Raw genomic sequence first — 288,358 nt, forward strand, 5'->3', positions numbered from 1 at the left:
TCTTGCCCTTCGAGATGAAGGGCTCAGCCTGTCAGCAGGAGATGCCACAGCTCATGGACCAGCAAAGTTAGCTTCTGTGTTTGATGAGATGATTCATTTGCTGGGATGGCTGTCTCTGGAGTGCTGACAAATGAGCTTGACCAAATGTAGTCGCTTTATGAAGAAACATAAACTAATCCAATTTTAAAATAGAACAGAACAATTTGAAACCATGCTCATTTACTGTGTAAACACTGACCACAATTAACTAGGCATTCTTCACTTTGGGGAAATACAAAATTATGGATAGATGGGGAGATATTCTGCTCGGTTCGACAGTTCCAGGCAAGCGTCGTGGTTGTGTAAGTAACTTTCATTTTTACAGTGATACTGAATTAGTGCCCTTTAGAGAACTGCTGGAGAAATTCAAATTAGAAAATAATCAAGAGCCTTGGTAATGTGTACATATGGTAATATATAATGTGTTACACAGTTAAGTCAATGTTAGTTCAAGGAAAATCTTTGAAAATCATTCACTGCTAATGCAGCGTCAGAATGTGGCACCATATATCCCCCAATTCAGCCTCGGAACTTCATGGCACAGTATTAGTTTGAACTCACTCAACTTCATGCTAGATACGAAGGCAGAAAACTTAATTTTTCTTCACCCAGAAAAATGCTCAAATTTTGTGTGCATTTTCTTAACCCAAAGCCGTTATAAATCCCCCAGCTCTCAGGTGAATTTCTAAATAAAAGCTGGGTACAACCCTGGTAGCACACAGAGGGGAACCCACACTGGCCAGGAGCAGCCACCATGGGTTCAGGTCCTCGATGTCACCTCAGCAGGGAAGAGGTGGCAGAGGGACACCAGGCGTGGAGTGCGTAGCATCTCAGGTTTGCATCTCCCTTCCTGACTGCCCACTGCACACAGGCAGTTTGAGAATAGAAAACACATGTTTTGGGGCAGAAAGACCAGTTTTCAGGCAAGGATGAGAACAGACTCTCTGAGCAGGGTGGTGCAATACAGCAGACATCTTCCCCTGGGCCCAAGGCAAACATTCAATCATATCTTAAAACTTGTCCAGACTGATTTGAAAAATAAGTTTAATTCCAGAACTGTGCTCTTTTTCCCTCTTTTCCGCTGCAGAGGTTTTGTGATTTGTACTAACCTTGAAGATACAAAACAAAATATGTGCTAATGATATTCCTATCTCCCAGCTGGTGTTGGCAACTCTTTTACTGCTCTGCAGGACAAGTGCAAGTACAAATGCAAATACCAGAACCTTGTTGAGAGCAGAGTGTCCCACATTTCAGTCTAACCATTCGAACTACAAGACATGTAATAAAACAGTTTCTGCTCTGAATGAATAATTGAGCTGCTTCTGTGGGGAGGCCTCCAAAGAGCCATGTGGCAGAATGTTTTTTAAGGCACTTATGAAAGCTATCCCACCTGGAAACCATCCCACACACAGAGCCCACGTTGCTCTTCCTCTCAGCTTGGTTTAATTGCTCGTTCTATGTCTGTACCTAAGCTGAATGGTGAAGAAATACAGCAGGCTACATGAAATGCTGTAATTATTTTTAAGGTAGAGCAAGACTTCCAAAATCATAAAACTCCATGAATGTCGTTGGGCAATTTTTTTCATTTGAGAATTCCTTCCATGTACCGAAATTCCTTCCAAGGATACCAGAAAGAATTTAAGAACAATTTAAGGCTAGATTCTTGAAGCAATTATGTAGTACCCAAAAACTTCATTGCTACATCCCCCCACAATGCAGCAGATGCTTGTAGACAGGCCAACACTGCTGGACCACCCACCCCAGAAACTTCATCCTTAGGCAGGCAACTCTCCACTAGCAATCTACTCCAAGCCATAGAGACAGAGCACCACAGAGAATACTTTTTACGTTCTGAAAAATATTTTTAGATGAAAAAAAATCCTTCTTTCTCCTTGGGATGCAATAGAGAACACTAAAAACAACAATAAAACCAACCAATAATAATACCAATAATACTAACAATACTAATACTACTAACAACAACAACAATAATAATAATAACGTTGACAGTATTTGTGACATATCAACATTTCCCGGTATAAGATGTTTTGTCAAAACTATTCAATCAACTGGATGCTTACCACCAATATCATGATAGTGGTTGAATGTCTCTTAGTGGTGCGTTAGGCAGCTTGAATAACATACAGACTCCTATTCCTGTTTCAGCAAGTAAGCTGGAAGTAAGATACAGTCTACCTAACTCTGAACATTATTTATGCCAAAAGAGTCAGAGGAGAGAGGTAAGTCCCTTTGAAAGCCTTCAAAGATTTTCTTTCCTACAACACGGGCACTTAGGTAGGCAGGGATATTTCACTGCATCCTTGGAGGACATCTGTTTGCTTCCAAGAACACCTTACCCACTGAGTAGTCCATCCGTCACAGCCACGTCTCTCCAATTTAGAGACACAATTTGCACAAGTCCAGGTAGATGATGTCACTTGCTCTTCCCTTATCCACCAGTGCTGTAACCCAGTCGTGGAAGGCCACCAGATTTGTCAGGCATGATTTGCTGTTGTTGACCATCAGTCCATTCTTGTGAAGAAGTGGACACAGCTAGAGTACTAGTTAACATTTTTTTTTTTTCTTGAAGTTTTTGCATGTTTCTACTCCTTATGCAATTTTCATACCTGAGCTGTCCAACCTATTTAGTTTGCAAGTTTCTCATCTGTGGTGCACCATGCATTCCTCTGTTTTATAAATTAATAATTATAATACTTAAGTAATGCGAAAAGGGAGATGAAGTCAAAATACACTTTTATTATTCATGCTACATGCTGTTACTTTGTATTACTTCATCTTTGAAGCTTTAAAAAATGATTTTCTATGGTTGTTTAGGGAGGAAAAAAACACGAACACGATAAAGCTGAACTAAACAACAAATGCTGGAGATGGAACAAATACCCCCTACTAAGATTCATCTGTTTTGTGCTTTGGGAAGATACTGTCTTATCCTCATCCCTACCTTTCCAACGGGCATACTGACGTGTTTTTGACATAATTTGTGCAGAGGCCACCTCCAGAGGAGAGTGCTTTGAAAGGAACGTTACTCTCTTGTAGAGGAAATGCTGATTTGTTGGAACTGTGCACTGTACATCAGGACCGTACCTTCTGGGAGTGATGTTAACTCACAGCAGCATGGAGGGATGCCTGAGTTACTGCCATGCCTGTGGTTATTTGAGAATACAGTAACTATCCATCATGGAAATATGAACCACTTTTGAACTAAAAGGGAAACCAAACAGTCCTAGGAACAACACATGAATCGAATATGCTCTTCCTCATTCTCAGTGGTGTCATTTGATTTAGATGAGGCAGTTCCTTCCTTTGTTTATGGCTCACTGGATATTATATAATTTCCCCCCAGAAAAAATCCTATTGAGCTTTTTCTTATTTCAGTTTGAATCAAAGTTCATAGGATTCAGTAGAGAATCCCTCCATTAGCTTAAATAGCCTTGTATTAAGCTCTTTGGTCTTTATTTAGTCTAAGAATCTTCTGTTTTGAAGTACTAGGCAAGCTTCCTGCTAATTATTTAATTCTAACTCACCAGCAGACCGTGGTATTACATGCTAGCCTTTTTCCATTTCCATAATTGAAGTTACTAAGTCAGAGACTGTAGAATTTGGGGGTGATCCATTAATGTGTACAAACTGTCAAAGTTACTTTCCTGATGGTAAACCACTATTTAATGGTCTTAGACATGATGTAGCTGGCACTTCCTTCTATCCACTCTGTTATTGCTCTACTTGCAGTGCAAGATGGAGGGTTTCATTACATCATATTACACAGAGAAATATTGGGGGTGTTTATATATCTACCACAGCTTCTAAATGGCTCAGGATTAGAGAACAGATCAGGTTCACTCCAGTGACCTTACGAAAGATCTCTGTGGTGCTACGTTTAAGGTTTGAGTTCAGTGACAACTACAGGCAAGGAAGGGGTGAGGGGAAGGTAGCATATTAAGAGAGGGGAGAAGATTGGAAAGTTGTTACTCTATTTATTGTAAAAATGTTGTCCCTTTTTCAGGTAGGAGATTGCCCATAAACACATCTTGATCAATGTATTAATCTCAGTGAGTAATTTATCATCTGCAGCTTATTCATAGAGTTTATTTTAATAGAAATTTAGACAAGCTTGACCACATTGCCAGCAGGTCCTGTACCAGGTAAGGATGTCAAAGACTGGAAAAAAGGAATAGTCCATACCATATGACACCGTGCTTAGCAATAAAACTAAGAGAAAGGAGGAGGAGAGGGCATTCATTATTAAGGCATTTGTCTTCTGAAGCAACCACTACACATACTGAGGCCCTGCTTCCCAGGACATGGCTGGACATCACCTGCTGATTGGAAGTAGAGAATAAATCTTTTTGTTTTCCGTTGCTTCCACACATTGCCCTTCTTTTTTCTTTATCTCAACACATGATTTTTTCATCTTATTTTCTCCCCTTGTCCGGCTGAGGAGGGGGGAGTGAGAGAGCAGTTCGGTGGGTACTTTAGGGTCTGCCAAGGTCAACTCAGCACATAAGCATAAAAAATATTTTACACGGGAAAAATTATGTCAATGACAGATGTCTGTTCTTAGGGATCATCAGGTAAACATACAAAATGCGCTTTTGATTTTCATATTTTCTTTAGTTCATTCATTGCTTTGTTACTAAATATGCCTGATTAACGATACTCATGCTGAATTACCCTCTAGCTTGTATGACTTGTAAACTCTCTGGTTAACACTACATTTCTCATCTCAAAGTAACACTGTGACATGATCTGACATCTGTTATTTACTTCAGCATTATTTCTTTTTTATTTGTGGAGAAAAGGCTGCAGACACTAGACCATAAATTTTCTTTCTGTGCTGAGGCGTATAGTGGAGAACAGAGCATAAAGAAGACCCAGAATATATAAAGAATCAGGATATAACATTGTGCCCAATGAAAAATAGTGCAGAGGAAGATACGTTACAGAGAATCTTCCTCTATTAAAGCAGACAGAAAGTTTCAACAGATTTCAGTGTTGGGAAGTGAAATACTCAGTTTTAGGAACTGGACAATGTAATTCTGGGTTGCAAAAGATTTGTGGCAGGTATTTGAAACCAATAAGGGATTCTATTAAGTGCACAAGAATGCAGTCCATGTAAGGATGACTTGAGGTTTTCCAAAAATTCACTAGTGATTTTTTTGTTTCCTTGTTTTACTCTTTTTGAATAAGCAAAGCTTGAGGTCATTTGCATTCCACTGCACCTGGATTTTTTACATCCATTCAGATTTGCATAACTACGCCTGGTTTTCTGCAGCCTGTACTGTTGTTCCATTTATAAGGGGCTACCAATTTAACTTCCAGCAGCAGCACACTTTGCAGGTAGATCCTTCAGTGAGGCCTCATGCTGAGTGTGGTGCTTCTCACTGTGAATAACGATACCAGGATTTGGCCTGTACTGTTATAGAAATAAGCCATTCTGCTGACACTGTAATGGGTTAATAATTCAATTACACAAGAAAAAAGTAGACCTGTAACTGCAGAAACATGCTCCACAAAGTCCACATTAAGAAAAAAACAAAAACAAAAAACACACAACAAACAAAAACAATAAAGCCCCACATAGCAGCATGAGAAAAGCCTACCTCTTAATAAGCATATTGTGTAGGATCCTTTCCTCCAGCACTGACATAAAAACAATAGAGATCTCATGTCTTGTTAATAGTTCTGCCTTTAGGGGAGTGAAAAGAAAATTACCTAGAGAAGCATAAGCCTTATGGCAAGTTTCTTTCAGGCTTATGGACTCCAGAGATTGAAGTGGTTTTTGGCCTCACATATTTTCTTAGGTATTTACATAAAGGGTTGTCAGATCAGCATTGTATGCCATCTTTTACAGGTAAATAGAGTCTATCAAGATTGCCACCAGCAATAAAGCCGCCTGCTGCCTGAGCACGGATGCTCAGAGCCCCTTAGCTTTTGCTACTACATCCATCTCCTGTATCTTTCTTTTTATTTACCCATCTCCTCAGCACTTTTAGTTGGACCAATATAACACATCTGTTTATTACCACCCCTACTCTGTATGTCTGAAACTATATACAAGGATATGCGTTCTCATAAGAGAAGAATAAATGTATTAGACCAACATGATTCAGGAGTCACAAGCCTTATCTCCCAAGTTGTCTGGAGAAAACACAAACAGCTTTTACTAAGCTCACACACGATGATACTCACAGTTTATTCTGCAAGCGACTGACAAAGTGCCGTGTTATGAAGGCTGGAATACAGGCAGGGCTTTGTGTAATGCTGGATATTTATAACACCTTTGGAAATTATTCCTTTGTTTTACTAATGAACGCAGGGGTATTGCCAAGGCTGGCTGGAGATGTATTTCAAAAACCTTGTGCTTACACTTCCGAGGATGACAGTCCTCCTCGGGGCATCGCAGAAAAGCTGCCTTCACTAACCAGTGCCTCCACTATTTCCTTATGCAAAGAGCATCAGAAAGATGCCCTCTTCTGAGGAAAAGTTCTGTTCCACACTATGTCCCGTCAAGTACCACACTGTGGACACTTATGTGTAGTGTAAAGGCATTGTCTTTTTATTCCAAGAGGTATATTGTCACTCTGGGGGCTAAGAATGCATTTATGAATTTACATTCTCCCAGGTTTCAATTTTAATGACATATTTCAGGGTAACAATGTGACAAATTAATGGCAAAGTAATTTGTTTTCATATCACGAGGTATATAATCTTGCCCCTCTAGAGCAAATAAACTTCAAAAGTGTAAAACTAATGGATAAAACGTGAACTTTTCAGAGAAAAAAGCAGGAAGAAATTGAAGCATTTGTTCGTTTCCAGAGGCCGATCTGATCATGGGAGAAGGATGAAAGCATGGAGGAAAGTATTTTTGGATAATCAAGAAATAAAGAAAATGAGGAACCAATTCCCCACTCTGTGGAGTCCAGACCCCCTGTGCAGACTTCTTTGTGTTATTCAGCCTCTTGGTACATCCATACCCTGTAATATCAATTTAATATGGTACTGTGAAATAAATGACAGATTTAGGAGGTGCTGAGACGCTTAGGTAACAGGGACCACAGTAGCATCTATCTTACATAAAAGAGAAATACAACTTGTCCCTGCTGGCATTTTGCTTCTGTGTGGGTGTGTATGAAGAGCAAAGATATATCTTTTAAAAAAACATATCTCTGTGCTCACTCCTTTGAGCTGTTTGCTAGTTGTGCATAGCTTGCCACCCTACCTAAAGGCGGGGTGTATCCATCACCAGTGCTAAAAGCTGATGCCCCAAATCCTACAGCTTATGGGTCCTACAGCTTACAGCCCTCCTCGCTCCAACCCTAGATATCGGTTTGGAAAGTGCCCAGATTTTTTCCACCCTGGAGCCTGATTTCAGCAAAGAAATGTTCCCCCAGCCAGTTGACCGTGAACATTTAGAACGAGTGGGGACAGCTTCAGGTCTGAGTTAGATTCTTCTCAAACACACCTCAGCTCCAGGGGTTGCAGGACAGACCTAGGGGCCCTGGGCATGGCTCTGTACATGGCAGCAAGAAAAAAAAAAAAAAAAAAAAAAGACATTACAGATAGACTTTTTTTTTTTAATTCACTTATTTCCAGTGACAGGATGATGACCACAAAGGTCTATCAAAGACAGCTCCAGTGCATGTTCACACCCAGCAGCAGGAGCCTGAGATGAAGGTCCTACCACCCACTGGTGCTTAAAGAAAGGCCCTGTTTCAAAAGAGGGACTTTGCTGCAGCCCTGATTTCTCTACGGACCTGCTGAGTCTGTTTTAGGGATTTTCCTGCTCAGCAGTCAAATGCAAGATCCTCTACGCTGCAAGCAGATACACATACATTATTTCTACCTAAAAGATGTAGGGTGTACTTTCAGGTGTGTAATTTTGTTTTTGTATAGTAGGAAGAGCCTCCACAGTGACTTCTGCAGTCTTCTCCAAGGCAGAGAAGGTAGGAGTAGTAAGATCTGCCATTTAGCTGCCTACATCTTGTACCTGATCTAGTCCAATTTACAATATAGTCCTTTACATGTCCATTAGTCAACGGCCTCCCACCAAGTGTAACACTTTCCTTTCCCCCATTTGATTTCCTTGGTAAAAATGCACATACTTCTGCCTGTCAAACGCTAAAAAGGGCTTATTAGGATCAGTCATAAAAAATCTATATACTACCTACAAATAATTGAAATCCTATTTTCAGCTTTCTACATGCATAAATCACTGTTCTGCTCAGCAATCCAAATCGCAGCCATTAAAGCCTTTGATCCTGAAGGACAACAAAGGAGAAAGCACACTTTCTTATCTCATGCCTTGGTCCAGTGGGAAATATGAGGAGATGACACCAGAGGTCATTAGTCTCAAATAGGTAGGCATAAAGCACTCTGACCCACATAAAGGGTGGGAATTAAACTGAAATTGTTGGAGAAGAGCCATTCTCCCATGTCAAATGCTTTCTCAGCACTTAACAATTATGCAGCCACAACCTGAGGAGTGTCTGCAAGAAAACATGTACAGATGCTATCTCATGAGAAGTTTTCCTTAAGAATCCTACCTAGCATGGAAGTATTAGCAAATTTTTAAAATATAAATGTAGCTGAAGGTAAGGAATTAGCAATCTGAACTCTAGCTGCATCATAGTTCTTGCAATGTAATGGAACTTGCATCTTATTACACTGGAAAATTACAGTTTAATTCATTTTTTCCAGGCACTGAAGAGAGAATGAGTTACAAATCTGGATTTAAATTTTGACCGAGCAATTTTGACAGAGTGCAATGTCTGTTTACAAAGCCAGTGTGTCTCTGCTGAAAATCAGGCTTCCCAATTAATATACATTTATTCATTCACTTATTTATTTAATTATTTATAGCAAAGTAACTTTCTAGAAGCTCTAGTAAGATGTTGCAGCAAATATTGTTTTACTCCCTACATGGGCTAATACAAAAAGAAGTACTTGAAAGTAAATGCTATACATTATTTATTGTAGAAAGGATAGTCTAACCCAATTTAACAAAGAAAGAGAAGAAATATTTACTTTTACTAATTTGATATCTGAAGTCGAGCTTAAGATCACTGAGGTTCTACAATACCCAGGCACTTATTTTCGTATTTCTATAAATTTGTCAGAGACAGTCCTCGATTCCTCTACCTTCCATAGCGATTTCTCCAAAAGATTTGCCAGACCTGGATTAGACCCCAAGAGCAGGGAGGTAGTTCCAGTAATGCCTGAAGAACAATTAGTGACTGTAGACACAAATCATCAGTGCAGTTTGGGCTGAAGATCTTCGTTATCCAGAATAGAGTTTAGGGGTCTCTATATGGACTACCGGGATTCTCTTTGTGGACTGTGAAAAGATCTGAAACCACTGGACAGCCTGTTATTCAAGAGTTTGTAATATTGTATAATAAAGCTTTTTCAAGACATTTTTCTAGATAGAGAAAATACTACGTCTTTGGTCCTGCCTAAACTATTTGGTATGAATAAATTATCTGAAATATTAAGACTATGCTTTCCTTTTCAGCAATCATTTATACACATATTGCAATCTCTGTGCATGGATTTCTCTTGCCTAGGCTCAACATATTTCCACCTACAAGTTTTTCTCAAATTATTTATCTGAAAACCTCGTATTTTTTACCTGGCTGTAGCTCAGTTGAGTTATGATGATTTGGTTTCTTAACCGACATTTTTGCATCCAACTCTCTTTAGAGAACTTCTGCATATTTTTCCTGAAAAGTTTAAATATTTCTATGCATGCCAGAGCCTTGAGTCAGCCTGACTTTGGATGTGGATTTGTCTAAACCATCTCTGACAGCGACCTTGGGAAAGAGATGCTCAGGATATCTGGTTCTACCCACCAGTGTGACACAGCCCCAACCCAATCCGCACCCAGAGCATGGGATGATCTGCACTGGGAGGGGAGGAGAGGACCGTGAGGAGGGGTCAATGCCCTGCCACAGCAATCCCTCTGCTTTTACCTGAAAAGCCTGGAAAAGAGTTTTTGCCTGTCTTCTACCAGACTGGAGGAATTCCCTGTGGCCTGCATAATCTCTGATGACTATTCTAGCTTTTGGGCATTTGTTTAAATTACAGCAGGAACTTTCATCCTTTCTTGCTTGTCATAGTAAATCAAAGTTGAAAGAGATAGATATAGCTATAAAGAAAATTGTAATCTTAAAAAAATATAAATAATACTTAATAATGTGCCCTAAATACTCTTGAGGAACCCTCAGGCTTTGGAGAGAACTGGATTAGTGAATGGTGAGCTGTTGGTCTGCACCACGGGTCTGGTTGAAACCTCCCTTCCTCAGGGGATGCCTCTGGGCTCATCTTTAAAAAATTAAATTCAAATCAGATCAATTTTGCAAACCATCTGAGAACTCTATCAGACACCCTGGCTACATAAAAGGAAAAGCAAACCTTTATCTTTGGCGCTGTTGAACATCATCCGAAAAAACTTCAATGGGGAAATGTGCAAAAACATAGCTTTACGCTCTCAGATTGTTTCAAACAAGTTTAAAGAGGATGCCGATGCAGTGTAATGGTAACGAAATTTCTCCTTGCTACTGTAAGTGCATTTGCTTTCAATTCTGGGTTAACTTTTTCACCAGGTAATTCCAGATGAGGAGCTCTTGAATGTCGACTTCTCCCAGCGCACGAGCAGAGCAGTCAGAGGCACTTTCCCTCTGCATGGGCCCCTTTCCTCTGCGAGCAACAGCAAAAGCTGCCTATGACTTCATTTTGGAAGGTTTACTTATTTAGGAACAAATGCTGAGCATATGTTCACAGCGAGTGACACTTTATCTTGCGAACAGGTTCTGCTCAGACCGGTGGGTCTGTTCTCAATCTGTGATACCATACGATGATGGAAAAGGGATGAGAATTAACCTCCCTGTGCCGCAGCCATTCACCTATGCACATTTACACTGCATCTTATTTCTAACGGAAAATAATTGTAGGCACAGCTTTGGAAAAAATTTTGTAGTTCATTTTAAATTTTTTTTAAAAATTTCAGTCAACATGACAAGAAAATTTGTCTATGCTTTTGGCAGACTTAAAAATAATAATTAAGCTTTCTTTCTGGGTTGAACAAAATGTTCCATTCGAATCCAAAATTAAATGCCCTTTTGTACTTGAAAGCTTGCTTAAATATCTACAAACAAGATGAAAATACATTCACAGGAAGTAAACATTGAAGCTGACAATTAAAAAATCATGTTGAATTTATTGCAAAAGGTATGGACATACCTGGTGCTTCACTGGGCTTTGGTTTTTTTTCAGTTTCTTTTCACTGAATGAAACTGGCAAAAATTAATAGTTTAATAAAAGCTTCCGATATTGAAATAGCCTCGGAGATTTTTCAAATGGTCCATAAGAAAGGTTATACTGCTCTTTGATGCTCAGGGTAGGGAAGCTATCATGAAGGACTGGTTTCTGAGAATGCTCTTAAAAGTATAAAATGGTAGACAAAGACTTGCAATCGTGAAAGATCCGTGCTGGGTTCTTCATCAGTGGTATCCAAAGTTTCCAGCAGAAAAGGGTGTCCATTTTCTTGTTCTACTCCTTGCCAGGCCCTTGGAGCCAGAAAGCATAAACCCACCCCCTGGTCTCAATACACCTGCGAGCCACCGGGTCGTTACAGGGTGTCAGGAGCGAGTAAACCTCTGGCAGAAAATGAAGCCACCTGAATCCCTCATCCAGGAGCTGAACGTGGCCCAGGACTGGAAGGGAAGATTATAGCACTTGTGTTTTTCATTGGAAGCAAGTAGTTTTGAAGAGATATTGAAGACAGAGAAATCCTCTGTTCATTCCAGGTGGCAGGTTTAGAGGCGTTCGAAATAGGCAGTACATTACAGTGGGATTACGAAGAAAAGTGCAAACTGCAAGACAAAATCGTTCTGAAATTTAAAGGAAAAAACCCAAACCTATACCTCTTCTAGGAGGTTGGAAAAGCTGCCTTTCTCTGCAAGAAAGTATCTGCCAAGTGAGAGCATTGATCATGTTGATGTGGAGCTACATAATACAGCTAAATCATGTGAATTTGAACAGTTAACAGCTGGACTAATTAGAGAGCACGGTATTATTGGTATAACTGATAACCAGGACTAAGCAAGGTTATTTTGCAAGTAATAGATTTGACTTTGCAAAGAACAGTGGATATTTGCAGAGCTAATGAAAACTGTGCTTCCCAAATTAAAGTGCGAGCAAGCAGGGAAAGAACTGGAGTGCACCTAATTAAAAATGCATAGCAAGGCAGGAAGACAGAATACAAGGGTAAACAAATGGCAGGGACCAGATTTGTTTGCGATAAATTCGGAAAGAGGCACAAGGCGACTTGGAGGTGCTCAGCCCAAGGGGTCCCGCGGCGCCTGCGCAGCCCGAGGAAGCGTTTTGCACCGCTGCCGCGTCTCCTCGCTGAGCAAACAGCCCTTCAGGCTTCGGGGCTGGCAGCCCGGCATCTCTTACTGAAACCAAACACATTACTAGTGTCTCCAAGAGGTTATTGTACAGCTTACAAAGCTAATACTTAAAGAGTGCATTTCTGCATGCAAATAAGCTTTGATTTAAACTCATTAGCATTTCACTTTCTAAGCTCTAGGTTGAGTTATTCTTAGACTCCTTTCTCTTGGAGGAATTATGACTTATTTATCTGACAGAGTGACTACTATCTCCCATCTCATTTTCGTAATCTAACATAACCTTCACAATTCTCAGCAGCTTTGTTTGACAGATACCTACAAAAAGAATTATGTCACAGGCACAGCTGTGTGGCATCTGCCTTTCCCAGCCGGCAGTTTGTATAAACCTTCCCCTTTGCTTTGGTCTTCCAGGTTTGTACAGTGAGAGCCTGGCTCCGGCACCAGTTCTGGCAGAAATGCCAAAGGTTGGCCCCTTTCTAGTCCTCCATGTCGGGGTTCAAAGTAAAGCTCTTTAGCCTGCCTGAGTTTTTTATTTTTACGATTTCCCTAGTTGCATATCCCTCCTTATCTTTCCAACAAGATATTTGCTGGCACCACCAATGGGAATCATATTTGAGAAGGATATATAGGATGAGGCATAACACGATTTTCATTATGACATGAATTTCTGGAAAAAAGTGCTAACTAGTCTAGCAGGTACATGGAATAAAGGTTTGCTGACCACTTGCAGATATTTCCCCTTTAGTTACGGAAACAACTTCCACATGGTGATAGGAATTAGCAAAGCATCTGAAAAACCAAGGCTGTTCACTTTGGACACAGAAAAAGTGGGGGCATTATATCAAATAATGAACGGCAGAGAAATGTTGTCACCATCTCAGATTGTACAAATGAGGGATCACTGACATAACCTAAGTGGATAAAAGGGAATTGTTTTCACAGGGTGCGTGATTAGTTAGTGAAACTGTCATGAGTGTTATCGATGCAAAAAAATATAGCTGGATTCTAAAAGCTGGTCATCTATAGGGTTAACAAAAGCATTCAGCATATAATGATACCATTTTATCTTTGTATACTTTAATAAAAAGACATGCATATATTTAAAACATATTTAGCTAGAAAATTTTACAAGACTCATGAAGGCTCAAGCATCTGGGTTTAGAGCCACCTATTTAACGATTATGAATGAAGATGAAGTGGCTAGCATCCCCAGTTGGCATGCTGCAGACATCTACTCCTTTCCAAAGCATACAGCGCCAGTGCTTTGTCAAAGAGCAAATGTGGAAATAAAAGACTATGGATCTGAAGCAAATTAATTCCTATATCTAAAACAAGAAAAAGGTTGGCAATATGCCCATGGCAAACTTGTGCCCTGTAATATATCCCATTTGTCAGGTGTGGAAAATACTAGCACAAACTGCCTGTTAATAACTTGACATTATTGCACTGGTTTCTGGTTATAAAAAGTTTCCACATTTCAAGAAAAAACTCAAATCCATTATGTTTTGCCTGTCTTTATATAAAAACCATAGGGGACAATTTCTCTTTTTAAGGGACTTCATCCAAGCTCGCTGGAGAGGTTGAGCTGAAGGTCAAGGGCTGTGGCAGAGAGGTGGCCTCCAAGTCCCGAGAGCCACCTTCTCATCCTCATCATCTGAGAATTGGCGTAACTCATGCCTTGCTAATTAGCTGAGCACATTACCTGTTTGCTGGGATATTGACTGATAATGCTAATGTTCCACTACTGAAATGGCTGTAAAATCATTAAGCATATCTTGTTTTACTTAACCTAAAGTCATTTAAATCATAAGGCTTCTGGAGAGTGTTAGTGAGACTAGAATTCCCTGATGTGATAGGGGAGACTTTAATGCAAAATGAAGTCTTATCATATTAAGCATAATTTTTATCATATCAGTGATTTAACAGATTAGTAAATGTTGTTTTTCTAAAATTATAAGGCAGCTCCTGATACGAAATTGGATTATGTCAGTTCTTTTTCTCCATCAGCTTTGCAATACTGCAAAAAGCAAGGATTTGTCAGTAACATATGGAACTCACTCAAATTTCTCTTGTAATTATACTTAGCCTGACTTTGTTATTGACACGTAAATATTGGCTAGTGCCTTCTTACAGAAACCCCTGTTTCCTTTTAGATATAGACAGAATAAAACTTCCATAAACTAAGGAAAGCTAAAAAGTGAAGAATTTTTAAACTCTAACTGAAGAATTCATGGTTTCTTAAATATCTGTCAGGGGCATTTCAAAATGATATCAAGGATTGCATTTTCACTTGGTGGAATCAGAAATTTAAGGAGTCTGGAAATGCTTTCTTTTTTTTTTTTTTTGACTAGACTCGGTTAAATCTAACCAGGCTTTGACGTTTGGTAACTTCAGCCCAATTTCTGCTGCATTCCCTTAGCCATTTTAAGCCACCGGGCCATGAGTTTGTGGGCCACTGGAAAGGTGACTGTGGTTCACAGAGTGAAAACAAGTGCTGAAGATTATGTACACACTCAAGGTCAAGTTCAAAATAATATAAAATCCATCTCTATATAGCTGTCTTAAAGTTACATTAAAGTCACAGCTGGTCCTCATAGTAAGAATGCTTTTTCCATAGCTTGAAGTTTTCAGGGTCACCCTTGCAAGAAGCTTTGACAGTACTTAGGGACTGATCCAATCCCATAAAATCAGGATAAAGACTGTTTCCCTCTCTCTCCACTGCAGCACAGCTCATAAAATTCACCCTTTATTTACCAGGTAGATGTTATGGTTCAAATCTGACCACCTGAAATACATGGGTTTTTATTGCTCCCCTGCTATTAGCAATGGGTACGTTATTATTGAAAAATCTTCAGAATGCAATTACAGTATATCTAGAAATATTGAGTGCTATAAATATACGTTCATGGAAATCTCTGAAAACTATACTCATACAGAATAAAATTTAGACATCTGATCGAAATTTTAGTTTTCATATAATTTACTCTCACCTACTAATAGTAGTATTTTGAATAATTAGTTACCATTCAGCCTGAAGGTCTCAATTTGCATTTAACTAGCAAATTTTTACAAGCAGCACACATTAACAGTTTTAAATGTCACAGAAATGTTTAATCATGAAGACAATGCATAAAAATACTTAAAAATATTTCTAATTTGCAATGTAATTATTTCACTTTTTGTCTCAACTTTGTTGCCACATACTTTGTCCAAGACTTTAAATTCAGCCTTTCCAAAATGAAAACAGTAAATCAGGAAGGCAATATCCTAAAAGCAACTCCTTCTGCTACTGAGCAATGACTTAGACCAGAACTAGACCCAATAATACAGTGCAGATGGTGAGGCACGAAGGGCTAAAAATGCTTTATCAAGGGTGTTGCATATTTTGGGACAGAGTTTAAATGCACACATCTTGCTTTGGTTAAGTAGCTACATTTTGGAGCAGCGCAGAATGCTCCACAAAACACATGCCAGCTTTTTTGTGGAGTGCCAGCACCTGATAATTCCTACATCAGCCTTTCCCAAAAGGCAACAGTCTGGGCATAATGACTTCTAAAACATGTTTTATCAAAATATGTTCCTCATTCTGCGGTAAATACCAGGCAGCGCCTGCTCACACCATTAGGGCTATTTGCTTCATTTCAGACCCAGCTGCACCCAGCCTCAGCTTGCAGATACTAAATCTTGCTACAGCTTTGTCTGCTGAACCAAAGAACTTTCCACTGCCAGGAATTTTCTGTGCATTTAGGTAGTCATATGCCATCTGGATAAAGAGATAAATTAGGAAGGCAGGAAGTCTCACAGGTACTCTGATGAACCGTATCTGTATATTTTTTTAAAGACACATCCGCAGGAAACAGCAAATGCCATATGTGTCCCTCTCCCTGCACTACAATGTAGGTGTCTTGCCATCAGTGGAGGGAACCAGTCCTTGAACTGAGAAGCATAATTAAGTGAAATAATCTTTCTTTACTGCATCTTTCAATTCTCCACTCTCCGCTCTGGCTTTACTCTTCCCCAGAGAGCTTCTTTTTACTGCTAACACTACTTTGTCCAGAAGGCTTCATAAATCACCTTCTGAAGAACTGAGGTATCACCTGTAGCTGTTCCCACCCGTACCCAGTGCAGCAGTTCCTCTTTAGCAGTAACACAGTACTCCACACTTCTATCCCAGATACAAATTAGAAAGCAGAATTCAAATAATTAAAACAGTTTATAATCTCATCATGTGGTCTGTTTCAAAGCCAGGGTTAAGAATTAATAACAGTTCAAATAGAAGAGAAATCTCTTGTTTCTTGTGTCAGTCTTAAGCAATATTAAGAACATAGGAACTGCTACAGCTGGTCAGGCTAAGAATATATTTAGCAAGCTTCTGCTCTGTGGCAGTGATGATTACGGAAGAATTTAATAACATGGCAGGTAAAGAATAATCCTTCCTCCTCTTGGAAATCATCACTAGCAAATTTTGTACATTTTGAACTGTCATAGGGAAAGCATCAAGACCCAGGAGACTTGAAGTTGATCCGTGCTGCTACCACTCTTTCCTCTATTCTCTCTGCACTCATTTCTGTGTCTCTGCCTGTAGAAAGGTGATAACAACACTTCCTATATTCCACGTGTTTTTTTTCTATTTCCAAACCCTATTTTGCAGGCTACAGAAGGTGCATGTGAATGGAGGGCACCTTACTCGGTTGCTCAAGGGTCATAGCAGGATATTGGTCTTATTTACAATAGAGTATAACAACAACAACAATAATACCTCTTTAAAAAGAGAAAATAATCAGTATTTAGAGAAACTGGTTTTCTTCCCTTTTCATCACTGCTTGGTTTCCTTTTTCTTGCTCCCGCTCACTCCTTTCCTCCCTGCCAGCCCCAGAGAACATGAAATGGATTTTCCCACCAGAGAGGTGAGCCTTCGCCAGTGGATAGAGTCACTGTGTAATGCTCTTATTTCAAGGTGTTGGCAGGTATTGTAAAACAGCTGAGAAAGTGAGTGAATTCCAGACTTCAGAAATTACATGCCTACAGCACATCATATGGTTAATAAAAGGGAAAAATTGAAGCGCGGGTCCCATAAGTTTTCTCTTTTAAAGCACAGACACCTTTAGTTTATGAATTAGTAAGCCTCTTTCATTTCAGAGTCCATAGGGAATTGCTGTTTCCTGCCCTCTTCCTCACAGTCCTGCTCTGCTTTCTTGTAACTTTTATTTTAGCCTTCTATTTCTTTTCATTGCATTTGAAGAACAATTCTGCCCAGGAAAATGCCGTCTTCCTCCTTCCCTGACAGCAATTATCTTTAGAAGAGACAGAAACATCATTAAAAAATTAGATTTATTTTTAGTTCACGCATTGCTCACTTAGAATATTTATACCTTACTGTAAAGCCCCTGAGATGTGTAAACAGGTTATAGGCAAACGCAGCACTTCTCCTGAATGTCCTAAACTGAATATCTAAGCCACAGTTATACCTGGGGTTAGTCTGCATGCATTAAACATACTGAGAAGATGATCATGACTCAAACCCTGCTATCCAGCCTGTAGACAAATTTTGTGTAATGGTAGAGGTTTTACTGAGCATAGCAGCACTAATTCTGTTCCTTCACGCACTTTCATCCTGAATAAGTGGCTGGATAAGCAATATCTCTAATCGTTCTAATAAGAGGCTCTATCAATACTTTCAAAATGTCTAATAGCATTTAACTCTCGGATTATATTTATAAATGGTTTCCACTTAACGCATTGTGTAGTTGACTTTAATAAGTACTTATTGAAGACTTGTGTAGTACAAATATGTTGCTTAGGCTGTGATAAAATGGTACTCCTAGGAATACTCTCAACAATGAGTGGGTTTGGCTAATGATAGAAAACATACATTTGTGAATGCTTTATTTACAGAGCTCTCTGATTTATGTTTCTCTTTGTTTCTGGAGTTGGGCAAAAGACTTCTTCCAAAACAGGCAAATCCTGTGGGGAAAGGGTATTGAACCTTTCTTTTTTGGTCCATTATTGAAGTGCATTTTTGACTGAGTGTTTTAGATACAAACCACATCCACAGGTCTTTGCTAAGCAAATGAAGCTTAATCTCCCTCTTCTGATCTCATTTGTGCTAAGGAGCATCTCAGCTGCTAAGGCAGGTAAAGCCTTTAACATGTTCTGCATGTCAGAGCTCCAGATTCACCTCCCTTCTTGACATTTGTTTCTTATCTCTGACAATTAGTTGTGCTGAAATCACCTTGTTTGCTTTATTATCATGGAGGAAAGACAGCTTTGCTCTCAGAGCACTGCCTGCAATCTTGCTTTCTGCCTCTATGGTGCAACAGATTTTATTAACCCTTTAGTCATGCAGATCTGGTAGGTTCAGAAAGTTCTGCTTGAAGATTTTTTGATGTAAAGGCACAGATTATTTTTTTTTTTCCCCCTGGGATGTGATCAGGGACAGCAGCGATAGCCCAGGCAAACATAATTTGTACATGTTTCATTTATATATGGTTTGTAAAGTTGATGAATCTCTTGAGAATCCCTACAGAGACTACATAGTAGACATATCGTGTCTGTAATGGCTAAGGGCTAGGTTATTCAGTATTTCTTCAGAAAACTGAGATTACTAAAGGGGCACATAAGAAGAAACTTACCTAAAAATGTGAATAAAAATATAATCTTTTGATTAAGTTAGCAATAACAGTTTTGCTAACAAATACTGGTCATTTTTCATGTGATTATATTTTTTTTCTCTGCCTTTCACACCTGCTTTTCATGATGAATTGTGGCTGTTGCCCTACCGTAGTGGCATGCGTTTGGGACTTGCAGTGGTTAATTTTTAAAGGAGTTATGTGAAAACAATCTTTACATGTTTGGATTCAAAAATACCCTTGAAAGGAAAAGCAAAACAGAGTCTACATATGTTCAATCAGTTATAATTGATCTGATTGTTCGAGTTTGCCTGGTATAAAGCGAGTAACTTGAGTCATTAATAACTTCAACAGAATTGTGATGTTCAGCAGCCCGGATACCTCCTGGTTTCTGCATTATATAAATCTGTTAAACTTTCAGTAGTGGGCTACTATCTGGGTTTATTCTTCCCCAGGCAGGCTGCAGTTCCACATACAGTCAAGGTTTAAGATTTTTCACTCTGTTTAGGTTAGAAGGTTTTATTTCTGAAGCAGCTATTATCTTGAGAGAATAGAACACTCTTTAGATCTTGCTCATTAACACCTGGCTATTAAAGTGTACATTATACAGCAGACATTAATGTAGAGGCACCACAGAGCTCACTGAATATTTGCTCTTTCTTTAAGAAGTCTTTTCTTGTGAATTGTAAGTGTTGCTTACAGTTTTATGCTTTGAACTCCATACTGCTGGTCCCTGTAATAAATGCAGCCCTGAAGGACTCCTCTGAATAACAACTTCATTCCTTAACACTTGAAAAGAATATGATGACCCCGGCATTGAGCCATGGTGCTGTTACATGACTTTTTAGACATAATATTTTTTAAAACTATATATTAAACTACATTATTCAGAGCTGCTAAACTTTATGGTCCTGATCCTGGCTACCTCTACTTACCATTATCTTTCTTTTCTGCTCTTATGTAAGAATTACTTTACAATGAGTGGATAGGGTTTTTTTTTACCTGGTGCAATTTGAGACAGATGAAATATCACGAGGCTGAAAGACAAAAGGCATTGTTTTGGGGAAAGAAACTGCAAAACCAAGACCTCTTCTGAAGAAGAGGAAAGCTCAGAGAAGATGGGGGGAGCATAGTGCAGCATGTGTCAACCTGGCAGGCTGGTGGGCAGGACAGAGTCCCAGCAGCCTGGTGGCCACCAGCACTGACAGGAGGGATCTTTGATGCTTTTTCCTTCATAGGGAGACAAGCTCCCCTGAAATCAGTAGAAATCTTTCTATTGACTGAATTAAGCTTTGGATCAGGCCTGGAGTACAAAGGAGAAATCCAAAGGAAAATAATGTGTGAAAACAAATTCATTGTGAAGTGACGTTAGATGACAAGTGTACCAAGACAACACCTCTGATCTTCCCTTTTACAGAGCTCTTCAAAAACTACGTTCCTTCATTTGCACAAAAGTTTCATCTTAGGGAAGTTTTTAAGACAACCACCACACAGCAACAAAGTGCTTGCCACAGCTGAGATGTTCCCCTCTGACATCGCTTTGAAAACGCTTAGCCCAATTCTCTCAAAACTTGACAATTAATTGAAATTTGGTTACTTTCAATCACTGGAATGAAAGCAAAGATGGGAAAAATATAACAAGGTGAAGCTGGTAATAAGTTACAAAACCTCTGTTCATATTGCTTTAGAGTTGGTAAACCTTTCTATAGTACCTGTTTGTCAAATGTGCCTAGATGAGTACAAATACCAAAACTGAGTAAAATCCCAGAAATGGAGATTCCAACTAGCTTAGATCATAAGGGACCATCCACACCAGCTGGATAAAGCTGCACATCACTCCCAACGCCACATACTGAATTGCCATAAGCTGGCTGATCTCTGTTCAGTGACTGTAAAGGTAAAAAAAAATGTGATTTCCATAAGGGAGAAATATGGTGGTAATTGCTGGATGTATTTTGTCATCCGAGGTTTCAATCCCAGGAGCAGGGAGAGGGATGAGGTATTGCTGAGCACTGGCTATGCCTTGCGAATCACTGACTTCACACCTGGGAGGGTACAGAAGACAGTTGAAGTTTTTAAAATGTGTAGAAGAAAAAAAGAGCAGCCAAATATCTAGGAAGTTAAGGATTTTTAAATGATTTCCAAGGCTGAGGTTTTTCTGTCCCTCTACTCGCCTTGCAGAAGGATGGGAGAAATTTTAATTGCTTGGTAGGAAAAAGAGATTGTGAGAAAATAATTTCTGTATACCTTTAGATAAATTGGGGCAAATTATGGAGTTTTGTCTGAATGCAGACAGGGACTTTTCAAATTAGAAAACAAAGAAAGACTAAAACTCTAAAACAAATCTCAACATGGGAGGAAATTGTGTTGTCTTTCACTCCTGAGTCATGCTGCACCGTACGGGAATAGGACAGCAAGCAGTTTTTGGGTTTACCCCTATAGTCTCAGCTCAATCTCAATTTAAGAATGGCCTACAGACAGACCTGATTTGAAATCCTTAGGGACCATCTAACAATGGAATATCAGGTTTAAAACAATCCTGCACTCAACTCTGTGCCTCTGTGACAGGAGAGCTGGAAGACCCCAGTTCAGTTTACTCATCAGGCATTAATGAGAGAACTGGAATTTGTGAAATTCTTATTTTCTCTTCATATTTTGGACAATTATCTGTTGAAATTAAACATAGTATGCCAGAGGAAGACATTACACACCCTGATTAGCTTTCTTTCTAAGTGGACAGCAGAGGTCAGTGAGGAAGACTACAGGAAATCACTTTTTCTCAGCTTGGTTTCAGATTGCTTAGGGAGGTGACTGAGCAAGACAAAGGTAATCACCCATCTGGGCAATGAAACGTTACCTCAGATTATTTTAAAGTTCTGGTCACTTTTTATGCAGGTTGTTCATTGTCACGTCACAGAAACCACCTGCACATTTTCACCTTTGCAAATATTTCTCCTGAGACGCTGGATTTTATACATTTCTTTTTCCTCCGTGGCTTTTCATTTCACCATAATTGTATTCTCTCTGGTAGAAATTGTCGTCTTTTAAATGTTCTGCCTTCTTTCTCCCCTTTTTTGCAGTTATTGGATAGTGAAAAAAAAAAAAAAATAAAAACAGAAGTGGGAAAAATGCCAGAGCTGCCATTTATTTTACACAGCTTCTCTAATCCATGTTTTTTTTTCTTTGCCTTTACATTCAGTATAACCTTGTTGTTTAAATATTGTATCCTTTGAAGAGCTCATCCCTACAACACTCTTACAATAACAATTAATGTGAAGTACTAGCTGTCTCAGCATTCTTAAGTTTGCTCTTCAACCTTAATCTTCTATTCCTTTCTTCAAATCTACCTGTTCTCCACACTCCATAAAACCTAAAGACTAGAAATAACATTAAAACCACACATATTTTTTTCCATAAAAAATAAACATAAATGTATTATAGGTATGGGATGATATCATCATGGTTTTAATAGAGGGAATTAAATCAACAAAAAGTTGACAAAACAGAAGAAAAATAAATGTCACCATTAATTTTATAATATCATCTATCTATGCATAAGAAGACTTACAAAGAATATAGAAGCTACTGGTTAGATTTTCATTGTCTAACTAGGATTTATTTAGTGAAGATTTTTTTTATTTAGACACATTTAGAAATATCCCTTTTTATGATTTAGTTTTGTAACAGTCAATAAAAAATAGCAGGGAAAAATATTTATTTCATCATTTTAAGCTATGGAACTGGGTAGATTATTTTTGTCACTTCTGCAGTGCAGTAGTGAAGTCTATTTGTAGAGAACCAGAACATTTCTTTGATGTGGGTGCTTTTAAATAACTTAATTGCAAGGCAGATGGTAAGAAACAAAAAAAACCCTGATGAAACAAAACAAAAAATGCTGCATGAAGGTAGAAAATTGCTTGAGGAATGCTGTGGTCTCACAGGGAGAAATTTTTCTATTTGTAGCTGGTAACTACAGACTCCAAGTCTGTGATTAGCCTTTAATGCAGAAGAGGTAACACGATGTAGCTGATGAAAACATGTCAACACAGCATGAGGAAAAGAACAAGAAGGTAACTTTTCCCTCAAATGGAAAGTTTCAGATCTTCAAACACACTCTATCTTCAGTAGCAACAATTGGGGAAAAAAAAAAAAAAAAACAAAAAACCAACAAAAAAACCAAAACACACAAACAACAAACCATCCTTAGCATTCATACAAAGCATCCAAAATTTTTTATCAAATTTCTTCAGGCTTGTTAACATTATGGGCTGCATGAAATCTAGGGGTTTTTTTCATTAGGTTCCCAATTTTATATGCAATATGATAACATGGGAGAATTTCATCGCAGGACCAAACACAACTAAAAGGTTTGCTCATCCTGAAGACACTGGTGATGCTGTTGGTGCATCCTTCCAGATGGAGCACAGCCAGAGAGGTGGAATATTTGGTAGTCATATGGGGGACCCTGAAATATGTGAAAGCTGGCAGAAAAGGCTTCAGCTCTAGCTGTGCTATCTGCTTTAACCATGTTAGTGATAATTATATATATACACAGAGAGATGCTTCAAGCCAAATAATGCCATACAGAAGAAACCAAAACATGACAGGAAAGCAATGTCATCCATTGTCTATCCAACACCTATCTCTCTTTAACATGCCAAAGCTAGAACTGAAATGCTAGATGAAATTACACCTACCTACAGACAATATAAATGTTTTCAGGGGAAAAAATTTAAATTGTGCTACACTGCAGTAAAGAACCATGACCCTGATAGTCCCTGAGGGATTTCACATCAGCACAGGCAGGTCATTAGGAGCATATTACCCAGAACACATAGAATGGATTGAATCAGTAATCAATAGAAAAGACTAGGTAGTGTATTTAGTTGACAGATCATGGTAATAAACTCTCCAAGAAAAGTAGGTTTTTGTGTAATGACTGTAAGAGTGAAAAAAAATCTGACCCGAAACTGTGAATACAAACGTAGGCTCAGAAGTCTTTCTGGTGACTTAAAAGTTATTGTAATATCTAAAATGCTCATGGGGGGTGGGAAGCCAGACACCCTGTTGCTGAGGAGTCACAACCGTCATTTTAAGGATTTTTTCCCTACTGGTGCTATTTCCCCTCAGACTCCCCAAGCACATCTTCACACATAATCTCCGTGCCTCAGTTCTCCCACGACGCGGGATATTGCTACCACCCCCCACCTCCCACATTTCTCATCCCCTGGGTGTTTGAGCTCATGAAGGCAAGAGCTGCCCTTTGCTGTGTATGTTTATGTCATATCACGCCTCGCTCAATGCAGCTTTGCTTTCATTTACTGCCTTCGGGCACTGCTACAATACAAATAGTAAAAAAAAAAAAAAAGAAAAAACCTCCCTCTGAGTGAAGCTATATGTAAGGACTGTACCTACATCCCCCGTAAACACAGAGCAGGACACGTTCTCACTGATGCGCTCAGGGCCAAGCAATGTTGATTTCTGATCATAGCTAAATCTAAGTACATGGCAAAAAAAAACAAAACAAAAAAAAAAACAACCTGGTTTAAAACTTCAGATATGGGTCTGTGGTTAGCATGTTCCTCTTTAAGGAAAGGATAATAATTTTGCAGGTTTTTTGGGAAGGAAGAAAGGTGTGTGTACTTTCAAGTGTAAAACCCAGACTTAGATGTGGAAGGGTTTATAGATCCCCAAGTAGATCTATTTAAAGAACTGTTGAAATTATTATATGGCAGATCACGACCAATGAGAGTGCAATTAGTAAAAGCTTCCTGTGTGGTTTTCCCTCTAAATTTCATGACCACCAGATCCTAATCTCAGGTATGTGTTGGTGCGCTATTTCTTACATGGAAAGTGCTGCTTCAGTGCTGCCCGCATACCCATTAGCAGCACTTTTTTCTTCTTCTTCTGAGATTCTCTGAGATATATTGCCCTTCCGAGATTAAAATCTAGAGCTAAATCTTCAAAGCAATTACATAGACAAAAAGCAGCAATCTCCTCCTGCCGTGCAACGTTCAGGGAGTAGAAATCGCCAGATCAGAAAGTGATGGTAGATTATCAACCCCGAGAAAAGGCATGATATCCTGCCAGAGTGATCAATACATGAACAAATATTCCTACCTTGATCTTGCTGCTCTATAAAGCTGTAAGAGTTTGTTGCGGATTTTAATGGAAAGACAACTGGACAATATGGATTACCCCCCACCCCCTCCAGGAAAGGGTACGTTTAAAGAGCGAAAGCAAAAAAAAGGAAAAACAGAAAGGAAGGAAATCCATGCTTTTGGCCTGGTTTTGTTTTCTCCCTTTGTTTGAAATAAAATGCTACTGATTTTTTGATCTCTTTGAATACCTTTTTTTTGGAAGGTTTATTGAAAAGAAATGAATAAGCAGGGAGAAAGAATCTGGTTTTGAGGTTCTCAAGAATTGTATTTTTGGAATGTATTGTGCATGTTTATATTCTAATGACTAAGAAGAATATAAAAATGTATCAAACATTTTACAAAGAAAATATTATAATGAATCAACCCCAAGTCACATTATTCTAGCTTTGTTCCCACATGCACTTAAACTAGTAATGGCATCTGTGATCACTATATAGGTATTCATTACTTATTTTAAAAGGCAGGAGTCAAGATTTTTAAGTTGATCAGTGTCATTGTGATTCCACAACTATCAGTAAGTGATGAGGGTTTTTTGCCACCACGAAGAGAAAATCTCAACCTAAATGTACAGAGAGAAACTTTGCCTACGGTGTCAACGGAACTGGGATTTCACTGAAAGGAATCAATGAACTCCACATTTTCCAAGGTGGGCATTCAGTTATGACAGCAGAAATCAGCATATTCCAATGCCTAATTCATGCATAAATTGCTTGACAAATTCAGATATTTAAAAATTATAATTGCACGTAGCAACTGATGGATAAACTGTGGTCTGCATAATATATTGCCTGTAATCTAACACAAAACAGGGTGGCTCTTCAAACATGTAAATTTTTCTTGTTACTGCTGACATGAATGGCAATCTGAAACATAGATACCTGTGAGTATATGGATCAAAATCTCTGTAATCTGGGTAGAAAGTATTTTTTACTATATTACAGAAGAAGAAACTGAGGGAACAGTTTTTGTACAGTTTACAAAGATTACAGAAGACGAGCAGGTCAGAAAAGAATTAAAATAGAAGAACTTTAGAGTCTTACTATGAGCCACACTTCTTTTATGCTATTAAAAGCAAATCCACTGAGGTTAACTAAAACTGTTGTCTATGAAGTTTGTTTGATTTTAAACAGAAATAATTAAATACTGTTGTCTCAAGAAGTGAAAGATCAAACATCTCCTTTAAGATATAGAGAGGATTAAATACTATTGTAAAAATTTTCAGTAACTGTATTTGAAACCATGAATTATGTATGTAGAAAAAGACCTGTAGCAGAAAAAAAATTAAGAAAACCACCCAACTATAGTCTGCATTTATAATTTCAGGTACAGAAGAATTCATCTCCTATTGTGTACCGTAGCACTTAGTTGTAAGCGACAAAGTCATATGATACAGCAATAATAAAAAGGGAAATTTAGATCCGCAGTAAAAGAATTGAAATGGATTTTCACCTACCAGGGTCCTCAAAAATCAGCACTGTGCACCATTTACACTAACAAGATGGTTATTCCACATTGCAATAGACATTTTGATGTGCATATACATTATTTAACATTATTGAAAGGGAAATGATGCTTAGCTAGAGTAAAAACAAGATTGTACCTAAATCAACTCTTGAACGTCTATAGGAATTTGTTTACTGGTAACCTCTTATAACTTTCACTTTGTAGTTTGTTCAGTATTCATCAAGTACTTTAAGCAGCTCCTAGTTTTTATGTAGGAGGAAATAATCACCGGGCTCACAGCAGATATACGAATTACATATAGTGACTGTAGCTCTCCCAAATCACTATGGGAAAACATTCAACAGGTGGTTGAAATGTTGGTGGTTCATTGCCTGGCTACACTTTGCTCTTGTCACTTTGACAAAAAAAATCCTCCTAAAGACCTGGACCCAAGGTACTTCCCCACACATTATGGCCCCTGACTCTGCAAGTGGTCTTCTCCAGGGCAGTGGTTCTGGTTAGGGATGCTTGAGTTTAAAGCACGCTTCGGGTTTGATTGGAAAGGAAGGACAGCTCAGAGGTTATGGAACAAGCCATTTTGCAAAAGATTCGCATTTATGTTTTCCTTCTCCCACAGATCTCTCTTACAAGCTTGGCTGATGTTATGGGACAGCTATTGGGTGTCCAGCAATCAGGAAACAACCTGCTTTTCTGGGCAGAACTTGTGTTATTCTACTTTTGCCCAGGATTTCCAGACACCCACCTAGCGCTAGGGTGCACTAGTTTCAATAGCTGTCATAAGATTTGTATGGGAAGAAACATGGCTTAATTTCTCCGAATATTATTAAAGAGCCGCTTTAATTGCTCCAAATTGTTTCCTCTCATTTTGTGAAGTTTATTTTACCTCACAGGCAGAAGAACGCCTATAACCTGCACCCTGATTAAGTCTTAATTTTGGAGAGGTATAAGCAGGCCTGTAGGCATAGGAAAATTTTAACATTAACCTCTGAGCTACCCATGGACTTTGGGTGATTTTGATTTCAGGAACTGGTGGTGGTGGGAAGTGTAACAGTGATGGACAGAAGAGAAGAGGCATATCAGAGCCTTTCTGGGAAACTAGCCCCTAGCTACTCTGTGGGCCAGGTTTCTGCTGTAAAACTGAGACTGCAGCAGATCCCTATGTCACAGGGATGTTATGAAGACAAATACAGTTACAAGGTGTTTTGATAAAGTCTGTGGAATGCTTTCAGTAATTTTATTGGAATTAAACCTGGAGCTTAATTTCCTTTCCTAAGATTTATATTTCTTGCCATTCTTTTTAAGGTTTCCAGAGGGAAAAAGTATTGAAGATTGTAAACCAAAAAGAAAGAGTCTTTAATCCTTTGATTAAACTTTTGTTATAATGGTGAGGACTATCACCTGAAAGGAAGGTTTTATTACTGAAATATCTTTAGCTACTATGACTGAGATATTTAGTATGTGCAGTAAATTTTTCTTAACTACTGCTGATACTTAAATATAATCCACATCTAAACCTCACATCTAATCAGGCAACTAATCAACTTATTAATCAACATTTCGCAAGTAGTCTTGACCTCTCTAAGACCACAGCATTATCAATGATCCCGAAAGGCACTGATCTGAGATTTGAAAAACGTAGGCAGTATACGAGAGTCATATAGTTAGGATTTTTATTCAGTATTTTGACCTTGAAACCTCTTGCTTCATCAGACTTGTCTGTGACATAAGTAAGATCAAGTCCTGAGCATCTGGGGATGCTCTAGCAGTCTTGTTTCATTTTCACAAGGAGTCACCGGCGTGCAAATGGCACAGCTGGCAGCCTCCCATCAGCAGGACGGTCCCCAAGGCCAGCAGACCTGGTCACTGAGGGGATTTCCCTTGCGACTGACAACCTGCACCACTCACTCAGCATCACTCTGCTGCTCATGGCAGAGGAGACCAAGCACTGCTAGGTCTCCAAAGCATTTGTTGTCCTACAGCTGGATTATTCCACAAGGCCCACAGACGGCTGGACCTAAAGCAAACTACCTCAGGAGTTATCGATTTTCTTCTGGGGACTAAACCAGCTCCTGACAACCTGAGATCTGGAGCTCACGAAAAGGGGAAAGACATCCTTGCCAAGTCCCAGGGCAGACATAGCTCAGCTGGTTGGAAATCAAGCCAGATGAATTTGATTTCAAACAACACACTTCACACCAGCATCAATAGACACATTTGGTGGCTTTTTTTTTTTTTTTTGCTTTTTTTTTTTTTTTTTTTTTTTCCTGTGGGATTGAGAATGATAAAACCTATTCATGACAAGCACTTAGTGAACAATGTGACTCCATATGTAAACGTCCTCTTTGTTTAGCTGCAGCTGCAGATCTGTCCCACCCTGTACTCACAAAAGACTCCAAACGTCCTTAATGGGATGCTTTACAGTCTTTAGTCCTGCCTGGTACTAATCGCTGACCTGGACACAGGTTTGATCTTTAAACAGACTGGTTCCTCAAACCGGTGGGGGGTAATGAGTTTAATTCCACGAACGCAGGAATAATACAGCCACACATTTCTTCCCTCCTCCTGCCAATTCACATTCCAGGTTGTAGTGAATAGCCTGACATCTTCCACACCAGTATTACCAGTTCTCGAAAACAGCTAATAGTTCTGTAGCTCATCATTACTGTCAGTCAAACTGGATTTTTAACTTTGTCTTTTTTCTCCCCAATGCTAAACAGCAGCAATGCCATTTCTGTCCTCAGCAATGTTGAGAATAATAGATTTAATTCCATTTTCAGCTATTTGGTTCTAATTTTCTGCTAATGGCAGTGGAAGTTTGAGTAGCCAAGAGACATACCACTTCCAGCGAACAAAAGGGCAGGCTGCTTTGGTGCAAATCTGTGGCAATTCCCTTGTATTCATCAAGGCAATAAAGGACATACTCGTCAATATTAGCTAAAGAGTCCCCACTAGAAGTCTCTTTGTTGTGGCAGTAATGACCTCAATAATACCGACCTTTTCCAGAACAAGGTTGCAACCACGAAACCAAATTACAGACGTTTATTACTAGAGATAAAGGAGTAAATCCATTACTGGTGGGAATAATAGATGGTTTATCTTTTATGCACACAAGTCTCTGTAAGGGGATCTGGTGTCTCCTTTGCCAGCGACTTACAGAATTATTGCTGGAGCAAAACAGAACAGGAGAAGCTGGGTGAGGGATTGCTCGAGTTCACTATTGCACCCAGGGCAGCATTAGAGAGTTGGGACCTCCAAGGGCTTCTCTTATCTGCATCTTTGGAAAACTTTGTTTCCCCTTCTGTATGTGCAACTACTGCTACTACTACTAACATTTCTTTGCCCTTCCCATACTGTGCCTGAAACCATGCTACTAGTCTCCTTGCTTAAACACCGATTTGCTAGTAAAAGATCACAATAACCACACACTCTTTCCTGAGATAATTTTATTCTTACACTTCTTAATTTCATTCTTCACAAGACATCAGAAAGTGCAAATAAAGATCAAGAGTTTAAGTAAGACTTTTTACCCAATGATAGCCTGAGTGATCATTTTCCCCCAAGTTCAATTACAGGAGCTTGATGTGCTCTTAATGAGGGATTTTGGTACATGGGCTGTACAGTGTCCAATCTTGTTCTACCTCTTCCTGGTAACTTTAGACATTTCCTCTTGTATCAACAAGGGTAGCATTAATAAATTAATTATTAGAAGAATATGCATAGCCTCAAGGATTATGTACGAGCTATTAACAGCAATGTGTAGAGGATAATATATACTGTTTACTAGCTGAAATAGTAATCGGGCTGATTTAGGTTATCAGCCCTCTCACAGCACAAAGAAAAATTAAAATGAGTTACTAGGAAGTTAATTTGAGATGTTTGCTTTTTCAATACAGTTTATACACCAAGATGAGAAAAAATGGTGCAACAATTGCCATAAGCAAGTTGAAATAAATGGCATTAAGGGGATGGGTACAACTAAACATAATACATATATATCTTTATGTGGAAAGGGATCTTGGTAAATCATTCCTGTCTTTTCTTGTAGGAGTAGACTGAGGAGCCAGCAGATTAGTAGGCAAGGATTAGTTGCATTTGTGTAAATTAAATCAACATTGTTGGATTTAAGAGTGGGTGATACTGCTTCAGGTCATTTCATGTTGGCATTGCAACATATTTTTTAGTAGACCAGGTGCGGGGTGGTGTCACTTGAAATGTAAAATTTCATGAAATCATGTAGAAATCGGGGGAGCAACTTTTTAGAATAGCAGTGACATAGGCTGAAGGCAAACCGTTCAAGGATGAGAATCTCTTTGGATTTCAGTGCTGAATGTTGAAACTGGGAAGAAGGGTCTAGAATCAATCCCAGGAATAGAAAATATCCTATAAGAAAGACCAAATGCCCCTCATGTCCTCACATGTTTTGCCTAATAGTTGCACTGCTGTTTAATGGCAGAAGCACCACAATTTCTGAGTGAATGTTTTACCTAATTGTTCTATTCAGAACAGTTCTGTACATGAAAATGTACAGCTGCCCGCAAGACAAGCTTTTATTTCATGCAGGTAACACAGCTAGGCTATAACCTTTCTGACATTTAGGGGGTTTGATCACTGGTGCTAAATGCTTAACAAGCAGAGATTTGATTGTGTGGCATGAAGCCTGCATAATTTATTTTTAATAGTCTGATAAAATCCATTGCAGAGTTAAAAGATGCATAAAGATTTGGATAGTGGAAAGGACTATCCATACAAAGATTTACACAAATGACTGTGTTATGGGAAGAGTGATGGGGTGTTAAACTGCTGGGAACCATTTGAATAAGAGCATATTTTGAGAATGGGCTAAATACTGTCATTTTAAGGAGTCCATGAAAATCAGATAGTTCAATATCTTTCTAAAAATGCAATAGTATCTGATCCCAGCAAAGCAAAAACTGTGTCACTGCGTACTGCTCTTTGCAACGTTTGTTATCTATCTATATCAGACCTGCTGACTCTGTAGACATCTCCAAAGAGGAGAACAAACACGGTGCTGGTCGACATCCATAGCAAACTTCCTATAGGTTTCCCCTACCATTTGGGGAAGACTCTGAGTGAATAAAACCCTTCCTGAGCTGAGATTTGCTTTTCACTAAGCTGTCACCTTTGCAAGATTTATCCTTGTAGGCTTATATGCACCCCTGAAATATATTAGGGGTTTAAAATGGAAAGCCAGACTGATCCTTGATTACAGTACCTCTTATTACAGTTCTGCAAAGCAACAGCAATAAGAAATTATCATATGCGATACAAAAACTAACCTGCACAACTTCATTATAATCATAAGCGATGGTCTGTTTTAAGAGAGTGTAGTTTTAATTAAACTGATCTTTGAGGGGGAAGTTGATGGGATTACATAAAGAGATCTCCTCTTCTTCATAATGAAGGTTGGTATAACTGTACAAAATTCAATTATTTCTTTCCAACGCTGCATAAGAAATATTTGGGAAATGACTGAAACAATTCTTAAAGCAAATTATACCACTGTCAGAAAACAAGAAATCAGTGTGTCAAAACATGAGGATATTTCTATACAAAGCATCTAGCAAGTGACTTTATACAGACGATCCCTGTCTGAATATTATATTTCTCTCATTAATTTTATCTACAACTAGAAAGAGGAATATTTTCTGTTTGCCATTTGAAATTAAAAAAGTAATAATCCAAATGAAAAATGTCTTCAAACATAATCCAAGGAAGGATGCAGAAAAATGTGATGCTTTAATTCATCCAAGCTTACTCAGTACTGTAAAAACCTAGGTACAGGTTTACAGCTTTTGAGATCCCCAAATAACTACATTTTCTGCAGTAAAACCAGATCTATAAAATTCCATCCACTATTCTGTGTATACATTTTTAATAAGTGGATTTTATATACTAGTTACCTAAAGGAAGACCTAATATAACAGCAAGTGTTATACCATACACTCTACTGTTTATATTTCCAATTAGATCAAATGGTGTAAAAACTGGAGATGCTCAAACACTGGCCTGGTGAGCCCTGGGGAAACTGCCTGGCTGGGTAAACATATAGAGCTGCTTAAATTGTTCCTTTACACTGATCTAATACCACTGACATCAATGCCAAAGTTAAAATGAAGGAACCAGAGTAATAAGGAGGTAGCACAAGGAGCAATAACACTTGAAGGCTTTTTGGTATATTTTTTTTAACAGTACACACAGTGCAGTCTAATCTGGCTGTAGTTTTTATGAACTGCCACAATATACATCTTTTTAAAAAGAAGTTTCTTCTTTTAGATGAAGACGGATACATTTTTAAGCTTACTCCCAGTGTTGTCTTCCAGTGCTGAAGTGTGCTGAGAAGGGAGACTAACCTCTTTAAAAGTTCCAAAAAATGATGTAGAAAAGGTGAATAAATTTCCTGGTTTTAATCCACTTTTTATCTACCTCTGTCTCTGTGGGAAATATGATTATGACTCAGCATATATACATTTTAATTCCTAATACCTTAGCATTAACTGTAATACTAAATCATTCACCTGGTCAAGTGAATCTGCATTATCGTCCCTGTTTGTTTCATTTTTAACATTCTGCAACCTGTGTCACCATAATAAACAATTATCTGCTTCCTTGCACTTGTGCTCCAGATGGAGAGCAGGTAAGCAGATGCTTGGATGAATATCTTATTGGTGATGTATCCTTCCTTGCTGCAATTCATGCATCTTGTTACAGGTCATTTTCACTTCTTCAGCAAACTTTAGCCTGCAAATCCTGGAAATCAAAGCATCTTTACCTTCCTTCAGATTCATAATGCAAATTAATGATATTATCATTGATGAGGTTTTTTTTGTTTGGTTTGTTTCGGGGTCTTTTTTGGAGAGATGGGTTGGTTTTTAACCTATAGCTAAGCAAATATAGAAACACAGGAGAAGCCACATGCTGGATGCGTCTAGCCAACTGAACTGGGTTCATCAACAGGTAGGACACGCTAGCATTAAAAGTAACAGAAGACTCCTTTGCAATTTCGTTTTCCATGTCTAGGTTAAGGGCTTAACTGCCAGAACTCGAGAGGGACAGCCGAAGTGTGGGTTGCATTCGTCAAGTCACAGAAAGACAGATCCACTCAGGTTTCAAGACTGGCAGCAGTTGAATGCTTTGTCTGAAAAACGAGCTCTAGGCAGGGCTGCTACAGACACCCGCACTTGCATCCAAGCCAACATGCTGTCGTTTCATCCACTGCCCACCTTGTTATGCTCAAAATATTTGACCAAGTTAAAGAATTACAGAAGTAATAACTCCATGATACTACTGACTATAAAAATAAGAGGAGATGCAAAGACACCTATAAATGGATATTATAGGTATAAAGCTTTACTGCAGAGCTTGAGTAAAAACCCACTCAAGTTACCAACAATATCTCCTTTTAATTTTGTGCTTGCCTGTGCATGCCCAGGCTTCCCCATTTCCCCAGCATCATCCTCTGTTTAAAGCCTCTGAAGCCCATCAGTGCCCCTGGCACAGGAGAGGATTCAGGGAGTACCACCCCACTGCAGCTGATTTCTGAGGACTTTTCTCTCTTTTTCATGCTTATTTGCACTAAGTGAGCTGGTCAGACCCCTATGATTTGAGAGAAGCAGATTGACAGGGCCTTAGAGAAGAGCTGAGATTGTCACTCAGAGTCTTCTCCAGCACAGCTGTGGGTTGTTCTGTATAGATGTTAAGCCTTTATTATTTAGATATTCAAATATAGAGGTGCCAAGGCTTAAAATAATTTCCTATTTTCACTAGCTTTAATCTTTGCACTCTTGACTTTAATTTTCTTTCTCTCTAAACATTAGTCACCCCCCAACACATTAAAAACCAAGATAAAATAATGGATTTTCAAGGTATTCAAAGGTAATTCTCATCTTATACACTAACATTTTTGCCAGGGAATGTGGAAAATATAAGAATTATAGACTTGATCTGAGTCCATATGAAGTCAGCAGAAAACCTCCCCAGCCAAGACTTCTCAGCTTTTGCAGACATTTTTTTTTTCACACTTTTTTGCATTTGTTAATTTTGATGTAGAGGGAGGGCCATTAGTGTTTTGACACTGAATGCACAGCTAGGTGTCTCAGGTTAGGAAGACAGGGCTGACAGCATTGCACATGAACTAAATTATAGTAGTACTGTGCACTAGAATGACAATGTTACCAAAAAGCAGAAAAACTGAAGTCTGAACGGTGTCAGAAACAGCTTCCTTCTCCCTGCTGCCCTCAGCCCCCCAGAAAGGGGTGTTTGTTTTCAAATGTAAAATTGGTACAAAACAGAAGATGGGGGAAGAGTATCTGGCAAAAGTGCATAATAGATGTTGTAGACTGATGTAAGAAACGCCCATGCAATCTGAAGCAGAAGTGGAGTAGGATTGCAGAACAACTGCTGAGGAGGAAATTGAGCAGGGTGTCCTAATGCAGGCTGGCAGGAATTGTACATCCTTCCACTTTGTTAATTCATGGAGTAGTGCTCAACATTAGAACAGAAATTTCTTGCAAGGATTGCGATAACGACACGTAATACAAAAAAATGCAAAATGCATGATGAAGAAAAGTTAAGAATGTCTACTAGAAGTACCAGAAGTGATTTTTAAAATAATCTGTTGAATAGCATGAAGTGTTACCTACTGACATTTTGTTTTCCCAGAGATCTGGGAAAAACTACACATTTACTACAAAAATAAAGTAATGACAGAGTCACGGGGGACTTGTAGAAGCATGAAAACACAAGGGAAAATGAATGCATTAAAACCAAATGCTGTTAGCTGGTGCTATAGAAGCTGCAGCAAGTTCATGAAAATGAAGGGAAACATGGGTCACAAAGAGTGGCAGTGCCTCCAGGAGATGGCCTTCTGCTTGCACCAGAATGTCAGTCCAAAGAGATGTGTCTGCAGAGGGAATAGGTAACATCTGCAAGCAGTTTTGCAAAGCATGACCTCTGAACAGCATGCCAAGTATTAGATAAAAGAAAGCCATGCTTGAAAGGAGCAACTTAGCGTGCAGCCACACTAAGTTCTGTAAATTGAGAGGTTTTGTGAATTATTCTATTTTAGTCTAGTTTTCTGAGCTCTCTCTCTTACAGCTGAATGACTACTTCCAGCTGATACCCATTATGCGACATCTAGTACCCTATACTTATAGCCAGTGATGTCTTTGTAGTCTTCTCCTCCACATAGCACAGAAGGTGGACATTGATCCACTGACCGTTCAGCAGAATTGTGAGGTGCAGTAATGAAAGTCCATTGTAATTCCCAGGCTCTATTCTTCTAGTGTGCTCTCCCTTAAGGAAAATCAATGTGACAAGTGACCCACTTATCTAATACTTCACATCCAGGAAGGTACAACCACAAATACAACCCTAAAAATCTAGAAACACACAACTGGTGTTTTCTCAGATGGCTGTTTTTTTGTTTTGTTTTGGTTTTTTGTTTGTTTGTTTGTTTTTGTTTTTTTTTTTTTTTTTTAAAAAAAAAAACCACACACCCACAAACCCCACAAAACCCTGAAGAAAACAAAAATATAAACAAGGCCCATAAATTGCTATGAATAGAAAAATCATGCTAAATTTAGCCACAAATCCCGCTTGAGGGCATTAAAAAGTATCACTAAGAATACTGTAATAGTCTTGATAGCGAAGGCTGTTCAACAGTGGTTGCACTAGGCTATGCTTTCAAAACAGAAACCACATTCAATAACACCACCAGCCGTATCAAAAATAACTTTAATAAAAGCCTTTGTACTTATTTTTGCTTATACTTTCAAAATTTCCTTGTCTATTTATCTCCAATCTGGCCTGACATTTCAGTCCTGGGGTTAAAGAGCTTCCAGTTCCATTATAGATAAGCTTACAGCTATTGATTTGAGCATTTCCCACCCCCAGTCAGAATCAGGTGTCTGTAGAGGACAAAAAGTTTTAAAATCCATTGCCATGTGGCAACCATGAAATGGCGCCAGAGAATAACACAGATCAGCAAAGCACAGGAATCATTTAGGCTCTACTCAGAGCATTAATCATGGCTCCAGAGGTCACCTCTGCTGGAGCGATCATTAATAAGCAGTGCATTTTGCAAGGATTAACACCCACTAAACCTCTGCATTTATTCTAGAGACGGAGATCAATGTGGTACTTCAACACGAGGACTAATGGTATCGCTGAATGGTTTCTTTCCCCCTCTTAACCCTGGTGAGGGGTAGAGTCTCAAGAGTTGAGAGGGCTTGTTTTCTAGTTTATTTGTGTTCGTGTGCATGCGTGAGTGCTTGGGTGTATGTGTAGCTGGAAACTAGCTACTCCCCATGTTATCAAAACATGACCAAGTGCAGAGTCTATGATTGAGGCTGTCCATAACTCTGTTCAGTCACTAGAAAATGGAAACCTAAACAAACCAGGTGGAGACAAAAGACTGAAGTTCAGACAGAGGAGAGTTTTGTAGAATACAAACAAGGGCTGAAGTAGTCTAATTCTGATTCTTCAATGGATCCAGTGTGAAAAAGACCAATAAGCTCAATACTTTTCATTGTGTCTTTTTACACTCAGCAGAAAGACAGCTAAATGAACACCCTGTTCAAACAGATTTTGTTAAACCTGTAAATCCCTTCTCTTTTAGTTTCTCCCCCACCCTCCCAAGTAAAACAAAATCTACAAAGACTACAAAAGAAATAGCTATTCTACATTAAAGTGTATTTCCTATAGATTACATTAGTTTTCTGCATTAAGTCTTCCACATGGCTCAGTGCTAAAACATACAAAGACATGATATTGAGACATTGTGCTTTCCCCAGTTGCATAAGAGCGCAATAAAGATTTTTAAATAATTAAAAAAACCTTTTAAGCAAAAAAGAAAAAAAAAAAAAGTGAACTTCCAGAGCAAACCTGGAACATTTGCTTCCAGAGCAAATTCCTTTCCTCTTTCCAGAAGACTGCAGAAATATCTCCATAAGGCCACATGTATATTGGTATTTGTTTGACATGTGGGTCTTCTCTTCAGTCCAGGTCTATGAGCTCATCAGCCATCTAAAGTTATTCTCCAGAGAATAAATATCAACACACTGTAAAAATTATTAGTCTCACTGAGTGGCTAAATCAAGCCATGATGGTAACTAACTTACACACTTTGTGTTCGAGTGATTGTATCACCTCCCTTCCTACTGGTAGTATCTTGCTCATGAATCATCAAAAATTTGGGTTGTTTTATTTTATTTGGGCTTTCTTAGCTGTTACTCTGCTGAAGAAAAACAGCACAGCTCAATCTGCAGACATTTGGGGGAATTCAGGGTACAATAATCCGTTTTTCTGTGTGATTTCAAGGCCTCTTATGCAAGAGCAGATCACTCAGTGCCTTCACTGTGTACTGTTCAACTATCCAGCTTGTCCAATAGATCAATTAACTTTATAGTACATTTTAATTTTTACTATAAAGCAAGTGAATTATTATGAATTTTTGCTCTCAGTTTTCCAATGTCTGTCTCTGACTAGATTTTCAGGAATATTACAAGACAAAGGTGGTATAACTTCATGAGTTTTAAATTACATAGCTTATTTCTGTATTAAAAAAATTACAAAGGGGCCTTCACCTAGCATTTAGTTTGCAATTACTGTGTGTTGCAATTTATTTTACAATATGCCTAACAGGATTGAGGGGAACTGTGCCAACAATTTGAAACGTAATTCGTTGCTGGCAGAACACACAAATGCTGTGAAGTGTCACAAAGGCAGTGAGAGGTAGCTTTAGGTAGAAACTTTCTCCAAGATCTCACAGGATGCCTGTAGTAGAGCCACTTCTTGTATCGTAATCTATTTAGTCAGTAACTCAGGCCTAGGAGTTTTGCCTCTGGAATTATTGCTGGTTAAGCCCTGCAAAATTCTCCTTCAATCTTACTTGAGCAGTGCCTATGGATTCATAAAGATGATCAAAGATTTTAGAGTAACCAAAATCCTATGCACAGCATAAATTCCAAATAGCAATTTAAGTTGCTTAATAGATGAGTTTTGAAGCAGTAGGTGGCACTGCCTGAATAAAGCACTTTGAGGGATGCAATCACATTCCTTTGTTCAAAAGAGTTTCATCTTAGTCCTTAAATTTTGCCTTTGTGATCGTAGGGACTAGCTCAAGGACAAGTTGCCGTTTGAGCACAGCAGAAAGAGACTAGATCATATCAGTCCTTGATCTAATTCACTTTAAGATGTTGCTAAAGACATCCTGGATTTATCTACTCTGTCTAAAGGAGAGATAGAAAAACTGACACAGCCCCAGGAAGTCAGCAGTAAGCTGGAGAGCTCCATCTCCTTTTGAAGGCATAGTGACAGCTTTTAGAAAAAAACACATGTATCATTTGAAGGCATCTCCAATTTTTACAGAGGAAACAGAGGAGAAAACGTCTTCCAGACCTTTCCTTAGCAGAGATTTTACAAAAAACACCTTGGCCCAACTCCTACTAATTCACTTCTGTCTTCCAGTTTATGCTCCAGACTCTATCTGCTGTCTAGTTTATAGACCAGATCCTATCTCCGAGTTATTTTTAGCCTACAACAGTGTCCTGAAAGGTATGCAAGGACTTTGTGCAGTTCATTCTGAACTAGGGAAACTTTTGCCACTGTATAATCCAGGGCCAACTTTTGGGGTGACCAGACCCCTACCCCAGATTGCTGAGGTTGCTCAAGCCTCACCCCAGATTGCTTTACAGCACAGGAGCAATTGCCCATGCTCTGACTGTCAAAACACAGACAGTAGTAGCAAGAAGGCTCAATGGTTGAAAAGGTTTGATTAATGGGCTTCTGACTGCTGGAAACTCAATAAGGTTACATATTTTAAATACGTTTTTTTGATCAGAGTTTTGTTGCCTTTTTTGTTTTGTTTTGTTTTTTTGTTTTGGGTGGGGTTTGTTTTGTTTGTTTTTTAATACAAAACAACAAACAACAGTTAGACAGCTTTTTCTGCCAGAATATGGCAATTCTTTAAAAGCAAAACATTTGACAAAGAAACATCAATGTCAATGAAATTTTGTTTTGAAAGAAAATTGGGCAAAACCACAACATTTTGTTAACATTTAAATGTTTTATCTTGACCTTTAGGAACAGACTGTTTTGATATTCAATTTTTTCATGATTTTCTGTGTCATTTCTAAAAGACACGGTCATAATCTTTAATATGGTATAATATAGTTCAGAAAATCTAAATCAGAACTTCACGAGTTTTTATTAAAAGACAATTCAGAGGTTGAGATGTTCAAAATTAATACATTTAAGTGTTACAGTCTTTCCTGAATGAAAACATGAGATCTTGAATTGAATAATCTATCTTTAGAAGGTACATTTCTAAAATGTTTGTTTCCATTCCCAGTTGGATATGGGAAAGTTTTAACAGCATTAATTTCCTCAGGAAATGAGAAGCTCTGTTCCCAGACAGTCTTGTTAGACAACCAGTGCATAAGCATAATCATTTGTTTTGACATAGAAAATATTAGATTTTTAATAAACTTTTTAAATTGGCAATGAGAAGCTTGGGTTAATCTGTTGTAAGTGACTCTTTGTCTATTTACTCTTGATACAACTTAGAAAAAGCACTGACATTATTTAAAAGAAAATTTTAATGAGGAAATACCTAAAATTCCATTTCAAATTTTATTCCTAATTAAAAATAGAACTGCTAATTATAATGCCTGTCTACTTTAGATGGTGCTGCAAGGCTTAATTAATTGTCGGTAAAGCTCATTTGAGAAGCTCACACGGTGGAAGGGTAAAATTGTTTGTTAATCAGGAGGACAGCTATGAGAGCTCTGAAACGGGAGGGGAGCGCTCACCACGCTGGCCCCATGGGGCTGGCATAGGATGCTTGGCACCTTTATGCACTTCCCATGAGTTCCCAATAGCCCTGTTGTCCCCATTTTGCAAAGAAAGAGCAGACCAGGACAGCTGAGGTGCTTCCAAGGTCGTAAGAGAAGTCCTCCAAGGAGGTTGGGTTGAACCCAGATTACTTAAATTGGGTCCAACGAACCATCCTCCTCTGCAGACAAACGACAGAAACATCCTCTTCGGAAGGACACCGCCTTCACCTTCTCTCCTGATACTCTTACTTCATCTTTCTTCAAGGGTGTCTAAACCCGAGAGCCACCTCAAGTAAGAGCAATCTCATCGTTGCCTCTGCGTGGGCTGACAGCGAGAACCGAGGCTCAGTCACAGGGCAGTGAGCCCCTGCACCTCCACACACCGGGGAGGGAGGATGGAGCCCAAAACGATCGGTACCGTGGTAAAACCACCGGGGAGCTGCCACCGAACCGGTGCAAGTTCTCTGCAGTCAGTGGTTGTGCTGGAAACTAAAGGGATGCACGAGTGCGCTCCCAGTTTATAGGTGGGGAAAAAGTCAAACTCAAGAAGATGCGCGCTCCTCTTCTTTTGTTGAATGAATTATTGTTTCTGTCTACTCAAGGCATCCGTGTGCCGCCGTGGGTTTTTGCCACCTGACTTCCACGTCCTCGCCACTTGCCATGCTCAGACAGGCAGGCAATTAATCCCATTACAAACTAATGGATTTACACCAAGATTACATTAAAATGTTGTGAAGCAATGCCTGTGACACAACTGCACTTTTCTTGTCAGAAACATTCTGAAAAGTGCGGTTTCCACTTCTATCCGGTGTGAATACAAATAACTTTTGCTCACTAATGAAAAGGCATTCCCCTGCCTGAGATTTGCATTTGATCTCTGCTGAAGCAGTCCCAAGAGGAAAAATGGAAATTTAAGAAGGTTTGAAGTTTATACGTAATCAGGATTTATGTCTGTGCTACCTTAGACAAGCAAGTCTCCCCCTTTATTTTTAGTATTTTTTTTAATATGTAAAATATGGAGGGGTAGTTAAATGTTTCAAGAGGACAGTCATTGCTGGAATGTAATCTGAGTGTCTACCCGCATCCTATGAGCTTAATTTTAGGGACCTTAGGAAGCAACTGTGGGACTCGGGACTAAACAATATTATTTCCATTCCTGTTCTAAACCTAATACTGAGTACTGACCCAGTTTTCAAGAAGAGAGGTTTCTGATTACCTGACAGGAGCTCATATTTATACAAAAAGAATAGCGAGAGCACATTTAATCTTTTATGCTACTAGTACGACAGCTGCGCTTTCGCTCTCTCAGCTTTCTTGAAGGATGATCAACGCAGAGCTAATTTTTATACGTTCAAGATTTCCAGATAGGAATATGCATAAACTGTAGTAGCTGTTTATCTGATTCAAACAGTAATTGTGTGGGTCCTAGCACGAGTACTACGGGAAAGCAGTGTATTTCATGGTTAATACCAGTGAAGAGACACGCAATGCTCAGTGGATAAAAGGCTTGTAGTCCCAGCTGGGAAAATAGTTCCATTATCTCCCAGCTGCATAGACCTTCCATACGGCTCCGTTCTGCCTCGATGAACACTGTGGCTTGCTGAGAGCTTGAAACAGTTCTGCAGAAAATTGTAAAGATCCTGAGACATTTCACTGTTAAGATCTGTAAGTACAGAATTGTGCTGTCTACTGCAATGTGAATAATGCTGGGGGAAGCTGCATTTTCTGTGGGTTTTTTTCCTTCCTCAGTAATTTTCATTAGCATAAGGGGTAGAGAATGAAGAAAATTCACTGCTTTATTTATGATCTGTATCTGTAAATGGCTGATGCTCCAAACGTATACATTCTTGGAAGAGAAAAATGTATATAATGAATTTGTATGCATGTGAGGTCTGAGTCAAACAGAACAGGAGACTGTGCTGGTAACAGACACCACAGGTATATTATCCGAGTATATCACAGCTCTGTGCTGCAGTAAAACAGACAACAGAGAGGATGACAGTGCTAATTTTGGCACTTTCATATGACTTTCTACAGCATATTAAAAGATGAAGTGGGTAATGAGAGCCTAATCTAATTTCTAGCAGTTGAAGGTATAAAAAGCAATAAACATAAATCTTCAGGAAAATGTAAGTCAGTCCTAAAAAAAAAAAAAAAGTTTTCCCTGTTGCTCATTTTAATGATTAAAAAAAAAAAAAAATAAAAAAAAGATCAAGATCACAACATATATTGAACTTTGGGTTTTGCATCCAAAGATCTACAAGAGTTTTAGTTTTGATGTTGTCATTTATTTACACTGTATGACACAGCTTTAAAGAAAACATAATCTTTAAAAAAAGTTTTGGAAGTCTGTGTTTCCAGAAGCAAGCAACTGCTTGACTAGTGCTTTATGTTAAATCGTATATTCCCATAGTGCTTTTAGGGTGAATACTTTGATTCAGACAGTTGTTGCATGTGTAAAGGGTCTCCCCCAACAGCTTTTGCACAATCAGGCTCAATGTTAACAGTTTCCTGCAACAATTATGTATCTGAATTCTTAAACAAGATGCAAACTTTCCGCAGCCTATTTAAATAACAGTTAGCTGTCATTTTGTCAACACTGCAACCATTTTCATATAAATATTACAAGTTAAAAATCAGACCATTTAATTCTCTGAAGTAGCATTTCCTCCTCCCCTCCTTTTTATTTTCTGCCTCCAGAGAGAGGGAATTGTCAGACTGCTCCTTCTGCATCCAGCATTTGGAAAGTTCTGCAAGTTCAGGGAGTTTTTATGTGTGTGGAAGTAAACCCTGCAGTGTTTGTAATTCCAGGCACCACATCACCACAAATAACCCATCCTCATCAGCCAGCTTTTGCTTTGGTGCTCCAGAGGCACTATGTCAGTGTTTCACATTCCATGAGTCTCTGCTTCAGAGGTTTTATGGCACTAAAAAGTCCCAAATCAGTACCTATATGAAGTTAGTAACTACCATATATCACATTTTATTGTGTAAAAAAGAAAAATAAAACACACCAATATATGCAGCTATAGTTTTCAAATGCTGGTGAGGTACTGATCTCCATGTATTAGAAGTGTTACCTTCCATGCTGAGGATAAAATTGTAAATAATATATAACAACTTAAGTGCTTTAAATCAAATAAGAGACATGTGTCTCTTCCTTTTCTTCCAGCTTTATGATCAGTGTTAAAAAGGTTTGTGGTGCATAAGCTACCCTAAAATTAATTTCTTGCAGTTGAAGCAAATATTTCCATCACAGAACAAGGTGCCAGCATCCCCAAGGGAACTTGAAACACAAAGTTGTGTGTTTGCATTATGTGGGCATGAAGCACTATTTGTATTTGAACAGAAAATATTCATTAAAAGGATGTTTGTCTCTGTCTTGCGAGCATACGAAAATATATCAGCTCTTCAAAATGGCACTCAAATTTTAATTTTCCCTCAGAAACTGTATTAGCTCTATGTAACTACAAGACAATATTCCTTTTGTTCAAAATCATGACTGAGTTTATTCCAGAAGACTGCCACAGATTGCCTTCTACTAACCCCTGCCCAGAGGCCAGCTAGATGCCACTCGCTTTCCTGGCGTGGGGACACCAGGACACAAAAGCCATCTCAATCCCACCCTGCTGGCCTTCAGCCTGCCACCCTGCCCCTGGGGGCAGCCCAGCCCCTCTGACCTCTGCGGAGGGGCAGACTTGCAGGGAATGCTCTTACAGAGGACCAACATCAGGAAGTTTCACCCCAAAAGTCCTTCACGCCAAAGGCTGCACTCAGAGTTGGTTAGAACTAGATACATGGGCAAATTTATAGCCTAGTCTCCTAGGTAAAAGCAATCTCTCTTTGAGAAATAAAGACACAAAAAAAACTTCAGGCACAGTTTTACAACTACCTGTTCTGGTAATTATCATCTCCGGGACACTAAAATCCTACTTTGTAGGAACATGCTAGTATTTAAGACAATTAGGTGACCCTGTTTCCATTCATGAACTAACAGACTGCTTCAAATCCTATTTACACAAAGTCTTTCTACAAGCGCAGAATATGCAAGCAAAAACACCACACCATTGAAAAGAGAACCAAGTATCTTTGAGTAGCTCAATCGTGGAAAATAAAAATAACCCTTAGCAAAACAGATCAGGATATTGTACTTATAGCTCTCTATCTTCCTGAGAAAACAACCACGTGCAACTAATGTGAGACAAAGCACCAGAGATATGAAAGACCCTACCTTGATGCTAGGAGACCAAACCAAGTCAACATAAAGCACAAACAAGATGTTTTGGAAAAAAAAAAAAAAAAAAAAAAAAAAAACAAACAAACGTGGAGACTTGCACACATCATTTTCAAAGGTTTTAGGATCTCCAGACAGAGACAGAGAGGAGAAGCCTGACTTTTTCCATACCTTTCTGCTCTCAGCTCCATCTCCTCTCCACCAAGCAGCTCCCGGTGAGCTCCCAGCCCAGCTGCAGCAACTCCAGCCATGGATCTACTGGTGGGTCAGGTGCAACCCATCAGCTCTTGCTTCTGCTTTTCCTTTTAAGGACAAAAGATGTTTCCACCCATTTGTTCAGGGATTGTAAAGTTAATTGCCCCACCTTAGGCAAAGAGATAATTAAAGACTCTAAGCAGCTCACTCCATTTTTAGTAATTTGCCTTACAAAATGGCTTTTTTGATGTTTTTTTCAGTAGGAAATGCTTTATTCAGGTCTCACCAGCTCTGTGACTTCACTGCTGAGTTAACTCAGGTAACTTGCATTTGCCCAAGACTAAAGTGAGGGTGTCCCAGTACCAGACTCTTGCTTGTAGTTACAGTTATCTCTGACAACTGACACTTGCCCACATGAGTGTTTTGGCATAGCTGGATACTGAAATCTTCTAAGATTTGTTCCCAGGCAATTTGATCAGCTTTAGAAATTGTGGAAATGGCACAGTGGGAGGAAACACCCGTCTTAAAATGATCTCATCTGAGCTTTCCCCATGGAGTGGGCAGCTTCCAGCCTGGCTTGTTCCACAATTCCCTCTTTCCTCATCAAGATGTGGAGGCCTTTGCTTGCAACACCTCTAAAGCCAGACAGAGGTTTGCCCGTGTGCAGGATCCAAAAGGTGATGGGATAGGACCTGCCTTGGTTCACTTGAAGAGGGAACTGGACAAAACAGTGAATCACTGGCACACGCAGAAAGAAATAACTGTCCTACTTGTACACGATTGGATTTTCATGAGTACAGCAGTCTCCGTGCTCTGTTTGAGGACAGGAGACAGATGACGTCTCTTCTGTATTGCTAGCAGCAGCTGTGCAACATTTAATCAGGTTACATGTTATTGGCATATTTCCTGGATTGCCTTTTTTCTCCCTTTCTTTTTTTTTTTTTTTTTTTTTGGTCCTCAATAACTGAGTATTACAAACCTCCTACGTTCTTATCCCCTGGGCTGCTGCTGTGATTTGGTCAGCCTGTTTTCAGGACAGCGGTGGGGCATGGCTCTGAGGATGTTCTAGGGATGTTCTCTAGCCGTACCACCTCGCCTGCTGCCACCACTCATCTTCACCCTCTCCCCAGCATCCAGACGGGTCTGGGGATGGGCTCTGCCATGATCTCAGGCCGTTTTGGAGCCCAGGGCAGGAGGGAGCGATGGGGATTGACTGGCAGTCAGTGTGACTAAATATCCAAGTAGCCACACATATTCTGTGGGGCTTTATTGGGTGTGTGGGGTCACTGTGTTTTGAGTTTCCTGCAGGAGGAAAAACTCCACAGAATTCAGTGCTTAGGAGAATGACTGAGAGAGAGGGATGGGGAGGACTACGTGGGAGAGAAGAGTTATTTCCGTCACTTAGACCCTCTGATAAGTTTCTAGCCTATAAAGACAAGAAGAAATGGATACAGACGGTCAGAAAGGCAGTTTGTTTTATTAAAATTCTTGACAGCATCTCCTGTAATGCTCTTGTTAAAAGAGATGGAAAACAGAAAAAAGATGAGAGAAAACAGGTTATGTCCTTGCTCTTTACACAACATAATAATACAGGAACTAATATAATTGGCTTCCAGATAACTGTTTTTATTAGCCGTATACAAACACAAGTGACCCAGCTGCCCAGGTATGCAATAACCCTCCCTGGGATCTGATCACAGCTCCTACCAGAGGCATCTCAAACAAATAAAAAAGATGCTACCTAATTTTTCTAAACTCACTTTTCTTCAGGACAGCCTGATCTGATTACCAATAGGATCCATTTTATATATAAGCTTCCTCAGAAAAAAATGGGACAACTGTTTTGTATCTGGTAATGAATTAAGCTCTCCCATGGCCATAAACAAATCATGAGGATCTCAAGTCTCTATCTATGGCAATGTCTTATTAAACTTGTGCAACAGGAGAAGGCTGGCTGGAAAACAAAGATCCTCTGCCATCAAAAGTGATGTAATAATATTTATTTCCATTCTGGTGCAGAAGGGGTTGAAATAGCCTGTCTCAGAGGAGCTGGCAGCCTGGGAGTCAGGCCTATCATCTCATGTCTGCACTCTTTTGAGGTGCAAAAAAAAAAAAATATTAAAAAATCAGTGGTTAATTTGTTACTCTGGATTGGGTAGATTACCCACTGTTGTTCTTGCTGAACTTTTCTCGTGAAGGTTTTTACCAGGGTCAAAATGATCAAAACCTAGGGTAGGTCTGCCCACACCAGCCAGCAGCCTGGGATTAGGACACTCTCACGGGGGTGCAGGTGATGACTATTTAGGTAGAGCAGAAATTTCGTCGCTACTTATAACCTTGTGCCTAAACCCTGGCTATTCTGGAACGTCGCTCCGTCAGTTTTCCCATATATTTGAGAAATCTTCCTGCAGAAAACTTAGTCAGAGCTGGTGTACTTCTGAAGAGGTTGGGCTTTGATGAAGCGGCGTCTTGCTGAGCACTGAGCGTGAGAGCGGTTGCTCTCACATGGCACTATGGACCGCAAGCGTTCACCTCTTCCCAGTGTTCAAACTCCACTGCTAATAGACTTAGGGAGAGGAAGATTTTAGAGGATTTTAGAAGATTAATGAGAAAAATGCTCACTATTCTGGGCAAAGGGCGTGCTAGGCTGGATTGTCAGCAAGTGTGAGAAGACAACTACCTTTCACCGGCACTTTTTTTTTATATTCACATCCCTGTGATTAACACTGGGAATAATTACAGAAGGTGTTTGAGCTGAAGCTCTGCACCAAGTTTCCTGGAGTCGAATGAATTACTTTTCAGATAATTAGTGCTTATTTCCCCTTCAAACACATCTTTTGCTTTTGCGCATTTTAGGCTTCATCTTGTCTCACTGCCTTGTCCACTGGAAGATCACTCCACCAAAAATAGGTCTGGCTGGACCACAAAATGTTTGCTACTCTTTCTGAAACCCTGGTGCACCGTATATTTTACTAATTCAAATCCATTTCTCTCAGACATTCCCTGTCAAGTAGCACATACTATGAGTTTGGTGTATACTGCATACATGTGGTACCTTTGGTGAGAGAAATGGGGATTAAAAGCACTGAAGTTTCTGCAACTTCATCTCTTCAAGCAGTTTCTGATAATCCTACCATGAAATTACAAAAACAGCGGGACCAGAGCAAACCTCACTATAAATTGTGCTTCCTCCGTTTGTAAAGGAATCCAGATAAAATGTAGATTTTTATCACCTAAATTAGACAGCTGTGCCACATGGGCTATCCAGCATCCTGCATGGACTCAGTTTCCCATCTCTCCGCTGAACACTCTGTCGTCTTTGTAAACAGAATTTGAGTTTGTCTGCAGTGACCTATGCTCTGACCCTGCCTTTCCCAGTGTCTTGCAGCTGCCAAGGAGTCTGTCCTTGAGCCAAGTAAAGAAAACCAAGCATCTTATTTGCACTGTGGGACCGTTCTCTGCAGAGAAAGCACATGCAGACTTTTGAGAGCCGTGCTGTGCATCCGGGCTGATCTCCAGTGCAGTTGCTGATCATCCTTCGTGCTTTGGTTGCACTTCTCTGGCATGTCTGGTAGCAGCCACTATTACAACAACTATTTCTGATGCGTGCTTTAGAGTCAGAAAAGCCCTGGATGGTGACTGCCGTGTACTGTGTTGTTTTGCATATCATATTGTAGCTGGTCCCTGGTACTGCAGCATTTAAGCTCTCCTCAAACTGATGATGTTCTGCTAATTTCCTTTATTCAAGCACTTAGCCCAAAATGGTTTAGTTTTTCTTAGGTTGGTAATAGCAGGGAAGCTCTGCAATTGCTGGCAGATCTGGTCGCCGAGGAAATTTCTCTCCCAGAAATTGTTCTGTCTGCTGGTTTAGCAGGAGCACTTAGGCTGCACAGCAGGTTAGAGGTTTTACCCCTATTATATTCACTTAAACTGCCACCTTTTTCTCAGTGCTGACATCATTAGCTATGACATATTGCTGAAGCCTCTCCACAGAGGTGACCCAGCCCTTTCTGGAGCTATCATACAAAGCTAAAAGCCATATATATTTTTAACCCTCTCCTTTCCACTATGACTCAGTCTGAAGCCACTAGAAGTGCAGGTCTAATTTCACTGCCCTTAACCCACTCTGGTCCCTCTGTTCCACCGTACCCATGAGTTAGATCTGTATTTTCAGTCCTGGCTCACTTTTCCCACCCAAAGACCCACACTAAATAACAATATTTACTAACTATATAACCGTGTAATGCCTGGCCAGCTGCATTGCCATCTGTTTAGTGAGGTTACAGCCACAGAGGAAAGACTTGTCAGAGGGATCCTCCTCTACTTACAAGGAAAATCTTAATTTTATACGCAACTGAAATAGGAAGAGTTATTCATGCGTTTCTGTTCAAAAAGCTTACATAAAAATTAAGCAAAAAGAAAAGACTCATTCTTCAGGAAGAGAATTCTTGTAGGACTAAATGTACTATAAATGCTTGTTGTTATTGCTGTTTAAGTACCAAGCAACTCTGACCAGGATAAAGTCAGGCTGGTACCTGTGCAAACATTCCCCGCAAAACACCTCTGTCCCAGGCAGGAGGTATGGTATGGTGAAGAAACAGAGGTATGGTGAAAAATGCACCTTGCTGAGGTGTGCCTGGCTGAGGAGCAGGTAACAGAGCTCTGACTGGGTTCACAGCATATCCTCCACATGCTCTTGCTTTCCACCGCTCACTGAAGGCTCCTGGCTCCAGCAGCATCAGTTGCCACATCAGCTTTTCTTTTTCACGTTTGCTGAGGGGCAGCTGAGCAGAGGGCTCTAAGTTTATTGCACCGTTTGGCCACTTTTCTATATGTTTCTCTCTGTTAATCGGATTGTTCACCTCTGTGCTGCTGCCATGCCCCAAACACCCGTCTGTGCTGCAGGGATCGTCCTTGCCGCAGCGGCAGGGATGCTTCATGCCCCACTGCTGCACTTCTCCGGTTTTGCCTCCATCAGAGACATCACCTTGGCTTTCAGTAGCCGCCTGAAGCAAAGGAGAATCCTGGCTTATGAACCCGTGCACAATTGCTGCAGTTCCAGCCAGGAATAAACTGCTCTTAACCTAAATACTCCTTTGAGGACACTGAGCTTGGGGGAAGAAACATGCTGTATCTAGTGTGAGCAGGAAAAACTGAGCCTAGTATATACTGGATAACTCTAGGAAGACATTGAGAAAGCAGCTGGAAAGAGAGGAGAGGGAAAGAACAGTGGTGAACACAGCTAAACAGTAACGGCCTCTTTATACTGTAGAAAATGCAGTGTTTTCAAATAAAACATAAACTACCGCAGCTATGAAGACTGGAAAGACATCTACAGCAAAAGCTTTGCCCAAAGGCAGGCCATAGCCTAATGCCTCAAGGAAAAGGAAAACTCCAGCATGTTAAAGCCCCCTTCCATAGCGGGGGGGGGAGTGGGGCAGGGGTGGGGGCTGTGGTCGGTGCTGGGTCACCTCCGTGGGTGCTCCCCATCACCCCTCCTTCCAGGCCAGGCTGGATGTTACGGGGCAGCAGCGCCTACAGAAAACACTGAATAATTTATATGACAAATTAAAGAGCGATAAAAACGATAAAATAAAGTGGGCAAAGCTCATTAGTGCAATAAGCAGCATGAAGGGTACGTTTTGAGCATTCAAATCAACACTACGAGCTGATGTAGAGTCCACTGTTAAATTTGCAAGAAAAATATTTTGCATTTTAATGCAAAATGCTCACTTAGGTGAGCCAGGATCTACCACTAAATCTTAAAGAATATTTGATAACCAGAGACTTTAGGGAAGGCTAACGGTATTTTGGGATGCTCCGAGGAAGGCTATGGGGAGTGCTATTTGGTATTATTCTGTACTTGAAGTATTTCAGCATTAATTGCACAGCTTTACTGAGAGATTACTAGTTTTAAAGTTAGTCTTATGGAAGGTGTTGAATAATGGATGATATTAAACTTTGGGTTAGGGATTCAGAGGATTGATTCAGAAGACATAGGCAAGAAATACCCAAAATCAAACTTCTGCCAAAAAATGATAGAATAAAAGTTATTTATGAAGTGTAAGAACTGACAAAAAGTGCCTTACTAACTGATACAGGTAAAATATAAATGACTAACCATGTCACGATTTTACCTCTTTGTCTGGCTGACTTTCTCAGCAAGATTGATTCAAAATCCATCTAAGCCCTGAAAGGAATTAGCAGGAAACCACTTTGTTTGACAATGCTGAGGGGGTCGTTTGAGCAGCCAGAGCAACCAGCAGCAATACCCAAAAAATAAACCCAAGCCCCGACTAACCAGGGGGCCCTGTTAAGTGCAGTGAAGTGTAAGTCATACAAACCTCTCACTCATGCCCACAGATGCAAAAAAAAATGTATTTTGAGAGGGAAAAAAAAAAAAAAAAACAAAAACACAAAGCAGGTTAGAAATTGATCGTGAGATACTCTAAAGCTGAATCACAAAGGCACCAGTCACTGGTGATTTTCTAGACTATCCTGCAGAAGGTTATGTCATAAAATTGCAAACACTTTTGTTTGTAAACAGAGCAAAATCAAATGTGAAAGAGTGTTATATACCATGAATGCCTGCGTGATGTCTGTGACCTCTGAACGAGTTAAAAGTAGGAAGGAAATATAAGCACAAGTGCCACTGAAATAAAACCAGGTGAGATCCTTATTATTGACTTTCCTTATGAGAGCTCACATTTCATAAACATATTGGCCAAATCAGGAGGTTGAAAATAGAAAATTTATTAAGAAAATAGATCAGAAAAAGCACAATTTTAATAAAACCCTGTGAATAATCTCAGTTCCAGATTTTTGTCCTGTGTGTGAGGATGCCCTAGAAAATGACCCACATCCAGGGCTGTGAGGGAGGAAGGGGCACCTCGAGGCTGTGCCCTTTCCACACACCTCTCCTCTCCCTGGAGGATCAAAGCTCCTCTGCATGGGCTGTGAATACACAGCTTGATTTTACTGTAAGAACTGGCCAATTTCCTTCCTAGAACCGACCCTCTCACCAGCAGTGTATGAGATTTCATTCTTAACTGAGTGGTTAAAGCTGATATTTCAACTGAAAGTGGGTTGGGGTCTTCAGGACAGAGTTAAAAAAGGCACTCAGAGGACAGCAAAAGTTTGACCCAAATCCCTGCGGGCTGATTTGGGCATATTGATAGAATCATATCATAGAATCCTAGAACGGTTTGGGTTGGAAGGGACCTCAAAGCCCCCCCAGTGCCCCCCCCTGCCCCGGGCAGGGCCCCCTTCCCCCAGCCCAGGGGGCTCCCAGCCCCGTCCAACCTGGCCTTGAACCCTTCCAGGGAGGGGGCACCCACAGCTGCTCTGGGCACCCTGGGCCAGCGCCTCACCCCCCAAACAGGGAACAATTTCTGCCTTAGATCTCACCTAAATCTCCCCTTTTTCAGTTTAAACCTCTTACCCCTCGTCCTACCCCCACCCCCTGACCCACAGTCCCCCCCCACCTCTCCTGCCCCCCCTTTAAGCCCTGGGAGGCCGCTCGAAGGTCCCCCCGGACCCTTCTCTTCTCCAGGCTGAACCCCCCCAACTCTCTCAGCCCGGCCCCCCAGGGGAGCTGCTCCAGCCCCCCCAGCATCTCCGTGTCCTCCTCTGGCCCCGCTCGAGCAGCTCCATGTCCTTCTGCTGTTGGGGGCCCCCGAGCTGGCCCCAGCACTGCAGGGGGGTCTCCCCAGAGCGGAGCAGAGGGGGAGAATCCCCTCCCTGGCCCTGCTGCCCCCCCTGCTCTGGCTGCAGCCCAGGGCACGGGTGGGTTCTGGGCTGCGAGCGCACGGGGCTGGCTCATGGGCAGTTTTCCCCCCACCAACCCCCCCAGTCCCTCTCCTTGGGGCTGCTCTCCAGCTGCCCCTCGCCCAGCCTGGGTTTGTGCTGGGGATTGCCCCGACCCATGTGCAGGACCTTGCCCTTGGCCTTGTTGAACTTTATGATGTTTTCCTAGGCCCCCCTCTCCAGCCTGTCCAGGTCCCTCAGGATGCCACCCCTGCCCTCCAGCGTGTCACTACACCGCACAGTTCAGTGTTGTCGGTGAACTTGCTGAGGGTGCACTCCATCCCACTGTCCCTGTCACCAATAAAGATGTTAAACAGTGCCAGTCCCAACACTGACCCCTGAGGAACACCACTCTTCACTGCTCTCCACTTGGACATCGAGCCATTGACAACAACATTTTGAGTGTGACCATCCAGCCAATTCCTTATCCATTGAGTGCTCCATCTGTCAAATCCATGTCTCTTGAATTTAGAGACAAGGATGTTGTGCAGGACAGTGTTGCAGAAACTCCAAAAAAATGTAATAAAAATAAGCAAAATTTATTTTTATACACAATTAATCAACATTCCGCAAACATGCGAACAACAGGTCCAAGTGTCCGTGAGAGGAGAACAAACTATCACCACACAATCTTCCGGGGTTTTACAACAACCCAAAACACCAACCAAGTGTTTAACGACAACCCAAAACGCTCAATCCCTCACCTAATAAAAGGTGAGGACTCTCAACCTCGAGGAACATCTCAGGGCATCGTCCCAACCCGTAGGAAACCCGAGGAATCTCCTTGGGCGATGTCCCAACCCAAGGGGAGAGCCCTTACGCACAGCACACTGCTCTGGGCGGGCGGGAGGAGCTCCAATGGCTCCCCCAGGGCCCCCATTGATACCCGAGCCAAATCTGACCTGGGGTCAATACCAGCCCCCTTTGGCCAAAGACCCCAACTGCCGTAAAGCCCTGAGAGCAAGGGCACAAGCAAAGGTTCAACAGCCAGGGAGCCACAATTTCATCAGGAGGGTGCACCTGCCACAGTATCACCGTGTAAGTCCATCCTGGGGCCATCACTTGCAACTTTTTGTCGACTGTCCATTGTCAACATAGGCAGAGTTACATATAGCAGTTGAGGGAGTAGGCAGAATTTACACCATCGTGGGAAAACCAGCCATGTCACTTCATATGGCCCAGAAACTTGGATGTGGTGGACTACAAGCGATCTGAGAGCTGACTTGAGCAAGGCTGCATAGTGTGTCCTTCCTAAAATCCTCACAGATTTATGCAGAATGAGGGTATTTTTCAGTCCCTCATACCTGGTCAACAACCATGACCTTAACTATATTTTAAACTTTTTTTTTTTCTGGTTATTTTTATACATAATGTCACGTCCCTTTTTTTTTTTTTTTTTTTTTTTTTTTTTTTTGCATAAGTTTAATGGCTGTATACACTATTACAAGTGCATTGTTACCTGTCATACCATTTATGCCATCTCATTTGTTCTGAACAATACAGCAGCCCATGCTATAATTCATTGGAATCAGACACTGATTATTGAAGTGGGTAATTACACAGGCTGTGGCCTGGTGATCAACTCTGGGCAAGGCATAGTCCAACAGACAGCATCAAATACAATGAATGTGATTGCAGCGAAGGTGTTTGCTGTTGATAGGTTGCATTCTGCCATGCAACATAAATCACCGGAACACAGCTTGTAAAATATTGGTGCCTTAGTCTCATCTGCCAACAGGTGTGTAAAATAATACTGGTACTGATCCAAATGTGCAACTACTATTGCCCTCTTCTGGATAGAATAATACTAATTAATATCAGTAAAAACAGACTTGTTTGTGCCTCACCTCCCTGCTTTAAAGATCACTGTTTTGTATTGCATCTCTCTGTAAAGAATATGTACATCTGAAGTCCTTCTACTTTATGTATATAAAGCCCTTCTACTTTCAACATATATATATATATATATAAAAAAAAATTCAGTCAAATACAAAACATTGCTATGAATCAAATCAATGGCCTTTTTCTGGACGAAGCCTTCCTGCCATGCAGTCTTTCACTCATATTCTCCTGATTAAAACAAACAAACCAACCAGCCCCCCCCCCCCCCCCCCCCCGCCCCATGTTACCACTACCTACGCTTGTAAATATCTCTATAGATCAGGGAGAAGCACAGAAAAAGGCCTGACTTGAATAGGGAATTTTAGGATATATGTCATGAAACCATTATAACTCTTGAAAGATTGATATAATTCCTGTAACATGAGGTTTTATACAGGGGCAAGGGAAGTCTCCAGGTAACACCTCAGCATCCCTGCCAGTTTTGTTCCTGATGTTGCAGTGATGTACCTTGCATTTTTTTTCTGTAGCTTTTACTTTCTAATTGTGGGTGTATGGCTAATTGCTGTCCAAGTCTAGACTATCAGTTGTTGGCCACATTGAAAATGGTGAAAAACTGGATGCACCCATAAGAAAAATGTCTATGTTCTCACAAGCCCATGAGACAACAATCCTAGCCTCCTTGTTCCTTCCTGGTTCTCATCAAGCACTGAAGGTTTTTTGGTTTAAAGTGTTATCTCATTGTTGTCTCCCTGTGGATTCTGAAGCACAAAAGGTCAAGTGAAGATGGTCTTGCAGCCTCACCATGATTTGCATTGACTTTCTCTTCCACAAACTCTGCAAACTCGTCATTTTAGAAAGCAGAGGATTTGTGCAAAATGAACAGCCAAACTCGGTTTTTCACCCACAGTTCTAGGCAGCACTATCACTCACACAAACCGGTAAATCATTAACATCTCACAGTGGAAATGTGGCAACAGGATTTACAGGATCATCTTGCAATTCCAGCCCAGTGTCAGAAGCTGTTTCTTGGCTTTGTGGTGCACCTCAGTGCTAAGGTCCTTGCTGGAGCTGATTTTCAAGGTTTTCTCAATCATGCACAGGGAAGAGACAAGGTGAACTTCAGGCTATTTCCAGGAATTTGATTGCATTGTTCAGAAACATTTCTGGTGGCTGCACTTTTCAAAAAACTGTAATGGAGATTTCTGTTCTCCTTTTATTTCAGTATTTTGGAGAAACAGTAATGCTTTGCTTTTGGGTAAAATTCAAATCAATGCAAACCTCATAAGCCAATAAAATTTTATAGATTGTTATCCAATATGTAATTTGTTCCACAATATCTATGTGGCTTCTGTTTATTGAGACATAAAGACTCTACTTTCTTTAAGGTAGATTTTATGTGAGAAGGGCATAAGAAGGAATAACCTTTCATACCTATTGTACCATAAACTAAATTACCCTTAACCTAAATCATTTATCATGTAGTGGCAGCCTAATGAGACCAAAATAAACAGAAATAAACTGCCTGAAATTCTCATGAAGGGACAACTTTTATTTATATCAGCACAGCCTTTTGCTTGTAGCTTCACAGGTTGGCCGCATGGATTTTACAGTGGGTAACATCAGATGCTCTGAGCAATAACTGAAGAAAACTTATGAGGCTATAAAGCTCGTGAAAGGGACTTTTTCACCCTTGAACCACATATCACAGGATGTGAGTGTAGAAGAGATGTTATAGGATAGTTGCATACTTTATGTTTATTTTCTAGTAGTAACTTTCTGCTGGATGTGACTAATACAAGGAAGGGAAGGAAGACTTCATTTCTCCAGCGCACTTCTGAACAGCAGCCTGAGGGGTACTCAAATACAGATCATCAGGGCTTTTGTGATTTGGATCAAGAGGGTCAGAAGAGCTTTCAGAAAGAATGATACCTACCATACTTGTGAAATACACTGTAATGTACAACTTACTACAAAGATGTTCTTTTTCTAATATATCATTTCTCTTTGCAATATACATTGGCCTGTACACAACATTATTTTTGCCAGTGTAGTTTCAAAGAAAGGGAGCAATACTTTGGAGTAAATGCAACTTTTTTTTTTTTTTTTTTTTTTTTTTGAGCCAGACACACAAGCATAAAACGAGCTTTTACTCAGTAGGTCCTGCATGAAGTATGACTGCACTGACCTACAGATACACAGACAGAGTATAAGCCTATTTACTGCAACATGTGATTGTATCATAAGCTAAGTGAAGATCCAAATCTTTAGAAAGCTGATCCAAATCTTACTGAAGTCAGTGGGATATGCTCCTCTGATTTTCGTAAGACTGAATCAGACTTTGTATGCTGCTTATTAGCTACATTAATTACTGTGTGATTTACCCTCTGCATAATATAATTGTGGTTGATGTATTCTGATGTGTACAGAAATTGAAATACGTGTTGATGATCTGGCACACTGATGAGAACAGATTTGCTTATTAAGGAAATAAAAGCTAAAGATAGTGGATCCCTTCAGACCTAGTACTTGCTACTTCCCTAAGAGATGATAGATTTTTCTGAAAAGAGCAGACCAAGAGAGGATATAATCAATCTATTTCTTGCTTTTAGCCTAGAGCTGGTAAAAAATTTGATTTGTGTGACTATGTAGTAACAACATTGTTTTATATGTCAAGAAAAAAAAAATCCATTATTTAGATCATCGCCAGTAAATGGATGTTTTCAAGAGTGAAATGCAGGTCCATCATCTTCTTCCTATCATCTCTATTCAATCTCCTAAACTCCTGCTGAACCTAAAACATACACTGCTAGAGAAAATCCTGTACTGTGAGAGAGACCGAGTCAAAGATCAGCGACATGCAGTGTAACATCAGCAGAAGTTATTAGTGCCCACATGCAATTTATGAGTGCAATCAAGCATGTGGATGACAAGAAGTTGGGGAAGAGCTGCAGTATCCCAGGAAACAATCTGCATTATTAAGAACATAACTCCGGTGAAAGTATGATTAGCATACAAAACTGCAGACACTTCACTTCAAGATCCTCCTCAATGTCTCTTCTTCAAAACAGGAAGCACATTTAAGCCCATTAGAGACTGAACTCTACTTTGAGGTTTTACAAATGTAGTTCCAAGGAAATGTGTAGAAACTTATTGATAGAGAAGCTTTGCAGGTATGTGAAACCAGAAATGATACTCGTACAATAATTTTTCTGCAGTCATTGGGATGGGTTTGATGGTCCTGGAAAAGCACCAGATTGGTGTTCTTCTGGCTCGTTTATAGTATACAGTTCTATACATTCATTCATAGTTTCAAATGGATAAGACACAACCAGCTCCAAAGTTGGATGTTACTGGTATCAATGTTGGCATGCAAGCTGAACTGGTGAGAGCCTTTCTTAAATGTGGTGTAATCCATACAGTCTCCTGTGCCTTAGGAAAAGGATACAGAAAGACTTCAAATGGAAACTTCATTATTTGTAAGTTCTGGATCCCTGTTCCATGGGAACACTCACCAAAGGAGAAGGAGGGGATATAAACATGGGCTTCTGGCTGTCCAGGTTTACCAATCAAACTACTATTTCAAAGGAAAGAACCTCCCGATATGTAGTCCCAATTCAGCAGAACATCTAAGTAGATATTTTGCATTTAATGTCAGAGTGATCCTACAACTACAGCAACAAATGCACAGGAAAATATGCTAATTAGTATCTTCTACTGCTAAGGACCAACCATTCCATAAACTTAACATTAGACAGAAACTGAAGCAGAGAGCTTACAGTCTAAAGACCTTTTGAATTCAAAACAAGTCCTTATGTTCCTCCTGATGTCCTCTGGCTAGAAATATTAGCAGCGTTAAATAGCCAGCATCCACTCTTGAAGATAACTTGCCTTAGGCACCTTTATGAAATGCAGGGAAAATTTTGGTTGTTTACTTGTATTATTTTTATTGATGTGGAAAATGTAAATGTGATTCCTCATTAGGAAATGCACTCAAGGATTTATTGTGACAGTACATTTTTTCATGTTCTAAATGCATTTGCAGTTGTTTTGGCTTAAAACAAAGGACAACCTTTCTAAGAGACCTGGGGAAATAACATAATTTAATAGTAACTCCAAAAAGCACAACTTGCTTTTGATAAGAAATAAGGAAATGATAAGGGGATAAGGAAATATCTCCTTTATTATTGAAAGACTGATTCTGATATTCTTAAAGTCTGCTAAAACAACAATTCTAGCAGTTTACAGCAAACATTTTGATGCAGGTATGAAACCAAAGAAAGTAGGCCTCATATAATTTTCAGAAGGCAAAGATTGCTTCTTGATTTAAGATCCTAAAGAACTATATATGGTTGTGAGGGCTTGAAGAACCACGTGAGGATTATTTATGCAGGCTGGATCATTCAGACATTCAGGAGAGAGTTTTGAAGCATTTTCAGAGAATCCTAGAATCATAGAAACCCATGGTTTGGGTTGGAAAAGACCTTAAAGATCATTCAGTCCCAATCCCCCCACCATGGGCAGGGACACCTTCCATTAGACCAGGTTGCTCAAAGCCCTGTCCAACCTGGCCTTGAACTGTTCCAGGGAGTCACCTAAAAGCAGTACAGCATACAAGATAAGCATGAGAAACTGTTTCCTTAGATCCTTATGAATTATTTCATAGTAGAGTTAATTTTTATTCTCTTCCTTAGTAATTAGAAAAATAAGTCTGGTCTTAGATCCACATGGAGGATTTTGACTGCAGTACTCCATTCTCCTTGCATGACTATAATCCTTCTGAGAAACAAACACTCACAATCCCAGTACTATTAACTGAATTTCATGAGTCACATCAGCACCAATACTTATTCTTCACTGAAAACAAAGCTGTGAACCTGAGATCAGCCATGTAAATCTTGGAAGAAAATTTAGCCTTGAACATTTCACTTCTCCTACCACTACAAAAATACAGCCATGTATGTATTAAGAATGCAGCAGCTGTTTAAGAAATACACAGAAATGCTTAGAATAGAAAATACAGAACAGGAGAATGAAAAAGGAATGAATAACAGCTAGTGATGCAGGTGAATTTTCACCATCTTCCTTTAACCGACACAACAGTAATATTCAAAACTTCAGGATTTTTCATTATGGTAATTTCTCTTGTTAATTTGTGAGTGCTGTGCGGTATACCTTGATGCTCAGAAGTATGTTATGTGCATAGCTCCCCTCCACCTAGTTATATTTTGGGGTACTTAATCAGCAGAATCATTTACATAAGTGCTTTGTAAAATAAGTGCTCCTCAAAATGGCCTTGAGTAAGATAGCAGTGTGTTTAATTCACTACTATTTCTTTTTTGTATTATAACAGATCATTTGGCATTGTGCAATTTCCTCTCGATTATTCTCTGTGATTCCAACAACATATTTTGGTGCATAAAGAGAGTCTAAATGAAAGTGCTGAATAGAAAGGTATAAAAGAAGCTTCTTAGAGCATTGATGGTACAAGAAAACAGGTTAAAGTCCTATTAGCTTTCAATGTACAGTCTAATAGATGAGAAAACAAAGCAGAAATGAAAAAGAAGTTCTGACTCTGGAAAAAAACAAATGTAATGCTAGTAAAAATCTCTTGCTGAATATTTACATCCAGTCATGGCCAGGTTTGATGCAAATAGTTTTATGATCCTTCACATTTTAGAATTTTAGTGTTGATATATTTTAAATAAGTACATACATAAATAAGTACATCCTAAATATTATCTGTGTCTGTATTTGGAAACCCAAGGTAAAATCATTATTCTTATCTTACAACAGATAAATTTAAATGTTTTTTTTCTTCCAAATATCTTTGATCCTGAATCCTATCTGGTGTAAATAAGCATTGCCTGATAAAGCTCAATGCTATTCCTACTTACACCACTGGAGTATCCAACCCTGTTTACCTGTCAAAACCCAAGAACACCTCCAGAATAGTAAGTACAAGTTCAAATCTCCTTAGTATATCCAGGAAGAGAAAACATTCATAAATACTGATTACTATTCAAGCTAACATTTTGCTTTTCTAACATATTCTGAATCTATATAAATTGTCTGCTGCATATCCAGCAGATGCAAATGTATTGATACATGCATGCATGACTCGTTTGGAGTGCAGTATAATTATCAAGAAATAGAATCAATTTCTAACAAATCATCTGCCATGTGCAAAGCAGGAGTCCAGTAGTAATTAATATAAGAAAATGTATTAATGTTTCTCTCTATCCCTTTATTTAACTCGCATGTTGACACTTGATAAGGTCTGCCTTCTGAATGAGCAAACAGCTCATACATGAGTCCCAGGAAACAGCATGAATTGCGGAAGAAATTCATTAATAAACAAACAAATCAATTAATCTTAGGCCTAGAGTTACATCATCATTTTCAAGCAACTTGATACAATTGGTCTCTGTTATGTGAATTAACTTTGAAATGAGTTTGAAGGAACGTAGATGTGTCTATGGAATTCTTAGCAAAAACAAAGACACATTTAACTGTAGGAAAAAGGAAAATAGATTAGTTTTGTTTTAAATGTGCCAAATTGTTCTCTGTAATAAAAGGAATCTCTAAACTTATGCTTATATTTAGATCATGTTAACATGCACTTCTCTGTATATATTCAAATACACAGCTCATAATCAAGTTTTCTTTTCAAATTATCAATTTAAATAGAAAAAAAAAAAAGAAGTCTATAAGTTATACTATGATTTGAAACGTGATCATCTTCTAAAAATCAGAACAGTGCTTAATGTCTGATGTGCGGCAAGTTGTTAAAGAAAGACGTGGATGTTTATATTTATTAAACACTAGTAAATCAATTATCCTCAGAGTCTTGATTGAAAATTGTGGACCTTCTGTTCACCCAGTTCAGATTCTCTTGGTCAAGGAAGCATCACCCAGTTTCCTGCCCCTTGCCTTTCCTCCTCTCTGGCTTAGCTGGTGCACAGACTACAGCCCTTGGGCAGGCATCACCCTTTACGTGCTCATCTTTATCTCCCAGATGTGAAGACAAAGTCGTTTCAAGCAGCTCTCTCGGGCACTGCTGCTTGGGCCAGGGCACGTGCGGGTGCTGCAGGCGAGGACAGAGCTGCAGGCTCCTTTTTTGTAAAGAGAGACCAAAATATTAGCAATGTATAAATACAAGGGAATAGCACAGGGAGATGGCCAATGTCAGTGGAGTGATAGGGGACAAAATGGTATTTTAATGACAGATCTTCATATGAGCTGGCTTTGACTTGATTATTAATTTAATTATTGTTGAGTCAGCCCAAGAGCCCTCAGCTCCCCTTTCTTCTTGCAGCACCCAAAAACCTTCTGTAGAGCAGGTACTTGATATGGTAAAACTAGTAGAAATTCCAGCACTTTTCTCCTTGGCTTTTGTTTAAAGAACTTATTTCTTCTGAATTCCACCAGCAACCAAATACATTATTCAAATAGAAGAGGTAAATAATTTGTATGCTTCTTCCCATATCCAGATCATCTTGAAACCTGTCTAGACATTAAACCAATCTGTCTGCTGCACTGATTATTCTACTTGGATATATCTCCTATCATAAAATACATAGATTATGCTGAATTAAGTCCAATTCCATCTAGAAAGCAACTGAATATTTTCTTCTTTTCCTCATTATCAAAGAGGTTCTAAATGATAGTAATAAACAGAAATAGCATCACCAAGTAGAAAGGGAATGGTAAGGATCATCATTTCACACTGAATCATTTACTTGTTAAACAATAAACCCTGAAATTAACTTTCCCTCCTGACACACATGCATGCACATATGCATGCAAATAAAATGATTAGAGACTTCATCTTAGGCAAAAATAATGGCCATGTATGGTTCAGCTAATCTTAAAGTCACCCTGGCATTACAGTCCTTCCTTGTTCCTATTTATATTATTTAGTATTCAATTTAGTCTCATTGCCAGCTGGTTTAAATTCATCTAACCTATAAGTATTTGTGTCCGCCTAGGTCAGCACAGAACTAGCCCTGGCCTCCATATTTATTGCTGCACAACAATGTATGGCTATTACAAAATCTAAATATCTCCTGACAGCTCTCTGGGGAAATCTAAATTTAATAATTTACATTCATGGTACTGTTAATACTTTCTGCCAGGCTGAAGACCAGTTGTTAATAACTTGGTGGATTTCCAGGTGCTTGTCTAAAATTAGCTTTAGTTTCACTTTTTGTTTTGTTTCCAAATATTAACCCTGACCCATGAATTTCTGAGGCAGGAGTGGCAGGCGGACCCCCCACTCCCCTTCTGAAGGTGTTTCTCCAAGCCCCTGATTCAAAAGAGCATTTCTCCAACTTTTCGAAACTGAACGCCACTGACGTTTTTCTCAGCTGCACATTCGCTTTGGGAAGAAAGTTTGGTGGATAGGTGGGTGTCTCTGCAGGCAGTGTGCATCCATATTGCACTGGCCACTGGGCACCCCCATGGGTGCTCACCCCAGGACTGGTAGCCACAAAACCCAGTCTGTATTATGTCTTTGGTTCATACCTGCTTTTCTCATGCCACAGTGTGATGGGAGGAGGGAGTTCTTTGGTTTGGGGTTTGATTTTTACAGAACAGCCACTGTGATATATCCTGCTGTAAGATTCTAGTGGACACAAGATGCCCATCATTCTTAACAGCAACTAGGAAATGCAATGTCAGTAAATCAAACATTTCTTTTTCCAAGCTAGTTTTTTTCAGGTACATGGGAAGGAAAAAAAAAAAAAAAAAAAAAAAAAAAAAAAAAAAAAAAGAGGTAGTTTGCAAGACCAAAACTGATGCTAGAGAATGTCTTGCTGCCTCTGCTACTGGCTGAAACTTTCAGGTGAGTACAGATGTCATTTGCAACCCAAAAGGAGTCAGTGTGGACATAATGTCCCACTGCAGTTCTTCAGGAAAGCCTGTTGAAAGCTCTTGAACTCCCTGTTCTCATAATGCTGGAGTATCTTTAAGCTTGCTCTTCCTGGGAGAAGCAGAGTGTATCACTTGCCCAAGTCAAGAGAAGATTAGAAGGAATTCATTAGCACATTTTCAGCAAAAGAGAAAAAAAGGACTTGAACACCTTTCCCCAAAGTCTAGAAAGTCTTTCCTTTCCTTACAGCTTCACTGCGGTACCTTGTTGTTCAGCTAAGAAAACCTCCTGTTTTTTTTTTTTTTTCCTGAAAGTGAGTCCCAAGATGACTTGTTGCCTTGTACTGGAGTCCAAGAAGCAGACAGGGGACTTCTGATGCACTACATAATTCAAGTCTCATGTTTAATACCCACTCCACAGCCCTCACAGCACATGTTGTGTCCTGCTTTCTTTTATACCTCATGCTTAACATTTTTTGCATGCAAAGCACCTCATTCCTCTCCTTTCTCCTCCAGAAGAGAGGATATGAAAATGAATAGTTTCCTAATAAACTGGTCACAAGAGTTTGTTTTTTGTTTCTTTGGTTTTTTTTGTTTTTAAGTAGGAGAAGCTGCTAGCCAGGTGTTGTTGTGACAAGTAACTGGCTCCCGTGCTGGGTTTGGGAGCCCAGCATTTGACGCTGTCTGGCTGTAATTGGGAAGCATAACAAACGATGAGCAACAGTGAAATGAGAAAGAGAGAGATCATTTCAGATGTTAGAGCAATAAACCACAAATAAGATTCTATGCTGGTAAATATATAATACATCAACAAGCCAAGAACAGTAAAAAGAGGGCGTCTTTCAGTAAATGGTAAATTCCTGCTGGATACTGATCCAATGAGAGTTGTGAGGCATCGCAGGGAAATCCCCTTGGCCCTTAGCTCGATGAATGGGTGCCAGGTAAAAAACATTGATTGGGTGTCTCTTGCTGAGAAGGACAGAGACTTCTTATTAGGCTTCGGAGAAACACAGCGGTTTGACACTGGGTGGAGTGGAAGGTCACCTGAGGCCACACCAGTCCCTCCGTGCACAGTGATTCCCTCCATGGCCACCAGCTGGAGGCATAGATGCATAAAATGCAGGAGCAAGAGCCTTGTTACTAAGGATATTATTTTGTTTGAAAGGAGAGCACCATGAAGATATCACAATACCTTCAATATGGATTTTAATAAAAAGATCTGGGATATTAAATATGAAGCAAGCAAAAGATTGAAATGAAAACACTGAATGGTAGACTGTACAGTGGCACAGATTAAAGTGTTCCTGTGATATAAGGCTCATATTGAAACAAGTGCTGCATAAGATCTTGAAAGAGGCGAAGTCTTCAACATATGTAATAAATTTTGCCTTTTCTGTCTTCATGCATACCGCATATTATACAATGGAAGACTTACACTGCAAACAAAAAGGGTAGTGAGTTGGAAAATTGTATAAAAGGTTAATTCTTCCAACATGTCTCCGGGATCTGTATATCTGCAAATGCAAAGAGATGGCAAGTCAATAGCACAGCATCCTTTGGCGAACCACTGTACATATTGCCTACAGAAACTCCTAAGCTTGAATGAGTTTTGCTTTCCCTCAGTTGCTGGAAACATGGCAGTCATTGCTAAATGCTACTATCACTGCTGCAAATCTTTCTTTAAGGTTATCCATTTTGCCCCAGGAAGCTTTTGTGGCTGACATTTTTCTTTCTATCAAACAACATAAGATAAATTATTACTCTACTTTGCCTCACTCTACTTCTGCCTCAGTTCTGTTTAGTTTATGAAAAGAGTTGCAGGCTAGAAATCCACTGTCAAAAGCACCTATGCTTATCCCAGCTACAAATTTAATGTATAAAAAAACATTTTCCTGAAATCAGAAGCGATAATTTCTGCTAGGAACAGAGAACACAGCACTGAGACTCATAGAGCTGAAACTGAAGCACAATTGTATGAGCACAAGGGTATGAGACCCTGTGTTTGTTGAAATCACATTTCAGGATCTTAAAGATGAGGAGCTTACTCACTGTAAATGGATGCTGATTCTTGATTCTGCCTCCAGGAATATCGTTAATGAATACTAATGTTCATGCCATATTTCTAAACTACTTAAACTGACACAACTGCTTTTTACATTACATAGGGTAAAATGGGGTGACTAAGAAAAAAAAATAATTCACTGAATATTGTCACTTAAGTGACAAATATTTTATACCAGCCTGAATTTGAACAGTCTTACATATAAATAATGTTCCAAAAGATAATTCTACATGCTACTGAATAGAAATCATTACAATATAATATATTGACTTTTTACCTGTATGTTGTCTTCAGTTGTCTTGAGTCACAAATATGCAAAGTCAGGTATGATAAGTGGACACAGAAACCATGGAAAAGGTGTTATAAAGAGGAATGCAACTATCAGGATATTATTTATAATGAATTCAGGGCCTGTGGTTCTGGTAATGAGGTAAGCAGTTTACTTGAATGCCATTTACCATTCTGGGCAGTGTCAGCCCGAATTGGTAGCATATTTTAGTTTTATAATTTCCCTGAAAGGGATTTGTCGATGAGTCTGGACTGAAGCCAATCCTTGGCACAGGCCAGCGCTCTTCTTGAAAAGCTGCAGGTGTGAAGACATGCCCTGAAGCGCAGCATATCAGCTGTGCAAGGGCACCCTCACATTTCCCACACAGACTTGCTCCACGTGTCCCAGAGGAAAAGACCAATAGACCAGCCAGGGTTTAGAATGAATGGAAAAGACTTCATCACTCTTCAAACTAAACCAGCTTCTGTGTCAGTTTTATCCCACAACATCATAAGATATTTCTGTCTTTATTTATCATACATATCACTGCAAAGAGCAGAAATAACACCATAACATTATATGCCAAAAAAAAAAAAAAAAAACAAAACAAACTCACAGCTGAGATGATTGAATCAAATGATACTTTTGTTTGCACTATGTATATATACACACTCACATACATATATACATATAGACACATGCATATATAGAAAGCTAAAATGTCTGCATCTCCTAAGTTAAAAGGGAACACCACCAGCAATGTTGGTATGTGAGCAATGTGAGTACGTGAAGCAAAATTTTATATTGCCCATGAGACAGCCCTTTCAGAATGATTATTGGCATTGCATGTTGTGTATAAACTGAAAAAAAAGAATATCAAAGTACTAATAAATAAGCTCCAAACAACATGGTTCACATGGCATAACTGCACCTTTACTGTGATTTCCTAAGGCTTGGTTAAGCACAAGGGCTGTGATTGTATTACAACAGTTATATTCATTATGACTTAAGCAGTTTACTGTTGAAAGACATTTTTATGCTGATTTGTCAACAATGCAACACACTGGGATTTATATCTTTCACTCTTTATGTTTGGGTTAAACACAGCGAATTCTCTCATTGCCTCTTTCCCATTGAGACATGGTTACTTACAGTTGTGAATGCCCACACAAATGTTTGTGCTATTGCATTAAACCAGTGCATATATCCACAATGTTCTAGTGAAAGTGTATCACTCACTAATACCTTCCCCTGGTGTTGCAGCAGCAATGCTAGCGGGATGCTAATTGCACACAATGCACACGGGCACATTCTACAGTGCACTGATGGAAGAGGAGTGTTTCTGTTTTAGCTTTCAAGTTTAAGCTCTCTAATTTTGCTGTCTATGAAAATAAAACCATGTGAAAAATCAACACTATTTTTAAGATAGGGAAATCCTGTTGTGTCTTGTACTTGACTGTTAGAAGAAGGTGTGAATCCTCAGATGGATCCTTCATCATGGGAAGATGAGTGAGTTCATCTGACGCAGGGATGGTGGATGTCCTTTGTTTGGTGGCTTGCTCAACCCAAGCCTTTTGCCTTGTCCCTAGATGTCACAGGACCACACGAGTGCCATTATTATTTAGTAAGCCAGCTATGGTTTTCATATCTGCTTATTTCAATACTGGTGAATCTATCTGGGGAGCTGCGTGAGGCCTCATCATAGACACCAGAGTAGAGTCCAGCCCATTACTCCTCGTATGCCAGTAAGGTGCTTTAAGGTGGGGAGTTTAAGAAGCAAAAGCATCTGTAGTGTCACACCATATATGAGTCCTAATGCCACCTAAAGCACAATGAGCTGTTACGATTTAGGAAAATACTTTGTAAACACAAGATTTAAACCCTCCCTGAAGGCTTTATGTAGTGATTTTGAATTGCAAATAAGTTACATTATTTTCTGTTTCCCTAGAAAAAGTAAACAATAGCAGTCAGGAGTGAAAAACAGATGAAAATCCAAGTCCTTTTGTGAAAAAGGAAAGATAGAAGTGATCAGTATTGAAAATCTTGGTTAAATAACATGGGGAACTTTCCTCCTTTGAAATATGGCTCAATAATTTTAAATAAGCAGGAAGTACTACAACAGCACAGGTAAATCTTGCTGGAGACTGTAAAACTGGTTGCTTCTTCTTCTGCTCTGGTAGTTACAAGTATTTGCTATTCAGTCTGTTATGGATATCTGGAAAATAGTTTGAGTGCAGAAAGCGCCTCAGGGATAAAAAGTTTGAAAAGAAAAATGTAGCTGTATATCATTGGCATTCATGAGAAAATTCACATTAGATGCCTTCAAATCAGGTGCTCAGGAGACAATATAGAGATCAGGAGCAATGGTGTGCCAAGAATGCAAGCCTAGCTGGGACAGACTCAGCTTATTTCCTGGCAGATGAAGAATACAAAAGTATGTAAGGCCAAAATCAAAAGATAATATAGATGTGTGGAAGCTGGTGGGAGGGAAAGCTGAGGCTGCAGAATAAAAAGTCTATGCATGCACTCTCTGGATTGTAGACTCTTATATTCACATTTTTATTCCCTTCCTCCCATATGCATTCAACAGATCTCTTTCTATAGGTAGTTACACCAATATACCAGCCCTGGAGTGAAGCTCCTCTGCCAGCACCACTGTGGAATTTAACCCCAAATCCCTGTTGTTAAACACTGTTTCTTTCACCGGGTCAGAAAGTTGCTATTTCTGCAAACACAGCTACATTTTGCCATGGGTAAAAATGTCAATTTGCTTGAATTTAGCTAAGAGCAAAATCTCATCATTTCCACTGCCTGACAACTTTTACCTCAGAAAGATGTCAGTTCACCACCTGAACTAACTCCTTCTTGCTTTTACAAAACTAACAGACAACTGTGGCAGAAATTTGAAATGTTGCATATTTTCTTGAAAAGTCAGATGACACCAGAAGTGCATTCTCTCCTTTGTCACAGACTTGATCTTGTAAGTGGTTTGTAACTCAAAAAATAAGCAGTTAAAGAAAGTATAGGTCTTGAAACCTAAAGCCTAACACCAGGTTTAGCCTCAGCTCAATAAAAAGCAAAATGTTTTTGCTTCTTAATGTACTAAATATATGTCAGACCATTTTAATTAACAAATGAATTCTAACGTATCTCCTTCTAAATTCCATTTGCAATGCATAGTCAATGCGTCTACTCATATCCCATGTTCAGATGGAAATTTTCAATATTCCTGATATCCAGAAATAAATGTTTGATGAAAGCAATACTTTTGAGCACTTTCTTTCCAATAATATTACCCAGAGTATTTGCAATGAGTGGTGGACGCTGCCCAACCCACCTGGGCAGCAGCTTGGCGCTGTGTCTCATGTAGAGCCAAAGCTGACCAGTGTTGTTTCCCCCAGACTCATTTCAGTCACCTTTTTTCCACCACAGTATTTTTATTTATTCATCTCATATATACCCTTTTATGTCCCACACATCACTTTTGGATGTCTCAGGAATAGATATCTTTCCATCTCCCACAGATAAGACAAAAAAGTGACAGCTCAGAAATATCTGAGGATTGAGTCCTTTCCTACGGACTTGTTTTCTCTAATGGGAAAACAACAAAAAATGATGATGACTACTTCTGTAACAAAAATATTTGTATAAATTACATACTGTTGACAAATGGACATGCAATCAATATTTTTAGAGGAATATGTGATGTTTCCCCTATGATCATATTTAGCATACTTTATTTTCCATCTATCTATCTAGACCGACTGTTCAAACTGTGGCATAACAATTAGAATAAGTGATAGCATTACATTCAGAAAACAAAGAGTATGATGGCACAATTTATCTTGTTACATTTCTTGATTTAATGCCAGTCTGGGATTTCTAGTCTGAACCAGATTTTTCTTATGCTATAAATATTTCAGTTTTTTCATTTATTCTTGATTTAGTTTGACAGTAAATAATCCCATGGAAGCTGCTGTTGGAAAGACATTGTAAAAATTATTAAGTGTCTGCTTGCCAGTTAGGTCCTTGTGTTTGTCAGAATGAAATAAGTAAAACAGTTGGGTTACTTAAAGGAAATGTGTGTGCATGTGTAAATATATATATATATATATATATATATATATATTTACAATAATGCCCCATAATTTGCAATCTTAGAAGCAGGAGAATTATAGTTCTGAGGATTGATCAAAACCTTATGTGAACACAAAGATCCCTGGGTATATACTCTGGATATTGGCAGCAGCAGGTACATCTTGGTTTCAAAAGACTCATGTATAACCCAACAAGATGAGAATAGAAAGCAGGGAGTTTTTCAGAAGGATCTGTCCTTGTAAGAAAGGACAAGTATCTTGGAAAAGGATGGATCTGGTCAGTTAATTGGCTTTTATTGGTGATTTTTTGTTGTTCAGAATATTCCCCCTGAGAAGCACCTGAGTAACATTGGAGGGTTTAAGTCATTTTCTTTTGAGCCATAATTGCCTTTGGCAACTCTTGCAGCTTCAAAAGGGATTTCAGGTGATCTGCACAGAAGAACTCACACACTGAATGTGTAATGACCAGAAGCAGGACATATTTGAGAGATCTTGAGGAAAGGGAGTTGGATGGAACCAGAGTAGTCAGCAATGGGAAATGGTCTCTGTCTACATCAAGAATAACAACCACAGAAAAATGCCCAGCACCGGGGGTGAATGCAAATAAAAATGCTAAGGAAACACATGGGAATGTGCAAAATTCATTGCAATAACTTCAACAAAAGAGGATAAACCAAAGACAAATACTGTTTTTTGTCTACTGATACTGAGAGAACACTGGCATCCAGCAAGCTGCCCCATTAGTAAATGGGCAATTTGAGCTTCCTTGCCCAGTGATGTTGCTGGATGCACAGGCTGTGGTTATTTGGGGATTTCTCCTGCAGGCAACAGATCCCTCCTGCTGACTTGAAGTTAGAAAAAAAGGTATAACTAGGACACAGGGAAAGGCAGGGAGTCAGAGTCACAAAATTAATATAGGAGGAATTAACACGAAATCTTAGTAAATAATTAAAATTCTAACTTTTTGATCTGAAATGATACATTCTGTTTAGGAAGAACAAGGGAAAGTTGGGGTTTTTTTGTGTCTTAAGTATCAGAGATGTGAACACCAGCTTCAAGACAAATATTGACAAACAAGAGAAAGGGTGTGACATAAATATGATGTAATTCGATAAGGAAAAGTACAAGGTTTTGCATTTATGTAAAAGCAATCCGTGCATACCTTCAATATAAGCAGGTGGTTAGAGCAGAACTTGAACTGAATGGAACTTAAAAAAAAAAAAAAAAAAAAAAAAGCAAAAAAAGCCATCCTCATTTGGGAATGTGTAAATAGCAAATAGCTGTTCGTCAGCACTTTGCCTCAGCTGGAGGAATGTGCCCAGCTCTGGGTAGTGTGTTTGTAGACAAATGCCAGCTATGCTGAAATAATCCAGAAGGGACTAAAATGAGAAGAGATGATAGAACAATGACTTAAGAAAAACAAAATAGGAATCCTCTAATATAAAACATAATAACATTCTTGAAACACACAAAAGGTATAGAGAGAAATGTCCATGTTCATCGATAGTAGATAAATAAAGGCCTTTTGTAGACAGTGTTAGGAATAACTTTTAAATCAATGATGTTGTCAAGGTTTCCTGAGGAATTTATGGAAACACTTATATTACCCTAGGTCTTTGAAGCATGATAGGAAAATATTTATTGAGGATATTTTAGGTGCAGTTACTGTTGCTTGGGGCAGGATTGATGAATAAAGGTACCATCCAGATTCTTTTTCTCTGTTTCTACTTTAACAGAATTATCCAAACTTCAATTTCCTTTTTTTTGAAACAGCTCAAGCCATTTATACTTTTAAATGATGCAGAAGTGCTTCAGTAGATCCCAGATGTCTGTGAAGTAGGACCTTACAAAAGGTTAAAAGAAACTCTGCTTTTGCCCTCCTTTTCTTCAAAAACTTAGAAGCTTGACAATGTTTGATCCTTCCCTGCCTGAAATGGCAACTAGCAATGGTGCACCAGGTTTATACGTGTCTCCCCTGAGACCACCCACAATTTTTAGGTGACATTTACAAAAACCTGTGAATAGAATTGGCTCCCTTAAAGAAGTAGGATGACTTCCAAAAGAGTTGAATTTCTTAATTTTCTAAAAAACATGTCTCTCACTCTTATCAGCAATAAGTTTCAAGCAACCCTATATGATATGTTTTCACACTGGTATGAAAAATGAGACAAGTGAGAAGATACTATGGATCTGTAAATGTGGACCATAAATGTAAATTTGCAGTGGAAAATTTTCAGTGCTTAAAAAGTTTAGAGTGATTTTATGATTTTGTAAACACATTTTATTGAGTGATTTCTGGTTTTGGCTGTTTTATGAACTGATTCCCAACAGTAAATTACTAGTTTGTCCTTTGGGAGTATAGGCCAAACAGATACTTTTTTCCTGGTTTAATTAATCATATTTTGACTGAAATATCAAAGGAAATGAAAGCAAGTTGTTATGTAAATCATTACAGGTGACTGCTTCATTTCTGAAGAATAAAACTTAACTCCAAAAAGTTCGTGGCTTTTTTTTTTTTTTTAAGTGTATATATGACATTGTGCTGCCCTCTTCTCCCATATGAGATCTACCATTTTGCCTCAGTACCTGTTTGTGTTAAATGCATTCACCAAAGGATCCTTTTTGGGATCAGAAGCCAGACCACTATAGGACAACATCATAAAGTTGTGATGACAATCAGGAGTCAAGAAGAGTACATTTTTGCAAACACCCTTTCTTCTAACTCAGGATTGTTTGGTGAATGGACTGCAGGCAGATTTTGCTTTCGTACATGGAGAAACTCACTTCCATGCAAGTGATCTGTGTGTGACATGGAGTGGATGGATGGGTCTCAAACATTATATATGCTTTTCATTGATCTCGTTTCCAGCTTGGTGTCATTTGGGCATTATTTTTGTGATGGGATGATCCTATACAGACTATTTATTGCATTTTGGTTGTCTGAGTCTTCAAATGATACAGCAGAACATGATTGTACATAGGGAAAATTGGGGTACTTAATTTGAATCTGTACTTTAATTACCCAATATCTCTTCCTGTTTTTACAGAATATCAAGGTAGTCACAGGAAGACACACTTTCCTTTCCACTGATTGGATGGGAAGAATTTTTGACCTTGGAAAGTGGAGATGGTGTTGCTATGGAAACTAATAAGTCTGCTGCCATTCATGAGCTGCAGCACAGGTAAAATGTTCCGCTGTTAGTGTTTGTGATGATTGATAAATCTATATCAGTATCGTAATTCTTCTAGAAAGAAGAAGCAATTACCAAAACTAACAGTACTTATTCGCATGAACAAGTGACTAAGGAGCTTTTCATTAGGACATGCTTTAATTTTAAGCAACACAAGGTGCTGTCTTTGAACCAGGAAAACATGTTTCAAGATCATAAGAAAACTGTACTCCAAGTAATAGATTTTAAAAATATTCTAAACAGTAATATTGAGAAAAAATTACAATTGTTACTTGGCTAACAATGTGCACATGAAAGGCACTTCTTAGCCACAGTATAACTAACTCCCAAGCCAGTAAATGGACCTGGATTGAAAACCAGAACAGTTTCGTGAGGTGTATAGGAGTGTTGCGCATGAATGGTTTAAATCACACACTTAATATCATACCCTTCAAATGCCTCCATACTAGTAAAATCTCTTTAAATCACATCTAACTTAAAGACAAATAAAAGCAGTCATTTATGAAGGCAAAAATAGTTAAGAAATATAAGGACTTTCAAAATATAAATACAAAAAATGAAAGAAAATCTTGCTTATTGCCCAAAGGAAATTAAAATGTTCCTTCTTTGCCTCCAGTTGGCACAGTGATAGACCCTCATGCAACATACCCTGCTGCTGAACCAGGTGCTGGGCATCCTGTCAGTCCTCAGACTGTATTCAGAGGACAAAGTGCGGTTGGAGAAAGCAGGATTGCTTTCCCACATTCTCCTTCTCAAATATTCCTTGCGCTTAATTAAAATATCAACAGGGTGCTAACATGTTTTAAGGTAAAATAATCATTTCTGCCTGGCTGGGCATTGTTCACAATGAGGGTTTGGTATTCTGAGTTCATCCTTTTTTTGAATCTTTCTTCTAATTCAAAGCACATAACTTGACAATCCTGTTTCATAAACCCATATAAATGGAATTAACTCATGTGACTCATTACAGACTCATCTAAAACAGACACAAAATGGTAACTGAACTCTTTGAGGTTATAATGAATTTGGGGATGAACTGACCCTTCACACTTCTCTGTGATAGAAACCATGACAACTGACTTTTGTCTACAATTAATGTATTGAACTCTAAATAGCTGGGATGTTACTCATGTACTTACAAGGAAATTGTACTAAAGTAACCTCAAATGATACTTAAATTAATTATGTAGTTCATGAGTCAGCGGCTGTTTGAAATGAAGAAACAGAAGCAGAGTGCAGACTTCAGTAGTACTTTAAAATATTATTAAAATTAAACTAGATAATATTTTATCTAATAGATTCCAGGTAAAAATGTAAATCTCAGGATCAGACTTTCTGTTAAATCAGTACTAAGTGCCTATTTCAGTGACAATCAACCAACATGTTAAGGACTTCATATTAAAATATCCGTAGAGTTTTCAAGCAAGCAGTCACTCACGTAGGCCCAGATAGGCTGAACTGAACAACAAACTGTTTTGGACCCCAATCTTCCCTTTAAATTGCCCACTGCACTGCTGCAGCATCTATCAGCCCTTTTGGGCACTTCTCACAGATCATTTCCTTTTTTTCTAGTCTAAATAAAGGACTTGTACCAATCACTTAGAGTACAAGATTCCCCTATAATTTTGTGAGTGCTTTTAGGAGTTGTGAAATACGCGGTGGTCCTGGAATGTGACTCACTGGAGGGGCAGTACAGCTTGGTGATGGACAAGATATTTTTACACCCATGTTTTGTATTTCCAAATATAACCTTTTCTGTCACATCTTTCCACAAAGCTTTCATTTTTCAAACTTCTTATCATCTTCATCTTTCCTGCTAGAGGATCATCTTTTAATGAGACCACTAGGCTGGGCCAACTGAATTAAAAGATACTAGGAGCTCACTTTTACATTAACATGTTCAGTTTTTTGAAGACTTAACAGTAGAGAAAAATGTAAATGTTTCATATTCCCAGTCACCAAGAGTAGATCACAACAGCACCTTTGTCCTGATCCTGCCATCAGTTAAAGGAATACCAAAACCTCTCACTGACTTCACTGAGATAAGTTAATTTATACCTTGCTATAAATTAAATCCATTGAGTTCAGTGGAGATATGCTGATTTTCTGTACATGGCATCCTGAAATATGCTTGAAGGTAATAGTCAAACCTGCAGTTATGGACAAAACTTCTTTGATTTATTATATGGATGGTTTGCATCAATTTAGGAGTAGTAGAACTGAGTGGGAAAATTAGGAACTAGTCACAAAGCTGAGCAGAACAGTTTTGTGGGCTGGGGCCTGAAAGGTAATTCAGGTTGTTAGATTACATTGGTCAGCCATTTCTTCCTTGTTTCTTCCTCAGTTCTACCAAACATGTAGAATGAAAATGATATTGACCTATAAATCAGTTTAAAATCTAAGGATTAAATGTGCTGTACAGCAGAGCTAGATATTATAACACCACACCGCCCACACACACCCCTCCCCCAAATGGTAGTTCACTTACTCTAAAAACAAACTACTCTCTATATTCCTTCTATATGGAAAGATCGTGGAAAGAGTAGTAATCCCTCCAACTCTTATTTTTCAGCAGAGCTTTTTTATGTGACTCAACAAGGGTCTTTGGTGTTTTCTTGCAAGTGCCTTAGGGGATAAAATAAAATAAAGTAATGTATGCATGCTCAGTGACACAGTGAGGGAACAGATTAGACTTTTTTGTCATAACCCACTGCTATTTAAATGAGATAATCTGATCTAAGCAGAGCACCAGAGGCAAGAAGGGTGATAAACTCAGAGATCATTACTTTAACTTCTCTGTACTTGTTATAAGGATGCGTGACAACCATCTCCTTACACTATTGTTGAAATTTAAACATTGCTTGATATTAATATGCTAAGAAAGAGCACTCACTTTCTGGATTAAAGACCAAGACAGAATTTTGAGAAGCTGATATGAAGAGTAAGATGTCCAAAGTGCTCAAGAAATAAAATGCTTATTTCTTCACACCAAAACTGTCTCAAGTTTTCCTCCTGTGGCTGCTCCTAGCTCATGCTCCTTCCCCTGGAGCTCTTGTGCAAGGATGGTTGCCAGCAATATCACACTGGGAGAGGAAGCTGTCTTCAGCATCCATCAGATGCACCTCGGACCGCTGTTTGGAAATGGGTGCCGGGCCTGTGCCTGCAACAGGCACCTTTGTCTATCTGTCTCTCTGGTCGCTCCATTCTCTTCTCTGTCAATAAGGATTTATGGATCCTGACCAATGCTGTAATGCAAAGAATAATTTGATCATAAATGCGTTGCAAAAGCCATTCTCCCACCCTTTTCTATCACCCAGTTTAGGAATACAGGGTACATACAGGTTGCAGATCTTCGATGAGAAGAGAAACAGGAGTAGCTTGATTTTTCCAATGGCTGACCTCAGTATATGATAGTGGGGGAACGAACAAGTCTGTTGGTAGCTCCCTACACAGCAGGCTATGTACAGTCCCACTTTGGCACCACTTTCATTGCAAATATCGGAGCTTCCCTGCTTCCTTCTTTCCATTCTCTGAGGCTCTTTACAGCTCAGGAAGAGGAGGAGAGTTATCTTCTCATTATTTCTTCAGTTCCTGTCTTTCCCCTGGATAGCTTATCCAAGTTTTCTGTATCCCTCCCATTTCTAATGGCTTCCATGACCCCTCTTTTGTCAGATTCCTGCTGGCTTCTGCCCTTCAAATAAATACATGCAATATTCCATATAGAGATGGCCTTTCAACTGTCCTTTGCTCTGCTGATGATCTTGACCCCATCATGGAAGCAAGTGGGTTTTCTAGGGTTAAAGATTATCAAAAAGGAAAATGTCAGTTAATGCTATCAGTCTCTTACAATTAGCTATAAACAATATAAATATTAAAAGCCGTACCAGACACTCTGAACCTTCATTTTGGAAATGAGGCAGTAACTGTATTTTTACACTTTGGCTTATTGGCTTAAATTAAATTGAAGATGCAACTGCAACCTCCCAGGCTGTGTTTTGGCCCGTCATTTTGAAACTGCTAAATTAGAGAGAGAAATTTCATGATGTAAAGTGTCCTGATACTCCTTTGGGTCACAGCATGATGAATATTGAATACATCACATCCCGCACTCTGCCTGCAGTCTCTTGCAGATTTATTGTTAGCATAACAGCACCTTTAGGAATGGAAAAGCAGACCATATATTTTAAGACAAGTGACATCTTTGCTATTTCTAACAGCGAACTGTGAAGATGAACTAGTCCAGCCTGGAAATGTTAAGGTTTCTCTGAACAACCAGAGGCATTTGGAGACCCACTGATGAGTCAGAGAATGATAATAATTAGGTCTCCCTTGGACAACATGGAAGTTTTCATGACTTTGGGAAACAGTGACCCTGAAAGCAGTATTTCTGTAAATGACTTCCAAGCATCTGGCAGGAGAGGATGACTGGTAACGCAATGACTTTCTCAGGAGACTGAAGAGTGACATTTAAAGGAAAACCTTGGTTTCCAGTTTATGGGGTGCCGTGTGGTTCAGCTCATTTCCCCAAATCAGTGAACAACAAACATACTCTGGTACAAAGCCAGCAAAAGAGAGTGCCTAATGCCCCAGAGATGCAGTGCTGGGATGGGCGAAAGAGAGATGATGAGCCACAGAGAGGCAGACAGTCTTTCCCCTGCCACTTCAAGACAACAATCTTTTTGACTAATGGCAAGATGTATTTAGAGAGGGTGGGCTATGAAATTATTTAGTTACTCCGATTTGATGTTAACAGACTTAACCTGACTTCTGTTCTTAGAAAGATTTCAAAAAGAGTTTGCTAATTGCACCACAGCATCGCGCTCCTTCATACCCATCCAGGATGCTCTTGGGGACACTGCTTGGACTGCCTCCCATGCTGAAGGAAGACCCAACCTCAGGGAGGTGCTTTTCTAATGGAACAAGCTGTTTCTCCAGCACCTGGAGGCCCTGGCACAGGCTAATGTGGACAGTGAGAGATGGGAGAGAAGATCTCTGAGGTGTGACTTTCACTCTCATCTTCCTCTGGTACTACATTTGCTTTCCCTTTACAGACAACAGGTCAATTGCCTGGGTCTGACATGGGCCAGCGACATCCCAGCTAGAAGCTAGTACTCTGGGAACTGCCACACATGCACTCAGGTACAAAACCAGGACCTAATGCTTTTTGTATTAGCAGGAAAAATCCTATTATCAAAAAAGACATGAGAACATGTGCAAGATGGAGGAAAAATACAACATAGATAGGAAAGAAAAATAAGATATTTATCTAATCCATCACCCAGTTTTGCGGACATCGCGTTTGGAAAATAATATCCCAAATATTGCCTTAAACTGGAGAGCGTGTGAGTCGCAGAGTGAGCTGCTTGCCCCTGTTCATTTCTGGAAGGGCTTACACAGAACTGGTCCCTCCATATTTAATGTTAAGAATGAGAATGAGCAATTTCACTACCATTTCCTGTCTCTTATCAGAACCACAAACTGTTTCTAACTCAAGGGCAAAAACCAGACAAAATAAGCCAGTATGTGAGAAATGTGAATCTCTGTCCTCAGTGCAAGGCAACATAAAGGACAAATCCTCTCGTGACAAAGAAGACTGGTGCTTGGGAAGCCTGTGAGCAATTTCTGGCTCTACCACTTGCTGGTCGCTTGAACAGAAGCATGTTACAAAGCACCACGGAGTTTAAGATAACTATTTCCTTCACTGCTCAATTCAGAGAGTGATATATTCACACCAGTTTGTGGTTTCAGCTGCTACGATAATGAAGCGCGTGAAGAAAGAAATGACAATGCAGCACTGATAATAACTTCAATAAAGAAGTGACAACCTACATTAGTAACAATTAGCTGGTGTGACGGTGAGAAGGACTCAGCACTGGTATTTTTATGCCTCCACAGATTGCAATGGCAGTCTTATGACTTGCTTTGAAAATGGAAGAATTAGGGTGAAGCTCAGCATTTCTGAAAGCCTCACCTATTATATTTAGTGAATGTAAGGGGGTTTGCAGCTCTTCACTAAACAGACACAAACCCTCCTCGAAGCTGTTGTTATTCTGAATGGGCAACAGAGTGCAATACTGCCATATTTTCCAGATATATACCATACCACATCAAACTGACTTGCTGGATACAGGGAATGATAATAATTTAATATTATATATCATGGGATAGAATCACATTATGGAAGAGTCTTCCTTATTATAGTTAATTTCCAAGAAAAATGTTGTTTTTTTTTTTTTTTTTAATTCCCTTGAGTAAAGAGGACCATTGTGTAAAAGAACTTAGGGCTCAGATGCTTCTTTGAGGGTGCACTTTCAAATTTTAGGTTGCATTGATTTAGCTGTCAGAAAGATATTATTTACAGTTCCTGAAGTTAAGTGGAGCATGCTAGAATTCATGGAAGTCATTACTAGAGTTTTATGTTTTCTATATGACTCTAGTGTATAAGTCCTATAGTCTGAAAGGCCTAACCCATTTTTTTACTGGTTTAAATAATTACTACTTTCTAATCTCTTCAGTTAGTTACTTTACATTAAAAAAAAAAAAAAAAAAAAAAAGGTTTTTTTCCTATACTTTGAATTTTACATAGTTTCTTTCTGTTTCATATCGATTAATTTAATCTCTCTGTATGAAAGGCTTACTAACTTTGTAAAATAACATCCCTGTACTTTCGAAGTCATTCAGATTTTTTTCATGTTTTGTTTGCAACAGCTTCAAAGATAATTCAATTTTACTTTATTATCACTGCCAAGGAGTAGAAATTAACAGGTGATTAAGCACATAAAATATTTTGAGCATTTTCTATTGCCAGCAATAGAAAATTTAAGTATAAAAAATTAAACTTAAGATGGCACAATAATGTCTCACTGAAATAATTCACTGAAGCACACTGTTTTTAACTAAAATATAATAGAATATAATTCTTCCATCTAATATAAATATTTGCTGGGCAGCCTGCTTCCAAAACTCCAGATCAGTTACATATGAGCACAAAACAAGCTGAAACTGTACATCTGCTGTAGCCTCCCACATTATACAGGACTTTTCCCTGACCCGAGTGTCATTCACTGGTTTTGTTCACATATAGAGACCTTCAGAAAGAAGCCCACAGCCCTTGTCTGGTCTCTCATTTCCATAACAAGCTACCCTTTAAGTTGACTTTTAAGACATTGTTTTGAAGAGGTCACTATTAGAGCTGGGTGTTTTGCTTATGAATGTTAAACTAAAACCACATGGCTGGATTTTGAGATCCACCATTTAAGAGTTGAGGCTGCTGCATCTTGATCCAACATACTCTTACAGTAATCAAACAGTCACCAACATGGATTTCCTTGGGGTTTAACAGTCAAATTCCTTCTTTTTTTATCTTCACAACCAATACCTCAATTAAAGCACTGCATGTGAAACCCGAGATTTTATTATGGTGAGAATGATAAACATGTCGTACATGAAATGGGGAGAAAACCAGCTGTAGTCTGTAACTTTTCACTAGCAAAAAAATGGGGTAAATTGATAGTAAGAATGAGAAGGATTTAATTTGTTTTCAGAAAACAGACTTTGGAAGTGTAAACAAAATACTATTAAATCTGCCTTACTTAGAAATGGAAAGCCAAATTTCCATGTGGTTTAATATTCCCATCCAGCAGATCTGCACACACAGACACGATCAAAGACCTTGCCCACTAACTTTTAAGAGCTGAAACAATATCTGCTACTTCCACGTAATCACAGACTGATCATCCCTTCCATTGTTTGCAGAAGCTTGAAAATAAAATGTCTCTAGTTATCGATTTGCTACTTCTTTTTCATTTAGCAACTATTGATCGCTGTTTATGTGTGTGTGTTTCTTGTTGAGCAGAAATTAACATTGAAAACTTCTTGGAATTCACTGCATTCATACCTACTTGACATTCCTGGGGAAATCTTGCTACCACAATCACTCTAACTGGGGTTTTTAAAAACCTGTTTCGTTTTCTCCTCCAAACTCTTGGCAGCAAAAAAAGATTTATATACAAAATGTTTTTTTTATTATTATTATCGTTGGCACTTGCCTGGGACAGAAAATGTGGTTGTCACAGAGTTTGAGCTCACAGACTAATTTCAAACCGCACAGTATTATTTAGGCTGTGGTTATCATGCCTACATTACAAAAATAAACCTCTTAGGGATGTGACACTTTTTTTCATGACTATCTGGAAGAGAAACTCTTGTGATTACCACTAAAATTGCTTGGTGGTGTGTGTATGGGAAGCCAGCTCTGAGGCACATGCTGATCTGTAATTTGAGAAAAATATGGATGAATTAGTCTACTGGGGCCATGTGTAGGGGCTGGATGAATGAAAATATCTGAGATAGCGATGAACCATTCTTTGACTGAAGCTATTACATCTGTACCATCTATAAAGCAGTCCTCTCATTGGTCTTGTTATGTTCAGATCCTATAGTTTTCCTAGTTTTGGTTCTATCAGCTCCGAACAGAAGCAAAATCACAGGACAAGTACAAATTTTCCATGAGACTAGATTATAGTCCTGAACCATTAAATAATAATGCAAATAAATTTATTTTTATTTTTATTTTTTTTTACCTTACATTGTTTTTCATCCTCCAGAAATCTCTCATGGTATTACACAGTTTCAGTAACTGAAGAAAAACCCCACATCTACCATTTCATGGATTTCTGTTAGTAATTGCTCTAGTTGATGGCACAGTTATCATAATTAGCATCAAACCAGAAATAAGGCTCTCTACAGCTTCTTCTGCAGGAGTTAAGAGGAGAGCAAGTAAGAGGGCAACTTTTGAATATGGAGGTAGCCTTCAGACACACCGGGGCCCTGCAGCCCCCACTCCTCCGGGTCTCTCCACCCGTGTGAGGAGCTCCTGGAGGTGACAGCCCTGGTCCTAGTAGGGCAGCCTAAGGAGGAAGCTGTCTAAAGTCCTTCCACCTTTATAGAAAGAGGTAAATTTGTAGACTTTAATCCTAATCTCTGTGCTTTTACTTTTATATATTTGATTTTTAGACCCTTTTAGAATTTTGGCAATGGGATTTTTTTTTTCCTCATGTATAGCATAATACCATGGTATTTTGTCCTTTGTTCAACATTTATATATGCTTTATTGTTCTATTCTAATTACAATCTCATTATTAAAGGGGCACTATGTTTTCCTCTGACAGATATTGCATCTCATTGTTAGCGGATCTGGGTTATTCTGTGCTTATTGTTATTAATAATTTGTAGCAATTGAATTGGTATTAGAATATTACTCTGCTAAATCACTTTTGCTGCTAATTAAGGCACTATCTGTGACACTGTTTAGCTCCAAACATCTTGCTCCTGCTTTTCAGCCTTCTATAATTACCTGTAAGTCATTCATTTCTACTTATGTAAGTCAGGTCTTTTAATCAAGACTCTGGTGAGCTTTACCGTGATGTGAGCTGCCGTTGGTAGGAATGACAAGTTCTCATGGACAAAGATATTTTTGTAATGACAAATGCACCTTTCACTGAAGCCCTGGAAATCCTTAGAAGTAGAATAATTGTACTTGATGGTTCCAAAGTGGGCACAAAAGAAGAAGGAGGGTTTTGAGCGAAAAGTGAAAGATTACTGAAGTAATCCAACTATTCAAGATACCAGCAAGGAAAGTTACCATAGCCTCAAAATGTCTTCTCCTCACAGAATGGTTGTCTATAAGATCAGATCTATCATACTGTTTCTTGGGATAATATTTTCTCTGAATACACAACATCATTATTTGTGTGGGAACATTATTCACATTTGCTCTCAAACAAACAGAAGATGCAAAAAGGTCATTTTTGAGTCATTAGTGAAAACTCATGTTAATGGTTAGGGGGCTTACTGATGTGTGTCTGGAGTAAGGATGATTCTCTTTTAGCAATAGGACATCTGACATATTCTGTATATTGCAAACATTTTACAGATCCAGGAAAATCAAACACAGTTTATTTCTGTGCAATTAATTCTGTAGTCATTTTGCTAGAGTGTAAAAAGGTAGCAGTTACTTGTACTGAAATCGTTATGTTGGAGCTGTGCTGCACACACATGTGCACACATATATACTTTATGTGTGCACACCAGCCGTGTAAAATCTGATTTCTGTACCTTCACTCGTTCATTTGCATTTCTGATTTAAGCAGACAATACTAAGAAAGCTGCAGGCATCCAGCGGTGGTGTTCCCAGCACACGCAGAGCGCACCTCACCTGCTGGGAAGGTCCCCCTGAGCCCCTCCTTTTGCTTCCCCTGCCTGCCCCCCCACGGGGGCTGCTCAGGGGCTGCTGGAGAGGGAAAGGAGGTCCCCAAAAGCAAAGCGGGGGTCACTCTGGTAGCAGCTTCACCTTTCTTTTACCCAACCCCTGAGGGAGATGTTCTCTCGCCCATCCCCTCCCAGCCCTGCCAGCAGCCGTGTATCTTACAGAGGAAGGATCTCCGAGGCAGGCAGGGGCTCAGCCACTTCAACATCACTACGAAGTTGCACGGTAGGTTATTTGTATGCCTTGATCTCGTGTACAGGTATATTGTTTGCCACTGGATTTCCTTAAGAGGCGATGTAAAGCTTGTTATCATTTGGGAGAACTGTCCCAGAAAATAGAAGCATGCTATAAAACCAGAGAACGCTGTCCTTCGGAATCTGCATCCCCTTTGCTGAATTGCTGCCTGCTCTTGGGCAGGTTTTTGTTTATATTGTTTCATCGCCCCAGCAGATAGCCAGGCTGTCACTCCTCCCAAACTGCAGTACAATCTCCATCTCATAGACTGTCCCCTGAATTCACCCTGGAAAATGACTTTGTAGTTTAGAGTAAAATCTGTCCAAACTTTGCCTAACATGCTTAGGTCGCCTTCCCACCAACACAAAAGTGATTTATAGAATGCAATTTCTTCATCCTCTAATATTGTCTTACTTCATATATTTATGCCAAATAGTTTTCAATGATTGATTACTTTCCATACAGCTTATAAAAAAATTTAAACCAGTATAGGCAATGAAAAAAAAAAAAAAAGCAGGGGTTAATCTCTAGTAACGTCTTGTCAAGCATTAATCAGATTCCTATTCAGTCATATTAGTCTAAAGCTACTGAAATCACTGATGATAGAACTCAACTTAAATCAGAATATAACATTACACCTCCAACTACTGTTTCTAATTAGATTTATTCTGCTTTACACTGAATGTAGTAGAAAAAAAAAGAGTTTTCTCTGCGACTTTCTTGTAAACATTCATGGTTTTGCAAAACACAAATAGTTTGCTCTAGGCCAGAGAAAATATAGTCATTTTTGCAATAGATATTGAATTCATATTTGCCTGACCTTCTCAGCTGTAACTTGTCATCTTCTAATTAGTCTACATTATTTTTTTTCACTGAATTATCCCCCAGCCTCTACTGAAGATAAGCGATGGTATATCAAATTGTGTGTGGTGATGCAATTAAAATGGTGGTACATACGTACTCCACAAATTTGACTCAAAAAAAGGTACATCTCCTTAATATCATATCAATCTGATCACAGATTGAAATAGCTTTTATTCCCAGTGATGTCACTGGCTTGCAAGGTTTACTGACCAGTAACAACAACATCTTCTCTTTAGAGAGTCTGAGAATAATCACAGAACACTGACAGTGCACAGCAAGATCTAGGGACCAGGAATACCTCCATATTATTAGAACATGTTACAAGTACAGAAAGCAAAGAACAAACCCGGGTTTATCATTGCTCTTGGAAGTTTCCTTTTATAACAAATCATAAATAAGCACCCCTTATAAAATCTGAAGCCACATGAAGTTTATCTGGTTTCCAGGTTAAATTTGGTTTCCATATTTGTCTTCAGGACTTTCTGTGACATAATGTTTAAATTGATAATTTCTGGAGATGTACAGAAGTACAACTTTAGGAGCTAGGTAAGCTTTCATATAAAGAACCTTCATGTCTACAATTTTTTAACACCTCCAGGAACAGATAGCTGCAGATCAAAAGTTCTGAAGATTTTAATTTAATTATTTCACAAGTTAAATGCCCAGGACCTTATTTTTTTTTAAAATGTTACTGTGTTTTACAGATCAAGACTGACCTGAAAGATAACCTAATATTTGTATGGAAAAGAATGAAATCCCTCAAATTTAATCCAGCCTGATTCGTGTTTTATGCCTTAAAATAACCTGGTTTTACAGTTTTGGCTAAAAATCTAAACCACATGATTCGAAAAATCAACTGAAAATTATACATATTTTAAAGAAACCTAACGTTATTCAAGATTTTATGTCACACTCTGATACGTGTAAAATATGCACTATGTATATACATAACTAATTTATAGGGAGAAGTTAAGAGCACTTTTTTCAGCCTAAAGCTGGACGTTCACTGTAAGTCAAAATAATAAAACAACAATATGTCATATTGCACTGACATTTTACTAAAATGCCCATACAGTTTTCAAGATAATAGAGACGTGAAAATACTAGCATACAGAAAATAAATGCGTTAAACAAGACGTGTGGTAAATTCAGTTGGATACAATTATTGAGGAGAGGAAACATGTAATATCCTACTTTCTTTCCTTTAAAACTGCACTCTAAACCTACCTAAATTAGAGCAGTATCTATCATTGATTATGTCATTCCCCAGAAATACGGCCTTCAGACGGTTTGTCATAACTCTGCTGGTGATACTACACAGCAGACACATTAAGTATCAGTCAAGATGATACAATTTTCCAACTACTACAAGTCAAGCAAATATGTTCTCAGCCTTCTGGGACAACCTTTCCTGTAGATGGATGACACCAGACTGTGATGTATGGACTGAAACAAAGCAGTCCCTCACAGGCCTTTATGGTGCCTTTCCACTGGTTTTGATCAGGGCCCTAACTCTTATGGGAAGGACTGGTACTTAAATACCTAAACCCCACTGAAATCAGGGGATCAAGAGCCTGAATTCAAGTAACACCTGGCCTTTTGTCTTTGCAACCTGAAATTCTCCACAGACTCTATCTCTTTTGATTTATTTTTATTTATAATACCATCTTTATGTTATTTAGTGCTTTTTGGATTTTGCTTTTGCATTTTATTTTATATTTTCTTCATATTTATTACATTTTATTATCCCCATAATTGAAATACTCTCTGCTGAAGCTCAAGTTTGCTGTGATGAGAAGTAGTTTCCACAAGAGTATACTTCTTCCTTTTGGATTACAGCATCAAACCACTTTCCTTTTTTCAAAATCTGCTTCAGTTTGAATTTCACCACTGGCATAGATGAGATGACTAATCCAATTTTCCTCTATGCAAAGAGTCCTCTTGCAGTTCTTTCTGCACTTCTACTTTTTCCCTGAGTAGTCGTCATTTAATGCACTGTTATCTTAGATGGCACTCATTTAGTGGTTTATTAAGCAGTAATTTAGCAGCCTGTTATCAGTTCTTAGCTAGAAAAAAATTGCAATCCAAGTATGCAAGATTTCTGCAAAATTACAGCATTTCTGTGATTTTTGGATTAGAGAAAAATTACCGAAAAGTAATACGTATGAAATGTTTTCCCTGCATTTCATTATTGTCCGTACACTAAAGCTCCCATCAGGCTATTCAGAATGTAGAGTGGCTGATCTCTATTTCTGCTTCCAGCCCAAGCAGTGAAATTGTACAAAATTGCTGAGAACTCAATGGACTGAGATAAGTGTAAGGAGGTCCTAAGCCTGGACTCAGTTCTTCTGCCTGCACCCAGACCATCCTTTCTGTAAGGTTTCCAGGTGGGGAGAAGGCACAAGGCTTAGATTAGGTTTTGTCAGCTTCTTAAAATACAGGGAGGTTAAATGAAATAACCAAAGCATGGCCTAAGCATTAAATACAGAAACATAGTGGGATCTGTGTAAATCCAGATGAAAAAAATGGGTTTGCAAAACAATTTTGATGATAACATAGGCAAAGACTTTTAAGATCTGGATGAAATTAGAAATATTTTTTTATTAATAAATCATTCCTTTTTCTTAAAATTGCCAGCAACGTTTCCACTTCACGCACACCTGGCTCCAAGCACTGCCACAGTCAGGTTAGATGCCTGCTGAAGCCTTCCCTTTGCATCTCTCTCCAAAGCAGAATTTCAGTGCAGCCCTATCAGCCTGCATTTTTTTCCCCCTCCTTTCAGTTGGGTTTTGTTTTGCTATTTATGCTGTCATTTTTTTGAGACTAGATTGGATAAAGGTCATTTTTTATTTGAATGGAAAAGAACAGTAATTTGACAGAGAGACATTCCCAGCTTGCCGTACATCAGAAATGTTGATATTAGATCCTTTAAAACAGAGACTAGAGACAAAAATTGCCTGAGCAACTCAATTACTAGCAGTTGTTTTCGAAAAAATGAGCATTTACAAAGTTATGTTTGTGGCTTCTGCTAAATTTTAGGATGCCATTACTGAAAAGACTTTAACTTCATTTGTGTTTGCTCAGAAAAAGATCATCATGGAGATATTAAATAGTCACAAAAGATGATGGCTTCAAATAGTGTCTTTTGGCTGATCTATAATCATTTGCTTTGGCAATTTTATTCAAGAACATTAGCACTGATCGCTTGTGCTGTGTTCCTAATTATTTCTGAAATATTGTGCTGTTGCTCATGCTGAAATACATAATGAGCAAAGCGGTAGGTTAGTTCGAAATGCAATGTTCTAACTGGTTTTTAATCAATGAGTGATAATGATAGCTTGTGTTTTGACTTTCACTGTTTAATTGCCAGTAATAAAGCAGATCTTAGCTGATGATATTTAACAGGGTTCAGTTTCATTTATCTCCGTTTATTCTATTTATTTTAAAAGTGCCTGGGAGCTTTCAGTGCTTGACACAATAACAAAATATACAATGCTAATTATATTTTGGTTGCCTAATATTTTCCACAATAGAGGATTATGATGCCCTTTCATGGGGAGCTATTGCACCTCACTGTTTTCAGCAGGTTTCTGAAAGGCAGTAGGTTTCTAATGGTAAAGCTATGTTCCATGAAATCCCAACCAGATTTTTCTCAGATACGGACTGCTTAAATTGCTATTTCCCTTCTGCTGCTTATGACAGTTGCGAGTTTTTTTGCCAGGATGCCAAAATAATAATCAAGCATAAATATTCTAAGGGTGAGGCAAATCTGCAGGTGATGCTGCACAAGCAAGGACATCTCTTCAAAACAGCCATACTGGCTCAGACTGAAGGTGCATCCAACTGATGACATGACAGTCAGCCAAAAGTAGACACCTAAAGAAGGCTGTAAGAACAGAGATGACACAGATCTCGAATACTATATTGCATATTCCTCTACTTTTACACAACATGCAGTGTCCGAAGCAGATCTGAACTGGGCTGATTTTTGTGGCCAGTGGACACAACCAAGCACAATCCCTAGAGCAGACAAGTGTGCTCTACACCGCACACTGTGGAGCAGTTCTCTATTTGTATGGCAACACAAAGGGTTAAGAGGGAAAGTGAAGAGACATTTCTGCTTGACCCTTGAGTTTCTTCACTGGCCGATACTCCATTTTGCAATAGGCTGTACCTGATTGTTGGTCAAGAAAGACCATTTGACGTTTTAGTTTAAGTTCCAAATTTAGTTTCAATCTACTAAGTGGATGTCAATACTGTGATGACAAGTATATGTAAATCAGTCAGTCAATACAATAAATATTTCAATAATATCCTGCCTGATTAATCTAATTTAAACCAGGATCTGTCTTAAGTTTTAAATGTTATATCTCTTGCATTCTTCTTCAATTATATGTAAGAAAATAAAGACCTTTTAATCTTGCCTGGTTTGACATTACCTTAATTGGTTAAAATGATTTATTTTCCAAGATTTTATTCCCAAATTATCAACCACCTGAAAGCAAGAAGTAGGTGGCAGGCTGAAATTTCTGTATCAGACCTTCCTCTGTCCTAAGTATTTTTGCCACGTTAGTAATTTGGACTACAAAAAGTCTCTCCACATGTTTTTCTATCATCTTCATAATCTCAGTTATTTCTAAGCGTTATTCCAGAAAATAAACATTTCTGTCTACCTAAAAAAATAATTTCTGATGTCACGTTTTTACAGCTAGTTCCTGACTAGCTTTATTCATGCCTGTTATTTAAGCCCTAGTGGGAAAAGCAAGCAGCTATGAAGCGGCCATTTTGTTTCAGTTATTCAAAGTAAATAAGCAAAATTTAAATAACATGTACACAGAGCTTAAACATCCACCTGCAATTTAAGTTCCCTTTAATGGTGATTGTATCTAGATTTCTACAAGGTCTGGGACTCATAATACTGCAAAAAACAAAATACCACTTCACATTACAACATGTTTCCTATTGAACATAAATGGGAATTACAAAGCATGCCTTCTGGAAACAAAAGAGGAATCATTGTTTGCTTTGCTATATTCAAACTATTTGCAAACTTGCCTTTTTCATTATTTCGTTTTCATTCAAATGTGGCTGGATCTTGGCTACTAAGTACCTGACTGAAAATAATGCAGCTGTCTTCAATATCCAGTAGCTATTGCACGCTGAATTGGTACAGTTTTTAAACACCGAAGTATTTAGTACAGAAATGATAATTTATTACACAGTATGCAGTCAATATAAATAGAAGAACAAAGAGACGTTCTTAGCAGATCTCTTCCCTGTTTCTCTACGGGGTGTGTGTGTATGCGTGTGTGTGTATTTTCTTGTAAGGATGTATATGCACTATACTCTTATATACACACATAAGTATAGGATAAATAAATGTTACATAGTACAGTGTGTTTCACACACGGAGAAGACTAAGAAAAACTGGAGTTGCTTATACTTTGTTCAGTAGGAGTTGATCCATTGCCCATTGAAGTTTATGAAAGGCTTTCACTGACTTCAAAGAATTTTGGCTCATAGCCTCTATACAGAAAAAGAAAAAAATTGATGAAGCATGAAACTGTATCTACTACCAGCTATAAATTTTTAGCCAAACTTGGCATACATCAGGCTGCTGCATATTGTCTATACTGAAATTACAGTCACACTGGGGAAGTAAATAAATAAAAAAAGTGTCCTAGCAAATTCAGTTGTATTTGTTCAGTATATTCCCAATAGATTCCCCAAGGCTTTCTGCCATGGGGCAGGAAGAGGGGTGCCATGAAAGATGGTAAAGATTTCTGCAAATGAACTTGAAGATTAAAAGGCTTGGCTGACCCAGATAGCTCAGGCTAGTCAAGAACAAGGGGGTGGAGGAATAAGACATTTCAGTCTAACTCCTTGAAACCACTCAGATGGTTTATCCTAACATAGAAAAAGGGAGAAAAGAGAGACAGAGCCATTCCTGCCCTGAGGCTTGCTCAGGATCCAGAGGAAGGGGGCGATGGAGCAACTCCCTTCCAGCTCCCTCTGTCTCCAGAGTCACTGGATGGGAGCGCAGGGCTGCAAAGCAAGGTGATTGATGAAAAGACTGAAATGGGTCTGAAATGGAGTTGAAAGGCTAGAAGAAATTTTCACATATCTCTTTTTTCCTTTTCCTCCATTTTGAATATAAGCAAAAGTGTATCTTGTCATATTGTCATATGCTTATTCAAGTTAGTGTTTCACTCTCTCCCCTCTCTACAGAGCATCTATCAATAGTTGCAATGGAGTTTTGGAGTCAACACACAAAACCCCAGAGCTGATCAACTCCAGCAGTGGCAAAAATTATCTGAGCTTAATTAATCACCATCCTCCTAAGACAGTAAATCACAGTTATGTTTTGCACAAAAAAAGTTACAGAGAAACAAAGTGCTGGATTTATTTAACTGTTAGGATATTAAATGATATAGCTGTTATCTTTTCCTGTATTGTAAATTATTGAATTAAGCCTTCAGTCAGTTTGGCAACAGTGCCAAATTAATATTACAGCAGTACAATGCAGCAAACAGTATCTGTCATCAAATCTAGGTCTCACTTATAGCTGAAATTACAGTGAACAAAATGCTTGTGCAGTAGATTGGAAAAGGTTCATTATTATTTATTCATCTTGCCTAGTAACACAAAAACTAATGAAATTTCATTGAGAAGAGTGCACGTCAGGATTACTATACATCATAAAGACACATCCCTCTAACTTCATTGTGGATATTTGTCTCCGTAATTAGATGTCTGTTCCACAATAGTTTTGTATCTGAAGGACATGACCAAGTTCATGACATAAAACAAATCACCTGCACAAATGAAAAGGCTTCCTTTATCTTGCCTACATCTTGCACAATAACACAAAAGTCTTCAGAAAATCTTTCCACAAAGTCAATGAAGTCATGCACAGTTAGTAATTCTAGCATTGTTACTCACACTTCCTTTTTTATTTTTTAATAAAATATTACATTATTGATATAGTTCACACATTGGTGTATTTATAACCCCTATACCTACTCAGGCTATTGTACCTTTACATGTAACTTCACAACAAATCTGTGTTCATCTATAGCCAAAAGTGTAAATTACTGAAGTTCCATTGAATGCTATCCAGAATGCATCAATTATGAGCAATTTTCCTTCACCGTAGCTTGAACTCCTGGTCTGGAATCTGTAGGGAATATTTTGGTTTTGTATTGAATGAAGTTAGCATTATGTAAATCTGAAGTAAGAGTTTGGTTGCTGTACTCAGTATACTAATATGAGAAACATCACATTCTGGCATTTAGAAATCTATCATTAATTATTCTGCAATTAGATTGTGTGTATCTGTTAGACCAAAATGCAGATGGGTAATATATTCACTGATACTCAATTATATTCAGAGAAAGTTAGCACAAAGTGTTGAAGCAATACTGGTTATCATAATAGAACTGTTAAAAAATGTTTGAAACATCAAATTTTGACAAAATCTTTTGTCAATATATATATTTAATTGAAAAAGTCTCACAATTCAAGAAAATGGTCGGTTTTGCATAATATTTCCTTAATTATTACCTGTGATATATTACACACTAATTTTATATGCTACATTCTGGCAATCCTGACAGCTGGTTATATTAGTGATTAAAGTCATATTTTATACTTTTACTGTTTGTTTTCACACCCAAGTACTTCAGGAAAACGTGCAGTTCGTGTATGACCCGAGTGCATTTCTTGCCGCATTACCCTCAGATCAACCTACCTATGCCACTGTAGGCGTTATGTTTAAATATTAGGGAAAATGTTGGAATATTTGAATAACTTTGCAAGGGATAAAATTTATGGGATACAGAATTGTTGCCATTGAAGACATTTAACATTTCTGTGTCGTTTTCCAGGGCTGGAGGAGCCCTAATTATTCTGGTTTTGAAAGTTACGTCTCCAAACACCAACCCAGACCGTGGCTCTCCAGGTGAGCCACAGGAAACCTCCAACCACGGGAAGAGGGGACAAAGCGAGGCGGGTGGTGGCTCCAACCCTGCTGCTGGGAAGATGCAGGTTCACGGCCATGCCTCCTTCCATCCGCTTACCCGCACTCTTTTTCAAATCTGCGAGGAAGGGGTATCGCTTGCCTACTGTGTCCCGCATGAAAGGGATGCTCTGCACTGTTGACTGTCATTTTATAGACAGCTTTTTCTATAAAACCTGGACTCACGCACCAAGCTTCAATTCATTACCGAGAGTTTCTCTGACTTCAGTAGGGCCAGGACTTCACCCTGCGTTCCTCCTCGATGCCTACCTTTCTCCCTACATCAGAGTTAGTTAAGTGTCTTTCTGGTTTCGGTGTCTGATAACAGAGACAATGTGGAATTTCACCACTACTTCCCATTTGACTTTTTCAATAGAAGCTGAAACTTGAAAGGAGCCCTGTGTCTCTGGAGCTCTGTACATCAATGTCTGAAGGGAGAAAACACATGAAAGTTGAAGGCCCTTTGGGAAAATCCTACAGGTATTAGGTTCCTTCTGCCTGCTCAAACCTATAACATCTCTTCTAATCTCCCTTTCTCTGTATCTGTCTACTGCTTCACTCTGATTGAGAACTGAATGCCATTGAGAGGGAGAGGAGGGAAGCCTGCCTCCACTGCCTGTAGTACTGACAAGTTGTTTTTCTTTTTACAGAATCCTTTCATGGCCATTTTCTTATTCTTCTTTTCCCATCTTCTCTTTCAGCATTATCTGATTCCTTGAACTGATAGGCATCCCTTTATGCTTCCCTGTTAGCAAACAGTGTCTCATCCATTACCTCTCATTTTGCATCTGTCATGCCCCTTTTAAAGTCCTTGAGCTACCTGGTCCAGGCTTTTGATGAGGAAAATAATCATTCTGTTCTGCTTCTGACAAGATTCAATCAAAAGCCCCAGCGTTATTTGCAGGGAAAGACTCCATCACGTTTAAAAATCTGTGGGACCTATACATTCCCCCTCTTCCAATTAAAACTTACCAATGTCTTCAGATGTGAAGAAAATTAAGCAGATTTTGAAGTCATTTGGATTTTTCATATTTTTTCCACCCATGCTGTCATTACAAGGAGGAAGTCTCTAACTCACCTGTCCCATCCTTTTTGCTAGAACTGACAGGTGTTTTACTATCAAGCTGATTTAAAAGAGGCCTCTTAATCAGGTGTCAGCTTTGGCCCATAAAGTCATATTAATGTTTTGGATCAGATATGAGGCTCTATCTAAGGCACATTAAGAAAGATTCATTAGAAACTCACTACCCCTGGAATTTACAGCCTTCCTGGAACTTAATAGCCTGGATAAATTCCTCCTTATCTGGTTTGCTTATGTGAATTATAGCAGTTTTGCATTTAGAAGCTTTTAGAGTACAGGTTTTACCATTATTCTGGCCTCTTTATTCGTATGATCTTCATAGAATCATAGAACCATAGAATGGCTGGTGTGGGAAGGGCCCTCAAAGCCCCCCCAGTGCCCCCCCCTGCCCCGGGCAGGGCCCCCTTCCCCCAGCCCAGGGGGCTCCCAGCCCCGTCCAACCTGGCCTTGAACCCTTCCAGGGAGGGGGCAGCCACAGCTGCTCTGGGCACCCTGGGCCAGCGCCTCACCCCCCGCACAGGGAACAATTTCTGCCTCATCTAAATTTACCCTCTTTCAGTTTAAAGCTGTTACCCCTTGTCCTATTCCTATACTCACCTATGAAGAGTCCCTCCCCACCTCTCCTGCCCCCCCTTTAAGCCCTGGGAGGCCGCTCGAAGGGCTCCCCGGAGCCTTCTCTTCTCCAGGCTGAACCCCCCAACTCTCTCAGCCCGGCCCCCCAGGAGAGCTGCTCCAGCCCCCCCAGCATCTCCGTGGCCTCCTCTGGCCCCGCTCGAGCAGGTCCATATCTTCAGTAATGACACACTGATGTGCTACATGCATACCTGCCTAGGCAGCAGCACGACCCCTCCATGTGTGCTGCGTGAGTCCAAGTGAGAACATAACACTCTTAGTCCATCACTTATTTGGGAATTTTCAATACAAGACCTCTAGCTACTCGTTCCACAGCACACAGCACAAAGGACTCCTAATCTCTGAGCGGTTCCACAAAACACTGTGGCAACAGAAATAATCACAGAAGCTGCAAACACTGGACACTTCGGAGCTCTCAGACCAACAGAACTGTACATTCCTAGTCCTTGAGCAATGAATCCTCTTGATGTTATCTACCTGGAGCTGATTCACACAGGCAAACCTAAAGCCTTATGTGGTCTTTCTCTACAAACGGAGCATGATGTTTCTAGAATGCTTTCAGTTTCACCAAACAGAAGTGAGTAATAACATATACAACACCACTTTGCAAAAAAAAAAAAAAAAAAAAAATTAGAAAGGAAAATATGCAATAGGAAAGGGATAAAAAAATCAGCTGGTTTGCAATATTGGTCTACTAAGTTATCTATACACATGCTACAGACTGAGTCTTGCCCAGCCTAAATTGCTCTCAGGCCTTGCATTTCCAGCTGAGCAGATACCTCATAAGGAGCTAAATATGAAGCCAGCCAGAGTCAGACAACAGCAAAGAACAGGGAGGAGGATTTGGCTGGAAATTAAGTGTGGGCTCCAGATTTGTGTCTCATTCTCCTTGTCTGGATGAGACTGTGCATAAGCATATAAATATTTATTGTGAGTAACCAAAAACTCTTTGACTATATTTGACATGAATATCATAGCCCAGTATAACTAACTGTTGCCCATAAAGCAGTGAGAGGAAAGCACTGTGATACCCTCTGCTGATACATAACTATGAAATAAAACAAAGATTCCTTCTCTTCCTTTGGCACTCTGTTAATCTCTGTATTAACTGAAGACAGTATCATATAATGAATAAAGGAAAGTTGATTCATTTTTATACTTTAGATTTTAATTCAGACTAGCATAATTATGGTCTTTATGGAGATCAAACTGATTGGATATCATAAAGAAATACATTTTAACTTATAAAACATTTCATAACAAGTGTTTATATTTGCTTTCAAGCACCATGCTGAGGATTTGCACTCGAGTCTTATGTATAAAAATGAGACGTTTAATCAAATATTCATATTCCAACAGATTAGAAAAAAACCTGAATTATTTGAATCTTAGCAAAAGTAAACAGTCATATAAAGGTTCATTTTTCATGTGTATCTCTGGAGAAATCATGGTGACTGGTATTGAATCTGGAGAATGGGGAGAAATATATGGCCATTCTCTATATGAAACGCAAAAGGATGCATCAGGAAATTAGAAATGACCAGTCTGACCTTTTCTATAAATAAGAGATGGACTCATAGTACACCATTGGCTCTGAAAGTGCACATCATTTCTCACGAATTTGGTGTTATTCTCTGTTGCTGTTCAGGCAGCAAGAAAAGGATATTAAAGAGAAAACAAAATGATATCGTGAAGACACCTTTACTAAAATTCATGGACAATATTTTTGTGATAGGGACTGTGATATGTCTATGGTAAAGGAGCTGTTAGTGTACAGGCAAACTTTTGTGTCCTTGTCTGACACAAGAAGGGTCTGCTGTCTTAAGGACATGAAAGAACTTAGATGTTCAGAAGTCTGCAAATGACAAATGAGTCTAAATTTCATTTAGAAATCATCATGGGAATTTAATTCTGGATTTACTATAATATTTATATTTTTATCAGATAAACCAGGAATTTCTATGTACATCAGGTAGCTCACCACTGTTTCTTTCGGGACCACTCAGCTACATTGATTTTAAAAACGGAACAAAGATCTCTAGGTCATTTTGGTGCTTTAGAAAAGCTTTTCACTGGCAGTTCTGGGAAGGTAACGAGAATGGCTAACAGGCTAAGTAAATTAACCCAGGGGGAAGAAAATTCCTACCAAAGAAAAGACAAGTCAAAGGATCAATTGTAGAAACAGTGAAAAAAGAAGTCTTAAAATTTGTCAAGGGATTAAAAATAGAACAGTATCAGGAAAACAAAGATTATTTAACTATATCCAGCCACCACTTGAGAGCCACTCTGCCTTGCCCCATATTGTTTGCTGAACAAATTGTCTTCTCCCTTACTCCCCACAACAAGACAGACTACCATGAGAAAAAGAAATAGCTCTGGTTTATTTTACAGTCGTTTGATTCTGAAAGTATTAAATAAAGGAAAAATATTTTGGGGTCTCAGGTCAATATTGGGAGATGTGTAAACTTTCTGATCAGAAGGCTGGAACTGTAAGATATGAGTTATTTATTTTTCCTACAGCATCTTGCTCTATGACTAAAGACCCCTGGAAATACCACAATACAAAGAATTAAAAATTTATGAATTTAGGCTCTAGACAGAGATAACTGCTGAAATGCACACTCATTTTAGGTATTTGAGTAACCCCACCAAAAGCAAACAGCAAGGCCCTATCATGTCTTGAATGTAGTTGAGCAACAGCTTCTTCCATTGGGTTTGCTTCATGTTTTCAGAGAATTTCACTTGTGTCCACTAGTTATGGGTAAGCCATGAAATACTTGGAGTCTGCTCTAAGTTCACATGTAGTCTGCAAAGTTTAACAGAATGAAAAAGTTATCGAAACGGATACATTTTATGTGATTTACTACATTTTATGGTCTGTTATGTCACTTATATCTCATATAATGTTCAGCCAAGTTTAATATTTTGTCATCAAACCACTAGCTCATCTCAGCTGTTTTACTAGCCTGACTTACTTTATATCCTAAACTGAGAGGATGTATTTTTTCTTTCTAGTATGCCCACGCTATCTCCTTTATAACATAAGATATTCTTAAAACGAGATGTGTCTACCCAAACAGCTATTGTGGTATAAAACAGATCAATCTTTTTTGACTGCTACTTTGAGTTTTACTCCAAATCTCTTGAAGGCTATTTCTCATAGGTACTGCTCATGAAAACACACTCATAGCTGGGCTGACTTTCTGAGTAAGGATATACAGTGTAAATGGGGCTAGCAGACAGATAGGAATGGGCATCTCTATTAAGATATGTAGAAAACAATGCAATTATCAGATGCCATCCTTAAAAAGGCTTCTGGTCAAAGAAGCTTAAGTATGGAACATTTTAATTTGTTCATCACTCTCTAGAGTTTTGCCAGATGTTCTTTGCTTTAGACCTACTGAAATAGAAAAGTCTGACTACATTCATCAGTAAAAAGCATTTTTACTTTGAGAAAGATGAGGTTTTTAACTTTTCTGGTTTAGTTAAAAGTATTTCAGATATGAAATAATGATTAAAAATCAATGATATTTTAAAAAAATTAAATATTATATTGTCATCACTTCAGATAAAAATTATTCATAGAATCCCAGGATTAGGACTCTTAGTAAAACAGCAAGTGTCACAAAAAGATGAAAGCTGACAACAATGCTGATCTGGCTTTTTTTAGAGGAAATAGATTGAAGTGGTTGAACAGCACAAAGGGAGATGAATATGTATACAGCTGGTAGCAGACACAGATGATCTGATTTTTGACGTGCACTCTGGGCAGCTGCTCATGGCCCTGCAGAAGGTGCTTGGGGTGACAGGGTGCCAGCATCCAGAGCTGAGCTGGCTGGGGTGAAGCGTGGGGAGCTGCTGGGGGGTGCATGCTGAGTTAATGCTTCAGGACAGCTGACCATCTTCGGGGATGCAGGAGGAGACTCTGCTGGTGTCAGTAGAGCAAGACCTATTTGTAGCAGCTGAGAAAATCGTCTAGGAGTTATAGAGTTACAGAGCAAGAGGATTGCACTTGGCAACCTGGGGACTGAAGCGATGACACAAGGTGTGGTGAAGCAGCAGCCTTTGGGAAGTAGGTTGGACCTTCCTACTCTCATTACCAACAAGCAGACAAAATAGGTGAATAAAATCAGACATATTACTGCCAACATTTGTGTTGCTTCCAGAATACAACTGTAAAGCAACTAGTTTTTTGGTTTGTTTTGTTTTGTTTTTTTCTTGTTAATACCCCTTCTTTCCAGCTGTGTAACTGTACTACAAACTTTCTGGGCTACTTGGACTCATGTAAGACATCTGAGAACTGGAGGATGGTCCAGTCACTAAGCTTTATTCAAGGATCTGGGATCATTCATTTGTTCTGTCACTATGATTGGGTTATAGATGTGAAAAAATTGTTCAATCTATGTGAAAGTTTTCCATGCAGGAATCTCTGAGATTTTGAGGAAGCAAATGGGCCTTGCCCCAACCCACATGTCTCTTGTCCCCTTGTGTTCACATGCTGTAATTAGACTCTGCGGGTCACCAGGAAGATAGAGGTTCTAGTGAAAATGATGCACAGTCAACTTTTATTTAATGCTACTTCTGTTTTAAAAGGGTGCAAATGAGGGGAAAACCAAACCAAACCAAACCCCAAACAAACAAACAAACAAAAAAAACAAACAAAACCAAAACAAAACCAGAAAAATCCCCACAGACCAAACTCTGAAACTGGGCCAGCTAAAATATACAAAACTAATATATCAAAGGATGGGAAGGGTTAGAGGAGAAGGAAATGACTGATTCCCTTCGACTACGATGTGGCCTCCTGGATCCCATCACCAGAAAGAGAGGCCAAATGGCAGAGGATAGGAAAGCTCAGGATCTCTGCCCCACCACGACATACGTCCCGACCTAGAAGCTGTTGCTGGTCCGCAACGAAACGCCGGTGTAGCCAGAGTCTGGCTGCAGCCAGCAAGCTGCCTGGCTTTGGAAGGGTGACCCGAGGCTGACACATCCCCTTCACCCGGCGAGCAGGGGGGTAGAAGCAGCAAACATGGAAAGCCACATCCTCAACCTCTCCAGCTCCCAGTCGCGATCTAAAGCACAAGTACGAGGTAGATGGGGGAGATGGAATAGATGCCCATATAGCTTCCATAGGAAATATGCAGAGAAACTGGTCTTCACTGTCACTTGCAAAATAAATCACCAACACCTAGGATATGTGATTTTATTATCAATCAGGCTTGAAATATTTCCTCCTTAATAGTCAAATGTCTGGAGGTGGATTCTGTGATGAATATAATAGCAGACCTTAACTTCTGACGAAAAGCAAAGGACACCAAAGGACACTTTTATGTGTAAGGACACGCTAAAGATGTCTAATCTTAAATGATTGTTTTTCTTTCACAGGGGAAGAAACCCTTCACGGTCCTATTTTTATCCAAGAACCCTATGATATCACTTATTCCATGGGCTCAGCAAATCCAGAAGTCCTACTGAACTGTACAGCTAAAGGATATCCACTCCCATACTACAGGTGAAGTCAAATTTGAAAAAGTATTGTCTTACTGTAAATCTTTTCACTGTGTTTTAATCAGTAGTACACTCTCATACATACCTCAAAATGTGTCAAGCACTCACAGCAAGAGCATACACAGGTATAGTAAATTTGAGGAATGATGGAAAAATATTTTTACTAGTCTACTCTTAAGAAAATTAACAGAGGGAAAGAAAGCACATCATTGAAAATGGTCCCCAAAGTATTTTAAAACATACAAAATTACTTCTGAACCCACAGAAAAGCTGTGAAAAATGGAAATGCTGCACATCAGTATTTGATAAAACTTTCCATACATCAATAAATGCTTGGAAAGAAAAAGAACAACAACCTTGCTCATTTCTAATTCTAACATTTCATGTATATATTTATAGTGTTTATTTAGAGAAACAGCAAGGCACAGCTCTGATATCTAGCTTACAATACTCCATAGACTCACTTAATAAAAGCTTGGTACATAGGATTGTTTGTTTATTGAATAATTTTGGACCCATCATTTAAAATGTAGCTTGTTGCACCAAGGATCTGGAAACCTGTGTCTAATAAGAGGAAAAGCTGGAAATCTGGAAAAACATAACAGGGTGCTTTCTTCAGAAAAGAATGAAGATAATAATGGTCCAAGAAAAGGAAAGAAAAAATAATATTCATGCAAGGCATGAAAGAAAATGGTGTCCTACCAAATACTTAGTATATATTCAATAGCCTTTAATTGATCACACAACAGTTTCTTCTGTAAAGTACCACTACTAGTTATCAACATGGTTTTTATACTTCATGTATTAATTTGTTTCCAAATAATGTTCTAGTAAGGGAATACTTTATCTCCTTTTCTCAGTGTAACTTCTCTTCCCGAGTAGAAATCCTCACCCATTTCCCATCCCATTTGTTCCTTCTGTTTTCAGCATGAACATCTACTGGTTCATGTAATGAATTTCAAGTCTTTCCAGTTCATCCATCCATTTGCTACATATCCATTTATACAGGAGGTTCCTCAGAGACCTATAAAGATTATTGGCTCTTGTATTCCAACACTGGACTCCTCATATGCACCAGTAGTAAAGACAAGAGGTTGCATTAGACATTAGAGCTATGAAGTCTCTTCCCATCATATAGCTGATATTCATATTTTCTCTTTTTCTTTTCTCTTATCCATACATTAATTAGATTAATTATTTTCATTGCACTATAAGGAGGTTTTGCAAAGCCTCAGTTACTTTAGTAAGACAAGATCAACATCTGGGGATGGACCCTGAACCTTCTAGGTCAATTAGAAGTTATCAGACTATCACTGCTGCTATTACAACCTGGGAGCTTTTCGCCATGACTTGAAAAGAATGGGAAGTCTTCAGCACTTTTCTTTGATTTCACTAGAGCTAATGCCAGTTTTGCCAGATAAGGATTAAGCCCATATATTTAAAGTTCCAACAATTTTAGATAAATCGAGCACAGTATGAAATTTTAATCATGTCCTTTGTTGAGCAAAGGAAAAGAACAGCAAGGACTACTGTAAGGTTTTTCTTTGATTCAGAAATACAGTACTACCACTACAGGAATAAAGTTATATACAAGCTAATTTTCTATTTAATACCTTTTACAGAAATAAATCTGCTAATTAATACCTTTTCTTTAAAGAAAAAACACCTAGCATTTCCTAAAATTTTAATTTTATTATGTACTGTATTAGTCTTATAGACTCAGTGAATATAGTAGTGAACTTTTGCAACTTATTTCAAAATCCTGTGTGTCTAACAATCACAATGTAGGAATTGCATAAGGGCCAAGTAATAATGAGAAACACTGATTTCCTGTTGGGCACTGTAGGAAGTAACAGAGAACATAGATCTGATTACAGTGGAAACAAAAATATGGATAGAAGTATCTCTAAAATCAGCACACATGTTAGGAAATCTATATAAATATCCTGAAAAATAGCATTTTATCTATTATGTCTTTTTGTATAGAGTCAAAATTGTTTCTATCAGGTACATTATTTCAACTGTTTCCTTGTGTGATGCTGATGATAAATAAACTTAACCTTTCAAATTAGATTTATAATTGTTTGCACTTAAGATTTTCTGTTATAGTTGATTATCATCAACTAAATTAAGTAATGAATTTTACTTCTTCTACTTACAGCCTATCCATGAGCATATCACAGTTGCATAGTTTTCTTCCATTAAGTCATTCAGTTCTGTAAAGCCAGTCTTCCTCTACACTGAAAAAAAAAAAAAAAAAAAAAAAAATCAAACAAAATAAAACAAACAAAAAAACCAAACCAAACCAACAAACAAACAAAAAAACAAAACAAAACAGAAAGAAATCAGTTAGAACCTGCCAGGCAAATGTTTTCTACAATATTTTCACATGTCCTGTTTGGTTTCAGGTGCTTAGTTCTAAATCTTTTTCTGAATTTACATTGGTATCCAGAATAATCACGTAATCTAGCATTTTCACACAAGTTTGAAATTGAGGATTTTTTTTCCTCAATAATCTTCACAGAAAGCAATTAATTGAACAAATAAACAAGAAATCCAAGGAAAGCATAAGCATTATTCATTATAACAATACTTTAATATTTTAATATAATATCGAATGATGCAATAAAATAAGATAAAGAGATTCAAATTCAATCCAAGGTACCACAGAAGATAATTGTAACAGACAAATAAAAGTAAGGGGAACAGAAGCACAAAGTCTACAGTGATTACACATAACATAAAATATGTTTATAATCATTGCATAAAATTGTAGAATGATTCCCAGTAACCCCCAAAATATATTTATTTTATTCATACACTTGAAAAGAAAATGATAACCCTGCTATAGTGTATTTGTTCACTAAATGCTGTCCCTTGACTCATTGCAGATTCTGCTTGAAAAGTGAATTAGAGTTAAAAATGCCTTCAACCTCTATTGTCTTGTGCACAGTCAATAGTTTTTAAACTTTCTATTTTCTTCCTCTATGGAAATACCATATACTAGGGGGTTTTGCAAATTTTTTTCCCAATTACAAGCAAGTCTCAGGTGATTTAGCAGGACATTTCCATTTGAATACAAATAAACTAAAGAACATAGAACACTTTAAAAAAAAACACCATATTTTTATTATAGCAGTACAATGAAAATGTAATTAATTATACCATATATGCATATAACCACAGAAAAAGTAGGAGAGAAAGATACATACAGCTGTGATAACTTTGGTGCAAAATCATGACACAGCCATGTATGCTTTGTAAAACTTCCGGGATTTTATTTGTAGAGCTGGAAGAAGCTTTTTCAGCAGGAAACTCTAAAAAAGATTGCGCATTGCCTAAGTGCAATCTTTTACTAATTCCTTAATTGTTTCAACATTGATACACTGATAGTTTCTCTGACATCGATACACCTTCACATTTCATTTCCAAAAAGAAGTCATATCTTCTAAAATAATTTTCTTTTTTTTTTTTTTTTTCTAAATAGTTTCTATGGAACAATACTCTTTTCCAGATTCATTAATTGTAGAAATGAGACTCATTTAATTATAGTTACTTAGACATTATATAGCACTGTATAGTATCCTTACAAATGTGATCAGAAATTTCCTGGGCAATAATCCACTTATCAGAAATCATAATGTTATGTCAAGAGTTAAAATTTTCCCTACCAAAATATCAGAGATCATAGGTGACCAAACAGCAGTTTTAACTCCCTGAAACAAACCTCTTGCTCTGAAGCTCATTATCAGCCTGTGCAAGTGTTGGACTGCAAGACAGATGCCTTGTGCCTGTATTATTTTTTTTTTTATAAAGTGGCATCTCCAGGCTGAGGACTTTGTCTCCCCAGCTCTGCTGCATTTATTTGAACATGGGTCGGGGTGTCGGGAGAGGTGTTGGGATCATGGTGTCAGCAGATCCAGAAACTTGCTCAGAGGGGACAAGGGAAGTCTAAACACCAGGGAAACCTGTGGGTGTACAGCTTAAGAGTCAACCTGTGTATAATGAAACATATTGACATTTCTCAAACAAGTCCGAGGAATATTTGTATTCTGCAAAGCTCTCTAATATTTCACCATTTTATAAGTTTTATGTGCTTCTGTGTTCTTTGAACATTTTTAGCCAGATCAATTATTTTTCAGTGTGAAAACATGATATTATTTCTTTTTTTCTCCACAATTCTTTTATATTACCCTAAAGACAGATTGCATAATTTGTGGTTGCATTGTAAATAAACATTACTCACATATTCATGTTCACTAATAAATTCTACTCCCCCTCATTTTTATCTGCTTGAAGATGGAGGCTATTTGAATATCAAATCACAAGTATTGATTAAGTAGTACAAATAAGAGGAAATCATTTATTACAAGTTTATCCTTATATCAGCAATTTGACTGCAGTGCACTTTAAAAGGAAGTCCCCAATAAGTCCATCACCAAAGATTTAATATAACCCAGTGACTTAGAATTATACTGGTATATTGGAACATTAAGATAAATTGGTATCAATTTAAGAAAAGAGAACAAGAGAAAATAGACTACCTCTTGCTTGGGATCTTTAAACCAAGATAGGAAGGAGGGAAGGGTCCCCCTATGTCTGTTCTGAAAGTCTTTAACCTAATGAAGTATTTATTGGGAACATTTTATAACTTGTGCTCTAGGAAAAGTTAGATTTTGAAGTGAATAGAATGTGATCATTTGTTCTATTAATTTCTGAAACGTACAGTTGTTTGGGGGGGGTTGTTTTTTGTTTTTGTTTTTGTTTTTTTTTTAAAGTTTGGACATATCAATATGATTTGAGAAATCTTAAATTCCTAGGGAACTAATGAATTCAGCATCAGAATATAGCATATTTCTTTAAAGTTTAGGTTCCAAAACAATCAGTCCAGGATGGATGTCCTATAACTGATGAAAAGTATTTTCCAGTGGTTGCATGAAGTTCATGAAAATATATAGCCTTAACAGGCTTATGTTAAAAGTTTCTTAAAATAATTCTTCAAAGATTTCTATGCATTAGACAGTATACTTCAGAACACACAAAGTCACTTAATCATTGTCTATCACATGAATTCATTAATTCACCTCCTTCAGTGATGTAAACATATTAATTAGGAAAAAGCCCACACCAGGATATGAACCCCTGATCTATATGCAAAGTTTAATAATCATTGTACCACGGTGATTAGAATGATTATGGGGATACTGTGAAGAATTCATTTGCAGCAACTAAGCCAATAACTTTGCATTTGTTTTGAAAAACAATTATAGAGCTTAATTGGGAACCATGTAATGATGACAGCAGTTATTTCAGTGATTGATTCTGAAATTAAAGAGAACTGACAAACTAAATACCAGAGTATCCTATGTTAGAAAATTGAAAGGCTTAGACAGCACGTACCATATGTACATCTTGAAATATGGCAAAATTCTAACACTGATACAGACCACTGCTTCACAGAACAGGCTCATGGATGGGCACCAGTTAAGATTTTGCTCTTGCTCATCTTTGGGGGAAAAAAAAAAAAAAAAAAGAAAAAAAAAAAAAAAGAAAAAAAGCCAAAATACCCCAAAACAACAGCAAAAACGCAAACCAAATAAAGCAAAACATAAAAAAGGAATAGAGTAGCAATACAGAAAGGACAAAAATCAGCTGCAATTGGTAGGAAGAATTACTGATGATCCATTGTTGCATCTAAATAGCTTCATGTTGATGCATTCATAAAAAGGGATGCAGTGATTGGCAGACCCAGATAAATGTAATGTTACTAGAATTGGTTCACAGAATTCAATTGATTTCATATTTTAATCAGTCATTTCTCATCTTTAAAAAGAACAAGTGCCCACTTGAAAGGTCAGGATCCTCGCTTCCTCTGTACATATTTGTCAAGATTTCCCTTGGAACATAGAATTGCATTTCACAGCACAGTTTGAAAATCTTCCTCCAAAAGAACGATTACCTGTGCAGTCTGACTGTCTAGGGAGAGGTCTGTGGGTGATAGAAGTAAAGTATTGTTCTGTATAAGCAGGGCAAGTCTGCTTCAACTGATTAACTGTGGAAACTCTCATCACCGTCAATAAGTTCTTTGCTGCAGATAAGAAGAAATAGAGATTTTTTTTATACTGTGATCCTTCAGGTAATTAACAAGGAGATAACTACCCTTGTTTTGAGGACTGCCATAGAGCCTTCTGTAAACCCAAAGTGAGACATTAGCAAATTCTGTGTGGTCGTTGCATCCTATGGAGAGGTAGGCATCACACCGACATAGCTCAACAGAAATGATACATGCTGAAGAGATGGCTGTGCTATAAAAGTAGGAGAGGAAAATATGCAGTTATGTAGTTTTAGGATAGTTGACAGCCTGAAGTGTGTCATTAACAAGATTGAAGTTTGCAGTTGCCAGTGACAGGTCCTTCATTCTTTTTTGGACTGCATGTGGACAATGAAAATTCAACTTTTGTGACTAATGGTAAAGCCACAAAATTTCTCTTCTTAAAACATAATGTTTATTTACTTTGAAATATAAATTTTATTCTGACACGTGTAAATATTTGTGTAATGTTGCAGACATGATACATTTTCTACTTAGTGGACTAACAGGGACAAATCATTTTAAAATAACAGCATTCTCATCATTAAATTATCAGTCTCAAACTTGCTGTATAAAACCTCTTTCTGCTTTCATCTGTCCTCTGAAGTGTAATCCTTCCTGATCTATATCTCCAAATTGTTTTTGTAACCAAATTTATGATATCATCTGCAAAGACTGTAAAGCACATTCATGTATCATTTTTATTATAAAAAATAAGGTAGCTGTAGTCGAGGCATATACCATATTCCCAACTGGATGGATAACTTAGTAACTTAGTTTGTATGAATAAGTTATAATTACTTTTTGTAGACATTTGGATGAACACTGGTGACTAGCATAAAGGCAGTAAAGATTTTTCAAAGAACAGAATTATTGATATAATTAAGATTGATATAAGAAGCAGTCTTGTGTGAAAAATGATATAATTTTGTGATATTTAACTACATTTTTATCATTACAGGTATGCTACAGCACAGTATTTAAGATAAATATGAATAGGCTCTGTAAATTATAAGCATAATTTGATTTTTTTCCCCTCAAAGGTGGAAGCAAAATGGCACAGATATTGATCTTACCATGAGTTATCACTACAGGTTGGTTGGAGGCAGCTTGGCAATCAATAACCCACATAAAAAACAGGATATTGGAACATACCAGTGTTTGGCCACAAATTCATTTGGAACAATTCTGAGCAGGAAGGCAAAGCTTCAATTTGCATGTAAGTTGGGAAGATCATATTTATTAGAGCATTATTTTCCGATTAATTCTGCACATGAATTGTAATTTATTGGATAATTAAGGTATCATTGGTGATTCTGTTCAAAAGGTTTGGCTTAGTTCAGCAGTGTTTATTCTTAAAAAAAAAAAAAAATTCCTTGTAAATATTAATAATGAAAACGGACATCTGATGGCTGCTAGTTCTCAGGAACAAGAGTAACTTCTAGAAAACCAACAGGTCAAGGAAGATAAGTGCAATTATTTTCACTTAATAAAGGTGTTTCCACTTTTAAAGACAGTGCTCTCTTTGTAATACCACAGGTAGTTACAATTGGGGAGGTACAACGTTGCAAAAAGTTAGGTTTTCTATTTTCTGTAGCAAAGTGAAGTCTGAGTGAGAAAACCATTTTACCCTTAATTGCCACACTGATACTTTGTTACATTAACAGAGTAAGAAACACTGTTTTTCTTACAGAGTTTGCAAAACGGTGAGTTGTGCTCTGACATGTTTCGCATTTCAGCTCAATTGGGAAGAGCACGTATGCTGCCTTGAGACGATTCAGAATTTATTTTAAGCTTGTTCCCCATTTCACTTCTTCACAACTTCACAATCTTTTTCACAACGTTTATATGTGGTGACTGAGTTCTGTTAATGCCCTGGGGGGGGGGGGGAACAACAACATCAACAAAAAAACCTCAGATACTACCTCCATTCCTTTTTTTTCAGTATAAAGGTCTGAGCTGTCTGTTGCTGGGAGAAAGCAATTGTTTTCAAACCTCATTAATAAAACATGTGTCTAAAGCCAACCTTGTGTCGCTATTTCAGACACCAGCAAATGTATTAATTATTAATCTTGTTCCATTTCTCATAGCAAATCTCATGTCGCAGGGATTATACAAAGGAGACATTAGAGGTCAAGGTGGTTCACAGAGTCTCTTTTAGTAGAGCTGATCAAATGGTATATTGTTAGTATCTCATTTAATAATGTTTTACCCTGAATTTCTTCTCAAAGAGCTTTTGATTCCCAAGAGCTTGTCAAATGGAAACAAAAAATTTGATTCATTATTTTCCCACTTTTTCTGAAACATCTTTGCATGCCAGTCTTCCTGTACGGGAAATTATTTCAAGATCGGGAGATGAATATTGTTTAGTGACAGAATAAATCTCATTTGAGAAAGAGGAAAGAATAGATGGACACCTCAAAATGGTCTATGGAATCTATAATCCCCAAGGAACCAGGGTAGGCCAGGAACATAACTGGGAAAAGACCTAGAGAAAATGGTTGGATTAAATGGTGTTAAAGGTCTTTTCCAACCAAAATGATTCCATGATTCTGTGAAAAAGAATACCCACAAACGAAGGCATAAGGAAGGGATAAAAAAATAAAATAAATTAAAAAAAAAAAAAAAAAAAAAAAAAAAGAGGGGTGTGTTGGTGAACAAAACAAAACAAACAAACAAAAAAAAGCAATAAAACCCAAGCCAACAAAACAGGAATATCTGTGAAAGAAAGAAGGCACTGCTGTTTGTTCAGCATATCATATTACTCAATGAACTCAACTTTTTCTGGAAAGTTCTATCCCTGATGCAAATTCCCGGAAGCACTTTGGTTTCCCATTCATGTCTCTCCCAGCCCATCTCCCTGGCTTGGGGCACCAGCTCTTGGGGTATATAAACAGCTCTTCTGACCAGTGCTCCTTTACATTATATTTAATTGCACTTCCTTCCTATGATTTGTGATGTTTACTTTTACCTGTTGTCATTTCATAACCACGTGTAGGACCAAAGCTAGCTCTGGAAAATTGCTTTGTTTTAACTCTTTGCAAGGAGAAGGGCTTGGAAAAAGCTGACAGAGTGAAAGAAGGGGAAGAAAGCTTATGGGGAAAGCCTCACTGGTAAGGGAAAGAGAGGAGAAAGGTCCTCTTTCAGGAAGCTGGTCCATGTTTGTCCCTCCAGTCACAAATACATACCCGATAGTCCTCAGGGGAATGAAGGATGCTGGTTGGTGCAGAAGTGTCTTATCTTCAGGCTCTTGTTGGAAATGTGATCCTTTGGAATTTTTCCCTAGTGAGGGAAAAAAAAAAAAAAAAAAAAAAAAAAGAAACTGTACACCACAATGCACAGCTTTCTTTGTGAGACTGATTTTACCAAGGATCTAAACGTGGGTGTGCAGCTTCCCCCGGAGAGCCAAGCCACCCTGCAGAGCCCTCCTGCAACTGCCCCGTGACAAACCTGAAAGAAATCACCTGTGATTCCTGCCCTGTCTGAGGCACAGCCCATCTCAGTGCCATGCACCTGATGCCACTTAGCAGGTAGAGAATCCGTTTGCTAGAAAACTGACTTTGTTGATGACATTAAGTATTTTCAGCTGTTAAACACCAGTTCTTTATTACTCCATGCTGGTGAAGCATTCCTTCTGAAGCACTTAACTCACTAACAGCTTGAAGTCTCATGCCAATATATGACATAAAAATGCATTAAATAGCAAGCAGCTCCTTTACTTAGACTTCATACCTCCACCAAGACAGTTCCCAAAGTTACTGCAGAGAGCAGGTCACAAAAAGTTGGGTCTCATTTGCCTACAGCATCAGACAAACCCATAGCCACCATCCTGCTTTAATCTTCTGGTCTGTAACAGCAACTATATGATGGCAAATATATCCCATATTCCAGAATTACACTACTTTTTTTCATTAGCTGTGACAGACATTTACATCCTTTCCCATATGAAAGAGAGAGGACAGACAAATTAAAGGTTGTCATTTACATTAACAAACACAAACATGCAGGGAAATTCTTCAATTTAGCAGCATCACTGTGAAACAATGAGTCTTAACCTATCCTACAATACATAGTACAAGGAAAATGTTATAATGACCTGATGAGAATCGTGGAACAAATTATCTTGAAACAGTTATTTCACAGTTAGCATTTTCTTATTTCTTATTTTCACGTTGCCATCCAATTCACTTCTTTGTTTCAACCAATACTTCCAGCTATATCTTAAAATCCAGGCAGGCAGGCATGTTGATATTATGACACTTTCATTCAGTACATAACAAAATGGGACTCTTCCCTGAATTGGGCTGCCTGGCATATTACTGCAATCACCCTGATAAGCAATTGAATCAAGCCTATTATCCAAGTAACAGAGTTTATGTGTATTTGTCTTTTTACTACAAGGTAACTTACTCTGAGCTTGAGTTTGAATTAATGATACCTCTGGAAAGCTATTGTACATCTCAACTTAATATGTGAAAAATACTTTTTCCTCTGTTCGAGACAGTGAACTCTCTGAGTAGCAGAATAAATGCAGTATGAGAGTAGAAATATGTCTTCAGATTCAGCTGGAGTTTCATGGTTATCCTCTATTAAAAACAGAGCTGTCAAATGAAAGCTGCAGGAGGAAGATTGTACAGAAGGAAGTGGCATAGATTATTAAAGCTACAAGCTGAAAATGAGAGACAGCATCAGTGAGAGAAAGCAGAGCAAGAGCACATAAATGCATTAGCAGAATACATAGGATGGCAGCCCTGTGTTATTTGTACTTCCTGGCAAAGGTTTGTTTTGTCATAAATAAAGTTGAAAGCTCCCGATAAATCCTGTGCGTCTCTTGCTACCCAGCAAGCTGTACAATTTGAAAAGCTAGCGTGTTTTGCAAGAGCCGGAGCTGCTGCTCTGGATCTTGAGTGGGGTTCAAAAGCACTGGTGTCAGATCCCAGCTGGTGTGGCTGGGCACAGTCCTCCTGCAGGTGTGAGTTCTGAGCTTTGCTCCTGAGTCACAACCCACCACCCCCGTGGTACTTTCCCCCCTCCAAGTTCAGTATTGACATCCAACACAAGGTCACCCGTAACACTTCAGGGAAGGACAAAAACAACTCCGTGGGGAGCTCGCCTTTGTGAACTATGCAAGAGAGTCTGCTTGAAAGAGGAGATGGGGACATGGAAGGTTTCCCTTCAGGTTTTACACGACTTGGTTTCCAAACCGAAATGAAGATGCTTGTGAGCAAGCTTCCTAGATCTCACAGGTTTTGCTCCTCCCGCCCACACCTCGGAGCAGACACCTCTGGTGAAGCAGCTGCCCCAAGCCCTGCCGTCAGCAGAGCCACCTCCCGAAGCCACCGCAGAGCATCACAGTTGCCTTCAAAACTCAGCAAAAAAAAAAAAAAAAAAAAAAGGCAAGCAGCCAGGTTTAACGAAGTATTTTGATCAACAAAACTGGAGTTTCTCCTATTCTGTGGTGCCCAGACACACCTTTATGCATATTAATGAGGTGTTTTGCAAAAATCTATTTTTATTAATGAAGAGCTCCTAAGCTGCATTTCATGCCTTAAAAAAGACAAACAAAAAAACCTGTTATAGAGAACTACTTAAATATGGCTTCAACCAGAACTCTATCCCAAGGCGCACAGGGGATTTGTTTTAATTATTTCATCAGTTTTAAGTAAAAGTAACTGTGTGCAAACAACTGGTCTTGAGGGAAATCCCTGTAACTAGCTGCAGTAAAACAGTCTGTCCAGGCCTTGTACTAATTCTTTTAGTTCTCATGCACGTCTATAAAAGAGACATTAACAGATACGTAGGAGAAACAAGAAGTGCAATTATACAAAGTAGAAAAATAGTACTCCACCATGAAAAAAAGATGATGTGTGAACTCATAACTATTCATAACTATTCAGGGCATAAACCCAGAAAATTCAGTATTAATTGAAAACATCTAGTTGCCTAGGGATCTTAAATTAGATTCTCAGTCAAATTGTTCTACCATCGCTGATAGACAGTTGTGATGTTTGCGGTTTTCTCAGACCTCAGGCCCCTATTATTAATCATGAATTCTGAGAAATAATGACAACAATTTAAATTCATAAATAGGATTAGTCATTTTGTCCTGAACCACACAGGAGGGCACACAGTGCAAACATTAAACCACATAGTTGAAAGTTTCCCCCAGTGCTACAGACCAAGGAAGGATTTTTCCTTGGCATTTTTGGGCTGCAACCATATTCTCATGTTTTTCACAGGGGTGCTCAGGGGTTTTGCTTGGTGTTTATTCTCAATAGAATTTTCCTAAATATACACATCCTCCCTCCTCTTGGCCAGTGACGATGTGCTCATAGCAGCGTGGATGAGAGATAGAGCACTTGGAATAAAATCTGCAGTTCTCAAGTGCTCTCACGTGCTTTTTGTCAGAGACAGAGAAGACGACACAGTTTTGCTGAAATAACAAATTAAAGAGATAATAATTCCCCCCGGACAGGGTTTTTCCATCCTGAAACAAAATAATAATCCATAATTAGCATTTAACTGTTTCAGGGGAAATATATTAAAGGCAATCAAATCTATTTAGTCTTTGCTAGATCGTGACAGTCTGAACATTAGCAAAGCCCTGTTAGAATGACTGTCTGCGAGATGCTCAGCTAGCATGAAAGCCCACTTTTCATCTGATTACTTCATCATGTTATTTACCTTTGACTGCACACAAATTACAGAAACAGCACAAAGCAATACAGCGTGCCTCAAAATGTCATAACCCTTTTTACTTGTAGTATATGCTTTGAAACAGAAAAATGGCAAAATCAATAATACACTTAGATCAGATAGTCTGAATTTGCAAAGTGTGGATATGCATGAGGTTTAGTCTAAATGGCATGTACACTTCTGGATGGGTTGCATTGTGGTACTGTGTGTGTCCAGAAATCCCTCTGTAACAATTGTATTTGATTAAAAGGTGTGCTAGATGTTGTAACTACCACCTTGAGTAAAGCTCTCTGGGTCTTTAAACTGATTGTTAATTCATCACTGCATGCAAGGGCTGGCATACTGATCAGGCTGTCTAGCAGCTTATATTGCAAGAATAAATACTGCAACTTCTTTCTTTTTCAAGAGGAGGTATATGCTTCTCAATTTAGTGTTCAGTAGGCACTCAGGGATGGCCAACTGATAACCAAAGAACAAACAGGAGGAAGAGAGCAGCTTTCCAGTGGCAGGAGCAGGCCATCATCAAAGATACATCCCCCCCAAAGTTTCACTTCATTTACTACATTCTCTTATCCTCTATAAGGACATTTCGGGTAAAGTCATAGACTTGCCTCTTCTCACATCATTCTACAACCTACAAACGCTAAGTGACGCACTAAGCCTACCTCTCTGTTTTGAAAGGGCTTCCTTATATATAATCTCAACTTGCAGATATGTGGAGAAACAGATAGAAACCAGTGTCCTTTCCAGGCTCTGCACAGCCTTCCTGATGGTCCTGACAACATTTCACAATCTGCATCTTCCCGTGAGCGGGTGAGACAAAAATGCAACCTGCAGTAGCAAACTCCCTGCAGATCGATCCTGTCTGGAGGATGGAAATACTACTGTGATCTCTCTTTATGTCAGTAAATAGGCTTACAGCTCAAAATTGCCTTTTGGACTTTTAACCACAGTTGAATAATCCAGTATAACTACAGCAGCACTACCTACCTCTTCCTGTGTATGGCTAGGAGTGCAAGCTTCTGAATAGAATGTTACAGTGAATGTACCAAGAATTCAGATTATTACTTGGAAATAAAGCCCATATTTTGACAAAATTCTGCCCGGGGTAAAAGGAAATGGAACTTTCATTCATCAGTTCTGATTGCTATGGACACTTTGTGCCAATGCTGCATCACTCTCTGCAGCAGTTCCCCACAGTGAGAGTCTACATCAAGTTCCTTGCTTAATGGATGCTCTCCATGGACAGACCCAGCAGCCTCCAGCATATTTTCCCTTTTTCCTCTTTTTCACAATGTTTCACCACAAAATTAGAAAAAAACATGGTGAGAATCTGATATCCATTGCTGTAAGGGGTTTGTGCACTGCTCTAGGTACTCTGAAGTGGGGCACGGTGTTTCCTTCAAGGTTACTTTGAGCAGAATATTTGCAGAGAAACAACTGTAAGCGATGCAGCTTAGTCACTCAAAGACCAAAAATGCTGCAAGACTGCAGTATATTCAGCTCATCTCTCTGTACCTCTGTTGAGCTTTCCAGTATTTATTTCTTCGGAGAAGTCTCTGCACACACAGGCTCAAGGAAAAGCAGGAGCCATCAACCACCATTCAACAGTGATGAAGCAGGATGCCTGGAAGGGTTTCATCTGCTTGCTGACAGGACAAGTCAGGGTGATAATAGTGTTTCTATTTTAAAGCTCAGATACTACAAGAATAGGATTATGCAAATATCCAGACATTCCTGAAGACAGAAAGAACAGCCTGGAATCTTAAGACCAGAAGATATGCGTATGTCTACATAATGAAGGCGTTTTGCTTTCCTCTTCATTCCCTAAAGGTTTGAGTCTGTTCTGTGTTCTCAGAGCCCATCTAATGTCCACCAACACCAAATGCATCCATGACCTCCTGTCTCTTATTAAACACACAAGCTGGAGTTGATGGTAGCAACGTGCCCCTTCTATTAAATGTTGTAGCAGACCACGCAGCATCAGAAACACAAGCTGCATTTTTCTCTCTCTCGAATGGTTTCAAAGATGTCTCTCAGAGTACTTAACCACCATGTTCAAGGTTATGTTGTATCAGGACACTTTGGTAAAGCTGTTTTATTCCATCAGGTTAGTTGCTTAAACTTCTATTATAAAAGGAGGCTCTCACCCTGCTTGTACAGGAATTCTTTATCTATGAAATGGAGACGTACATTGCAGAGATGTTGTAAGGAGTCTTACAGGCAGTGAGCTAGTCAGATAAAGTAGTAATAGGGAATGTATAAGTATTTGAAGATTATCTTTTAGTTATATATTACTTACTATTCTGTAGTTCCTATAAAAATGTTTATCCTAAATCAACCCATTGCAGCTTGTATTGGAAAAGCAATATATGTGATTGAGATATGGCAGGTAACAAAGCATCTACAGATCCCAGAGATACTAGATTCTGATTGATAAAATTTAATATTTTTGAAGGATAAATCCAGTCTATATTTGCAGTCTGGGTGATTTTCCTTTCATCTGCTTTACTTTCATTGCAGACAATATGACTTAGATACCAATAAGTTATTGAATTAAATATCCATAATGTCCACATGAACTTCTTTATTCTTTGGTGTGACCAAAAAAACAATAAAGAAGTTACAGGTAGGGGCTTGCAAGGGAAAAAAAAAAAATACTGAGTTAAATTCTTTGGAATAAATGACTGTTTTTTTTTGAGTAAAAGTAATGAAATCAATTGATTAGCTATTTTTGCAGTGAAGGTTGATCCTGTCTAACACAAATGTTTTAAGGTACAAGATAAACTTCTCTGTTCCATAGCTTATGTTGAAGAAGAAGGAACAGTGTGTGTCACGGGTACTTTCCATGGTGCGCAGGAATAAGGCCACAGACAGCTCTTTTCAATAGGCAAACAACATCTGGTCCAGAGAATGCATTGAGCTGTAAATATTAATTTCTAAATGCTACTGAAAGAACAACTAATAACGCATACTACACCTGAAATCCCACTTAGAAGATTCACACTCAGAAATCCTTTACATCTGTCACTCGGGTAAATCTTGAAATTCCCGTTGGAAGTCTTTGATGGCTTTGCAGCTGGAAAGAGTGGGATAAAGCAGCAGTGTCTGGGCATAACCCAGGGTAATTCTGCAAGAAGTAATTCTGTGCTGGGTGGAGATCTCCAAAGGGCTGGGTAGGAATTTGGGAAGGGCTAAAATATGCGTGGACATCCTTGTTACACACTTGGAGCAGTGCATAAGAGCCTGCTCCTCCTTGCCATTTTTTTTTTTTTATGGTATGTATTATGAGCGTAGATCACTATCATGTTGGTAGAAGCATTATTAAAAGAAGTTAATAACCTGAAGTGGGACTGTGGGGTGTTTAACAGAAGGCACCCAGCAGGACCCTGGACAGGGAGGCAAAGGGGTCTCTCTGCAGGATCGGGGGCACGGCTACTCACTGCCAACAAGAAGGTCAAGGTCCAAGGGAAGGGGCAAGTCCATGAACCATCTCCACAGACCCTGGGAAACCAGGTCACTGCGGGGGCAGGGGGAAATAGAAATGAAAGCAGCTGGTTTTGGACAAGAGTTCACACTCCTCCCAAGAGGTAGCTTGACACAGGGGGCCAGGGCCATCTCCTGTGTAAGTCAGTCAAATCGGTGTAGTTCTGGCAGGGATAAATCTGGCCTGTGAGATTTATACTGGGGAGAGAAATCCATTTTTAAGAGCACTCCAATCTGGAGAAAACTCATGCAGACGGCAAAGTGACTCTGTGATGACAGGTGACAAATGAACTCTGCCGTGACAAGCGAGAAAACTGTTCAGGAATATAAAATATTAAAAATATATTTCTTACATTCCCCCTCCCTTTGAGAGGGTTAGATCCTCAGATATGCCTCTGGCCTGCAGATGGGGTTTAGAGTAGGAGCCCTAAGGCTGCATCAACACTTACTGTTCAGTGCAAGTTCTGTGTTCAGTTCAGAGGAGAGCTTTAATATTTTATGTTGCTAACTCTGTAAAAGGGGAAAAAATAACAAAAAACAGATGTAGACCAGCACTAGAGCTTCACAGCATGTTTCTTCGCACTGGGTTTCTTGGTGCATGAACAAAAATCAAGTCAGTTAAGGATTTTTTTTTTTTTTTTCACCCTCACTCTCCCTGTTTAATTTAATTGTGACCTTCCATTTTTTCCTCTAGAGAAGCTTGATATTACTTTGTAAAGGGCATTTTCACTCTTTAATTGAAAAAGACAATCAGGCTGTGGCAGAAATTATTGTTCCCCACCTTGAAAATTAGTGCCTGGATTGGCTATTCATACCATTTAAGCTGAATTGAAGACCTAGGGCCCCTGTGCATCCTAATGTGTAAATTACAGGTCCTCTCCCCTTAGAAGTTCCAAAGCAATTTAACTAAATAAAGGAGCCCTGATGAAGGTCCTTGGTTGATTACGCAGCTTTGGAGAAGGACAAGACCCAGTGATTGTGCTTTTCCCTCTCGATTTGGCAGACTGCTCTGCTGGGGCAGAGAGGAGTGGGGCTTTGGGGCGAGAGCATTAATGGGGCTCTGCTGGTGGTCTCCTTCGGGGGGAAGGGGAGGGCATCTTCCTCTTTTAACCAGGGTGGAAAACTAGAACAAAGGTGGGAATTACTGTTGATTTTTAACCTGTCCTGGTGAAAGGAGACACTCAGGTGTTGCCCTGGCTCATCCTGAAGCAACTTCCAGCCTTAAAGACCCTGTGATGTTACTGCACTGGCAAAGTAGAAGCTTACCCCTACTTCAAACGGGGAAGGAGCAGGACTACTCAGTAGGTGTTAAGTGGAAAATGCAAGTATTTAAAAATCAGGAAATGGGAAATGCTAAGCAGCTTTCAGACACCTTAATTAGAGATAACACTGTTCAATCTCAGGATTGAACTCATAGAAAATCAATTAGAACATTTAAAAAATTGAGATTAGATGGTAACAGGAAAACATTAATGTATTGACACTATTATCAGGACAAAGGAACTGTCACAGAAGGTTAGCTTAGCAAGTTTACTATAGTTTGGAAAGCTGAAAAAGAAGAGTTTGCTTTCCAGGGAAAGTTGTAGGAAATTAGATTAACCATTCCTTCGGCAGCTATTTGGAGAAAGATGGGTATTCCCATAACACACCCCCTTGGTAACCAAGCCATAGGAGGTTGGTACTAGTGTCCTACAAGGTGATTCAGTACAACAATGCTGAGGAGAAGCAAGAGGCATGGATAGATGGGCAGGAGGCCTTGTGGAGTGGCCTGACCAGCTGATCAGGCACCGTCTGTATCTAACGGTGTTTTAGCCCAACAAAAGTTTGGGACTTCCTGCACGTGAAAGAAGATAAACCAAACCCAAAATCTGGCCAAGTATGGGACCTCCCAGAATCTGAGATAATTTAAAAGATCCAGTAAGTTCACATTTTTCTATTTGTAGCTATAACAGATCTGATTCCTCTGAATCAGACATTGAATTCAGACTCATGCTTACCAATGGCCCCCCTAATTCATTACAGTCACAGGCAAATGAAGGAAACTAATTCTCAGCTCATAACACAGTTGGTAGAAATGCTAATAGCAAATCGTAACAATGAGCTGCTTTTAAAAACTGCTGAGGTGGTAATTTTTATCCCGTTTCCCTGTGAGAGAATTGATATTGTGATACATCACATCCAGAAACACCAATCATATTGCAAAATATCATAGCCAATAAGAGAAACAGAAGAAACTGGAACAGATGTGATGTATCACAATTTGACATAGCCCCATGGAAATGTGAAAAATTTTACTGACTTGTCCTCAGGAACATAGCTAATTTGTAAAGTTCTCTAACTACTAATGCCTTAACAGTCATTGCACATTTCAATAACAAGTAATTACAATTATAATATTTGGGATTATGTAATGACAAAACATTTATGAAAAAAATCAGAAGCTCAAGAAAGCATGAAATTACATTAATTCAGATGAACTGTTAGTAATTATGCAAGGTGATAAATTGGTCTTTCTAATTTTCTTTAACAATTTCATATATTAAAAGACCCCAGTTTCTTTACTATTTGGTAATACAGAGCTGTCCTATAATCGTTCTTAAAATGGACAGGTTTGGAAGTGCTACACCTATCCCTGAGCAGTTTGAGGAATTTCAAATGCATGATTGGGAAGTTAAAATGAATGAGTTGCTGCTTGTGATTACGGTTTTGTTTTTATCAGACGTATTTTAAAAGTAGTTCCCTAGTCCCAGTAAAAATTACTGTGTCTTCACACATTCTGCTGTTCAAGTTAAACCTACCACTCTAATACTTGTAAGGCAACTTTATATTAAAAAAAAAAAAAAACAAAAAAAAAAAACAAAACCAAACAAAACAAAACAACACAGATGTGTGGGTAATAGTGGTGGTGGAGAGATTAGAAGAGATATATTCATGATACAACTGGCAATTATGTCAGTGCTAAGCTTTAAAACACTAAAGAAAATATACTGTGTGGCTGAACGTATTAATCAGCCTATTAACTCAAATACTTCAGCAGGGGATATTTGTGTATATCAGTTACAATTCGTTTCAATCTCCATGGCTCATCACTTCAGGTAAACCCCGGACCACCACTGTGGGTTTGCTTGCCTTCTCTAACGGCAGCTCTGTACTCAGCAAAGCTACACTGAGGGTCATCCTCATCCCCAAACGCTGTTCTTCTCAACCTCTGTTTCTGTTGTAAGTGAATATCTGCACTGAAGACGTGTAGGCCATATCCTTTGCTGTCATACATCAGCATAACTTTCTTGACCCCAGTGGGGTACTATTGACTTGCACCAGCTGAGAAAAGCTCTGGCCCATTCCTTCTCCCCCATTCCTGGTAAGGAGCCAAAAGCTGCCTTCACCTCAACTATTCCCACTTACATCAGAGAAAGCCCTGTCATTCTCCAATTCCGTTTCCACACAATGCCATATGTTTTCCCCGTTCTGAGCACATACCTTTCTTGCTTAGGTCTGCAAATGTTCCCAGCCGAAGATGATGACTTCTTGCCACACACAGCTGAGCCCATATATTTCCACTCTTCACTGTGAGGAATCACTTGTTCATCTGAGCATTTTGCTTAGCCTACATGACCTCATTATCACATCCAACTGATTAATTGTGCTATACCAATAGTAATCTGCCAACAAGCACAGTGATGGAAAAAAGTTCTTTTTTTGTTAAAACTCGCAGCTGAGAGAGCAATGCCGTGTGAGAGAACTCGTTGTTCATAAAATGAGATAAATAGAGACAAAGAATGGAAGGAATTATGAAGGAACTAGGTGATAATTTATTTATAGAACTCTGCAGAAACACTGAAGTTAGCAAATATACCATCTGTTAAATAGTCATACTATTCCTAAGTGCATATTAGCAATCTAAATGTGTGCCAAACACCTGATCTTAGCGATCTTATTTGATACTCTTTTTGACAAGCAACATTATGCTTTATTAGATTATGTCATGTTATGTTACAAAGCTATGCTAGGTAACAGTAACAGGGAGAACAGTGGTTGTGCTTTGTTGGTGTAAATGCCTGCTTAGGGCAAAGAGAAGTGGTTTTGAGAAGCAACCAGATTTTCAGAATAACAAGAGCAAAGTAGAATATCTACGCTTATATTCATCTTCAGATTATTTTTTAGTATATTTAACAAATTTTAGATTGCAATTAATCATTGAAAATATACACAATGCCACAAGGAGGAAAAATGATATGTGAAAATCTTTTGGGCAAAAAGAAGCATTATTTCTGATGGTCCACCTCTTTCCTCTCTTTATCATCCTGGGCTACACAACAAAGATAGAAAATTTTGTAACTCATTATCGAATCCCACCTGAATGAGGTGTCATAATATTTTATAGGAGATGCTGCCTGCCTGGAGAAAGGGTCCAATAAAGATGACGACAGAAGACTGATTCCCCTAATGAATTATTTTTTACTTATTTTGCCTTTCCAGAGTTTTTTGGGGGTTTTTCTTTAGGTTTATTTTGTTTGTTTGTTTGTTTTTTAATATGCAATGATTCTTTATTACTGAGAGAGACACTGAATAAATTCATTTTGTACAATTATCTATAAAAATCAACTTCAGATAGAACAAAAAAAAAAATCATTCCTGTTTAGGAACACTAAATTTTTGGGGGTGGGGGTTTCTAAAAGATACAGTGTGATGAAGACCTCAGTCAAGCACTGGAATGGACTAACAGAAATGTCTATCTCTAAAAGCCTTTAAAAATGGGTTAAATAAGTATCTGTTAGGATGGACATATCATACATGAACCTGTCATGGGCCAGACAAATAGATTAAATGACCATTTATGTTCCGCCATATCTACTTTTTTATACATGTGATTCATTATTAAGCATAATGGGATGAAAATCTCCTTAGCATTAAGAACAGCTGAGTTGTTTAGTATAACCAGACTATAAACATGCTATGAGAGAACTCAGATTCCTACATACAGATTTTGATACTCAATTTAAGGTTGAAAAGTGTAGATTAAAAAGGCAAAGTCAACTTTTTCCCTACAGTAGTCCTGTTAATTGTAAAATAGTGGATCCCATAAAAGACCTAGTACTACTGCTTTTTCATTATTTAAGTCAGGGACACTTTTCATGAGTTTAATGCAGAAACAGACAGGTGTTACAGTATCTAAAATTAGTGTAAAAATGATATCATGACATATCATGTCATTAAACTAAGAATTGCTACTAGCAAATTACTTTCCAAAATCTATCCCAATTGCAAAGTATTACATAGTTAATTATCAACTGTCAGGAAAACTTTTTGCTACTGCTGCACTGTGCTTCCTTTTTTTTTTTTTTTCTCCTCCTTTCTTGGGCATCTCATAAAAAATGAAGATTTGTCCTCAGAAAAAAAAATGAGGCTTGATTTACTATACTGGAAAGAATTGGAAACCGCTAGTTAGACAACATATATTTTCCATACTGCCCAAGAGTTTTAGGTTTCTTTGTTTTTGTTTGTTTGGGTTTTTTTGTTTGTTTTCTTAAGTCCATTTTTATGCACAAACAGCACAATCCACATTGTGTTAGCAGCTCAAGGAAAGTGATAGAAAAGGGAAATGTGACCAATTTTGTTGCTAATGCGAGAATCCTAAAATATCTGAATGTTTTGCACCTTTCTAACCTTTTTTCTATTTAACATAATAATTAGGAAAATTCATGTTTGTTTTTTTTTTTTGTTTGTTTGTTTGTTTTTTTTCTTTCTTTCTTTTTTTTTTTCTTTCCCCTACAAAGCTGGCCCCTTCTCCTAGAGCACAAAGTCTCAGGCCAGACAAACTAAGCAAATCCCTATCTACTGTCCTGGCAGTTGTCCCAGGGACCACTTTTCCAAGCAAATATTCTGTGCTGGACTTTTCCTTCTCAGAAAGCACTTAATCCACAGGAAAGAAAAGCAAGCCGATAAATTTTCTCAGACTATATTTTCAAAATAGGTAAATAAATAAATCCACACTTTCTGAGATTGAACCAGTAAGTACCTTCTAAGTATGAATCCAAACTCTAGCCAGTCATATTACCACCATCCACTGCTTTCTTTTCCAATTAGTGTTACAGGACTGAATAAATATTTTTTCTTCTTCTTTTTTTTTGGCCTTTCTTGTCCTTTTCTGTCCCCCTGGACTACCCAAACTGCAAGGCAGAGATTTAGCCAGCAGGCAATTAAAAGAACATCAGAGTTTAAAACACTTTCCCTGTGTATTGACAGGTACCATCTATTGTGGCTATGACAGCGTAAGGAGGTGCTACAGCTGCCTAATTCAATTCAGTCACCTCTGAGTAGACAATGTCTTCATAGGAGACAAATATACAGGAGCTGAAGGGGAGGAAAAGAAAAATTAACTGTGTAAAGTTCAACTAAGGGGGAGAAAATTGATATATTGACATAAATAGCTGAGCCTGTACAGGTAGTAATCATTATTGCTTTGACCAAAGAGAACCGTTTCTCTCTCTTGAAGTCTGGATCACATAGTTGTTCAGATGATGAAAAATAGAACAATTGTCTGAAATAAGAATCTGCAGCATGGTAAATAAAAAGCTTAAGGCAAGAAGTGTACAATACTATGGTACAAAGACTTTTAAGGAGACACTGATATCATTTATTATATTAAAACATATTTTGAATGTATTTCAAGCAGTCATTTCCCAAAATACTCTGACAAAAGTAGTAAGAATTCCCATTAGCAGGAGAACTGGATTAAAAATTAAGTAACTTTTTTAGAGTACATCTATTGTGTCATGCTTTGTAATTGAATTATTCAAAGGGAATGAGACTGATAATACTTGCACATCTCACTGAAATGTAAGAAGACAGAGGAGATTAAGTGTGGTGTTATATTCAGTAAAAATGTTAAAATTAATAGCCATCAAAATCACCTACAGGAGATAAGCATGGACATGTTTATACAGGAGATTTCCCTAAACCATCACATGATTTACTACTGAAAGTATCCCCTTTCTCCCATTTAAAACCAATGCTAAAATTAATTTGAGCCAATTAAAACCAGTGCTAAAGTTCATTTGAGTCAATTAAAACATATCCACTTACCACAGACAGCTTCAGGACCAAACAAATTCATTAAGAGTACAGCATACGTCTATCATCACTTAAACACACACTCTGTGGGAGTCCTGATGATGTTTAATTATCACTTCTGTATATATAGAAAAGCACACCTGCTTTTTATTTCTATAAAAAAAAAAATGAAAAAACACAAAGTGTGTTGTTTTTTTTTTTTTTTCCTACTTACATAGATTAAGAGACTAATAAATTCCAAAAAATGATGCTAGAAGAAATAATGGAATAATACACTAGCTTTGCAATTAGGAGTTGCAAATACAAACACACAGAGTTAGGGTATAACTGCTTTATGAATCTCATGATTGCAAAAGGACTAGACACTAGGTTAGACAGATGAGCTATTTTTCCATAGAGTATGTCAATTCGCATAGTGAGATTAGATTATGCTATTGAATACATGAATACATTCTTGAGTTACATAAGCATTGCATAGCTTGGGATACAGTAAGAAGTAAATCTGACCAATAATAAATGGGTCTTGTTTTCTCCTTCTCTCAAGATCTTGAAAATTTTGAAACAAAAATCAGAAGCACCGTGTCAGTCAGAGAAGGACAAGGAGTGGTTCTGCTCTGCGGTCCTCCACCACATCACGGAGGTATGATGAATAACTCCACATTGTGTGCAGCCTGAACATCAACTGCAATAGCCAAGGAGAATTAGCCTGTGCAGATTCCTGCCTGATTAGCACTGGCATTTATTTGTGCATGAAATGTATGGATTTACAACAAATTTCGATTTCATTTCTTTAAAAAACACTGGGATTTGCACCACTTATGGGGCCCTTTTTTCTTGTTCTATGGTTACTTGAGGCACTAGAACATATTGTTGCTCTTTGGGTGTGACACAAGGAAAGAAAGCATGAAGGTCTAAAAGGTTGTCTCCTGACATAACTGGTTATTTCAGCTCCTTGGTCCCTATGGAATGGCAGAAGAGCAACCATCAGCAATTCTCTCTACATGAAAACCACTTCAGGTCAGAATGGAATGACTATTTTGCTTTTTAGTACTTGCTCCTTCAATGTTATAATTTGAATACTGAATTTTATACATTAGATTTATCATAAATATTTGTCTTCTGCTCTTGGATACCTGATTCTGTTTCCTGATAATCATAAAACTCATAGAAAAATTTAGATAAGAATGGACTGCTGAAGAGGTAATCTCCCTAATTAAAGGGGGTCTGATTAGATCAGATTGCTTGGTAAATTTCAGTGTTTCATTTAAAGAATGAAAAGAGGTTTTCTGAGGAATTGATTTGGGGGTGCCTTGCATCTATGGCCATTGTATACTACTGCTTTTTATTCATAAGGCTGTTTGAGGTCTTCCTTTCTGGCTGAGGAAAAGTCTAAGTGACATTCAATGAACCAGTAATGCGTTTATGATGTTTCACACTCTTCATTTAAGACAACTCTAAGTATGAGGTGCAATTTTAATTTTCCCCCTTTTTATAGGTGTATTGGTACCTCCAACATCAGCATTTACAAAGCAATACAAGGGCTTGAACACATATACACACTGCTGTTGTCATTTTTAACGCTTCTTTTACATACCAGAAGTGAGAATCTCGAGTGATCTTTTGAGATTCCTCCCCCCCCCCCCCCAACAGTAACTCTTGCAAGTTGAGCCACATACCTTCACAAACCTCCTTCAAGGGTGTTAGAACCCAGGTCAAAACTGCTTCAGTTCTTTTGAAGTCTGGAGTAAGAACTATGGTTTCCTAACACAAGTAGCTGAAGCTAATTGGAAATTTTACCCTGGAAAAGCAAATGCATATTAATAGAGAGGAAATATCAATAACATAGATACAAAATTGTCTTGTTCTGGATTGCAAGAATCAGCAGTTCTTAGATGACCAATGAACTGCTTTTGGCAGGAGTGACCACACATCCACAGGAGCTGTAGTTTTCTGGGTGTTAGTGCCAAAGTCCTGCTCTCAGCAATGGTTCCTCAATTCTTCTGAAAGAAACAGAGTTATAAGACAAATTCCCATGAGAAGGTAAATAGTGATCTATAAAGAGGATGCAGTATATCAGAGATGTAGAGAAACCCATCAATCAATTTAAAGCCCGCAAGTCTTGAACAGAGAGGAAATGTCAGTTCACTTAGTGTTTACAGCCATATGAAAGAAGTATATAATCAAGGAGATGAAGTGAAACCTGGTCCTTAAGGGCAGAAAAAGCTTGAAAGAGTTCCTGAAATGTATCAATGGGACAGACAGAAAGACAACACATCCATCCTTGAGTCAGTAAGCTATACATTTCCCTCTTGCTGTAGGGTAAAATTACAATTTGACAAATAGGAATGAGTAGAAGAAAACATTCAGAACAAATAAATAGTTAACAAGTGAGTTCACTCCAGATTAATTGAACTGACAAAATGGTATCCATGAACAAAGCCTTTGCCACAGTGTTTCTTCAGCTGGAAATGCGAGCTGTTGACCAATAGGCCTGAAAAATACATTATCTGAAATAGCCAGTCTCTACAGAACAGAAACTGAATTCTTTTGTCATCTATAAACTCTGCATTTATGATCCAAAATTATATGGCATGGGATGAACTACATAGTATGGACTATGATAAGTTCTATACTATCTCAACATGCTTAGGAATTTGTTTTTAATAAAAAGGATTGTATATTTAGTTGGTATGGGGATTTTTTTTTTTTATTGAAACCTTTACCTCTGACTTACAATACCTACAGGGAAAAGGATTAGTAGCCTTGCATACAGGTTCCATTACAAGTGCTCTGCACAATAATTTAAATAGGTCAGGAATTAGTTAGATATCAAGAAATTTGGAAGACGCCTGTCCTATACCATTAGCATGAGTAAGACAATACAAGCTGTATAATGTGTCCTGGAGACTAAGAAATAAAATTGCTCAGAAATGCTCACCCAGCAGCCTATAACCAATGCAGACTTTCTGCTGGTATGAGCATTTACAGGGAAAATGAGGATAACTGTTCAGGTAGAAAGCACTGACTGTGCTCTTGGAAAGAAGATACCAATGTCATTGAAAAGACACCCAAGGAAGCCAGAGCAGATGGATACAGCCCCTTAGGCTCTCCTTCCTATAGACCAGCCGCTTCTTTCCTCAGGATGAGTCGCTTCACAGACCTGGTCCTACCCAAGCATTTCATAGACAAAAGAGAAAGATGGTTCTGATGGTTACTGGCTTTGTTTTCCTTTGAACTGAATGAAGACAGAAAGCTTCTGTAAAACAGTTGTTTGAAGAAGCTATTGTTAATTTAGTTATTTTGGAATAAGATGCACTAGCCTCTTCCTGTTAACTTCAAAAGACTGTATCTGCTTCTTCTAGCAATAGAAGAGACAGAAAGGGAAGAACTTAAGAAAAGCATATTTATTAATTAAAGTTTCTTCACATATAACATCAAGAAGTAAGAATAGGTAGATAAAACGAGAGCTCAATGAATATTTCTATCTATAGTATCTAGAGAAGTGTTTCACCTCTTTTTCTACCTCTCTACAGAAACCAACAACTTGCCAAACTTATCTAGCCCTACACCATGAACAGCCTGAAGTTAAGCTTTCAGCTAGGTTCCCAGGAATACAAGCTCTGCAGATATCATTAGGCCACTCAGGTGTTTATAATATGCTGCAAGGATTGTACCACATTTGAAAATATTTAAAGCTTAAGTTTAGCCAAACTTAGGTTTCTGATATAGTTCACAACAGCTGCACTGTTTTCTTGTATACGTGTTTCTTAACTGAGATTACACTAATAACCTATTTTTACTTGTACAAGAGAAATAAGCAATTTCAGTATAATAATAGATAAAGAATATTAACCAATTAGGTATTAAAAACTATTAAAAAAGTACAGAAGAGTTACTCCAGAGGTTTTACCTTTTAAACCAACTCAGAGAACAAAAACTTTGCAAAATTGCGTTAAAGCAATACTAAAAAATGTGACACCAAAATAAAACATACTCTATATTGCCATAAGCAAACATTAGTACTTTTTAGTAAAGATCAAATACTGTGATGAAAGAAAAAAAACAGCTACCTTCTAAAACACAGTTTATACCTTAGATGAAAAAAAGCATTAAAAAACTACTACAGCTAATGAACAAAAAAACACAGCCCGCAATTAGCTTTAGAAAGAAAGAGGTAAAACTACCTCACGATACCTGATTCATCCTAAACCCTCCCATTCCTCATCCAGCCCCTCCTTGCCTATTTATGCACCAGCTGCTCTCCAGCCTCAGCTGTTGTTATTTATGAGGCTCATTAACACACCTTATAAAGTTCAGCATGTGATTTTTCTCTTCTTGTTAGTGAGGCTCTGGAGTGCAGGGGTGGGAAGGTAAGCTGTATTTCTTTCCCTGAGAAGTGTCTTTTCTCCAGCTTAAGTTCTTGAGGTCAGCTTTTTTTTTTTTCCCTCTGTAATCAACCCATGGTATTATTTTGTTGTCAAAAAATAGTGCTTTAGATAGAGCTAGGAGGTAGAGGAAAGCATGTAGGGAGGAGGAAGGATATTTGCAGAATCCTTCATTTCTGTAGCTGTGTATGAACTTGACCTGACTATGATTAAGAAGCTGTTACCTAAATGGTAACATTTGACACGAGATTGTGGGCTGGACTGTTATTCATTTATTTTCTTAGAAGTGAAGTCTGATATAAGGCCTGTTTCCTTCAAGCTGGCTCCCTGCAGAGCTTTAGGGAAGTTGCTAATCTTGTTAGGAGCAGCAGGATCACTCGTGCATTTGCATTTACTCGTGCGTACACGGGGTTTGAAGCTGGGTTGCTGAGTCTGTAAGGCTTTTCTCTCTGCTGATATTGCTATGCCAAGGATACATTAAAAAAACCAAAACACTCTTAAGGAAGTTAAGAGCCCTGTGGATCTACTTAGTGGGGGAATATTCTAGATCCTCAGCCAGCAGAAGGGTGGGGAGGGAGGTGCATATGAGAGCAGGGTATAGAAAACTGGGTACCTGGAGAGGATGGGATGAGGTGAACTGTGCTGCTTTATGTAAAAGGGTCTTTGACTTCTGCCTCCAGTTGTTTCTGCATTTTATATTACAGTCTACTTTATAAAAATGTATAATCTTAAAGACAAGGTTTGAAGTACATCTGCCTTTATAAAGTGGAGTGCCTTAGTCATGGATTTAGAGTCCCTTTCTCTCTGCTCCTGTTTCTCAATGCTCCTATGAATCTTTAATCCTTTCCTGCCAGCTCTGGCAGGCGGGGGAGAGCCTCTTCCCTGAGACCAGCCTGTAGCTGTTCTCCTGCAGAAGGAGCAGTATTGATTTGAATTTGCTTGGGCTGAGGAAAGCACTGAAATGTTCTATTCCCTAGACTAGTATATCAGGAGTGATTATCAGCTGCTCTTCTTCTTTCCCAGCTGTGCTCTGCATGGAAGTGCTCACAGCTGGCAGGCGTAGGCAGTGCTCTCCTGCCTGGCCAAGTGCAGGCCTTGCCTGGAAGGTGAGCTGGAGTTAACCTGCTTTTGGGGGCCTCTGGAATGAGAGGGGAGACTGGCACCACATAGTCACTTGCCTTGGATTTAAAAAAAAAAAAAACAAAAAAACAAAAAACAAAAAACCAAACCAACAAACAAACAAAAAACAAAAAACAAACACAACAACAACAAAAACCAAACAAACAAAACAAAAAATAGGATTGCAGCATTAATGAAATAGCTCATGCTCTGACATAAATCTAATGAAACCTCCACTGCTGTAATTATCCCTCCACTGACATGTATCCCGTTTGAAGTAAAGGCAGTTCTGTGCTCTCCAAGGCATCTCCTCACAGAGTCAATAACAGCATTGGGATCACCGTCTTTTGAGAGGAAATATAATTTTCCGATGCTCAGTGCTCAAATATGTTAATTTGGGCTGAGACCAAGAAGCTGTACATGTGAAAAGGAGTGGCACTGTGATATTTAGTATGCTATAGCTAGACAGTATTCAAAAATGTAATTACCTGAAGGTGATTAACGTTTTCAAAGCTTGTCTGAGAAAACACCTTGACATGTAGGTGTTAAATTAAAAAAATTAGGGTAGAAATTATATAAATAATATTTTATTATTAGGTTTTGTGAACTAAGCACTGAAACTTCTATAAGGCTCTGAATTTTATGGTATTATTAGTAGTAGGTTCACATATTGGAGGAATTCTCTTTGGGTATAAAGCTTAATTTTTTTGTAAACTAGGGATACAACATAGTTTCTCTTTATCTGTCTTTGGAACAAGCTCAACTTCTATTGTAAGCAATTTCCTTCAGAAGTTTATGGGGAATAATATCCCACAATCTGGGACCAAATTCTGCTTGTTTGTTCCATATCTAAAGAAACACTGAGTAAGAACTTACCTGCAACTACTCTAACTTGCTTTTTGCCACGTACACAATAGTATCCTGTTATCAGTGAACATCTCTGGAAGGGCTCCCTCCCCCAGCCCCTTCTCTCCCTTATGTCCCACTGTATAGTTTTACTTCACGCACTCATTCTTCTAAAACATCACACATGAACTATAGCGAAAAGAGCAATAGGAAAATTGATCTAATTTGTCTGGTATAAAAAAACCTCTACTCCCTTCAGGCATGTTGATTCATCTTCAACATCATATGAAAAGTGGTTACTCCAGAGGGAAAGTTACAGCCAAACAGGCCTATGCACAAAGGAAAAAATGAAATGGAGAAAAAAATGCCCACAAAAATCTTTGGTGCTGATAATGGCGAAGACTTGTGTAAAACCTTTTATGCTGAAGCCCTTTTACAGTGGTCTCTGAAATCCAGTAATTCTGAGACTGTCATGGGTATGTTGAAGTATGATTCCAAGTGCTATCTGTTTCAGAAATCCTGCTGTTAAATGGAAACCAAAAATAAACTAAAAAATAATTGTAACTTTATTTGTTCTATAAAATAGCTGGCAGCAGCAATTTTCAATTTCATTTAAGCTAGACTTCATTAGGAAGTAACTATGTCTATAATTTCCCCTCTATGCTTTTACCTTCTGTTTAGCATTACCTTCACCAGACCCTTCCCAGCTGCTGATTTACTCACACAAATGAATGTAACCCTATAAGCGGAAACATGGGACTTTTGCCTGTTGAGTGGGTCTGCTACACATCTGATTTATTCAAAGTGACCCTAAGTGGAAATGTTTAAGTAATAATACTAGCTTCTTTCATAACCCAACATTAGATTTTCTGAACTGTTACATCTGTCGGTGTTGTTGCTTAACTTTCTAAGAAAAGATATTATGTTAGGGAGCAGACTGCTGGTATTATACTTTGGAAGAGAAAAAAAGTTTGAGCTCCAAAGTTTGGTTCCTTTCTGAAATCTTGAGATTTCATTCAACTCCCATTGAAGTCAATTAAAAGTAGAGTTTCTACAGAGTTTAGCGGAGCTGAATTAGGCTCTAGGCAAGTATGGCCTGCAGATTGGTGGTGATGAACCTGCAGATAGAAGAGCAATAGTGTTTATATCCCTTATACTGGGGGGAAAAGGAATTTAAATATGAAAAGGAGGGGTCTGCACTTGTTCCCAGTTAATGGAAAAATTCATCAATAGGCCCTAAGGCAATGGTGGAGTACAGAGAGGGAGAGAGTAACAGAAACTTCAGAAGATGAAGGCAGTGGGAGCCCCCTAAGAACTGAAATCAGAACAGACAAGGACTGACTCTTTCACCGATTAATTCACCGGTTGACCTCATGAAGAATGTCTGTGTAGGATAGTTGGTTTTAATAGTTTTACAAGGATTTGTATACTCTATCCTATATAAAGAAGTTAACAGCATCTCCTACAGCAGAAATCTGTTTTTTGATTGCATGCCATAAGCATAAAGGTCCTTTGTGGACAACTTTTCAGTGTCTTGGCAGGTATGGTGGTGTCCTGTTAGAGTGAGTCGGTGCTTTCTTGAGCCCTGTAATTGCCAACACCAGAACTGGACTTTGGCAAGGGAACCTCCAAACTCCTTTTTCCTTTTATCTTATTATTAAATTACCTCCCGTTTCTCATTAGATACACTATCCTGTCATGGAATTCTGGGCATCTAACTATCAAGTTCAACAGTTCAGAGCAGTTTTGTTGCACGTAAGCCCATATGTGCCTTTGTGTAGCTCTGTGTGGAGGAAAACAAGGGTTCCAGCTGTCACGAAAAGGACATCAGGTCACCAGCCCTCCCATGTTCTTGTGAAATCTGAAAAGGTTGCAGATCCAAAGTATTTCTTCCACAGAAATGCCAAGTTTACAACACACTGTTTAACTGAACATAAAGTATTTACCCTATAAATCTTCAGCATTTTGATTATGGTCCCTAACTTGCAGGTTAGAGAAATTCACAAAAATGAGTTGAAACCACAGTTTTATCCACACCAGTCACTTTGTCTGTTTGTCCAGCCAGACCATAGTCATCAAACTTGGCACCTGAGGAACCAAGTCTGTATCTAATTGTCTCAGGAAGACATGTCAGGTCTTGGTTGTATCACTTAGATTTAGCTATAGGCTGATCCTCACTGTGGGAAAACCCACCCATCTACAGATTTTTCTTCAGTAAATAGATGCTTTAACCAGGTAACTAAAAATACACAGGCATGCCAGTGTGAAAACATGGTGCTTTTATCTTGTGCATATGTATATATACACACATGTGTTATAATACACTACTTTAGGAATTGTTGCATCTTCTATGTTTACTATACACCAGGAAAAAAAGTGTAACATTAAGCTGTAGTAAAACAGAACCTATTGCAGGATTTAGCCAAGTATAGAAAGTGTCATTGATTGCTCCCTGGAGATGCATCATTTCTAATGAGAGTCCTAAAATGTTAGAAGATGATAACATAAAATTCCACAAAACTACTGGAGTTTGCAGACTTATTACCATACTGTACCCATGTTGTAACTGAAGGGGGGGGGGAAGAAACGTAAATAATCTTTTTCAAATGGGATTGTTGATGGGGGAAATGTGTAAAAATGAAGCTGTTGGCAGAACACTGTTACCTTATGAATTATGCATTTAATTAAGGGAAGCTAAACTGGTAGATTTTGAGACTTTTGATTTACTGTGCCTTATTAAAGACAGAATTCCAGTCCTGCTCCTGCTGTTGGGCGCTGGCAGCAATGCGGAGCAGCCGCAGCGCGGGGCTGGCAGGGCAGGACACCTCGGGTGTCCCCGCGCTGTGTGACACGCACCGACCCCACTTGCTGCTGTGCTGATGGAGGTGTAACAAAAAAAAAAAAAAAAAACAACAAACAAACAAACAAACAAAAACGACAAAAAGCCCTTCCAAAAAAACGGGGTCCTTGGGTGGCAAGCCCTTCCAGAGTGGGCTAGTCAAATCAGTTTTCAGTTGCCTAGACTATAGATACACTTTATAAAGGTATGTACTGTGAAACACTCTGTGGGAAAAGATAGCAGGAAAAAGGGTTAGGATGTCAGAATAGGAGAAGAAGCACGGAGCAGATATAAGTGTGGAAAAAAGGAGAAGGGCCAAATGTTCAATAGGATCAAATATTCAATAATGTCCAAAATATTTGTGTGCAGCTCAGCTCCCCCCTTCATGAGAATTTCATGCTAAAGCTCCATGTTACCAGTTTGATTTTTCCATATTCCGGGTGAAGTAAGGAGCTGTAACACTGACCAGCAATTCACTCTCTGCATGTTCAGAGGGAAAGTGTTATAAGTAGAAATTATTTACTAAAACAGCTTTCTCATGGCATTGCAGCACTGCTATTCCTACTTAAATAGGCTAAGCAGGAAAATTAAAAGTAGCAGGGGACAAAAACTTTTGTGACCTTCTGAAGAGGCTTGAAATGCGTTTAAAACTAAAGCAATGTTTACCTTTCCTTTGCTAATTTGTGCATCCCCAGTGGTTTGCCCTGTAACTGATTTGTTCTTTCAACTGAAAATATTGCACTTAAGCACTAATGGGAAGCAGATTATACTGGAAAGGGTGCATGATGTGTATCTGGTGTTTTCTAGGCTTGTCCTATACATGGATCTTCAACAACAATACCTTATCTGTTCAAGAAGATACCCGCCGCTTTGTTTCCCAAGAAACGGGCAATCTGTACATTGCCAAAGTAGAGCCATCGGATGTGGGCAATTACACCTGCGCCGTAACGAACGCCAAAGCAGAGCAAAGCGTGCGGGGGCCACCCACTCCTCTCACCCTCCGCAGCGATGGTAAGCTACCTCGGCATGTTTGGCTGAAAACGGGCAGCACAACACAAAGTGGTTCATCGCCAGTTATTGGAAATCGATACTGCTAGACGGCCCCAATGGAGGCAGAAGGCTCCCAGTAAAAAGTTGAACAGTGGGACGTGATCCCACGGTTTCCGCTGGACTGAAATGATGTTTGAGCTGTCAGGGCAGGGACAGTGAGATAAACGTGCAAAGAAAGGAGTGTTCAATATCATCGAAAAATAGCACGAGAATGTCATGTGGTACGCTAATATTTTTCGTCTTATGGATGCTTGTGTTGAGGCCTAAAACTGGCAAAGCTTTCTAAATGTATAACCTGGGTATAGCCCAAATATCAAATCTAGAAAGCAGATTCAAAGTGAGTCATTGAGGTGAGAAACTCACCCGCACATATACAAATATCTTTCTGACAACACTTTAATTAAATGTTCACAGTGAGAAATATATGTACATGGGAAATCTTTACACAAAGTTTATTTTGTAAGTTTGCTTACCTAAATTTCAATATCCTTGTACTGTTTGCAAAGCAGTGGCGACAATCGGTAACAAAAGTCTGTAAAGAGTTATGTTTCTAGGATAAATAAAACTCAGCTGTGCATGATAGAATAATAATTCCACTGTGAGACTGCTGGGTTTTAACATCTTCAATTAGATCACCCAAAACAAAGTTTTAGTTCCACAGCTCAAAAGTTAATTTGGTACAAACTGTGAGTGTAAATACTTAAGATCTCTTTTGGTCATTTCCTTCCTTTTCATCACTCTACTTTTTTTTTTTTTTTTTTTTTCCTTAGGCTTGTTCTATCAGTCTCTTTATCATCTCCCATTCACTTTAGCCTCTGGATTGGGTCCTAAACAGACAGCCTCTAAGGCAACTGTGTAAATTGTATGCGTAATATTAGCCAGATCCCTATTAAATATAAAATAAGGATCAGTTAATTTTCAGTGTAGGATCTGCCATAAACTGTGATTTATCGGTTGTTCAGCCAGATTTTCAGATGTGATCATAACATCTAAATACATCAGCCTTTCTCAAGCCCAGAGCAAATGTTTGGATGCTTTAAAGACGTTTTAAATGTTTTACAAGTAATTTGGACAGATAATTACATAATTCTCTCTTACACCCAGAATCAACTCAGTGTCCTGAGAAGTGGCCACTCAGTGAAGTGACCGATGTTAAAGGCATTGCTTGTTAACACCTCTCAACAAGAGGGGTGAACCCTAAATTATCTCTAAAATCTTAATTCACGAGTGTAACATACTTCTACCCATAGACCTCGTATAAAGTCGTGCTCTTCGACTCTCAAATGTGTAGAACTTACAGATTTCACATAAGCTTTCAGCACTGGGTTGAATTTCACCCAGAAGGCTAAGCCTGCTCCATTGACATCACGTAGTGATTGCCATGGGTGGAACGTAAGGCTCTGACATTATTAATGCCATCCTTTCTTTTACACTGAAATTCTGTTGTACTAGACAGGTCTGGGGCTCAACTGGAGTGCTAGCTGTTTTGATGTTCAACAGGTGTGATGGGGGAGTATGAACCAAAGATTGAAGTACGATTTCCAGAAACAACATATGCAGCGAAGGGTTCATCTGTTAAACTGGAATGCTTTGCCCTTGGAAAGTAAGATTTTTGTCTTTTATTAAAATGTGGGTTCAAACACTGCTATGCGGTGAGAAACAATGGGTCTTTCTAATCTGCACAGTAGAAATTTTTTTTTGTCAGAACGTGAATTTGCAAAACTTACTTTTTTTAACCTTATTTTTGATTTTTTTTTTTTTTTTTTCTGCAAAATGTGTTCCCCAGGAAATGAGAAAACTATACCGGAACTGATGCTCACTTGGTTGCAGCTTAAAGGGGGATAAAAGGGTTTGGGAGGGGAGGGAAAATCAGAACAAAGACTATATTGCTTGCGAGTAGTTTTAACTCCGGGATGAGACCTGGCTTCAGGTTACATCATTCAGTGTTACTGCACATTCGCATCCGATCTGCATCAAAACAGGAATGGTTTTTCTGTGTGGCACTGTTAGGAGTGCAACCTGGGGAAGCAGGTTGTGTTTCAGAAGCACACAGACTGTCTGGAATGGATCTAGCAGATTCCCAGGGCTCTCCGTGCCCTCTTCTCCAAGGTGATGCTGAGGAGCCCTGGGAAGCCCTATCAGTAACCCTTCCTGTTAAAATCTACAAATCTATTATGCTTGTGGTAACCTATATTTTTCTTGGGTTGCTTACACTGTTGCATTCATTTACAGAAGTAGTAGTGCATTCAAACAGCAAGGGGTGCTCTGTTCAAAGAACAGGTAGTTAACTGAGTAACTGTAGCCAGCCTAAAAAAAACCTAGTGTTTCCAATGAGCATCTGTTTTCTCTGGAAAAGCTAAAATAACCTCAGATTGTTGACCTCTATTTAGTTTAAGTTTACATTGACAATCAGGTTTAATGCTGTAAGCTTTTAAAGTGTTTAGAGCTTTCCCAGAGGTTAAAAACCTGACTTGCAGACAGCACAAATTAATCAAATGTTCCTCTGGAACCTATGCTGGGAAGCAGAAAAATAAAGCAAATAAAAAGTTAATAAGATGGGAAATGGCCTCCCTTTCAGATGAGATTTTTATATAAACTAGTCTTAGAGCTAATTTTTATTTAAGAATGAAGAATATTTCCACAGAGCCATATTCAAAGGCATATGCATTTTTTTGGCCCAAAACAAGTACCAGACTGGAACACTGCTAAAGCTGATTTTTCTTTCCAAATACTGTCAAGCTACTTCTCTTTAAATACCTCCTTAATTGTGTGTGAGTCAGTGCAGGCTTTACATTTCAAATTGTCATTTCATATTTCCATCTGTTGCATGGAAAGAATTTAACAATGATACATTGACTGCAGAAAAGCACTTCAAAAACAGTAAATAATATGTACAAAACAGTGCCTTCTTACTGAAGGGGTAAAGATGGGTCATGTTAATGTGGCACACAGGTTTTGCCATTTTAAGGACATCTTCAGGAGAGAAAAAAATGGTGGACTGAAAGGACATAAAGATAATGAAATCCCTCAGTGAGCACAGTACCTTCTGTGCTGTGCTTAGGAAATGGAACAGCTGAGAGGGTTAATGCAGCTTTAACATAAATTTTCTTCTTTGTATATAGGACTGCAGCTGCAACCAGTCCCTTCCTACTTCCCTGGTGTTTTACTGTGTAAACACCGGTGATCCATGGGCAGAAATCCATTCTTCACAATTTCTTTATATCATACTGCTAATGTGCATCTAGTCCAGTGCACGTGTTTGAGAGGTTCTCTTTCTGAGTAAAGGCTCTTTAGTGGTGTTGCTGGAGAATTTCTCCTTTCAAGAAGTTTTTTTGATAGGTGCCTCATACAGAACGGTACTGTTTTGTCTCCTTTTTTTTCTCTCTGAACAGAGCCTTGAACCCCATTTTCACTAATATGTCAATCAGTGAAAAAGCTTTATTTCAGACAATAAAGGGAGAGAAACAGATTGCAGGTGAAATACTCTTAACTTATTAGATAAGGGCAGATTTCTAAAGGTATGCAGGTGATTAGTGGTATTGTTAAAAGCTTGAAGTTTCCTACCTCCAGCTGTTTACAATTGTAGTTAGGCACATATAAATGCAGCAGTGTGGCCATCTGCACCTTTAGATGCCTAAATTCCACTAAAACTCTAGCCCCTACTATTGTCTGTTTATGTTAAAATCAATTCAGCTCAACATTTGTTGAGCTATACCTCTGATCTGCCACAAGCACTAACGGTTATTATCTCTCTTGGATTTCAGAACTGCTTTCCCATTATCCATAATTTTCTATATTCATACTGTTAGTCCACTGTTTCAGACAATGCTGTCAGCTGCTGCTACCTCTGTGCTATGAATAACAGAAATCTTTCACATCTAAGGTAGATTATGGGCAACCTGCTGTGGTTTTGGTCTCCAAAAGTCTTAAATGAAAGTACTTTCATGGTATTTAGAGAAATAGCATCTTTTCTATATGGAACAGCAAATCATACATATTGGACCTTGCTCAAAAATCACTTCCACATTTAAAACGCAAGTACAAGGGGCCAGATTTATGGTTGAGTTTTAAGATGCCTTTTTACCTGGGGGAACTCAAAGCTGCCTAAGAAACGTTCCTTCAGCTGGGCTGTGGGACACCCAGAGATAGGCGTATCCCACATAGCTTTGTTGCAAAGCTCTCTTTTTGCATTTTACATTAAAGTATCACAACTGACTCGCACAAATGGTCTTTTAGACCAGTCATAAACTCTTGCTTGTTTTGAGGAAAATAAATATAAGGGAGCCAAAGAGTCAGTTTGGAATGATGGATCCTGAATGGACAAAACAGCTTGGGCCAGCTTTTGACTCTGGATCCGGTTTTGTAGAAGAGGGACCCTGAAGAGTAAAGAAGATTTTTGAAAAGTAAATTAGTCCTCACTGTGATGGAAATACAACTGGGCAAAAAGGAATGCAAGTAGCATGCAACTGTCTGATTGGCATGGGGATTCTGAACAGGCAAAAAAAAAATATGCACTGTATACTTCTTTTAAAGAGGGAAAACTGAAATATGAAATACTAGCTTGACTATTTCAAATACTGCATCCTGTGGCAATTTAATAGAAGAGATGAGGCTTTGTGTTCTGCACTAATATTCATTATGTTGACAGTGTTTAATACTATGCCAGTATTAAAAGTCATGTTTTGGATCAAGCTATATTAATCATGCCATACATCTAAATTATTGTTCACTATGTCTTTGAGGTGATTGCTTACCATGGAAAGTGTGATGTTCAGTTGAGTTACTGTGCTTCTTTCTCTAGATTTCCTCCAAATTAACTTTTTTTGTGGTACACAAATAAGAACAGTTTCTGGAATTAAAATAAGCAAAGTAGTTTCCATGTCAGGTACACACATTTATTAAACTGTGTTACTTTTTTCTTCATTCTCTTCTTGAAGATTGGGAAATAATCTGTTCAGGATCCCTGAAGATAGGCCATTGCCCACTGAGGTTGTAAAGAACATATGTGAATAACATAAACCAGGATTTCTTTCAACGCAGAATATTAATTTTTCATGAGAAGACCCCACATATTCCTGTAAATGTATTGAAGGAAGGGTTTTTCTAGAGGCTGTTAGTATAAGTAGATAATCACACAGCTACAAAGGGGGTTCCAAAAAGACATCTTTACTAAACTTGCATACAAATATCAGGCTTCACTTCATTAGATGGCTATTCTAGTATATGCTCAAGGGGTATATGTAGGAGTCTATAAAAGGATCAACTATGGGATTCTAAAATCACATATACATGAATGGCTTCTGCCACCACAAGTGAAGTTTGCTGTTTTCAGCCCATGTTCCTGATAGAGCTAATACTTTAAGATTTGTACTCCAAGGGATAAGGGAGAAGCAGCTCTGGGAGATCCTCTCATACATTAGTTAAGGTGAGTGGACTGTGACCTCAGGACAATGAGCCACAAAACCAGGTTTTGGAAAACTGCTTTTTTTGCTGTTTCTGAAATGATACATCAGGATGATTAGAAGCTAGAGTGCTTTAATTATAATGCCCCTTGGATCCTAATTCTTCCTTGTGTCAGCAGTTGATTCAGACATTGACAGCAGCTTTCAAACCTCAGCTTTGTGTCACTTGTTTAACTAGGCATGGTCTTCATTACCAAAGCTGTAGGTTTAATTTTATTGTAAAGTGCCCTCAGATGCATAGGACGGAAGATGAGGCACCATTGCAATGCATCATCTGGCTGCTGAGCCTTTGCTGCAGAAAGGTGGAACCTTCATCTTGGTGTGGGCTGTAATGCTGCAGACAAATTAATTTCATGTTCAGTGTGACAAGACTTGTCACCAACCAAAAAATATTTTCCATCGCCTTTTCTTTCTGAGTTAGTAACTTATGGTTTTGTGATTCTGCTGCCTGCATAGTAGAATATAAATTAAATTAGTACTCCTAGATGCTCTGAAGGTTTCAAATAAGCTGCAGATTTATGTACAAAGACACACTCATATTTATGCACTGTTTTCTTATTTACTCTGGTGAAAGCAAGACTTTGTCTATGAAGTGTAATAAATTTGAAAAGTGTACTCATTGTTTCTTTATAGTTCCAAACTTTTTAGCTCCAAACAGTTATCTATTTTAATCTGGTTATTGGTAGTGACTAAATGAAAAAGAACACCCCTCAGTTGCAGGACAACCTCGAATCTTCATGGGAAGGTACAAGTCTGTGTAACAATGTCAGATACTGGCATTCGATAGAATATAATTATGCAACATAATCCTATGAAAATTTATAATCCTATGAAAATTTATAAGGTTATATTTATTAAATTGGGTTTTGTATACATTTACATATAGGACAGTTTCACTTAAAGCATCAACTTTATAAAATAATTTTTTACAAAAAGTGATTTTTTAAAATTTAAATTCAGCATTTTTTTTAACCTTGAAACATTTCATATGGCTTGTAGTAATAGTTGCTGCTAAAAGACTTGGTTACAAAAAATGTAAACTAACATCAGAAGAAGGTGAAACTGGCAAAAAAAAAAACCCTGCCTTCTGCAAAATACAGTGACTGAAGATGTTGGAAAACCTATGTTAATGAAGTTTCAATGAAATCAAGGAAAAAATGCGGATCTTCTCAAGGTGCTGTGATAATGAAGATTCTTCCTATGGATGATGGCACATGGCTGAGCTAGGGATCCTCCCACAGTCTGATCATTTAACCTATAGCTTGGGCTGATGAGGAGCTGCTCTTCTGACAGATGAATCCCCTCTGCTGACAAAACTAGGCCACTTGGTGCAAGACTCCCCGGCAGGAGAACAAAGGGCTGTTAGCTATTTATTGCAATTATGCGTTTACACACAGCGAAGTTGATGAACCGAACTCTGAGGTTTTTCTGTCATACTGCTACAGTTAACATCACAGGGAGTGCATCTCACGTGCCCTTGTGTTTGGCCAAAATTGAGGCGAGTTTGCCTTGAAACATCCCCAAGGATGTCATTATAAGTATGTGGCATGGATAAGGAAAACAGGACAGCGTCTTCAACTCAAACCTTGGTAAACTTGACTTGACAAGTTGACAGAAGGGGCCTTTTTCCACAGAGCCCTGCCTCTGGCCTTGGTGTCAGTGCAGGCTTTCCTTATTCATGACTAGTCAGCGCTAAGAGAAAACAGGTAGCAGAGAATGAATGCATGCATCTAATTGTTGTTTTTCTGCTCCCATATGGCTGTTAGTTTCCTTTAATCTCTTTGTTAAAAAAACAAACAAAAAAATAAAAACCAGAAGAGATGCCTTTAAAGTAAGTAGTTAAATGCTTCTGGCGTTCAGTGCACTGCATGCTTCTGTTATACAGTAGCTATTCACCCACTGTTTAATATGCAATAGCATTTTAAAAGTCAGCCACGCTCTCCTTCGTGTTGTCAACAGTCTGTATCAATCTACTGCAAGACTGCAAAATACCTCTGGCTGTTTTCCTGACTAGAGTAGGGCAATTGTGGGACAGACCTATTCTGACCTAGAGCTGAATTTTGTTTTTTTTAAATAACTAAAAGTAACTTGGTTTACATAAATTCTGCATGAGTAATGTCATGCAAGATTTGTGGAGGAGAAAGTACCTTTTAACAGAGAAAAACAGACAAGTGCTTTCAAAGTTCCTCGTAAGGAATACTATTAAGCAAGTTTGAATATGAAATAGGTTTCGGTCTCAATGAAGGACAATTCATAAAGGTGGTGATGACAACTACTGTTGTCCAAAAAGATTTGTAGCTTAAACAACTACATATGTCTTGAACCTAAATGGGAAATAGAAGAATAAAATCTCAGTGGTTCATTCCAGCTCTTTCACTGGTTAATGATGTCTGGCATGTCCCAGTTTCTCTCATTTGTAGCAAATTATTCAGCTGTATCAGAAGGGTCATGTAAGAGTCAGAAGCTGTGTGTGCACATATATATGAATTATCCAGATATATACATACCAGTGCAGAGCTAACACTAAAATGTGGAGAAAATTGCTTATAGTTCCAAACCATTTTCACGGGCAGTTCAGTTATGGTGGAAAGTGTAAGGTAGCTAGAGAAATTATTATGCTGCTGAAATAGCAATTGAAGATCCCTCAGTTAAATTTGTGGTCTTGAGAATGTGATTTTCTATTTTATGGAGCAGGGGAAAGGGCAGCTTGGAGGCTCTCTTGACCAGCTGAACTGCCACCTGCACGAGGAAAACATTTACAGACTTCCAGTGCACCTAGCCTATCTTTCAAGCTTAAATGCAGAACTAAGCAAATTTATGGGATTGTTATTCACTGTATGTTAGAGCGATCTAGCTGTAAATTCTCCTGCATATAGTTTATTTCTGTTGATTTTATGTTTGTAGTTACCCAGTTAACACCTGCCTAGCTGTTCAATCTGTGTAATTTGCTGAGTACTTGTACTTTTCCTGGGTCCTGGTTCTTCTGGCTTTGGGTGAACCAGTGAACATCACAGCCCCACAGACTTAAAATGCAGAAATTAGGCCTAAATTTACCTGTGTTAAGTAATTCATCCATTCTGCATTTGTGACTTGATTTCTCTGGTCAATAAACAAGAATTTGAACCAGGGACCTAAATAATTGAAGGCGTGAGCAGATATAGCCTAAATACTTTGTAAGTCAGCACTGCAGGCCAGAGTCCTTGGGGACTGGCAGGCAAGGGCAATGTGCACTTCTAATTTCTGTGAAAGTTATGTTTTCAAGTTCAGTACTGAGTGTTTGCTGCTGATGCTACTTCCAATGGAAAAGAAGTCAGCATTTAGCAAAGCCTCTGTAAAAAGCTGTTCAAAACATAACTGCATGTTTGCTTAGAAATTGCAGCTTACTTTCGTTTGCAGAAACAGAAAGCAACTGTGAAATCCAAGACTATTAATGTTTGAAAGTGTTTTGGTGACATGATAGATCATGAAAGTGAGGATTGCATGGTTTGCGATATTACCAGAAAACCAAGAAGTATTTATTAGCTGCCTTCACACTTGACTATTTTTCTATTGTATAGAATACATTGATCCAAATATAAATGAAAATGATAGAAAGCTATGAAAGCATGAAACAAGAAATATTCTCTTTTGTCTCTATCTCCTTTCAGCCTCAATGTCTCATGTTTTCCACTTCCTCTCTCAACTGTCTGTCTGCCCTCCTTTAACCTGGCCCCCATTTCTTATACCTAGATTTATTGGTATTTTTAGGTCCTTTGAATTCTTGTCCAATATTTCCTGTTTTGAGGTGTGAAAATACCTCTAATGCTACAGGGAATTTGTTTGCTCTGGAAACCAGTCAATAATTCAGTGTTTCTATGGTGTCTATCAGGACTTCCAAGACATTATTTCAACGTCATGGTGTTTAAAAACAGGTTTGAGCCCTAAGACTTACTGTGAAGGAAGATCCAAATTGTCCTAAGAAGCAATCATAGAATTAACTGAGGACTTCGTCCCACTGTTGGACTTGTGCCCCTAAATGAGTTGGGCAGGTTATAGAATCTCAGTCTTATGAATCTCTCTCTGTTATGCTTAGAAACAAAAATTTCATTTTTAAAAAATATTATTACTCTTATGAAAGGATTTCACATTATCTTTTCTCTGCTATAGCAAATGCTGTCTTTTTTTCTCTAATAATTTATATATAATTTAGTCCTGTCCCTAGTATTAGCTGGAAGAGGTCTGATGGAAATTCATTGACAAAGAAAATAGAACACAATAAAACCAAAGGAGTTCTTGAGATTCCAGATGTTCAACAAGAAGATGAGGGCTCTTATGAGTGCATTGCAGGGAACATTCGAGGAAGAAACATTGCAAGAGGTCAATTATTTGTCTATGGTAAGCAGACTGATTAATTTCGTTTTTTTTTTTTTGCAGAGCATGATGGTGTTCAGATGTATTTTGCAGATGGCGTCTATTAACCCCTTTACCGGACATACAAAATGTAGTTCAGGTTAAGCTGAATAAAAAATGATTGGAGGTGTGCAGTGACCTTCAATGAATTACATCCTCAGCAAACAAATGTATTTTGCATTAAAACTCAGATTGAAAATGTGGGCTGTGCCATGATGAAGTTGTAAAGGTTAATACGAGGCAGAGAGAAATCCCTGGTACATATACATGAAACATTAAGGGCAGGCAAAAAGATTTACTCTCAATAGCTCACCGCAGCATAAAGCTTTGCTGCCCCAGATGCAGATCAGGGAAGGATTCATGAGGTTTCGGTTCATGCAAATGTAAGATTATTTCACCTCCTATTCTAGCTGAACTGTATTGCTCCATAAACAGACGAGGACAAAGCAGGGGAAACTCATTCCACTGCCGCCTCCTCGTCTAAAAGTAGAGAATAATATTTCTGTGTAACTGTTCTCCCTTTCTTTTTCCCTTCCCGCATGCATTAATTTCCTGTGATCCAAGTCGCACGTGATGGTCCCTCATAGCCAGGGTGAATTATATGCTCTTTAGTTCCATTGTTAATATTCAGGGTAAGCAACATATTTTGACATGAATAAGAAGAGAGATCTTTTCTTTACCTCGTAACTCTTTTAAAAGAGAAGGAGAAAAAAAAAAAAAAAAGGCAACAATGAGAAAAAAAATGCAGAAAACTAGACTGAACCTACAATTAACATGAATTGAGAAGACTTTGGCAAGTATTTTTTTTTTAAGTAAACCTCTTATAAGGAAGAGATGCAGTGTTTTGCTGATAAGCTACCAGTTTCCTGCAGCCATGGCTAAAATCAAGATATATGCCAGAAATAGAGCAGTCTGATGCTGTTTCCAATATTTAATTATTTCTTTGCTTTTAGGGGGTTATTTTTGTTCTCATTGCTCACTAATTCTTGCGGAACATCAATCAAGCAGTTCCATTAAAATTAAGTTCAGTAGATTACCTGGATATGATTGATAACAGCATAGGCAATTACAAAATTATGATCAGTTAATACAATCTAAAACAATGTGCTTATTAAATGTGCTTTGTAAATTAATTAATAGCTGTTCATAGTGAAATATAAAAACAGCACTCATGAAGCTTTTGCATGAGATTTTTTTATCATATTAGGAGTGGGCTGGTATATTATCTATGTAATTGACTTCCTTTTGCATAATTTCTGTGCCGTGGTGGTTTAACTCTGTAGGCAGCTTGTCTCTAGGAAATAGAGTTTCTTTCCTGGACACTGTCTACTGCTTTGTGTAGTATCTAGATCCCATGCCTTAGGCTCTGAGAGCAATAAAAATAACATTAAATTAAAGTCACTTTTAAGCATAGTGAGTTGTATCCCGGATGCTTGCCCATTCTGGGGAGGTGCTCATTGGCTTTGTATTAATCAAGTGTTGGACAACCTCAAGGTACTTTGCTGGGGCAGAGCCATGAGCTGCCCGCAGGGTCATGATGTAGAAGGGGAGGCCTGTTCTTCTTAAAGGATAACAATTTTCTTCCTAAAATTAAATTTCTTTATGCAACTACTACATGGATGTGTGTGTATACATATTTATATACATATGGAGACTACAGCATTATGATTTAATAACCCAGCCAAAAACTTTTCACGGTATGTTAAGATACCAGCCACTTATGCTAGAGGCAGAGGGATGCAACCTACTATCTCACTTGCATGTGGCTTTGGTCTATCCCAAATTTAGGTGGGCGCTAGTTGTTCTCCCAAGGTCTTATTTTCATCTATAACTTCACAACTATTCTAAATGTCAGCCTGCCTCAAGCTAATTCCTGCTCAGCTCGGTCCTTGAGTGCTTAGTTGGATGTTTATAGAGCTTGTAGGTGATTCCTGCAAATTCTGCTTTTACGCAGGAATGAATGTATGTCAGTGTGCCACAAGTATTCAGAAGGTGTTACTCTAATCTGAGTAGCCCTAATTCCTCTGTGTAGTTTTTGTGTTGTAAATTGCAAAGGACCCGTGGCCTCAGGTATGTGGGTAAAACAGAGGGGTAATACTTACAACCCATGCGTTTTATTAGCTACTGACTAGTGATTTTGATATTTCTATTTTTGGTACACAGATCCAAGTACTTTGTGAGGAGGACTGCTTTTCAGAAAGTAGGATTCTCTGCTTTCAGAGAACATGTACAAAATTTCAGGTGCCTAAAATCACTGCTTCTGATTAATAATATCTAAATTGAACTTCTTTCCTACTAGTCACTTGATCTCTAACATTTTCCCAAGTTAGTTCTGAAGTCTAATGCCAGGGAATTGTGCAGAATTCACTTGCGATGTAATAAGAATGTGTTGGACCAATAGCAATTAGCCTCGCTCAGTTCGTTAATTAATGAATGGAAGCATACCTCCAGAAAAATCACATTTCTCCTGCTTAAAATGGTTTGCATATTCTTTTCAGCACTCCCTGAATGGGATAAAAAAATCCAAAATGCCTTTCTGTCTCTCTATGACAGTTTATTTTGGGAATGTAAGGCAAAAGGAAAACCAAGCCCTTCCTACAGTTGGTTAAAAAATGGCCAGCCGCTCACGTCAGAGGTAAGGTTCTCATCATCTTGTTTGCTTTCTTGATCATCTTTCTGGTTCTTTTATGATTTAGTCATGATATTCATTTTAAAGTGCATTACATTTTTTTTCAGAAACTTCATTAAAGGTTAACACATAAAAATAAATACCATGGCACAAACTCTTTGTAACACAAAGCCTCAGTTCTCAGAGTTCATCTTAATTGAACATGTATGGTATTGCCAGTTTATATAGTCATACACCAATTTCTTCATATGGTTTATCTTACAGAGTATCTAATTGCTACAAGATGTGGCAGTAGGCATGGATGGGTTTAAAAATACTAATGATAGGTAGTGAAAGAAAGGTTTATCCAGAAACACTAAATACATTTGTAGACTTAATCAGTAATTTGGGAAAACTGGTAAGATGCCAATTTACTGTTTGTGGAAGAGTGTTTCAGAGCTGGCATTGCAAAATGATCAGCCTGTTAACTTGCACTTTTCTGTTTCTGTTCTTAATCTGTAGGCTGGATGGACCTTTGGTCTCATGCAGTATGGCCGTTCTTACGTTATGTTAATCCTTTCACTGAATTAATCAGTCAGCTATAAAAATCAGTTAATATTTAGGATAATAATTTTCTGGCATTATGTAGAGGAACAATAGACTAAAGAAAACCATGTAAAGTTATAACGCAAAGGTGAATAAGTGAAAAATCCCACTTAAAGGGAAAAGAACAACCTAAGTGGAAAGGGAAGTAGTGAAGTGGTAGGAGTGCGGAAGGAGAGGGGAAATCAATTGGAACTCAAACACTTAAGAAAGCTGATCAGATACTTAGGGAGGCAGGTCTTTGAGAACCCAGCTTTATCTCTTTCCAGGCAATATAATTATATTTCTGTGGTGGCCAAGCTTTGGCACATCTGTCTTCCAATCTTCCAACAATGGCGACCTCATGGAGAAAGACTTCTGTAGCAAGAGACTCTTTGCTGCATTTGCATTCTGCTGAGGCCAAGTTTTCCTTTTTTATTAAGCATTTATTCAGCATCTATCGGGCATAAAATGGCACGGCTCATCTGTAATGCATTTTTACTTGGCTGGAAAAAAAATAATACAGTGATTAATTTCTGTCTAGCTTGAACAGATACAGAATAATTTCCAAAACATATGGGCCAAATTATCACCTGCTGGGTTGCAGACCCAGCACTTGTTTGACTCAGTAGTACTTACCTGAAGCAATTGGAGGGGGGGTCCAATCATCCATATGATTTTCTGCTGGATTAGTCCTAAACAGAACCCAACTAGCATCTGAGAAGGCTAGCCAGGATTTACTTGGATTGCAGTTTTTCTGAACTTGATCATTCTACTCACTGTCACCTCTTCCTAAGCAAGATTGTCTAGTTTCTCTCTCTTTGAAGGCAGGGATATTTAGATTCTGTCACTCTTCAATTGCATCGTTTCAATAAAAGAGAATAAACCACTCTACAGACACATTTTCAACCAACATTTTCACAGTACTTACAGTGTATTGTAGATGGAATACTTCAGGCAACAAAATGCTGAATGTTATTGCTCAATGGACAAAATGGATAGTTTGGAGGTGAAAGTACAAGGGAGGTGTAATAAAATATTCAGTCTGTCACAGCACCCTGCTTGTTGGAAATATCACAGGATGAATACCTTCCAGACGCTTTCCACCTTGGGGCTGATTCCGAGGATATTGTCTACTCTTTGTCAAACCTTCCTCCCTGACCACCTAGTTGGTCATCCCTGCATTATTCCTGCTTGTGTACATGGTGTGCTTTATTCTCCTCTTTGTCTGCATAGCTCAAAAGAGCCTGCAGAGAATGATGGGGAATTCAGCATGTGTATGAAACACAAGTGTTGCTTCAGAAGGGGGTTTTACATTCAAAGGGTGTTTGTAAAAATAGAATGCATTGAGAGGATAGCAAACAGCCTGAAGGTAAAACTAACTATGCAAAAGATATCTGTAGCGAGAGCCTCAAAAAAAATTAACAGTGGATGAGTAATGTAATGTTGCTAAATAGTTTGCAATACACCAGTTATACAGCTGCAGGCTCTGCTTGCGTCAAATTTCCAAGCTAAACACGGCTGGTCTGGGTCAGTTCTTGGTTGGGAGACCTCCAAGGAAAAGCCAGAGTATTGGAAAATAGAGCTCCATGGCTCAGTAAGTGGCACTCCCCACCTCTGCAAGCACCACAGGAGAAATTCCCCCAACAGGCTGTGCAACTGGCTTATCTGTGGCAACTCAACAAGTTAGGTTATATACATTTAGCAGTTCACAAATAATATATTTTAGGTGCCTTTGTCTGTTGGGCAAAGATTGTACTGTATACTCTAATATTGTATGCTCCCATTACTGCTTCAGAGGCAGGAGAGTCAGACTAAAAGAGCAGCATAATAATAATAATACTAAAAATAGTAGCTGTTGTTTCAGTCTTACATTTGGTGATAGAGTTTATATTCCCTGTTGTGGTTTTCTTCCAAACGGATCTGTTTGGGGGAACCTATTCTCTTCTCCTTCTCAGTGTTACACTTTGCAGTGGAGTTACAATTTTCTCCAGAGGCTAGTAATTGTAAAATCACAAAATATTTAGCTTTAGGTTATGCTTGTAGCATGAAACAGGCTTTTTTCTATTTGCCAAAATAGAGCAAATAAAACTCCTTTTAATCCACTAAAACCCAAGCTCTGGTCCAAATTTACCTACTGTGCAGTTTCCTCTATTTCAGCAGAATTGCATCGAGGAAGCTTAGTGTGTACAGGAATTCGAGCCATGAGGAGCATGCTCTCCCTGTGATCTGAACAGCTGCCTGTGGGTTTCCAATAGGAATTTTAAAGCGTTGGCTTTCAGTAGAGCTTTTTCGGTGGATCATTTTTCTGTGACTTGTGATCTGATGACAGTTTTCCATCATTTGAAATGTTTCCATTCTTTGAGCAACTCTGTCTCCCGCAGAGCTTTTCTGATCGTCTTGGATGATCCTCGTCAGATTGCTCCTAACGAGGTGAGGGGGGTAGGCCGTGTGTCAGGGCTGCAGGTGCTGCTTCCTGGGAGCCGTGTGGAAGATGCTCCAGGCTCCCGGCGCCGAGCAGCCGTACCTGCCCCGAGGTAGCTAATTCTGCATCTGCTTCACGGTGGAACACACCCACAGCTCAGCAATGCGGAGAAACGCACACCACAGCTGGAACATCTGGGCACGCCTGCCCAAGGCAAGGACTCTGCAACATGTGCCTGGAGTTCTTGCAAATTTTGGGGAGCTAAGAGGTCTGAAAACATAACCACTATGGTATAGCCAAGGTATACATCGTATTGATGGTGTATTCATACACGTTGCTTCCAAGAAAATAACACTTCTGCTTCTGAATTGTGATCAGGTGCATCAGTGTGATACCAAAAACTTTGGGATTGTACACTCATTGGCTCTGTCACTGTATTTTTCTTGTTTTTCTTTTATCAGGAAAGAATTCAAATAGAAAATGGAACTCTTATCATACCTATGCTGAATATGTCAGACTCTGGCCTCTATCAGTGTGTGGCAGAAAACAAGTACGATACTATTTATGCCAATGCTGAGTTGCGGGTGATAGGTGAGTAAATGTCACTAAAATGAGCAGGTGCTGAGTATAACAGGGCACTCACTGAAACAATTTGAAATTAAGAAATCAGTAGATAAAATTCCACCTGGCAGTTGAAATCTGTTGATATTTTTTTGCTGCTTTCTCTTCACCCACATGCGAATGGGTATATTATTTTATTTCATAACTGGTTTGGGGGAAGAATCTGATCTCATGTGTGGTCTTTTTTTATCGCATACACACAAGTTTAATGAATGCTGTTTCTCACTTAGTATTTTGAGTTATTAATAGTTATTCTGCAGTTTTTAAAAGTCATTTCAGCAAGCAGAAAAAATAGTTTTAACTATAAACAAAGAGCATATGGCAAATAAGTATATAAAAACAAATAACATGTAGCAAATAGTCTCATTTTATGTGCATCTCTGATAATCACTAATGGAATTTGTTCTTCTATTATAAAAAGTATTCTGTTACAAATATCCAAATATAAAGTTTGTTCAACAGCCAAATACTAGTGAAACCAGTAAAACGCGGACTTTAAGAGCACCTAAGTGTTGTACAGGTCTTGTGTTTTCTCCTTTTCCAAGAGTAAATTTTCACATTAATTACTGGAAAAATAAACACATTTTCAGAAAGCAGTGTCGGTTTACAAAGAGAAAGCCATTGAAAAACTGTTTTTGTTATTGAATGCTCTCTGCAGACAGATATATGTGGCTGGGATCAGGAATATGATGCTTATCCTGCTGACATAGATCTGGTCAAGAACCTCCTTCTTCATCACAGATAGACCTGTTCTCCCAGTCTGCAGATAACCTCATGGAAAGGTTGTCAGAGCAGACAGTTTAGAAACAGCATAAATAAAGATAAATAATAAATCAGGTATCATGAATTCCATTATTTGGTACTTAAATACATTTTTTGTGTTAGGTACATATGTCCTTTTGCAGAAGGCTCAAAAGCAAAGCCATTACTGGGCTCAGCTACTGTGTAACTTGAAGAGAAGAATTTAACAAGTTCATTTAGTCACTTGCCAGCTTCATATTGTTCTCCTCTTCTTACTTCTCTATTTTTAGCTGCAGCACCCGATTTTTCCAAAAACCCTGTGAAAAAAATGTCGGTCGTTCAAGTTGGAGGTGAAGTTACAATTGGTTGTAAACCGAATGCTTCTCCCAGAGCAGTTATTAACTGGAGAAAGGGCTCAGAAGTTCTGCGCCAGAACAAAAGGTACCGTCATAAACCAGTTGCTGGATTTTGTTGGGTGTTCTCTGTTTTAATAATATCATTTAAACATGACTGAAACACAGCTGGCTTAGTATTGCTTCTGACAGAAAGCTTTGATGCCAGAGGCCTACTTGTCTTTAGCAGTGGCCATGCAGTTCTGCAGATACAAAGCCGGTTGAGAACAAAGCCAAGCCGAATACACTCGGGTGATTGTAGGGTACATACGTTTGTGTTCACCAGCAGTTAATTCGCTGCGACGCTTTCAGAGCTGGCTGTTACCACACGCAAAGGCTGAGTGAATGAGCTTCATGTAGGGGAGACATCAGTGGAGGCTTCAGGGAAGCGGAATATACCCCCAGGCTGCGGCATAATTGCTTCACAGCTGCACAGGTTGTACAATAACCCAGAGCTAAATCAGCCTCCATATTCTCCGTCTTTTCTGCTTAGGCAGGATTTAGCCACTGCCCCAGCACACCGGCACGCTCCCTCACCGCTGGTGTGGGGTCGTGTGGTCTTCGGCAGGGCCTCACTGATGTTTTGCCTCTGATGGTTAAAATCTTATTTCTGAATTGCCACAAACCGTCTACGTTATTACATGCTGATGTCAGTTAAATGATAACTCATTAAAATCAAAAGGGACTTACTGACTTGAGTAAGTTGTGAATAGTATACGCAATATACAACTGTGATGATATTTCCATATACAAATGTAGACAGATGGATGAAACAGGCAACGGTGTCTGAGAACTGTAATCTTTCTCAGCATCTCTTTCAGTTCACAAATATAACATCAAAACTGTTTTAGCACATTATCATTTTCAAAGATGGAAAACAGAATCAGTAATTTGTAAAGTGCTGGAAATTGAACACCAGATTTTGCACACAGGACCAGTTGTTCGAGGAGGTTAGTTTGGGTCACATAAGAATTAAAATAATTATAATTCAATAAAACAACATTATCCAAGACTCTGACGTAAAGAAATATTTCCCTATCCCATACTGCAGTAATGTACAATACGGATAAAAGTAAATAGGTCAAGTATATGTGAAAGAAAGTGTAAATTTGAGAAGTATTTCACATAGGTACTAGTAATGAAATAGAAAAATTTGGGTAAATAATCCATGCCATAGGGCATAGAGAACTTTCCAATGTTCCTTCGCCCCACCACCCCCCCATCATTTTCAGCTATGGCAGGTTTATTTTCTGTTTTACTGCTCAGCTAATGATGAAAAATATTTTTCTAACTAGTGTTCAGCCAAATCTTTATTTGCATTTTGATTGTACAATCTATTCAGCAAAAATGCCTGTTCAGTCCTGTTAGACGCAGCCTATCTCTACAGTATGTAGAAAACATGCTCAGTGTTCGGTTTGCCACAGGTGATCTCTGGATTTTCTGACATGCATGAGAACAGGAACAAGTAGAGCACTGCTTAAAACTTACAATTTAAATAGTTAAGCCTAGATCTTGAGGTTCTAGTACCCTGATATTCCCCATCTGATTTGCTTATAAAAAATATTTACATGCTGCATACAGTATTTACTTGTGCTTCTGTATGAATTTACTAACAATAATTATAAGCACGCTGTAATTTTTGAGCATCCCAGGCGGCCTTCTGCTGCTTAGCAGGAGTAAACAAAAGGAGCAGGATTTACACTGAGGCAAAGGGAGTGTTTAAACTCTCCATGTGCAAAACTTTATTACCAGTGTGTCCAAAGTAGAATTTATGACCCTTTTTGATTATTAAATGACAGAGTAGCTAATGCCAAGGTTTTAAAGAAGACAAAATAAATGATCTATACAGTATTTTTCCAGAGATGTTTGTGACAGAAAACAGAAAATTAAGTAAGGATTTGTTTGGCAGTAATTAAAGTACACAGCTAATTAAAGTACTAAAATCACATGTATCTTTGCTCATAAAAAAGAGAAGGAACCTGCTCTGCCTTTCTCTGTGTATATTTGATTAAACTCTGACACATCACAGATTAACTATTTTAACTAAAGCTTTCCTTATTTCTGCTCCCATTTAATTGTGCAGCAATTGATAATGTCTATAGACTCCTTTACTAGCTTTTTATAAAAAACTGTTTGGTTGGATTATAAATGCTGAAAAAAGGGAAATACCAATCCCTTATGTTTCTGACAGCAAAACTATGATAGACACATTGCAAAATAAGTCAGAAATGGTGCAACTAGACCTTTTCCACCCTAAGGGGAAAGAATAATCTTTCTTTTTTGCCTTCTTCCTTTCAGTCATAATAGTTTACTTCCAGTAGTGGTGCATGCATGGTCACTGCTTTCTCTGATCATCTGAGCTCTTGATATGAGAAGATAACATTGCTATATACTTATCTTAGTTTGTAACTGCGTAAAGAAAAGTGAGCTAATTAATAGACTACCCATATTAATTAAAGCACCATGAAATATTTTTTATTTGATTCCTCTGAGGGTTTTTTATCAAGCCTTTTTAAGTTTATGAAGCTGCAGTATTTGGGCCCCTGCTATTTGAAACATATCTTAACATTTCCTGAGTCTGAAGCATAATCTTCTGAATCTTGCCACAGCCCAGGGGTGAAGGTCCTCAGTCCCCTTTTTAGTGCACAGTTTCCTCCAGCCCTGTTTGTCTCTCCCATCTTCTCTGCAGCTCAAACACATCGTTTCCCAGATCTTCAACAGCTTGTATGTTCTTCTTTATGTAGAATGTTTTATTGCTTTTTAACTACATGCATAAGTCCTTCAAAAAATTCCCAAATCAACCAACTTTTACATTAGATGGTAAAACAAACCCTTAACATACCTGTACCAGGTCTGCGTACTGTTCCCAGCCTTAATGTTCTGTCTCCATTGAGTATTCTACTTCAAAATTTTCAGAAATAACTAAACTCTGCTCTCATTCATATGTCTCACTCTCTGAGCAGTAGGGTTTATCTCCAGTTCATGCTGCTGGCCACCTTAGAGAGGGAATTCAAGTTTAGTGGCTGCAGGAATATAAAAGAAATTCCACAGCTGGGTAATCCTAGCTGTTTTTACCTGCTCTCTCTTCACGTGATCCCCCGATCAGCTTGTCTGGATCATCTATAGCAATACAGCTTCAGGTTTTCTTTTGGGTGGTTAACCTCCTTCTTTGCATCAGTCTTGAAAAATGGGCTTTTGGGACCAATACCACTTGTCCAGTGGGCAACTGTTTGAAAAGATCTTGCTTGCCCTTTCCCAAATGTGTGACTTTTTCCTGGCATGTGCTGCAGATTTTAGCTCAATGTAGAAATGAAAAAGAACAAACGTCATGCTCTGAACTCCCACCCTGTGGTGTCTGACATAGATCTGAGCTATTTTCATGTATGTCATGTATTCTCAGTAAGTGCAACAGGAGGTGTCTTCATATCATTTCTCACTTCTATCAGCTCATGTGTCCACTGAGGAAAAGAAAGAGTAGAAGGGAACAATTAATATATTAGATAAAGCAAATTTATAAGTCTAGACAGTGGTCTCATCACAAATCTTTTTATCACCTTCAGTGGATTCAGGATCAGGACCCTCATTGGAAATCTTATTTTATAAAAATTATTTTTGATTGAAGAATTTTAATAAATGGGAATTTGAACCCCTTTTGCTTTACCAGAAAGAGGTGCTATTTCCTCACCATGAATTGAGTGAATGCATATAAACATGTGATTCGCTCCACTCAGAATTTAAAGGAGGATAGCTGAGGGAAAACCAAGAAATGAGGTAGGCTGAAAGAATGCATTAGTCATATACAGCACTTTCCATGCATTAATAATCAGTAACAAGCAAATATTCATAATTTAAATTGTTTTCCGGGGACTGGACAAGAAGTATGTTTAGGGGTCAATAAAATATGTTCAATACTTGTTGGCTCCTAGACTTGCTTGTAGGACACAGTTCAGTCCCATCTCTGTGAAGGATGGTAACTGATTCTCTGCCATAAATAAAGCTGCTCTACATGGTAAATTCTCGCTCCTGTGCCAAAATTAGTTTTGGTATTTTATACTCAAATTATTGCCATTATTCAGGAAACATGGGAGAATGCCTGAGCACCAAAATGCAAAGCTGTCTTTCAACAACCTTATGCAAAGAATACTGAGCAGACGTTGCGACTGTAGACTTCTAACACTCTGGGTGGGGGGAATTCTCTGGTAATTGCTGAGGTCTTACAGCTGCCCCTTGGAGCCTCAAATTCAGGGGGCTCCCATGGAAAGCACCCAGTAGGTTTCATTATCTGAAGGGCTGGGTCTGCTCGCAGCCCGGTGCTGCATCTGAACTGCTGGGCCATTCTCCTGGGCAGGACCGTTCTCCCACAGCCCTCGGAGCACTTGTGGCCACCAGCTGCTTCTGCCCTTCTGCTGCTGCTCCCCAGCTCAGAGCAGGAGCCCCAAACCATGAACATTTAAACGCATTCTAAACTTTTTTTCTTCTTTGTGAAAAGAATTCTGTCTTGTGACTGCTCTTGGAATCGAAGAAATAGGGAGTTAAAAAAAATAAAGGCAATTAATTGGTAAACAGGAGAAGTCCTCAATCCACCAATCAAATAAAACAGACAAAACATATTGTACTGTGAAATAGCGTTTCAGCTTGAACCAATTTGAGAAGAAATGTGTCAGGGCAGTTCAACAAACTTCAATGAAACATTTCAATTACCAGAATGTCAACACTGTTTGTTTAGCTTGTACTGAAACCTTCCAGAATATCCGTTGTCTTTAAAAAAAAAAAAAAAAAAATCTGCCTGGGGAGGAATCAAGACAAAATGGATTGAAAATTCCAAAATTTGCACTACTAACAAAGGAGGAGATTGATGTCCCTTAACTTTTATTTAGCTGAAGTCAATATGCAGTGTAAGGTAGTTATTTACTTTTTCTTGGCAGGCATCTCCATCTCAAATGAGATGCCTAACTTTTAGATGAGTAAAGCTGGGGGAATGAAACATATCCACTGTGCCTGAAAAAAATCCCAACCTATACTGAAGTCAGACCAGATGAGTAGCACAGGCAAAGAGAAGCTTTGCTTGTCATGCTGCTTAGTGCCACCAACCACCCTGCTTTATGCACCTTCTGTTTGCAGATAAAAGCAGTATAGACATTGGTATGCTGGTAGCAAGTTTCATATAGAACATATTTTCTTCTGCTATTCCAGCACTTAACATTCTATTCCCAGCTTTCTACAGCAATGCATCTAGGTGAATAGCAATGGGATATTAATATTACTATTATTTTATTTTTTAAGTCTCGTTTTTGAAGCCTGGATTAAGTGTATCTCCATTTTTATCCTTCTTGCTTTTCTACCACAAGAAGCTGCATAGCTTTGATGATATGCCTTAACCCTTCTATCTTATCTGTGTCTGTGTACTTGTAAAGAAGTTCATTTCCTATTTTAGTTTTTAAATAGAGCACTTGAAGTGTGGGCATCAGCAATCAGAGCAATGCCACATATCTTAGACACCATCATTGTAAGTCAACATGAATACAAATTAAGCTTATCTCTTGACAAAATTCTAATGTTGTTTAGGGAACCAATGGAATTGATTCCACATCTGCTAAATTTGATTAATCAGTTCTATTCCTTGCTAACAAATAGATTGACAAAAATCAAAGGCATGGAGTTACCTGCCTGATTTTCATGCTTGGTCTGAACTTACATATTAAGACATGAAAACTCCTACAAAACCTGAAATTGCTGTATAGAATTGCTTTGATTTTTCATTTCTCAGGCCATACTGCTACTACATATTCGTTGCTAACCAGACAAACCCCATCATTACAGACTTCCCAAGGGAAGGCTGAGAGCTGCAAGGAGTATTCTCTGTTCTAGCTAAAAATATTTTATGTTCAGATTACACTGGTCTTGGTTTCTATATGAAAGGTAACAGAAAAGAGGGTATTGTAAAAGACTAGTAGAGACAGCTATAATATATTTCTTGAATATTTATTTGCTAACTGCAGTGGTATTTTTGTGTTTTCAGTGTTGGTTGTAGGCTTAAGTGTGCAAGCGTTTGCCCATGATTCCTTCTGAATAATATTGTTGAATCTAGGAGGAACATAAAACATGGCAGTACTCACTGCAGAGTGAGTACACGTGAGCAGAAATGTTTGGTGATCCAGCAAAACTAATGATATTAGTATAAGAAAAGTTTTACAGCCAGAGGGTTGCCAGAAAATGGCTCGGAGTGACCTGAAGTACCTTCAGTCTTTCCTCCTTTGTGTTCTCCACGTTTCCAGTTATTTCTGTCTTCTCCCCCAAGCTGAGAGAAGCCAGAGGAGTGGAAACCATATGAGTGAAAGATGAGGCGGGAGATATAAGGAGAAGGAAGAATGAGCACAGATGAAGTGAAGAAAAAGACAATATTTTATTTTTTCTTCTTAATCTTATTTTGCTTTGGTTTCCCCTTTCTTCTTTCTCTGTTATCTTTCCATTTGAAGTCAATCCACTGCAGAGTAATGAGAAGGCAGAAGGGGGACCCCCATTGCTACTTGACCCAATGAAACCCTGGCAGGCAGCAGACAGAGAATATTAGTGGAGTGCAAGGCATAAGAAAAGGGCTTTTCCTTTATTTTCCCTCTCCTTGGAGAGTTTCATAATGGAACAAGCCAATAAACCTAATTTCATCATGTATTACTGACTACTTAATGCAATAGTGTTTAGCACATCAGATAGCGTGAGCATCAAGTAAGCAAATGAACCATATGTTCTCACGTATAAGAAAGAATGACAACCTGCGTGATGCTGAATTTATTACAATTTCCCTTCTGTATGACACCTCTAATACAATTTTAAATTGTTCCTACTCAACTCTTGGGAACCTTGTTAAGGTGAGCCTTTCTGAGGGGCTGTCCTACATGCTGAGATGTCCCAAGCAATCTGTCACTCTTCCATGTCATACGGAGTTGCAATAAACTAAACCCCAGTGAATGTCAGTGTTGTGCCCTCTCTCCCCTTCAGTTCTTGTTCTGTCCCTGCTTCATGCACATATTCTGATTGATGTTCAGGAATTGATCCAAAGCCAGCTAATCTCATTGGAGTTTTTCCATTGACTTCAGCAGGCTGTGAATCAAGGTTCCTAATTAGGAGCTTGCACAAAAAATAATGAGAGAATGCAACCTTCTGTGCTTCTCTTTTAGTCCAAGTTGTACTGCCATGCACTTTATTACCGTTCCACTATTCTGGTGTGTATTGCTATAGCATACAAAAATACTAGTATCGGATGAAAAAAAAATGCTGCACGATCACGAAATAAAAGATAGTTTCTGATCCAAAAAGTTTTCAACTGAAGAGTAACATTAGAGATAACACGTCAAGGTATGTTGTGGAGGTGATGCAAAAAGGAGCAATAAGATATTAAGATGACAGACACGTGGGCTGTTGCCAGTTGTGCTGTAGGCGTGAGGAATGAGGAGTTTCTGGGATCATTTTGGGTGTGAAGGGTTATGTGAGTGAAAGCATGAAAACAGCACCTGGAAAATGTGGCTGATGTTTAACCAGCATGAAGGGTTTGTAGGAGGATACTAACACCTCTGGTTTAGCCACGGGATTTTATTACAAAGAAAACTGCTATTTCATTACTTCTTTTCTATGAGAACTAAAAATTTTTTCAAATTTTCAGTGAAAGGAAGAGCTGCTTAAAGGACACACGCAAGTGATAGAATATTACTCATGCATTAAAAAGACATAAAATTTCTATGCTCTGTGATGTATTATCACTCAATTAAGGATAAATTCAATAGCCCAGTGAGGATTGCCCCAGGGTTTCCTACAAGCCCACAGGTAGCCCAACCAACAGGCGCAAGAAGCTAGAGGTGATGAGAGCTAAAGACATGAGAGCAAGGGCATGTGCAGCTGAAAGGAGAAAAGTCATCAGCACGGGAGCTGAAATCACGGAAGGTGAGCACTGTCCATCTCCAATACTGCTTATCTGTTATAGGTGTGTGCACACACGAACATGCTGTCCGGGGTTTCTGAAAGCGAGCCGGTATCACGCTGTGTATCTGGTGCCAGCTGCTTGTTGTACATACAGAATGCTTTAAAGTTAACAGCAGGTTTTATTGTACTTTTATTTTTGAAATATGTTCTGACAAGCAGACAGGGAAGAAGATTCCTGTAAGTGAATTAAACTCCCACGCAGAGGGTAATTCAGGGCCTTATGTACTGTTTAAATTCTACTTAAGTCCCATATTAAGGGCTTAGTTTTACATCTGGAGTGAATCTGGTTGTATGAATGGCTGTGTCTGAACTCCTAATAACGTCTGAATCATAAAAATAATGATTAACGATGGGATTAGATTGAATAGCAATAGTGTGGGCGCACCATCCTGTGCTAAAAGAACTTTTCTCTTATGTACCAGAGTTAGAAAGATTTCATAAAAGCAGCAGAACTTGTTGGCAAATAGAAAAATTGGCAACCTTTTTCTCTGGCAATTCGTTTAATTTTCTACCTGGATTCTCACCACAGAATTTCACAGTCTGGTTCCTGATCATTTCCTTCTCAGCGTACTACTTTATCGCTATTTTTTTATGCTGTCAATGTTCAGACTAGTCAATGTATGGCTACGTAAATATGATGTTTCATTATGTCCTGTCCATAGGGTAGACTAATAACCAAGAAATCTTTCTTTTTGACTGGACATGCTAAGGTATGGTTCTTGTCTCTGTCCAGAATTATACATCTCTCCTCTCATGACATCTGCTGTTTAGATGCAGATTTGAAATAGGGCAAAGACAGACACAGGGAAGAGAAGAGTCATAAACAGGCCATATCTTGTAAATATTACACAAGACTAAGTTCTCTGTGTGGGACAAGACCAGAAATGTGAGTGCTTGTTTAACGCAGCAGACTGAGGATGAACAGGATGAACAGTACCTTAAAACCATCATTAAGATTTAGAAAGTTGAACGGATTAAAACACGGCAAGCAACATTTTTAGGGTTGGCTTGTTTGTTTTGTTTCATCACTAAACTAGTTGTTTGGCTGGCACGTCTGTCTTTCCTGTACACGTAGAGGTGCTGCTGCCCAATGTCCCCTGGCTGCACATTTCGGGACATATTGCTACAATAGATTTAGACATATGTCTATAAACATGGTATTTTTGTCACTTCTTTTTTTGGTCATTGCATAAGAACATCTGCCTCATATTTAAAACCTGCGTATGCTAAAGACAGGGCAAAACAAGTTTTGCTAAAATGGAGTACTATCTCCTGAAAATACTGTGTTTTGTCTGGAAGCTTTATGATGCAGCATAACTCAGTTCAGATGTCTGTATATATTTGCATAAAATAAATATTTGTGGTCTCAAATTGCAGAGATTCTATGCAAAAATAATGTTCCTTTTTAGGAACAGAGGGGAGTTTTAGGAAATATCAAGGAGCAGTGTTCTAGTCTCACCTTCTATCACTGCTAATAGTATTATTTTCTCAAATATTTTCATAAGACTATTCAGCTAGATTCTGTAATTTTGTTTTGATTCAAATAGTTAACACAGAGTTTAATGGTGTTTATTTTATTTCAAGTTAATTGTCAGTCAACTCTAAAGCTCATTTATATCAGCATGCAGATAAGGAAAATCTTCTTTTAAGCATAGTTTATTAAATGGCAATAATATTAGCATACAAATTACACTCAGAATAGGATAAACAGGTACAAAGATCATTAACATATAATACAGACAGTCAGATCTCAGATGGGACTCAGTGGGACCTTTTCAAAAATACCAGAGCTGTCATCAGCGGGCACAATTCATTCACTCAGTCAAACTTTACTCACATTTACATCTGCATAAATCACTAGTAATTCTGAGTCACCTGAGAGCTGTTTCTGCCCCTCACTTACTTCCCTTTGTACTTTTTTAATTCAGCCTCTCTCGTGCTTCTCAATCTTTGTAAAATTAGAAAAGTCAGTTATTGTCTCAATGTCTGCTAGCATATCTGAAGAAATTTATAAACAATGTATCTTTTCATAGACTATGAAAGCAAGAGTGTTTTTGCTCTTGAGCAGTAAAGTGAGACTGAGAAGACATGGTTTCAAATAGGATTTCTCAGATAATAAAAATTACTTTGCCTCTGATTTCATCAGATCCAGAATACTCCCCTTTTTATCTGCACAGTGCTATGATGATGACTTCAATAACATTATGAGGTGTCAGACACTTGATGTTAGAGGCAGACAGGAGAAAAGAAGAATGAATCTTTACATTAAGTATCAGAGTTACTTTATTTTGAATTATTTTATGCCCTTGAAGAGATATCTACCCTACTGGCAGTGCTGAAATCTGTAGAAGTAGGCTTGATTCACCCCCAGTTTTACACCAATCCAACTCAACCAATTTTGATGGGTGTTTCAAAGACATTTGCTGTATTGAATTAATGCAATTCACATCCATGAATTAAAATCACACCTCTCTCTAAAACAGATTGGCTGAACGATACAGCAGTGCAGAAAAATTACCTCTGCTGCACTTTAAAATCTAATGAGTTGACACCTCTTTCTTTTCTCAGATTTTATTTTTCTATCAACCTTGTTAAGTACATATTATTTTTTCATGCTCTTAAGTTCAAAGCAAATAGCCATCAACAATCTTTTGTTCACATGAGACAACACTTTCAGAGATGGTTTGTTTGGCCTGGTTAATTAAAAGCTGTACCTATCATCCCCGCTTGATTTCTCAAGTTCTTTACTTAAAAAGTATGTGTGACAATTTTAATGAGCTCTCACTTCTTCCCAGTCTCATGTCTTCTGCAGAAACATCGCAAACTATTCTTTTTGAACACTACACACAGTTTTGACTCCAGCGGATCTCGGGTAGGCTGTTTGTTTTCCCTTTCTGCATATTATGCTTATCTTATATATTAACAGAGTCACTCCGAGACGTGGATCAATCCAATAGGATGAGTAGATTAAAAAAAAAAAAAAAACAACAACAAAAACAAAAGGACGTCGCTTACACTATGTTTACATAAACCAGGGAAAATCTTCTCACGCACTGTTGTGGGACTAAAGGTTTGCAGAGGGCTTTGGATTCATTCCTGCAGACAGATTTCATCCTAAGTAGGAAGGCACCATCTCTAGGTCCAAGCCCCGGGATGCAGGTCATTTATGCTGGGAAGGGACTGTGGAACCTGCTGTGCATCCTTACCCTGTGCCACGGGCACCCTGCAGGTGGAAAGTGGGGTGGACTTGTCTCTGAACTGGGCATTAAGAGCTGTCTTATGCTCCTATGATCCTCACAAAGTGAACTGCATCCAACATACCCATCTTTCTGTCAGGGTAAGTTCCCAGGCTTGTTATATATGGAATGATGTTTCTGGATATTTCTAATTAGCCCTCGTGTGCAGGAACTTTGTGTGGATTTATATAACCGGATGTTCGTCTCTTCTTTTCCTCATAGCAACTTTGCTTAATTGAGCTATTTACCCAGAGGTAGCACCTGTGTAATTCAGGCAGGAACATAGGCATCAGCACTAGTCTGATAAGAATTTAAGCATTTTGTAAGTCAGAGATGTCAGCTGAGAGTTAGGTTTATGCCTAAGCAATCTCTTGCTGCAACGGGGCTTTATGAACGCTTGTGTCCCGAGTAGCTCATTTAATTCTTCCTTCTCCTTCTTTTGCAGGGTTGCATTTATCAGATCTGCTACAGATCTTCTGCTTTTTATCCCTTGACAGGCACCCATTTACTTACTGAGAGAAGTCCAGTTTTCCTGGCAGACAAAATATTCTACTTATCATTATACTGGACAAGTTAAACTTTCCTGTCTTGTAACAGTACTTGGAATTACCTTGTCTTCTGATGCAAATGCTAAGAATTATTATCTATAGCCTTCATGTAGTCTAAAATATTGTGAAAAGTAACAGTTTTCAGCAAGCCTTTCAGCAGGTGAGACGTGTTTCGCAGCTTCTTTTTAAATTGTTTGCTAGAGCTTGATCTGAAGCCCATTAAAGAAAACATTCCCATTGCCTTCAGAATCATAGTTCCATTATTTGAAAGACAAATGGATGAGGATAAAGTGCAGCCCCCTCTGAACCCATCCATGGCGTAAAGTCATGGCTCTGAGGAAGTTTATGGCAACTTTGTTGTTCATGGCAACTGGGTCGGTATTTCACATTGCTTTTTTTTCCTTGCATTTGAAATACATCATCTTGATTTTCTGCTGTGCTCTGCTTTCTCATCCCTCTCCTGACACAGACCTCAGTACAGCTGGAAATTACTCACTTTTTTTTTTTCTTTCTTTAATTCCCTTCCCTGCTAACTAATTACTCTGGAGTCTTTTGTGCTTTTACATAAATTCTGCCCGAGTATCTTATTTACTGCTAGCTCCCTAATTGTCTTTAGGTAGTGTGACCTCTGTTTCAAACAACTCTGAAGCTTTTATTTGCCCATGGTTTCTCTTTGCTAAGCTCTGTTTTGATCTGTTGAAAGAGCCATTCCATCCTCAGTCTGCCCATCCGTTGAAATATTGTTTCAGAACAGCATTCCTTCAGATCAAACATTATCTCGTCAACTCTAGAGTGACTACAACCCCCCTCTCAGTGGATAAACCAGGAAGCTGGGAATTATTCAGGTCTCAATTTCTAATGAAGTATACACGAAAACACAATCTGACTGAGACATGACTAAACTTCAGTGAAAAAGCCCTAGCCAGGAATACATAGGGTGATAAGCACAAAGCCTGTGCATTCAAAGATTCTCCCTTTTATTATTCTCTATCTTTTACAGACTGTTTTTTACTGTGTATTTACTTATATTGGAAGCTTTTGGGAACTGGGATTGTCTTTTTCTTTTGCTTCATGCCCACTTCTGGATTCCAATTTATCCACCCAGAGCTCTTAGGTACATCTGCAGTAAAAATAACAGGGAATCAATATTTGATGGTGAGGAAAACACTACAGTGGCTTATTCTAACTTATTATTCAGGTATCCAATTTATGAACATTTGCTGATTCACACTTGAATCTCTTTTGATACTGTTTGATGAAGCCACCATATGTTAGCTAACCAGTCAATTGAATCAACTGTTTTATCACCAGCAGTTTCTAATGAGGGTGTTTTCTTGTGGCTGGTGAAAACTGATGTGAAGAAATGCATCATTAATGCAAAGAAAATAGCAGAGGCAGAAGTGGAACACTTCTGAAAGTTTCTTCTTATTTAAACCTGCCTTTGAGATACTGTCATCAGTCGTGTCCCCATACTGAGGGGGAGAGGCACCCATAGTCTCTTGTTTTGATGCATGGTGTTGTGAAGCCAGCAGAAAGGCTCGGTTCTTTCATTCTTATTCATCCCTATCCAAAAAAATGTCATTTAATTGATACGTCGTTATATTGAAGAGTGTAGTTTGTTGCCTCATATTTTGCTCCTCTCTGGTTTAATATGGATATATGATAGATTCTTAAACCCAAACTTATTTTCTCATCGTACTACAAATTGCATGCAAACAACTGCTGCAGTACCTGGTGATTATTGCCAAGGAAACAAAGATTTTTCATTCAAGCCTAAATCCTTTCCCCTCACAGCTCCACACCCCAGTGACAGACTGCCTGGCACTATGGGGACATCTTAGCTTTTCTCATTCCTAAATCCAACCCTGCCTTGCTGAGAAGCAGATCTTTAGGCAGGGTAAGGCCAGACCAGAGTGGGACACACGAGACTGGGGGGATGTAAGCAAGAAGACCTCCAGGAATCCAAGTCTAGCACTTCTCTTCATCAGCTGGGAGTGTGTAACGGGAAGCAGAACAAGGTCTAATGTGTGTTACGCATATAGATACAAGTGTATAAATACCAGAGTGGAATGCAGCAAGACAGTATGATGGTTTTTGTGTGTTTAATGGCTATGATATTACTGCCAGCCTCAACTTCTGCTCTTGTTATTGTTCATTTCCTTTAATAATTCATTACATCATCCAATCTTATGTTGTAATAAATATTAAATACCCAAGCTGTGATGCATGAATTAGATATTTTCTTTTTATAAAAGGATTCTTGTATTAGATTTAAATGCCAATTAAAAGAGGAATATAAAAAAATAATGCAGTACTTCTGTGAGCACTGGAATGAATGAAGCCCGGTTTCCTGTGCATTTGTGACTTACAGCTGGATTTTATCAGTTGTAAACAAGTGTGGCATTTGAGTGCAGCTCTTCCCCAGTTGGGTGCAGATTCTCTGATGCCTACGAGGAGTGTGCTCATGCAGTGGCCTTACTGGCAAGAGGGGTTGTACATAGAAACCCTGACCCCATTTTCATGAAAATTCCAGGAATTTACTATCTTTCAGCCCACTGTACTTCTTCTGAAGTCAGAAGAAATTGGTCAAGAACTTCAACATCTACCAGGTGTAACAGGTAGATGGAAGACCTAACACAAAATTAACAAAACAATACAGGATAATATTATTTTCTGTCCAAAAGTTCATCGCTTACCTAATTCAGTTTTGATTTTGAAATTATCTACCTTTGATAAATGTGTTCTGTATATTTGTGAAGAAAATCCCCAAACCTTGAGGTGTTGTCCTTGTATGTAAAAGCAAAAAGGTGCCAAACATACAGTGAAAGCTTACCTAAGGAAAACATATGCCGTACTCTGTACTGACTTACATCCTAAAGTATTTCATTGACATGAAGAAGCATATGAACAAGATTAGAAATGAATTTTGTCTATAAAACCCAGGAGTGGTCCTGAAATCACTATGAAATGCAATTTACCCTATACTCTGCAAACTGGTGTAAACAACATAGTGACTAATAAGGTGATTTGAAGGCCCTACGAGACAGCGATGTATTTGATTTGGCTCCTTGGCTTGTGAGATGGCATTTCAGCATCTCAGCTAGTCTGCTAATATCTTTTAATAATCCTGACAAAATTGCACAGGCAGCTGGGCTCAGAGACAACATTAGTATAGCATAGGAGCATTGGGATCTAGAGATAAAAAAAAAAAAAAAAAAAAAACAACAAACCATGGTAAAATATAGCACAATTAGGTAGCAAGTTGGGTCTTCCTTCTTTCTCTTGAGACTCCAAATTTTACTGCAAGAAAGTCAGCTAGATAAGTTAATGGCCAACTTCAGTATGTCAATATAACATTCCTAATATAGAAATCAATAATAAGCCGGGTTGAAACTTGGTTGATAAATATTCAGCTTGTTGTAGAAGAGAAAAAGTATAATGGAAATATTTAAATATTAAAAGTAGCATTGCATTTCTATTACTGTTCCTGTAACAGAAATATTTAAAAATTATTTTTGGTTTATTTTTTTCCACAGGGTCATCTTACTAGAGGATGGCAGTCTCAGGCTCTATAACATCACCAAATCAGATGCTGGGGTGTACACCTGTATAGCAACAAATCAGTTCGGAGTTGCCAGAAATTCAGGGAACCTGATTGTAAAAGGTACTTGAATATTTTCTTTTGCTTTATGAATACTAGAAAGTATGTGCTTTTTTTTTTTTCATTAGGATGCCCAAGTCTGTGCTGATCAGTGCTAGTATTGACAGGTTTTTACTTACAGTTTAAAGCTGAAACTGAGCTCTCCACTGCCTGCAGCAAAGAAAACCTCATGACTGCACTGCTTCCCATGATCAATTTGTTTATCAGGGCGGTCTCCCAAGGTATACACAGAAACAGGTAGTAACATTAATAACGATATTTGCACTGCAGTACCATTTAGATGTTGGAGGTATGGGCTGCACTGCTGCAGCCAGGGTTTGAAAGGACACGGAGGCAGTGTGGAGGTTCCAGGTATGCTGTGCAGTGTGCTTGAACAAGTTTATTCAGCTCATTTACAATTTATATCATATCTGAGACTGCAAAAGAGACTTTTAAAGCTTGAGTGCCAAAAAAAAAAAGACGTTATGGAATAATCTGAAAATCAGGTTGGGTTTATTTTCTTCAGCGTGGGGCAGGTAGATGTTGCATACCCTGCAATCCTGCAGGTCCTGGAGCCCCCCCCTCCTCCTCTGCATCCCAGCTGCTGCGTACTACTTTGATAAATAACTCCAAAACAAATCAGAGACAAGAAACAGCTCTTCTTTAGCCCTTCACAGGACTTTTGATTCTGAATATTAAAACGGCCACCTTCCACAGCCCTCCCCAAGTCTAATTGCTCCATTAATAATACAACAAGACATCTGTTAAGGTATCTTCTATGCTTTGTTTGTTTTCCTGGATAATAATAGTAAGACATCTCTTTTCACAGGACACCCCTTTGTCTGAAAGCATTTGATTATTTTGCTTATATTTTCTTACATTAGGCTTTGGTTTAATTAAACCATTTCAATTGTTAACTACAGGTTAATGTAACTAGACAGATCTTTTTCTGAAGGAAGAATGAGAAACATCCTCCTCTCACATTACTATTATTTTCTTCTCCATTATGTATGAGACAAAACTTTACTTCCCTCTTTAAAAAGAAAGTGACTTTCCTCTTTGAGCATCATCACTCTGAACTTGTCCCATCAAGATCATTAAACACCCAGAAAATCCTGTTATGGGTTAGGAGACACACCTATCAGATGGTCACATCAGCTGTAATTCTCCTTCCCTCCAAAGCTGCAGCTTTGTCTGTGCTGGGGCACACTCTGGCTCTACTGGGCTCAGTCCAGTGATGCTCTGCAGTGGGTGTCTTACCAGCACTATTTTTCACCTTTCTTTGAAACACAGTTAAAAACATTGTGGAACACATTAAAGTACTTTATGTCCAAAGCAGTCCTTTGCTTCAAGTTTTTGCTGTGCTGGTGGATGGTCTATCTCCATTAGTAAAAAGAGTTTATATAAACTTACCACTCAGGTAGACTAGTCCAGAGCTGGAGGAGATGAAAAGAGATATTCTTTCTATGGATGTTCCTATGAGCAGCATATGAAATGACTATGCTCTGATCTTTGATCACTGACAGAAAAAAAAAAGAAAAGAAAAAAGAAAAACTGAAGCAAACTTAGTATGTCTTTTTTCTCTTTGCTCAAGAAAGAGCAACTGAGCAACAACCTTTTCAATATAGACAGTTTCTTATAAAAGTATTCATATTTGTTGATTTTAAATTAGAACAACATAAAAAATGGAACCTTTGAGATTATAGTAAGCATATTAATCAGTTTTGCAAAACAGTTAACAATAATAATGTCTGTAGTTACAAGGAGAGCACATTATTAAATGTAATTTATAACTCTTTTTTCTTAATATTCTTGTTTTCACTGACTTCAGAATGGTTACTGTAGCCTGCAGGCATGCTCTCCTCCCCAACCTACTGCATCTGGCAAAAATCTTTTTCATGCTCATGTTGTGAAAGAGCAATTAACATTGATGCAGTGCAACGTGCGATCTGAGATGATGTTACAGCACAGCTAGCAATGAATAAACCAAGAAGTTTAGGGTTTAAGCAGCTCTGACTTCATTAAGATTATATACCATTTCACATATCACATACGTACAAACTAATGGAGTAATATGGGAAAATCACATTAAAACATGAAAAAAAAAATTCTTTGGCATTTATGAAGTTTATTAAAACACTGAGTAACAACATGGTATAAAAATGATCTTGTTTGCAGGGAACATTTGTTTTTGTTTCCCCTCTGGAGAAGTTTTGGCTGTTCAATTATAGGCCTCATTGCTTCAGCATTATTTTCAACTGAAATGTCAGAACTTGGAAAAGCATATCTAATGTGCAAATTAAGTTTATTGCTGCTCATTCAGTTGTTTATTCTTTGTGTGAGAAGTCTTTATTATACCTCCAGCACTCACAACATCTTATCTATTTTCTCCTCTGGAATGGGATTTGCCATATAAAGCATGTCTGCAGTTGCTAAGCAAGATAGATAGACAATGTAGAACCAAGAGCTTTTAAGAAGCTTTTAAAAGTATTTGAGGTGGAAGTCTTAAAGACAACACCATAAAAGAAGCAGAAAATATTGCACAAGTGAACCAGTCTACATCAGTGGTATCAGTGGATATAAGCAGGCTAGAACAAAAGATACAAAAGGATGATAATACCATAATAAAATTTTTTTTTTTTTTTTTATTAACACTACTGAAAAACCACACCTCACACACAAATCCACTATAATTCACAAAAGGACACTTGTTGCTATTCATTTGGTGGAGACAAATAGGTTCATGCCAATAAGAAAATAGACTTCTTATAATACCAGTAGCATATAGCTACTGGGATTTTTTGTGTTATAAGAAGCCTTTATCTTCTGATATTCCAAAATACTGGTTCACTAGAGGGTTCCACAGAATGCATTTTTTTCAAAATATTTATCTCTATCTTTTCCCTAATGAGATATTCCAAAGGTTTTAACAGTTAAATGATCTCTGGATTTTTTATTCCTTCTAATAACATTTTATAACAAGATTGCAGATGTCTTATTTCTGATCTCTTTGAATGTGACACAAGAAATTACATAACAGATCTAATGAGGCAACTGTAATATTATTGGAACCTTCTGATGAAGAAAAGTTTCAAAAAATTCCCAGCCAGTTTCATTACAACCAGATGTAGCTAATGGCCCCTTCCTGTGCAACAGACAACTGGCTTTGATGGAGGCTTAAAGATTTTACAAAAAAACAGGACATCATTTTCTGTTTGTATTTTATGGGGTTTAGAATGCAACTATTGAATCTGATTACAATTTCTATGAAATCCTGTTTGTATCATTCTTGCTTAGTCTTACTTTAACCTTTCCGTAGAAATAAATTGCTTTTATTTATAGTGTTTTACTTATTTATAGAATGCTGTCATTGTACACGGTGCATTGCAGAAGAATCAAACTGCACTAATCCTGGTGACCAACCATCCAGCACAGAGAAGCAGGAGTTATAAAATGAGGTGGCATTGAGACTTGTGGCAGTAGAGGTGATGTGGGTCTTGTGAAGGGTAGATATTTTAAAAAGAAATTTGAAAGGCAGGGAGTTCTTAACACATGGAAAATTCAGTAGTGGCACAAAGTTTTATTAATGCTGAATGAACGGAAGCAGAAAAGGTGATTTTCACTGATACTATAAATGATTTGGGGTTTTAGCAGAATACCCAATTCAAAGGGTGTCTTCAGGCTGTCATCAAAGCAGTGCAAAACATACCTCCAAGTCAGCTTTAAGGCAGACAGATGAAATACCAGCAGCAGTTTATACCTGGCAGCAAGGAACTCATCCTAGGCTTTGGGGTCTATCCGAGAGGGCTGGGAAGCCGAAACCTGTAACTGCTGTTTACACGTGTCCGTATATTGAGCTTACCAATGGAAGGTTTAGGAAATGTGCTGTTCCCCACCTAATTACTGACCTTGTAAACGAGCCTTGTTAGGGCCAGCCCTCTCCATTCCCAGGGGCAGGTACAGTGTGCAGGAGCTGTGGAGGTGACCCTTGCAGCGATTTCAGAGGAGCCAGTTCCCACCTCCTGGTTCGCCCAGCTCCACCGACCAGGTCAGACCCTGGGAGGTCAGCCCAGGCTGACTTGCCAGACCCTTTGACTCCCTCCTGTAAATTAGGTGTAACCTATTGCATCATTTATGAGAGAATATGTGTTGAGACATCTCTTCTTCACAGCTAAAGACAGAGCAGACAAAAACTGAGTGGAGTCTGGGAGAAAGCATGTCAAAAGCAGTCAGAGCAAGGTAAAATTTCCACTTTGAACACTGGTGTTCAGGGGAAGACTTTGCTTCTTCAATACCATATTTCATTGCCTTTAAGAACTCAGGGTAGAGATACACATAGTTTATAGGTTTAATGAAGGAGAGTCTTACAGGATGACTCTGGAGGAAGAGATGATGAGCTTGTAAGACCGTCTCAGGCCAGAAGATCATGCCCATCCACCTGCTAGTAGCAAAGAGAAGTTCCAGCTATCACAACTTTCAATTTTTTCATGTATACCAGGGTATTACTTCTTTTTTTCTTCTTTTAACATATACAGCACAATTGTAAGTAACAGAACTTCTCTCCACAAAGTGTTATTCATGCAGTTCTATTTCAGCTGTGAGGATAAGAGAAGTACAGGAGGAAAAGTCAGAAAATAAAATTTTGTGGAGGTTCTCTGTAGTTCCCACAGATTTTTCAAAATTATTCTATAAAAGTTACCTGTACTCCACAATGGAATTACTTCATTTGAGATTTATGGAGCCAAGATCTTTGCCAGCATGTGCTGAAATCAGTGGAGTTGTGCCAACAAAGAATATGGCCCTTGAATTATCTGGTATTTATTGCACCTGACACACTGCTTCCAGGGAGAGGAAGAGATTTCTCTAACCTAATGATCGAGTATCTTTAAGACAGTCATTTGAGGCCTTCACATTTCTGCAGTCCTTGACTTCAGACAAACTGATGGAGCTGCCACAATGATAGTTTTATGTGGCTGTGAAGAGCAGTCAGAATACGTAGAGGAATCTGAGAAAGCATGTTCCAAGCCTGAGCTCTAACTCGCAATGAGAACCTCGGACACTCTCTTAATGATACCAGAAAAAAAACACCTAATTTGTCTACAGCAGTAAAAATGAGACAAGTTCTTTCTTTGTTTTCCTCGGAAAATGTTACTCGTTGCCTGCAGCAAGTACATCATTGTAACTAGAAAGATCCAGTTTTATTTTAAAAGGTTAGCAGAAAATGCAACATTCTACCTTGTTTCTACTTGACCACGGCTGTAACATTCATCCAGTGCAGCTCAGATGCGGGGAGGAAGCTCTTCAAGTTTCAGCCCATATTGCCTGTCTGTACCCACATATTAATCAGTTGCTGAAACAATGGCGACAGTCTGAATGAAGATGTGTTTGCAGGTAATGAGTTGGATGCCCTACCATGCACCAACCCTTTGGAACTAAAGCTTTGGTAAAACCAAAATCCTGAATTTTCAAGCAAATTTCTAACACACAGAGTTAAGCCATAATGGACATTGAACCAATATAGCCCTTGCAAATTTTCTTCTGCTCCTTTCACATTATTTATAGAATGTATTAATATTGTTGACTAGATTCTGCTCTCATTTTATTCACGTGCCTCTCAATTCTCACCATTCTATAACATTTTCATGCACAAAAGCTTTATTGAAGGGAATTGCTTACAACAAAGTGGTTGTTATCTCTAATCTATCTGCCAGTCATATCAACAAAAGTGAAGCCATATAAACCTATTTCTTTCCCTTTCAACAAGCTACTACTTTGCCTAATAAGAGCTGCAAGTTTGTTTCTAAGTGTAAGGGGTTAAAAAAGAGTACAGAAATAGTTTTTCTGTCCGTGAAGATATCTTCTTTGAAGCCGTAATGTAAGAAACACTGTGTGGTAAACTACCACTAACATTAATACAGATTAAGGATCTCAATGTATAAGGTAAGCAGAGATGAACAGCAATTTTGCTTGTGCTGCAGTTTCCTGTAAGGAGAGATTTTCAAGTTTGAAGAACCATGGGCATATTTTTAAGTCTTAATGATGAAGTCTGTACTTTTTGAGCTGAAATCTTATCTATTGACTATGGGCTTTACAAAGTAACATATGACTAATTTAGCATGTTGCCTCTGACATCTGCTTGCTTTCAGAGGCATACAGTGTGCTCATTGTGTTGATACTGCAAAAGTAGTAGGCTGCACAGGGGTAAGAGTGTTCTGAAATCATCACTGTATTAGAGATAATTTTCTTTATTATGGAACATTTGGGCCAATTTTAAATCATTTCACAAATGGAACAAAACTCATTCAAGATCTACTATTTTTATAAGCATTTTAATAAAAAGGATTTTTTTTTTTGTCTCCACAGAAAGGACTGTAATTATTATTCCACCTTCTAATATGGATGTAACAGTTGGAGAAAGCATAGTCCTTCCATGTCAGGTGTCTCATGACCCCTCTGTTGATGTGGTGTTCACATGGTCATTCAATGGCAATATAATTGATTTTAATAGAGAAATACGTCATTTTGAAAGAATTGGAAGAGTAAGTTTCTTAAATTCCATAGTGCTTAATGAAACTATTTGCCAGTCTTTAGATGAGACAAATATTTATCATAATTCTTCCATTGCTATTTATATGCATTGCAAATCACTGTTTCTTTACAAGGGCTGCAGCCATTTATTTTTCTTTCTTAAATTTCATAAAGGCACTTGAGTTATTTGTGAAGCCATAATAAAAATGTCCACATGAAAGAAATGGATGATAGCTATGAATATTTTAATTTAAAAGCTGAATTTTTTATTAATATTGAGCAATTTATAAAAATGTCTAGTATGGAAAGCATGTTGTGAGTGATTAGTTTACTTTCTTTGTATCTCTAGGAATCTGTTGGGGATTTGATGATAAGAAATATTCAGCTACATCATTCTGGGAAATATGTGTGCATGGTACAAACAACTTTAGACAGTCAATCTGCAACAGTAGATATAATTGTAAGAGGTATGTCTGTTAAATGTAGACACATATATCTTCTGGAGGAATTAGGAGTACTTAGCATCAGCTGTTGTTTAAATGATTCCTAGGATATCAATTCAATATTTCAGTAGTGAAATGCTATATATCTTGTACCCTTGGCCCCAAAACTGAACTGAGATTCTGACCAGCATGATCCTCATGTGCAGCTAACACAGGGAGATGTGTGCAGTTCTGCCATGGCCTCTGGAAGGCAAAATTTTCTGGCCACACAGGTCCATGTGGCAGGACACAGGCAAGTCCTCTACTTTCAGTAGACTGCTGTCACCAGCTCCTTGCTGGGAATTTCTGGGTCACTGTGCAGGCTGGGGGAAAAAAAAAAAAAAAAAAAAAAAGGGCCCTGGTTCATTTCCATTCTTTGGAGAGAATATGAAAAATTATTTTCTATGGTCAACTAACTAATTTTTACTGCCAGCAGCAAGACAAGTGGTGTTACGGGAGCAGATCCTCTAAACACTAGTAGAAATCAGAAATCTGTATAGTGTACCATCTTGCATTCCTTCTAAACATCAGTTTTGATTAGATACAAGAGGAATTCCAAAAATGTTGGATGGTTCAGAAAAAGGCACATTGGGTAACTTCCTTTGTCAGAGAAAAAAAAAATTCCCTTGTTTGCAGTTTTCATATTAGAAACATAAGGACATTCATTTTCCTCTCTCAAAATTCCTCATTAATTAGAAAAACGTAGTAACAGGCATGAAGCCATCACTTAGAGATTGTGCTTCTTTTATGAAACTGCAGCTTCATGAATAATTCCACTGGCTTGAGAAAGTAAGAGTTGCCCTGCCCAACCCAGTAATGAATCCTGTTCCTAACGCCTTCATCTTAAAATGCTAATCATATTAGGCCCCCCAGGTCCACCAGAAGATGTTAAAGTTGAACATATTTCTAGCACTACTGCCGTGTTATCCTGGAAGTCTGGAATAGATAATAACAGTCCAGTCCAGATCTACAGCATTCAGATGAGGACTCCTTTCTCAGTTGGATGGCAGGCAGTTGCAACAGGTGAGAAATTCGAGAGCTGTCTTGTATTTTTTTTATATACCACTAATTACTCCAAAAATAAATTGTCATGATATGTTTGCTTTACCTTTAGTTCCTGAAGTTATTAACGGTAGGACTCACAAGGCAACAGTGATTGACTTAAGCCCTTGGGTTGAGTATGAGTTTCGTGTGGTTGCCAGCAATAGTGTTGGAATTGGGGAGCCAAGCAGACCGTCAGCTCTACTGAAGACTAAAGCAGCAGGTAAGTCCCCAGTTTCTGTCAGTTTTTTCCACACAGACACGTTGCCAGCTCCCAGGCATGAGAATTTCACTGCAGCAGAGTCACTCACTCCTAGAGGGTTACTTACACATCTGTCTGGCGTTTTAGTTTGTGGCTGCTATGACTTCGTGCCGCAGACCTGCACTTACAGTGCAAGAGATGTTTGGACATGATTGAGGTACCACACGCTCTGCTCTCTGGTTTGGAGAACACTTGGGCCAGCAACAAAGGCTGGAGCTGCGTGTCCCAAAATATATCTAATCCCCATGCCTGAACACAAGTTTTCATTTGAGCAATTGGGGAGCAACATTTGTTTTCTTCCAATTACAACTGCATTTATACCCTGCCCCGGGACTTGCATAGAAAATGATAAAGCCAGCTCTCTGGCACATCCTAGCACAAGCTTGTAATGCCTTTGCTGCAGAAGGTGGCTGATATCTGAGCATCAGTAGGGACAGGATATTGGCTTTAACTGAAGGAAATAAATTACAGCATCCAAAGCCCAGTGAAACTAATAGCTTCCACTGACTCCAGAGCAGGATCCTTACTATCTGTCTGTCTAACCTTTACACATTTATCTTCTGGGACTTGGTACCTCATAGGAAGAAGACTCATTCTTGGATGACCGACACTGTCAGTCCTTTGACCTACTCAGTTTAGTACAATTTATTCGAAGCCCAAACCTTTAGTTTGTTTTATGTTTCTCCCAGACCCCTGCTTACCAACTCTCTCCCACCTATAAAATCAGTATTTATAGAATGGAAAGCAGTAAAATGGAAGCAGCTTTTACAATCCACTTTCTCTTCTCTCTTTATCTCATTTGCTAAGCTCCGAAGTTTGGCGAGCTGCATTTCAAGACAGAACTCAAAATACAGTATTGTACATTATGCAGCAGAACATACATATATCCATAAAGGGGGAATCTATTTGTTTCTTTGTTTCTCAGTATACCTACAATATTTTTCCCAAGGCAGAATTACTTCAAAATGGATTAAGTCAGTTGATTTAAATTTAATAACTTCTTTTTCCCTTTGTTGAAGTATACTGAGTACTGATGCCAGGAAAAAAGTACTTGATCATTAAAACACCAATTTTGATAGATTTTGTCAGCTTCCCAGGTGCAGGGAGACATCAAATAAATCTTATCAGCAGTCAGAACTGCCTGGCCAGTGTGGTAGTAAAGCAGATTGCAGGCTGCTCCCAAGCAAAGGGAAGAGCTTGAGGGCCTCCAGCCTGGAACGATGCACGAATCCTGCCTGGGCTCAGGTGCCTGGGGGTGCGTGCCCGAGAGGAACACCAGCCCTTCCTCCAGCAGGAGAGCCACAGGACCTCTCACACACGAGGGGTAAGGAGCAACATGGAAAAGGAAAGCTAAAGAAAAGCTGGAGACAAGGAGAGGCCAGATTTCCTAAATTTCCCAGCAGTATATCACAGTTATATGTTCTCCATTACACGATTGATCATGAAATCAACATCAGTCTTAGGAAGGTCTTGCTGTTGCCACTGTTGGGCTTTGTAAAGTGAATTCAGAATCACCTACACAGTCAGTAAAATTTTTTTATCTTTTAAAGCATTTTTTTGTTTTGTTTTGTTTTGGTTTTTTTTTGCTAGAGGGATTCACAAGGCTAGGGCTAAGAAGAGAAAAAAACAATAAAATTAATATTATTTATTTATCATGGCAATAGCACAAGGAACATTATTCCCTTACAGTGTAGCACTGTTGGGAGGTTAACAAAAGGAATAGAAAGATTCACTTTAGGTTTTAGTAACTTAACCCCTTCACTGCTGTAAATTGTGCTCTCTCAAAACATTCCTGTGCTGTTGGAGAAGTAACAGCTTATCTTTACTTTTTTTTTATCAGAATGGGAAACTAAAAACAGTGTGACAGTGAGGACAGCAAAAGGCTGGCCATGAAAGGGTGAATTTGAACTTCACTGTTATAATATCCATTTTGCCAGCTGAAATCTGAGCATTAGTAGATTTGTGGATGCAAATGAGCCACTGTTCGTTTCATTAAAATGGAGCCGAGAATTAATTGAGCCTCTGTTGGTGCACTCAGCTGTAAATTTTCATCTGTTTCTCAACTATGACCCAGTTGAGGGTCTGCTGAGCAGTAGTACAAATTTTTTCCCCATGCAAATGTAGTAAGTACTGAACACATTTAACACATGAACTAATTGAGCATCAACTGGTTCATGAAACAGTGAAACACTATGCTTGAAAGTCTGTTTTGTCATTTTTTCCTTTAATGCAGTCCTCTTCAGTTTTAGCTTATTTGCCTCTGATGTGCACAAAGACATTGATTGTGAGTGACAAAATTGAATAACTATGCTAAACTCTCCAAAAGAGCCTGTCCATTTGCACTTGCACTCACTTTTATGACTGCACAACAAAATTATTGTGAAATTTCTACAGAGGATGAAATCAGGTAAAGATTTATATGTGGACTTGAATCTAAAGTGATAGTTTGTTCACACAAATTTCTGTGAACTTAAAGGGCTATTGCCTTTATGGCTTCTACTAGAGCTGTGCTGACAGTGGGTGGAAGACATGGGTAAGAACAGATGGACATGGCAAAACTTGCCAAAATCTCTGAAAAATCTTCTGAGATATAACTCTCCTGCCTATTTTTGACCTTGTCCTCAACCCTGTCTCAACTCATCCGATTTTCAGACAGTGAGAGCTGAATGAAGGAAATGATAAAACAATCTTGAAATTTCTAAAAATAGTAGCAAGGCTTTGGAGATGGTAAACAGTATGAATGACATCTTATAAGGGGTTTCTGTCTCAATCAGTTCTGGAGTTGTCCTCTTTTTTATACTTCACCAGCAGCTGAAAAGGAACATTATATCATCCTTGCAAGTAAATCTACAATGAATTATACAATAAGAACAAGGCTGGTCTGTCTAAATTCCACCCATTACATCCCAAACCAGTTTCCAAAAACTGTCAATATTTGTAGGTCAATGGGGTGGGTGTGTTTATGGAAATATAAAACAAGAGGCAAGAGATGCTGATACTTTCCTTGCCTCTCTACCAAGACCTGTTTGAATGATGAGAAGACTCTTCAGACTGGAACCACCAGCGCATTGCTTGGCCTTGACCATGTACCTGTGGTGCCATACACCTGGAGCAATGTTGGGGAAATCAAGCTCTAATCTATGAACTTTCGGACACTTACAGCAATGGGGGAAGAGAAAAGCAAATTAAGAGTTTTGAATTTCCTAAGAAAAGTATACAGCCAATTAAAAAAATTAATATATTGCTCCAACAACATGTTTACCGAACAAACGCATAATTAGTAAATCAGTAGTGTTGCAGCTACAGTCTGAATGGAACATCATTTTGCCAATTAGTTGATGAGGCATAATAATGTCTGATACTTGATGCTACCAGCTTCTTTAATTAATTTTTTGAACCAGGGTACTCATATATCAAATACATCTGTGGCTTCAGCCTTACAAACTCAAAAATGTGTAAATACAATTTCAGTTCATTTAAAATGTACTGTTATATAATATAGTCCCTCTTCTACACATTGAAAGGCAGAATAGCTGCATGTGAGCTAGGAAAAGCTCTAATCACCTGGCTGACAAGACCCCTGGCAGTAGCAGTACGTAGTTGCAAGCACCAACATCTTTTCTTCTCCAGTTCCTGTCGTGGCACCAACAAACATCAGTGGAGGAGGAGGGAGTCGTTCTGAGCTGGTCATCACATGGGAGGTAATTATTAAGTCAATTAACCTAAGATGTCTAACAGGGAAGAGCCTATGGGTGAAATTACAGCCCTGCTGAAATTCAAAGGCTTTTGGTCATTGGCTTTGGCTGAGTCTGGATTTCATCCTGCATCTGGAGAGAAAACCGCCTGTATGATATACAGCAACTTTTCTGTGTTATAGTGAACAATTTATAAAAATAAACAGTTTAAGAGGCATGTTATAAAGATGTTTAGAAGTCTGTATAACCCTCTTATCTCCATTGTACAGGAGGTGCTTAACACACTAATCTGCTTGGCCATTTTCTGCATTAACATTTTTCATACTTTTGTTTACATGTTTTTCATTCTGGAACACTGTGCTGACAAGACATATCCTATTATGCGTTAAAGGAGATGAGCCCTTTAATTCTCCGGCACTCCAGCGAGAGGAGAGAATATACATTTTCAGAACAGTTAATACTGTACTACAAGTTGCAATGGGTGAGCGCAGGTCAGTCGAGAGCGGAAAGTAAGTGCCGTGGGAAGGAGTCTTCCTTCTCCAGCCTCCCCGTGGGCATCGTGAGGAAGGCAGGCAGCCTCCTGCAAAGCCTGTGCAGTGATGGAGCAGGGGCTTGGTCAGGACTCCAGCCCCTATGGAAAAAAAATCCCCAAAACACAGAGCCCACTCTCTATATTTTTTTCATTGGTGCTGAAAAATACATGTAAAGTTAATGTGACTCACCGATCTAAATCTGTCCTCTGGCTTTGAGGACATCTAACTAAAGTAGGAGCTGCTCCATGCATCAGCAGCACCCAGCCAGGAGGGCAGGGGCCACGTATCTTACTATCAGGTGTGACTGCCTCAGAGTTCTGAGCAAGATGATCTCTCTTTAGTTCCTGATTTGGGATAGGTCCTCCAGAAACACGGTGCTCCTTTTGTAAGATATGGAAAAGATTTCTTCATGAAAAAAAAAAAAAAAAAAGACTTCCAGTTCAGCTTAAGCAAGGAAAGCAGCCTACTCTCTCCCTTGACTTCATGTTTTTTTTTTGCAAATGAATAAGCAAGCTCATGCATACAGTTTGAAGGAAAGGAAAAGGAATTAAATTAAACTAAAAATAATGTTATTCATCGGCTGAATTACCTGTGTTCTCCCGCATGCTAAAAAACTGTGCCGTTTATCCAGCCATTTGGGAGAGGAAGGGAGGTGATAGGAAAAAAAATGAAGTCAAAAGAAAAAACTCCCTAGTAGATAAATAATATTGAGAATGCTTTCCCCTCTCTATGCTCCAAACAGAGTGAAAATTTTACTGAACTAAGTTTTCCTCTATATGCATCTTTTGTTTTATTTTCTGTTCTACTGATCTACTCTTTGGGAGCAGACAAACATGAAAATTGAAAACAACCTGAGAGATCTCAATCAAATTATCTTGTTGGACTCCGTAGTGTGTCCTGAAAAATAGTCAGAAGAAATACTAATTATGCCAAGCCAACAACACTGAACACGACTCTCCAGCTTTCTGTGATGAACTCACTAAACATCTTGATTAAATCTGAGGTCAGAGAAGCCTCAAAAACAAATCAAATGCTCTAGAAAGTAGCTTGAACTCTTCTAAATCCCCAGTGTACCATCATCCCTTACACTTAACTCTCTCAGGACTGGAAAAGAAATAGAAAGGAGCATATTGGGGAATTAATGTTTGTAAAACACTTAAGGAAAGACACCTTTATTATATATATATATGAGGCCAGGCTTATTAGAATTAGAAGGAATTTGTGAAGCAAAGAATAAAATAAGTGCCCTGAAATCTTCTGATGTACTTTCTGATTTTTTTTCTCCCACTTTCTTACACTGTTAGTGCTCCCAGACATTTCCCTGCAGGAGAGGAGATTGGAGCCAGGAGCAATCACAGGGGCTGTGGTTCTGCCCCTATGTTTGTCTCCCTCTTTTTACACCATTTTCCATGTCTGTTTTTCCGTGCACCTTACTTTGATGCAAACATCTGAAATAAGTGAAGTTTTGTTGAGAAAAGCTTCCTTCCTCCATGTACTACTGATCTTTTCTTGTTTCATAAATGTTCTCTTGCTTTGAGAAGTCAACGCAGAAGTATTTTTATCCCATGAAAGCAAAAAGGTTCATGCTGGATACAGTGTTGATGTAATTGCCTGTTCAGTATGAGTCATTAATACGTATCTTGGCATGAGATTTTATTAATAGAAACATTAATTTTGCCGTGTTGACTTGCAATAACATTTCTTTTCTAAACAAACTTAAACAAGAATATGCTCATGCACTTGAGACTTTCACTTGTGTTTAAAAAAATATGTAAGTACTGAACTCATATGCCAGCAATTATACAGCTGACACACACGTCTGTGTACACATTTGATCCTTTCCTGAGTTTTTTTCTTTAAAAATAATTTATTTAAAATTAGCATTTCTACACCCCTTGGGGGAAAAAAATCAGCTACAACTTGTACTGTGTGAAATGCTTTGAATTTTGAAAACTTCATGCCTAAAAGAGAATAATTTTAATGGAGCCGATCAGATCTTTTGTTTCTAAATTGATTGCCTCAATAGATTTATTATTTTGATTTTTATTTCAATATTGCATTGAGTGATGGAGCAAACATTATTATCTCCTCTAAGGCACAGTCAACTAAATCAATACCACTAAAATATACTCAGAGAATGAAGATTCAATTAAAACAGTGTATACTTGCAAATGCTTATTGACTGACTGCCTTGTCACTACAGCCAGTTCCAGAAGAACTACAAAATGGGGAAGATTTTGGCTACATCATTATGTTTCGTCCTCTTGGCTCAACAACCTGGACAAAAGCAGTGGTGGCTTCAGTGGAAGCAAGCAAATATGTTTATAGGAACGAAAGCATTACACCTCTCTCTCCTTTTGAAGTGAAAGTTGGTGTCTACAACAATGAAGGGGAAGGGACCCTGAGCTCCATATCCATTGTCTACTCAGGAGAAGACGGTAATGCCTATTGCTCTTATTAGTAATGGTTGTGTAACATCAATAGAGCCCAGATATGATCAGACAGATCTCCACAGTGATAGTAAGGAGATGCTCAAAGCTGCTCATTAAAGATTGACAAGAGACACGAGATGGGAAATTGAGGTATAAAAAAGCAAAGGGCAGATTTTCACAGTCACCTTATGTAGACAGCATGTTTCAACTTATTTGTCCCCAGGGAGCTCCCACTGAGTGCGCTGAGAAAATCAGGAGACATTCAAAAATGTAGCTCTCAGAAGGTCTAGCTTTTCAAACCATTCAGTGTGGCTGATCTCTGAAAATCTCTCCCTGCTCTGAGGTAATCATCATTTTTGAAAGCTTGCTGATGTTCCACAATAAATGGGTAGCAAAGCTAGCGATCCACACCAGGTTTCCTGAGCCTCTGCCTGCTGCTTCTCCCCAGAATCTCTTCCTCTCTTCTTGAATCTCCCTCAGTTACTGACATACCACCCTTCTGATAACACAAATGTTCCACCAGCTGTGTTTTTTCCCATCACCCAGAGCCGCAGATAGCACCAGTGGGCATGTCAGCACTGAGCATTTCGGCGATGGAGGTGGAGGTCTCCTGGCAGCCCATCGCGTGGAACAGGCACACGGGCAGGGTGCTGGGCTACGAGGTGAGGCAGCTGGTGCTGGTGTCTGACACTTTACAGATGTCTCTTTCCTGGCCACATCGGTGTTCTGGTTTCACCTCCCTTGCTTCTAAGTCAACAGACAATGGAGCTCTTCACCCGACTCTCATTAGCAATGTTGCACCTGAGATCACCATAAGCACTTACAGACCAGGACTGCAGTTCTGACCCAGACTTTTTATAATGTAAATTAAAACCTCAAGATTAATAATTCATCATGGCTACCATAAAGGGACTTGTGCTTGGTTCTACAAAACAAAGCTGATCCTCCCTCCTCTTACACAACTACAACACTGTCTGAGCACGATGGGGTACTTGATAGTTTGGGGACATGAACACGACCCATACATAACATTGATTACAGAGGAAACCAGAATAAATGCACTTAATTTCTCTGCAAAGCTTATGCTGCAGAGTATTTGAAAGACTTTGGGTAACTCACCTCTCAGAATCATAGAATCATTTAGTTCGGAAAACACTTTAAGATCACTGAGACCAACCATAAACCTAGCTCTGTCAAGTCCATCCACCACTAAACCATGTCCCTTAAGTGTCACATCTACATGTCTTTTAAATATGTCCAGGGATGGTGATTCCACCACTTCCCTGGGCAGCCTGTTCCAATACTCGACAATCCTTTTTGGCGAAGAAAATTTTCCTAATATCCATTCTAAACCTCCCCTGGCACAAACTTGAGTCTCTCCATTTACTGTTAGCTGTGAGGTTTTTTTGCTCTGAGCACTGGGGTGCATGGCTGGTGTCACAGCATCAAGCCCAGGGCCAGGCATTTTAAGGTCTGAAGAGGAGAAGCTGCCAGGAGCAGGGGGATGCTGCCAGACCTTGGTGACACCCAGCCAGCTCTGCTGCTTCGGGCTTCACTCTGGTCCCCAGCACCACATGGGAGCAGAAGCCCAGCGTCAGCTGCATCTCACATCCACAGGACTGGGAAGGGATGGGTGGAGGGGGTGTGGAGCAGATTTTTGTATTAATAACTGGCGTACTTCGAAGTAACTTCAGATACGACTGCTGGGTGTTTTACTTGAAAACAAATATTTATTTATTTATTTTGTAGATCAGATAACCCAAGAGTAAAGCAAGTCAGAAATACTTTAAATTCTATCCTATCATCACAAATGCATAAATGAAGGTAATAGGAGTCATGCACAGTACACAAACCATCCAAAATCAATAGCTCACTGCAAAAAAAAGAAACAAACCAAAAAAAAAAAAAAAACCCAAAAACCAAAACCAGGTCTAAGTAGCTGTTACTGAATCAAAACTAGAGGCACGATGCAAAATAATTAAAAAACCTTGTAGATGACTGAGAAAAATGTTTCTTTATATCTTTTAAAGTTTTCTTCAAATGTGTTCAAACAATAAAACTACACCAGGTTTTAAAATTTCTCACCTTATCAAAAGTTTCCTTTTGGACATCTATAAAGTTAAGGATTTAATTTACTTCCTTAATTGGTATTCAGCCTCTGAAATTTTATTTCTTTTCTATAAATATTTATGCTTGGTTTTATTTCCTGTTAATTTTGAATACAAAAAATCCTGTATTCCTTGAAATCTTTGTTGTCAACATGTCTGCTTCCTAGCCAAATCTGTAACTGATGGAAAACAATGAATTGTCTGTTCTTTGTTCTCACTTTTCAGGTTTTATATTGGACTGATGATCCCAAGGAAAGCACAGCTGGTAAAGTCAGAGTCAATGGGAATGTAACAGCTAAAAATATCACAGGATTAAAAGCTAACACAGTATATTTTGCAACAGTTCGAGCTTACAACACTGCGGGGACAGGGCCCTCTAGCACCCCAGTAAATGTCACCACTAAAAAATCACGTGAGTATTCAAATTCACACAACAAATGTTGCAAATTCCCAAGTATGATAGTGACATTTCAGTTTACCATGACCCATCACCACTAAATGTTGCAATATCAAAGAAAACTGGATCCCAAATTTCTTCATAAAATTAAGCAACAGAATCTGCGACTAAGAAACTTCTCTCTCTCTTCCCTGACAATATTTTTGTGGTCATCGTCAAAGTTTACCCAGACTCTGGTGTTTAAGACATTAATATAATATTTAGCTTCAGGTCTACCTCAATAGAAGCCAAAATTCTCATAAAGTTAAATCAGGTTAGTTCATCTACCTTATTCTATTTATATGCTAAAGTAATTCTGTACACTACAAAATTAGATAACACCGGTGTTTGTGTTCCTACAGTGTAACAACCATTAGGAAGGATTTCCTTTTGCATTGCAACAGCATACAACTTGCTTTCAGGAAATTTCAAAAGAGATGCAGAGTCCATAAAGGAAACATGTTCCACAGTCAAACAATAAATTTGGGCGTGGGAATATGGGCGTGGTTTTTTAAAGAAAACTGTTGAATGCTCCAAACATACAAAAATTACAGTGCTTTTTTCAGACCTCTAAACTGTGCACTACTGAGGGTAGCATATGGAATACATTCATATGAGTACTATTTAGTCATTAATTTTTTAAATTTTCTGTAACCGTAGAAGCAAAACCATATGCTATTCTGTTTGTGAGAAGCAGCCTCATGAAGCCGATGCTTCCATGGGACCATCCTCCAAGGTAACGAGGAAGCTCTGAGCACCATCCTGCAAGATTGAACCCATGAAGTAAATGTTCACTAAGAGAAAAACAGTCACAAAGCAGGAAATCTTGGTAATCTGCTATGTACCACAGTGCCCAAAATTCAATACTGTTTAAGTGTTCCATTTTTTTCATACTTTCCTTGGACCGTGTTTTCCCAGTAAAATCAGCCCTTTTGGACAAAAAGGGAAATATTTCTCCTGTCTTTCACCAATTTTCCTCTTGCCTATGTGCTATTTCATGCTATTACTCAAAGTTCAAGACAGGAACCAACTTGTAAAATGAGTTAATGATAAAAGTTACCATTTAATCTAAATAACACAAACCAAAATATAGCCACAGAGGGTATTTTTTAAGGACCCAAACAAGACTCTTCTCACAGGTAATTTCATAATGGAAAATATACTCATATCTGGAAATGATTCTCTATATTCATTTATGCATATGTATGAAAGACAAGTTAAAGACGTGGCAGTCAAGTGACAAGACGTATAAGGAATAAATTTGCTTTGTTTTACATTGACTTCATCTTCTGTCAAAGTCAGGATTGTGCTAATGGTTCATTTAAAAATTAAAGTCAAAATAACCCTTTTAATATTTAAAAACATATATTAAAATTTTAAGCTCTAGTCTCTGAAAGATGCAAGCACTTTCAATATGAGTAGAGATAATATGTCAAGAGAATATAAACAGTGTGCATCTGCAATGGGAGCTTTAGGTTCAAGGTAATAGCTCTGTCTTCCTACTTATCTTCCCGGCTTCCAACAATTATCTGTGCTTGCCATTATTGTAGAGACTAAGCAAAACTAAAATGGTCCTTCTGCCAAATAGGTGCAATTCTGATTGAAACATACTTATCTAAGATCAATTTAAGGTCTAAGTTGATATCCTGGTTTAACTTTAAACTACTTAGGAAAATGGAAATGATGTCCTCCTTCCATGAACATACTGCATTTACGTGCTGTTGTGTTCCTACAGTGTAGTAACTCTTGTGAAGCTCAGCTCTTCTCCGTCTTTACTTACATGTCACGGATTTCAGAAATTTCTTTGCCTTTTATTTTTCTTTACAATAGTAAAATCATTAACTTAATAAACTTAAGCATATACTTGGGACTTCTATTATTCTTGACAATGTCGATTACAAGAAATTAGTTGAGGAAATGATCTGCTAGTCTTAGATCTGAAGAACTGTTTGCAGTATTTTTGCCTGCAGGTATTACTGTGGATTTGGGGAAGTGTTATGTTGCCACCTATTCTGTTCCCTGGATGCATAGCAAAACTAGTTAATTTTGTTTTGAAAATCATCCTGTGATGGTTTTTCAGCCCAAAGAATATGAATTAAGATGGTTTTAAGTACTGTGCTAAAAAGCTTTAAATAAAGCAGTATTCACCTATTTTTGAGTGCTTCCAAGACTTTTCATAGTACACAGTCAATGAAGTATTTGACATCCTTTGCCTCTTGTGAGATTTTTTGTTACCAAATTCCATATATAAAATATTTGCTGAAAGCAACAAAGAGTTTTCAAACAACATTTAAGTAAATTTGCAGTTTTATATATGTGAAGGTATATAAATGTCTTCAAAAGGAAAATTATTCTTTTCCAGAACTGACAGTATGATTTATGAAAGGACATCTGCTTGTATTCACCTGGGTGGTCCACTAACATCTCCTTTCCTTATCAGTGGGATGGATCAAAGTTCTCCACAGTCATGAAGCAGATAGATATGAAACAACAGGCACCATCAATTTATTCTATCTCCATGGGAAATGAAAGAAATCATGGAATATTACCAAATCAACAGTACCTTCCAAGTTACATACATTAATCATCAACATGTAGGAACTGTAGGGAGAAAAGAAGGATCCCAGAACTGAGGCATTTTAAAGTCAGGTCTGGGATACTCACAACAAGTTTCTACAAATCTCTCTTCCTTTTTCTTAATTCTGTTCAAGTCCTTATTTCTTCAAACACCCCCAGTGCCGTCCTCCCAGGTAGGGTCCAGAAGGACTCACCATGGAGAAGCAGATAATGTGTTGTTCTAAACCTGAGATACATTTCAAAGGCACAGTTTCAACTTCACATGTTCACACAGGATTCGATTTCAGTCACTTTTAGGCAAATTTTCAAAGTCCTGGCACTTAGGCAAAAAAAGCCTTTGAAAAGCTACTCTCAGCCTATTGTGCTGAGAATTTATACAATCCTACAATGTTTCATGATGGATCACATGAAGACTTTAATGTGTAGCTCTTTGTAACCTGTCCTCATGGCTGATGAAAATCTTGCCTTTTGTATTTTGCTCTTAGTTTTAGATTTTTCTGAAATCCATACAGCAAAACATTCTCTAGTACATTAAAATACAGATAGGAACAACATGATAGTTAAGCAAAATCTATCAAATATAACTTCAACTGTCAAACACTGTCAGCCTTTTCCTAATTTCGAAAATGAACTCTCACGGTAAGTGGTTTTGCACTATGAATAGATCTTTATTCTGACTAATACGAGAGCAATGATGGACTGGAAAATACTTTTTTACTCTTTTAGATTTGAATCACCCATGCATTTGCTACTTCCATGTCAGCAGCTCATTCAATTACGCTATGCAAATTAATATTCAGCTGTATCTTGTGATTATCATCATTTTTTTTTTTAAAGCACCAAGTCAACCCCCAGCAAATATTGCCTGGAAGCTGACAAATTCCAAAATCTGCTTGAACTGGGAACATGTGAAAACAATGGAGAATGAATCAGAAGTGCTAGGCTACAAAGTAAGTAATTTCTTTATCTCATTAATCCAATATGTTGTTTATAATAGAGGTACAAACAGTGATTTGTTGAAAGGTGACTGTTCATTAGCTGGAAAACAGTGGCTTTTGTAGAGTTATTGGGGTGGTTGGCTGACATTTCTACAAATGGAAAAATAGCTGTGTTCATTCAGAGTAGGACCTCTTTATCCTGACACAGGGATCTTCTGTCCCCAAAGCTGGGTCTCTCTTGTCCCCTTTCCCTTGTAATCTTACTCATATAAGACCCTTGCATTCACCTCTTTTCGGGGAAGGAGTTTCACACGTATATAAGAAGTAGAGAACAGTCTCTTAAGCATTAAAGGCAGGCATAAAACACATTTAAAAGTTCTCACTCTGGCAGTTCATAAATGTACATTTGAAAAGAGATAGGAAGATACTCACGTAAAGATCAATGTGAATAAAGTAAAAAGCACTCCCATAAATCTATTTTCAAATGGAAGAAAAATTTAGTTTAAAGTTTGCTTGCAGTGGCTCTGACCCTGAAAGACTTATGGAAAGACATTTTTACTCCTGAAGGACTGCAAAAATGGAGGTGGAGAGTGCTTACATGAGTAGAGGTTCTTAGGATCAAGATCCTCATGTTGCTAGGCATTTTAGTGTCTACACAGCGTTATTTATGTCTAGGGAGGAATAGGACACAACCTGCCCCCACCTTGAAAACTTTCTTGAGATCATATTCTTTTACACCCTAGGGAGTGTTTTTAAGTAGCTCCACACACTGGGGGAAAAGTTAAAAATAGACTATTAAGCTTTTTTCCTTTGTGTCTAACCTATCTGCTTATTACATTTTGTTGTGGAAAAAGTGCTTTTCTGTGGTATTTATTACATGATCCCTATTTCTCCTTCTGCTTTCCTCTTCTGTTGCTGCTCTTAGCATAAATATGTCAAAAGATTGTCGAGGGAAAGGAGTCAAACACTGTCATTGATGTGCTAGCAAGGCAGAAAGGCTTCCTGGGGGAAAAAAGCTGTTCGTCGTCTGTAGGATCCCTGTCTAGACTCCCCAAGCTGCTCTGCTCCTTGGCCCAATGTCTCATTAGCAAAAAGACCAAGGCGCTGTATCCGTCATGTTTAGTTGTATAAACGTGCTTCCTAAGAGGAAACCCCGATGCTCCTATGCAAATTTCTGTCCTTTCTTGAAGTCTTAGGGAACATATTGCTGTGCAATGTCCCCAGTTTTCATTAGCAGGCAGTAATTTTACACAGAAGTCAATATGAATATTTTTATTTGACTATAAATGCTCACCACAATGAGGCAAAATTTGAAAATAAATCCCTAACACCTTAGTTCCTAAAGTGTCAGATAAATTCTGGATATAACTGGTTTACAGATTGAAGTCTTGTTTAAAGGTGTGTCTAACTTCTGTATTTACAGACGAGCATAAGTGTATCAGCTAAGGATTTCATAACCCTACTTTCCCGGTGAGACTCATTTCTAGGAGACAAAGGCTCTCCTAAAAGTTGGAGTAAATGCCTGCTGTGATCTCAATCACAAAATTCTGCAGAATATATTTCTATATTTTGAATTAAGTTTAATGCTCTGCAGGATGCTGATAGTGTTGTGAAAAGTTTGGGACATGGCAGAAAATATTCTCAGCCAAAAAAAAATTCATTAAAATTTAAAAATTAAATAAATCTTGTTTTCTAATATCTTTTCATTTTTTTAAAAAAAATAACTCTTTTGTTCTAATACCTTTTCACTTAGATTTTATATAGACAAAACAGACATAGCAAAACACACGTACTGGAGACAAACAACACTTCAGCTGAACTTCTGGTACCTTTTGAAGAAGATTATCTCATAGAAATAAGAACAGTCAGTGACGGTGGGGATGGCAGCAGCAGTGAGGAAATAAGGATTCCAAAAATATCAAGTATGTGAGATTATTTTTTTTCTCTGAATGTTATTGCATAATAAGAAATCTGTGTGCCTCTAAGAAGTACAATAGATTAAGACTTTCCGTTACCACAGGTGGCCTCCCTCCTGTTGCTTTGTAATGCTGGGTACATGCAGATTAGTCTCTGGTACTCTCAGATATTATTAGTGGAGAAAGTACTTCGCACAACACCTAGATGTGACCTTATTTTTAGTGTAAGTCTCCATCTGCCCTGGCCTGTAATGCTCAGGGAACGACACAGAAATAAGCTTTCTTGATTAATTCAAAGCTACAGCTCTCGCATATAACAAGGCTCTTAATCTGCTCTGGAGCTGCTGCTGCAACAGGGACCCTCAGCCCTGATCCATGGCTGGGGTGGGGTTGCCCAGGGTCCAGTCTCTGCTCTCATTAGTACCTCATTATTCATGCAAAATGGAGCATAGTTTTGCAGCAAATTAGCCCAAACCCTCCTAAAAGCAAATATTCACAAGGAGGGTGGGAAGCTGATTTGAAACCATACTCCATGGAATTGTTGTTAATATCTAAAAAATTAAGAAATAGAAATAAAAGTAGTGGATAATGTTTTGTTTTGAAAATAGAACAAATAGTACTGTAATACTAGAATACATAGGAAAACTTTTTTTTGACACAACAAATCTACTTTTGTCAGAATATTTTGTGTGTTTGTATTTTTACAGGTTTAAGCTCTGGAGCAATAAAACTATCCCAAAGGGCAAACCATATATTGACATCTGGGATCCTTCTATTGAATTCTGTTCTTACCTATCCTTTTCCTTGATGATTATAGCAATGCTCAGCCATGGACTTTTAAAAATAAACCATATGTAGATTTTATCTTAATACTTCACTATGACCAACATTCCTGATAAAGAAAAACAGTGGGGATGGGGGAGGGAGATGGAAGTGGTCTACTGTTAAGAAAACATTAAGTATCAATATTACATTAATTTTTAAAAATAAGCTTGGAAATTAATGGGTAAGTGTATATGCATTAATTAAATGGAGTGGTGCCAAACATAACTTGAGATTGTAAAGGAGAGTGGTGTCAAATTTTTTACAAGCAGTAGTTCTTGTTAAAACTCCAGTGTAATGGCATGTCAGACATGAAAGACCAGTGCCAGGCTGTTATAACTGAGAGAAGAGACTTGCAATTGCTTGTGATGTGGATATTACTTATCTCACGTTCTTCAATGTAACCTATAAAAAAACCCACCACTTTCAATTAAATAAAAGCTATTTGTTTACTTTTTGCACTTTTTTGTATTACAGGGGATGTCATACAATGCACTGTATGAAGTGTACTGTACTATTTTCTTCAGAAAAGGGAAACTTAAATAAAAGGAAACATATGTACTAATCCAAAGCCCATTGAATTCAATAGAAAGACTTTCAATGACATCAGCAAGCCTTGAACCAGATCTGAATGAGACACTATCTTTTATAATATGAGATACCTTACATATTCTCAAATACATTTTAAAGGACTTTTTCATGCAAAGACTATTCTGATCAACAAAACTAGCAGAGATGATGAATACCTTTTCTGAAGGGAGATTGAAATATAACTATCTTCAAGCAGGTTCAGTTGCTCTCTCACCTGATTCAAGCTGTAGCTTGAAAGTATAGATTCATCTTTGGGCTGGGTATGAAGGTAAACGAGAAGAACATTGATTTTCATCATCTTGAAATATAGATAAAAGTATCTAATTAAGCCCTTCAATCTATCAAGTTATTAGAATAACAAATTAAATACCAGAGTGAGCATGGCTTTCAAGTCAGTAGATACAGCTCAAAATGTGAAGTCACACCTGTGTCAACTTTAACATCTGATAAAAAGTATTTTTTTGTCTCCTATAATTACTGGGGGAACTTTTCTTCCTTCTCACTTTACTCTGAAATATATTTTCTTTTCACCACTGTCAAATACATGTTGTGTCATCATTGTAACCATTTATAACTACAAGTGAATCAAATATCCCCCCAATATCCTTTAAAAAAAAAAAAAAAAAGGTGGAAATGGGGGTGGTAATGTGTAAGCACACAAATGAGCAAAAGGTTAGAGATTCATCTGTGCATGATAATCCTTCAAACAGCATATTGAAGGTGTTTCTCAGCCATGGGTATGGGAAGACAAATTGGCAGTAAGAGTCTAAAATGTGAATTCATATAGGATGCTACCAAAACTTTGGCACCTGAGATTACTCATGTGCTGGACTTCCAGGGAGAACTCCACACACACTGACATAAAAAAAAAAAAAAATCAGAAATGATAAAAGCATTGCAAAAACACATGTTACAGAATGATGTTCAATTTTGATCTAACGACTCCAGAGGATGAAAAGGATATTTAGTCCCTAGGACAAGGCATTTCACTTGGAGTTGCACTCACCATTAAACATTTGCATCTTGTGTTGACATCATCAAAGCCAAAAGAGTGTGTGTTTCATGTTCTTAAGGCTGTGCAGCTGCAGTCTCACCGAAGAAGTGACTGTAGAATCTTGTTTGTTTTTTTTTGTTTTTTTTTTTTTTTCTTTACTGTGCATAAACAAGTATCACTTGCGCCTGGTGATGTTTAATAATCCCCACACTGAATTCTACAAAATGTTTCACGAAGTTGACCACTGTTTGGTGGAGCTCTGGCAGAGCTTTCTGCACCATCCCTTCCCAGCCGGTCTCCAGCAGGAGCTGCCCTCTGCCATGACAGATCACTTGCAGACCTTCTCGTGTCCATTAAGCAATGAGTATTTTTTTTTTTTCCTGAGCTAAACTGAACCTAAAATCTTTATATTTCATAACATAAATGCAATCCTTCTGCTAAGTTTAAACAAAACATCTCTTTTTATTCAACTGAAGAGAGTTTTTCTGCAGAGCAGTTATATACAACTGAATAGAAGGCCTGATAGAGGCTTAATTGCAGGGAGGCTCTAGAAATATAATGCCACTTTTAGAAGCCTCTCCTCCGGGATTTCTACAAAGATGCTAATCGCAGGAGTTATTAGGGAGAGGTTTAACATAGCTTTCAAAAGAAGAGAACAGTTTAGAAAGAAGTGGATATGGTATTAAAAATCTTGATAATACCCTAATGAAGTAAAAACATTTTTCTTTGCAGTGAAACTAAACAATGAGTCATTTCTTCAGATTTGTTTTCATTTCTGTATGCATTACTGATGGTCTTTGCAAGGTACTTTTCTCACTGTAGAAGATACTTCTCAAAATCAGGCTCTTTATGTCTTCAGTGTTTAACCTCATAATTTCTACATTAGTCCTGTTTTGTCATTCCTGTGAGCGTAGCCCTTTTTAAAGCAAGGGACAACCTAGGAAGACCTCTAACATGAGTACAGTTATTCCCTTGCTGAACTCCCCTAGAGCTGAAGCACAAGTGGATTTCCAAGTGACTATTCTTCCTTGGGAGCAGAACTTCAAAGCAGTCTTCATGAAAATACATTTAAATATAGATATAGCCACCCCCATCCTCCCTAATTCAATGTAACCCTTTAGCTTGTGAAGGTTCATTTTCTTTTCTTTGGCTCCCCAATTCTTTTTTGGTGTTTCACTAGGATGAGCTGATTTCTGAGCTGCCCAAAACAGTGAAAGTCCAGCTCTTTTTTACGTGAAAATGTTATTAAAGAACCTGATGTTGAAATAGAAAGACTTCAGATGACTGGCAGCTTTCATTAAAAGAAAAAAAGGGTCAAAAAATATTTTTTTTCACCCACAGTTGCAGGTAAAAGTTTGAAAATAGGAACAGTATAAATCCCCTAAAACCAGTAGTTGAAATGAAAACAATGGAAAAAGCAAAACAAAAAACTCTGCAATGCTCCTGATTTTTAGCAACTAGGAAGCGAAATTAAACACCCCACTTCGAGGTGCCCAATGCAGGGAACCTTGGGCCCAGTATTACCAGATTTTAGAGGCAGCAGATCAAATCACAGACCAGCCTAAGTTTTCAAATAGCTAGAAGAGTAATATCTATTTTGTTTCGATAACCTCAGCAAAGTACCAAAAAATGAAAAAGAGTCACAGTCAGAGATTTTCATTTTAAATTTAACATATCAACAAAATATTTATCCATGAAAAAAGCAATTCTGAGTCTATCCAAATGTTTCAGTTCACTCCAAACACAATGTTTCTTTGTGATTTAAGAGCATTTAAACTTTTTTTAATGCCTTCTCCCTTCTTTATAGGGCAATTTTTGAATACGAATGCCACGAAGCTAAATAAAATAGCCCATGTGTGCTATTGTACCAGCCCCTAAATCAACATTATCCTGAAGTGCAGAAACACCCTGTGTTTTCTACAGGTCATTGGAATGCAGCCCTGGTGACGACTTGACACAGAACTCTAAATCACTCTTACGTATAAATATGTTGTAAAAGCAGGAAAGGATTTTATTAATATTTGACTGTACTGCAGTCACAGAGAATTTCCCCCAGTGATTTGCAGAGCCTGCATGAAAGACAAAAGTAATCTGCTCAGAGAGGTTTTGGAACACATTGGGCAGCCGGGGCCTGGGGATCCTGCCTCCTTCCCTACACCCCTCCACAGATTTTTGTCTTTTCAGGAAGCACATGTCCAACTGCCTGGGAAAACACTAGGGCAGAACTATGTCCTACTCTCAATAAACCAATGCCTTTAATGCCCTCCAGCACTGATATTTCCAAGACACTGTCCCCCCAGTATTTCCCTCGAAGTGCCAGAGAGTTGCTGCATCTTGGTGCTCCTGAATATCAGGCTTCAGGTGTCTACATAGGTGCAGTCGCAATATGGCCTGTGGGTGAATGTGGACTGAGGTATGATAATGATAGCAGTGGACTACTGAACTATTGCTATGAGGATGATGAGCTCTGGGCATTATTTATGCCAAGGAGTGGTCCAGCCTACCTCAGCCGTTGAGCTGAGATAATGTTTATACTCTGCCTTCTGCTGCTGAATGTGAATTAATGGAGGGCTGCCACTTACAGAATTGTTACGGGTTGAAAGTGTAAAGAAGAGCAAATGATGCATTCAGAAATATCTGTCTACCTAAAAATTTAGATAAGGTTGCAGAGACTTCATATGTAACACCTTCGGTCATCTTCAGAGTATATGTAAGGGTTCGGCATTTCTCTTGCTCTGACCATTATCTAATTCAAAAACTATTGGTGGGGAGGGGGGGAGGAGGGGGGATCAGTGTTATTAAAATAGATTGTATAAAATTTTTCTTGGAGAAATTTACCATGTAGAAAAGGTCAGTTGCTCATTTTGACAGCATGGTACAATAAAGGCCTCTAAATGGTTTCAATCATTCAGGTTTTTTTAATAAGAACTTCTTTTTATCAGTTCCTAGCACTTAGTACTTGAAAATGCGTCTGATGCAGCAATTAAAATGTCATATTAATAATACTGTTATGTATCATTTCTTTACTTAACCTATACACACCAATATATTTCAGTACTGAAAAACAGCTACAGATATTTCCCATCCTTAGAGAACGAATTGGAATAATTCTGAAGCACAAAAGTATACCAGAAGATCCCTTATAATATGCAAGTTTTTCACAAGATACCTTCCAGTCTCTGGAATTTTTGCACTTCAATAAACACAGTTTTCTAGAGACAGCATGGGAGATGGGCCAGGGTAATTAAGGCACAGGCTTGGACACTGCCGTGCACAGCTCTAGTTTCTGCTCTGCCAGAAATGGCTGGTATGACCCACCCCTGCCCAGCATAGCTGAAGTAAGTATTTTGCTAAAGCATGAAATCTCCCTTCAGCCCATACCCACCGCTGTGAACATCCCTCCTGCATTCCTACCAATACAACCTACAACTTCATGGCCATCCTCACCCCCTAACAATTTCCTTTTCCGCAACGCGTTCAGACCCACCGTGAAAAGCCCAGTGCCAATTTTCACACGTTCTATTCCTGTTTGTCTCCTCCTCCTCGCTGGCTCCCATGCACGCGGGGCAGTGCAGCCTGAGCAGAGGGACAGCCCACTGCCAGCCACGCTCCCCCAGCCCCAGCCCAGTTTCCTTAGGCATAACCCAGACCTTCCCTTACAAGCGATGTGTCTATAGGCTCTGCCTACAGTCTTGTGTGCGACTGCTATTACGGCAAAATGTAAAGCAAAAAATGAGATGCTTAGGTTCAGGGTTTTATAAAAAAACAGAGGTGCCTAGAAGAGCAAAACCTCCTACAGCTGTTGGGGCTGTAAAATAACCAGATTGCAGCTCAGCGTTCCCTTCTCTGTGCACTCTTTCCTATGCAGCCTGGCCTTCCCTCTTGAATCATGTCAGAAATCCCCTGTTGCTGAAAAATTTTTGTTAAAGGATATTTTCTGGTGGTCTCATTGAAGTAGACTTTGTGTGTGAGAGCACATGAGTGCTGCTAGCATGATTTAATTACATTATTCTGCAGCCCTGCTATCCCAGAGATTTTAAAGAGAAACAGCACAAATCTTTCACATGTCCCACTGCCCTTAGTAGATTTAAAGCCTATGCAGTTTGAGTGGGTTTAGAATTTATTTGAAAGCCTTCTTACACCAGTACAATTTATCCACAGAGATCAGCAGTTTACATCGTATTGATTAATGTGGTTATTGATTTATTCTACGATTGTACTGGCTGGGTATATACAGTACTGAAAAGTGCTATTTTCCAGGAGTAATTGACTTCTTTCTTTATTGACTAAAATGAGCTGATAAAAATCATCCACTGGCTGAGCTAGAAGTACTTCTTTGTATTCCTGCTTCTAGCAGAGAAAAGTAGGAGACAAACGCTGATGCAGAGCAGAGGAAAGAAGTTACAAAGCTTAACCCTTATGATATTACCCTGGCTGGGTTAAATCCAGCCCACAATCTTTGCAAGGAAACAAGCTGGAAGGCTTGGATGGTAAAAAAAAAAAAAAACAGGCAGGCATTTGAATTTTGAAGAGTATTAAAGTGCTGTTCATTCTGCTAACTTCAACTGGTGACCGTGTTTTTCACAGCTTATTACTGGTATCTCATGCAGGTATCTCTGTCCCCTTCGTCCAGCAAGAGACTGGGAGCTTCAGGTGGGCTCCTAATGAGGACAGGCTTGAGGCATCCCAAGGTCCTCCCCCTCAAAGGGTGAAATGTTGATTTATTTATTTTTCTTTTGTCCCCACTGTATTAGGAAATGCGCTATCTGCAGCAAGCAAAGTTAGAGCTATTCCTAGCACCTCTGCTAGCCAGCTCCGGCATAGCTTTACAGTGCCATAAAGTGGATATTACTGCCATTTATCATGACTGTTCTGAAGTTTTCCCAAACTGAGGAAAGGATCCCGTGCCCCTGAAATATTTGACTGCTTACACCATGTTGGCTTTTTGCTCTTCTCCTGGCGGAAATGTTCTCTCCGACCACGCTGGCTGAGCAAAGTCCACCTTCGAACGCGTACCTGGGTCACGGCCCCGGACCCACCCCACCACCCCTGCAAAGTATCCTGGCTTCCAGAAACTTCTCCATTTAATTAGGAGTCTGGAAACTGAATTAACTTCAAAGGCAGATATTCTCATGGGTAAATTCGCTCTGTTTTCAGGCTCTCTGTCAACCCGGGCTTCGAATCTATTCTGCAGAATTTCTAAAAAAATTTAAAAACAAATGAAGAAAGCAAACCCATACATCAAATACTGAAACTTCCCCCCCCCCTACTGAGGATTCAAGACTTCTTTTATGATGACAAATTTCAAACGGAATTAACACTCCTGGAGAATCTTGCACAGATCACAGGAGCCATAACAGAGCAGGGGGAAAAAAGACCCACAAAGGCCAGATGAAGAAATATGGAAACAAATAAGAAAAAGAGAAAACTCTGTCTCAAACTCCGCAGTAAAAGACACAGCATGGATTTTTTCAGTCCCTCTTCCCCCACGCCAGCCCCCAAGGAGTGCTGAATCCAGATCCTCTTTGATTTTAAATGAGTTCTCAAATCCAAAAGCTACTTCAGATGCCAATGTAGCTAAGTTACAGCAAACATACAGAAACATCAGTGGGACACATCAATTGTTAAAGCTCTAGGAGAAGAGAAAAAGAGCAAGGTGGGCTGCTGCAGAAAAGTTCTGACCTAGCTGGCAATTTTTCCTGCTTGATTTAAACAAAAAAAAAAAAAAAAAAAAGAACCAGAATAAAATGGGAAAACAATGATCAGCTCTGAGCATCCAGAAATCTGGCAGTTCAATCATTATTTGATTTTTATGAGCTTGTCAGAAGAAACACCATTTTACTGAGTGGGATTTCATAACAACGCTTTTGCTTACTCAGGGTCAGGATTGGGGCAGAGGAACATCAGGGCTATTGTCCCATTAGCGGCGATGTTGCTCACCGCCACTTCTCTGACTCAAAGGCTTCTATTAAAGAGGCCACTTTCCTGCACGCTGCTGGAATTGAAGCTAAAATAAAATATATTCTTCACTTTCCCCCACAAAGACAATTGGCAGTATTTGTGCTGAAGCTGGTTGGAAAATGTTTCATGAACCAGTTTCCCATCAGAAAACATTGTTTCTTCAGAGGAAAACGTTAACAGAAACATGCTGATTTTTGATGTTTTGAAGAGATATATTTTCCAGTGACTCAGAATTAAGCTGAGTAGTTTTTTCCAATGTCTCTGATTCTCTGACTGATTTTTCTTATGATGCATGCAGTGTTTTGCTTCATATAAACATTTTACTTAGTGGTTTTGTTAGGTTTATAATGAGTGTTGTATCTTGTTTACTAGATCCTCTCCCACTCCCGCTTGCACAGATGTGCACCAGCACAGACACACACAGTTTAGTGTTACATTAGAAAATAGTAACATTTCTCCAAAATTTCAGGAAATAAAGAAGAATTTCTAATGTTTTTGAAACTAATAGTCCAGAATAAATTTTTGAACCATTCCAGTTTTCATTCTCATTTACAGAGGTAAGAAATTTCAGAACTGTCTAGAGGATGAAACATTTTTACTCTTATTTCATGCAATCTATTCTGCATGCAGACTATATTATAATATTTATTTTTATATATGTGTATTTATTTGTATATTTGTATATAGACATTATCTAATGAAATATGTAAAGTAAAATTATTATAGATCAATAAATAGCTTCTATAGGGAACATCTATGAGAACACACACTGTTACAGTTCAGAGATACTCTCTAACAGAGAAATTCTCCCAGGTTGCTGAGTTTCAGAAGGCTTTTGAAAATTTCTCTTAAAGTCTAAATCATAAAATAACCCTTTGCTCCTGTTTAATATACACACACATCTCTCCCCACATCCAAGTATCACAACTATCTGTTAGAAGACAGATACTGTATTCTGTGCCTATTGTATTGGTTGGCAAAAGATTAAGCTTGTTCCATTAAGTAATTGATTTAATGTGGAGAATAGTTTGTTTTTATGGATTTACATTAGGTTTCACTCTTTTCTTCAGAATTAATTTCTTTCACCAAAGAATGAATAGATATCCCCAAAATCGCTGCCGTAGCCAGGGTAGGTGCAGTGTGTGGGGCACAAGTGTCTCCTGCACCTACAGGCAACCACCCTTGACTCACACAGAGGAGTTGAGTGCACTTAGCAAAAATAAAACGAAAAATAAAAGTTAGTAACTAAGTGAGCTTTTATACACACACACACACACATATATATAAGGAGCAGGAAATAGAGATCTGTGTAATGAAAAGAGGAGTACGTTTTTTATTTTCCCTCTCTCCCCAAGAAGGAAAATCATAAGAGTGATTGTGCAATAGCAGGCAGTGTATAGCAGCAGACATTGGTATCTAGGGCCTATAATAATTTGTCTAATTTAGCTGTGGCACTACATTCATAAGTATGAGCTCTTGATCATTTCTCTGCATTAGGGGATGTGTGGCCTTTCCCTATTATCCCCCCAGTCGCTGGAAGATTTCTTCTATAAATACACTCTGCTATAAATACCTTACTGGCTCTCTCACTTAGTTGTTCTGAGGAAATAAAATGATAACATGCCTTACACTTTAAAACTTTGTTTATAAAACACTTTCATAAAACCACTAAAAGACACATACGAAATAAAATCAAGACCATTGCTTACCATCATGCCAGGTCTACAAATTGATTCTTTTTTTTTTTTTTTTTTTTTTTTTTAAATTAAAGACATCAACTAAAGTATGACCACTTTGTGGCAGTTCACAACTTTAAGTAAATTAAGCCTGCCAGCACTTATTGATTCATAAGCACTCTGGGCTATGCTGGTACATACCTTGGCATTTAATAAAATTAAATAGCCCAGGCCAAATTATGCTGTCGGTTTTTAATCAGTACAACATTCAGTGTTTAATAAGGCTTTTAACCATCACTCAAAGTGGCCAGGATGCTGCCCACGTAGCCATGGGCCTCTCCCAGCCAAGCAGACACTGGCAGAAAGACATCTGCCCTCTGAGGACGGAAATTTCAGTTTGGGAAGCACATCATATACTTTATCAGACATAGTTGATTTTTATGACATCTCTTTTGAGGTCTAAGTACACTAAAACACCCACATATTTTTCCACACAAAGTCTTCATTAAAGCAATTTGCTGGTAACCAAAGAAGTGCAAGTAGTTTACAGAGACTCTCAGACAAAAATGTGGATGCCTTCGTGTTTTTAAAGAGCTGTCAAAAACATAGGTCTCCATTGGGGCCGCAGAGAATTCAGTTTTTAGTGCTTTCCAGTTTTCTGGGAGTTTTTTGTTTTATTTTGTTTCTGGTTGGGAAGAGGACTTAAAAATTTCTAATTTTTTACAAAGAATGTGTTCATGTTTTAACATTTACTTAATGCTTTAGTATAATATTTTGCATTTAAATAATGCAAGACAGACTTTTTAAACAAAACAATTTTAAAAAGAAAAACAGAAACATTTCTTTGATTGGATACTAAAACATGGTGGTTTTTTTCCATCACTAACACATTTTCTTCTGCTTTATTCTCGTGATACAACTCTATATTTGCAGGGAACAGGCACTGCCAAATCCCCCTAACCAGATTTTCCTAGATCTGTCTTCACCAGAGCTGTTTAAGCCAACAGAGGCATCAAAATGCTCCTGGTGTTATTCTGCAGTTGTGCTTGGCCCCTGCAGGAGCTTCTCGCATTGGGCTCATCCCCTCGGGGGGGTCGGGAGGAGACGGCAGCCAGCCCCGCTCCAAAACAACATTTGTTCTGTGAGCCGCACTTTGGCTGCTTACCCTGAGTTTTTGTTTCTACCCTCTACATGACAACTGTTGAGTGGAAATAATTTTAAATTAGAGAATGAAATTACCAAAACACAGTTAGAAAAATATCCACAAATATCTCCTACATATTTTTTATTCTGCAAAGATTAATGTATGAGAAGGAGTGATTAATTCAAGCTTTATTTCGCAGATGATCTCTCAGGCCTAACAGTGTACGTGCACAGTCAATATTTTGCAAATGTTTTGATTAATAAATCTTTATATAGCCCACTGCAACTTGGTAGATTTAAATTGATGCTTACACTATTTGGAAAGCATACTGATTTTCCCTGCTTGGTTTTCTGACTCAGGCTCGTTAGTCCAAAGTAAAGAAAACAAAATAAATGCTGGTGAACACAAAACCTTTTACTTTCACCACAGAAACACCTTGAGGTATAAAACCACTTGTAGGCAGCTTTTGTTGTTTGTAGAAAAACCATTTTCTCAGCAGAAGAGGCTGCCACCACCAGCCCAGCCCAGCATCCCCTCCCTGGCTCTGCTCAGGGACATCAGCTGCTCCCAGAGCAAATGCTCATCACCACTTCCATCCCCTCTCACCATATCTACAAAATACAAACCAAGAACACTCCAAAATTGCCCTCCATTAAGAGTCTGGCTCAGGCAGGGGGACAGACCTTGAGCATCCACAGGGCGGGACAGGTTTCACTGCAAGCTCTCATGTTAAAGATGTTCATCTTTAATGCTGGGGAATAAGTCCGTTCATGCTTTGCTATTTGCCTTGACTTTTGTTTAATGCCACAAGTACAGAGCGATTCACCTCTGGTTTGTAAGGGCTTTCAAATAACCCTTGAGCAGGATGGGCCCAGCGGAGGCACGGGTGGGCTGAGCTCACCGTGGGGGCTTGGTGTGAGGAACTGGGCTATCGACCCCACTTCCCCCACCAGGTTTGCACAGGTCCAACACCACCCCACTGAGTTAAGATGCTTCTGTCGAATGCAGTTATCAGAACTACCTTTAGATGAAGACCCTTAATGTCTGGCTGTCGCAGGAAAACACCTTCATTAGTAAAGTTGGTCTGAGTGAGTCAAGGGACAATGAAAGTCTTGTGGGAGTCTTCTGTTAGGGAGAAAAACCAAGCAATATATCTCTTTGGTAATACCTTATCATTTATGGGAGAAAAAAAAAAAATTCTTGCTGGTTTCTGTTGCAGAAGAGAATCAAATACTGGAAGCTGCTTTTTCTCACAGCTCCCTCTGTACCTCCCACAGCCTCTAATTCTCTTCACTTTCTTGATCATATTTTCAGTCGTCTCATGTACTCCTCTGGACTGTTTCTTGTCTTGGCACTTCTGCAAACATACGTGCTGATCCATACAAGCCCTCAATCCATACTCAAAAAAACTCCTCTGGGACAGGGTGGTGCCAATGGCCCTTGAACAGCAAGGTGTTTTCCCTGAACAGCATTGAGGTTTCATTGTTGATCCCTATTCTTTCCCTTTTTTATGAATAAAAGAGGGGCTTAGCAACAACTTTCATCTATCCAGACTGAAGTTTTGATGTCACATCCAGAGACTTTTCTAAGGTTTTACCTTAATCTGATTCTTGACTCTAGAAATAGAAGAGGAACCATAATTCTACGTTTAATGCATCCCCAAAAGAACGAACAACACTTAGGTTATACTGATACTGCAAAAGGTGTCATTTTTTATAAAGAAGTCACCAGAAAAGCACTCAAGTGCCAGATAGAAAGCTCAGTATCATTTTTTTAATAGTAATGGAGCATATTAATGAGAAAAAGCTGGACCCCACCATTATAACTCTTCCAGCAGATATTATCATTACATGCATTTCACATTATTACTAATTTTGTATTCAACATACCAGGACCATTAATTCAGATTTAGTCTGCAGTTGAATAAGCCAGATTGCTTAAGAAAATAAACGTGTCTATTACTTTTTATAGTGTTGAAATTAATTTACAGTTCCAGATTGTGATAACTAAAATTGAGAATTAAAACTATATTTGCTACCTGAGATTTCCCAAAGATTAGCATTCACGAGGCTGTAAAAATATTAACTACTTTAAATAATGCTTGCAATATTTCTAGGGTTATAAAGTATCTTCCCTTAGCTCATTTTAATTTATTTAGCATCTATCTCTTTAAGCCTTCCTTTTAGCATATTCACACCACTGGAAGATTAGACCAAGATTATTGCATTAAGAGAAATGCTATTTACAACGATTGCATGTAATACAATATTTCCAGGGGCTTTGAGAGGCATGGAAATAAAAATTTTAATGATGTCTTTAAGGGCTCTCAGGTTGCCTTTGTGCTACAAGAAAAGTCGAAGTTGAGTAGAATTTCTGAAGTGGAATGGCATCAAGTCAAGAGTGGAGTAGATAAAACCTTTATAGGAAAAGGGGAGCTCAATAAAAACACACAAGAAGTCAACATTAATTCCAGAATAATGTCTGAGAATCAGACAGAAGAGAGAGACGGGGGAATCGGGGAGCCGGAGTCTTCAAACTAAGCCAGTGGACACCATAAGACCCTTCATGATTCTCCGGTAGCTGTTTCAGACTCCTCTGAAATTCAGTCCATACCTTCAGCTGTCAGTGGGGTGGGGGGTGCTGCACCTCCACACCTCTACTACCGTCCTCTGCAGCTCCATGCAATAATCATTGGCACCTTCACTGAATGCACCACATTATTTCTGGGTGAATGCATTAGAAAAATCACAGTTGCTACCTAAAACGAGCAATAATTTTAACATTTATATATGTGGGGCTTTTTGAGCCTTCAGCGTGTACCCAAGCCTTCATTCCTGCCTGTCAGAAATACACTTCTTGAAATGAATAAAAGGCTGAGCTCATTGTGCAACTGGTTGATACAAGCAGCTGAAGCTTAAAGAAAATCAGCAGATTTCATAAGAAAATTGGGTGAGTTGGACATGACGTCATTGTAGCATTAGGTTCTCAGCTGATAACATCTGTTCTAATATGGCCCTTGTAGAATTAGGAAAATAGGATTTCAATTTAAATCCACAGATTGAACAAGCAGCAGAGTAACAGATTCGTAGCTAGCAACATGAAATACTTCCTTAGAGGTTCTGATAAATTCTTACCTGATTTTATATTTACTGATTTAATGAAATATCTGCTTAATTGTATCTGTGTGCAGAAAGTTCAGAACTGAACAGCCATGTAGGAGCTGATCTAAACTTTTGCTGGATTCTTAAATCTTTAATTTTTGAGTGGCATCAATGCAGTAATTTGAAAGACATTTTGTCAAGGGAGCTGCTACGAAAAGTTGTCAAGTACTGTTAGGACTACATGTGATGGTAAATTGTATAGCAGATCTCCTGAAACAAAATTTGTTTTTTAAAGTTCATCATTTGACCGTCCTTCCATACAGATATAATTTCCTTCAGTTACCACTGGAGAAGAAATCACATTCCCAAAGACTTTTACTTTGCTTACATTAATACTAATTTTTATTATCTCAAATTGGAGAATTTTCTATAAGGGATTTTAAGATGATAGCATCTCAAGCTGAGATTTCAACAGCCGAGTTCATACTCTGAAACCACAGAAATAGCACTGCCTCAAGTTTTCATTAAAAAAAAAAAAAAAAGAAAATTTACTATTCTTAATTCTGAAGGCTAGAACCCAAATGCCTGAGTGTCATTTTATGAAAATTGCCCTTACATCATGAGTGAGTCTCTAGCGTTCCATGGCTGTGCCTTTGCAATAATGGTTTAAAATGGAAACATTTATTTTTCCCCAGTTTTTAGTAACTACAGAAGAAGCAGGGGGCTAATTACCAATACTGAGCTGCAAGGGTCAGATTGAGAGGAAAAAATGAAACTAAATGTTTCAGAAAATAGGTGAAGGATCCTGCTGTGGCAAATTTGGATGATTTAGCCTAGTGCTGTGGTGTTTTTTTTTTTCCCCTGTAATCTATAAGTTATAGTAGAGTCAGTGCTTTTAGAATATCAAGCTGAAACTAGCAACTGCACGTAGAGAGACAAAATCAGAACTGGACAAAAAAAGTTATTAAAAGATTGAAGGGTTATTTTCCCATTAGAAACAACACATGTTTAAGTTTAAACATATATAAAATCAGAAGCTGAAATACACTAATATATTCACTACAGAAATACACTTCCGCTATTCATCAGCAGTGATACACCTTCAATTCCTATTGCTCATTTGTTGCAGGTAAGATGTCTGCTTAAAGAGAGGTATCCAAAATAGGTCATTGAAAGAGGAAAAGACAGTTTAAAATTATTTTCGTAGTAAGTTATGCTTCCATGTCATCCTAAGATCCTGGCAGGGGAAACCATGTGGGACATCTACATGTCTTTCGAAGATGGTCTCATTGTCACATTATTGTCTGGTACAAAAGGCAAAAATGACAAAAATTAGCCAAGTCTTTGGGTGAGTCACAGTGAGCCCTTGAGCTTGAAAAATGTAGGTATGAAAATATTGAAAAGCAGCATAGGGTTGGATGAGCTGCCTTACAAGTCCAAGGCCACACCAGGGCTGCTCCCCACGTGCTGTGTCCTGGTCTGCCTCCCCAAGACCACTGGCACTGTGGCTGGCAAGGATGTAGCTTCTCTAGACCTGGACAGAAAATCCTGAATTGCCTGATTAGATCAATTTTTACAGAACCTAGAGCAGAAGACGACCAGCACAGTTGTTGCAGGACATCCAAAGGCCTGGTTATCCCCTTTGTGACACACAGCCTTTCGGGACTGCAAGAGCAGATGGAATTTAGCTCCAACTCTCAACTGGGAGAAAACAGAAATCTCTAGGACCCTTCCAGACTCAAAAATTAAATAGTTAAGACCATGCAGGACCACTTTCCTTCCTCCTTGCCTGGGAATTCTGCTTTGCTGTGGGTGTCATAGCAAGATCCATTTAATCAGATACCAGGAAGTTCTGGGCAATTACCAAGCATAACATTGGTTGTGTAAACGAGATTAAACACCCAGTCACATCAACAAACTTAAAGGAAATAGAAAAATGGGGGAAATCAGTTCTCAGGGTACATTGGAATCTGGGATGTTTTTTGTTTTTCCTTTTGCTTTTCCAGAAAACACTGAGTAAAAGAGTCCCTTCATTATGATCAGTTCAAATGTAGCATCTCACTGCAGTCATAGAAAGGCAGGCACTAAGAAGTTCTCAGAAGAAATAAAGAAGTTGAGAAAAATCATTTTATTGCCTGACAGAAGGGGAGACTGCCTTAATTTTGTTGTCACTGGGAGTCTAAATGTATAAGGACAGCTGCTGTGCTCAAGCAACAATGCAATCAGTTAATGCTTTCAGCAGGGAGACATTAGCCACTTCTCCCTCCTGCCAGGCAGGGAGAAACAAAGTTTACTAAAAAAAGAAAAAAGGAAACTTTTAGACATTTTTTTCCATTTTTTTGTTTTTTTTTCTCCTGTGCTCCTTTGAGCATAGGGAGAACAAGGACTGCACCAGAGCAGGGAATGTGTTCCAGGATGCTCCCATTACCACATTTTGGTGGCGTTCTGATGTGTGTGTCAGCCGTGGAACATTTTGAGACAACTGTAGTAAAGCCACATCATGACAATTATTAAATAACATACAGTAAGAAACAGATAGTTTGTCACCAAAGCTACTTTTGTCATTGACCAAAAAAGATCAAGCAATAAAATTTTGACTAAGATCTAAAATAAAGCCATGAAACTAGGAAGAAGTTTGCCCTACATAGTGAAGAAATAAGCATAAACAAAATGAAGACATTTGCTATTTTTACATTCCCAATTTGAAATGAAAGTAAAGCAGAACAAACAAGAAACTAAAGCTACATGTAACCCTTACAGTGTGTTTCTGCCTCAGAGCTGTAATAATGAAGCCTTCTTCCAAATGAACAGCCATCAGGACCTACATATGTTTTACTTTTTAAAAGTTTTGAGGTGTTAAAAAGAAGAATCAGAGGACTCTGATCTTGGCATAATGATCTACTTTCAGGAATTCCGTAAAGAACTAGAATGAGCACAACAGGACAAGAGGAGAAAGGAAGAGGGGAAAGAGAGGATAGAAAAGAGATGAAACCCATTCATGTTAGGCACAACCATTAGAAAAAAAATATATTTTTTTCCTAAGAGGTAGGAACATCTGGTGGTGATTGGATGTGTTATCCTTGGTACGGAGTACTGGGGAAAGCAAGCAAATGAAGTCTTCAAATTGCGTATGTTATTTGTAAAAGTATGCACCTTGAATGACCATCCCGTAACTAAAATACATATTATTAGCATCCACTAAAATACACCTGAAGGCAAGAATCACAGATTTACCACTTTTTATACTTATGTGTTTATCTGTCTTATAGAAGCTCAAAATTGTTTTGGAGAGAAAGGGGTGAAACTAAAAAGGAATAATGGTGACACTAGAAAGCTTTTAGACTTTGGCACATTAAGATATGTTTAAAAGATTAGGATTTGAAAAGCACTTGTGATAGATACTTTAGTTGTTCTGATCACTGTCGTTCAACCCTTCTGTACATTCAGTAAACAGTCTTTTTAATAATTTAGTCGGGGAAGCCTGCACAGGGCTTGCAGACATGACACAGCTTCTATTCTCTGCTCAACTAAGGAACCAAAAGACCTGAGGTCACTCTTAAACCCAGATCTCAGAAAAAGCAACCTAAAGAACAATGTTTTATAGGCAAATTTTCCCTGTAAAATTCAGATCTTTCAGTCAGCAAGTCTGAAATATGATAAGAACATAAAAAAAAAAAAAAGAAAGATAAATTTAAATATAGTGGGACAGCAACAATATCACCTTAAAGGAAACAAACGAATGTTGTTATTGTAACTTTAATGCTCTCAGGCCATCACCAGCTGAAATGAAAGAATTTTCCTTAAGTTGCTGTAAGCTCCAATCTTGATTTTATTAATCATTATTAAATGTTGAAAATTTAAATATTTCATATAGATAAGATGAAAAGATTGCAAGAGAAACTGAATAATCTCCACAGATTTTAAAAAGCATAGAGACCAAATCCAACCTAAAAGGAAATGAACACTAAAATTACATTGTTAATTAAATCCCTTATTTATGACATTTGTCTTAATTTCAAAGATTTATTGAAATGGGATTTAAAGAAGATGAATTAATCTTAAGAAATGACAGACTAATCCTTTCTTTGGGACCAGTGATTATATGAAGGTGTATTGAAAACAGCAGAGAATGCTGGGTATGCTAGCTGGACAGATACTACAGTTCAGTTTAGACATTAATCTGCAAAAGTAGATTAGCCAAGTCTGTTGGTTAGACATTTTCACAAGGGTTTTATTTAGTCTTGGGAACAACATCTACAAAGAATACACCAATGGTGTATAGCTCAGAGAAACCAGCAGGGAAGAGAGATGGAAAACAGATCCCAACTCATTTGAAAAGATTAAACACTGCCATAAAGTAATTTAATTAGTCACATTCTTTGTTCTTCTTGGGACACCTTCAGAGGTGGATGATTTATTATTCTGCTGCTTTGCTCCCTTCACCCCCATAGAAAAGGCTGTCCTCTGCTCAGGTAAGGCTCTGAAACGTGCCCATGAGTGCAACAGGAAAGGTCACTACGCAGATCAAATTAAGCCAGACATGATGAAACTCATCTTTAAAACCTCTTGTTAATTTAAAAAAACAAGCCCACACACACACAAAAAAAAAACCAAAAAAAAAAAAATCTGAGCCTGATCATGTTTCCAGTCAAAACAAAGAAAGCTTTACAGTCATTTCAATGGCAACCAGATCGGGTTTCTGATAATATTGATCAAACATCAAATGCAAGAGGGTAAGATGGTAAACATGAGAGTCAGAAAGACAGTGAGCAGCAAGGACACCAAGAAAAACATGTTATTTGGATGTTGGCCCGCTGATACAGTTCAGTAAAGTAATTAAATATGATCTTTGGAAATTTATAATTCTTAAATCGCTATTATAATCCTAATAATAAATTTCTCCATGTTTGTCACAGCTGCTTCATACCACCATTGCCTTTTAACGACTTAAATCCAGAGAGGGTCTAGCTTGATCCAAGCTCTTAGACAAGAAGTAAGGGGAAACACAGATCTTATGTGCAGGCTGGAGAAGATTAGATTAGAGAGGACTAAAATGAGCTGTCAAATGCTTTCATTTAAGCATTCTGGAGAGGATTCTTAAGTCACTGAGCCCTAAATACATTGGGAAAAAAATAGATCTAGATGAAGACACAAATAAATGAAATTGAGAGACTATTTTAAAACAGAACTTGACTTTATGGTAATATAATAACACAGGATATTTTTACAAAAACCCAGGAAAATATGTCAAAAACAGAAAGAAAATTAACTATGACCAAGCAGAAAATAGTCACTTACTGTGAACAGCAGATATTAGATCAGAAGGAAAAATAATCTATACAATTCTCATTTCTCCTGAATAAAGCTGACACATCATTTTGTCTGGTAATCTGCTTTCCCATGATGCAACTGTACTCTAAATTAGATAACATAATCATTTCATCCTATTTGAAATTATTGTGTCATATTGCTGTGAACAGTTCAGGAGGTGCCACAGATCAAGAAGGTGTAAGCATGCCAATTGTAAATGAAAGGCTATTAATCTATTTATTTTAATTCATTAAAGCTTGTTCTTTTTGTGAGTTCAATGTGATATAATAATTTATGATGATGTTCTAAGCAGAAATGACCAGAGAGACCTCTTGCAGACTGTTTATAAAAGTCTCTTGCTGTTGTTGCAGTTTATGCTTTTCGGTAGATGAATAAAATAAGCATTTTTCAATAAAGGTGTAGCCTTTTTGCAGTATTTGTTACTAAATGTATCTCTGAAGAGAAGCAACAGACTCTCAAAGTGTCTCTTTCAAAGGCCAAGAGATTCTTGCTGAAGGGGATTGCAGAATGCTCTTTCTGACTTCCTCTGTTCCAGAAACGTTGTTTGTACATTAAGAAAGCAAGCTGCAACTAGAAACTATCCTCCAATTCTAGAAAATCTATTAGATGTTATTAGGCATTTCCATCACCTTCAAAAAAAGGCTAATATATAGACAGAACAGTACTTTGAACACAGATGGTAATGTATAGTTAAAACTAGTGAGAAAATGAACAGAAGAACACTATTTCACCACTTTTTATAAATATTTCAGTCCTGCTGAAGTTTCCCCAAGAGATTTTATTCAAAAACCTTGCCTTGAATAGCATCTTTAATAGAAAGTTGATGAGGTTGAAGAGGTTTAACCATTATATTCTGCCTTTAACCTCTGCTTACAATTCCATTTGTGCTATCTATGTCCATGTCCAGTTATGAAATGAAGCAAAGGCAATAAATACTCCCTTGATTTCAGCAGGTGATAGAACAAAAGCCTTCATTCCTTCAGAGCTGATTTAATTTTTTGGCAATTTCCATCTCAGTTCTTCTGTCTATACAAAACAACAAGACTTTTTCTTCTTTCAAATAAGAGCTAAAGAATATACAAATGAGAAGATATGCCAACTTCAGTTTCTCTCCTCTGAGGTTCTTTGAAATTATTTCCCTTGAACTTCCATCTTTAAAAAAGCAAATGACTTTAAAAAACCCTTAGAACTCTATAAAGGCATCTGTAAAATGTTCTCCCATGCAGTCAAAGGCAGAAGACTGGTTTCTCAAATTCTATGATAAATAAAGAACTCTGACTTTATGTATGTATATATATATAAACATAGGAATCACGTTAAACTCTTGTCATGTTTTAGAAAGTCACACTTGACTTACAGTTTGGAAAGACTTTCAGGGCATACTTCAAAGCCTGTTTTAATTTCCCAGACTTGCCAGAAAACAAACCTCTGAGGGGACCATTTGTGTACAGGAGAGTAGTATTTTACAGGGGTGGTTTGAGTGATGAAGGCTAGAAAATTCCAAGATGTTGATATGGTGAGTTCCGCTGACACCCATGCCATGATTGTTGGCTTAATTGTCCCAAGAAAGTAAATGGATCATCCACTGATGAACTAAGATATCAGTCAGCCTTAAAGTAAAAGCTAGATCTTGGTCTTGGCTTGAAAATATTTTGGGAAGTCAGACCCTCGGCTAGTGTTCACTGGCATTACCAAAGAGCTGACCTTGAAATGTGCTTAAATAAGGGTTTCTAGCAAGGAATTTGAGGGGGGCTGCATCATATCACATTTGAGAAAAATAGCAGGTAGAGAACAAGCAATTTAGAATTCCTAAAAAAGCATCAGCCAGACCCCTAAAGGGGACACTTAGAAGGACTGTGCTCTATCTTCATAGATGTATTCAAATTACTCATAGATTTGTGTTGATTTCTTTATCCCTCACCCCTGGTAAGAATCTTTGCTCTGCATTAAAAACTAAATGAATGCTACTTAAAGTTTATCCTTATTGATTTGCATTTTATATGAGAAAGTAGATTAAATTTATGGTAATATGATACATATAATCTTCCCTGAACCATTAAAGGGGAGGTGGGGCTACACAGTGCAATAGTTTAAATAATTATGGCTGTCATTCAAAATTATTCAGACTGTTGTTCTGATCAAACTTCTTAAATTTTGGATATTTAAATCTTGGACCCTTAAAGTTCCCCAGGAGTAGCTTAGAATATCAGAAGCAGCTAAAAGTAGAATCTCTTACTTTTAAATGGTTTTGACAGGTCTACTTTATTTTCATACTTTCCAAAAAAGGTGCAGCATGGAACTAGAAATGACAGAATACTGCTTTCATTTAATTTCACCCTCCTATAAATAAGATCACATAAAATCATACATGAATATGCAGGAAACTTTTGTGAAATAATGGTGCTTTCTCTAGAAGAAAGACCCATGTGTAAACCTGAGTAAAGTCCTGAGTACTCGGGGAAACAGATGCCCTGGGAAGAGGTTAGCAGAGGAAATATCCTAGATACCTCAGCACAAGAAATATGGAAATACCTGACCAGAAAGCTCGAGGGCCTGCAACTCTCCACTTGTGTGTTTCCAGGAGGGAGGCCAGTTTCATATCCTCTGTGTGGGTTATTCAAACCAGAGGAACATCTAAGAGAAGCAAGAGGCTCAAGAGTGTCTTCTCGACCCGCGAGCCTCTCTGCAGAGATGCTGTCAGTTCATGACACTTGTGATGACAGATCTGTGATGAGAACAGGTCTCTACTAAGCACAGAGGAAAGCAGCCAACTCATCTCACACTGGGCACTGAACGCCCGTGTAGCAATGCTTCTCTGTCATTTCTAGGCTTGGCTGTATAAATTTTATATCTACACACACATATACGTGTATATATATAATCAAGTGACCTAGAACTGAAGGATTCTACAGCACACTACTGGACTGGAGAGTACCTAGTTCACTTGCATTTTCAGTAAAATTCAGTTAAAGAAATCTATTTTTTGGTATGAATAAAATAGTGTCTCTGATATAGGTGGCACTGTTTTGAAAAAATGCATGACTCTTCGAATGATGTGACAGATCCTTTGAAATGCAAAGGTAAGACCGAGTTATTAAAGCTCATTTTTTTTTGCTTACAGTATTTTTAGTCTGTGCTTGCCTTTGAGTTCCAGCACTGAAGTAACAATACGGGCATAACAATAGAGGTCACAGGAAAGAACAGACAAAAATCAGGTCTTAAACTGTACTCAGGCAGATACTCTGGTTCACAATTCATCAATCCAGATTAGTGACCTCTAGAGAGTGACAGGCAGAGATATCTGCATCCTAATTCCTCCATCCCATTCACTGCAGGGAGGATAGGTCTTTGTGATGACAATTACTTGTATGCATAAGACCCTTCCAGCTCAGCTCTCAGACTAAACTTTTTGCATGTTAAAGGCAAGCCGCAGTGTAGATTTCTGTAGTACTTTGCACCATTATGGTAATGCATGAATGTTAAAAAATAGCAAGAGACAGGGAATGGAAAGAGAACTGATGCCAGTGCAGAATTCCCAAGTCTGAAGCACTTCCAGTCGGTTCCTCTGCCCTCTCCTTAGGCTGCTCTAATGATGGTCTGGGTAGCCAAAAGCAGCTTTAAGCCAAACTTCTAGTCTGAATCCACTCAGGGATAATGGGCTAATGTAAAAGGGGAGAATATCCTGAAATGGATACGTATAGATACACTTCCAGCTGATGGGGAAGGCTGAACAACGGTCTGCAAAACACCACTGAGTATTACACTAGATGATGCAGACCTGCAATACTGCTAAAAGAGATCTCAGTGCCTTAAAAGATATACTGGAGCCTTGGAGGAGAACGAGGAAGTAATAAGGTATCTGGGTATAATATCACAGATTTTGTTACATTTTAACGAAGTCTCTGAACTCCACAGTGTACACATTTTGCATGTCAGCTCTCTAAATTGCATCTAAATCTTTGTTCTGTGACATTTACCATCACTCTGCTCTAGCAAAGGTTGTTGCTTTTTTTTCCCAGTGCCTTTCTGACCTGTCTTTAAAGTCAGCACTCCCATCAGTCTCAGCTGACATACAGAAAATAGTGACATATTGACTTTTACAAGAGGTGACACAACATGAATAGATGAAAACTTGGCACTGGATTTTCCATATGAAAAGAAGTGTCAACAAAACAGACAAAAACCCCCACGCTTCATCCAGTTAATGAATCGCCATTGTCCGTGTACATGCATATATTCAGTACTCTGTGGAATACATTGCCTGAGAGAAATGGATGAACTTTAAAACAAAATTAAAACTTTTAAACCAAAATTTCAACTTGCATAAACATGAAAGCTAATTTCTTAAAAATATGAAGGAATTAAGTTAATTGATTTGAGTTTTGTGCTGCTCTGGAAGGGGGGGAGTTGAGGTGAAGAAACACAAGGACTTACACTTTGTTTAAGACTCAGCACAATGTTCCTTCTTAGAGTTTCAAAAAGTTACGAACTGTCCTCCTCCCACCTCCTTAGGAGCACAGGTTAACTGAGTGATCTCAGGAGGTCTCTAGTCCAACCTTGGTCTCAAAGAAGCTCAGATAAAGTTATCTCACACTTCCCTGCACAACATTTTGTTCTCAGAAAAAGGAGGCATTTTTTTCCCTTATTGCCCATTACTCATATGTTAGAGTCCTTTCATGTTCCCCAGTAGCACCCAAGACTAGTCCATGCCCAGTGACAATAGATGACCAGACCAAAAACATGTTGAGGGAAAGGTGTTTTGCAAGCACTAGGGTGGTCCCACGCTCATCTATTGGGCAATTCCTTACCCAGCAGGTTGCTTTTGAGTGAAAAACTAAAGGTGACTGTTTGGAGAATAAATTAACTGTCCTGTGCTTTTGGCCAATAGCTTTCGAAGGTTAAATAAAATAGCTGATTGGGACTGGTTAAAACTTTCAGTTTACACACTGTGGTAAAAATTTGCAAAGTGTCCTGACTTTGAAGCACAGAACTAAGGAATTTCTAGAAATGTTTCTTTCCTATTTTTCAGCTGCTTTCTAGTCCCATAGAGCCATCCAGCACTGTCATACGGTGAACAAATCCATAGCAAGAACACTAATTGACTTCGGCTGATTAACATCTGACAACTGCTCAGTGGTGCACAGAACAGTCTTAGCTGGCTCCGATATTGCAAATGCTAAAATCTACCAGAACAGTCATTAAGTAGAATTTTTTGCTGGCAGTCCCAATGCAGAGGTCAAAAAGCCTGCTTCTCTGCAGATGAGGGAAATAGTAAACTATCATAAGGAACAGCTCTGTTTTACTGCACAGTTGATTTCTGGCCTCTGGGAATAGAGGTTTCCTGCAGTGCTCACAGGCAAATTTTCGTAACAGCTCACATTCTTTCAATAGTTGATACTAGCCATACCATACGCATGTTATTTCCTTTCAAGAGTTATCATGCATAGAATTATTTATTATTGTATAGAAATCTTATAATGAAATAATGGTTGCCTCAATGCCCTAAAGCTGTAAGGTCATTTAAATGCAACTGTCAGATTAAATGAAAAGCTACATGCTGCTTATAAAACTGCAGGACTTGTTAGATTAACATTTCAGTCTTCTGAACTGAGTAAGTAGATTTGAGAAATGAATCCAATATAGAAAATGGGATGTTGAGAATAGCATAGTTGAGTATTTATGAAATGTCATTTCCCCCTTAGAAATATAGACACTTGGAGCTGAATGTTTACTCTCTTATCCCAGCTCAGAGGATGGGTTTGACACCAAGCACAGCAGAACTGCTGCAGCTCAGTGACCTAGTGGCAGTCAGAAAACAATGTTTTGAGGCACTGTCATGCCGTACCACCATTGCACTGCAGCAACAGAAACCGGGGTCTGTACTTGGGCTCAAACACCAAGATTTCTGTCACTGGGTTTGCAAACACTCATCACACTTTCTTTCCCATTGTTTCCTGGAAGGGCGGTGACCAGCTGGCCATGTAGTTCACTGATGACTGTGATTGCAATTCCACATCCACAGGGGCAATGCGAAGGGGGTAGAGGGAGGGTGAGGACACCACACCTCTAAGCACCATTGACCTTCTTTAGCTCTCACTTCACAATGCTCTTTTATTTGCTCCTTTGTTTTCAGCACAGGGGACTAACAGGGATAGCATTTGGCCCCCAGAAGTCATCATCGAAACTAGATTTTGTCATTTATCTACCTTCCAATTTTAATTAATCACATTAGTTAAAACTGCAACAGAAAGGGGAAAAAGTAACCCTCAGCATCAACCTGTCTATTATTCTTTTGATCAGCCTGGCCCTTTAGGCTCATTGGCATGGATTTGTTTCCTAGAAGATCAATAGCAAAGTCTCATATTCTGAAAAGAAAGCTCTTCCCTTTGTGCAGAGCATGAGGCTGTAAGAGGCGAGGGGTGGGGAGGCACACTCAGCTTTTGAGCTTGTACCGTAGGGCAGAGCCAGCTCTGACAGCACCCATTCCACATGCACAGCCTGCACCATGGCTTCCAGGTGGTTCCAATACAAACAACTAAAAGAAGAATGTTAACTGTTTAATATTTGAAGGCTTGTTTAATATTTTAAACAGTAAAATTCTTCCTGGTGCTAAAACCAATACTGAAGCAGGATGGAAACTACCTGCCATGATTCTCCAAAGAAACCACTGCAAACTGGTAGAAAAAAAAAATCACGTAAGCTGTCTATCCAGCTATACTGTAGGCCATCAAGAGTAGTATGGATAATGCACCCCTGCAAAGTTGCTACGTGTCACTGCAGTTTTCCACCAAAAGCTTTGTCCATCTTCCAGTTATTAGTGAGTATCACCCTGAGAGCACAACCAGCTATGGACTACAGTTGCCTACTCTTGTACACCTCCATTTCCAGCTGTTTAAGCGTGTTTAGTGTTGAAATTTCCCTGTGATACCAAGTACTGAGATGAAAAGAATTCTTCTGGATTTTTCCAGTTAAATAATATCTTCAACCATTTTCATGATTGAGGATTCAAGATTAGTGTCAAAAAGTCTGTGTTTAAACTGATTTTGGGCTTGGAAATGAGCACAGCTGCATTCAGGTAAGAACCAGCAGTGGGAAAATGTTCCTTACATCCTACATCAGCAACACCACACATTCTGTTCCTACTAATTCTCTTCAACATTATACCTCCTTTAAATTTTTAAATGGCTTTTCTGACTTCTCTTTCAGATTTTTCTGCAGTTTCTTTTCCTGTTGAACACTGTTTTATGCTGTATGATCCAATCCCAAGGCTACAGCAATACCTTGGCAGCCAACATGTACCTACTGTGAATGCTTCCAAGAACCTGGCCTTTTCTAGTTACAAACCAGCCCAACTGAGCAGGGGTTACAGTATTTCCTATCAGCACAGAACACAGTTCTTTGTGCTTTCCTCCCATTGCATTCTACTCTGGGCTTATTACAGACCTGGCAGAGTCCATTTCACTTCTCCATCCACAATCTATGGAGGAAATATGAATTTGAGAATGAGTATGTACAGCTTGTTCTTCACAAACTGTTCGCGTCCCTGTAATTCAGTAGAGCTTCAAAATCTATGGGAACACTTTTAAGTCTCTATATTTATTAATTGGTGAGAGAAGTTCAAAAATTCATAAAAGAAAACTGATCTCAACTTCTTTTCCAGTAGTTTGTGATAGCCAATTCAATTGTCAATGTGTGTTTAAAGGCACCGAGATTAATTCTTCTTCTGTAGTTAAATACAATTGTTTAATCCTGCTTCTTGAGCTCCACATAGGATTACAGTTATCTCTGAACACCTCAGTTTTAATTTTACTTTCCACTTGTGGACAGTTTTTAACTAGTTCACACACTGGGAAAGATACTGCATGCTGTGAAGCTTTAAAACCTCTTTGGTCAGAGATGTCCCATCATGGAAAGCAATTTTATTTTCCGAAGGATTTAATTTCCTTAGTTTCTAATCTAAAACTACCCAGAAAACAAAACAGGAATATTGTTCTGGAAGCTTTAGAGCGTATCAGCCATTTGAAAGGAAGAAGCAAAAGAAAAAGATAGAGAAGATTGCCATTCTTCCACTTTATTCCATAGGCTTTTTTTTTTTTTTTTTTTGTCTTGATTTTAACATTTAGAATAAACTCTTTTTTTGTTTGTGTCTTGATTCTAGCATTTAGAATAAACTCTTCACACCACTTTGGTTCATTTTTCTTCTTTTAGAGGGGAGGGAGGAAAAGGCTCAAAACTGGAAGACTATCATTTGATACTCAGTAGTTTTCTAACAACCTGTTTGGCAAGACCGTGTAGTGCTTTTCAAACACAACACTGTCTTTCCAAACAGCATGCAAGGGAAGAGGATGTCAGGTTTTTTTCCAGTTTAGCATATCTTCCTCTCACGTGTCTTTTCTTGACGGTATATACTTGTGCACTATTCAGGTCCAGATCAATCTCTGGATAGAGACAGGAAACAAAATCACTATCCCTAACCTTGGGCACCTGCCTGGCAACTTTCCTAAGTCACATAGAAGAGAGATGGGCACCCCTAGAGGCAACTCAAGCTCCAGGTGGGCTGAGTCACCCCAGGAGTACCCAACTGTCCCTCTACACCCATAATTCCCACTGCAGGTGCAGTACAGTGTGACACACCAACAGCCCATGCCTCATCTGCCATCCCCGAGCAGCCTGAAACCCTGGCAGGCACACATGGCACAGGAGCTGATGATCCAAAAGCTTGGAAATGCTAACATGTCCACAGCTTTACTTTCTTTGGTAACCCCAAGTAATGACTGCTAGGAACAAGTGACTATTTAGCTTGACGTTAAAAAGAAAATGCTGAATAAAATTTGCTGGTTCTGCTGCATGAGTACAAAAACACCTGAAAATGCTTGGTTATTCCCTACCATCACAGTTCAACAGAAACCTGTCTGTTAACTACTTGCAACCTTCATTTCTATATAAATGCAAAATGGGAACAGCAGTAAGGAGTTTCATGTTAATAAACAAATACGCAAGACAAGATCAATTAGTCAAAATGATATGACTCATTTGTCATTTACAGAACTCTGCAGAGAAACTCATCCACACAAGGATTCTGTTCATCACCCGAGGATTTGGCCTTGTTCTGCTCACAGCTGTTGAAAAGATACATCTAAAATCAAACAACTCAACGATCTATGCATCCACTAAGCCCTGTTGGAAAGAATCAAGGGTAAGGTTGCTCTCTGTCTACTGGATGTATTTTCTCACATCTGAAATAGATGCATTAGTCATCTTCACATTGTTCAGATCCCTGTGAGTGAAATACCAAATTGTCCTTCAGCAATTCTCCTCTTTCCGATCTCTCTGGTACCTTTAGAAGAAAAGCAATGAAAAAAAAAAAAAAAAATCCCTGAAGCGGAGGATGAACAGCAGATATTCAGACGTCTAACTAAACTGCATCCTCAACATTATGATCTAGTACACTTTGGTCTAATTAGTCTATGTCAATCAGCAAAATTTCTCTTTGGATTGTCTTCCTAATACCTGCAAAAAGAACAGATGTCATAATGCCCTGCTTGCTTCAGTCGCTCAGACAAGCTGTTTGTTTGTCTTAAAATAACAAACCTGAGATCCAGACTGTTTCAGCCTTGCTGAACCACATACATTCCTTTCCAGGAGCTGCTTCATGAACTGAAATCAATGTGACCATTTGCAGAAGTGGACCAAATTATTTCCGTACTTTTCCTGATCTTTAAAAAGAAAAAAAAAGATAGTCTTGCTGCCCCCTAACCACATGCAGTCAACTGATTCACCTCCAGACTAGCCCTTTGGTGTTATCCCACCATACTTTTCTGTATGTTGAGCTAGTTCCTTTAGCTCCTGTAGCTTCATTTCCATATAAACACAGAACAAGAGCAGAGGCAAGCTGTTTAGCTTAATAAACAGATACACAAGTCATGAACAGTTAGTCTAAATGATATGACTCACTCGTCATTAACACAATCCTACAGAGACGCTCATCCACACAAGGGTTTTGCTCATCATCTGAATATTTATTTAATCACATAAAATCTGCTCAGCATCAAACCTGTGACCCCCAGGCAGTGCTCTAAATCAGGGACTCGAGGTGCTTTAGCCAGCAGCATCCACACTGATTTTGCCAAAAGATTATGTTTAAACTTATACTAATGAAGCAGGGAAAGAGCAAGAGAAGGATCAGGAGGCTGGTTTGGTGGGTGTATAAACTCTGAAATGAGAACAAATTAATTTGTCAGGATGTGTGGCAGCACAGCCACAGATTTCACAGAGCACTTTGGCAAAACTATGCTAGTTATCCTTCACATCCATGAAACAGAGAGTGAGGAGAAACTGCAGGGTCACATCCATGGTATTTGCGTTGGTTTGATTTTTTTTTTTTTTTTTTTTATTATTCCTGAGAAATGAACCTGTTTTTTCAAGCCTGCCAAGTAATAGAGTCTAAACACATCTATTTTCACTTTCTAGTCTGTCTCCCAGGACTAGAGGGAGAACAGAAATTTAATTTCCCAAAAGTGAGAATTTTATATGCTGGAAAATATGACACATTTTACAGGAAATTTTTGTGAATATCCTAAATCCTGTGAAAACATTAAATGCACCGAAACCTCATGTCCGTGGATTTCTGCTGTCCCAGGCGCTCTCTCAGACATATCACTAAAACACAAAATCAGAACATGCCTTGCAGAGGAGCCTCAGCATCTAGCAAACAAGTCCCTCAAAGCCTGTAAGTTAAATGTCATTCAGCTGGAGGCTCACTGCTAAGTGAGAGTGGAATTGCAATTGCTTTGCAAGTCAATAGAAAGGGAATTTGCTTGGAAGCCGATTCTTCCAAAGTTTTCCGAGGTTTCCTGGAAACCCAAACAGATAACCATCTTTTCGTGGGATAACAGGTCTGTTTTCATCATCTCACTGCAGATGAAAATGGCTTGCCAATAGCAATGCGGAGGGTTTATTTTTATGAGGCTGCACGCTGTGAAGCATGGTGTGCTAATTGGGATGGGGTGGTGTGTTAGAGGCATTACTCACTGTTTGTAGGATATGTTACCTTTTTTTTTTTTTAACATCCATATGGATTAACTATTTTTATTATACCAGCAGTGAGAAGACAAAGGCACACAAAATGCAAGGTTAAGCTTTAAGATGCGTATAGAAATGGCTTCCTCAGTATACTTCTCTACCAAGAAGTGACTGGACAATGCTGTAGAAATGTCTTTTAAGGTACTTTAAAAGTATGGCATCACCTATATTCCCCTACACATATCTACAGGCCTCTCTGCCTACCTTATTTCACTCACACTCGGAACTTGCTCAGTTCAAACCATACATTCTGCTGGGTGAGCAGGTCAGCAGAGCCTTTGCCTGAAGCAGAGATGTTTGACCATGACTGTGGTACAGAGATCTGGCAGCATGTCCATCTGCCTTGCTGGCACAGAGATACTGCAACCCCGGAGGTAACGACCAACAAAGCTGTCCTGAGTATTGCTGGTTTTACCAGGCACTGATGCATGAACCACCACCGGTGTCTAAACCTCTTCTAGGCTGAGCATAATTACAGTCAGCAACTCCTAAGGATGAGCTTTCCAACAGTCATGGACAGGCACGTGTTATCTCATACTAGGTAGGAGTGTTTAAATCTGCCCAGCTGATACCCCTTGGAAATAAAATCAGTAATTGTACTGTGAAGGAGTTAAGAGAAAATCTCATGCTGGTGTTTACAGACAAAAGTAGGAGCAGAAAATAATTATAGACTACAGCCTGACTAAGGGCATTATATAATAAGGGAAAGACATTTATATAGAACATCTCATTACTATTCCAACAATAAGAAAAAGAACATGATTGATAGAGAAAATTTAAAAGGCCAGAAAATGCTTTAGGAAGATGGAAAAAACAAGTGAAAAATCAATACACTAAAATGTCCTCTGTTCCACTTCCTTTATGCTCACAAAACAACATGAACAAGGTTCTCTTGCTTTGACATCTAGAGCAGAGATGACAGCAAACAAGGCAGAAACTACAATACTCTTTGGGACCCACCTTGAATTACAGCCCTAATAAAAAAAAATAATTTTTACTATCTCCCTAGCAACACACTTGCCAACCGCATTGAGCCATTAATTGCATAATTGTTCAGCCACCACAGCCTATTTTACTGGCTTTGAGACTATCAAAGGAAGAATAAGAAACCCTGCTAACAACATCATCTAGTATTAGTTTAATTAAAACAAATGCAAGAAGAAAAACATACCTGAAACCGTACAGAGTAAGCTGTTGGGATATGATATTTGTTGTGATTATTCCCATTCCCCTTTTAGTCATTGATGTGTCTGGGTTGGTATTCCTGGTACACAAGCTTGTCAGAGAAATTCCTGACCTTACCTAACAAAGTTTTAACCTCTTCCCTGGCAAGACAGAGCCATTTCCTAGGGTCAGACAATTTGTGAATAAAGAAATGAACAATCAGCAATTAAGTCAGGATTATACATTCTGATAATTCTGTATAATGGGTAACATAGCATAGGGGGAAATGAAAAGAAAGATAATTACAGTAATATCCATTGTATTAATATTTTTGCATCACTTTAATGCAATCAAATTAATTTAGCCAGGTTTGGAAGAGCACTGCTGGCCACAGGAGGCAATGGTTTTGTGATGAAGTCAACAGATGTAGAAGGGAGTCCTGTTCTTGGTCTTGTTAGAGGGTCACTGTGAGCCTGGACTAACCTCTGCAGGCTAGATCCCAGCAGCAGTGCCGGCCTCCCTGCTGCCATCAGGAGAAACACAGGGAATTACCCCAAGAGCCTTCCTGCCACCACTCCCCCCATCCCTACTACAAAAGCAGACAAGAGCAGAGGGGTTACAGCTTAATGTTGCTCTTCCTTAAAATTATCTGAAGTCTGTGTCTGGCTTTCTCTCTTTGCAAAGGTTCTATTATTACTAATGATTATTTACAGTAGTCTCTGCAGTCTGATAAACCACTAGGCAAGCCAGCCCTGTGGGAGAGGCAGGCTCCAAAACCCAGAGACTGCGGTCGTCTGCTTTTAGTGCCCAGCACCGCTCCTCTGATGTACGCCCATGCTGATAGACACATCTCTGCTAAGCTTCAACAATTTCTGGGTTCATCATGTAGAAAGCCTATAAAAGGCTTGTCACCTGGAATTACCAGGGAAAGCACCTTGTCATACTCCAGAATAATAGGAAAACTAACCAGACCTCAAGAGTTTTCAGGGAAATGTCACACATACTGCACTGCAAAGCATTTATTCTGTCAATTTGAAATTCTGTCAAATATCCTCCCATGGACCAGCATTGGTCTAATTATTAGATAACTAAAACTAGCAATCTGTTGCACTCATCTCAGAGAATCTAGCTTGTTATTGACCTGTGCTTTTGTCCTCTTTGTAAAAGTGGGAAAACAATGTTTTCCTAAACCTCCGTTGTTTGCTTGGGTTGCAGGCACTTGTCGTCACGTAATTTGTCATGCTGTGTGCTTGAACAGCACCTAGAGCAAAGGTCTGGGTCTCTGCTGGACCCTGCAGAGAGGCATGGTGGGGTCTTCCCTTGGAGACAAGCATGGGGGGCGGGGGGGCACCTCCACTGCAACCAAAGGATGCTCTGCAGCCTGAATCAGCAGGATAAGACCACCGCGTCCCCACAAACCCCGTCACTCTGTGAGGGACACCCACCTTCACACTCCTGTCACTTGTGCCAAAGCTGCGAGGCTGAGCCCCAGTCCCGTGGGGATGGATGTGCCCTTGGCAAAGTGTGAAAAGGGGTGAGAAACAATGGCAGGGACTGGCCTGGTTTGACCAGCCAAAGGTGAGTTTGCATTGATTGCTCCTGAGAGGGGAGAATGGCTGGAGTCTTAATTTAGAATTATCTTTTGAGAAAAGACAACATGGTCATAAATCCCTTGAATCTGTCTGAAAAACTCTGAGCTCCTGCTCTTACTGGGGTTTCCCTACAGCATCTGGACTCTGTTCTTGCTTGTGGTGCTAAGGGGGATGTGCCATTTCACCTGTGTAGCTTCTCCCCCCTTCTTGGATATTTTGTCTTATAGGGAAGTAAGTTTTTTCCAGGACAGGATTCATTTCCATCTCTCTTTGTATAGCACTTACTGCAATAGAGCTATGATCATCGCCTGGTTTATTACAGTATTGCAGAACCACCATAGAAGTAGTAATAGCACTGTGAATTAAAGGACCATCTGTCCAAGTGTAATTCATTCCCCTGCCTACTCCATTCCAGTCTGTCAAAATCATACAGGTTGAAAAAGGAAACCAAAAACCTCTACTATTAAAAGTCCTCAAACTAACTGGAACTTATTGACAGAATTGGGTTGAGGAACGACTACAGCTGCAGGATGGAAGATCTGGAAGGGCAGAAACTTCCGCCAAAGTGGCAGTGATGGACATTTGGGATGATGGGGAGCGAGGGCAAGCTCTTCACTGGTTAAGCTGGTGTCACAACACATAGTCCCAGCATCCCCGGGAGCTGGGAAGAGAGCATCGCTTTGGTTAAGAACTGAGGTGGTAAAAATTCTCTTCTCTTTGCCCAACTCATCCAGCTTCAAGCTGTTCCATAAGAGAAAAAAAAAAAAAAAAAAAAAAAAAAAAAAGTATGTGTAGACTCAAAACTGTACAAACATTCTACTTACTTTGAGGCTTCAATTTAAAAAAAAAAAAATAAAAATAGAACTTAAAGGTTTTCCCCCCCCCAATATTTAAAAGGATAATAAATGTTAAAAGGAAAACAAAGCAGTGAAACAGATCCATCAACAGGGAGCCCAGATCAAGAAGGTCTTTGAGCCAGCTCATCATTTCTATTTCTGAGAGCAAATATTCTGGACTTTTAATACTTTGTCATAATACTCTCTTCATGCTTTTTTCCTTGCTAAGGACATAAAACATTCTTTCAGCTTTCATTTCCAATTTTATTAAAAAATAATTTATTTTTCCCTTTTCTGTTCAACAATGTCAATCAGGTTTTACAGCACACAGGTCAGTTCTTCTACCTTGCTCATAATATACACAGCAGTAGGATTTCCAGAAGTGCCTAAGCCCCACTGACAGTTCCCAGTAACAACTTTTGATCTGTTTCAGGTGGACCGCAAACTCATTTGTAATCAAAAAAACAAGAGACACCTGTGATGGTAACGAATTCTGAGCTATTTGCTACAATCCTCCGGTGGGTTGGAATATACCAGAAACAGAAGAATCCCAGACATCCAAAGCTGATTTTCATCTCCTGTGAGCCACATGACAGGATTACTCGGAAAAGAAGGACTTTTTCTTAGGACCAATTCTGGTTAAATACAGGCTGTGGTGCTCAGCGATGGTGGCTACAGCTCCACATTGCAAGTCCTTCAGCTGCTGCAGCAGTGAGAAAGGTTCCCCCACCCCACTCATCACTCTCCCCCACCCTGCCAGGGGTTGCTACTTCCACAGGGGTGGAAGTTTGACTCTGAGAATCATTGCATACAGGTGTGTTGGAAGACTCAGCTAGAAACAAAAAACCCACATTACATTTAAAAGACTCAGTCTGAAGGCACCTGGATACTGAGGAATTTTACTCTCATATGATCTATACCCACATGTACAAAAGAAACCATTACCCTAATATTTATGCCTTAATGACAGAGTTGAAGAAAGGTTTCAGGTGGTATCTAGCAAGGCAATACACAACTGAAGGTAGAAGAGCATTTTCTCAGCCTGAAGCATCAGACATCTTGGCCCTTCCTCCTCCTCCCCCCCTTCGCTTGGTTCTTCGCTCTCATCATAACACAAGGGCTGTGCTGTAAATTGGATCAGCAAATGATCTGAGTTAAAAAAATATAACCTGAAGGTTTGTTGTGCTTTGAGTTTCTTAATCCGGATAATTACATCTGCCCTGCTTACAGCACAGCCCCCAAAACAAGTGCGATCTGCACCATGGAGACTGCAAACTGCAACAGAAGGGAAGGCAGGGAAGGAGCCAACAGGAAAGGCTTAAAGCAGCTTTGTTAATGTAAAGAAGTGTTTGTGCAACTTCACCCTGAATTTTGAAGCTACATTAAAGCCCTTTGATCAGTGCAATTCTTAATTATTTGCACTTCAGTGCATTATGCATATAAACTCATCAGCACTCAAGACACCGCTGTCATCTGTTCATTTGTAAATTTGAGATTTTTGAAACCAAAGTGGTCTCACACTGAATCCAGTGACTTGTTAACAAGGGGAAGATTTAGGCTCCTAAGGAAATCAACTGCTGCTGCCTTCTTGAGTGTTACTGTAAGTTAGCTATTTGTTAGTTGCAAGCTACCTTAAAGTTGCTCATTTCAGGTACCTCCTTACCCATGGGAAGTTTTTTTTAATTAAAAAAATAAGTATACATGCATCAGTGAAAAATAATATTCCTTAGAAGTCCATGTTATTTCACCAGTAAAATAAGCAATAACTTAAGACTTTGGGAAAAAGGGAAAGACTCCCACGATCCTGAAGCCCAGTTTTCATCCACACATATGGGCTTCAACTGCCATACAGACTGCAGAAGTCACCCTTCCCCACTGAATACTATCACACAATAACAATAGTTGAATAAACTATCTCTTGCAGTCCTGCTCTCTGCCATTACAGAGAGCCTTGCCCCTTTTCCTCTTAAAATCAGCCCAAATGCATCACTGAAATGAGCCTCTGGCCCCTCCTGCAAAGTCCCACACAGCAGCAGAGGAATGGAACCTGCTGAAGCAGCCACTCCATCTCATCGAGTAAAATGGGATTATGAACCACATGAAAATGGGCTCTTTTAGGGTTTTCTGCTAGTAGTAGAGCCTGAAATCTTGCAAGACTTCTGCCTCCCCTGTAATTTTTTGAGAGCCTTTTTTGAATATGCATACTGAGGGGGAGATGAGCAAACCTCAATTTAAATCTGTAATCATAAAGATCACTTTTTATACCAATTGAGGAAACCTCTGCCAAATAAAAGCTTTCATATTAGCATACAGGAAGAATCCTGTTCAGGAAACATAACTTAAATATAGCTAGGTAGAAAAGAAAATCTATCTTAATGGTGATCCACCAGTATTGATCTGTTGTATGACACATGGGGTAAGTTACTTTGTATGAGGACAAATTTTGCAATTACAAATAAAAAAAATTAAAAAAAGGCAAGACCCATCCTGTACTGTGCTTGCCTCTCTCACTTAACTTGTAATTGCTTTTATTGACAATTTCTTCTTACTTCCCTGGAGTAGAAAGGTTATTAAGCAAATCTGCTTTTTTTTGCAAAATGATAATTTAACTGATTAAACGGGTTTTGTTGTCAATATACTTTCACGAGATTCTAATCCCACACACCACACTGGGACTTTTTTTTTTTTCCCATCTGAAGACATTTTAGACTGCACAATGACAAATAGGGCATTATTGGCATTTTTCCTTTCGCAGATTTTGCAGTCATCTTTTTAGAGAATTACAGCTGCTACCATTAAAAATGTAATACATCTCCCTACAACAACTGCTGTCATAATATTAATTTTTCTAAGCAGGAATTATCAGTTTTACAGTATCGCTTGCAGATTACACAAACACATAGTGGCATAAAGGGATGGTTTAAGCTCTACCTCAAACCCTGTATTTAGGGTTTTCAAGCAGCTGCTTGGGAGCCCTCAGAGGCACCTCTCCAACAAGATAACACTCCATGCAGGATCTTAGGCCTTCTGATTTCAACTTTCCCAACAGTCTCACACCAAAAGGGTCCTAATTGAGGGAAAGAGGAGGGGAAACAAAGACATACAGAAGCACAAAGATATGCCGAAGGCCATGCCACAGCAGAGGAGCAAGTTATCCCAGCAAGGTCCACGCTGCACAACTGCCCTAATGATGGGCAGCAGGGGCAAAAAAAGTGGTTTATGGCACTCCCTCCACCTTCCTTTTTAATTTTAGCATCTCACAACCACTGTCCACAACTTCTCACTCCACCAAGTGGGGCAGTTCCCTAAGATCTGGTGTGTCAATCACAGTTTGCAATGTTAATTGCCAGCAAGATTAAATAGGACGACATTTAAAGCCCTGATCAATCCTGAGCAGTAGGGTTCCCACCTGCCTGGATTTTGGTCACGCTGAGATGAGTGCTCATATCACTACGGTGGCATCGCTGCTGAAGTTTCAACCTGGCACTCCTGGCAAGCAACCAAGCCCGGCCAGCCCAGGGCTGCCTAGTTTTGATGAGCCACAGCATTTAGAAGTAGTACCAGGACAGCTTGACAAATCCCCACAGAACAAACATACCGAGACACATTAAGGTTTTCTCCTGTGCATCACGGGACACTATACTGTTCCCCAAACAGAGGCTGAGCTGTATCCACTACTTCTTCTTGGAAGTTTAAGTAGTTTGATAATGTCTTTCCAAATGCTGAAGAGTCTCTCGGGAGTTTACATTTTATTACCTTAGAAATGGTTTCTCCCCTGAAGCTGCAGAGGACACAGCTGGATGCTAGTTATGGCAGGCACCAAACTCAGTTTCCTTCACATTTTCAGATTTACACAAGAAAGTAAGGGAGTATCAAGTCTCTGATGGTCTTTTTAACACAAGCTGAAAAAAGAGAGAGTTTTCAAGCAATCCTGTTGCCACCCTGCAATAGTAAGGCCTACCTGTTCTGAAGATACCTAAAGAGAAACTGCTTCACACACAATTTTAACCTGCAATTGCCTTTTCTCATTTCGTGCTGTACTCACAACTAATATTTAAGCTAAAATTGAAAGAGTTTGGGCTAAGTCAGAGAAAAACCCCTACCTGTGCCACGATAGCACCAGGTTCCTCAGGCAGCAGCCTCCCGCCACGCTCCGCACCAGTCAGCCACGCCCTGTTTCCCAGAATGCCCTTGGCTCCCTGTGTCCCGTTACCGTGACCACCAGCACCTGGAGCCCCGTACAGCCATTTTGTGAGCCTCTGCTCAGGAACTTCTTCCTTTCCTGCAGCTGTGAAGTGCTCCTCAGCTCTGCTGCCTTTATTTCCCCCAAAATTTGTATTTTTGTATTTCTTAAAGAATGGCATGTTATTACTCAATTTTCATTTTTTTCTCCTCTATAGTCTAGTAAAAAAAGAAATTACTCTTTTGTTTTTCCACAAAGTATTTAATGAAGGAAGGGGATGAGCTTCTGTTCTGTTATTCCAGGAGTTCTAGCAAAGCTCTCAAACAAGAGAAAGCCTTATTAGTTATGCTAAATGAGTTTCATTTCAAATTGAAACCATTTTATGTCTTGTTGTTTTAATTCAAGTCATTACCTTACTATGAAGTACCTGAATCTAATTTAGCTACATTTTTCTGAACTTCTGAATTATTTTTAAACACTCTTTCAAACTCCTTTTTCTTTATCTAAGTGTATCTCATGTCCCATTTGTAATGGTCTGCTGTATTCATTAGATACTGGGAACCATCTGTTAAAAATTTGCCCAGAACAAATCCAGTTTGAGAAAGATAAGGAGGCATAGCTGTGACTTTCTCTGAGCTAATAGCTAAATTTTTTGTGAAAGGGTCTGGATCAGATGCACTTGAGGTTTTCACCTTATTTTAAGACAGAAATAGTGGTTAATTAAAATAAGAAGATATTTCTTTAGTCTCCAAAGAATCTTTATAAATCACATATGAAATTGGAAGTAATTTATCACTGATGCTCTATAAAATTCAGCTGTATATCCATCTGGCCATGGTGCTTTAGTAGGTAATATTGCTTGCAGGGCACTTTTTATTGCTTATCTCTCACGGGGGTTATCTAAGTATTGCCTCGATAATGCTGGCAGCTCTATTTCATCCACAAAATAATAAATGGATCACTTCTGTTTCTGCTCTATGTAATTCAGAATGAGGAAAAAAACCTCCTCTTTATTCATTTGTTTCCTTTAACTTTTTGCATATAACCTCTTACAAGCTGAAATCCACTGATTTTGTTATCCTTTACAAGAGCACATGGCTATGGAGGGCTGCTGGTGAGATGTCGTCTCTGGGACATTCATCTGCATTTTGTGCAGAGCCAAAATAAAATAACAGAGGAGTGGAGCTAACTTATAAAAGGAGCCAGACAAATTTTTGGTCTAATACAACCTTGTGTTGCATTTCCCAAGCTCAGATTTGAATGAAAGTATTGATTTTAGATATATTGATTTTAGCACATTCAAATGCATTGGAGAATAGAGGTCATACTTAGTGTTATCAATGAACACAAGTATATAACCCAGAAATTTTTAGGTCTGTATTGGAAAAAAAAAAAAAAAAAAAAAAAGAAGACATCTAATCAGATATATTTGAAGTCCAATTAGGGGTTGTACAGAGTTGATGGTTTAGATAAATACCAGTTCTCAAATTAAGCATTGCTTTGATGTCAAACAAGTCTGAAACCAATTAAGCGTTAAGCTGAAGGGTACTGGCAGGACACAGTACTGCAGTGGGCATGCAGCTTTGCTACAAGCAGCATGATTTTACTCAGTATTTCCCATTCTACCCAAGACACGTATTGTAGAAAAGGTAATAAAGGGGGAATTGCATAGTAATAGAGCATCTTGCTAAGAGATATCAATAGAACAGTGCTGAGGTAGGTGCTCAGATTTATTGAAGTGAAGTATATGTCATCCCCAGTGACAGTCTCTTTTGGGTCTGTCCCGATGACACCACCCAGCTCCAGGCATCGTATGGGTCCGGGCTTGGTGATTCAGAGACATGGTCATGGTATTCACCTGGATGTATCATCTCCAATAGGAAGATTGCTCTGAAAATTAGATCAGGTAAAGATTTTTCCCATCTGCTGTTCATAGGAAGGAATTGTTCCCAGAGGTCCTGAATGCTGTTTACTGTTTTTCCTGCTTTTCGATTAGATATATCTGACAACTTTAGTTGCCAAGTTTTTATCCCAGTATGAGCCAGATATCACAGTTATTCATTGGGGGTATAAAACACATTTTCCAAGACCAGCCTCTGACCCACTGTTGTCAATGAGGACTTCCAGCAAACCTCAAAAAAATTAAAACCCTCGATTTCAAGGGAAGTTATTTGATTTTTAATTTCTAGCAACTTTCAAATATTACTAAAATAATCACTCACTTGCTTCCCTACCACTCTCCAAAAGGGGAAAACAAATCCCAGCCAAATCTGTTTTTTCAAGTATTAATGCAGTGTAACTGTATTGAAGTCTCAGAACAATCACAGGAGAAAATATCAGCAGAACTGAGGTCAGATTTGCTCCTTTCCAGGCTATTCACTTCCAGCTCAGTGCTGTGGTACCAGCTAAAAATAGAGGTGTATTTTCTGTGTTCAACTTAAAATAAATACAGGGATATGATGGAATCTTAAAATCTAGAGGCCAGATGCCATGTCTCATAGCAATGACACTGATTTACACCAGCTTAACAGATGAGTGAAGAAGAGCTCAGGGATGAGCTTGCTGGTGAGTGGGGAAGTGGTGGGATTGCTGCTGGGAGTTGCTCTGTTCATATTGGTATGTTGCTTGCTGATAAAGTGACATTACTTCAGCAAAAGTCACAGAACAGTAAATCAGAGAATGAGAGGAAGTCACTTAGGACTCCGTCTTTCCTTTGGATGCACATGAGCACACATATGCAGTAACTAATTTTACAAGGGATGTTACACACCAAAGAAGCCTCAAATAGTTTCTTAATGTAGTTCCTGAGTTGCTGCAAACAAATTCTAATACATTCCATTGAATTCCAGAGACCAATTTGGTTCTGACTATATTCAAGTCCTTAATCATTCAATATTCATAAACAGTTTTGTGAATAATTTTTTGTGCACTTTTGAGGTGTGGGTGTTCTTCCTTCTTATGTCTCTATTTCTATGTAAACAAATATATTTCCTACTTTTTAGTTATTTTTCTATAGTGTCTGTCATCAGACAACAGGAGCAACCCATATAAGTCCAGTGACTAGTTCCACACAGCAAATAGTGAATATTCAATAATTGACATGAATGGGCTGCAAGCAGCCATACGCAGAGAGAGGTCTAGCCCAAACTCTTCATCGAACTGCTGTTAATAATAAATACATCTGCAGCAATCTGATCAGATCACAGCAATTTATGAGAAGAAAAAGAGCCCAGTTACCTGGATAATTTACTTCCAAAGATTCAATCCATGAGTTCTAATCACAAGTGTTTATGATGTAGATAAAAGAAGAAAAAAAAAAAAAAAAGATTTTGGCTTTGAATGGATCTTGCAAGTGGGTTCAAATACCATTTTATCAAAAGATTTATGTGAATCTGAAAACAGTACCCACTGCTGTAGTACTAGCATAGCTTTTATGATTTCCAGTGATTTCTTTTTCTTTTAAGATTGAACTGTTGATTTTTCATGTAAATCTCAGTTTTGGGCTAAAAAAAAGAAAAAAAAAAAAAAAAAAAAGAGCTATTTTCCTAACCCCATACATAGAAAAGAAAAATTGCAATGTAAAGCAGGAGAAATCTAATCTAGAAACTGGAAAGCAAATCAAAAGAATCAAGAATGTATTCTTTTTTTAAAATGAGATTTATTAGCCAATCTCAAAATGTTGTTATGCTGGATGGAGAGAAGTAAGATTATTATGTTTTTCAGTACTGTACAGGAAAGCTCGAAATCTACAGCTATGCAGAAATGGAAAACCACGGGGAGGAATAACCACTTGAAATAATTCAGTGAAATAGGAAAGAACTTGATCGCACAGGAGTTTCGTGTTATCAGCGGTTCCGGGAATTGATTGGTTTTCCTGCAGAATACAAAAAAAGAACAGGGAAAGGCTTGAATTGTGTGTTCACTTTCTGTTTATTAAGATTTACAGACGTCCCTCCATGTCTCATGTACTGTGTGGTTTGCTGGCTGAGCGAGAAAGCAGACACCAGAGCGTCCCCTGGTTCCTGGTTCAAGCGATGGAAGTGGGCTGTGCTCCTCAGGCTGCACGTGGTCCTCGCTGAAGTAAATCTGCTACAACAGATCATGCAACAGAAGTGTCAGCTAACAAGGCTGTAAAGGAATCTTTCTACAAAAATATCTGGGGGCAATAGGTTCTCCTACAAACAATAGGCATGGAGATGCGCTGACAGATGTTATTTGGGCTCCTGGCAATCCCATTGAATTTATTAATGCAGTCTTGGTGTGATGTGAGCATCAAAAGACAAGCATTGCTCTAAATGCAAGTTTCTGTTCCATTCTGTTCTAGCTGCTTGTTCTAAAAAGAAAATTTAAAGTACAGCTGGGTAGAAACTGGTGTATTTCATCCAGGCTTTAGGAAAACTGAAACCATATCTCCTGAGCACTGCTTTTTCAGAAAACCCTATGTTAACTTAGAAATATGACTAATGTCAGTACTAATAACCCTGTTGATCACTTAACGTGCTCCCTGGGCTATATTACTTCTTGCCAATACAATTCCAGTGTCCTAAATGATTGCTTTTGCATGTTTTAGGGACAGATTCACCTACTTTAAGCAGATTTGACTGCCTATGATGTTGATGAAGATAAAATTGCCTAGCTTAGATAGACATGCTGCAGCCCAGTTCTCCAAGAAACAGAACAGACCAATTCTATATAAATGTGTTTGGTTTCCTAGAGGGGAGAGTCTGGGCAATTGGAAAGAATGGTCCATCAAATCCAGCTGTACTGCAAAGGACCCTCAGGTCAAGGATTAGCCAGAAACCACTGAACTGATTTATAGGAGAAGCACAAATGTTGTATATGACTCAAAGTCATCAGAGCAGATTTCTGCCTGAACTGAACATGGAAATCTCCACAGAGATCAAAGATATCAGCAAGGCTTTGGTCAGAGTCACAGATGGACTAAAACTGGAATATTCCTCTTGAAAAAAAATTTTAAAAGGCATCCAGGAGAGAAATGCTGTCCAGGCAAGCAAGCCAGCAGCAGGCCCCAAGGTGACTGAAAGCTGCCAATGCGATTGTTGGAGACGTTTGCCAGAGAAGCAGAGCTGTGGGAGCAGGGACTCATGCCAGAGCCGAAGCCACAGTTGGGTGTCTGGGTCCAGCAGGTGCTGCCAAAAGGGGCAAATGGGGTTCAATGAGCAAAATTGCACCATGGCAAGGGAACACATGAAGGCTCTTCATTCTCCAGTGGCTACTTTAGTGATGAGTAAGGGAAATATATGTATTTTTTTTCCCCTAAGGCTATTAATACCAATAACAAAAACAGCTCTCCAGTTTTCTTTTGCCTGTGTTATCGTTTTGGCAGCAAGCCTTCACTTTAGACATAGAGAACACTGAACACCACAGCTTCGTTTCCTTCCCATCACTCAGTCCAGGAGACCTGTTTTCCTCAGGGTAGATCAGAAGACATATGTCTTGGGGCTGTCAAGAAACCCATTCAGAAACACCAGCTACTGCAACCTGGAGTAAGAGAAGAAGGAAAATAATTGTACTTTGGGCTCCTTGCCACGGCAGAGGTACTGGTGAGGATGTCCTTGCTGTCTTGAAGAAGGATGATAATGGGTAGAAAAAGTCTACCTCTAATTCCAATATTCTCAGGAGACCAAATCTTTCAGCCCTTGAAGCAAGGTAGAAAATCCTGATGAAACTCCAAGCAGGTGCTAGGGAACCGGTTTATTCCTCACCTTGCAAAGCATGGCTCTTTTCTTCATTAACAGTGAACAAGGAAAATGTGTGCACCACACTTGCAAGCAGTGTGATTTGCATGCCTCTTACAGACATATTTCATTTCATACTAATGATTGTTCATGCAAAATTGAGGTATTAAATTGCAAATGGAAGATTTAATTAAAATGTTCCTTTTCCTAAGATCAATAATCTAAGCAAAATAGTTTTACTTTCCATTGATATATCTATTTTTCCCCTCATTTAAAGCAAACTGTGAATTACACTTTCTAACATATTGCTTCCAAAAATGCCCCAAAAGCAAATTGCACCTTCTGGCAGCCTTTAATTCATTCTACATGTTACATAGAATAACTTAAGCATATTAGAATACAGCATAAAATAACATAGTTCGGCACAGTTTCATGTCTTAAGTTTTGAAAGAGTAGAAAAAACTTTATAAGCATTTAATTCATTTAGTAAAACTCAAGTGCCACGGAACAAATTATGAGTATTTTGATCCATGTAGAGTTTGATTCCAAACTCTCAAATCTCAGTAGAGCTTACTTTATAAAGTATCTTCTAATTTATCTTCTGTGTTAATGTCAAGAAATTAAATCATAAATCTGGAAGCAACTCTACATAATAAGGTGGAAATAGTGGAACAAAGTCTGTCAAATAATTTTAATCAAAATCCATGAGACTTGTGCGAGACTGAATACTATTTTTTTCACAGAAAACTTAGAGCATTCTAGCACTTTATTTATTTAAATTTTAATAATACAATATCACATGAAAGATTTTAGGTTTTCAATGTCAGAATTAGTGCAAAATCTTAAAATTCATTTTGTAGTGCTTATGAATCTTAACTAGGAATGTTTTTATTTCTATGATACTGTGCATGTCCAGAGTTGGACTGTGACCATCCTGGCAATTAATTCCTAGCTTTATGAAAGTTCACAGTGAAACTGTCCATTTATATGTACAAAGGTTCTATCCACAAATTCTGCCAAGATACTTATTATATTTCTCAATATTTGGGGTATTTCCTTATGAAAAATAAGTATTACACGCTTAACGCATGAGAGTATTTCTCCTTCTGAGAGTAAAGAAAAGAGATAGAAATAATGTTTATCATACATAGCTGTTTCAGTCAGTGTTCCTGCAGTGATTACTCTGTATTTGTCTTTGAGAAGTGTGGAGGTAGGGCTTGGGATTCTGCTCAAGATAGGAGAATGTGTTGCTATTCTCATCTGAATTGTGAATACACCAATCATGAGGAGTGTTTGGGCTTCACTGCCTTTGAATTGGGCTCCATTCATTTGAAAGTTGCAACTCAGTTTTACATTGGGCCACATTACGTGAGTTTACACTTCGGGTTACAACTTGGGGCCCATCATTCTTCATGTGGTTTGCAAACCTGTGCTCTGTTTCCGATTTATGCACCTAACAAATCATAATTTTCAGAAGGTAGGTGGCATTCTGAGATGCTGAAGTTATTCAAAAAGCATTACAAAGATCCACAATCAAAATGTTTCTGTTAACTACAAAGCTGATGCAGTTTGCTTTCATTCTCTTCTTTAAAACTCTGATGCATAAAGAAGAAAATAAAGGTGACTAGCACAACAATCAACCATTGCAAGTCTCCACATTGTTACTTCAATGATGCACAATCTGGTAGCTATCTGAAGACTGTAAACAGACTAATATTTCGAGAAGTATGGGATAAATCACCCATTTAGAGGCAGTGAAGAGAAAATGATGAAGCTCCAAGTGAGTTGTGAAGCAGTGAATAAGGATGTATTACACCACAGGAAACCATCAATATTTGTTTATTATGTCAGTGTGAGAAATAAATCTGTTAGCTAATTTGTATTCTCTTCATTTAATTCCACTGTTTCAGCCTGAGTTTTTGTGTTTCGGTTTAAGTGCTACACAGCTGCTTAATGGTGCTGTCAAGTATTCTGAAGTCATGGTCTCCTGGAGGTAGGGAGACACTGCAATGCATCATATCAATCCAGAGATTACGAAACAGTAGTTCTTTAGGTGTCACTCCAACACTTTGCACCTCTTTGTCTTCCTATGGATAGTGTTTATCTGATATAGTCAAGATTCTGGACTTGATATGGGCCAACCTCTTTACAAACCAGTCCCAGAATTAGTTATGCTGCAGTTAACAAAATGGCTTAATACACATCTAACTGCCCTTGCTTGGACTGTCTCCTTTCATTGAGCTGCTGCTTTGACTCATGACAGCTCATGACACTTTCAAAAGTGGCCAATGATTTTAGCTACATAAACTTAATCTACAGACATACCAAATTCCCACAAATCATTTGTCTGCTGGAGATAGAGTTACTCAGAACCAGTAAAACTGAACTTTACAGTGTGAACACTCTTGACACTGAAACAATGGTTTGTTGTTGCTCTTTGGTCGTTTAATTTTTTCTTAAGTAACCTTTCTTTTTTTTTCCCTTGGTGAGCTTTCCATTTCCATTTTTTAGCTATGAAGCTGATCTGCATAAAAGCTTTTGGCTTATTCTGTTGGCTGCTGGAAGTCAAAATCTGGATGGCTGTGTGCTTGCAATGAAAAACAAGAAAGAGAAAAGGTAACGTTTTTATCTTTAGGAGATATATAGCTCTTGCTGTTGAATAAGCTGAAAAGGAAAAGGTGTTACAAGTTTTCATGCACCAAACTTGAAATCAGTTTGGTTTGTGATCTGGAAGTTGTCTTGGAGAACAAAGTTAATTTTTCTGCTGGTTGTTTATGCCAGCTGACCATTTCATGAAAACTGGATCAGGAATCAGATAGCTCATTTAGTTTTCTGCTTCTCTCAAATTCTTCTGCCAACAAATATTATCTGAATTGTTTGTTCATGAGAGATTTTATAAAGGTCTTTTTAAAAACTCATTTCAAAATCCTGCTGTAAAAAGGGCTTCAAAGGTTATGAGGGTTTGCTTTGAATTCCACTACCATTTCTTCATTGATCATCTAATTTTTGCCATTTAATAAATGTCTGTATAACCGCAAGTCAAACATTGGATTGATTCTAATCAACTTGGACTGAAGGTATTTCAGCAAGGCAAAGAAAACAAACATTGGTGTGACATGAAATAAACATGGAAGGAATATTAATCTACATAAAAATATGCTCTAGGAGTCCATGGAATAAATGGGAAGGAAAAAAAAAATCCTGGGAAAATAAAAGGTTTTCATTCTGTTAGTCATTTATTAAATAGTAAATTTCTTGGTTAATGACATTCTGATGTGGGTAAAGGTTTCCAAGTTCATACCCCAAATCCTTTCAGCTCCAAGCTGTCAAACATACCTCTGAGTCCACATGCAGATAATTAAGTAGGGTGAGGAGAAGTGAAGAATTATGAGTAAATTTAATTAATTAATGGATAGATATTTTAACACTTCAGTAAAAAATATAATGCAACATGAACTACTCCCTTCAAATGGAGTATTGATGGATGCTGAGCTTTGGTTTAAGCTATAAATAATGCCTGTTTCAGAGAAGGCAGAAAACAACAAATGCCTCCAAGGAAGCAATGAAGTATAAAAAGCTAACCCAAATGAACAATTTGCGATGAATAATGTGTTATTTAGTAGTTTTTTCTTGCAACCTGTGCATCAAAGAAGTGGGCTTCTCAATTCTTTCATTAATTGTAATTGTTTAATGCATAGGTCATACAAAAAAAAAAAAAACCCCACTCATATAGTCTGTGCATTGTAGACTATTCACTGCAAAGATTCCTTTGCCTAATACTCATGTTTCACCATTTGAACTTACTGATTATACTGTCTTAATTTCATAAATTGTTTGACTCCCTTGAAGAAGAATGTTTTAACACAGTGAAATTTTGTTTCCTGATTAAAAGGGCTATGGTATTTGTTTTTCATTAATATTTGTACAGTTGTGAAATCAAACCTGCTAGAAGCTGAATACATTCAAATCTAAGTTCATCTCTTAAAGAACTAAGTCTCCTTGAAAACACCTCCTAACAAGGTCTGCATTTTAGCTTAATTTTGGTTTGGTGGAGAATGCCCAATGTGGCTTTTCACACCCAGAAACCTCTCCTGTAGAGGACAGATCTCTACATGTGCAGTTCTGGTCCAAAACCTCTTATTCCCAGAGACCTACAGCACAGAGTAGCTTGCTTCTGCAGTCCCACATGGACCATCATCAGTAGCTCCCTCCAGGATGAAAACTGACTGCAGTTAAAAGGACTTTTTTCCATTTTATTCCCTAATTATCACAAAGACCCAGACTGTGGGATCTAAAGTCATGTTTCAGAGTTTGTTAAGTGCTTCCCAAAACCACAAGCGTTGCTACCAGGTTCTGGTTCCCTTGTTGCTCTTTTACAGAGTAACTCAGATTTAACACAACCCGTAAATTGTTTTCAAAACTGGTAATCCTTCATTTTAGAAAAGTTGAGTAAAATGATGAGTGAAATGCAGTGCCTGACGATGTCCATTTTTTCCAGGGCATTCAGTAGAGCTGAAGAGAGGACACTGGTGACCTCCTTACGAGATAGTGCAGCCAACACAGCATGGCATGGTTTGAATCACACAGGTTTTGCAAAGAAAACTGACAACAGCTCCTCTCATCCTCTGGCCTTCTGCACTCCAAAGAAAGACGTGCCAAGGATGCTTCCTTTGCAATATTGCCCTGAGACCCTAAGGAACAGTGTAAGAACCACTCCCCAGGTTTCTTGGCCACCAGCTTTTTATTTCCATCTCAGCAGGGAAGAGCAGTGCTGTCACAAGGATTGCACGCTCTTCAGATTTGTATTGTGCTGAACCGAGCTTGTTCGTACCACTGGGGCTGTGCAATGTAACATGAACAGGCATCTCCGCTCCTCTCATTTCCATACTGCACTAAGAGTCAGCGTCTTGAACCATAACAGTTAAAAAGACGAAGACTTCTTTTTTTTTTTTTTTATTTGCATTTCACCGTGGAAATAAAAAAAAACAAACAAAACCCACAGTCAGCCCTTCAGAACTCGGAATACCCTTGACCACTAGATGTCTTTCCAAATATAATCATTTCAAATTTCATTACTTGTTTTCAGATTATCAGGTGCATTATGGCTTCATTGGTTCATTTAAACCTCTGCGCATTCCACAGAGTCATTTTAATGTCAGTTGATTTACTAGCTGTTAAATCTCAAATAAAGACAGGAAGACAAGGACAGCTCTGGTTGCTATACATGCAATATAAAAGTGCAAAAGCTATAGAGTAGTTAAACAATAATTCAAAATTATGTCTAAACAAAAAAAAAAAAAAAACAACAAAATCTCAAGATCTTATCCTCAACTCATGAAAAACTCTGAAGTGCTTAGTGAGAAATATGAAGCAGAGGTAAACAAGAAGTAAACAATGAAACACAAGGCAAATAACAATGGGGTAAGGGGGGAAACTGCCATCACAGCACAGCCTGCAAACAAGTGGATTAGAACACTGACAAGGCAATATGTGATTTTTATCAAATATCCTTCAGTGACATGCCTGTTGGGAAGAAAACCTTGTATACAGTGAAAGCAAATAAATCAATTCCAAATTCAACTAGTTTGAATGAAAATACCCCAATGATGCTGTCTCATAATTTATTAATCAGGTTCCACAGTTAACAAATAGTGAGGAAGAATACGTACAAATACTCTTTATCCTCTATTTCCCTTGGGACATATTAATGTAATCCTTTTAGGATAGATAGGATACAAAGAAATAAATCCTGCTCTCTCTTCCCCAAGTGCAGGCAAGGCCATGGTAACAGAGCAGGCAGTTCTTCACAATTTCTAGTACATGGACCGGGATATTCCCAACTGAAAATGAAATCGGTCTCAATAGATACCTGTAGACTCAGCATGCCCTTGAGAGAACCATTTGGTACCAGAGGCATTGATTGGAAACCTGCTTGTAAACTTATACTTAGGAAAATAAAAACCCAGTTAGAAGTAATCAGTTATCTTGATTCTTTCTCAATACACATCATCAGGAAAACCTCAGCAACAGTGCCCTGAAGGATTATCAACATTGTTTGAAAAAGAAACTTGTATGAAACTCTATATATGCACATCTGTAATGCAGTATTTCCTTCTTATCTGATTTAATTGATGTAATCAAGACATTAACTCCCTATTTTTATACTTTTCGGGAAGTAACAATTTGATTTGGCACCCACTGAAATTGAAGGTAGATGTCTTTTGTATTTGTGATACAGGAACAGTCCCAAAATATCTAATCCAGGAATTTATTTGTGGAAGTAGAGGTCCAGGTTCATAGCTATAGATACCCAAGCTAGAAAACGAGGTTGTTAGTATTTTAGCCTCTGCAGCAGACAACCAATACAGAATCCTGCTGAGACAAATATATTATGGATCTGAGGAGCTGCTCTGTGGGTTCACTCACTGAGACTAATCTGACTCCTGGCTGAAAGTAAACCTTGAGTAAAGAAAGATTTGGAAGGAAGGTGAGCAAATATCAAAGAACTATGTGCAGCAGTTCCATAATCTTTTAACATCGATCTTTGAGGTATACATGATACAAAGAAGAAGGCTTCTAGCTAAAATTCAGCCTTTAAAAGTCATTTTAAAAGAACGTATTGATGAGTTACTTAGGTCATTCTCTTCAAACTGGTAGAAAAAGTATACACCTGCTGTCTACCTCACCAGGTAGGTGTTTTTTTCTACTCTCAGCTGTCTTTAATTAATATCAGCAAATCATCCATTCTTTTGCTGAGTGTGCATTGAAACTCATCCTAAGTGTGATATTCATGACATGCATAATACTGTGAACAAAAGACTGCACTGGATTTCGGTGGGAAATTACAGGAGAGTTTAGAAAACTTAGAAGTGGTATAGGAATCACCACTGAGATAAGTGGTTTTGTGATTTCTCTTTACATAGGGACAATATTTTTTTAAAGACTAGAAACCCAAACATTATTTCACATGTTTCAATACTGTGCATATCAAAAGCTTTATTTGTAGAGATCAGGTTTTTTCTGATCTCACAAAAAAATCACCCTTGAAGAGCATTCAGCCACAGAATTTCAACAAGAATCTTTGGACCTAAAATCTGCAAAGCTGTTATGTGCTCCTATCTATTTTTATGTATTGTATTAATTATGTCTTTAAGTGCTGTTCAGTAAACATTGGGTCCTCACAGCATCTCACTGAGATGCCTTTTCAGAATCAGCAGTAGAGAAAAAGTAATGTGAGCACAGTATATTTGCCTGAGCATATATAAAGTTTCCTTGTAGTTGCCCGATGTGGTATTACAATTTACCACTTAGCTAGAGAGTTTTCTTTAAGACCAAAAAAATAAGGACTAGTCTACTTATAACTGTTCTTCAGTTATGTTTCAATATATCTACTCTTCCCATCTTTGTGTAACATACACCTTTTTCCTTTCCATAATAACAACTAAGGTTATGTGGATTTTAGTCTCATGATGAACTTGTACATAGGTGATAACAGCTGGACTAAGTGCATGTAACTGCTTCCTTCTTGAAGCTGTAAACATTTTCTAACAGCTTTGGTTTCTCTCTTTGGTTTGGTACTGCAGGTCTGGTTACAGTAGGTACCTCTAGTATTGACATATGTACAATGAAACAGCTCTTACTTGTGCACAGTGAACCATTTTTCTGAAGACACTAACCATATCTCCAAGTTCACTGAAGTTCGAATTTTGCTGCCATTGGGTTTTGGGGAGTTGAATTTTGTTTTGTTTCTTACAAGTCTGTCAAACAGGAAGATAAGAAAGTAGACAGAATAATCTTTGTGGGCCCAATCGCAAACTCTTTTTCATTGATATGAATTGAGAGCAACTCCAAAAGACTTTTGCATTTTAATGGGATTTCGTCCATCTTATTTCAACAACACTGAGTCCTGAAACTGTCTTGTTTTCATTTACTTTCTGTGTTTTGTTCAGGGCAGAAGCATTGCTAAGTCTCACCCTGGGTAGGTCATGTTGAACTGAAACAAATATCTTGTCTTCCCTGTAGTGAAGTTGAGAATATCTTAGGCTTCTTTATTTTTTTATGAAACAGAAGTTCAAAAGTTCATCCTACATAGACTTCAGCTGTGGTGAGGAAGAAAAGAGAAAGTCCTCAAGAGATAAATAGTATAACAATAAGAAACTCAATGACAGCCTCGTCTAAAGGATGACTCCTTTTAATTAGGCCAGGATTGAAGCTTTTATTCTCTCTATCTTTGGAGGTGTGGATATGCAAGCCTTTTGCCTAATCTTCTTAAAAAATTGATAATGGAGGAGACAGATCTGACGTCTGTATGCTTTGTTGGGAAGAGAATTTGGGAAGTTTATTTCAACCCAAATAGTCACAGTTTGTGGTGGAAAATTGCATTATGCATTGCTGATAGACAGTTAAAATAATTCCTGAGAAAATATTATTGGGAATGGATACAGAAGAAAAACTGCATTCAGTTGACCTACACTCCAAAATCTTTATTCTTTCATAGTAATTGACTTTCTGTTTGGAGTCATCTTTGAATCTGGGCATCTGTTATGAGGGGAAGCACTTGATCTTTTCCAAAGAACTTAGAGCTCTAATTGCAAGAAAACCTCTAGAGCTCCTATTGATTATCTCAACAAGTTTGTATTGTTAAGGTAAAAGTAGGCTCCATCTATTTTTGACCTCACCTGGATCCTATATTCAATTATCCTTCATTGGCAGTGTTCTCCCTTTGATACAAGCCTTATGGCCCCTCTTCATTACTTTCCAACTTCCGTTCTTTGAACTCTTTTCCTATCACAAACACGGATCACTTAAAACCGGAATGAAACACAGTGATGATGATCTAAACTAGCAAAACTGTGTTCTTTTTTCAGGAGGATGTGTTTGCCCTTGTTCAATGGAAGGTCAGATTAGATGATGATAATAAGCTCTTCTGTCCCAAAAATCTCTAAATTAAGCCATGTACTTACTGTTGGAACAGACTGCTGTGCTGCAAGACCTTGTAATTGAGAGCTCTTCCTTAAATAACAGATGAAATAAATTACCATGGAGAATCAAAAGTCACTCATTTAGGCAGCCAATGAGTACTCTCACTTATTTTGTATGTCGTTTTGGTTGTTGCACTTAAGAAGAGTGCAATATATGGCAGATGATTATATATAATTGAACCATTTCCTGTGCTGACCTTATATTGTTGACAAATTCTGACATTGGCATGGCCGATATTTCCACTTGCCCATACATGATTAATACAGCTATTTCTGTTTTCATTTTAATCCTGTCTGCACAGTAGAACTGTGTGTTCTGTCTCATTTACCTGGGCTGTTTAACCTAGATTCATTCAGACTAAGTTCTAAAGCCTAAAATCTGGGATCCAATATTTCTTGTTGACTGTAAACTCAATAGCAAATCTTATATGTTTGGGATACACAACTCTATGTGTCACATCTTCAGTGTTGGTAAAATATAGTGAGCATACATGCATCATTAAATTACAAAGAAAGTGGTATTTTTGACATACTATTAACTAGAGAAGGTTGGTCAATAAACTATTCTGTCCCATAATCCTGTGCCCACAGCCAACACCTCCATGCTTGAAGTAACAGGGTTTGTACACGTAACAAAAGTGGACAGTTTACCTTGGTTATGTTAACCAGTACACAGAAAGAAAGATCATACTTCTTCCATAAATGTCCCGATAAGTTGCCTAGCTTTAAAAGAGTAGTTCACAAAGCAGTACCTTTTTTTTTTTTGCATACAGTGGTTTTATTAACTCAGTCATCTCACATTCTATAGCACATCAAGATCTAATGATAACACATTAATGTTCACTGGATACAATGCAGAAATATAGTCTGAACCATGTTATGATCACACAGACACAGTGAACATGAATTCTCATGCTAAACAATGAATTAAGTTGTAAACAGTCCCAAATTTACCAATTAAACTACCCTGGCAATTGTATATTATGGAAAGAAGGAGACAATGATAATACAGTTCATTAGAAAGGATTGTTCTGTATTGAGAAAGCACTACAAGTGAGGCTTTTATTTACTCTTTACCTCATTTTAGAGCAGAGGTGCAATCTCTTTGTCATTACCCACTTGTCTATTTATTGTGTAATTCAATCAACTAATGTATAATTCCTTTTTTTTCTCAAGAATGTCAGATTTACTTTTTCCCCTGAAAACCCACCGTTTTCTCACCAGTAGATTAGTGATCAGAAGGGACTGGTGAATCCAGTCTCAGTGATGGGCCATGTAATTTCAGTATGTCGTTTTGGAGTCTTATGTATATTACAGTAATTAGTTTCTCTCTTTTTCCTCTCAGCAGGTACATTATTTGACATTTCTTGTTCTTTGTGTATCTTCTGTTGTTTACTGCTTCTGTCTAAAGCAAATTGTGCCATATTTCATTCTTGGTCACATCAGAATGGTCTTGTTCCATCATGATTTTAACAGTAATGCTACTATAAAGGGAAAAGGATCTAGTCCCAACCTCTGGGTCTTTTCCTGGCCAAATATGACAATATGTAAATATTGGAGTCCAACAGAGCAGGTGAGAAGGAAAATTATAAAAATTAGCAGATTTAGGAGTGAAGTGGAAATCTGTGCAGAATATAGGAGGGAAAGAAAAGAAAGATGTGATTGTAAGGCGAGAAGACTAGTTGTTCTTTACCCAAGTTAAAGGAATCTTTTGTAGGCATTGGTTGTGTTGTATATCTTTCTTATCTCACTATATTCAGCTTTGCTCTTCTAATATCTGCTCAGCAACTGACTGACTTTATTTATCTTCATTCCCCTCTATAGTCTCTGTAATAATCCTTTGATATTATTTATCTTTGTTTGACTTGCATTTCCTTAGCAGTTTTCCTCTGATGTTGTTCATCTTCATTCCCCAAAACTCCACTAAGCAGTAGTTGTCTGACATTGCTCAGCCTGGATCTCCTCACTCGCAGTCAGCAATAGTTACCTGAAGCCATCCTTCTTCATTTGCCTACCACCCAACCAGCCGTCTCATAGCATCACTTATGTACATTAGAAACGATCATCTAACGGAGTTCAATTTCTTTTCACTTCTCAGTACATGTAGCAGTCATCATCTGGCACCATTTTCCCCAGTCTTCAGGAGTACTCCAGGATTATTTGTCTTTATCCTGGATCCTTCAGCGGGCAATCACGTGCGGCCCTGCCTCAGGCTGCCCTGCCGTGCCAGCGACATTCCAGCTCTGGATGTGCCACCTTGGATTTCTACCTCTCCTGAATTTTCTGCTGTGAAACCTTCAGGCCTGATTCTGTTAAATGGGCTCTTTGAAGTGTGTATTATCCTCATAAAAAAGCTGACGTGGAATAAAGATTCAGACTCCTACAAAACAAAATTTCTTGAAATGTTAACCGTATTCACAAATACCTGTATGAAACAACTGAGGGGTTTGTGATAAAAGCATAAGACACATGGAGGAGACTTTGGATCTTTGTCAGGTTTCTTACATATCTTGAATATCAGGAAAAGGAAAATGGGTGTAAATCTTCCCAATCTCAGACGAGCAACCTGCATCATTAATGGCTGCAAAGTGCTGTGAGATCCTCTGACGGAAAGTTTTACCACAGACCCAAGCACCAGACCTTGGCCAAAAACTCACAGAAATGTAGGGAAACTCTGTAACTGGCCTCACTGTGTTATGAGTCTGTCTCTGGGTGTTTCTTCCCAGAGCTGTTTCCACTCATGGAGTATTTGCAAATTCTTCTGAAATATTTCATGTTGAGTTATTTATCAGGTCCAGAGTGTCACGGGTTTACAAAAGAAAATAGGAAAGAGTGTCTTTAAACCAGGTAGCCCACAATTTTCAGCATGAAATTTCACCATTTGTTCCCACATATCCTGAGAAACCTGAAAAGTTTAATCTGCCCAAAGGGTTTTTAAGGGTAAGAAATCCAATTGTAAGAAATTGTGAATTCATCAGTTTTAAAACTGAAGATAAGGGTGAAGAATTATTTTGAAATAGTACTTTTCCTTTTAGCAAAAGCATTTTAGAGAGGTGTAATAAACAGATGCATTGTTAATGAGATCCCACATCATCAGTTTTAAATATTGTTTGCTGTTTTTTTCAAATTTTCATTGCTCTTCTTGAACTCAGACTAAGAATCAAACATTGCTACATACAGTTTTATAGATTATAAACTTTATTAGCTCTTGAAATTTAACTGAAATCTTCTGCAATCTTAGCAGAAGTGTGTACATTAGGGCAAAAAAAATCCACATTTTTGTAATTCATTACATTAAAAGTGGACTAATGTTTTTAATGGGAAAAAAAAGCCCTTATGAAAAACAGATGTTATCCTTTCTGCTTTATCTAGCAGAGCAATATTTTCTGTCTGAGTCTCTGATGGATTTGTTTGGGCTAACATGACTAAAACACCATGCATCCTTTTGAAAATTTTAAATTTTCTGTCCTGTTTTAGCCGAGAGCACAATTTCACACATTGAAGTTCTCCAAGTCAAAACCTGTTTTCCCTTTTTTTTTTTTTTTTCTTCTTCTTCTTCTTCTTTTAGACAAGCCTAGCACGCTGTTTCTAAATTAAACACAAGCTTGGGAAAAGAGAAGGTTTATCGAATGCTAACAAAAAGTGACTGTGAGTTGGAGAATGTGTAGACATGCCAACGTTTTCTGCAAAGCCACACAGGGCTTCTGTGAAACTTCTGATATTATGGAGGTGACAAACCAGCCAGGGGTGACCCTGGGCAAAGGAGGGGGAGCGCTCCCTTGGCCACGGTTGGTGGATACCTGCACAGCGCGCTGTGTTTGCACAAGGATGCAGCTCTCCCTGCTCTAGGTTTGCAGCAGGCAGGATAGAGTGACAAATGCATGTGTCAGGGACAGGAAAGAAATCATGGTCTTTATTAAATGGTGGGAAATGTGCTGCACTGAAAGCCTGCAGATGGCCACTTGAATCTGTGTATGTAATACTATGTGTTTCACATTAGATCAAGGCACATTTTTTTTTCTTTTTTTCTTTTTTTTTTTTTTTTAATGAGAACAATGATGTTTTAAAGTATCTAAGATAAACTCAACCTTGAATCAATGGGATGATACCAAGCTGAAATTATTTCAATATTCAGAGATGGAAATATCATAAATAAATTAATATAAAACAATAAAAACTCCACCTGAAAAGAGATCCTGAACTCAAATTTCCTAAGAAACTTGGGTCTTGAGGAGGATGATTAAATTAAAATCAAAATTTGGATCCAGGCTTCATAAATGTTCTGACTCTTATATGGCACAAAATGTACTGCCTAGTTTAGGAACAGTTATTACAATGGGAAAAGATGCAGAGTAGTGTGCAACCTTTTTTCATTCTCATACAAGCAGAATAAGGTTTCACTCTTGTCCATACATATCTTTGAAGAATTGTGCCTGTTAATTAGTTGTACAGAAATACCATATGAGTGCCATGTGTGTTAAACACCATGTTAATCAAAATTTAAAAGGTGGGATTTTAAACCTATTACTAGCCACAAATAATCAATGAAGATAGCAACACAGGTCACAAGAGTGAGAAGCCCTTGGCAGGCCGGTGCCTGCTCGCACAGTCAATCATATCACTCGGCCTGGTTCATTAACATCTCAGCAGTTACAGCTAGGGCTTCTTGTTGCTGAGGTCATTTCAAAAGGTCTTTACATATTTAATGGCTACCAGACTGATTTTTTTCCCCACTTCCAAGGTCCTGAGTTGTAAATTACTTTAGCATCAAGTATCACTGGGATTACTCCTCAAGGAATGCCACTTCCATTGATGTGTTTCTCTTATGTTCTCTGTTCTCATGGTCTATGTTTCCATTGGACCATGACAAAATGCATAAGCTTGTACATGTTTATCACCATTTGCCCTTAATAAGGATGAGTCCTCAGCTAGCAGAAAGCGGTAGAAATATATTAAAGCTTTTCCAAATAAGTTTATAAATAAGTAAATAAGTTATAGAGGAGTAAATAAACAAAAAGTCTGCATGTGTACTCATTGAGAGTCTGCTCAAATGAACGCATTCCCCCTTGCATAAATAAGTGTATAACTCAGTTACAATAGTAAAATAACAGTAAGCATTTCAAGACTGCCGTAGTTTAGTAAATGCAGGCTATATGTCCCACCATATTATAAACTTTTTGCTTGATGAAGGTATTTGTAAATATTTAACCAGAAATCCATACGTCTATATTGGCTGAGCTCTTTGCTTATAGGGTGCTCTAACACAGTAGGTCTGCATTTATGGCAGACAAAAAAAGTGCTTTTCTGCAAGAATCTCCTTTTGAGAAAAGTTTGGGTTTTATTGTCTTATATTGCACCACAATCACATGTATTCAAATATGTTTTATTAAAGCTAGCAAAAATTCCTATAACTTTTTATGTGCTGCATAAATACAGTATGCGTGGCGGTCTTCAATACATCATCTGCTTTTATTTTAACATAAAATTATTCATAGACGGTCTGGAAAGTTTCTGACTTGTGCCGTGTGCAGTACATGATGCACTGCGGCATCGGGGGCAGTGTCTGGGGGTACGGCTCTGCCGGAGCAGACAGTGCTAGCCAGGAGACTTAAATTCCTCCTAAGGAGTTGTGGAGCTAAAAGTAGATGGTGCCAGATGGAAAATGAGGGCGACTCCATGCCCCCCTCCATCTGCTTCTAGTCATCTCTAGGACAACATGGCAAAACTGCCTGCTGCTGGCTGAATCTAAGAGGCGGATATTGGTGAAAGAAAAAAAAAAAAAAAAAAATCAGTGGCTCTTCTGTAGAGAACAAAACTATGTGCCTGCAGGAGGTTTTAAAGGTAGAAAAGTGGCAGATGGATTGCTGTTGTGTCCGGCTCAGGTATGGAGCACCGGGGAAGTGCAGCCCCAGGTGATGGTCCCGTGTCATTCAAGACAGATCTTAATAAGGGTGGCTGCCCCGCTGCCAGCTCGTCCCCTAGAAATTTGTGTGCTATCAAGAGAAAGCTAACAGCTGCCTGTCCATACGGGCATGAAAAGCCCAGAGGGGTGGGCTGTGGGGTGGGGATGCTCGCAGGGAAGGAGAGATCCATTGGGGTCAGGGCTGGGCTGTGCACTGACCTCCCCCAGAATAACCAGAGGTGGGTGTTTGTCTTAACTTCTAGCAGCTTTTACAGAAAGCCAGCTTTAGATATAAACAAAAGCACTCCAAAAAACAGGGCCAGAGCAACAGAAAAACAAAAAGGACCTTGATGGAGCCCTGAAGGCCTGTATGTAAATAGCTGCTCTGTGGCCAAAGTCACCATGAAATCCTGCCATGTCTGGGCTCTGATATGAGCTTGACAGCCTGGGATAAATCTGTCAGTGCTGCTGTTGCTATGCAGGTTGTTTAGTAGCTTATGGGCACTCAAAAACCAAGGACCATGGGCATCCACACTCTTCCTAGCTTCCTATTACTTAGATTTCCTCCTATGTTGTCCATGTACCCATGCCATGGACGAAACAAAGAGGCAACTCAACATCCATCAGTAAATGCTGCCTCCTTTTCATCTGCACAGTCTGCCCAGTGATTTCCAGTTCTTCTTGAAGGAGATGGGACACGCTATGCCCATTTACATGCAAGGGCTTGAATCTAAGTTCTGCAAATATGTTCCCCTTTACTTACTCACGCTTGTGTATCCGTCAAAGAGGCAACGGCACGGAGCCTGAGCGGGCATAAAGGAGCTCAGATCAGTAAGGAGGCAGCACCACTCTTGGACCACTTTGTTCCATTTATCTACATGCATTTTTATTACCAGTTCCTGTTTCCCAGGGACTTTTCTGGAAAGTTTTATTTTGCAAGCTTTACTTTATTTTATTTCTCTTAAGAAGCAACCAGGGTAAGAGGTCACCCACTGGGATCTTTTGAACTGATGCTTTCCAAACTGTGAGTGCCTTGAAAATGATTCTCAAAATATTTTCTGCTGTACTTTATGCCAAGGAAAATATTAGTACTGGAAATATTTGAAACATAAATAAAAGTCTTTTTTAGATACAGACAAGTTTTTGCTATTTTCAGTGGTCTGTTGTATTACGATAAATATTCTTTAGTCCTTGTTCAAGGATCATTATCTGAAATTCAGATCATTATCTGAAATTTTCTCTCTTGGTGAATTTCAGCATTTAAAAACACTATTTAACATTCAGAAGGCCTATTTCTATTCCTTACATTCTGTTGACCTCCACTGCGTGATGATTTAAGGGGTGGAGGTCTGTTTCCCCCCTGGATATCCTTACCTTTCCCGCCTGCCTCCCACTGCCCACTGTGCTCATGGATGATTTGTAGCTCCCTGTGGCATCAGAAATATCATGCCATGACTCCTGCAAAATCTTTAACAAATTCATTGTGACCCTGCAAGTAAGAGCATGTAACAACTAGAGGTTTAAGGACCAGCTGAGCCACCTCTGTGACGGTTCGTGGTCCTTATCCCATGAGTCTCCATCAAGTGGGTCATTAAACCCCTCAGCAACTCACCCACATGCCAGACAAAAAAATGGACATGATAATTCCTCAAATTTCTGCATCTCGCTTGGTCAGGGACCTGCTTTCATCCTGGAGCTCAGCATTTGCTGTTCTGGTTTCTGTTCTGTTTATTCTTTCTGCAGCTGATCAGACGTTCTTCTCTCAACTAAGTATTTTTACGTATGTCTAGAAATCTCTGCCGAAGGCTGGGATCTAATAACGGATGCCATGACTGTGAGCCATATCATGGGTTTTCATGATTTTCTGTACAGAACAGACTGAGAATTCGCTAACACGTTTTTTGGTTTGGTTTGGCTGGGTTTTGTTTTGTTTTTGTTTTTGTTTTTGTTTTTGTTTTTGTTTTTGTTTTTGTTTTTGTTTTTGTTTTTGTTTTTGTTTTAATAGAAGAGCCAATTCATCAAAAATCTCTATAGGCGACAAAAAGACATGGAAAAATATCCCTTTTCTGGAAAAAATGGGTTTGAAGTTGTTGAAACATCCCACTCCACACTCTGAGTAAAATGATTCATTTTTAAATTTGAAATTGCCTTTCCTTTTGAAATTTTAAATGGCCAAGTGAGTAAAGAAAACTCAAAATTAAAGATGACCCTGTGTTTGACATGATCCATTTTTGTTTCAGGCCATTATTTACTTAGAATTTGGTTTTGCCACAATCCAGTATGGAAAAAGAATAAATCAATGTTCTTTCCATCCAGCTCTGAGTTCATATATGATAAATATTGATCAGTGCTCATTTGATCTGGGCCCATAGGTATTAGAAATTTGTGCCAAATTCCATAGCCTGTCAAATGCAATTAAAACCAGAATTCACTGATTTTGTTTAAAGTCTAGAAGAACACACCGTGTACGACTAAGATATTTGTTTGCTACTATATTTGTTTCAATTTTGGAGAGTTTAGCTTCCTACTTGCATGGCTCTTGCCATTTGTCACTCTGCTGAAGGCAGTAACTGCTTCTTCCCCCAGTTTAGAGGAAAGCACTGTAAAATGGCATCTGCTTAAAATTTTTCTTACTCTATGGTTTCACACTTTAGACACATACTCCCAGGATAAGCCTTTGGTAATGTTTTTATGAAAACCAGAACATTTGGTCCTTGCAACCCCCAGGGCAATTCATGCTTTTGAAGAATTTGCAAAACTTAGTGAAGCCTGAACTTTCTTTTCTGAAATCTTGTTGACTGTGTTTAATTCTCCAGCTTTTCCTCTCCTTTTTTTTTCCTATGTGATCTTAAAAAAAAAAATTGGTGACTTTCTCTATAAAATGATGTTAAGTTTTCAGATTTTTTTTTTTTTTTTAACACATACTTAAGACTTTTTTTAATGAATGGGGTCGGCTATCTGCTTTCCAGTCCTCAGGGATTTATTTGTTTAGTGAATTTATATATTTGACCACCTACACTTTGTTCTTATTTAATGTTTGAGTTTTACCTTTTATGTTATTAATTTTTACAGAAGCTCCTAGCCAGAAGTTAAGCTTTGATGGCTTCACACACCCTTATGAGAAATATCTTATTACATTGACTGTTCTTTACTTTGCAAAGACGTTGGTGAATGTCCATGTTCTTTGTTCGGGATAGTAGATTCAATACACCACTGGACTCTGCTTGTGGTTTTGTATCATTTATATCATTTTAAATATCCCAAAGAGAAGCTGTTTCTTTAGTTACAGCTCTGGCAAACGGGTAGCAATAACATGTATCTCCCAGGAATGGGGAGAAAAGGTGCTTTACGAGATACTCCATTTCAAATTGTGGAAATCACCCCATTCACCTGATTCTTTGGTCCATCTCACGCCAAAACTTCATGGCTGATACAAGGAGTAACCCACCTCCTCATTCAGATGGTCTGGAAACTGAGCCTTGGTTCCTTTCAGCATTGAAAAAAAGTCAATTTCTAGCACTTGTTCTACACTTTGAGTAGTGAGACAGCTCTTGACTTTTCCCAGGAACAAACATCTTCTCTGAAATCATTCCATTTCATTTCATAAGTGTCAAAATAATTGAAATCCTCCCCAGTCAGCATTCAAGACTTTTTGCAATCCTGCATCTGCCTTCACAGCCTGTCCCAGAGGTCTGTCAAAGTTCCCACTATAAAATCACTTGTGTGTGTGCGTGTCTACATGCATATGCATTTGTCACCATTTCTTCTTTCACCAAGCCACCCACACCACGATAGCCTGCATATAAAATTGCTTTGCTTTCCTTTAACTCTGTCTAGACTATTTTACTAGATTGTGGGACATAGACATGATGGTCTCTTCATTGCTTTTAAGAAGATATTTTTATTAAGTTCTCATCTATTCTGCCTCTTGCGTATCTTTCTAAATTTGCATTTTTTGATTGACAAGAGCAGGAATACATTATAAATTATGCTGCTGGGCACAAGTATGCCAATATCATATATTTTACTTTTTATTTCTACCCATATATTTCTACTTTTCCACAGAGTTTCTGGAATGGAGGAAATGAATGCTCAAAGGTGCTGATTAACTGCTGCTCAGGGAGGAAAGAGAAAGGGGAGGGAAAGTGAAAAGAATATTTGAAAAATTAATTGAAAACCACAGTATCTTTCTTCAATTCACAATACCTTTGTTTTTACCTTGTCCTTCCTTTGGACTTGTCCAGTTTACACTTGAACCTGCCAGAGCAGGATCTGCTGCTCATTGTGCAGGACTGAGAATATTCAGGGTGGGGAAAACCCATTTATCCGAGGCTCAACAGCCCCTGCGAAATCCAGGTTAACACTAATAATGACATATTTAATGTGATTGGACAACTTCCTTGTGTTCAGTGACACTTGTTAGCCTCTCTGAAACATATTTACAGTCACAAACCAGCCTCATCTGGTATCATGTACAGTCTGAAATGTGATAAGATGAGATGGGCTGCTGAGGTAGAAGGTGACCTTTGGCACATCTGTATTTTGTGTCTCTTTATTAGCTGAACTACTTGCTGCGGCTTTCCCTGCCAGACTGCTCAGCGAGTGGCAGATGCCCAGTTCCCGTAGGCACAGAAACAAAATAATAAAAGCATAAGTACAGGACGGACTTCTCTGAGGATGTTCACTGATGTGCGAGATGAAGTGAAAGGTCTGCAGGAGTCTGTATTTTCAGGGAGGCTGACACAGCAGTGCAGCAGCAGGAGCTGCAGGTGGGGAGGAGATGAACGAGGGAGTGTTGTGCCGCCGTGGCCGGTACCTGGACTAAGTTAATGCGAGCAGACACAGCAGTCCCAGCACCACTCAGCAGTGTGGGTGCACTGGGTGTTCAGGAATAAACTGGCATTGAATGGGTGTGACACAGCAGCTCCCACGGCAAGATCAGTCCCGCTTCACTTTCCACTGCCCGCTCTGGTACTGGGCAACCCGTTCATTGAGGGAGTTTGTGTGAGATCTGGAAACACTCTGGATTTTTTTTTTTTTTATTTTAAATCAGGGTATTTTTAGTTAGCTCCCTGAACCGCCACGTATTCTCCTGAAGATCAACCAGAGACGGCGCAGGGCCTCGCCAGACGATGTGGGAGGGTGAGAGAGCACTGCTGCCGGGGGCTGCGCCTGACCGTGCCCTTGGGCGCACTGCAGCTCGCCTGTCCCTGAAGTTTCAGCTGTGTAACTTCCACAGGACTAGAACAATGCCACAAAATGTGCTGTGGAAACTGATATTTTCATTTTACAGCGATATTTGTCCAGTCTTTCACAAGGCAAAAGTCAGTGCAAAGCGTACACATCCCCACGCTGCTCTGACCACATCAGCCCTGGCTCCAAAAGGTGTAAGCTGCCCCATCCATTCCTATCCAGGCTTGAGCAAACACAATGATTTTGCATAATTCTTGCAGCGGAATTAATCATTTTGCTGCAACACAGTGATGGGGATTTTCTTTTTTTCCTTTCTCCAGCACCTGCACGCTGTTGGGTGCTGTTGCTGCTGCGGTGAGCTCTCCCTCTGGACGTGATGGCCCTTCCCAGTATGGCAACCGGAGCTTTGTGCCCACCTATGGCAGCACGGCCCCTTGGCCACGACGTAGAGAAGATGACAAGAGCATCCCTTGGTCCCTGGGTGGTGGCAGCAGCCACGGCTGCGATGCCAGCCGTTGGGCGAACTGCTTCTGCTCAGCAGCTGCTCCACAGGAGGGAGCAGTTCCCATGAATTTCTCAGCAATTTCCATGAATTTCAAAAGCACTGAATCTTTTTCAGCCCTGAGCCACAGCTGCCTGTGTTTGAATGCAGGAAAAGGGAGTCAGGAATTAAAGAGTGTTTCATGGAGACTGAATTTGCCACTGATTTTTTTGTCCGTCTTCAGTAATGTATTTGGATAATTGAAGAGAAGCCTAAGTGGTTCATAAACAGAAGAGACAAACACTCCTTTTCTCAGTGTAGCATTACATAAAATTTCTCTGTTTTGTCTGATCCCAGTGTTAAAGAAGACAACTTCTTTATAAAACCAGGACCCACTGTTTGGTTTTGGGTTTTGTTTTTTTGTTTTGTTTTTTTTTTTTTTTTTTTTCTGCTTAAGCTTCCCTTTCTTTCTGAGCATCTCTTCTGAATTTTGCAGGCTTCACGAATTTAAGGCATGACACTAATCCCTGATATCTTTGCATGGATATGGTGAAAATACACTCTCTCAGCTCTCAGAACCCTGCAGAGAGCTTAGAGAAAAGTGGCAATATCGACAATTCCTTTATTCTTTTGTTCTCCCCAAATTAAGTCTATTCCACACAATGTCTTTAACAACTGACTTATTCACAGACAGGCATGCATGTGCCATTCCCCAGCTGGACTCCAATACACAGCATGAGGTTGAACATGTAAAGATTCAGGTCATTGTAGCACAGATTTCAAAAATCAATCTGGAATTAGTAAGTGATACACGGACTGATTTCCCAAATCGTCACGTCATGCTGGAGCTCAAATAGAAGTTATTGGCTTGATGAAAGAATTACTGGGTGCAGTTCTGCAACTTGCCCTTCTTCCAAAGCCAGACTAGGTTACGAAAACAGCCCCTTCAGACCTCAAAATCAACAAGAGGAGAATTCTGCAGGGTTTGAGAAGCGCTGATCATGGCCTCCACATGCTTCATTAGTATTCTGCACCCTTATTCTCTTTGCTGAAAGGATGAAATTGAAAATTTCAGTGTCAGCAGAAAACCCAAAACATTTCCGGACTTCACCGTGGATAGGAGAGCAGTGGCTTTATGTGGCATTTCAGCAGTTCTTGCGGGATTATTTCCTTTATAAGGCAATGTGTCGTCCATACTAGTCACATCCCTCTACCTGGGAGAAAGGGGATTTCTGTGTCTAAAAACCTGTTAATGCTGCATGTCGTTTTCCTCATTAACCATCATCTTTTATATCATGTTTCCTTTCCATCTGGTTGGGTGTCAGGTATGGTACTGAATAGCTACAGTACATTAATTTCCAACTGGTGGCAACTAGTGGTTGGCAAATTAGGTTACTTTGTGACTATTTATTAGCTGTGTTAATTGTTTGACAGATCGTTATTGACTACCATCCCAGGGATGGCAGATGGCCAATAAAAGACAAAATGTATCTTCCTGACTTTTTGTGGCTACTTGATGGCTCTTAGATTTTTTTTTTTTAAATGTTTTCATTGTATAATACATTCTGTCATCAGTTACATGAAAGTGGGATAAATTATTGAAATTATGCATGAAGGCCTGAACTATGGTTATACGGCTCTATAAGTGAATACGTAAACAAATCTGCCTTGACTCTCCACTGCAAGGTCTTTCTGCAACTAGTGACCAAAAACTTTCAGAAATTGGTAGATTTTTTTTTCCAGTGAAAGAATTTAAAGGGCTATAAAAAAAGTAATGAGGACCAACCCATGCGCTGAGGAATTTGTCACAGAAGTTTTAGTTTTTTGACTGAACAGAAATTTTCTTCAATGTGGAATGCTATTTTCTGTAAGAATTAGATTTTCCATTGAGGTGTTTGTGGATGCCAGCATTCATCACTTTGCTGCTGCTGAAACCAAAACGAAGCATTGCTTTGTGTCATGCCAAGACAAACCATCAGTCGCTCCCTGTTCTCAGGTGAAGTCTGAAGTGGATGAAGCTTTCCTCCCTTCATTTAGCTTGGGGCAGATCCATGATGAGATTAACCTTCGTAATCTAACAGAGACATTCAGAAACCCCTGTTCTGCTCCTGTCTGCACCTGCTCTTCAGAGGTGCCACCAGGTCTGATTTTTTCCAGTTTGCTGAGGCACCTGTAGTGGCACTTCACATACCTACAATTTTTTCCAGCTTTTGTCATGGTTTAGCTTCTCAGGAGCTAGATTATGACTAAGCCTGATAAATGTGTGGAAACTTGGTAACTCTCCACCCACTTCCTCCAACTCTCCTTCTCTGAGTCATTCTCTGCTGAGCTTTTGACATTTATTTTGAGTTTCTTTGCTGTGGCATGGCTCCCATAATACCACATGCTGCTGAGACACCAAAATCATCAAGGTACCTCAGAAATGCACAAAGGGCATCCCTTAGGGGAGAAAGGGGAGGCTTAGATTTCAGTCTGAAAAAATAACAATTTCTGCACACTGATGCACCTGTGCATTCATATTTGGGACCACTCAAAGGGCCTGATAGCTGGTTTTGGTACAAGAACTTCAACAACCTCTGGCTCCGAGTTTCTCACATAAAGCATGTGCACAGAAGTAGCCAGGAGCTGGCCAGAAAAACAGATTTATTCTCCCCACTCACCAAGCAGTGTAATGTACAGAAGGGAGAAAACGAGTATGATTTGCTGCTAGTATAAACCAGGAAAAAACCTTTGCTAGCCCATGTCCCACATTAGGGATGCAAGTCAAACTCTGTGCCCAAAATATGGGACCTCTTTGACTACCCTGTTGCTGAGAGCTGTGCCAAAAGTCCTGCTGGATTCCCAAAGGAATTGCAGCTATGAGGATCCATCGCTGGATGAGCGGTTCCCCAACAGTGGAAAATTAGGTATATTCCCGGTGGAGCTTGCTTCTGAGAGGCTATGGCATTTTCTTGGAAGAGACCTGCATACGTGGAGGCCATGGACAGTGGCCACCTGATCGATGAAATGATTACCCCAGCCAGTATCAAGCAGCCAAGATACACAGTGATGCAGTGATAATTGCTGTGCAAGACTATAATTTGAAATGGATGAAGTGAGGTAAATGCTAAAGCACTTCCAACGATGGCTCCACATCAGACTTGTAAGCAATCACTGACAGTGTAGACCTTGCTGCTGAATGGCAGTGGTTCATTGTCCATCTGGTGAAACGTTTCCATCAGATTTAGCAAGAATACCACGGGGATTGTATTTTCTTCTCTCAGTACACACTGACTCTTGAATCATGTGGATCTTGTATGCTGTGTCCATGGCACCTTTCTTTTTCGGTTGTTTCTGTGGCTTCAATGCATTTGTGTTAGCTTTGGCCTGCGTTTTCCTTCATTCATTGTATTTCCCATTATGTATGAAGTTATTTAGCAGACAGTGTTTTTTCCATAGACCTAGTGCCCTGTATCACAGGCTTATATGCTCCTTACTCAGGTTTTTGCTATTGCTATTTTGATTTCTTTGCACCTCTAAAAATACACGCACTTAACTCTGTCAGGGCTGTATAAAGACCATTGAATAGTGAGGGTAATTGTTGAAAATGTGAATGAAGACAATTTAAAATAACAGCAGTACTGTGTGGCACTTACCCCCTTCTTTTTTCCCGGGATTTAAAATTCAAAAAAGAGATGATGGTATTAACTTATACTGAACTATTGAGGAGGGACGCTGCATAAGGAGGCTGCTGTAGCATAAATGCATCGTATAGAAGACTTTCAGTCCTACATTTTACAGTTATTTTCATGACTGGCATGGCATTGTTTTAAAGGTAGTTTAATTAAATTCAGTCATTAGAGAAGCACTGTATTATATCTTTCAGAAAGCGCTTTGTATCACACTGAGTTACATCAGTCACACATTGCTATGACTGCAACAAAAGACTAAAATTGTTTAATTTTAGATGGTATATGTTTACACTCTATAATAAGATATCAGATGTTCTCTCTACAAACAGTTGTCTTCATCATAAAAAATCCTTTCAGATAGCATGTGAATATCTGTGCTTTTCTTTTTCAGTCTAAGAAGATCTTGAAAATACAAGGAGTGCACTTAGTCATTAATCAGTGACAGGGACGATTCAACCAATGCAATTAACTACACTTGTTCTATTAATAATCAAGCATGCCAAAAATGCTTCTGCACTCAGGTGTTAATCAGGACACTGTGTAGCTCTGCGTAACTTCCTTTTAAAGTGCTAAAGGAAATGCAGATTAATGGAAAATCAATGTAAGAAATGGAAGTGTGACATGCACTTGTCAGTAAAATTCAGCTTTCTTGAGAAGACACAAAGACGATGCAGATATACAAAAGGCAATTCAGTTAACAGAAACCTTTACAGACCTGCCTGTTTAATCAGCCCAGAAATACTTTATTATCAGCAACTGGAGAAATAATTGTAGCTGCTGCCTACTCGCTGTCTTGTGCTTAGCAGATACATACAGAAACGCATCTGGGTTACAAAGTTTTATCAAAGTGTTATCCCAATATCTCACTTTTATTTCTCTAAAAGGTCTAGTGCTGGCAAGGCTCAGAGGCAAGGTTAAGAGTGTCCTGGATGTTATGGTCTCTCTGGTGATAACAGTTCCCATGTTCAGGGTATTGTACAGTCCAGCCACTTGCTCCAAGACCCGTCATGCAGAGCTGGGGAAAGCACGGGTAGGGTTTCATGAAGGCTCTGCAGCACACCCATCAGTGAATTAAGCTCCCACAGACTAACAAGATTGGGTCTGCTTCACCAAACAGATTTTCCTTGATTTGTCATGAAAATGACAATATTTTCATATCTGCTGAGAAGCCAGCCCTTTGACTATCCTGGAGGCATATTCCAGAACAAGGTGATGGAATGAGCCTAAGGGACAGAATAGCTGAATAATTGATGTATTTGAAAATGTATTTCCCAGTAGCACACCTTTTTTTTTTTTTTTTTTCTATTTTCTGTTAAACATCCCATACAAACTCTACCAGACCTCTGTTTAAGTGGTAAACACATAAGAACAGTGAGGAAAATGACTCCTGAATCTCTGCATGAGGTCCTGCACGGTAATTTGCCTTCATTCCCCAGCCCAGAGGTGACAGAAGGGGCCGGTGGCTTTGCATGGTGCCTGTCAGGCTGGCAGCCAGGTTGCTTTTGACTTCTCTCAAAAGAATGAGGGACCTTCAATCATTTAGGATCAGGCATGACTTAATGGGTCATCTCAGGGTTTCACGGAGGCAAGTATTTAATGAAGAATATAGCTCAATACTATTAATCCATTAATCAGAGCCATCCTCTTCTCCCACCCCAGACTAACCCACTAATTTCCGTGCTAATTATCCACATAAATAGTTCAACATCTACCTATCTATTTATCTCACTGCTTGCACAGGATTGCAGGACACGTGGGGGACACACCATGGGCAATGCTGGCTGCAGCCCCCCGGGGGTAACAGGGAGCTCCGGTGAGCTGCCTCATTACAAGGAACAAGGAGCTTAATTTTCTGAGATGCTCATCACCCTGTTTCTGTGCACTCTCGTATTAATAAGAGAACTGATTCACATTTTTAGGATCGTACAACACAAATATGTATTAATAAGAGAACTGATTCACGTTTGTAGGATTGTGCAACACAAATATGTATTTGTTCAAATGTATTGTTTTTGAGGCATTGTGTCATTTAAGAGGAAACTCATAGGGTATAGGAAGCTCATCTTCAGGCATCTTTAGGGCTATAAGCCAGCAGTGGTTTGCAGAGGTGCACTACATGACAGTGTGGCATAGAAAAAGCAACATTGCTATACTGTCAAAGTTACAGAAGAGACTTGGCAACACTTGAATTATACAGATTTTGCTGCTGCTAGTGCCTGTGGGCTTACACAGCCAGTCTCCCTGTCCCTGTAGCAGTTACTCACACAGGTTAATAGTTTAGCAAGAAGGCCACAAGTTATGACATGATCTTTACAAAACTAACTCATTCTAAACTGCACTTAGTCTCAGCCAAAATGATTAAATGCCAAATCGTATTGTAACATTAGCCATTAATTTCTGCTTCTGATGGACTTTGTTTCATTTAGTATATTTTCTCTATTCGGGCCTAACACTTTTACTATTATGGAACTATTTATCCAGAGAAAAAGATTAATTTGGACTTTTATATGAAATTTAACTAACTTTTATTTTGGCAGCCTACTTTAGATGGCTGCTTTTGCAAAAAAAAAAAAAAAAAAAAAAAGAGTGTTTCCTACTTTATAGCCCATTACACTCTAATGATTTCAGGGAAATATCAAATTAAAGAACTGACAAAAACATATATAGATCCTGGCAATCCCCTCCAGAGTTTTAGAGCTGATGATCACACAGAGCTTGCTAGAGAAGTTTTTATCTTCCCCAAATCACTGAGCCATTACAAAGCATCATGTAATTATATAATTAGGTGATATGTTATCTGTATTAAAAATGCTTATGAAAATTTGTGTAACCTGTAGGCTGTATATGAACAGAGCCCCTTTTTGAACTGTGGGATTGAGGCTGCTCTAATGATCTATGTATTTGTTTTGTCAGTATCTCTTTATTCTCTCACTTTCACTCTCCATGGTCGTCAACACAGAGGAAAAAAATATTATCTATGTAATAAAACGTAAATTTGCTCTGAGGTCAAGCCATGAGGAAAGATTTCAGAGTCCTTGAATCTGTATTTAGACAGTTGTCAAGTCAACTAAAATAAAATTATAGAAAGAAATTGATTCTGGGTGTCTTTCTTTCCACCATATTTCATTCCTACCTGGCAAATCTGTAGGAAAGCACTCATGCAAACCCCCTGACCGTGAACTTTGGCAGATGGGTGGTCTTGACAGCCATCCCCATGGCCCAGACCACGTAACCAGGAAGCCTGAAACAAATCTATGACACCCAGTTAGCCCCAGCGCTGGAGAGGAGATGTCTAAAGGGAAAAGGGATGACAGCTACAGCCATTGAGTGGCAGGTGGAGATCCCTTTAGCCCTGATAGACTGGAGCCTGTCCATCCTGTCATGAAGGCTCCTCCTGGCCCCACCACCCCACCTTCTCCCTCTGATTCCCCAGTGTTGGATCCCATAATCCATTTCCTACCTACTGTTTCATCCAAGTCAGGTCAGCCTGATCAAAATAGATTTTGGAGAGCTCATCCATGTATTTTGGCCGGGATATGAAGAGGCAACGACTTCTGGGCAGGGTGGCGATGAGCAGTGAGGGGCTCTGGAGACCAGCAGCCTGTGTGGGCCAAATCCACCGTCTTCTAGTAGGTGCTTTAGCAAAACTAACAGAGTTTGCAGGCAAAAAGAAGCAAGACAGACGTCTTTATAAATGTTTTGTTTCCTTGGAGGCAACCTTTGGACTGCATTGATTTTCCTCTTATTTAATACTCAGGCAGCTTCCTACTTTTCAACACAGCAGTATCCCCTAGTTATTCCACTGCCCCTTCCCCACAGAGGCACATAACCAGAGATGCAGTAAACAGCACACAAACCTGCACTTACGATTTAGCAAGTTTGCTAATTCTGCAAATTTCACCTTCCTTCCATTTTTTTCTTGCTCAATAGGAAAATGGAAAGATTACTGTATTTTCTGTCATTCAGTATCTGAGAAAAAAAAAAGTCATATAAAGAAAAAAACACTCTGCTGGGCAATATTTCTATGAAATAAGGGCAGAGGAGGGGGAAGAGACAATTCAAAGCAAGTGTCCTCTTTTTTACCTGATCCCTGCTGTTCTTTTTACAGACATGCAGCCAGTAATGTTACCTCTGATGCTTTTAAAGAAGCCAGGAAAAGTAACATTGGGTCTTAAGGAAATCCAGTTTTTCTTTTGAATCATCTTTGTTCCCTTCTCAAAATAAGCTGGTGCACCAATGAATAGCGCAGAAGCTCCCAGTCAGGTCAAAGGAAGGTGATCCCACAGCGAGGTGTATTGGACCTTCAATTCTGTGTCATCAGAACTTGTTTCCTGAACACCAGGGATTTTTTCTCTTACAGGATGCCCTCATTCAGATCTATCTATGGAAAGTGGGGTCCTTTTTTTGCTCCAAAGTAGCTGTCTGGGTTTATACTAAGTGCATATACTAGCCTAACAGTGTCTGCTGGACCCATATAGCCACAACTCAGAACTGGGGAAGTTTTTCATGATTGGCATCAAGAGAAGAGTGGTCTGTGGCTTCTTTAAGGCTTCCATTTGACCCAGGTGTCAAATCAACCACTCTCAATATTGAATGATGAATAATGAATGCTTAAAGGAATACTCACAGTGGATAGTTACAAATGATACCCAAGTTGAAGCTGGCTTGTATGAAATATTCATTGAAGAACAGTGAGCAGCAAATGGATTAATAAACCAAGTGAAAAAAAAATTTAAAAAGAAAATTCCATTTTCTTTCTGGAAAATTTTCAAACAATTAAGAGGGCAAAATTTTATAAAGTAAATTGATTGCTGCAGCTTCTTCAGCCAGACCAGGAAGGTTCTCTTGTAATATTTTTGTACTGCTTCTCAAGACCCTTTATAACACTTATATGCTCCTGTTACTGTGGCACATCACAGCTACTTCCAACAAGCAACGAGTAAGATCTCCTCATTGTTATTGAGCGAGGATTCCTCACAGCCTGTAGAAAACACTCTTGGGTGTGTACAGTATAGACTTACACTTTTCTGCCAGTAGAAGGGTATTTAGCACAATAATTTTCATTAATAGAACACCACCAGGCTTGATAACTCAGATGTACCTTTCTACCCATGTGATGAGGAGTTAGTAATACAACACCATGGTCTTTCTCTTGAGACTTTCAGAGTTTTGTTTTTGGTTTGGGTTTTTTTTTTTTTTTTGTCTATTGGTATCTTGACAAGTTACTCAAAGTGTGTGGCTCACTTTGCACCTGGCATTTTCCTGCACAGCACATGTGGGAGGTACTGGCACGTGAGCATCACATCATAAGGAAAGAGAAGGTAATTTTGGCTTTATGAAGGAGCTATTCCACACCTCTGTAGTCATCTGTTACACATTTTATTTAATTTTTATATATTTTTGCCAACTCACCCAGATCCAGGACCTCTAACTTATGGAAGCATATTTAATATCCTGATGGGAAACGGAAGACCTCAATTTCACATCCAAACAGACTGTCCCATGGGGAATAAAGATCTTGTCTGCTTTTCTTTCAGCTATATCAGCTGATCTAATAAAAAATACTGTATTTGCTGAACTTGCTCTACTTATATCCTTAGAGCATTACAGCCACTGATAGCACAGTGATTGCACCAATACAACATGACACTGATGATTAAATAGCTTACCAACGCTGCAGCTGGAGGCAAGTGGAGACTATGCAGGGCTGCGTGTGTGCCTGCATTACCATCTCAGCTGGGGTCAGGAATGTGTGTCCAAGGCAGTTCCCCCAATCATTCTTGCTCATCAAGCTCATCAAGCACGCCGGGTATCACTGTGCACGCAGGAAGGGTCCCCGGGGGGCTGTGCCAGATGGGTCGATGCACACCAGGAGCACAGCTCGTGACACTCCCCTCCAGCCACGAAGCAGCACTCGGTCCGTGGGGCCAAACCATGGCTTGCGAAGACAAACCTCTGAAACCTGTGCGGGGCAGACGTCAGATTCTCACCTCCAGAGTTCTCCCTCTACAGTTGAAAATTTATGGGCCACGTGTAGGACCCAACCTACCACACGTAACAACGGGAGGCGCTGGGATGTTCAGTATAAAACACTACAACAGCACTGCCCGATGATTAATACATGCAAAGCATGTTCAAGGGCTGTGGTTATATTTATTAAATGACTTTGTACCTCATCATGGAGAGTCCACGACAGCTGAGTGCGGGTTGCAGCCATTACTTTCGTAAGTATTTCACTCTTACATTTTGTTTGTCTCTGAACAGCTCTTAAGCCCGAGGTGGCTGTCTCAACCCCTCAGGAATGGGCTGAGACCTGGTGAAGGTAACCACATTGCCAAACCATCAGGACTGAGGCTACAGTGGGGTTTTCACTGAGCACACATTTATGACTTGCAGAAAAGTGGAGGGAAAGAAAAAACACTCACGGAGAAGCATGATTAGTCTCCTACCCTTGAAGAAAATTGTTTTACTCAAGACCTTACATTTCAGTAGAGCTCTTTTTGTTCTGATTTTAAAGCTATAGATTAATCTCTCTGATTTAGGCAGAAAATAAGCCATTAGTTTAGCTAGCTCTAACAAATGTCTCTAATGGAAGAATTTTCAAATATACTTTCATTTCCCACGTATTTCCACTTATCAAGGCTATAAAAGTTAGTTTGTGTATGGCATTGCGGAAGCACATTTAGACAAAAACATAAAGACAGATTTTATTTTCAGCATAAAGGATTTAGCTATGGTTCAGTTGTCAAAATTGTTCGACTGAAACTAATTCAAAAAAGGAAACTGTATTTTTGATTAATCAGAAATTTCCACAAAGAACATCTGCTTTCTGTAGAAAATGTTGACATGTCAAAGAAACAAATTTGGTGAGCGCATTCCAGCCAAACATAAACATATTTTAAGCTCATGAGCTTCAGAATCTTTCCTTTCCACGTCTTTTAGTTGAAATTAAATTCTCAAACAATTCTGCCTCTGTTCAAATTCATTAAAATGAATTAGCAGTTTCCTGAGCAGTGCTGGGTCTCCTGAGAGGAAAGCTGTAGAGACCACCACCCCGTGAGGCAGAGGAGCGCAGGATGCTGATGGGAGGCACCAGCGGGTGTGGGCGGCCACGGCTCTCACCGCGTTACCTCCGTGGTGGGATGGGAAGGACCAAGGAGAAACGAGACTGCTCCAAGCTGCTTGGAGAACCACAGCTTTCATGCTGGAGCCTCAGCCAAAATCTTTTCAGGCACACAGAACACGTGAAGCAGTTAGTGTGAGCTGGAGACACTGTGTAATCTGATTTATTGTCCCCTGGTCCTGAAGAGTCCCAACGGAACAAGCGAAATGTAAAACTTACCCTGGAAAAAAGTCAGGTGTTCTGCTTTTGTATATGAGACACTGTTTGCAGGTTTAAAAATAATAAATAAATAAATAAATAAATAAAATTAATAAAGATTTTTTTTTTTACTTTATCTGATACAAACTGCACATAATAGACAGTAGGAATAATACTGCATTCCTTTGTAAGTCACATGTTAGAGGCATACCATCTGAGTACTCCTTCTGCTTCTATTATAATTTATTTTGTTCATAGCTTTCGGTGAACCATGTGGGCTGAGACATTATGGCTTTTCAATAGCTCACTAAATATATTTAGAATGCTTAATTGAAGCTTAACCTTTATTTTGTTCAATAAATGTATTCTCCATCTAACAGCTCCAAACAAGAAAATAACTTTGTTGAGGTTTTACATTTTGCCAGCATTGTTTCTCTCTAAAGATAGAGAAAATGAAGTCTCTGCAATAAATTGATGGAACAGGGAATCAACAGAGTAAAAAATAATTTTGATGATTTCTTCTTTGCACTGCAATTATATCCAGTACACTTGACAATGAAATAAACAAATAGCACAAATGAAGCCATTAATTTCCTTCCTATCTACACAATTTTAATTAGAATCATTTAATTAGTCTTGGCTACAATTTCTCAAGAAGATTGCACAACACACATTTAAGCTACTCTCCTGCAAGAAGATATATTTATCATTGTTTATTAAGTACAACAAATAGCTACTACAGTACTAGGTAGTCCATGATAAATGCCAGTGTCAAAAATAATTCTTTATCACCAAATTTATTTGAAAGCAAAGTTGTCTCCAAGTTCATTAGTTATTAAGCTTTTGCTATTTTAATTGTTATAATAAATATAATGACATATTTAATATATTCACTAACTTTTTATGACATATAATTTTTTGTAGCTGGCAATAAATGTCCCCAAGCCTTCAAATAATTTTCCCTGTTTGGTTTCCCAGAGCTTTTGATCTAGAAAAACAACCTTTTCAAGGTGTAACATGAAATCACAGAGAACTGGTCAGAAAGTGTCTTTGGGTTTATCTTCAGAGGCCACCTAATTTATCTAATTTTCCCTGCCTCACCACTGCTGATAGCGTTTGCTGTAGAATTGGATCTGAGGGCCTACATTTATCAAGGATTGAAAAGCCCCATATGCTCCTCCCATGGTTAACTGGTCTTACACTGAGAAAAGTTTGCCTTGTGTCTTATCAAAATATTCCTTTCAGTTTAAGCTAATTATTCCACATGCTAGTGGTGGTAGACATGGAGAAGACATCAGTCCTTCCCCCGATACGAAGCTTGTTTTTGTGTCTCCCTTCGGTCTTCTCCTGCCTCCACGAGCTGCTTTGTTTTTCAGCTCTTCCTCTCGAGGCGAGCTATGTCAGATTTTGCAGCTTCTTCAAAATGCAATGATTCTCAAATGGAAAGTTCATTAGGATGGGAGATCATTGCACTAATGGAAATGATAAGCCATGAAATTATTTCAATGTATCCAACGGAAGCATTATCACAACCTGAGAAAATGTTAAAGGAACCATGTTTTTCTGGTGCTGGTTAAAAGTAGGACTGGAAAAACAGTCACAACAGATAATTTTTCAGATGAAATCTTGTCTTTCATTCTTCCTTGAACTGCCTAAACACCTGACAGCTTTCTTGGCGGTATTTTCTACTTAAAATTATCTACTGAAAACTTTTATTTAATAATTCATGCCTTCCAACTCACTTACAGGCACTTTTCACAAGTCTTCATTATTCAGGTAGCCAACAGGCTCACTCTATATCCAACTCAAAGAAAGCCAGATCCTACAAATAACTTTGCTGAGGTTGCGAACATTGCTGTTGTCCATGAAAAGCCATAAAGCCCTGAGACGATGATGAGAGACCACAGCTGCAATCAGGGCTTGCTGATTTTAAAAAAGATTCAGCTGACGAGTGTAAATAAAAAATATTTGCATTCTTAAAGCAACACTGTATTATAACAAATATAAAATTCCTCTTCTTCGACATATTCTTTGATATTTTATTTTTCTGCCATATAGGTTTAATGTCATTATTGTACAGTAAACCTGATGTTGCACAGTGCACAATAATCATATCAGATGGCCCAAAACTGGTTTTTGAGTGCGTCAACAGATGATGGGCATAGGTCCCAGAGAGCCAGGAAAGTTAGCAAAGGAATGTGGGAAGAGAAAAATTTTAGAATGTCTAGATGGAAAATTCAAGTGATAAGTAGCATTTTTCAAGAAGCCGGTAAGCTCATTTGTTAATCAGAGCAAAAAAGTACATTCTGTGGAACTTATAAAGTGAAATCAGATATTAAATGTGAAAAAAAAAACCAGTATATAAGCATCAGAAAGTGGAACAACTTTAGAAATATAGGAAGTTGAAAAGAAAAGCTAAATTTCTCAGGATATGTCCACCCATAACAGTTGAGGAAAAAAAGATGCAATTATAATTTTTGTTGTACAAGAGAAATCCTGGCAGTGTTCTGAGTTTATTACTTCACAATAGTGGTGATAAGGTTGTAAATAATGATGCAGAGAAAGGAGAACCGCTCCATAAACATTCATGTCTCCTACTTTCAAACGAAATATGAGGATGAAGTATTTAAGAGTCATCTAATAACTATTGAGGATGTTAAACAACACATATAAATATAAATATCCTAAACTTGACAGCCCTGATACCTTCTACACAGGGTGACCTCTGTAGCCAGTTGGGGATATCTTAGCAGAACATATATTTTCAATACATCATAGAATACTAGAGAAATTCTAACAGATTAGAAGAGTATTAATGCTGTGTCAGTACTCGATATGCAGTCTGCATGACCTTGGTACCTCGATGTCACTTAGCCTCACCTCAGTCCTGGGCAAATAATGGAATGAAGGCTAATAAAATATTCAAGTGATGAAGAATCGAAGATGGGAATATGATTGTCATTCCACATGATTTTATGAAACAGGTCATGTCAAACAAGCAAACCTGATTTTGTTTCACTGATAACATTACAAGCATGGTTGCTGTGTAGCTCTTACACACTCTGACTTTTGTGTGGTATTTGACTCAGCCATGGGAATATTTTGATTAAAAATGAGAATTATTCAATAGCAATAAAACACAGGTTAAATCTATTAAAAATGGGCAAGCTAATGGATTTGAAACATAGCCATCAGAGGGAAATCATAATTAAGTGCGGTGCTGGTATTCTGATGGTATCTGCTTACTACTATTAATCATTTTCGGTAATGATTGGCTTGTAAAAGTTTCAGATGACATGAAGATTGATGTGAAGGTAAATAATTATGAGAGCAGGGAAATCATGAAAAGCATTCTGTATCCCTCACTAACTTTCTTCCTTCAAAACAAGAATATTTAATACAGTTAGATACAAAGATATGTTTGGAAATCAAGAATGAGGCCGTATATGCTAAATTTAGGTTAGTACCTTAGAAGTTATCTCAATTAAAATGATTCAGCTTTCCACACAGCAAAAGAAAGAACAGCTCTGAGAGGATACACGAGCAAAAAGGGCTGCCTGTTCCTGACAGACACCGACAGCACACAGGGGATGTCAATCCATGCTGGGCTCTCATGAGATACACTGGTGCTCATGAAAAGAATTTGGAAAAACCCAACAAATTCCTCGGGGGAGGAAAATGTCTCCCCATGGGAAATCAACAGTTTAATTTGCTTTGTTTCATGTTAAAAGGGGGCTCCATTAAAAGGGGATCTCATTGAAGCACCTTTACGGGAGGGGGGCTCGGGCAGAACTCTCTAGGACCTGTTCCCCATCGCAGAGAACAACCCTGCTCCCAGAGATGATGCCTGAGCAGTTCTCATCAGCCAGGCAGCCCTCACAAGAGAGAATTATACTGGGCGCTGAAAAGTTCCTTAATGGGAAGGACATCACAATTACCAAGAATTGGAAAATGAAGATATTTTTAAGGATGAAAACTCTTTCTTTTTTTGGGACAAACTGAGAGGATGATGCTTTCATATGTCTTTTTGAAATTACTGTTTAACTAGCAATATGAACTAAAGGAATTATTTTAGGGGAAAGTTGGGTGCAATAATAATGTTTAGAAGAGATGCCAAAGCCTTCAGAACTAAATCTTTATGAATTGACATTAATTACTCCAGCTGTAGTATCACTTTAAAACAGTTACAGCCAAGGGTTCTAGTCATATCTGAAACCTCATTCTGTTGACCCATGTGCAAACAAATGTGGGAAACTGAGATCATAATCCAAACACAATGGGACTGGGTTTAAAAGTCCCAAAAGATGCAGTCTTACCAACCGCTGTTTCACTCTGAGGAAGTTTTCCCACACTATCATATCCCTTTCTAATTTTCCCCTTTCCATTGAATTTATGACTCTCAAATGATGATGTCTCCTTTCTGTTCCCTATTCTGTAGCTACCCACATGCTTTTCTATCTTTCTCTAACTGCATTTAATTCCACCTTTTTGCATAAACCAGTGTATCTTAATCAGTCTAGCTTTTTTTTTTTTTTCCCCATGCTCCAAAAGAAATGATGACAGAGATAAATTCTTCTTACCACTTTTGTGATGTTTCTCCATTTGCAGCCCTAAATTTTACAGCCATTTTTTTTCTACAAAAACAAGTCTGTATTTCCATATTATCGATACTTGGGGATTTTAGGTTGAAAGTGTTAGGTAATAAAATCAGATTCAGTGAGTTGCTGGTAAAGCTCATAAAACTCTTTGCAACTTAATAAATAGTTTTTTATCATCACATGTAATCAATCACCTTTTAATCCACACTACAGAAGATAATATTTTTATCTAAAACAACTAAAATAAGTGCTCAAAATATCACTGTTCGTGGAAAAAATCAAGTGCTTTGCTTATATCAACATATGTCTATTGCGCTCTTTCATACACCAATTGTTTTTCTGAAGTCCAAATAAATTTAAATACTAATGAAAAAAAAAAAAAACTCAGCTCATCTAACTACCTTCTGTATTCTCATCTGTTTACTTGTCATTGTTCAGATATGGCTAATAAGTTAGTTACGGCTTCATCCTATAATCTTTCAGGCTCTTAAGCATACTAGTCCCTCATATATGAGCTTAAAACAATAGACTAATCTTGAATTCATTGCATTTAAGAACAATGCTAACTGTGTACAAGATCTCAGTTTATATGACTTCTCTATGCTCTCATTCATATAACAAGTACCTTTTACTCACCAAAGCCAGCTGAAGGATTTTGCTGGAGCTACTCACATGAGTAGACATACACTTCACTGAAGGCCTGCAGCATCTGATTGAACTACTTAAATGAAAAAAGCTTTTGTGGATAACAGCAGCAATTCAGTGTGAATTATGAATGAAAGTGGACTTCAGAATCTGTTCTCTCTCTGAAAATAAAAATATCAGTTGTAGGATGCACCGACTTTTTTCTCTTTAGCTACTGTAGCATCAAATAAGTTCTGCTATATGTCTTGATTTACCACTAAAGTTAAGTGTCAGATTTTAGGCAAATAAAAATGATTAAAATATGACAGCTGGCAAATTATGCTAACACCTGGTAACAAATCATTCTTGACAGTTCAATAGTACACTTCTTAAAGCACAGCTATTAATATTATAAACAGTGAAGTGCAAAAATTGTAGCACTTGACTAACATACTCAGTTTATCTTAATGTGGAAAAATGTCATACTCTTATTCCTTAGGATTGAAGAAAATTGGAGATGAATAACTGCAAACACACAAATACTTTTAAGTAACATTAGTGTAGTGATTCAGAACTAGTAGAACATGAAATTTTAAATGTAGGATGACGTTCAGCCTATTCCTTGTGCTGTTAATTCAGTTAATGCTCCCATGTATAAGTGGAGATTTCCAAGTATGTAAGTATTTAAGAGATATTTTATATTAATTTCATCAAACCTTTTGTAATCTGCTGTGAAGTCATGGCACCTTGTATTATTTTGAATAAATAGGAGTGATCCATTCAACTACAATTGGTTTTGGAAGATCACACTCCTTATTCATATCCCTAGGGAGTCTATGCAGATAGGTCCATATTAATTAGTACATTGAATCACTCAGTATTTTAAATGCATTCGTAGTCTCACTTAATTGGTCTAATAATGTTATAGCACTATCCTCCTAGTTAAATGTACCTCCAAAGGAGTTCAAACCATGGATTTCATTCAGTTGTCTAATTACTTAACCGGAGGATCATGACAATTTAAAGGCAATGGAAATGTGCCTAGAGGCACAGAGGCGCCCAGTGACATCTCCTCAGGACTGGGTTTTCTCCTGCCTGTCCTGCTCTTGCCTTTGCCTGTTGCAAACCCCATTTCCAACAACGTATGAGGCAGATGCATCATGACAGCCAAAGATGCCTGTTGGTAGCCAGCGGTGGTGTGCCTGGGCCAGCAAAAGATGGAGCCGAGTAACTCTCTGAGCAAACACAAATCAGGGCTGGAAGCCCAAGTTGCATCTGTGAGGGGTTCATTCAACAGCTAGAAAAGGACTGGAGAAAAGAGGAAGAACAACTCTGCTTTCTAATCAGCTACCTTTCTCTCTAACCTACATCTTAGACTCTTAAGCTGAACTGTTGCGGAGTGTAAAATTCAGCAGAATCTACCCGGTCCCAAATGTTATGATTTGATGAAGGATAGATGATGTATCACACACGTGTTCCCTTGAAACATGAGGGAAATCTTCAGATGAGTATTAAAATGTGAAAATATATGAGATAGACTCACATAATCTCTCTGCATGATAGAGAAGGCTATTTAATATCAAATTAAGTAATATGCTTTCCAAGATGTCATCAGGCAGAAATTTCACAATTTCACAAGTGAAATTCATATCATTTTTTACTTTTAATGTCTTTCTTGTTTTCTTTCACCGTGTTGCAGTGGAATAATTATTTCTGTATTATACATGTTGCTGTGCACAGTTTGAGAAACTAAAAATAAACTATGGCTTTACTGATACATTTTTTGACTGATACATTTTTTGACTTTGTCATGGATAATTTATGGAATAATTTTACACTTCTGCAACACCCAGCTCACAATTCACATTCCAATACATGAGGTGTCATTTGCAATTTGCGATGGATTCTTAATGAAATTCTTTGGATCTTACCTTCTAAATGTTTCATTTTATGCTTGGCCAGAAGAGTGGAAGTGTGTTCATATACATTTATACACTGTAAATGGAAATAAAGCTATGATCTGGCTCATCTTTCTAATCTATTTATCCTCCCAACTCCCCCAGTGCTATGAAGAATATTATCATCTGCATTACATGGGTAGAGAAGTAAGAAACAAGAAGATAATCTAACTTGTTCAAGGTCACAAAATGAATGTGTGGGAAGTAGGGAGCTGAATCCATATATTTCAGATTTGATGCTTACACCCTCATGTCTGTGCTGGGCTCCTTCCCCACTGGCTCATCCTCCCCCTCCCTCCAGTGTGAATTAACTCATTAACTAGGACATGAACTAATGTTGAAGTTTACTTAAATTCAGTATAAGTCACCTGGAGAGTCTATCTTGGGAGCAGTCACCAAAAAATATGTTGCGATCACAACAGATAACAGCTGAACACATGGTCTCTTGAAGATACTGCAGCCAAAACAGATACTGGGCTCCTCAGATAAAGCAAAAGGAGGCATTTTAATTACTAGCAGATTATTCTACTATTTCAGTGCCATGTCCCTTTCTGTTGGCTACTGCCCAAGAAGGATGCTGATAAATTGGAATGGGATCAGATATGTACCCCAGAACGATGAAAGGATTGGAAACATGCCCTCAAGAGCAGAGACAGAGGAGACAGAGAGCTAATTGAGCTGTTGTTTTTTTCTTCGTAAAGCAAAGATCAAGGGCTAAACTTAGAGTCTTCAAGAATCTAGCTGGAGAAGGGAATTTCTAAATAACGGACGTCAGTCTAGCCAATATGTAACTAGGTAAAATAGCTGGTAGTTCAAGCTAAACATTTTAAGATTTACAATTAATCTTTATGACAGGTTTCAAGAGACTCTGGTAGGTTTTCTATCCCTATAAATTTAAACATTTCAGATCTCAGTATTACCTTTGATAAACAAATTGTTTTTCATTCTAAAAGTCTTACTTTATTTTGAAATGTGTTGTGTATAGAAGGAGACAAAGAAAATAAATTAAAAAATTCAGTGTGTCAAAATTATGAATGTAAATTAGTGGATTGGAATTTGTTCAGTGTAATTACAGAACAATGTAAATTTTTTTAGCCCCACCTTGGGATGCAAAAAACGATTACTATAAAAGTGAACATATTTTACAGCTTTCCTACCATCTGCACTACAGGTGTCTCTTCCAGCAGACTTCTCGCTCAAACAGCTGTTTCTAGCATATCCAGTGGAGCGATCTCCAGGGCTTTGCCAGAGTTTGACCTCTGCTGAGAACACAGGGAGCTGTGGCCAGTGCCCATCGACAGCGGGGGGAGCACACCCCTCTGCTCTCATTGACTTCTGGCTCTCATTTGAACCAGACCAACCCTCTCCTCCTTCCAGAATTTGGCTGCGTTTGGATGATGTGGTGGATCTTGCTCGGGTTTGGATAATTTAGATCCCTCACTCATCATGTGTAATGCCTTCCCAGCAAAGCAGAGCTGAGAAGAATGTAATTCAATAAAGAAGCTTTTACAGTGAAATCTGTTTCTATGTTGGTGTGATTAAGCTTACATTTGTTGACCTTCAGGTTGTGGTTCAAAGCTCAAGCGGATTTTAGCTCCGAGTTAGAGAGTCCTTCATTGTAGAGAGCTGTTGAATCAACAAGAAGACTCCTCTGAGGGCTGATTTCTGTCAATTAGTTATCTGAAATATGATGATTTATGAATACCTGATATTGCGTTGCTGGATGGATATGTTTTGTAAACTGCAAGCGAAGATAGTGCAGCCTCCTTGGGATCAAATAGATGGAGAAAATAATACTTCAAGATGATCACAAAGGTGGAGAAAATAATACTTGCTTCACAATCTGTATTGTACTGTGTTGTGCAATGCACACCCTGCTTCCCCAAAATCTTTTAATGGGTGCATATTTGCAGTCAAAACCATTTCTTTTTATACAATGCATAAATATGCAAGCATAATATGAAGGAAGATGTAGAACACGATATTTGAGAAAAGAAGCCTTTCATAATATTTTGCATGCATAAATTGCATGTGGGTTTACTGTAATTAATTTTATCCCCTCTGTTTTGAACATTCACGTATTCTGGGGTGTTTTGTTTTATAAATTTATAGTGACAACTTTCAGTAAATTGTCTGAAGAAGACCATAAAACTGGACCCTTTGGGTTGTTATGTGAGTCGATCAATGTTCTATTTTCCAGTGCTATGATAATGAGTTAATTTTAAAGATGTATTGAGTGATTTGGCGTTAATTCTGGCATTAAAATTTACCTCATGTCTGGACAACAGTGCAATTTGCTACAGTGTTTAAGATAAAAAGTACAGAACTGTAAATGGGGTTTCTTGGAGTGGAATTTAGCTGACCTACTTATGCCTAAATATTAAAAATTTTGAGCTAGTTGTCTTGGTTCTAATCAGCTGAAAGTAACCAGTGCTGCAAGGACTAATGCCCCCTGAGACAGGGGGATGCAGTGGGCAGGGAGGGTGCTCCGGGTGGTCCTCAGGGCTCAGGGGTAACATCACCCCAAAACCTCCTCTGATCCTTCTCCAGTTCTACTGGCGGCTCCTCTGCTCACTTACCCTTGAGGTCTGTGAAGGGAAAGAAGAAAACTATCTCTAGATGATTTCAATAAAGAAAATACCTGATGGGACTATAAGGAAATGCTCAGCCAGTGGTCCTGGAGACCTCCAAGGAGCAGCTCCACCTCCTTCCTTCTCTACTGGCGAGTGGGGGGACAGGATGGGACTGACCTCTCTGGGGCTGCTGGCATCACATCCACTTATTCTCGTGTCTCCGATCCACAGAGGGTTTCCTCTAAAGAACAGAAAGTCAGTGTGTAATTCACTTCAGAAAGCTTCTCTTCTGCATCTAAACAGAGGAGAAATCCATGTCTCCTCTCTACCCAGAAGCAGAACAAGGAAAATCAAAAACAATTGCAGAAATAAAGAACATAAAAGCAGTTCCTTGTGGTGGTTTTTTATTTGAGAGAGTTTTGGGTTTTTTTGGTTTGGTTTTTTTTTTGTTTTGTTTTGTTTTGTTTTTGTTTTTGTTTTTTTGTTTTGTTTTTTTTTTTCCCCAAGGCAGTTTGGCACAGAAACTGAGTGTTAGGTATAGTGATTTTCAGCAGGTAAAAGGAGAGTGAGCTCTAATAGTTGGCACTCCTGCCTAGGTTCACACTGCACGGTGAGGAAGTACATTTGAAACTGGGGGAACAGTTTGTCATGAGCTTTCTCACCCAGGCTCTTACTAATTCATTTCACACAATTTTCAGGTCCTTAAATTGTCTCTTTTCACAACATTTCAAAGTGTCTTTTCCTTTCCCTTTTCTGCAAAAATAGTTTGCATTATACCTCTATACATGCTCACTGAAGACAAAGCAATTACCCACCGAAACAGGCTGTGTTAAGGAGTCAGGAGTAGCAGATGAATATATATGCTATGGATATACGTCCCTGTGTAAACACTGGTGATGACAAGCCATCTACATCATGTGATGGTAAGATCTGTTGCATCCTACTTCACCTAAGTGAAAAAACCAACTACTTGCACACAGCATAGCCAAACAGGGAAAAACTAATTCGAAGTCATTCTTGAAAAGCTCTGAGATGTGCGTGGTCCTTTCCTACCACCATGCAGCCAACCCTAAAGATTTGAAGCTAATGCCACAGGGTCCCAAAAGGCAGGAGGGAGTGGTAGCAGGCTCTTGCCATCACTGCCATCATGAAGGTTTCCTCTCCCTGCCCCCCCTGGAAAGAGCCATATATAATTTCCAGTAAAGAGTCTGGGCAATTGTGGCAATGGAAAAACATTTCAGTCTGAGATGTGACAGGGTATTTTGCAATCACACAGCAAAAAGGCACCTTCTTTTCCAGCACAACCTCAAGTATACCCAGCCACTCTCAGTTCCTTTCCCTGTATCTGCTGGTACCAAAGGTCACACAATAAAAAGCATTAGGCTTCCAAACTCAAGGCAGCCAAAGCAGGAAATCAGGTGAATTGCATTCTGACATATATATTTGACCCTCGCATGACTCATTTTTATCTTATTACTCTTATGAGGCCAAGTTGAAAATAAATAAAAACATACATTGCAGTTTACATGGCACTGCAGTGTCCTCCCTTGAATACTGGAGTGAGGGTAATTTTCTCCTCTAGAGGGAAAGGAAAGCCAGTAGATAGCAATGACTGGTACCTGTCACTGATAACCAGATGAGAGTAATGCACTATAAACATTCATAGTTCTCCTGTTCTGTGAACCAAAAATTCAGTACAGAGGACAGATTGGTTCATTAACCCTATACTATATTAGCTCTATCATTTCCCGACAGCCTTGTTTTCCAATTACTAAGGCAATAGGAGCATTATCAAAGCCATAGAAAGTTCTTTTTCCACGTAATCTCAGAGAGAAAGGACAAAGATGGGGTATCTGAGAAGGGAAACTACATTTCTTTAGAATTCATACTTATTGTGTATTGCTGTACCAACGATGACTGCAATATGTATGAGTTCCTGACATGGACCAAGGTCAGAGATGCTTCCAAAATGCTTCTGGGAAAGTTGGTGGTCCTGGGATCATGAAGTGGAGACCAGCATACCTGGATGCAGCTCCAGCTGTGTCTGGCTGCGGTTTGGTGAAAGACTAAAATGGGCTAAATAAACTAGGTGGGATCATTCCACATTTAAATTACATACATTTTTTAAATAACTTGTGAAGCAGGCCTTAAAATCTACCTTTTGATTCCAAGTTGAAAGTTGGAGGGAATATTTGTTTTCTTTTCTTTTTTTTTTTCCTTTCTTCTTTCTTTCTGTTTTTTTTATGAGATCCTTCTTAAAGAAATTATTATACTGTACGCTATGTTTAAATTTCCTTTCTCAGTTAGGGTCAATAGAGGTAATAATTATAACCAAAAATCTATACTAAGTTTTGGACAAGCTGTTTTAATGATTATATTCACATGTTAATACCCAGGTCTTTCAAGGTGTTAAGAAAATAATAATGATATTTTGTTAAATATCAGATATTAGAAAAAGAGTTGTCTGATATAATTGTGTAATATTAATGTGTTTTATAATTTATGCTGACATTTTCATTCAATAGTAATACTCTGAGATTTTTAGTGCTCTTAGGTTGTGGAAGATATTTTTACACCACTTCCATTTGAACTACTTAAAAGTCAAGATACTGAAATGTCTAATTGGATGTCCTGATTAGACCAGAATGGTGTTTGATTTCATATTGTTATAAATCTGAGAAAGCCCTCCTGATGTCACCGGGAATAAACCCACAGAAGACCACAGGAAGAGCAGAATCAACCCCTTTTTATTGTTTTCTGGTGAAATCTGAGCAAACCAGAGGCATATTGTTTTTCCATTGGCTCCAAGGGCAATCAGGATTTTAGCAGCCTTTAAAGGTAAGGTATCTCTCACTACATTTCATTTCCTACCCCCTTGCCCAAAGCATCACATGGCAAGTCCTTGGCTCTGACTTTTGCCAGGTTCTCCCTTCATCATCTGATACACACCTTTGTCATGATTCAAGTTTGTCCTCAGATTTCGGTTTGCAACGGGTCTCCAATATTAATTGTGAAATGTATTTATTATTAACTAGGCATGAATTTTAAATAACCCTGTTGAACACCCCAATGCATAAAACCTGGATTTCTTTTCATTCCTGCAGCCAGGCGTGGCTGTTCATCTTCTTTTATTTAGCATTTATGCATGTTTCTCACTCACTAGAGAAGAGGATATGATCACCTCCCACTTTACATATTTATATGTATATGGATGGATCATTAAAAGTAAAAACTATTCGGTATAATACTTAGTGTATTGTGATTATTGTGATAATATTTTATCATAACTATTAAACACCAACATCTTTCCTTTAACCATAGGGTCTGGATTAGTACTTGCTGGGTGTTATCTTTTTTCTTTCCATAGTAGGAGTACTTTAACCCCCATATATAATGCAGGCTTATCTCTGCCCTTCTTAGCAGCATAGCTCTAGAGAGCACATGGGAATTTGGTGCCAGTTTCAGAGAACTAACCCGCAGGAGACCCTCAAGACCAAAGGCAGGTCTCGGTGGCAGCTTGCAGACAGATGCAAGCTTGTGGCACCGGCGCTCGGAGCCAGCCCTGCATCCCCCCGGGTACCGCTCCCCACAGCCACGGGGCCCCCGCTCAGCAAAGGGGATGGGAAAGGGTCCGCGTCCCCCCTGCGGCCCCTGTCCAGGGAGGGTGGCGGCACAGGAGGACCCCGCGCTGCTGGGTGGCACCCCGTGCCAGCAGGGAATGACAAATCCATGCTGGAAACAAGGACGGGCAGCGCAGAAATGCCAGCTCTGAAAGCTTTGTTGTTTAGAGGTGGTGCTTTCCGGTGGTGTTTTAGCCTAAGAAATCTGTGAGCTAAGCAAAATGCTATCTAAAATCGCTGTGGCAACAGGAACGATTCCAGGCTTGAAGTCTTACACTGTGTCAAGGCATTTTATTTTTTTACTTTTCTTTTCTTTTTTTTTTTTTTTCCACCACCACCACCACAAAATAAGTGAGACATTTAAATAAATCTTAATGGCTTTTGTGGAAAAGCTGTTTGTTAAAGGTCATTGCAGAAAGCCCTTACTCAGATGGGCAGGCTGATGGAGTAAGTTTTGTGAATTTAAGCAGCAGTGTACCAACACAGCCATAGGTGGAGCACAGAAGCTTGAGCACCATTTTGACAAGTGAGATTGTATAAAAAGACCACCATAATTGTCAAGAGAACAGCAGTGCAGGAAAAACAGCCAAGCAGCAGCTCTGCCCATCTTTACCCACAGTGGGTAATACCTGTCTTGGTCACCAGCTCAGAGAAAACCAGGCATCTTCAGCACGAGTTAGCTGGCAGCTTTGGCTCTGTTCATGTTAAGAATGACAAATATATGATTATTATTGCTGTTAGCTGTTAGTAAGGGTGGATCCAGTGGATCTCAAAGGGAATCAGAGATGCAGATCCCTAGTGGGACACGGATCTGCTCCGGGTTACCTGCCAGGTCGGGGTGAAGCTGCAAATGGAGGGCAGGTCTCTCCAGGTATGGCTCAGTGCTGTGTTTACTAGCCAGAAAATACAACAGAAGCAGCCCATGAGAAAATCTGTGCAAGTGATGATTAACATCCTTCAAAGTGCTGAAATTGTATGCTTTCTTTTATATAACACTCTCTGGCAGAACTTAAAGTGATTAATAATAACAAAAGCCCACAGCCCACCTCACTCCCTCATAGGCAACAGATGCAAGAGTAACCGATAAGCTAATTAAGCAAACAACAACAGCAAAAAAACCCAACACCTCAACAAACCCCCAACATTTCTTAATAGCTTCAGATCAAGCAGTAATCGCTGTATTATCTTAAAACTATAGAGCTTTATGGAGAATTCAATGTACTCATCTTTGATTTGCAAGTTTTTAAAAGCTGCATATGGGTGATAGCTGCCTCATATCAAAGCTGGGTATATTCTATACACCACTTTTTGTCGCACTGATGGTGATAACCATTCTACTGTCTCAAATCTGACCTTTTTCAAAGATGGCTCATCCAACCTGTCTTAAGGTTACCAAAGCTAACACTTTGAAGTACTGCTTTTGAGCCTGTTCATTACTTACTGAAACCCTGCAGTGTTCAGTGGTAGAAGTCACACTGCAAGTGGCTACCCTAGCATCTCCATACACAAAGTTATTTGCCTTTTTGTAATTTGAGTTCTCCTAATGAGTTTGGACTTGCTGTGTGAGGCTGAAACAAAATCTCTATGACTCAGTCATCCTTTGTTATTTTTCTTTTAAGAGCTGGATCAAAACACAGTGGATATACTTTAATTTATTTAAGACGATGAGGCACTTAAGCTCTGTTGTGTGTAGAAGGATGACTGGAGCTGTAATAAAAAGAGCGTTTTACAGAAAATAAAACATAACTACAGAAAAAAAGTCAAAATGTAATGAAATCAAAGGAGTTCAGCCGCCTGGCCAAGAAAGCAGAAATAGCTCATTCTGAGGTTTTCAGACTTACTGAACTCCAATAATTGAAGAAAAGTCTGGTATATCTCAGATATTAATCTTGCAATAAAGTCATTTTAAATGTAGTATTACAAAAGATTTGGAGTGCAGTTTAATTCTGAACTTACATTTACTAAGTTGGTTTTTTTTTGTTTTTTTTTTGTTTTTTATCAGCAAAATAGGAATGTGCTTCTGTGAGCCCAGAGTCTACCCGAGTTCAAGTCCTATCTGCAGAGCCCTGTACAGAAAGTAGAGCCAACTCCTGGGCACAGAACCTTAGGAATCACGAACGGAGATAATTTCAAATATATTTGCATATGAAGTGGTTCGGCTTTGTTTTGCTCTATCAAAAGTTTAAGAAGTTTACAATTGCATCCAGGTGGTATTTGGTATTAGAAGTTATCTGCTATGGAGCTGCCCCACTTACCTCTGCCCTTCATTTACTTTTACCAGAGGGATGGATGGAGTTGTAGATACAGAGATTCTCCTCCCTTCAGCTGGTGTAACCTCATGGGAACCAGGCTGGAAGATCAAGCAGCCTTTGGGAGATATGGTGGGGAGCTGGTGTTGCCAGTGCTGCCAAGTGCCCTAGTGAGTAAATTTTGTCTAAGGAAATCAACACTGTTGATATACACTGTAGTTAAATATGCTATAATCAAACTAACTTAAAAGTCAAGCCTGGACAACTGCTTTGGAGCTGCTGGGAATGATCTCAGCGTGGCGTGGGGAGGACACCACCATCCCTGTGGGGCCACAGCGAGGGGCTACGACCTCCCAGGCTTGAGCAGGGGGTGAGGTTTCCTTCCTCGGCCGGTCAGGGCAGACAGGGACGAGCGTGGTGGCTCGCTCAGAGGTCCCAGAGATTCAGATCATGCTGAGTGCAGGCAGGGCTCTTGCCAAAGAGCCCGAGGAAGGTGTCCTTTGGTTCTGGTTTGGTTGTGTGCTGATAGGAAAGGGTCCTTTGGTCTGTGACCAGGCTAAAAGAGACCTTTGTTGGTTTTTTGTACCCATTTGTTGAATATTGGATTAGTTTGAAACCAGAAAAAGAAAGTGTAGTTTTACCCATAAATATACATACATCTTCTCCCTGGAATGACCCTGGTGCCACAGCTTTGGAGGATTATTTAAGACCTAAAAAATTTCACAGTTCAGTTTTCATTTTTCCTTCCTTTTAGCTTTCCAAAGTTTTGGATGAGTTGTTGGCTTTCTTCCTAGTCCTCTTCCTCCACATTGTGTAAAAGTACCAGCCAGTGGCTGTCGGGTCCAACTATCTGCCTGTCCACAGGCAGCACCTCCTGCACTAAAATGATCCAGAGCAAACCAGTGTGCACGCACTGGATATCCAGCCAACTGAGGAAACAACGTGGCTGCTCTACCCAGCACCTTTACACACCGAGAGACAGCGGCTGCTCTAATATTCCCCCACAAACACAGAGATCCCACTGGACCCACAAATGAGAACTGAAATGATCTTGCCCAGCAGTGCATCTCCCCTGAAGCACGTGAGCCATCCCCACCAGTACACACCACCCTGCAGTGCTGTCCCAGTTAAGTCCCCCCAGTTGTATGGAGGGTTCCTGTGCTGGCACACAACAAACCCAACCAGTGCCCAAGATCATAGAAATACTGGTGGAGAAAAAAATGATGTAAAACTTGGATAAAGGTATTTGACTTCTGTAGGAGCACCCAGTACCAAAATCTTCATTCAAAACGGCATTTTATTTCTAGGTTTTGATCATTCCGCCTTACTCATCATTAGCTTTTTTTTTCACTGCCAGTCCTTCTTATATATGTAGCTACCTAGTTTGTACACATAAATACCTGAAATTATTACCCAATTTCCAGGATCTTTTTTGTTTGATCCTTAATGTTTTATTTCTTTTCTCCCTGTGCACAATCTGACAAGTTTTTCTGGTTAGCCCAGGAGAGTTTTCACAGCACATTCATGCTTTTTATGCTTTCATCTTTTCTGTTAATCTGGTTTATCTATATTCATCTTCCATTAGTCTTGTTATTTATGTTTCACAGGCTGGATATTTACTTCAGGGATGTCATCCATGTTCTTTTCTAGAAAACATACTACTTCTCTTTTATTTAAAAAAATCCTGTCGAAGGTTTCAAGACCATAAGTCAGAGAAACCAAATTCTTTCCATTTCATTTATAGCCTGCATTTTAATTAGATTACGTTTTCTTTTTCTATTGTCAGAGAATAAAGTTTAAGACAATATTCTTCAATACTTTATGCTTTCAATAAATAATTTATACCAAGGTATATCCTAAGCTACACTGGCTGCTTACTTTACAAGGGCAAGGACTCTGCAAAAGGAGAATAATATCCATAAATATTCTAAAAAGATGTATTTGAAGGAAACAAATACAAAGGAAGCTATTACAAGCAAGACTTTGGAAACCAGATTGCAAAAACTGTATGATAATTTTGATCACTACCAGACCTGAAGTGGATATCTGGGCCATGTTTCCAACAGCATTTTCTCTGTAGGCTTAATAGTTTTAGAAAAAAAAAAAAAAAAAAAAAGGGTGGAAAAAAGTGGATTGGGATACAAAAATATGAGAAGGATACATTTCCCTAGGAATTTTTCCTTGCAGCTGAAGAGTGCATAGGCTGGGCTCGGTTAAAGAGACAGAGAAGCATGTGTGCCCAGTCATGTTTACCCAAATTTTGCCTACACTTTAAATATTCTAACTTTCAAATGTTTTGAAAAGGCTTTTCAAAAAATAAATAGATATCCGAATCTACCAACCCGATCTGTTAAAGTAGAATTATTTAAACCTGAAGTTTAGAACCAATGGAAACAATTACAAAACAATTAGTAAAAAGTAATTGGCTGCAACAGAGTGATCTACACTGTTCATGGATTAACAATTCCCCTTCCTATTTAGATATGCAACATTTTTTAAACAAATATTTTGACCCAGTTTTTGCATGCTGCTTGTACTTATGTTGAACCAAAATACTTGTGTTTGATGTTTAGTGAATGAGGTAGCACATCATTTCCTTCGCAAGATGTATTTCACTTGAGGAAAATTCTTTTATTTTCTATGCTGCTGTGAAAATTTAATATATAATTACTTGCCAGACACACTCTTAATACCAATTTGTATTTACATTAGTAAGAAATGTATTTTTATAAATTAATGTCTGGTTACAGCCCCTATAAGTCCCAGCCTTGCTAGAACACCTTCTCCATGCCGGTATGGACACTGTGCACACTCTTTGCAAGTGCACTTACTACTTTTTTCCTCTCCAAGACAGTTCTTCTTCAAAGACTATGCAGATTTGCTGTCTTTTCACATCACTTTAGGAGTGTGCTGGTTTCTGGTTTAGATTTTGGATTCAGTCATTTGTCATAACCAGATGCAATTAGAAGCAAAACAGATCCTTCAGGCTGAATGAAGGCTGTCTGTCTGTGTGTCTATCTGGCAGTGAAGATGATAGCATTAAGTAGCTGATTGCAGAGGACGGGTGTCATTTGCCTTTGGTTTGTACTACAAACTGAAGAATGACTAGAAATATCATTAAAAAGATAGATAGAAGGGTCTTTGTTAACTAGGGAGGCCCTGCCTTTGAGTGAAATACCACACTGATTCCTAAGAGAAGTTGAGATCCAAGACCAAAGGTTTTGCACCTGCACACAGGCAGACAACCTCAGTACAAACTGAATATGGAGTGGACAATCTTCTTTCTCACAGATCTAGCTAGAAAAAAGTATAATACTTGGCATTTTTCTGTAATTAGTGATCCAAATGTTTGAGTCCTTACCCAGTTTTATTCTTGCAAAACATCCGCCGACTTCCAAAAGGTTTTGTCGTAGTGAGGATTTCAGAATATTATAAAAAGAACTAGGTGGTCTGCTCCTCCTATAAGGAAAGATAGAGGGTTAATTACAGAGCTAAAATATGCCACAGGGACCACAGCAGCACAGTAAAGTCTAGAAAGTTGTCCTTTTATTTTAGCCAGCCTCATATTTCATGAGAAGCTGTTGGATAGGAAAGTGTTCTTTTGTTTTTAAACTTATGGGTTAATTTAAAGGTCATCTTCCCACCTGAACTCTGACACTTCTATCAGATCCAGGAATAACTTGAAGCAAACTGTTAACACAAAGGGAGGAGGAAATTGCAGGCTGCATACCCTTAGCTGCATGCAGTCATCATGGGAAGTCTTGCTTTGACCTGTGTGTAAAGACCATTCAGGAGGGTTTTCCTACGTGTTTGATCTATCAGTCCTTTCTAGCCCTTCTCCACATGTGGTCGCTGGGAGCTACTGCAAACTGTGGGACTCTTTGTATTTCTGGCCCTTTCACATCAGTTGCCCATGTTGCCCAGCACTGGAAAGCAATATCATCTCCTAAAACCACAGAGCAACGTTAAATAGCTCCACGTCCAGGACGCTAGGATGGTACCTGCCACACACATGCAATGTGCCAATAGGTCACCTTTGAACAGGAGTATATTCTACTGCAGTACGGAGTAGGTAATGCAACACTTTACCACTTAATTGGTGCTGGTGTCGGTGTGGTGGAGTAAGCTAAGCCCTGCAGCCCTGCACTTCAGTGTAACCGCCCCAGCCTGGTGCTGGTGGTGTGAACAGCAGACATATGTTATCCCATACTCTGTGTTTGCTCATTCTCCGTGAAATGTAGGTACACACTGCATTGCAATTAAAACGTTCCGTAGTTTCGCCTGGGTAGAAGTTTTCATTTACATAACAGCACATCACCCATATTTCACTAAATAGACTGCTTATTTATGTTATGTAACTGCATAGTCCTTGAAATACAACTGAAAATGAAGTTATCCCAGTCTTATATTCTCCTGCAACATTAAGAATGTACATAACAAAATTTTACCTCTTTAGATCATGCCACGTTATTTACTGATTTTCATCAAATCAGTAATTCACATATAACTATATGTGAATTTTTGCAAGGGTAACATTACTTTTTATAGTAACTTTGCTTTCTCCATTTCTGCGCTACTAGATTGATGTATGACATGATGAATGGGAATTTTCTGAGCTAAAACCAAATAATGTACAGTGAGGAGACTGTTCAAACACTGCAAAGGTGATAGATATACACAAACTTCCTGTGAGTCTACAATTCTATATCCAGCTGAAATCACCCCAGTCTAAAGCTCTGCAAGATAAATTTCAGGCTGAACAAAGTTTACACTACCATTTTGTTTCATGAGTTTGGACTCACGAAGAAGTAAAACCAGCACAACTTTACATACAGAAATGTTATCAGAGGTATATCATCTAAGTTTTGCCCACTGCTAAAAAACATGGATCTTTTTTATTAGATAAATCACATGTTTGTTTAGAGCTTCATTGCAGTTAGTGGCATGATGTGTAAACTGATGAAACCCCATAAAGCAGATGGTTAAGACTCTGGACACAAATAAATGAAAGAACACGTTACCCTTCTTTTTAAGTGGCAGTTCTAGTGTACTATAACTAAATGGTAAGGTACTGAATGCAATGTAATGAATAATCTGGCAAATGCACTGCAGTGCAAATAAACTGTTATGAGTTACACTTCATTTTAATTAGGCACTCAGTTCATATTCTTCTATGCTTTGAACAGAAAAAACATAGCAGAGTGCTTTGTATACAGTTCATGCAGTGCTCAGTACACAGTTCAGTTCCCATGTATTTTTATGATAAGCGTATAAGCGGTCTGATAACCATAGTATATTTATATTGATTGTCACTTGGAAGAGAAAATTTAAATATTGTTGCTCAATAGAAATAGCTGTCAAAATGAAGTAGGTCATTAAACCAGGGAACTCACACAAAAGAGAGCTAGAGATAGATCTTCTATAACATCATATACACTCTGCACACCATGAATTGTTAGTAGACAGTCTGGTTAGATATTGTCATAATCTGCAGACCATGAAGCTAAGTGTCAAATCAACAGTAGCAGCCTTTCCATTCCACAGTTCAAAGGCCAGTATCACGTTCAGACTTTTTAAAAGTGAATTTAAGCTGCTCTTCCAGATGCCTACTACCTCAAACTGACCAGTGCTCCTGTGGCAACACCGCCATGCCTCATACCCTTGAAGGTGCTTAGATGATGCCATTATAAGCTTCATTACTTCACACGCAGCCAAAGACAGATATTTGGGGACAAAAGAAAAATTCTTGGAGGCATTTATATAATGGGTAGACAGAAGCAACCGTTCTGAGTACAAAAATTACTTTTGTGAAACAGGATGCCACGTTTTAAGCAATTCTGTCCCAGTAATTCAAGCCAGTCATAATTGCAGCCTGGGTCCTAGTTTATAATCTTAAGGTATTGTATGCAACAGTGCTATGTATGTCACTTGTGGTAGTGGGATCTATCCTCTAGGCACTGTATCAATATCACAGCTCATTCTATACAGTTTATTAGTTCTACATTCAGTGGTCACAGTTTTTGGTCTGATTTGGTCTTGAATGAAAGACTGAGAATGCAAGAGATGTGAAATAAGCTCCATGTACCATTACCAGATAATGCATTTTCAATCAGGTTCATGCAGCTACAATATGGTATTTATATCTAACATTCAGGGATTTTAAATGTCTATTGTTAACACATTACTTGAAAGCAAAGAACCATGAAGAACATGACAACCCTTAGAATCAGCATTAAGTCTAATGGATGGCCCTTAGCTAAGTGAATGGGAGGTATTTGTAAGCAATGAGTTAATCAAATATTCGGAAGGAACAGCAACTGCTCATTTTACTTCCCCTGTAAAGATCAGCTTTTAGAAAACAATCATATTATGTAAACACATATACATACCTTTGTTACATATATATGTATATATGCATACATGTTTAATACAGTATATATACATGTGTATGTATAGATATAAAGATATATATGTATGTATCTCAGACCTGTTATTGATCTTCATGTGGTTATAATTATCTGTACTCTCAATTACCACATTATACATTTTACTTTTATCTCAGTGGTAGAAATCTAGAATTACACAGATGATTTTGATTCCCCTCAATTTCATCAAAACTCACTGAACCTGTGGGCTGAAACCACTGGTACCTATTTAAGTCAAGCGCATTTACTCTCTTGGCCACTAAGGTAAAAGAAGCTGGAGTAATCTGTGTCTGACCTGGGAGGCACATGGAAATGGAACGGATGCTGGGCAGAGTGTTTTGTGAATGTTTTAATATACTACAATTACTGGGGACTGGGAGATGAAGCCTGTGCCAGATATAGGCTTGCTGGAGAGTGAAGAATTGAGGAAGGAGTTTAAGGTCCAGGTATAAGAGGTGAGAGGGAGGGAGAAGTGGAAGTGATGTTGTATTTTGCTTATTTTCTGATGTATCTATGATAAACCTGAAAGAACAGCTTGGGTAAAGAGGCTGCATGAGAGAGGTCTGCCTTTTTCTGGTTTTCTTTCTAAAGGCAAACGCACCAATATACAAGCTTTGATTAATCTAAGTATTTCACCTTTCACTGTGGGCCACAGGTTTAAGCTATTGACACCAGGCAAGTTCTTGTGTATTTACAAGCAAGAACAGAGATTTTCCAGTTGTATTTAAGCTTTCAAGATTCCTGGAAACTATAGAGAAGACTTGATTGAAAGGATCAGTACATATTTCATGCAGAATGAGTGCCTTCATTCTATTTGCAGGGTCTGCACTATATGCCGACAGCATTATGGCATCTAAGTAGTGTTAATACATTTCTTAATCTTCAAATATTTCATTTCAATTGACCAGTTCATTTTAAATGGGGTCAACACTGCATTTTTTTCTAGTGTGCAGTGATTGGTTGATTCCCCTGTGGCAATATTAAATTGCCATAGTAAAATGGAGTTCACAGTCCCCTGAAGTAAATGTATAGTGTTTTTTTTGACCCCAAGAATGGGGTCAGAACAGGACATATTACACTTGCAAATAACCTCTTCCTCAAGCCTGAGGTACAGAGGCATAAACTCCAAAGATCAGGAAATGTCTGTTTCTACTGTTACTACTAGAAGGTCAACGTATTTAATAAAGAGCCTACTATCAAAGATACCTTTTTACCAGGATGTTATGTGTTTATTTTATATTGCTGTTCAGAGACTTTATCAAAATGAGGAAGAGAGAGGGGCAAAATCTTTCTCAGTTTGTTTTACCGAAGACTCTTGTCACCTACATCACCTCTCTGAACTACTTATGGTCAACAGAGCAGTGGCTTTTTTTATGGAAGTTTCAGGAAAACATCAATAGTTACTGTAATCCCTAAAAGCCATTCAATACTGTTATTTACATCCTTGCAGAGAAGGCGCATTGACACAGAAATGTTTGTCTGGTTTGTCTTTCTTCTTTCTTGTTGCAGGCTTTCAGAGCCCAGGCCATGTCCCCTCTGTGAGATGGAGCAAAGGTAGGCTCCTGTAGCACACGAGAAGGAGCCTTTTGTCATAAGAACATCCTGGAAGAACATAACAAAAAAACTCCCCTGTTGTTAGTAATAATTTGAACATCTTACACTTGAAACACTACTTTTAGGAAATTGT

General features: G+C 38.7%; 1 protein-coding gene across 6 annotated transcripts; it reads left to right on the forward strand.

The window, feature by feature from the left end:
• Nucleotides 1–41,788: 41,788 nt before the first annotated feature.
• On the forward strand, nucleotides 41,789–190,286 carry CNTN6 (contactin 6). 6 transcript variants are annotated; one of them, XM_032985764.2, is made up of 25 exons: nucleotides 41,791–42,242; nucleotides 72,997–73,131; nucleotides 99,625–99,751; nucleotides 106,882–107,057; nucleotides 123,639–123,734; nucleotides 124,043–124,111; nucleotides 133,091–133,294; nucleotides 134,834–134,936; nucleotides 142,985–143,169; nucleotides 145,683–145,819; nucleotides 149,261–149,390; nucleotides 150,452–150,602; nucleotides 165,848–165,975; nucleotides 172,315–172,490; nucleotides 172,829–172,946; nucleotides 173,826–173,984; nucleotides 174,076–174,225; nucleotides 177,895–177,965; nucleotides 180,696–180,930; nucleotides 181,471–181,586; nucleotides 183,258–183,297; nucleotides 183,376–183,444; nucleotides 186,883–186,995; nucleotides 188,737–188,905; nucleotides 189,607–190,286. In XM_032985764.2, the coding sequence occupies exons 2-25, from the start codon at nucleotides 73,077–73,079 to the stop codon at nucleotides 189,705–189,707; spliced, it is 3,078 nt and encodes a 1,025-aa protein (XP_032841655.1). In that variant the 5' UTR covers nucleotides 41,791–42,242; nucleotides 72,997–73,076; the 3' UTR covers nucleotides 189,708–190,286. The 6 variants fall into 6 exon arrangements, with proteins under 6 accessions (XP_032841656.1, XP_032841655.1, XP_032841652.1 ...); XM_032985765.1 differs by lacking the exon at nucleotides 189,607–190,286 and adding an exon at nucleotides 184,129–184,204 and having other exon boundaries at nucleotides 41,789–42,242; nucleotides 183,258–183,444; nucleotides 188,737–188,840; XM_032985761.2 differs by having other exon boundaries at nucleotides 41,792–42,242; nucleotides 183,258–183,444.
• Nucleotides 190,287–288,358: the final 98,072 nt, after the last annotated feature.

This window comes from Tyto alba, unplaced genomic scaffold (assembly GCF_018691265.1).
Source record: "Tyto alba isolate M040663 unplaced genomic scaffold, T.alba_DEE_v4.0 Super-Scaffold_3, whole genome shotgun sequence".
Taxonomy (NCBI): Eukaryota; Metazoa; Chordata; class Aves; order Strigiformes; family Tytonidae; genus Tyto; species Tyto alba.

Bases quoted from the DNA above. Each gene is read 5' to 3' on its own strand.
- CNTN6 (XM_032985761.2), top strand. From the start codon at position 73,077: ATGGTGTTGCTATGGAAACTAATAAGTCTGCTGCCATTCATGAGCTGC. The intron at 173,985-174,075 runs GTGAGAAATTCG...CTTTACCTTTAG, and splicing joins ATGGCAGGCAGTTGCAACAG to TTCCTGAAGTTATTAACGGT. The intron at 188,906-189,606 runs GTATGTGAGATT...GTATTTTTACAG, and splicing joins AAGGATTCCAAAAATATCAA to GTTTAAGCTCTGGAGCAATA.